Consider the following 278,687-nt stretch of genomic DNA (forward strand, 5'->3'; position numbering starts at 1 on the left):
GAAGGACAGGAGAGCCTGGCATGCTGCAGTTTATGAGTAGCAAAGAGTCAGATATGACTTAGTGACTGAGCAACAACAACAACAAATCATATGGCTAAACTCAAAGTGAAGGAGTGAGAAGATACACTTTATCTTCATAACGGGAGGAAGTATGAAGTTATATGCAAAGGGTGTGTATATAGGGAAGTGAATATAGGGTGGTGAAGAGTCAGAGGATATTTTTATGTCAAGATGGGAAAGACTTGGACACAAATCTCAGCTCTATTGTCTATCATTAAATGCCTCAGAGGGGTTGCTTAATCTTTTCTGAGTTTTTGTTTACTCATCTTTAAAACTAAATAATAAAATGTTCAGATTTTGTTTATAAAACTTCTGGGACTTAAAGTAAATGATCTTTTCTTCTTTTTCCTATTTTGTGTATAATGGCCGTATGTCTGCTATCATCAGATTCTTGTAATGATGCTTATATCCATTCTTTTATGCTGCTCAAGACTGCCTCTAGCAGCTTTCAAAGATATGTTACTGACCAAAAACACAAGAAAAAAAGGAGAAGGTGGAATAGTTCTCCAGGAACGTAATATCTAATGATCCTCACCTGGGTAGGTGAGGACATTCTCTTTTGGGCTTCAGATGACTGTCAACATCATATAACAGCTCATGCTCCTCCTACCTGGAAACCTGAAGGATTTACTTTCTTGAATAATTAGTATGTTTCCAATATGTATTCCAATGATTAATATCAGAACACTATTCAATATCAGCAATGACAGTAATGTAAGCCCTACTTCCTTGCCCACTTCAATGTGAGGTCTATGGAATGTATAACTTCTAGATGATTTTGTGAGGGTCTCCTAGGAAGACAGTAAAATTCAATGATTAGAAACTCTCATTAAGTTAAGTAGCTAACTGTGTCCTATCTTTTGTCTTGTTCTCTTGTTGCTCAGTTGGTAAAAAATCTCCTGCAATGCAGGATACCCAGGTTCAAATCCTAGGTCAGGAAGATCCCCTGGAGAAGGAAGTGGCAACACACTCCAGTATTCTTGCCTGGAAAATCCCATGGACAGAGTAGCCCTGTGGGCTTTAGTCCATGGGGTTGCAAGAGTCAGGCATGACATAGCAACTAAACCACCACCACCACCACCACCACCAATCCTCAAAACAGCTCTGGAAGGTACATACTTATTTTACAAATGCAGACTTGAGGCTTAGAGAGGCTGGGTAACTAGCTCAAGGTCATATAATTAGTTATTTGTAGTAGCTAGTCTCACAGTTCAGTTCAGTTCAGTCTCTCATGCCCCACTCTTTGTGACTCCATGGACTGCAGCACACCAGGCTTCCTTGTCCATTACCAACTCCCGGAGCTTACTCAAACTCATGTCCATTGAGTCAGTGATGCCATCCAACCATCTCATCCTCTGTCATCCCCTTTTCCTCCTGCCTTCAATCTTTCCCAGCATCAGAGTCTTTTCCAATGAGTCAGTTCTTTACATCAGGTGGCCAAAGTATTGGAGTTTCAGCTTCAGTAACAGTCCTTCCAATGAATATTCAGGGCTGATTTCCTTTAGGATTGGCTTGTTGGATCTCCTTGCAGTCCAAGGGACTCTCAAAAGTCTTCTCCAACACCACAGTTCAAAAGCATCAATTCTTCGGTGCTCAGCTTTCTTCACAGTCCAACTCTTACATCCATACATGACCACTGGAAAAATCATAGCTTTGACTACACGGACCTTTGTTGGCAAAGTAATGTCTCTGCTTTTTAATATGCTGGCTAGGTTGGTCATAGCTTTTCTTCCAAGGAGCAAGCATCTTTTAATTTCATGGCTGCAGTCACCATCTGCAGTGATTTTGGAGCCCCTCAGAATAAAGTCTGTCACTGTTTCCATTGTTTCCCCATCTATTTGCCATGAAGTGATAGGACCAGATGCCTTGATCTTAGTTTTCTGAATGTTGAGTTTTAAGCCAATTTTTTCACTCTCCTCTTTGACTTTCATCAAGAGGCTCTTCAGTTCTTCTTCTCTTTCTGCCATAAGAGTGGTGTCATCTGGATATCTGAGGTTATTGATATTTCTCCCAGCAATCTTGATTCTAGCTTGTGCTTCATCCAGTCCAGCATTTCGCATGATGTACTCTGCATATGTTAAACAAGCAGGGTGACAATATACAACCTTGATGTACTTCTTTCTGAATTTGGAACCAGTCTGTTGTGCCATGTCCAGTTCTAACTGTTGTTTCTTGACCTGCATACAGATTTCTCAAGAGGCAGGTCAGGTGGTCTGGTATTCCCATCTCTTTCAGAATTTCCCACAGTTTGTTGTGATCCACACAGTCAAAGGCTTTGGTATAGTCAATAAAGCAGAAGTAGATGTTCCAGATGTGAGCTAGCCTCACATACAGATCCAATTCTAAAGTCTGTTATTAAGTGCTTAAGAACAAAAATCTGGAGTTGAATTCTCTGGCAGCTCAGACAGTAAAGAATCTGCCTACAATGCAGTAGACTCAAGTTTGATCCAGGGTGGGGAAGACCTCCTGGAGGGGGAAATGGCAACCCACTCCAGTATTCTTGCCTGGGGAATCCCATGGACAGAGGAGCCTGGTGGGCCACAGTTGATGGGGTCGCAGAGTTGGACACGACTGAGTGACTAACACTTTCACTTTTCAAAACACAGATATTATCTTTGATATCAAAAAGAAAAAATACAACCTATCATCAAACACTAAATACAACGAGTGTCACAAACATTCAAGCCACAGTAATTTTGCTTGTCTGTAAAACAATTTTAAGGCCCATTTGGAAATGATTTGAATGATCCAGTTCACTTTTTAAATCAGAGGGAATCCTGAACTTATACTTTCCTCTTTTCTTTGTGAATTTCCCTGAGGCAAGTAGAAGCCTTCTAAATAATTTGGTATCTTAGGCTATATGCCAAATAGAGATAATTCTTTTCCAAAATGGCCATTTAGCAAGGAAAGATTTGAAAGCATGGCTAAAGATTTTTAAGATGATAATCTGGTGGAAGAGACATCTCTCTAAAGTATTTCTCTGTTTTTCTCTCAACATCTCTCTTTTAGTTTCTTTCTTGCACCAACTCCTCACTTAAGGAAGTTACAAAGTTAAAATTAGGAGTCTGTGTATGGAAGTGATTTGAAGTAATGAACTTTGTCTTGGGCCAACTGGTAGACCTCCTGGTGTCTTATCTTCTTTGCTTTCTTGAGCAAATGCCCAACATAACTTGTGTGGTTTGAACCCAATGGGGGAAGGAGCAAGAAAAATTAGTGAAATGTGAAGATTTATAGGAGAGCAGAGAGTGGAGAAGTGTTTGGACCCAGATGTGGGATGAGTGATGTGTGTTTGTACCCAGATATGGGATTGAGTGTATGCCAAATGTGGGGTGAGTGAGCTCCAACTGCTGAGAACCAGATCTAATTCTTAAAAGTAAATAGGGAACAAATTGTTTTCTTCTTGGATTTCATGGCATTACAGTCCTGGTTCTACTCTTTGTCTCCCTTTCAGTCCTGTACCTTCTTTTCAGTTCACTTTACACTTATTTTGTTGAGAAATCTTATCTCCTAACAAAGTTTTGCATATAATTTATGATCCAACAATGTAACCTTTTTTTCTGTTTCTAGCTTGGATCTTTCTTCTAAACATCAGTTCCCCACATAAAACTGCCAAACTGATCACCTCACCCAGGTACCTCACAGGCATCTTAAATGCTACATGTTTGGAACTTGTTCATCCTCTTTCATCTGCCCATTTGGGCCTGTGATGTCTTAATATATGCTAACTCCATCTACCTGGTTGCTCATGTCAGAAATTCAGGAGTCATTCTTCCCTTTATTTTCTCTTTTAAAGCAGCAATTTAAAGTTTATTCCAGCTATAATACAGGTTTCTCTGGCATGCTTCAGAGCCCATTACCAAGACATTCTGTTGTACTTTTCTGTCTGATTTATGCATCTGTGCAATTTCTGGCACCAGGGCATCATCTGAGTTTGGACCAGACAGTGGTGATAAAATGAGTGGCATAACTTTAAAAATAGTTAAAGCAAGAGACCACTGTGTTTCTAAGACAAATGCTCTCATTATTACTTCAGATTTGGGTGATAAATTAGAATCATTACCACTTAAAATTTTAAATATTATTTAAAGTTTAATATTATGTTAACATTCAGATGATAGATTCTTGCTGTAAGTGCAATTGTCAGAAAGAACATACATTGATAAGGGCTGTCATTAGGGCCTGTCACTATGACTTGCAAATCAGTCATAGGTCAAATGGCTATGTTCCTTATTAATGGTTTTAGTGCCATGGTCTGTGTTTTTCTCTAGTTTTTCACTCCCTTCATGTGGATGTTTCAACTCCAGAGTGGTGGATAGATGTGCTTATGCCTCATGCCATCTTTGCTGAACTCAAGTGCTAAATGGATGGTAGGTTGGTGGGGGAATGGGTTGAGAGTTGGCTCAGGGCTGATGGCAAAGAAGGGAACGTGGAGACCTTCATATAGTGGGAGTCATCTCCAACATTTCCCACCCCACCCGCATCCACTCTTCGTATCCAACCCATCACTTGACCTGGCAAAACCAAGGTCAAATCCACCAGTCTTCCCTAGCCCACCAGCCACCATGATCTCCCTGGACCACTGTAATAGTTCAGTAGCTATCTGATGGGGCAAGGGGAGTTCTTCCCTCTTTCATTCTTGTCCACCTTGATCCAGTCCTTAAACTGTAGCCAAAGTGAGCATTTATAAAACATAAATCAAACTATTTGCTTCCTTCTTCAAATCATTTCATGGTTCCCCACTGAACTTTTGATAGAATCAAAAATTCTTACTGTGCCCTCCAAGGCCCTTTATCATCTCACTGATTCCCAGAATCCCTTACCAAGGGCTCTCCCTTTTCCTCTTTACACTCCAGCTACGTTTTCTTCTATATACCCAAGGCGTCTTACCTCCAGTGAGGGGCGTGCTGCTCTTTGCCAGGATGCACTTCTCCTGTTCTCTGCAGAACTAATTAACTGGGGCTAAGCTTAAATGTCACTTCCTCAGAGGGACAGTTCCTAAATTTATTGATCTAAATTGTCACCCTCTGTTGTAGTCTCACACAATACTTTTCTTGATAATGCTGAGCAAAACTTTTAACTTCATACTTACTTATGCAGTAATTGTCTCTCCTACCAGCCAGTGACTCTAGAGGGCAGAGGCAGTATCCACTTGGCTATCATTAGCACATGTTTAGCACGTGGTACATTGGTGATACACGTCAGTTGAAATAAAGGTAGTATAATTTTCATTATAAGTTGAAATATACATTTTTTTTGTGTGTACTGAAAAATCTAACTTTTAGGGGGAATCTTTAAAGAATTTATCCTGTAAGTTCTCATATAAAAGACATTTTTAGGCAGTACAACCAATAATATATGCAGTTAGATTTAGAAAAAATGTGGAAATATTCATTAAATTGAGGTTAAAATTGAATATTGGCTCTTTTAAAAAAAATATTTATTTATTTGGCTGCATCAGGCCTTAATTGTGTCATTCAGAATCTTTTGTTGTGGCACACAGGCTCCAGAGCACATGGGCTCAGTAGTTGTAGTTTGAGGACTTGGCTGCTCCTGCAGCAGGGAGGATCTTATTAATAGTTCCCTGACCAAGGATGGAACCTGTGTCCCCTGCATTGCAAAGCAGATTCGTAATGACTGGACCACCAGGGAAGTCCCTTTTGGCTGTGTTTTAATCACAGAAAGAAATACCCGTGTAATTGGTACCTTGAAGAACAGGGCTCTTGGGATATATTCAAAAAGTGTATTTTTTGTCTGTTTCAAATATATTCAGTGGAGCAAGTGTTTCCCTGCCCTGGTTTTCTTTTACATACCAACAATAAACCATAATTGTACAATCACAATTTGTTTCAATTCAGAAATTAAGATATTCAGTTCCAAGTTAGGATACAATCCTGAACTTGATTTAAAGACACAATGTTTTCACTTCCCTGGCTGGTAATTTTCTTCGGAGGGGAAGGGAGGGAAGGAGAGGTTTCACTCTTGTCTCTTCTTTCCCAGCCCTCCTTTCTCCAACCCTCTCTCTTCCCTTTTTGAGAATTCTTGGATGCGTGCCCTGTGAGGTGGGCAATGGAAGCATATATATGGAGAGGGAGAGAGAGAGAGGGAGGGAGAAGGGGAGGGAGAGAAGAGGAAAACAGAGAGAGAGAGAAAGTTATTTTAAGGAATTGGCTCATGCTATCATGGGAGCTGGCAAGTGCTTGCTACTTGTTATCTCCTGTCATTTTGATGATAGTCATTCTAACAGTGTGAGGTAATAACTTATTGTGGTTTTTATTTACATTTCTCTGATAATTACTGATGCTGAGCCCCTTGTCATGTACATGTATGTCTTCTTTGGAAAAGTGTCTACTCAGTGCCGTTATCCATTTTTTAATCAGATTGTCTTGGTTTTTCTATTGAATTGTAAGAATTCTTTATATATTTTGGATTTTAACCACTTATCAGATGTATGATTTGCAATATTTTCTCCTATTCCATAGGTTGCTTTTTATTCTGTTTTTTTTTTTTTTTTCTTTTCCTATGCAGAAATGTTTTAGCTTGATGTGGTACCTCTTGTTTATTTTTGCTTTTGCTTTTTGGTGTCCAAAAAAACATTGAAAAGACCAATATCAAGGAGCTGACCCCCTATGTTTTCTTTCAGGAGTTTTATGCTTTTGGATCTTAAATTTAAGTCCATTTTGAGTTGATTTTTTGTGTATGGTGTAAGATAGTAATCCAGTTTCATTCTTTTCATGTGACTATCTAGTTTCTTCAATATCATTTATTGCAAAGACTATCATTTTCTCACTGTACAGAATGGATTCTTTGTCATGAATTAATTGACTATATATTCATGGGTTTATTTCTGGGCTCTTTATTCTGTTCCACTGATCTATGTGTCTGGTTTTATTCCAATACCATACTGTAATAGTTACTATAATTTTGTTATATTTTGAAATTAGGAAATGTGATATCTCTAGCTTTGTTCTTCTTTTGAAAGATTGTTTTGGCTATTGTGGGTCTTTTGTGGGTCCATATAAATTTTAGGATTGTTTGTTCTAGTTCTATGAAAAAGACAATTGGAATTTTGATAGAGAGGGTATTAAATCTGTAGATTACTTTGGGTACTATGGACATTTTAACAATATATGTTCTTTCAACCCATCAGCACAGACTTTCTTTATTTATGTGGTTTTCAATTTCTTTCATTAGTGACTTGTAGTTTTCAGTGTACAGATCTTTCACCTCCTTGGTTAATTTAATGCTAAGTATTTTATTCTTTTTGATGCAACTGTAAATGGAATTGTTTTCTTAATTTCTCTTTCTGATAATTTGTTATAATTTATGTATGTCAAAATCCAAAGATTGAAGTTATCTGAATGGGGGTTATAGATTCTAAGGTAACTTGAATATTAATAATAATATGAGCAAATTTATGAGATGTAGGTTATGTGGCCTTCTTCTTTAAATTTTGGCACTGTCAAAACTTTGATTATAAGTGAGACCCTTCCTATCAGTATAACAAGACAAAGATTTAGCCTTATCCAAGGCTGATGTTCTCTGATCATTAAGAAACTTCAGCAAACGAAGGAGACAATAAATGGCCCTTCCCTCCAGTTGTGTGGAAGGAGACATTTGCTTCCTTACTGGAAATGCTGGAATATTCTCTTATTCTCTGTTTACTCCTAAGGTTCATTCTTCTCTTAGCAACTGTTCTTTGTGTGCTAGGAGGTTGACACGTATCAGCTGGACCAACCAGGCTCCTTTCCTTCCTGAAGTACAGACAGTGCCAGAGGAGAAACAGGCAAAGTGTTTTTTTTTTTCCATATCTTCCCCCCCTGCCAGGCTTCAGGTTGGTAGTGGCTGGGTTCCCCTTCCCAGACCACAGGTCCTATCAGGTGGTAGGTCTCAGGTCTCACTGCATTTTGTTAACAGCTTCATTTCTGAAGACCTAGGTCTGATATTCAGCTTGTCTTGCTAACTCTGTTGTTCTTTACCATTCTTGTAGGTTACCACCACACTATTGTCAATAGTGTCTTATCTAAACTGTTCTTCATTATCCTGTTTGAATGTGCCATCTGTATCCTGCCAGCACCCTAATGGATTACATAATTGGTATCAGGAGGGGCACCTGTAATGAGCTTTTAAAATGAGTTTCTTGGATTGAGAGTCTGACTTATTCAATGAATATAGGAATAAATGTTTTCCTTGCTGGGGGGAATGGGACGTTGGTGATGTAGCAGCATATGATGGAGTACAAATGGAGGGCAAGGTCCTGGGAGGACAAGTTATCCAATTCTTTCAACACAATTTATTGAATATCTTTCTTTACTGATTGAAATCATCTTCTTTACCATAAACTAAATTCTTCTGTATACTGAGGTATGTTCCTGGGCTGTCTATTTTGTTCCATTTATTTAAGTAAGTCTCATACAACCCCTTATTTTATTGATCCTCTATGTGAGCCAAGGACAGAGCACTGATTCATAATCATAATAGCCTCCACTTCGAGGCTGGTACAGACACTGTTCTATGTGCTTGAGGTATGTTAACTCATTTCATCGTCACAAAACCCCTATAAATAGAAGCCTGTTATTATCTATGTTCCAAGCCAGATCCTGCAGCCTGAAAGCAGAGGAGCTGAGATTTGAGCCTGGGAGGTCTGATTCTGAGTTTGCACTCCTAACCACTACGTGATACTACCTCTAACCATGAATGAGAGCATCTCTTTGGGGGACTAAAAAGATAAAGTCCAGATGCACTGCTCCTGATGATTGAAATTAATCAGATAGAACTTAAGTAACCTAGAAAAGCTGAGACTTATGATACTCCTAAGACTGTCTCTTTCAATTATCTGTTTCTCAAGTAACCTTCTAGTTACTGTCACACTTCATCTGCATCAGACCAGCAAATCACGTCCCAAACATTTTCTACCTGCCCATCTTCCCTGCTGCTCATATCACTGAGTTAGCCAAGTAAATTCATTTTTTTTCTGCTACAGTTTTCTCACAAATTGTGACCGGCATCTGTATATTTATGAAGGTTCTATTATGTTACTAGATTTTCATTGTATGATTATAGTAGATTACAGATTGCATTGATAAATGCCGTGATGAGAGATATAATAAACATCATCCATTTGACGGGGTAAAGTTCTCTTTCATTTTCCTGGTCCATAATACAAGGATTCGAACACTGACTCACAGTGTTGGGGTGAATATTAGATCATGCTTGTGAATGGAATTAATAGTGCCTGGCATATGGTAGGTATTCAAGCTGTGTTCATAGAGTCTGAATCATTATAGGCTATGGTTATTATACAGCTCAGACTAAAAAGAGGGAGGAGATGTGGAGCTATATATATTTATTGCAGAGAAGGCAATGGCACCCCACTCCAGTACTTTTGCCTGGAAAATCCCATGGACGGAGGGGCCTGGTAGGCTGCCGTCCATGGGGTCGCTAAGAGTTGGACACGACTAGGCGACTTCACTTTCACTTTTCACTTTCATGCATGGAGAAGGAAATGGCAACCCACTCCAGTGTTCTTGCCTGGAGAATCCCAGGGACGGGAGAGCCTGGTAGGCTACCGTCTATGGGGTCACACAGAGTCAGACACGACTGAAGTGACTTAGCATAGCATAGCATAGCATAGCATAGCATATATTTATTGAGCATTTTCCATAGTTCAGGCACTATGCTTGGTGATTTATATGCATCTAGTTTGATATGGCTGGAGAAGGAAATGGCAACCCACTCCAGTGTTCTTGCCCGGAGAATCCCAGGGATGGGGGAGCCTGGTGGGCTGCTGTCTATGGGGTCACACAGAGTCAGACACAACTGAAGCGACTTAGCAGCAGCAGCAGCAGCAGTTTGATATGGTGGGATTTGTTGTTCAGTCACTCAGTCGTGTCTGACTCTTGCAACCCCTTGAACTGCAGCAGGCCAGTCTTTTCTGTCCTTCACCATCTCCCAGAGCTTGCTTAAACTCATGTCCATTGAATCAGTTATGCCATCCAACACCTTGTCCTCTGTTGTCCCTTGTCCTCCTGCCTTCAATCTTTCCCAGCATCAGGGTCTTTTCTAATGAGTCAGCTCTTTGCATCAGGTGGCCAAAGTTTTGGAGCTTCAGTTTCAGTACTAGTCCTTCTAATGAATATTCAGGATTGATTTCCTTTAGGATTGACTGGTTTGATCTCCTTGCAGTCCAAGGTACTCTCAAGAGTCCACGGTGACTTTATAAGGTGATTTCCCCATGCAGTACAAAATCACAGTCCAAATATGTGCTGCTTTGACATCTGGTGAAATGAAGAAGGCAAAGAGGGCACCTTGAATATCCTAACAACAAGTTCCCCTCCCACTCTACTCCTCAGGTAAGCTTCCTAAGCCAAGTAACCTTTCTTATTAGCTACGGGACCAACTACAGTTCCCATTTATCCCCAAGTAGCAGGCTGCATTTCCTGGCCAGCTCACACAGTTATTCAAACCAGCCAATCTTCCAATGGGAAACGGAGGGTGTGTCACCCTCTGGACACTACAAAGGTTAATTCCAGCAGTACCCGTTTGTTCAGTCTGTCACTGAATATAGTCCCCATGTGGCCTGTGAGGCATGTGATGTTCTCCCTCCATCTGAGCTCTGAGTATCTGTGATTAACAAACTGCTATGATTCATTTGTCCTGTGTTGAGAGTTAGCCATCCCCATAGCCTGAAGACTGGAATTCCTCTTTTACCAACATAGTGAATACGAGGTAGTCCAAAACCCTAGAAGAAACTGAACCGAATGAGTCCCACTGATTACCCTAGATCATTGCTTCTCAGTCTTTAATATGGAAACAATGACCTGGAGATCTTCTTAATATATCTGTTCTGCTTTAGTAGGTCTGGAGAAGGTCTTGAGTGGAGCCTAAGATTTTGCCTTTGTAAAAAGCTCCCATGTGATGCTGCTGCTCCTCAGACCATCCAGTGAATAATGAAGCCCCAAGGAAAATAGAATCCAGACCAGGGAGACCTGGAATGTTCACTGCATCACTCATCAATGACCTTCCGAGTATCTGGGATTCTGGTATATCAAGGAACGACTGATAGTGCCTGCTATTAATTGGGACATTCAGTCCAATGGATTGGAAACTGACTAGGATCAGCGTAAGATGAAACAATCCACTGGAACTAGAAGAAAGAAACTGCTTAGAAGTCACATAGCAAGGAGACCCGCATGTAGCTGTGAGGAAAGGGACTCACCAGTCTCTGCCTTGCTGTAGCCACTCTGTGATCCAATGCTATTTTAAAGAAGGAAATATTGGTCTCCATAAAGCTTATCACTGGACTTCTAGGATTAAAGAACTTCACTTATTTCTATTAGTTTTTTAGTAAGGTTCATTGGGAAAATGTCTCATTCAGGGAGAGGGGGAAAGGAATCAAAGGATTTGTTGCAAAGGGCCCTAATAACAAGCAAGCCAGATACTTCTCACTGAGAAAGACAGGAGGAGAAGGAGAGAAGCAGAGGAGAAGGGCTGGATGAAATCAAATCATGTTTTCTCTCGGAAGCTTGACCTCAGTGAAAATCCAAAAGCAGAGACTCCCAAGGAGTCCTTCTGCTCCCAGGAGACAGTGCAGATTAGTTTGGCCTTATGCTTAGCATACAGGCCTTGATGCTAATTTCTCTTGGCCTTCTCATGTGATTCTTGTCAGCCTGGCCCTCATTTGTTAAGCGTGGTTTAATTATGTGCATAATGGCTCATTATTTTTTATAAAGGAAACAGCAAAGGAAATAATTATGCAAATGAATGAGGTTTGCTGTTCACTGTGGAGTTGTGGGCTAATTGGACACTGGTACAAAAACACCACTGCCAAACACAGTGCCAGAAAGAATCCCACTAATCTCTACCTCTGAGATCTCTTTCAGCACAGCAGTACCTACAAGATAAACTTGATGTCCAAGAACAAAGATAAAATGCCAGAAAAACTCACCTAGTATAGACAGATAGGTTAGCAGGTCCCCAGGAAAAGAGAACTGGGCATGGTTTTCTGGACACAAGAGAAGTTGTTTTGGCCTAGACCATTTTGGATCTAAGCCTGATCTTTCAAATATCTGGGAATTTGGCACATCAAGGAATGACTGATAGCACCTTCTAGGAATTGGGACATTCAACCTGAGGGATTGGAAACTGACTATTATGTGTGTAAGAGGGAATAGTCTACTGCAACCAGAAGAAAGAAACTGCTTAGATATCACATGGCAAGGAGATGCAAATGTAGCTGGGAGTAAAAGGACTTACCAGTCTCTGCCATGCCCTAGCCACTTTGCGATCCAATACTACTGCTATTTTAAAGAAGGAAATATTGCTAAAAAGCTAACAGAAATTAAGCAAATTCTTTAATCCTAATGCCTGTCCTCGAACAGGTCTCAGTAATTAATGGTCTCAGGGAACAAAGGAGTATAGGAACAGAGAAAAAGGCAGTCAAACAGCAGTGCAGTGATAAAGCAGAGTCCTAGTTCTTCCTCAAGAGATAATGATGTTGATCCTCCTGACTTCAGTCAACTAAAGTTTGGACACTGTGAACCTTTGTCTCAATTCTGTGCTGAATTCTCCTCTGCTCAATATGCATGTTCCCTTAGCTTAAACTTCCCCAAGTAGTGTTTGGAGAAACACTTCTTTGGGAAAGCTCTCTGGTGTCTTACTTGCTGCAAGTAGTAAATCCTTTCTTCTGATCTTTGGCTTCGTTGTCTATTGGCTTGACATCCATCAAGAGGCAAACCCGGTTTTGGAGTAACACTAGGGCAGAGCTTTGATCAGAATAGCTACTCCTCCTTGCTAAAGTTGAAGGCTGACCACACTGCCCAAGATCACACTTCTTCAAGTAGCACTTCCTTTTGGCTTAGTCTTTGATTTCTGTCAAACAGGAAAGATTTGTGTGTTTGGACCTAGTGTTCTTTCTTTGATCTCTGCTTTGGAAAGTCTCATTCACTCACTCACTCATTCCTTCAATCATTTGCCTCTTTTAATTCCATCTATTGATAGTTAAATCTTTAGCTACAAGACTCATGGAATTTGGCTCCTTCATGTCTTAACGAGTGTCCTCTCTTCTTGACATAGCTCAGGTGGCCTTCTTTCAGCCTTAAATATTCCAACCTTCCTTGATTTTTGGCCTTTTACCTACAGTTGATTAATTCCCCCCGCCTCCCATGTAACCCTTAATTCTGATTTATTAGATTAAATCAGGAATAGATATTATATGCTTCCGTGTTACCCGTATTTCTCCCTTAGGGCATTTATAACATTTGAAATTAATTACTGTTGTAAAATGACCTAGGCTCGTTTGGCCATTTATAATTATTATATCTTCTCCAGAACTCACAAAAAGCAGGGATATTACACTGAAGGCAAATCTAATGGTTTCTGCACAACAAATACCATCAGGAAGGCACAAAACTCATCACACAGCCTGTTCAGTAAGCTCAATGAAATCCTAGCACTCTGTATTTTCATGCACCCAGACCAGCTCTTAATTAAAGAGTTCATTTGAGGCAAATGTGAAAATATTCTAGCAGCAGGATTCAGCTAAATTTGAATCAGTATCAAACACTGCCTAAATGGTAGACCATGCAACCAGAAGAGATACCAAGGCCTAAGGCATCATTTCAAATGATAGAAGGCTACTAGATTTGCTAGATTCCTACAGTTTTTAATGTGATGGTGGTAGAGTTTGTACAACATTCTTAGTCATTTCCTAAAACTGGAAAATCTTTTATTTGACAAAAGAAAAATTATCTCCAATATCCATTATACCAAGTAACACATTTTCTGCTGTTGATCAACTATTAATGTAACTGTTACTTTATGATAACTGTCCCTGGAGGGTGGATTTTGATTAGAGTTTTTCAAGTACCATGCCTGAAGTGTGTATTTCTGATTAGAGTTGTTTGGATATTAACCAGCCACTCCCAGGATATAAATTAAAATGTCCATCTATATACCACACAGTATAAGCAATTTAAAGTAAATTGCAGATAATATAGCAATTTTTAAGTTTGCAGGTTCACATCTGGTTTGCTTATTGGAATATAAGCTCCACAGAGCAGTTCAGTTCAGTCCAGTTCCTTGGTCGTGTCCAACTCTTTGTGACTCCACGGACTGTAACTTGCCAGGCTTCCCTGTCCATCACCAACTCCTAGAATTTGCTCAAACATGTCCATTGAGTTGGTGATGCCATCCAACATTCTCATCCTCTGTTGTCCTCTTCTTCTGCTTTCCATCTTACCCAGCATCAGAGTCATTTCTAATAAGTCAGTTTTTTGCATCAGGTGGCCAAAGTATTGGAGCTTCAGCTTCAGCATCAGTCCTTCAATGAATATTCAGGGTTGATTTCCTTTAGGATGGACTGGTTTGATCTCCTTGCAATCCAAGGGACTCTCAAGAGTCTTCTCCAACATCACAGTTCAAAAGCATCAGTTCTTTGGCACTCAGCTTTCTTTATGGTCCAACTCTCACATCCATACATGGCTACTGGGGTGACTTATTCATACATATACCCAGAGTCTTTGCAGTTTCAGACCCACAGCAGGTGACCAAGAAATGGTGGTTGGACTGAATGGGGTCATCTGCCAACCTCTCCCCCTTCCCTCCCAATTATGCTTTCTTACTTCCCATTTACTTCTATCATTTTCTTTCTTCCCTCCCCTCCTTCCTCTCTCCCTCCCTTATTTTTTTTAATCTCTCTCCTTTTCTTTCTTCTTTTTCTCTCCTCTCTCTTTCTTTTTTATTCATTTGTGTTTCTCTCCTGTCATTTTCCTCTCATTTTCTCATTTTGTATGGGAAAGTTATGTGACTTCTTCAGAATTCTGATTAAATATTATGCCATTGAAGAACTAGAGTATTTGAAGACTTGCTTCTGCTTGTCCCCTTGCTTCTGAGTTGCTCTGAGGCTTTGTATTTTCTTTGTTTCCTGATTGTAAAAGGAGAACAGTAGTGATGCCTTGGTCAGGGGGCGGTTGTGAGAACTGGAGTATTGCCAGCGTGCTTAATTCTCCACCCCCCACCCCCCTCTAACTTAGCCCTGGTCCCCATCCCATTAATTATTAGCCTACCTTAATTTCCTCAGCCATGATGTCATTCATTTCTTTCTCCAAATGGTCTTGAGAACGTGAAACTGTAGAATCTTCTTTGCTGGTTGTTTGTGTGTGTGTGTGAGATGTGTGGGCAGGGGCTGGCAGTCAAGGAGAATTGCTTTGCTACACTCTTCTTTCCTTCCAAGCTGAGTTCTCTTAGACAAGTCAGTTAACCCCTTTCAGCTTTTGTTTTCCTACCTGTGAGAGAGAGTTCTCACGTAGGTGTCGTGAGAATGGAATGAGATTAATATTTGTGAAGACAGCTGGTCCAGATAGATGCTCAACAAAGGTGAATGGAATTGGAAACGATCTTTTCTAACCAATTGTAACATCAGGGTTCAGCCAGGAAGCTGACCTTTCTGAGCTATGGATAAGGAATAATTACAAGAGGTGGACCCTATAGAATTATAGGAGGCTGGGAAAGTGCAGGTATGAAGGCTGAGTTGGAAGATCTCAGAAGACATCAACCAGTCAATCTGGAAGCCAGGCATAGCCAGCTGCCAAAGTGAGACTGAAAGGGGAGCTGATGGGAAGAATGTGGGGAAATATTTGCCTGTCTGGATCCACAACCACACGTCTGCTGAGGCACCTGGGATCTCTGTTAAACAGTAGAGTGAGCAGTCATGTACAAGAGCTTAACTTTGACAAGAAGAGTGTGATGATTACGTGGAGCTTGCTGGCACCTCCATCTGTCTGTCACTCATATCTAAACTTGGGGACCTTAGAACTAATGACTGATATTCCATTTCCCTCTTCCAAATCTCATGCAAATTCCAATTCTCATGCCAACTCTAACTCTGTATAATACCCAGAATTCTGGGAAATGTAGTTTCAGCTTTACCATGTTCACCTGGAAAAACCACTACACCAATCTTTTTCATTTTACAGCTAACTACTTTTGGCTTTGATTTAATTATTTTTTTTCTAGTAAATGCTAAAAATGCTCCTTAAGCATTAAGTTTATTGAGCTACATAAAATATTTTTCTAACTGGGTCAGGCTCTCTACTTTGCACTTGAAATGCAACATCACATAGGAGAAGGATTTTTAATGTAACCTATGTTAGCTTCCTTACAAATGGGAAAGGGAAGTTTTTATTGAGTATAATTGGGGTTTAGATTTCAAACATACACTAGCAATGAACATATCTAGGTTCTGAATAGTTTATTCATTTGCTTGTTATTTATCTCCATTGCTAGTTTTTTTCTTTTTTTTTTGCCCTGATGCATGCCTTATGAAATCTTAGTTCCCTGACCAGGGATAGAACCCAGGGCTCCTACAGTGAAAGCATGGAGTCCAAACCACTGGACCACCAGAGAATTCCCTACTAGATTTTAAGTTTCATTGTCTATCTTGCCATCTCTTCTCTGAGCCTCTTGGGACTGTAATATGATAAACCTGGACTCTTTCAAACCTGTTCTTTTATATTGCCAGTGGGCCCAGAACACTTATATGTAAAATCTAAAATAGTAAATACCATCTCCAATTTGCAGAGGAGAAATAATTGCTAAGGGTCTTAAGTGCTTAAGGTTAGGTCCTTAAATTTTTCTTAATGTAATTTTCCTCCCTTACTTGAGGTTACTAGCACACCTGTGAGGTTGCTTGCTTCAGGAGTTCCATGTAGTTTAAAGCATTAATCATCTTCCTTGTTAAGCCATGGAGAATGGAAAGATGAATAAGATGCTGTCTCAGGGGAGTTAAAACCTAGTGTGTTTGGGTGGAGGGGGAGCAGAAATGATAAGATAGCTTTAGGAGAGAGGTGCTCTGTGGGAAAACACGGCCAGTACTTAAAGAGGAGAGGGCAAGATCAGGATCAGCAAACCAGTTGTCACCCCTCTAAGATTTCACCAAGCACGAAGCACATTACAGAAAGCAGGCAGAGTGTTTATTCCCAGCAGAGGAAACTCAAGGAGAGCTGAACATTTAATTAATCTTTTAACAGCCCTGGTTGAGTGAACTGAGAAGTTTCGTTCTTATTTTCACAAATTAAAGTCTGACAAGAATGGATATACTAGGGGAGAGAGAGCAAGCAAAACAGAATGAATTTGTGACTGCAAAGGTAAATAGTTAAGGGATGAAGTTTATTTTTAGCATCACTGTTTATTCTCTGGGGCCCCCTAATCCCCTTGACCTGGGGTCTCGGTGACCTTCTGCCATCTCTGGTCACTCCCCTGGCTTTGATGACATTTGTGACTCATCAGAACTCTTTCCCCCATTAATCCTTACCTGTTTTTGTCATATTCTTTTGAACTGCTGTTTATTAAAATACCTCTTTACCAGGTACTCACTATCATCATTCACATACCTTACATATGTAGAGTTCCTCAAAGTTTGCTAAGTGTTTTTAAGTACCTCACATACTTAATCAACTTATTTAAATGGATTAATATATTAATAAATTAGTCTCTCTAGGTAACGTATTAGTCTGTCTAGGTAACATATTAGTCTCTCTAGGTAATGAGCCTACTAGAAAGAGTACCAGCCTCCCTTACGTTCCCTAGATTTGCATGGCTTTTTATGCTTTGTAAAGTGTTTCTCCATCTATTTTGAAAAGACTCTGGAGTAGTGGGAAGTGGGTATTGGGGATATTGAAAGGGAGGAGATATTGAAAGGGAAGGTATCTTAAGGCAGAAGGTTCTTTGGGGCCAGAGCCACCACTTTGCACAACTCCAGGGGATGCGATCGACACTGCTGACCTTGGGAACGACACCCTCGTCATTGTGCAGGACACTGCCTGTGAGTAGCCAGACACAGTGGCTCTGGTTGCGGCCTTTGATTCCCCTGGTGGGCATGCCCAAGAAAATGGCCTACACCTACAAACTGGGAATGACTGGGAGGGGCTGGATGGAGGGACTCTTAACCTTATACTTCCCAGGATGGAATAACCAAAGCCCCCACAGTAACCCTTCTTCCTCAAGCCCAGGGGCAGTCATAAAATGACACTTGGCAGAGACATTTTTGTCTCAGTGTTCATAGTAGACATTCTTGAAGTTACGATTAGAGCAGAGGTCAGAGATATAAATCCATATAAAGCACAGTAGGATTTTTTTCTTTTCCTTTTAATGTACAATTCTTTCTAGGCAGCTGTCATTTACAGCTCAGTTACTATGCTCATGCTGCCAAGGACCTGCACACAAGCTGCTGTGATTTTCAGTTTTCTTGATGAATTCAGAAGGTATCCTAGTTTTAGAACTAGCTTGAGTGCTATGCCCTGGCTGTCAGAGATCCTTCTCATAAATCTTTTACCCCAAAGTAGTATTTTCAGGGCTTTGTGGTGCTTCTGCTATCAAGTCACTCACCGTGACATTCCTGCTTCAGAAGGCTGGGAGGTCTGAATGGGCTCCCCAGACCCTTGGCTATCCCAGCAGTTTATTAAGAAGTCCACAGAAAGTGTGACAACTTTCAGGAAAAAACATTTTGTCCACATCTATCTCACATATTTGCAATGTAAGATTAATTACAGGCTTCAGAGAAATCCTGTAATATTCCTAGCAAACCAAAATATTCTGAAAGCCTTGGTTGTGTCAGAAGGCCATGTGAGTCAGCTGTCTCTGCTTACATTTCGTTCATCTTCATTACTGTGCTTGTGTGTGAATTTCAAAAAGTTTGCAATCACTTCACCTGCAGACAGATTTTGTCCTGGACTTCATAGGGGCCAAAAATATGACAGAAGCAAGAGTTCTTTAGAATCCTCTCTCTTTGCCCAGGTCGGGGATGCAGAGGCATGAGACCTTTTCATATTCTTGGCTGGAAGCACAGAAACCCACAGAGAGAACATGATACAGCCAGGAGGGGCTGTATCATATTATAGCATTCATTTGTTATAAGCTAAATGAATCCAGCAGATGCTCCTCACAAATACTTGAGAGGAAGGTCCACAGAGCTGCTTGATATGAGGCTGTTTTTGAAAGTTTGAAAGGAGGAGGGCTTGGGGGGCTGTAGAAGCCTGATCTGTAGTCTCAGCTGCCATAGCCTTGGTTAGAACAGAGATTCCTTCTTTTTGTATCTGTTTACAACTGTTTTCTTTAAACATTGCTCTAACATTCATAAGCTCTCTACCTACCTCACACCTAAACTGGGCCCAGGTGGCTCAGTTGTAAAGAACCCGCCTGCCAAGCAGGAGACACATGTCTGGTCCTTGGGTTGGGAAATCCCCTGGAGAAGGACCTGGCAACCCACTCCAGTATCCTTGCCTAGGAAATCCCACGGACAGAGGAGTCTGGTGGACTACAGTCCATGGGGTCACAGAAGGTGTCAGACATGACTTGGTGACTAAACAATAACAAACTGGATGGGAGTCCATTATAATGTACTGGGCATAGAAAATTTGGCAAATGGAATGTTTTTCCCCAACTGTTCTTTACAATTGCATTTTATTTGGTGTTTTTGTTCATGTTTGTTATTTTTGATTTTGGCTGTTGCATGATATCTTGATTTTATCAAAATTATTCAAAGGCTTAAGAGGATTTATCAAAGTATAATGGTAACAATCCTGGAGGAGGGAATGGCTACCCACTCCAGTATTCTTGCCTGGAAAATCCTATGGACAAAGGAGCCTCGCAGGCTACAGTCCATGGGGTTGCACAAAGGCAGACATGACTTAGCAACTGAACAACGACAATGATGACAATAGTCACATCTATACTGTAACTCAGGATGTATGAACAGACTTATTAATAGAGAATGTGCATATAATGAACATACACTGTGAATTTTCATCAACCAGGTCAAGAAAATCCATGGAAAAGATGATTTTTCACACACAGAGAAAGGTATTGTTAGAAAGCATAACACTAGTTATCTGAAATTTGAGTGTTACTGGACTGACAACTTAGTTTACCCTAGTATTTAGTGTATTATACATTGAAAAACATCAAACAGAGGCATGAAGACATAGTAGCTTTTGCATCTTTTAAAAACAAGTACAACAATATATCCCCTAGGAATCATTTCAATTGCATTTAAGAAATTAACCCCTAAGTAACAGTGACTTGAATGGAGAGAGATTAATTTCTCTTCTTTCCCAGAAGAAGTCTGGGAGCAGGCAGTCTAGGGTTGATAGAGTAAATACAGGGTGTCATCAGAGCCTCAGGCTCTTTTCTCTTTATTCTACCATCTTAATACCTAGCTTCTGTTCTTAGAGTTACCTCATGGTCAAAGATGGCTGCTGGAGCTCCAGACATTACACTCCTACTCCAGTCAGTAAAAAGAAGTACAGAAAGGCACATCCATTCCTTTTCAAGGAGACTTCCCAAAGTCCTACACAAACACCTCTATTTATATTTCATTGACTGGAACTTAGTCACACGACCATCCTAACTGTAAGGAAAGTAGTCAGATATTCCTCCATCTGAGCAACTTAGCATCCATCTGAAATGTAAGGCTCTGATACTAAGAAGGAAGGGGGGAATGGGCATAATATAGCAGTTTTTTTCCACAAATGACTTCTAAAGCAAACTGATGCATTTTCCAAGGATAAGCCACAATGATGCTTTCTAGTAGAATACCAATAAATTTTGTTGCTAAAGGCAAAGAAAAGACCAAAAAGAAAGAAGAATCTTTAAAGTAGTACTACTCATGACAAAAATGAGCATTTATTGTACAAATCACACGAATTTGTAAAACTAGTCACAAAGTTAATAAATATCATGTTTGAGGATTATTGGTAAAACTCCCTTATGACACGGTTCTGTTGTGTATTGCTCAGTATCAGTGAAATGTAATGTGAATGGGGTAATTACTATCACAAGTGTATAATCATAGTAAATATTTTGCATTGCAGTTCTATAAAATCACTGATTTCTGAGTTTTAAAAAGCCCCTGATAAGTGTCATATTAAGGGACAAGTGAGGAAAAATTGTTTGACAATTTTTTGTTCTTTTTATTCCTAAAAACCCATGATGTAGAAGGATTTGGTTCCATTAGTTAATAATAACTTTGTAAGTCATGGTGTAGATAGGAAAACATACATTGAGATAAGTGCTGAAGGAGGACCAGACATGTTTACAGTGAGTAAAAAAGATTTCGTTGAAATGTGAAATTGCTTACTGTTTTATTCATGTGGAATAGGTGGCCGTGAAGGAGGCCACAGGTTTTCATTTAGAGTGAAATTTATAAATACAAATAGTGGCTACTTAGTGCATCAAGTTGGAGAAGGCAATGGCGCCCCACTCCAGTACTCTTGCCTGGAAAATCCCATGGACGGAGGGGCCTGGTAGGCTGCGGTCCATGGGGTCGCTAGGAGTCGGACACGACTGAGCGACTTTACTTTCACTTTTTACTTTCATACATTGGAGAAGGAAATGGCAACCCACTCCAGTGTTCTTGCCTGGAGAATCCCAGGGACGGAGGAGCCTGGTGGGCTGCCATCTCTGGGGTCGAACAGTCGGACATGACTGAAGTGACTTAGCAGCAGCAGCAGCAGCAGTGCATTAAGTTAAATGTATTCAACTTATGCAAGAAAAATTGGGTATCTAGTAAAACCTGCTGAGAGTATGCAGAACACACAGAGCCTGTGCCTGTGGTGGCGGCGGTATAGCTGTTCAACTTGTTAACAGTGGTGAAGTGGGGTGCCGTGTAGCTGACACCATGCCTTGGCCTTGTGAGACCTCAAGCAGAGAATTGAGTTCTATCTGCCTGGTCTTCTGACCTTTGGAACTGAGTGTTGCTTTAAGCTGTTAAGTTTGTGGTGATTTTTTGCAACAATGGAAAGCAAATGCAAATGAATACAATTTGTTCTAGAGGATAAGTAATAAACCCTAACAAGATTCAGGGGTCCACAGCACCAATGTAACATTTTTAGTCTAATGTTCTGGAGCACTCTGGAATATTCTTTCCAGTTGTGGGCAGATGATTGCATCTTGAACTTCCCACCACCAGAAAAGAAGACAGTGCCTGATAAATGCCTCTGATTTCAGGGTGCAGCACCCTAGGAATATTAAATCAACCCATTTACAGGGTAACATGGAAGATCGCCAGTTCTGTGTGGGTCTCAGAGCAGAAAAGGGATCTGTGGTAGGTCCAGCTGATGGATGCTTCCACACTGGGTTTGGAACCTATTTCAAGTATGAGTTTGCCTTTTCTGCTTGCATAGCCTCGGCCAGCATTGCTAATCTAGGGGTTAGACAGTGCTTGATCCATAAACATTGGATCCCACATAAAGTTACATTGGATCAAGAGACCTACATCACGCAACAAAGGAGGTGAGCAGTGTGTTCGTGACCATGGAGTCTATAGTCCTGTCACATACCCAAGCCCCACAGGCTGCTGGATTGACAGAAAGTGGGTGCCATGCCCTTTTGGAGAGAACACTCTGTGCAGATGAAATTGTATCCTCAAAGATGGAGCAGACACCTCAAATCATCACATATTATATGGTGCTGCGTTTGCAAGATGTGGAAGGCGTGGATCCTGGAAGCAAAAGGTGAAAGTAATAGTGACCCCACTTATCATCAGCCCTCGTGTCTCCTCTAGGGGGTTTGTGTTTTCCTTCTCTGCAACTTTGAATTCTAACATTTCACAGTGTTGGTTTTTAAAGGGGTAATGGGCCAAGGAACACAGCAAAATCCTATTTAGGTTATTAGTAGGATTAAGCTCATGCTTGATTATGTCAAATAGCTTGTCCCAAGAGTCCAGCAGGTAAAGCGAGTAGTCACCATACTGGCAGGAGTAATTGACCCAACCACCAGGCAGAAGAGGGGCAGCTCTTAACACATGATAAGCAGGAAGAATATATCTGACACTCAGGTGATCCCAGTGTAGATAATAAATGTAGCCAAAAACACAGTCTGTGAACATCATGGTGACCAGAGACCCATGGCCACTCTTATTCAAAGATAAGTGTCTGGGTCATCTCCACAATCCAGCCACCTAGACCAGCAGAGGTGTTCATTGATGGCAAAGAGACTCTAGAATAGATGGTGGTCGTCAGTCAGGATAAGTGTCTGTTACTGTCTGTTCAATGGCAGGGATGGTAGTTTTTCTCACTAACCTTCCTTTTGTAAGATTCTTCCAGGAAAAGTAATCAAACAGAATACTGGAGGAGCTTCTCCCAAAATTAGTTATATGAAGAAAGTGGGTCTCAAAGAAGTGATGAGCTGCCAAAAGAGGGTGCCACACCGTGGCAGATCCCCCTCCAACTTGTTGCATCATTCCCCTAGCTGGGGAGAGTGTTGGTGGCAGATAACTCTCGACTGAATTCCCTTTCTGGAACTTTCTTGAGGATGGAGAGAGCTTCCTTCCAGAGAGGAGCCTGCAATTAATACCCAATTTGAGGCAACTTTGAAGAATGGCTTCAGCTCCAGAGTTTCCTGTGGGATTGACTAAGAGCTTTGTGGAGATGGCATTACATTTCCAATTCACCCTCTCCCCATTCCCAAATCATTCCCCAATAAACCTCCTGCAATCTCTATGTTGGAGTATGATTCTTGGATTTCTGACCTGTGACAGAAGGTTTGTGCCAAATTATATCCCAGTAGAAATACCTGAAATGATAGTTTCATCACAGAATTTCTGGCATTGAATACCTTGCTTTTTTATAGTTAGGGATTTCCCCCCCTTGTTGCTATCATATAAATATGGTGCAAAGTGGTGCACTAGTTTTACTTGGAATTTTAAAAATTACTAGCAAGGTTGAAAAGACTGTACAAGTTCATTTATAGAATGTCTGTAGGCATGACTGTGGCTGGATCTGGTCTTCATATATCATCCGGGTTGATGGCTATTTCTTTGTCATTTTCCATACTTCACACAGTCCACAGTAGAAGATTTGAGGTATGCTGGTCTTGTTTACCATCATATAAGACACTACTCTGTCCTCCAATTTCCCAAATTCCTAGAAGGGCCAATTCACGAAATTGGGTTGGGAATATGCTCCATAGAAATACAAATTTTGTTCGAGGATTGTAAACATACCTCAGAGCTTCTCTTTGTTTGTTTAAGCTTTTCAAGCTTGTGACTTCAGCTTTTCCAAGGCCAGGTTATTTTCTCTGGATGCAGGGCCACATATTTTAGGACTAAATGTGCAGACATATCACTCAGCAGCTATGGTTCTGTACTAGAACCCCCTTCAGATGGATAAAAACGTCAACTTTTATCTAACTTCATTAGGAAAGATTAAACAATCTTAGGCTATTTAGAAGCCTTTACAAAAGTCAGAAATACTTTTATAACTCTCAAAACTGCTACTGACATTTTAAAAACTTGATTATGCAAAGAACTGTGTCTCTGGGACGTGGAATTACCCACTGCCAAAAATAACTCAGTTGAGACCTGGGATCTTTTCCCTAGCTCCCAGAGAAGCCCTGCTAGTATGATTAGTTAGCAGACCTGAATCCCCATTTTGAGCAAAGACATCACATGTGATTAATGAAATATTTGGAAACAGACACCACCTGACTTAGGATGGCTTAACTTGAGAAGTTCAAATCTTTATAGGCTTATCATAAATAGCACTTTGCTGCTGCTGCTGCTAAGTCGCTTCAGTCATGTCCGACTCTGTGCGACCCCATAGACGGCAGCCCACCAGGCTCCCCCGTCCCTGGGATTCTCCAGGCAAGATCACTGGAGTGGGTTGCTATTTCCTTCTCCAATGCATGAAAGTGAAAAGTGAAAGTGAAGTTGCTCAGTCGTGTCCGACTCCTAGCGACCCCATGGACTGCAGCCCACCAGGCCCCTCCGTCCATGGGATTTCCAGGCAAGAGTACTGGAGTGGGGTGCCATCACCTTCTCTGAAATACCACTTTAACTGTAATGAAAAAACTTTGTATTTATGAATTCCTAACAGCTGAAGCTGATGTGCTTTTCTCACAGACTTAAGGCAATGCAAATAATTAGTGACAAGACAATGTGGTGTGTTGATTTGAAAGGTGAAAAAAACTTGATTATATGAATTCATGATTGGTTAAAGAGCAGTCACACTCTGAATTAAGCTATAAATCCTTAGCTTATCAGTAAGGCATTGATTGTCACTTTTTAAAAAGACTTTATTATTTATTTATGGCTGGGTCTTCATTGTGCATAGGCTTCTCATTAAGGTGGCTTCTCTTATTTCACAGCACAGGCTCTAGGTGCGCCGGCTCGGTAATTGTGACCCATAGCTTAGTTGAGGCTTCCCTGGTGGCTCAGATGGTAAAGAATCCATCTGCAATGTGGAAGACTGGGGTTCAGTCCCTGGGTTAGGAAGAGATGTCCTGGAGAAGGAAACGCTATCCACACCAGTATTCTGGCCTGGAGAATTCCATGGACAGAGGAGCCTGGCAGGCTACAGTCCATGGAGTCACAAAGAGATGGACATGACTGAGTGACTTTTACTTCACTTTAGCTCACCAGGCTCTGTCCATGAAATTCTCCAGCCAAGAATACTGAAGTGGTTCACCATTCCCTTCTCCAGGGTATCTTCTCAATCCAGGGATCAAACTTAGAGTCTCCTGCATTGCACGTGGATTCTTTAGGTGAAGACCAAAGGGACTCAATCCTATAAAATATCTGCATCTCTATTTGTCATCCTACTGAGGCACAGAGAAAGGAAAAGAGATGTGGATTAACAGTCATAGAGCAGCGCTTAATATGCAGACAGACTATAGATAAAGGATCTCATTTAGTCTTTATAAGCACCTTGCCAAGTAAGTATTATCGTCTACATTTTTTAGGTGAGGAATCTGAGGCTGAGGGAGATTAAGTAGTATGTCCAAGGTCATCAGAGTTAGTAACTGGCAGGATTGAGACCTAACTGTGGGTTTATTTTTTGTGCTGGTTTTTACCAATAATCTGTTGTTATTGTTTAGTCGATAAGTTGTGTCCAGCTCTTTTTTGACCTTATGGACTGTAGCCCACCAGGCTCCTCTGTCCATGGGATTTTCCAGGCAAGAATACTGGAGTGGGTTGCCATTTCCTACTCCGGGGGACCTTCTCAACCCAGGGATCAAACCTGTATCTCCTTCATTGGCAGGTGGGTTCTTTACCACTGAGCCACCAAGGAAGCCCAACCAAATATGTATCTAAGGGTAAGTCAGTTTATTTGTATGGCAAAATGGGGCTAATAATACATCTTTTAGAGTGAGTGTAAGGATGGATTCTGCTGATGCCACCAAATTACTTAAAATAGTGTCTGGTATATAGTAAGTTCTCAGTGAATATTAGTTTTCATTATGGTTGATCAGATAGGTTCTTCCAGATTGTAGGTGCCCGAACTTGAGTAAACCTTAGTTTTCTCATCTTTAAAATATGGAAAAATAACTCATCTTGCATGGCTATTTTATTTAACAAGCAGAGACTTTGTCTGGGTTCTGCATGTATTACTTGATTTTACTTTCATAGCAGCCTAATGAGGCAGGTACCCTTCTGCTACCCATTTTATGAATGAAGAAATTGAGGAACTCAGAGTGTAAATTTTTTTCAGGGTAACACAGCTGGTAATTAGCTGAACTGAGATGTAAATCCAGACACTCCAGCTCAGAGTTTGAGTTTGTAATGACTACTCCATGCTACAGATGCAATGAAATAATATTTGTAAAGCATCTGTCCAGTTTCTGACACATGGCAGCAGCTTAGTAGATATCAGCTCCTTTACCATCTTCTGAATAAAATATCTTCTGAAATTCTGGGGAAATGCAGAATGATGTGAATTCATCAGCTGGCCTGCTTGCTTTCCTAAAATATCCAAGTTTGTGTGACAGCCACATCCCTGTGCTCTTCGAGGGTGCCCAGAAGCAGGTGAACGTATCCCTCTCTCTGATTAGGCCCACCTTGGATCATCTTTCCTGCTGATGTGTTGGAGTTCTAGAAGCAGCATCAACACTCATGCACTCACCCGTGTGCCCTGATATCCCAGAGAGCAGCTGTCACTAATGACAGTTCTGAGCAGAACAGCTGGAGGGCACAGCTGATGTTTCTAATGACCGAGAACTAGTAAATGGAGATAAGACAGGCAAGGAGATGGTGCCTGACAGTGCGCACCGCCCGATGCTGCTGTTGGGAGTTCTCTGGTGAGGAAGCTATGAGAATTTCAGGCGGGACGATTCTGTGCCGGGCAGGACTGCCCTTAGAAAATCAGCCTGGATTGTTTCACCTCTGGTCGGATTTGTATTAATAGCATCCTTGACTGTTGGGTACGAAATGCTGGTAATTCCATTGTCATAGCAATGACTAAAAATCCAAGTAACCTATGCTGCCACACATTGCTGCCCTGGGGTCAAGAGGTGGTATATCACCTCTGTGGGGAACTGCTTCTGGTAAGGCCCAGGGGTTTACCAGGGATGATGAGAAGGCTTCATTTTCCGGGGCCTTGCTGTTTACAGCGAGGGGGCAGCCTGGAGCTCTTAGCATCAGCCCTGCCTGGGAGCTTATTTCAGATACAGAATTTAGGCCCCGCCGCCAAACTCCAAATCTGCATTTTAACAAGATCCCCTGTGATCTGGATGCACATTAAAGTGTGAGAAGCCTTATCATACCAAAGAGACAATGGACTTTGAAATAAGAAGTTTTGGATGGAAATCAAGACTGTCTCTTACTAGCTCTGTTACCATGGGAGGGTCACTTAATCTTTCTGAGCCCCAGTTTCCTGGTCTCTAAACAGATCTTAATACCTCCTTCATGGTGCAGGCAATGGCACCCCACTCCAGTACTCTTGCTTGGAAAATCCCATGGACGGAGGAGCCTGGTAGGCTGCAGTCCATGGGGTCGATAAGAGTCAGACACGACTGAGCGACTTCACTTTCACCTTTCATTTTCATGCATTTGAGAAGGAAATGGCAACCCACTCCGGTGTTCTTGCCTGGAGAATCCCAGGGATGGCTGAGCCTGGCGGGCTGCCGTCTATGGGGTCGAACAGAGTCGGACACGACTGAAGCAACTTAGCAGCAGCAGCAGCAGCATGGTGCAGGCACATAACAGGTATTGGACGCTTGTTATTCCCCTTCTCCTGTCTCCTTTCCTTCTGAGCACGTAGTCAGGAGAAGCAGTTTGGTTCTTTGGCGATCTTCAGAAAATTGTGGCAAGATGAAGAAATGAGGATTTTTTCCCCTTCCCCCCACCCACTTGTCTCATCTTTCATTTCTCTTCTCTCTCCTGCATTCTTCCACAGTTATAGACACACTTCTAGCCAGGTTCCAGCTGGGGCATTGCTGGGAGGTGACAAACCCTGGAACAGAGGGCCTGTCTGGCTGTGACCTGGATTGGGAGAGGCCAGGACTTCTGGTACAAATGGGTCAGGGGTCAGGTAAGAGGACAAAGTAATTTTCAAAATAAAATTTGGGAATGACAGCAAAGAATGGATCTGTAGAGAAAGAGCCCCCGGGGGCAAGTTCAGGTTCTGGGAATTGGTTAGGCAGACATGGGTGTGGGAGTGAGGCTGGAGGGAAAGGGGAATGGGGAACAGGGAAATATTTGGGAATAAAGAAGACGAAAATAAACTTGTCAGGACACTGTCAGTCCTCTCACTTCACCCTCTTCTGTGCTCCCACTGTCCCCTGCACATTATACTACCAAGGTACCCACTGCTTTGAACGGAATCACAGGATTGACTCTTTGATTAGACTAAAAGCATTCTGGGGATGAATACTATCCTAGGGATCATGCCTTATTTCACTGGTTTCTATATCTAGAATGTATAAACGAATATTCTGTTGAATGGTAAATGAATGAATGAAATTTTTGCTTCCAATGCTACAACTCCATCACAGTCTAATCCTTAGGGGAATCATGGTGCCTTTAACAAGGCAAACAAGAGGCTCTCTGTTGGTCTCCAATCCCGTATGCCTCCATCAGGTAGCACCCTGGATTCCCAAGGCGCCTTTCTTTTTACAGCTGATGTCTGAAGTGTGGAGAAGGACCAATGGGGAAAGGATGGTGAGTGGGTAGAATCTCTAGTCTTCTGGTTTTCCTTTCCTTGTGGTTTTGACTATGGTTAGATTGACAGTCTGTTACTTTCCAGGGAGCCAGCTACCAAGCTCAGAGAGACTTAGAAAGAATGATGATGCCTTTCTGGAGATCCATCTGTCAGCTCCCTGTGATGACTCAAAAGGCCAGTCTCTGAGACACCAGTTCAGGGATGTATCTGAACTGTGATGGGGACATTGAAACTGGCCTGTGAGAGATGGACAGAAAATCCAACCTCTCCATTCTGGAGGAGAAGAGGGCCAATAGCCAGGTGATGCTGAGAACCCTTGGAAGGTGACAAAAGTCTCAAGGCTGTGGCCCATGAAGAAGGCTGTTTGGTGAGCTTGGCTGATTTCCTGACGTGGATGTCAGGAGCAGAGAGCTCAATCATTCCAACAGCCCCTGGGCCTCAGAAACTGAGACTAATTGCCACTGGGGGCTACTCAACCTGTATTTCATTCCATAGCATATCACTCCAGAGCTTGTTTTTGTGGCTCAGCAAACTTGGACTATAAAGAAAGCTGAGCGCCGAAGAATTGATGCTTTTGAACTGGGGTGTTGAGAAGACTCTTGAGTATCCCTTGGACTGCAAGGAGATCCATCCAGTCCATCCTAAAGGAGATCAGTCCTGGGTGTTCATTGGAAGGACTGATGTTGAAGCTGAAACTCCAATTCTTTGGCCACCTGATGCGAAGAGATGACTCATTTGAAAAAACCCTGGTGCTGGTAAAGATTGAGGGCAGGAGGAGAAGGGGACGACAGAGGATGAGATGGTTGGATGGGATCACTGACTTGATGGACATGGGTTTGAGTAGACTCCGGGAGTTGGTGATGGACGGGGAGGCCTGGCGTGCTGTGGTTCATGGGGTCGCAAAGAGTCGGACACAACTGAGTGACTGAACTGAATTGAATTGAACTGAAACCCATCTACTGGGCTTTCCAGCTGAAACCCATCTACTGGGCTTTCCAGGTTACAAAGTGGTAAAGAATTTGCCTGCCAATGCAGGAGATGCAGGTTCAATCCCTGGGTCTGGAAGATCCCTTGGAGAAGGAAATGGCAACCCACTCCAGTATTCTTGGCTGGAGAATTCCATGGACAGAGGAGTCTGGTGGGCTACAGTACATGGGGTATCAAAGAGTTGTACATGATTAAGTGACTGAGCACACAAACCCATCTACAGCCTGGAGTTTCTTCCCCAGAGGGAGGGCGACTGGTGGGAAACGGAGGGTGGTATGGCTGTTGGAACATCCATGCTGAAAGTGAATCAATGAAAGGAAACCCTGCTTTTCCTCTCCCCTGCTGATCCCAGCAGGTCTTGTATTATGCTCCAGCTTTCTGAAGCCTTCCTCCTTCTCCTCAGAAGACTCCAGACAGAGGTGGGGAGCTGGGAGTCACTGGTGGGTAGGTGGATGGGGGTAGGGATGACCATGGCTCTGCCTGCAGCAGGCAAAGTGCTGAAAGGCATTTTGAACCCTTTCTCTATTTTCTCCCCCCACCTTTTTTTTTGTTTTTGTTTTTTCCTATTTGTTGGGATGGATGAGGTGGGTTGGAGGGCTGGGCAGAGGAGAGAGGGAAGGGCAATAAAAGTAGGGAGAGGAGAGTATTTGGCACATTATATGTCCATGGGGTCGCTGAGGGTCGGACATGACTGAGTGACTTCACTTTCACTTTTCACTTTCATGCATTGGAGAAGGAAATGGCAACCCACTCCAGTGTTCTTGCCTGGAGAATCCCAGGGACTGGGGAGCCTGGTGGGCTGCCATCTATGGTGTCGCACAGAGTCAGACATGACTGAAGTGACTTACCAACTAACCAACCAACCATACAGTGTGAACTGTCTCCCGTCCCCCCATTCATTTAAAAGTTAGATCAAATTTGGGACTTCCCTGGTGGTCCAGTTCTTCCAAAGCAGGAGGCATCGGTTTGATCCCCAGTTGGGGAACTAAGATGTCACATAATATGCAGGTCAAAAAATTAGGTCAAACTAAAAATATATGTATTTTGTGGTTTCATAAAACCTCATTTATTGTCTTTTTTTTTATTGTTCCAATGCTTGTAATCTTTTTTTTTAATTTTATTTTATTTTTAAACTTTACATAATTGTATTAGTTTTGCCAAATATCAAAACTTTATAAAGAAAATAGAAGTAACAGCTATATATATATATGTGTGTGTGTGTGTGTGTGTGTGTGTATATATATATATATATATATATATATATAAATTTAATGACTGTGAGCAAGACAAAGTGGTAGCATTATAAAAACAGTGTCCAGTCCAGGAGCTCCTTTATTTTTTCCAGTCCCAAGTTGTACTCACGTTTTGACAGAACATTTGCATCATCCTGCCACGGAAAGAACCACAACCAGAGGAGGTGTTGATTGAGGACAAAAAGAGCCTATGATGGTAAGTGGGAGAAGAAAGCTACAGATAGCAATGTGCCACGTGACTAGATGTGGAGAGGAAGTGTTTCATAACTATGCCTATTCTCCTCCTAGGCTTGATAGGTGTATAGGTATATATATTAATCAGCCCCTTTTCTCTCCTTTCTCATCCCCCTCTATCTAATATAAAGCAGTCAACCCTGTAATTTGGCATTTAACTCACAGAGGAGCAATCATTGTACCTGAACTAGGAGGAAATATTTTGGGAGGTTAAGTGACATACGGGAGGTGGTGTCTTTCTTTTTCAGGGGCTAGTGAGTGTCCTTAGTTGTGTAAGGGACAGTTGCATCACGTTAGGAATAACATGATGTTATGTCTTTTGGGGGAAGTTCTAACCTGGGGTAAAGGGATGGGCTCTGCTCTCCATATTCAGCTCAGAATCGTTACCATGCTATCCTCTGAAATACAGAGAAGGCAGGAACCATGTGTCTTGCAATCTCCTTTCCTGTGGGGTTCTGGCTAGAGCTTGTCCACAAGTAGTTCTCAGGTACGATACACACAAGGCAAAGCCATTCTCCAGAAGCTGTTGTTGTCAAGATGTGTAGGCAGCTTCGCTTCTCCAAGAGCTCCCAAGAACCATCTGCCTCATAGCCGTCGCCTGAGATGTCACAGCCTCTCAGAGACCCAAGAATGTCAGCGGTTACCCGGCACGGCTTGCTTAACCTTTTTTCTTCCTGCTCTTGCAACGCTTGTGTAAGACTCTCATTTCTTTCCTTTCTGTGGCTAACATTTCATTGTATATATATACTACATCTTCCTTATCTGTTCCTCTGTTGATGGACATTTAGGTTGCTTCTATGTCCTGGCTATTGTAAATATGCTGCAGTGAACTCTGGGGTGTGTGTATCTTTTTGAATTATGGTTTTCTCTGGCTATATGCCCAGGAGTGGGATTGCTGGGTCATACCAGAGTTATGTTTTGGGTTTTTGTAAAGCAACTATACTTCAATAAAAATTTTAAAAAGACTCCATTTCTATCTGAAATCCTTGACTTCAGATTAAGATTTTAATAAACATCCCAGAAATTCAAGGAAAAGTGTCTTTTGGTTTTTGTTTTTTGTTTTTTTTCCCCCTGATGAACCCCCGTGACAATGCTGAATGTCCTGGCACAGGGGCTGAGTGTGGTCATGTGACTCTCATACCACCTGGCAACACCTGGCCTCTGACTGACTGGAACTTTTCAACACTCTGCCCAGCAGTGTTTGTTGCAGCGACTTCTGTCTGAGTGCCAAGCGAGATGTGGTCAGTGGGAGAACAAGATGGCGGTCTGGACTGTCTCACCGTAGCGGCTGTGTGGTCTGGTGACAGGGAAGTCCTTGTTGTTGATTACAATGGTTGGGTGACTTTGGTAGGTGACCTTGGTTGACAGTGCCAGAATCTACATAGAGGCAGCTCAGAATCTGGTTGGCCGGATGCCCTAAGAGTGGGTCCCTCTGGCTATTCTAGAAACCTTCTGAGAGGTAGGACTCTTGCCCAGCTTTGGCCTCAGGTAGTCCCATTGGGTTCACTGGGTTGGCTGGCCCAGCATCTGGGGCAGGAATCTCTAGCACCGAGTCAGGGTTCTGTGGAGGTGGCCAAGCGCATGGACTCTGGACGTCCACTGGCGATAGTCGAATCCTGCTGCACCACTTACCAACTGCACGACCTAGGGAAATCTGTTAATAGCAGTACTGTTAATAGCCCCATTATACAGATGAAGAAACTAAGGTCTGTAGTATAAGTATCTGTATAATGGGGCTATTAACAGTATCTACCCCATGGGATATTAATCCATGTAAAATGCTTAGAACGGTATCTTTCTCATACTAAGTGCTATGTGAGAATAAGCATTGTTACAGTGACACTGAGGAAAGACAGGTTAGCGCAGTGATGGAGGCTTCAGACAAGTGGAGTCAGTGATGCGGAGGGCAGCACCCCCAAGCCCAGGCTGCTAGACTCCTGTGGAGAGTGATGAGGCTGCAAGTGGACAATAAGAGCGAGGTTTTCACTAAAACCTTGGGCAATGGCAGTGCCCTGGCAGATTGGGGATGAGGTGAGGCAATCTCCTTCTTGGCAGAGAACATAGCCTGGCAGGGCAGCAGGAGTCGGCAGAAAGTTGACAGTGCCTGGCAGGGGGACATGTGCTTGGGAGCTGACTGGGCTTGCTCTGGGCTGCGTGCCAGGCACTCTTGAGATTGCCCAAAATAGCTGATGGGGGACTTTGCAAGGGATGTGAGAGTCTTAAGACCTGGATTATATTTACATCAGATACCAGTCCCTTGGGTGGAAAGAGGTCTGGTGACAGATAGACTTGGTTTGAATCCCACCTCTGCTACTTACTAAACTGTAAATACATGGAGAGCAGAGGCCATCTTTTTCATTATGGAGCAGACAGAAGGATTCAGTCCATGCATGAATGAATTTGATATCCTGGAACCTCAGCTTCCCCATCTGTAAGATGACGAGAATGTGAAAACCACTAGAGGTGACGCAAGGAGTACATTAAACAGTTGTCCACAGGCCCCCAAAGTTCCTCATGAATATGCATTACTTCTTTTTTTTAATAGTAAATATTCAGTGTCTAGCTTAAATAGAAACACCACATATTTGTTGACTAGAACTGATTAATACTGTTTTGGTCCAGAAAACAAAGTACATTCTACACACACCAGAGACTACATCCTTTAAGAGATCTTATAAGTGTTTTTCCCAGTTTGATCAGTGCTGTCTTTTTTGATTATTTATTTATTTGGCTGTGTCCACTCTTACTTGTGGCATGTAGGCTGTTTAGTTGCAGCATATGAGGTCTACTTCCCTGACCAGAGATTTAACCTGGGCCTTCTGTCTTGGGAGTGCAGAGTCCTAGCGACTGGACCACGAGGGAAGTTCCTTGATCAGTGTTTTTAATTGTCACTTACGACTCAATCCTTTCTGACAAAAATCAAAATATAGCTACTAGCTATTGGGGCACACTGTTGAATTTTAGGAGAGTAAAAGATTGGAGATAGGTTACTCAGCCATTGAAACAGATTATGACTTGACTTGGAAAAGCTATGCTGCAGGGGAAAAAATTGATCTGACCCAGTAATTCAAAAGATGTGAACACTATAAATTATTATTAGGCTTTTCCTTTCTATGCACACACTTAATGTGCTTTCTGACCAAACCTGTGCAGGCAAGTTTGGAATAATGGAGTTATTACTTGTTTTTAGGGCCACGGCAGGTCCTCTGAATGATCAGTGGGGAAGGGCTTGTTTCATGTCTTGTCCTCCTGGTCCATCTTGACTCCTCCCCATCAATCCTCCATGTTGTGGCACTGGAAGGCAGGTATCTAAACATATTAAGTCTGACCTTAAGTTTAAATCCATCATCAAATCAACGTGCTCTAGTTTGCAAGAGTATCCCTTTATTTCTTATGTTGTAAGATGCCTGGGCTTTGCTATTGCCGTTTTTCTTCAGAATTAGAATAGTCTTTGGTTGGCGTCTGGGGGTGGAAATAATATTCTGGATGATTAAAACTGCCTACTATTTCACTGTCAGATAGGATGGGTATGCTGAGTGTTTTTGAAGGAGAACAAAGCAAGTATCAAATGTATTGCTACCACCTTAATATAACTTATTATATATAACTATTTGTCAAATCAAAGTGTTTCTTTTTACAATGATTTTATAAGGCATGGTGTATAGTTAGGAGTAAAATCACTGCTTGGAAAGTTTCTTCATTTATGATATCCTTCAATTCTGTTTCAAGATCAGAGAGAACTTCCCACTCTGCAAAAAGTATTATTTATTGATGTGGGATAAATTTTCTCTAAGAAGGAGCCATGGCTGCTTAATGCGAGCAGTACCAAGCACAGCAACCAAATGGCTTGAATAACAAAACATATCAAAATGTGAATCACCACTGTCAGATGCAAGCTTTTAAGAACTTTAATTGATATAATTATCATTAGTATGCAATATGTCTTACAACAAATGTAGATACAATGACATCAAATAGCAAAGAAGTTGCACGTCTTTCCATCTTTAAACGATGTGAGCTTACCCCAAGAAAGCAATCTGGCATTGGTCTCTTGGATAGCACTATTACCAATATCAACTAGCACTTTAAAATCAAAGTTGAAATGGTACATTCATTTGCCAAAAGAGGTAAAAGGCAAAGAAGGTGAATCAACGTGCAAATTAGCATCTGGCCCAGTTGCAAAATTCATTTCCCAGATGCGAAGGATTGAACCATGCACCCCTGCAAGCAAGACAAAGGGCAAACAGATGATGGTAAACCCAAATCAACTCCACAAAGAACTCAGAAGACTTTGCGCTGGTAAAGGCCAGGTCCATGGCTGTTAGCGCTCAGACATCCACACGTGTTACCCTAACTCAACAGTCTGTGAGACCTGCATCCTGGGCCATCCTTTCATTCAGGGATGGAAACCACCCTCTGCGGTCCCAGGCAGTCAGGCAGTGGCATTGGGGCACAGCTCAGAGCTCTAACAGCTGTCTGTATGTAGCTACTAGACAGGTGTCATTTAATACATTTAAGTAAAACAACACACCAAACAAGAAACCAAGATCACTTATACATCTACGTAATACTTAAAATGTCTATAAATATTTTTCTCCAGAAACTAAAACCACTGTAGACATAACTTCATTAATCCTCACAACAGATTTGTGAGGTAGCATGGGGTGAGGTCCATAGGACAACATCACGCCTGCCTAAGAAATGAAGACACAGACGTCCAGGGAGGGCCGGAGCCTTCATCGGGGCCACAGGAAATCAAGGTTGAAGCCCATTCTGTCAGCGTTTGTAACCTACATTCTAGAAGGGGCTTCTAGTGTGAGTGACATTCTCTCTAACACTTTCTGACTAGTCCAGTGCCTGGATGGTGTGTGGTTGTTGTAGACCCATTGGAGTCAATTCCCTTGTGTAGACCTTGAACAGACTCGCTCCCTGAGATAAAGGACGTCGCTTATTGGCATATGTTTTGTGTGTGTGTGTGTTGAATGCAGTTATTAACATTGTTGGCCAACTTAAAAACAGAAAAATGCACTTGACAAAATATTCAAGCCATAGGTATTTTCTACTAACATAACAAGGAGTTCTCGAATGTTTAGGGGAAGCTGTCACCTTGCCGAATGCATGTGCTGCAGGCCCAGAGCCCTCTCTTTATCATAAAGATCCAGAAGTTCATTAGAGCAAGCAACGTATCAAAGGCTCTTGTACAACAGCAGCCTTGGTGAGGAAAGCTGCTTGCCGACCCAGTGATTTGTAACTGGTCAGGATTCCCTGGGAAGAGGCCGGTCCCTCTCACCCAGTGTTTTTGACTCAAGCAACATCCAGAAGACCACCTCTCTAAAGGGGCTTCATAGACATTTTGTCAACATATCTGTGTCTGAGTGAAAAGAAAATATATGGAATGTCCTTTGTTTTTGTTGAAGTGTCCTTTGCCAAACCGAAAGCCTACGGGAGGAAGGCTGTGGGTAGGAAAGAGGGACAGTTATTCAGGCCAAGCACTGCTAAAAGGGGGTATGCTTGGTCACTCCTGGCCACCTTCCTGAGAAAGTCCACTTTTTAAAAATTTTCATAATCAGAGATATGAGAATTCCTGGAAGCCTACTTCTCATTCCCTCCTCCTGTTGTAAAATACTTCTGGGGGTTGCTCACTCTCCTTTGGTACCTAGGAATTTAGGATTGATTTCTTTCAGAGCCGGGGGTTGGCAGGCTGCAGAAAGTAGCACAGCTCTAATGTTTCTGATACCAGAGAGGTTTAGAACTGCCCGGCAGTGGCCGTTTTCATGCCAGGACTTCGTTGGGTCACAGCAAGTGACAGGATGAGTCCAAGGTCAAGTTTCTGGAAACTAAACAGAGTCATGGCAGCAGGTCCGAGTTTAGAAATAAAAAATTCAGTTTTATGTTCTGTACGATAGCGTCGGACAAGAGAACACATTTTGAAATAGAACTTAAATGTGTATTTTGTACTCCATGAAATCAGACATAAGATGCCAGTTGCTATTACCGGGTGTTTCAGGAGGACAGGGTTAGAGCTGTGAAATAAGGCTATCTAGAAAACACAGAGAAATAAAAAGGCAATCATGCGCAAAAACAACTCATCAAACTAAATACTTTAAATACAATGCCAACAAACTAAATACTTTTTCAGATAAAAATTTAACGAATCATTTCATTTAGTTAAAAGTAAAAACTATCACTAACCTGAATGTCTTGTTTTGTCACAATGGGCATTGCAATAAATTAGGGTTTCTCACACTTGGCACTATTGACATTTGCGGCCGGATAACTCTCAGTTGGGGTGGGCTATCTTCTACATTGTGGGATGGTGAGCACATCCATGGCCTCTACCCACTGGGAGCACCCCTTAGGGGGTGACACGCAGAAGTTATACCAGGTATTTTCAAATGTTCCCAGTGGGGCAGTGGGATGAAATTACCTGCTGTTGAGAATACGGCTGGAAATGGATGACCGCAAAGACAATCAGTTCTTTCTCAAAATTTGTGACACAGGATTTTAAAACTGTATACCCAGGGGTGTCCATTTATTAAATGGCAGAATTAGTAAGGTAAGCATTTGGGAAAAATAAATGGATTAATCACGGTGTCTATTTCCTATGGAAAAGGCTTACTGACTAATTGAAGAAAAACTAGAGCCTTTAAAAAATTAAAAAAAAAAAAGTTCATAGCCATTATCCAACAGACAGTAAGGCAGTGAACCAGTTGCTTTGTGGGTAGAAAGCAAGGATTCTACAGGTTCCTCCATGCAGCGGATGCCTCTGACGGTCACTGGGGGCTGATCCTACCTTCCTTAATGAGGTATTCAATGCATGTTGCCCCAACTTTCCTCCCACCCTCCTCCATGCCCCCCTCACCCCACCCGACTCTACACTCACTCCACACGCCTCTCCCTTTCTCTCCTACAACTAAACTCATTGCACAGCCTTCTCCTGTAGAACCGCAACTCCACTGAAAGCTTGTGGGCTGGGGTCCCAGCTGCGGATGGCTAGATAACCGGGCATCCTTAGCAGATACAGATGGCCTGGAGGGGTGGCCGGGGGCGCTGGCACACTGAGATCTTACAGCAGTTTGCTACTCTGTAGTAGTACTCGGCTGGCTGGTCCCCTCCAGGGCACCTTCTTGTTTCCTCTCTCCCTAATTCGGCAGCTAAGAAGCTGGCCTCCAGCTTGCAGAGCCAAGCAGGTATCCGATCAGACACAACCAGATAAACCAAGATTAAAAAGGAATCTGAGAAACCCCTGCTTCCTTACCTGTAGGGTGAACTCCTCCCAGCACTCATGGCCTTTCCCCTCATCAAGATTTAATGTAATTTCATAAAGAAAAGTTTAAGAAATACCACACACAGAAAGTTCCCCTAAAAGTAACCCCTGACGACACACTTGATTCATCCCTCTTCCTGGTTCTTCTCTTGGTGGGACCCCCGCTAGGTACAGACGTCACCACCGTGGCGTCCAGCCTGGATGGCTCAGGGTTGGCCCATGTCCGCTGCATGTCAGACTCCACTCACTTTTAAATAATTGTTTTTTGTTTTTTTGGTACCAGAAAGGAGAAGTTGTAGCAGCCAGAGGAGAGGGAGGAAGAAAACAAAACAACCAAACCAACAAAACAGGATTGTCGCTCAAGGCGCCTCAGGTACTTGTTATTAATTCTACTGGATAAGCACTGATAAATAAAGACAGTTATTCCTCATCCCGGCCACATTCTTTTGTTAGGAGTCATCATACAGAGGGTTGTTGTAGTTTCCCCAGGACCCGTAGTCGTGGTCGTCCAAGAGCCTTCCGTAGGAGGAATGCCTGGTGGGAAGGAGAAGAGGCTGTGGTTATTTGAAGTTGCCCATGTTGCGGACAGCCCCGTGCCCTGGGGCCTGAAGGGGAAGGGAAGATGCGATTCTTCACAGGACAAACTCTTGGCAGCAGATCCATCAAGCAGGGAGGCCCCAGTCTGCAAACTCCCTGTAAGTTATGACTGATCCACTGGGAGCCCTACTGGCACCTTCTATTGAGATCTGCTGGGCCCTTGTCTCTCTCATTGACCTCTGCTGCTGGAGAAGGAAGAGGCTCCATTTCCAAGGCTACTTAATAAGAAGTAAGGGGAAAGCAAAGGTTGCATTCCTGGCATTTTGGCTTAGGTTCTGGACTTCATTTTCCCTGAAATGATAATGACAGAACCAGACCCACTGATACTCTCACCACCCCGCTGAACTTCATATCATGTTTTATCACCATCTACAGAGTTTTTCTATGTTCCATGGTCATGTGAGCCTCAAAACAAAGCCATGGTCCAGTATTGCTTATCCTTACTTCTTCAATGAGGAAAATAGGGCCCAGAGACGTTAACGGACACACCCAAAGTCACCCAACTGAGCTATGAGTTGAGCCCCTACCTCTGGGATCTGAACCCAGTGCTCTGAGCTCTGTTTCTTAGAGTTTGATTAGCACCTGAGTTCAATGGCAATATGCACTTATCAGGCTTTGGTGGGTCATTCCGGGAACCTGTTCCACAATTATTGTTTCTAAAAGACACTGAAATCAGATTGTTATCATTCTTCCATTTAAAACCATCGAGCAGCCCCTCATTTCACACAGAGTAAAAGCGAAAGTCACCACGATAGTTTGCAAAGCCCTACAGGGTCTGGCTCCTGTTATTACCTCTCCAAGCACATCAGCTGTTATGCCAGCACCTCTTGCTCTTTCTGCTCATGCCTGACACAGCTGCTTCAGGGCCTTTGCACTTACTGTCCCTTCATCTTGGAACATTTTTCCTCCAGATTTCCACACAGTTCTTTTCATTTCCTTCAAGTCTGCACAAATGTTACCTTCTCAAGGCAGCCTTCCTTAGAAAATCTATTTAAACTTGCAACTCCCATCCCACAGGACTCCCTGCTTAATTTTACTCATAGTATCATAATTTTACTTAATTTTACTCATACCTTCTAACATACCATATAATTTACTTATTTACACCATTATTGCCTCTCTCTTCTAATTAGACTTCATGTATGGATTGTTTGCCTGATTTATTTGTTCTTAACTCTAATTCCAGCACCTAGAAGAGTAAATCCTCAATAAATAGTAAGTTCTCCATAAATGTTTATGGAAGAAACAGTGATTGGAAAAAAAAAAAATCCTGAAAATTCAATCTGTTCACAAGATGGGAGCTTCCCGGAAAGGATTATGGCATTTTAAGACTAAAACTAATGGCAGGACTGAGAGAATATTACAAAATGAGACTCTGGTGCCTCTGAGATTCAGGCTAGCTTGTGAATTTTTACACCTTGCCACTGGAAATCAGGAATGCTATATATATAGTACAAACATACCCCCCTAATTTCTTTCTCACCTAAATATGAAAATTAAACAAAATGCAAATACAGCCCCAGAGGCACAAAAAGCACTTGTTTTATACTTCTCTCTGTTGCTAAAATAATTGCTGTCACTCTTCTAAACGTACTTATATCTGTCGGTATTTGAGAAGAGATGATCTTGAAAAGAACCAGATGATGTGTTGGCTTCATCTCTTAGCTTTGAAGATTCTGGTTTCTGTCCTGAAGGCTGGCTCGGTGGACCCAGTCTATAGACCTGAAAACTTCCACAGTGTACTTTGTTTTCCCTAAAGGTGCACGCTTGTCTCTGGGGTGTGAGAAGGAAAGAGGTCACGAATAACACACCGCTAACCTATTGCCTGGCAGGAATAGGGGAGGTTAGTGTTGAACACTCCATCCACACTTAACACCACCAATTCCAATCAGAGCCTTTAACTGGATGGTTGAGAAATGGAAGCTATGAAATGAATAAGTAAAAACATAGGGATTACAAGACTGGTGCATCCTGACTCTTTGTGCTTTCAAGGACAGCAGCCTGCCCACCTGACTCCTCTGTCAATGAGATTTCCCAGGCAAGAATACTGGAGTGGGTTGCCATTTCCTCCTCCAGGGGATCTTCCTGACCCTGGGATTCAGCCTGCATCTCCTACATTGGCAGGTGGATTCTTTATCACTGAGTCACCGGGGAAGCCCTTATAAGATTGGCGCTGGGCCTAAATTTCAGCATGATTTACTGTGGCAAGCCTGGCCAACAAGTACCCTTTAAACACATTCTCTTATTGATAGAATTCTCCTGCCTCACCTTTGCATGGTAATTTAACTTCTCACAGCATTTTTATATCTATCATATAATTTTATTCTCATAAAATATCAGTTGGACCTATAGATGTACATCCTAGACTATATTTTTAACCCCATATTTCTTCATCTATAAAATGGAGAAACAAAAAAAAATTGCATTAGAATTTTTGGGTGGATTAAATGAGGTAATGCATATAAAAGACGTGGCACATAGTAAAAGCACAATAAATGTTGGCCAACATTGCTTTTCAACTTTTATTATAATGAAACATATAGGAACTCATGGTAGATCTGCAAAGAATAAAAAAGTTTACTGAGTGAAAATTGAACCTTCTTCACTTTCACCAGGAACTCCTGAAACTATGCCCCAGGCATGGTTATAAAACCAGCTTCTTATACTATAATTAAACAAAATTATTACCACACTGGAGTTGGGTTAGAATATTAAAAAATCTTCTGGGCATCAGGTCTTATTGTTTGTGGTTATTGCAGGCAAGACTATTGATCAGAGCTATACTTGAACCTCTTGTGTTGTAAGAGATGTCTACTACTACACACACACACACACATACACTAGTAAAATAATGGAAAAAGATGGAGCTTTCATTTTTCTTTGTCTTCTCATTTGAATGAACTGTGAGTTGAACAAAAATGAGGAAAGCAATGTAAGAGACAGAGATAAAATGGACTTGGGAATGAACTGAACCTGTAGTAGTGTAGTTGCTCAGTCGTGTCTGACTCTTTTGACCCCATGGATTGTAGCCTGTCAGGTTCCTCTGTCCATAGGACTCTCCAGGCAAGAATACTGGAGTGGGTATCTATGTCCTTCTCTAGGGCATCTTCTTGACCCATGGATCAAACCCAGGTCTCCTGCATTGCAGACACTTTACCATCTGAGCCGCCAGAGAAGCCCCACCGAACCCAAAGGGCATGCTTTATTATGAGCCTAAACAAGAAGAATTGCGTGAGCTGGAATTCAAGCCAGGTTTGGGTAAATTCTGTAATGCTGCAGAAAGAGGAAGACAAACACATCGTTTTGTGTGTGTGTTTGTGTGTGTGTACATGTCTGTGAGATAAGTAGAGAATCATTAATGATCACTTTCAACTAGCTCTCCAGGTCTTAAATCATGACATGTTTTAGATGGAAATGGGGGACTTTTCCAGATTAACATTTGTGGAGTCTGAAGTGGTGAAAAAGCTGCCACTCTCAAGATTAGGAAGATGGGGCTTAGCTCCAGGGATCTGAAAGGCTGTTTCTATGATGTCATGGGAGGGCTGCTACTAAAATTAAGGTCAGTTGGCTCTGTACTGCAAGGCGGCTGATCTAATTTCAATCTGAAGAGCCCTCTGTATGAATGACATCATCGTCAGGTCAAGGCAGTTTTGTTTACTCCATTGCTTCATAAAGACCGGCAGGCAGCCAGCACAGCTAAGGTTTCCATTTGCTGTGCATTGGCTCCCTTAGATGGTAAACCTCCCCAGGGGGCAGATTATGACTTACTTCGCTTCTAATTTTCTGAATGTCTGATCTGTTGCTCTTAACACAATGATACTTTTATAAATACTTAATGATCACTGCTTAGATCCAGTGTAGCATATAAACAGGACACAGAGAAAACACACAGTTTCCTTGGTCAATACCAGCAGGGATTAGTATATGCCCAGTCACTTAGTCGCATCCAACTCTGCGACCCCGTGGACTGTAGCCTGCCAGGCTCTTCTGTCCATGGAATTTTCCTGGCAAGAATACTAGAGTGGGTTGCCATTTCCTCCTCCAGAGAATCTTCCTGACCCAGAGATCGAACCCACATATCCTGTGTCTCCTGCCTTGAGGGGGATTGTTTACTACTGGGATTAGTATGGCCTGTGGCAATTCGCACATATATGGAATCTAGAAAAATGGTACTGATGAACATATTTTAGCAGGGCAGGAATAGAGACTTTAGCAGATGCAGACATAGAGACTTGTGGTGGGGGAGGGCGTGGGGAGGAGAGGGGGTATCAAACTGAGACAGTAGAATTGACATATACACTATTGTGTGTAAAGCAGAAAGTTAGTGGGAAGCTGCTGTATAGCATAGGGAGCTCAGCTCAGTGCTCTGTGATGACTTAGAGGGATAGGATGGGGGGGAGGTGAGAGGGAGGCTCAAGAGGAAGGGGATGTATGTATACATATAGCTGATTCACTTTGTTGTGCAACAGAAATCAACACAACATTGTAAAGCAATTATACTCCAAAAAAAAAAAAAGGAACACAGAGGGCCAAAGCCACAGTTTTGCCCTTAAAGATTGGAAGAGGAAAGAAAATTAGAATTTCTCCTATGCAATGACATGGTTTAAAAGCATTCAGCATGAGCTCACAGCCCCTGTAAATCAATGACACTATGCTTCTTGTCGCTGTTGTTCTACTGTATCAGATGGTTTAGTTAGCTAAAAACAGAACCCAAGGGGACAAAATGGGATACGATTTATGTGAAGCTCTGGCTTCATTGCTTTCTTCTCAAGTGGCTTTGCTCTAACAAAGCAGCAGTCCCCACTCCCTCTCCCCTCGCCCCAATTGGTCAGTGATGCCTTCTTGATGACAACTGCTAAATGTAGTGGTGATGCTTGTGGTTTGAAGCCTTTCCCACAACTGTGAAAACATACCTATTTTAAGGTAGCTATAGCATCAATACTTAATGGAACTCAATGGTCTTTGAAAATGAATGAGGTGTTTACCTTTATTCTTTGTCGAGACAAACATATTTTAGAAAACACCTTCTCCTTTATAAGGGTCAGCTCCAGGTCTCCAAAAAGTCTACAACTTTGCTTATTACTATTCCTCCTAAGGTCCTCTTGTCCCTAGTTAAGTGTATCTTGCCATTCAATCATTGGGGCTTATTACATGCGAAAAAGCAGAGTTATAAATATGAATAAGATATGGCTTAGTGCTGGGAAAACATAACTGAACTTGCAGCTCATTAGTCATTAGCCATTAAGCTTTAGACTCGCATCATCCATTATCAAAGCCAGTTTTGTGTAGCTGTCACTGTCTCCTTTGTTTATGTCTGTGGCTTTTTTTTTTTTTCCTTTCGATTCTCATTTCCCTGCCTGGCTTCTTTCACTTATTCATTGAAAAGTTACCATTGATCAGGCCTTATTCTGGGGCCTTATTCCAGGCTATTCTAGTGAACTAAGAGACAGAAATTCCTGTCCTAAGGGAGCTTATATTCCAATGGGAGCCTCCCTTAGAAGAAATGAAGTAACTCTCATGGTTAACAAAAGAGTCCAAAATGCAGTACTTGGGTGCAATCTCAAAAATGATAGAATGATCTTGGTTCCTTTCCAAGGCAAACCATTCAACATCACAATAATCCAAGTCTTTGTCCCAACCATGGATGCTGAAGAAGCTGAAGTTGACCAGTTCTATGAAGACCTACAAAACCTTCTGGAACTAACACCAAAAATGAAGTCCTTTTCATCATAAGGGATTGGAATGCAAAAGTAGGAAGTCAAGAGATACCTGGAGAAACAGGAAAGTTTGGCCTTATAGTACAAAATGAAGCAGGGCAAAGGCTAACAGATATTCATCAAGATAACATGCTGGGCATAGAAAACACTCTCTTCCAAAAACATAAGCGAAGGCTCTACACATAGACATCACCAAATGGTCAATACAGAAATCAGATTAATTATATTTGTAGCTGAAGGTAGAGAAGCTCTATACAGTCAGCAGAAACAAGGCTGGGAGCTGACTGCCACACTGTTTTGCTACACAAAACTGGTTCAGACCATGAGCTCCTTCTTGTAAAATTCAGACTTAAATTGAAGAAAGGAGGAAAAACCGCTAGGCCATTCAAGTATGACCTAAATCAAATCCTTATGATTATACAATGGAGGTGATGAACAGATTTAAGGGATTACATCTGATACACTGAGTGCCTGAAGAACCATGGACAGATGGTCATAACATTGTACAGGAGGCAGTCACCAAAGCGATCCCAAAGAAAAAGAAATGCAAGAAAGCAAAGTCGTTGTCTGAGGAGGCTTGCAAATAGCTGAGGAAAGAAGAGAAGTAAAGAGCAAGGAAGAAAGGGAAAAATATACAAAACTGAATTGCAGAGTTCAGTTCCAGAATATAGCAAGGAGAGGCAAGAAAGTCTTCTGAAATGAACAATGCAAAGAAATAGAGGAAAACAACAGAATGGGAAAGAGATCTCTTCAAGAAAATTGGAGAGATCAAGGGAGCATTTCATGCAAAGATCCTTTATTGGATAGAAATAGTATGGACCTAACAGAAGCAGAAGAAATTAAGTACAGGTGGCAAGTATACACAGAATAACTGCACAAAAAAGATCTTAATGACCTGCAAAATCATGATAATGTGATCATTCACCTAAAGCCAGACATTCTGGACCTTAGGAAGTGGGCCTTAGGAAGCATAACTAGGAACAAAGCTAGTGGAGCTGATGTAACTTCAGCTGAGCTATTTAAAATCCTAAAGATGATGCAGTTAAACTGCTGCACTCAATATGTCAGCAAATTTGGAAAACTCAGTAGTTGACACAGGACTGGAAAAGGTCAGTTTTCATTCTAATCCCATAGAAGGGCAATGCCAAAGAATGTTCAAACTACTGTGCAATTGTGCTCATTTCACATGCTAGCAAGGTTTTGCTTAAAATCCTTCTAGGTAGGCTTCAGCAGTATGTGAACTGAGAACTTCCAGATATACAAGCTGGATTTAGAAAAGGCAGAGGAACCAGAGATCAAATTGCCAACATTCACCGGGTCATTGAGAAAGCAAGGGAATTCCAGAAAAACATCTACTTCTTTACTGACTATGCTAAAGCTTTTGACTATGTGGATTGCAGCAAACTGTAGAAAATTCTTAAAGAGATGGGAATACCAGACCACCTTACTGTCTCCTGGAAACCTGTATGTGGGTCAAGAAGCAACAGTTAGAACTGGACATAGAACAACTGACTGATTCAAAATTGAGGAAGGAGTACGACAAGGCTGTAGATTGTCACCCCTTTTATTTAACTTCTATGCAGAGTACATAATGCAAAATGCCAGGCTGGATGACTTACAAGCTGGAATAAAGACTGCTGGGATAAATATCAACAACCTCAGATGAGCAGATGATATCACTCTAATGGTAGAAAGTGAAGGGGAACTAAACAGCCTCTTGATGAAAGTGAAAGAGGAGAGTAAAAAAGTTGGCTTGAAACTCAACATTAAAAAAACAGATCATAGCATCCTGTCCCCATCACTTCATGGCAAATAGATGGGGAAAAAGTGGAAACAGTGGCAGATTTTACTTTATTGGGCTCCAAAATCACTGTGGAGCCTGCAGCCATGAAATTAAATGATATTTGCTCCTTGGAAGGAAAGCTATGACAAACCTAGACAGCATTTTAAAACACAGAGACATTACTTTGCCAACAAAGGTCCAAATACTCAGTTCAGCTGCTCAGTCATGTCCAACTCGTTGTGACCCCATGGACTGCAGCATGCCAGGCCTCTCTGTCCACCATCAACTCCCAGAGTTTACTCAAACTCATGTCCATTGAGTCGGTGATGCCATCCAACCATCTCATCCTCTGTCATCCCCTTCTCCTCCTGCCTTCAATCTTTCCAAGAATCAGGGCCTTTTCAAATGAGTCAGCTCTTCACATTAGGTGGCCAAAGTATTGGAGTTTCAGCTTCAACATCAGTCTTTTCAATGAACATTCAGGACTGATTTCTTTTAGGATGTACTGGTTGGATCTCCTTGCAGTCCAAGGGACTCTCAAGAGTCTTCTCCAACAACACAGTTCAAAAGCATCAATTCTTCGGCACTCAGCTTTCTTTATAGTCCAACTCTCACATCCATACATGACTACTGGAAAGACCATAGCCTTGACCAGATGGACCTTTGTTGGCAAAGTAACGTCTCTGCTTTTTAATATGCTATCTAGGTTGGTCATAGCTTTCCTTCCAAGGGGCAAGCACCTTCTAATTTCATGGCTGCAACCACCATCTGCAGTGATTTTGGAGCCCCCCCCCCAAATAGTCTGTCACTGTTTGCATTGTTTCCCATCTATTTGCCATGAAGTGATGGGACCAGATGCCATGATCTTAGTTTTCTGAATGTTGAATTTCAAGCCAACTTTTTCACTCTCCTCTTTCACTTTCATCAAGAGGCTTTTTAGTTCCTCTTCACTTTCTGCCATAAGGGTGGTGTCATCTGCATATCTGAGGTTATTGATATTTCTCCTGGCAATGTTGATTCCAGCTCGTGCTTCATTCAGCCCAACCTTTCTCATAATGTACTCTGCATATAAGTTAAAGAAGCAGGGTGACAATATACAGCCTTGATGTTCTCGTTTCCCAATTTGGAACCAGTCCGCTGTTCCATGTCCAGTTCTAACTGTTTCTTCCTGACCTGCACACAGATTTCTCAGGAGGCAGGTCAGGTGGTCTGGTATTCCCATCTCTTTCAGAATTTTCCACAGTTTATTGTGATCCACACAGTCAAACACTTTGGCATAGTCAATAAAGCAAAAGTAGATGTTTTTCTGGAACTTTCTTGCTTTTTTGATGATCCAACAGATGTTGGCAATTTGATCTCTGGTTCCTCTACCTTTTCTTAACCCAGCTTGAACATCTGGAAGTTCATGGTTCACATACTGCTGAAGACTAGCTTGGAGAATTTTGAGCATTACTTTGCTAGTGTGTGAGATGAGTGCAATTATGCAATAGTTTGAGCATTCTTTGGCATTGTCTTTCTTCGGGATTGAAATGAAAACTGGCCTTTTCCAGTCCTGTGGCCACTGCTGAGTTTTCCAAATTTGCTGGTATATTGAGTGCAGCACTTTCACAGCATCATCATTTGAAATAGCTCAACTGGAATTCTATCACATCCACTAGCTTTGTTCATAGTGATGTTTCCTAGGGCCCACTTGACTTTGCATTCCAGGATGTTTGGCTCTAGGTGAGTGATCACACCATCATGATTATCTGGGTCATGAAGATGTTTTTTGTATAGTTCTTCTGTGTATTCTTGCCACGTCTTCTGAATATCTTCTGCTTCTGTTAAGTCCATACAATTTCTGTCCTTTATTGTGCCCATCTTTGCATGAAATGTTTCCTTGATATCTCTAATTTTCTTGAAGAGATCTCTAGTCTTCCCCATTCTATTGTTTTCCTCTATTTCTTTGCACTGATCACTGAGGAAGGCTTTCTTATCTCTCCTTGCTATTCTTTGGAACTCTGCATTCAGATGGGTATATCTTTCCTTTTCTCCTTTGCCTTTCGCTTCTCTTCTTTTCACAACTATTTGTAAGGCCTCCTCAGACAAACATATATACACTACCATGTGCCAAATAGATAGCCAGTGGGAAGCTGCTTTAAAGCGCAGGGATCTCTGCTCCATGCTCTGTGATGACCAGAGAGGTGGGAGTGGGTGTCCAAGAGAGAGGGGATATATGTATACATATAGCTGATATTTGTACAGCAGAAACTAACACAACATTGTAAAGCAATTACGCTTGAATTAAAAAAAAAAGTGAACCAAACACCTCTAGTCAGAGATCAGCATGTTCATAAAAACAGAGGCATGAAACAATAGAAGATTATACCCGGGAAACTTTAGAGCCCAGTGTCTTCAGAGTGTCGGGAGGTGAAAGTAGAGTAGGGTTACTTAAAGTCTGGTCCTTGGACCAGCAGCTTTGGCATCACTCGTGAACTGTTGAGAGCTGCCAGTGTACGGGCCCCACCCTGACACACAGGCGGAACCTAAGGGGCTGAGACCCAGGAAACTGTGTTTTCAATAAGCTTGCCCATTGGCTCTCATGCACGTTGAAATTTGAGAACCACTGAGTTAGAGAATCAAGTCAACTAGACCTACAGAATGCCAAAAGCTGGTCTGAAAAGACCAGTGTGTAGCAAACAAACCCCAGAAGATCTTAGACATCATGATTGGCTCCTTGTGGGCCTGCTTTTTAAACCTAATAACAGCCAGGAGGAATCCAGTTTGTAGAAAATGTCATCACCAGAAGACTTAAAGTAAAACAGGTTACTTCTAACCAGATGTCTTAGAAGCCAGGTCCTGTTGTGTCTACAAGTCACAGTTATTTTTGTGACGGGAACAGCCCGTGTTGTCTGTCTGGGTTACCAGCACACCTAATTACAGCAGCATCCGCAGTACTGTGACAGATACGGTCTCCTGCCCGGGAGATTATCCCGTGGCTGAACAGTTTTAAGCCAATTTAAACAAAAACAAAACCGACTTACCTCATTCTTCAATCATCATTAATTAAAGACACCCTTCTGCTAGAGGCAGGCAGGGCTTTTGCTTTCTTTTAAAGTTGCAAACAAGCCCTGGAATAAAGACTTCGCAGGGAGAGTTTCTATTAATGCAGCACGAGGATGCCACTCCACAGGCGTGTAGACAAAGCCCCACTGAAATTGCCAGGATGGGACATGAAAGTCGTCACATCAACATGTGATTAGAAAACTGAGCTGCTGTGCCATCTTCCTCCTCCTCTCCTCTCTGCTCTCCTTTGGATCCCTGATGCCTAGAGAATGGGGCAGTTGGTGGCTACCATTTTACTTAGCGACTAAGCAGGAAGCACGTGATGACGATTACAATGATGACAGTATTGAGCCTACCATGGCCCTCACTTCAACCCTGGGACCTGGATGTTTGTCTGTATCACAATTTAATCCTCATAACAAGCCTGAGTTAGGTATTCGTGTTCTAGTCCGCTTTCATAAGGGAAGAAACTGAGCACAGAGTGATTAGTAAACTTGCCTTGGAGTCTGTGTTCTTAACCACCATGTAATACAGTCTTTCCAGGTTGCCTACATTCATTCCTCCATTTCCTGTACAAGACAACCTTGAAAGATAGGTGTTACCAGCTCTATGTTTTCAGGTGAAGAAATGAAGGATCAGGGAGATTATAATTTGCCCAAGGCCACCTAAATAGTAAGTAGAAGGGTCAGGATCGAACCTGATTGCAAAGCCCATGTTCCTCCTTCCACTCCATACTCCTGCCGGCTACAATGCATGGGCGGATAGTAGTAAAGAGAGTTGGAAGGTTCTGGACTGTTCATTTTTATTAGCTGAATCTAAACATGGCTTAGGTTACGGAGAGATGAGGTCCTTCAGACAGGAGATAATGAGACAAAACTAGGGGTCATGGATCCCTAAAGAGCGGAGTGTGAAAACGGATGGCTGATCAGTTTACTCAACATCTTCAGAGGGAGTTAGAATTTGGCTAAGAGGTGAAACTCTCAAGCCACTGGTTCGCAGAGCTCTCCAGGAGGAAGAGGCCCTTTTTCTGGTGATGAGGCTGCCCTTTCAAATAGACTCTTCTTCTGCATTGGCCCGGAAATTAGCTGGGCCAGGCTATAGCCCAGGCCAGACGCTAATGGCTCCCCCAAGGGCTGTGATTTCAGTCACCTGCTGCTCTGGCTAAGTGAGCTGAAAAACCACAGACAACATACTTCTTGTCATTTTACTGTTCTCAGAAATCTGGGACAATAGGAATGGAAGAAACTTCCAGCCAAGGCCAAACTTAATCTTAGGTACGCGTAAACACACACACGCATGTATGCACATTTGACAACGGAGCCAAATGTATTTTTGATGAATGATTAGTGCGTGTGCTAAGTCGCTTCAGTTGTGTCCAACCCTTTGTGACCCTATGGACAGTGGCCCACCAGGCTCCTCTATCTGTGGGATTCTCCAGACAAGAATACTGGAGTGGGTTGCCATTTCCTCCTCCAGGGGTTCTTCCTGTCCCAGTGATCGACCCTCTGTCTCCCGCATTGACAGGCAGGTTCTTTACCACTAATGCCACCTGGGAAGCCTCGTAATGATTAGTGGGGCTTTCCAAGAATCTGGCAGAGTGACACTTGAAGGGGTTTTAGCACAACCTGAAGATTTATGAGTGCTATTAACTTCCTTATGTTATCAATTTTCCAAAATAATTAACATAGCAGCAGAAAGGGGTTTTCCTTAGGGGGTTTCCAAACAGGGGTCTGATCACTTTATCCATCCTTAAGTTTGTAGTGCCAAAAATAATGAGTAATCTTATACTCACACCACTGGGGGCCTTTCTACATTAAGAGGAGGATCTACACTATGGGGAAGAGAAACAACGACTAGTTCATTTCAGTCATTCACTGAATTTATTATGTGGAGAAAGCGTGGAGAAAAAAATATATCTTAAATTTTTAAAATAAAATGTTATACAATGTTAATCAGCACTCATTAGAACCAATTTTAATGGCCCGCTAACTTTTCCAAACGCATTAAGTTCTGAGATGGCAGAACTGTGTCTTATCACTGATATGACACCCCAGGGTTTAAAAGAGTGCCTGGCACATGGCTAACGCTCAGTAACTGTCTATGCAGCAACCATCCTACTGGGGTTCCTTCCAGTAACTTTGATGATGACGACAGAGATGGTGGTGGTGGTGGCAGAACTATGTACTTGGGAAGCAGCGTCCATCTGCCTCCAAATGATGCTATCAAATAGTTAAAGCTACTGTCCTCATCTTAAAGGGGCTTCCCTGGTGGCTCAGTTGGTAAAGAATCCGCCTGCAATGCAGGAGACCCACGTTTGGTCCCTGGGTTGGGAAGATCCCCTGGGGAAGGGAACAGCTACCCACTCCAGTATTCTTGCCTAGAGAATCCCATGAACAGAAGAGCCTGGCAGGCTACAGTCCATGGGGTCCCAAGAGTCAGATACGACTTAGTGACTAAACCACCACATCATCTTAAAGAGGAGGGAGGTCAAGGTTAGTGAATCTCTGTTACATGATACAGTGATGGTATTAATAGAACCTGCTAGAAAATGCGAGGGCTGGGACAGAAACTGACATCCCCCTGATCCCCAGTGGAATCTCAATTCTTAGTCACTGTTTTAGTCTGCCTGCCTGTGGTCAGTGGGACGCTTCAGGTGGTGAACTTGAATTCTTGCCTGGGGTCAAGAACAACAGCCCTGAGGTTATTTCAACATTATTTTTTGTGTGGAGAGAGGGAAGTGTTTCTATTTTGTACCACAGTCTGTGTGGGTGTTTCTTTTGGTGACAGAGCCCTTTGCAACTCACCATTGGTGATTCCAAAATGACTCCAAAGTTTCTCTGTAAGTTCCTTTTTTTGAATCCCACCCTGAATCTCCCAAACACAAAGAGAAGCTCTGTTACAAAGTGGGAATGAGGTACCCAGAAAGGTTCATAAAAGCCAATATAACTCGTAATTAAAATGCAGTGTTTCTACGGTAATAAACTAGTAATTAAGCCAGACGGAAAAGGGTAACACTGAGTAAGATATAATTCATAAAACTGTTTGATGCTCAAGGAAATACAGACTTAATGAAGAGAAAGATAATTTTAAAAAAATTCTGAAGACCCCGAAACCTTTCATAAAGGCTTTAGACACAGATAATGCTGACACTTTAATTCCAGTTTCTCTTTGAAATGTTTCTTTCCTGTTCATTGTACCTGAGATAAGGTGATATTACAAGGCACTCTGATACTTGACACCATCATTAGATTGATTTGGTTCATGTGTAGAACAAAAGATAGAGGGAGATAAAAGGGGAGTGGAGGGGAGGGCTCCCCAGTGGGCGCTGGGCTAGGGTGACTGGAAGAGCTGGGAGGCAGCAGAGGGGAGGTGTGGTTAGAGATGAGACACTAAACATATGAGCTCCGTGTGGGGAACCAGACGTGCCCCTTGAGAAAGAAGCACAGCAGTGATGAAAAAACAAAAACAAAAAACAGGAGCACACCTGTGTGCACCACCGTGCCTGCGTGCTTGCATATTCTTACATTTGGTTGTTCATTTACTCAGTGTATGAAGCATCTTCTTTGTGCCAGCAAAATGCTCACAGATGAAGTCAGGATCCTCACGCAGCTTACAGTTTTGTGGGGAAAAGAGACAATAGACACACCAATAAATACATAAAAAAACAAATGAAATCACAGATGGTGATTATCGCCAGGATGAAATTAATTGAGACACTAGGAGAAGAAATAACAAGGGCACCAAACCAAGAGGAGGAACTTCTCCTAGACGATGCCACTTGAAAGCCATGTGTGAGGAAGAACTAGAAGAAAATCATTTCAGGGAGAGGGTCCAACCAGACAAATGCTACTGATGAAGCTATTTGCCGAGCAGGACTAGATGGAGATGAGAAGAATGGACACGCGGGCACAGGCAGGGAAGGAGAGGATGGGACGAACTGAGAAAGTAGCACTGACATATATATACACTGTCGTGTGTAAAAAGAGATAACCGCTGGAAAGCTGCTATGTAACACAAGGAGCTCAGCCCAGTGCTCTGTGATGACCTAGATGGGTGGGATGGCAGTGGGGTGAGAGAGAGGCTCCAGAGGGAGACCTGTGTATACATAGGCTGAGCACTGAGGAATTGATGCTTTCGGACTGGAGCTGGAGAAGACTCTTGAGAGTCCCTTGGACTGAAAGGAGATCAAATCAGTCAATCTTAAAGGAAGTTAACCCTGAATATCACTGGAAGGACTGATGCTGAAGCCTAAGCTCCAATACTTTGGCCACCTTATGCGAAGAGCTGACTCACTGGAAAAGACCCTGATGCTGGGAAAGACTGAAGGCTGGAGGAGAAGGGGATGACAGAGGATGAGATGGTTGGATGGCATCACTGACTCAATGGACATGAGTTTGAGTAAGCTCCAGGAGCTGGTGATGGGCAGGGCTGCCTGGCATGCTGCAGACCATGGGGTCGCAAAGAGTTGGATATGACTTAGAGACTGAAGAACAATAGCTAATTCATGTTGCCTCAGAGAAAAAACTAACACAAAATTGTAAAGCGATTATACTCCAATAAAAAAGCCAGTCTCTCTCTCTCTCTCTCTCTCACACACATACACACATACACAAGAACCAAGGACCTGGAGAGACAAGGAACCTAGCGTGTCCTAAAAACTGGATAGAAAGCCAGAGTGACTGCAGCTCACTGGTTAGCAGGGAGAGAAATGTGTGATGAGCAAGAAGGATGGGCAGGGTGGGTCCATGAAGAAACCCAGGACAAGCTGAAGAGTCAATTGAATTCTAGGTGTGAGGGGGAGGCCACTGGGGGTGTCTGAGGGAGGGAATGACAGGTCAGAGGAGATTCTGACCTGATTCTGACCTGATTCTAACCGGGCCCCGGCTGCTGGGAGGATAATGTGCTGGGGGTCAGGGACCAGCTGTGCTCATTGCAGTGGCACGTGTCCTCCTGTTCCTGTTATAGGCACTGTACAGACCGGTGAAGCAGAGTGCTGCATGCCTTTCGGCATTTAACAGCTGGCAGGACACTCAATGTGAAGAATGTGGTCTTTGAGACTTTGAAATTTTACAGAGTGCTAGACAACAAAAGGGGCTTCCTAGGTGGTGCTAGTGGTAAAGAACATGCCTGCCAATGTAGAAGGCATAAGAGATGTGGGTTTGATCCCTGGATCTGGAAGATCCCCTCGAAGAGAAAATGCAATTCTCTCCAGTATTCTTGCCTGGAGAGTCCCATGGACAGAGGAGCCTGGCAGGCTACAGTCCATGGGGTCGCAAAGAGTCGGACATGACTTAACACTCCTACAGACAACAAAAGTGGGAGACTCACAGAGTACTACAACTTTCTCCTTGGTTTTTGTTGTTATTTAGTTGCTATGTCTGTCCTACTCTTTGTGACCCTATGGACTGTAGCCTACCAGGCTCCTCAGAGTCCATGGGATTTCCTAGGCAAGAATACTGGAGTGGGTTTCCATTTCCTTCTCCAGGGGATCTTCTCGGACTGGGGATCAAAGCCATGTCTCCTGCTTTGGCAGGCAGATTCTTTACCACTGAGTGACTCTTTTCATAAGAGACAGGCTACTTTAAAACCCAAAATATAAGAATAAAATCTCAGGGGGGAAAAAAAAACCAGTTTTATAGGAAACACTATACCATCCTTGTATTTTCAACATTTTGATTTAGAAGCAGTGAGAACCTCCTTCCAGGCTGGGTACACACCTCCACAGCAGTGTTCAGAGCATCAATTTTTAGGAACCATCAAGCCCCCCCACCCTACTTCTCTCCCATTTCACAGGTAAGACAAGGTGGGTTTAGGAGGCAGGTGACTTTCTCAGGGTGATGATGTGATTTAAGGGCAGAGGACCAAGACCCCAGTCTCCTGACTCTGGGTTCATTCTCCTTCCATTACATCATCATGCTGTATATTTGCTGATTTCTTCTGCTTTGCCAGCTTTCAGATACCGTCCCATCTATTCCTGTCCAGGGTGCAAGCCGCTGGCCATTTTCACTTCCCTGCCAAGATTTCTGAGAGCTAAGACACTTATCAAGAAACAAGTACTCAGCAAAACAGCACTCAGCCTGAAGCCTGACAAATTGGAATTCCATTCTTTATGAAGAAGAAGGTGTGTCTTACCTGATCTTCAGATACGCTGCAACTCCAAACACCAGTAACACCACAGCAATGACCGTCACCGTGATGGCGGCGATGCTGCCTGGGAAAGAGCAAAGCACAGCAAGAAGGTGAAGGAAGGGTGCTCATTTCAGATGGTTCTGCAACAAACCCCAGGGGATGCATTCTGTTATCAAAACACTTCTCAGGTTAGGCTAAGTTGAGTAAATGGCCACTATTTATTAAGACCTTCTGGGTGACCTGGAGTTCAGAAAACAGGCCACAGTAATATTTGATTATCTTTTTAAGAATACCACCAATCTGTTGCCACTGCTGCTGCTGTTTGCAGGCAAAGTGGATTTAAAATCTCCTGAAGTCCCATTTTCTTCTTTAGTACATTTTAGCTTGTCTTTCTAGCACTCGCAAGATATTGGAAGAGCTAGGATGCTTAAATAAAGATCATGACAAGATGATGCAATTGATGTTTTAATAAACCAGAACCACACAGCTATCTCAGTGTCCAGTTCAAAAGGGTCATCTTGGTAGGAAATGTGCTACTTTTAATGACGCCATCAAATCAAAGCATTAAAAAAAACCCCACAGCTTTCATTCTTGGTAAATCTGATTTTATAGAGGATAAAGTCAAGTTTGATATGTAAAATAAGGTCAAGTCTGTTAGGTAACACTATTTTTTGTTTGTAGAAATAACCAGGTACAGTTATAAAGTAACATGAATGTTTTATTGTGTAGTTTAGAATCTGGCTCCAAAGGCAACTATTAGGGCAACTTAAAAAAACCAAACAAAACAAAACCCTTTGAGCATGTAACCTTATGAGAATAACCACATTGCTTCCACAGATGACTACTTTGGAGCACAGCATGCTTTTTGTGTGAGCTGGTGACTAATAACGTATATATTTCAGATTTATTTCACTTCAGAAATGCAAGAATCAATTGGGCTCTTGTCTCTTAGTTAAAGTGACTTTTTGTTAAAAGTGACTAAAATTGTTATTAGGGGCCCCATTTACTATTTCAGGCCACTGAGAAATTATTTTCTACTTGAACAAATGAATGGGACTCTTAAAACACATTGGGAAGAGCTTCAGATCTAGAAGATGTAGATTCAAATGTGGTTCGGTCATTATTAGCTGTCTGAATGTGGGCTATTAACCTTGTCAACTCATACACTGCTCACCTGCTATATATACCTTTATATACAGAAAGAAGAGCTGTTCTACTCGTCTGCATAATTTTAAGAAAATTAAATGAGATGCCCTATGCACCAAGCTGGTGCTAGTGGTAAAGAGCCCGCCTGCCAATGCAGGAGATGTGAGAGACGTGGGTTCGATCCCTGGGTCAGGAAGATCCCCTGGAGGAGGGCATGGCAACCCACTCCAGTATTCTTGCCTGGAGAATTCCACGGACAGAGAAGCCTGGTGGGCTACAGTCCATAGGGTCGCAAAGAGCTGGACACAACTGCATGTACCCACGTGTACCAAGCTAAAGCCCTATCCAGACATGACTTCCTGGACCAGTGCCCATCTTTTATGGATCCATCAAGGTGATGGATCTGCCCCACATTTTTGGAGATATACTATTTGTAGATTATTTTGCCACTTCTTATATTTTTCCCTCTCTCTTATGAATGGCTTTTGTGTATTGTGCTTCTCATTAGTCATTCCACCGAAGGAATTAGACAGAGCTAAGAAGCACAAATCAGTCTACCCGTGAACTCTTTAGTAACTCCCCCAAGGTTTGGGTGAAGGAAGGCTGCAGTGGACATCCATGCCCCAACTGGTTATAATTTCTAAAAGGCCAAGGAGGAATTGCTAACATCGAGATCAAGACCAGACCTTGACTGTCTACACAGACTGACATCATGCACCATTTCAGAGCTCCCACACCCTGAACACTCACACATCCATCTCTTTGCTACTAGAGTCGTTTAGAGCCAGACTGGCATAATTATCCATATATTTCTCACTCCCCATTTACTACTATCAAAATATGATTATGGCACCAAACACTCAAATATGCAGACTGGATCAAGCAGAGAAAATTCAAGATCAGATCCCTTTATGGAACACCTCTACTCCTACTTTGAAAGGTGGCACTTAGTTTCCTGGTCTTCAAACTGTGCTGAAATTAGAACAATTCAAAGTTCACTGAAACCTCTTAACAGCTGTTTTAAGAGCTTGAGAAATGAGGATTATTACTGCACAATAAAATAATGGGGGTATTTCAGGATTTAAAAAGATACACTGATCGCAATTAGGAGCAGTTTTGAAAACTGATCTTTGAATTTAATCTCCTCCTTTCAAAAAATGGGAGAAGAGAAAGAATATAGTTGATTTCTCTGTCAGACCCTTCTTTCTTGCCCCAGGATATGATTAATATAGGAGACCATAGGTTTGACCTTTCCCAAAGTTTTTTCCCTCACTCTAGGCTGTTGGATCTTCTCCAACTTTGCGATTTACTGGATTTTTTTATATACCACCTCTTATTGAAGATAAAACAGGCAGTTCCCACTGTACCGCAAAATGGACCAGCCATACATAAATGTAGATACCCTCCCATTTGGACTTCCTTCCCATTCCGGTCACCACAGTGCACGAAGCAGAGCTCCCTGTGTTGTACAGGGTGTCCTCATTAGTTGTCTATTTCATACATAGTATCAATAGTGCATAGACGTCAGTCCCAGTCTCCCAATTCATCCCCCCCGCCGCCCCCTTTCTTCCTTGGCATCCGTATATCTGTTCTCTACATTGTAAAGCAACCACAGTCCAATAAAAATTAATTAAAAAAAAAAAAACTTAATGGAGATTCCACAAAGCTTTGGTTAATGTGAATTATATTTATTGTATTTGTCATAATAGAAATTGAAACTGAATTTGTCATTTAAAATAAAATACTAAACCTTAAAAAAAAAACCAGCAGTTCCCCAACTCATGTTGCTATTTTTTTTTTTAATACAGCGAGTGGTAGAATGACTCACTTCTCTGACTGGTGGCTATCTGGCTCTTGGTGTAGACAAGTCTTCAAATAAGGCTCTTGAAGGCCACCCTTCTTGGTCATAAAGGACAGCCCACGTGACCAAAGCTGGAATCAGCAGGTGATGTCCCCTCATGAGCCCTTGAGGGCAGCTGAACAAAAGGGCATTTCTGAGGGTTCTTACTGCCCAAAAGGAGAACGAAACATGTGAGGTAAAATGGACTACACTTATATATTTGGGCCACTTTATTAACTATTCTGCCACCCAGCTTGTCTCAGAGGGTGCCACCTAGGGGGGGCAAGGGTCTTCTGGAACTGGAAGGCTTTCATCAGGCCCTGGTCCTAGGACGTCTCATGTCCTGAGCTTGCTCTCACCTCCATGGCAGCTGCCGCCATCAGAAGCTGCTGAGAAGTCCCTCCTGGGAAGTTCCACACCCCAGGACATAGCAGTCTGAGCATCTGATGGGGTTGCTGAGCCAAAATGAGCCCAACTGTATATAGTATCTGAAAAGGCTGGATTTCCTCCTTGCGAAAACAAATGCCATTTCCCCCTGAGTTCTGGTTAAAGTAAGCTGGACTTTCCCTTCACTTGCTACTTTTCTTTTGAGGTGGAGGGGTAGGTGGAGAAAAAAACAGGAGGGTGTGATGGAGCAGAAGAAGCTCTGTGAAGGCTGAGGCTTCTCAGAGGGGTTTCGTATTTCCCCCACTTTTGTAACAACACAGGATAAAAAACCAGAACAGGCTAAATAATAATCTATTCTATACTTGCAGCGGTTACTTAGGTCTGGCACTGGGCCGCGAAACTTACAGCTCACGTCTCATTTAATTCTCTTTATGAGGTGAGGAGAAGGAGTCCCATTTGATAGATGAGCAGTCAAGGCTCAGAGAGATTTAAGAACTTGATTCAGATTTTACAAGCTGGCAAATCATTAAGCTAACATTTGAACCCAGGACAATTTCCTGGGGTTTGCCTGTTTAATCATTAATATACTGGTTACATCTCCACCCTTTTTTCAGCTTGGTCAACTCCTACGCTTTCCTCATGACAACTAAACATCAGCCCTTCTGGGAAGCTTTCCTGACACCCCCGAGCAAGTTGAAGTGCTGTTGTACGTCCTCGGTTCTTTGTATCTGCTTCTCGTAAACACTCTGTGTTGTGTTTGCGATTTTACCCAGACAGACTCTCACATTCATCCTGCGTCTCTTCTGCCACATCCCTGAATTCTCAGCACCAGGCAGCTTCTAGCCCACTGTGGGTGTTTAATTAATTTTTTAAAATGTTGAATAATTAAACGTCATATGGACAAAGAAAAAAGATAACTGGCAGTTTTTGAGCCCAGTCACTGTGCTGAGAAAGTTCTTGAGCAGCAGTCTCCCCACCCATCCATCTTGGAACCTTGTGCTCTGGGTCTCTCCTGAGAGGCTACTCCCACCGCAGCATGTGCTTGTGAGTCCCCAGGGATGACTGAGCAGGAGGAGTTATTTTAGAAATATCTGTCTGAATAGAATCCGATTATATCCTTGAAATAGCCAAAGCAAAATCCCACAAAGCCATGCTCCTGGTCAGACTTTGAGCGGACTACCGAAGGACAGGCTTTCCTGAAGGGCATCACTTGTCTTATTTGACTCTGTCCTGTGCCTGTGAAGTCCTGGAATAAACTATGGCATCATTTTAAGGGCTCTCTCTCCCAACACCTGCCTCTTTTTATTATATTCCATCTAGTCCTTCGCAGACACAGGGAGTCCTGCACACACAGAAGGAGCTCTGTCCAGCCTACTTCCCTGTCACTTGTCCTAAAGGTGCTCTCCTGTCTTCCCGGGCTTAGCAATATTCCCAAACCTCAGATGTCCTTATCCGAGGGGGCTCTTCTCATTTAGGGGGTTCCTTTATTTCTCCTATTTTAAGCATGAAAGAAACAGTTCATCTGACCTCTTGGCAGGATACCTGCTAATCATATCCAGAAATGAGAATATTAGGATGTGATGACATGAACTCAAATGACCTCTGAAAGAAAGAGTTTTCCTAGGTTCCTCCAAAAAGTTGCAATTGCTCTGAGAGCACCAGGGGGCAAAGGAGATGACAGTGGGATGTTTCTAGTGTGACAGAAGAAGGTGTGTCTTGCTGCTATTTGTGGATGACTCCTGAACTACGTTCTCCTTGGAAATTCATCAGTTAGCTTGTTTAGAATGCATGTGTAAGTGCTTTGGTCAGGATCTTGGGTATGAGTGTGTGTGTCTGATCTATTTTGAGAAGTCTTTAACAAACCTCTCGACTGTTTTTCAGTGTTCTTGATCTTTTCTTTCCTTTTCCTGGTCTAGAGAATAGGTAAGAAATGAACAAGAGGAGCGGGTGGCCACTTCAGAGTGTGTGGTGACTCCTTCAGTTAAAGCCACCAAGAGGAAAGGAACATTCTGTCTCAGATGAATTCTTCTTGAAAAGAACGTGTCTGCCCACGAGCTGGAGGACAGAAGTGGGCAGCTGGTAAGGAAAGGAACTGGAGGGCTGACCTCTGGATGTGCCCAAATCTCCCTTTATTGCACTAGGGAAGGGCTCTCCCCACTTTACAGTAACAGTCTCATGTCACAACTCCTTCCTCCAAACAACAAGGGTAAGAGTAATAAACAACAAGAATACAAATTACGACAACCAACACTTACTCTGTGCCAGGATTGCTCTATAAACGTCACATATTTCGATTCAAGCAATCCTCACAAGAACTATGTGTGGTGGGTCCTCTTGTTATCTCCATTTTACAGATGAGGAAACTGAGGCACAGAGAAGTTAAGGGCCCAAAGCCCATGGTTGGTAATTAGAGGGACTGGGATACAGGGACTGGCTCCCGAGTCCACACTATTACCTGCTGGGTTCTCCTGCCATCTGGACCCTAGTATCAGATCCCAAAGTGAAATAGAAAGTGTTAGTTACTCAATCAAGTCTGACTCTTTGTGACCCCATGGACCGTAGCCCACTAGGTTCCTCTGCCTATGAGATTTCCCAAGAAAGAATTCTGGAGTGGATTGCCATTTCCTTGTCCAGAGGATATTCCCAACCCAGGGATCCAACTCAAGTCTCTTGCATTGCAGGAGAAGCACGTTAGATCCGAGTCCACTTGCAAATAAAATCTGCTGCTCTGGCCCATTCTCTGTCTGCCTTCTGTTGGCTGTCTAGGAATCAGGGCCCAACTCTGGGCCATGTGGGAGTTTGGGTCCTCATATGGGTCCTGGTGGAGATGAACTGAAGCTCAATGATTCTGGTTAATGAGGAGAAGGACCAGTCAGGAGCAGACACCAGTCAGAACAGCAGCCCAAGAAGGGCTAGGTCATCAGTTTCTAGTGTGTGCTGTGGTCCAGAACTCTACTGGGAGTGTCACCTAAAGCTTACACTGCAGAATAGGCACCACCACAGGGTAGGCGGGGGCTGCAATTTGCTTTGGTCCTGTGCCTGTGGGTGTGTGCATGCATGCATGTGCGTGTAGGTTGTGATATGGGGGAGAAAACGTGAAAAGGAAAAATCTCCATTTTTGGACACTGTAATCTAGGCGGATCCTAATTTTACATTATTGAAGGTCGCTTTGACTTCTGGCCTTGAATTCTGCTAGAATTTTACCCCTGTGTTTCTTCCTACTCTATCCCATACTAGAGGAAATGAAGCTTATCTCCCTCTGACCTCAAACCAATCCCACAAGCTACAAACCAATCTCCTGATGGAGCTCCCCGGGCTTCTCTTGGGCTATGACGGTGCCAATAGAAAGACACAACAGGCAGGGATCTGAGGTTTCACCACCCAGTTGTGGAGACAAGAGTCTTGGGACCTCACAGGGGAGTGTAGCATGGGATGGACAAACAGGTGGGTACTTAAAGTGGGAGGTGGGTGGCAGCAAACTCTGTATTTCTGCCTCTGACTTGGGGGAGGATGTGTGTCTCTAACAGCAGGCATAGGACAGAGGAGGGAGAGAAACTGTTCTCTAAAGGGTGGGCAGGACTGGGACAGACAGTATTGAAGGCTTGAGGCAAGAACCAGCTAGATGGAGACAGACACCTAACATTTCAGGTCTGAAGGATTAGCACTGAGTTTGGAGACAGAGGGCTTCCCTGGTGGCTCAGATGGTAAAGAATCTGCCTGCAATGAGGGAGGGCTGGGTTCAGTCCCTGGGTTGGGAAGATCCCCTGGAGAAGGGAATGGCAACTCACTCCAGGATTCTTGCCTAGAGAATTCCATGGACAGAGGAACCTGGTGGGCTACAGCCCATGGGGTCACAAAGAGTCAGACACAATTGAGCGACCACGCTTTTGCTTTGAAGATAGAAGCACCTTAACCGGTGTCCTCACCTGAAAACTGGGATAATCCATGTCCTTTCCACTTTGTGGCTCTGTTGGTAGGGTCACGTGGGAGGATGTGCTTTGCACAGGGGCATGAATGAAGGGGACTGTTGTGAGCCTGGTCACTTCACATTATGGGTTAGGAGACTGAGATATTGAGGGAATGGAGGAGAGAGGTATCTTACCCAAGGTCACACAACTTACAGAGGTGACAAAACTAAGGCTGCCGTCAGCGTAAGTGGGTGTGATGGAAATGAAAAGGGACCATGAAGTGGCTAGGTACTCAGGACCGGACTGTGGAGAGTTCTGAAAGCCAGATGTGCTGTTTGGACTCGACAGTGGAGAGGGTGGGAACCATGGGAGTACTCTGGCCAGAGGCAGGATTCGCAAGAATCTTTTCAAGTCCAACGTGGTCTTGCAAATCACTCCCAATGATGTCTGCTCATCTTGAACCCTCCTTTTCTAGATGTTTGATCTTTCCCTTTGTATGGCACAAGTCCACAAACTTATTCTAGTCTGTAATGGTGACAGGTGTAGCTATGGGTAGCTATGCGTATACATCTAAGATAAAGACATGTGAAATACACTGTTAGACTCATAGCTTTCTGTGAACATGTTCTGCAAACTCTCTGCACTGAAAGTCCGTTAAAAGCTAAGGATACCAAGTGTACTTCTTTGTCTAGACCCAAAGTAAGTAACTCATAAAAGAACTGATTCTTCTAAAGTGTAGTTATTTGTTAAACTGAACTTTGTAAGTAGCTATGATACCAAATTAAAACTCCCTTATAAGGCATAGAGCTTGCATGCAAATATGCCACAGAATTGCTTTTAATTAGCACAATCTAAGTTTGTCTCAGTCCTCTCCGCTGCACCCTTCCTCTTATAGCTTTAAATCATTAAATTACTGCTCAGTCAATTCGTCACACAGAGTGACAGAGGTGAACTTTATCAAAATCGGTCAAATATTACCCCAATTGGAATCATTTACTTCATGTTTATGCTGTGCTAAGTCACTTCAGTCGTGGCCGACTCTGTGCGACCCCATAGACAGCAGCCCACCAGGCTCCCCCGTCCCTGGGATTCTCCAGGCAAGAACACTGGAGTGGGTTGCCATTTCCTTCTCCAATGCATGAAAGTGAAAAGTGAAAGTGAAGTCGCTCAGTCGTGTCCGACTCTTAGCAACCCCATGGACTGCAGCCCACCAGGCTCCTCCGTCCATAGGATTTTCCAGGCAAGAGTACTGGAGTGGGGTGCCATTGCCGTCATGTTTATACTTTCTCCTAAAAGCTAGTTAGTTTGCAGAAATGGTCAGTGGACAGACTTGGGATTCAAACTTTGGGGCAGGATCCCTAATACCTGTATTTTTCTACTTCCTGTAATCAGAAGCCCTGGTTTAGGGACTGGCTTTATTTTTGTCTAAAATATACACTACTGTATGTAAAATAACGAGCTAGTGGGACGCTGCTATATAGCACGGGGAGCTCAGCTTGGTGCTGAGTGATGACCCAGAGGGGTGGAATGCAGGGGTGAGAGGGAGGCCCAAGAGGGAGGGTGTATATGTATACATAAGGCTGATTCACTTAGTTGTACAGCAGAAACTAACACAACGTTGGAAAACAACTATACCCCAATTTTAAAAAGTACACAGGTATACCTGTGGCGGATTCATTTCGATGTTTGGCAAAACTAATACAATACTGTAAAGTTTAAAAATAAAATAAAATTAAAATTAAATTGGAAAAAAAAATAAAAAGTATCTTACCCATTTGGATAGAATATAGTTAAAAAAATGTATACAAGAAACACGACTCTCTGTTGAGATAATAAAAGATTTGCATTTGCCCGAGCAAGTGCGCGTTTCTCTTTCCTTCATTTCTCTCTCCTGCAGGCATGTCAGCTGTGCTTGAAGGATGCAGGGAGTGCAGGTTTGTAATTAATGCCAGGTCCTGGTGACCATAGTTTTAAAGTGTCTTCATTTCACTTGCAATTACAATCTTTCCCAACACAAATGAAGCCTCTTTGTTATAACTACCTGATTAGGTCGCCTGACCCCAGCTCGCCTTTGACACCTGTCATGCGAACCAGGCTGGGTTTCTAAGAAGAGCAAACAGTGGTCCTCTTCCTCCTTCCCCACAGCATCAGGGAAAGCGGATCACCACACAGCAGCTTGCCATGAGTACTACGTCAGGGAGCATTCCTCTCACTCGGCACTCCCCAGACCAAAAGAAGCCCACAGGGAGTGAGCCTTCTTCCCGAAACAGGGGTGACCCCTCCATCTGAATGTTATTAACAGTCTCTCCTTAAAGGCTGAATTCAGTCTTGACTTAACAACAGTTCTCAGGGGACATCTCTAGTATTATGCCAAAAGCAGTAAATAAAAGCATTAAGAAAAACAACCATGGTCACAGAAGTCATGGCAGGCACCTGTTCCTTCCCTGCTACCCTGTGCCGGGCACCGAGCTGCACAGAGCCGTGTGGGCATTTCCACTTAGGAGTTTAGCAAAAGCAGTTAATAAAAACCTATTCATCTGGTTACTGTGCAGAAATGGAATTCTACCCTTGAGGCTGGATTTCCCAAACTTATTTCTGCGACCAGAAGACCTGGGTTGGGAGACTGGCTTTATACACACGCTAGCTGAAGAGTCAGGAGCAAGTTGCTTCATGGCTCCCTGCCTCCATATTGTGTCTGTGGCCCTGTCTCTCCCTGTAAAGTGGCAATTCATTCAATCATTCACACAGCTGATGTTTACTGTGTGCCCAGCTTTGATGAATCACTCGCTTTGCTCTCAGAGCACTTTTACAAATTAGTGTATTTAAAATGCTTTGTCCATCATGAAGTACGGTACAAAGGTCTCAGTCTCTGGGCGTCTCTTACCCATTAACAACCCTGGAGCCAGGAACTAAGCCCTGACGTCTATCCCTAAACATGTCAGTCTCTGCTTCTCGTTCTCTCCTGCAGGACAGATTCTCAGTGCCTGGTTTTATAAGCCTGCCTAAGTTCCTCAGTCATGTCTGACTCTGCAATGCTATAGATTGTAGCCTGCCAGGCTCCTCTGTTCATGGGGATTCTCCAGGCAAGAATACTGGAGTGGGTTGTCATGCCCTCCTCCAGGAGATCTTCCTGAGCCAGGGATTGAACCCGCATCTCTTACATCTCCTACATTGGCGGGCAGATTCTTTACCACTAGCACCACATGGGAAGCCTTTTATAAGCCTATCATTACTCTTTTATTTTTTTTTAATTTTATTTTATTTTTAAACTTTAAAATATTGTATTAGTTTTGCCAAATATCAAAATGAATCCGCCACAGGTATACATGTGTTCCCCATCCTGAACCCTCCTCCCTCCTCCCTCCCCATACCATCCCTCTGGGTCGTCCCAGTGCACCAGCCCCAAGCTTGATTTACTAAAGATAATTCAGCTGGAGCTGAATTATAGCTTCTACTGGGCTGAGAGGACCACACCTTGACATGATGGGGATCTCGGCTCTGAGTCATCTTTGAGGGACTGGGATGGGAGAGATTTCTGGAGATTCATTTTAAAAAAAAAGATCAGAGAGTCCCCTTTATTGTTTGTCGTGGATGAGGAGAAGTTTCCTTCTCTTGTGAAAATTCTGATCTGTAGTGTGAGCAGGTGAGCTGTATCATGTTGGGTCATCAAGTTTCTTGACTGAAGGACCAAGATATTTCTACTGAGGGGTCATGTTAGAAAGAGGTAAATAGATCCTGATATCTCTCTGCTATCTGCTATCTGCTATCTTTAATGCAATTAGCCTTGAGAGTATCAAAGAGATACTGGGCGCCCTGAAAACCTGGGAGTTTTCCATCTGGGGACCACTAGCTGCAAGGCAGCAGGCAGGCTGAGAAGTCAGCTGTGGCCTCTGACTTTCAACTTAGGGGCCAAGTTGAGGATCTCCTCTCTGAAGTCACCCTTTTACAGATGCCCCACGTAGAGGGGCAAATCATGTGATGCAGGTGTCATTTATCTCCATGAAAACTGAAAAACGTTTTGGTTGTTCTATCTCTTTAGCATTCCAGCAATGAAAATGAGACATGACCACAGATGAAACAATGGTGGTAGTGGTGTAGTCACTCAGTCGTGTCTGACTCTTGCGACCCATGGACGGTAGCCTGCCCGGCTCCTCTGTCCATGAGATTCTGCACGCAAGAATACTGGAGTGGGTTGCCATTTCCTTCTCCAGATAAAACAATACTGAAGAGAAAAATAAGCCAGAAAATTTGTATATGCCCTTTTTGAGATTCATCTAGTCTGCAGGTGAAGGCTCAGATCCCTTTGAGACTCCCTAGCCTTGGCAAATAAGACTTTCCATACTGACATTTTCTTGGTTCCAAGGATGCATCAAGAAGGAAGGGAGGAGCTTCTCAGGGCCCAAGACAGAGCTCTAACCCTGTTTGCCAAATAGTATGCCAGTCTGTCATGGAAAAATGACTCTTGGCTGGGAAGCAGAGAGTCAGTTTCAGGTCACCTGTCTCAACACCTTGACCAAGGGCAGTGACATCAGTATAGTTACTGCAGCCCAAGAACTTGAGGATCTCTCTGGAACCATTAGTTAATTTAGCTTTGCCTCCATGTAATTAATCACTAAAGCCAGGTAGGAACCTGCTTTTGGAGATTGTATTTTACCAAGTTTTAATTTCTCCCAGATTCAGGCTGCCAAGAAAGTAATTTGCAAACTTTGATGCCAGTTAAGCAAAGAAGGCATGCTCTAGGTCTTAATCCTCCACCATCCGGTGGAAGTGGAGCCTGGGAAAAAATCCTTCAAGCTCAGCTTCTGTGTCCTTTCTTCTCCATGATTTATCTTCTCCCAGCTAGAAATCTCTAGTTGTTTGTACTCTTTACCTCTTTACTTTGGATTTCCCAAGTTTCATGAAAGAACTACTAATTTCCAGTGTGAACATGGTTACTTTTCTCTTTCACACTTTGTGGATTATCCTTTTCTGAACTGTGTTATAAACAGGTGCTTAAATGGATCTTGACTACCTAATATTTATAGTAATAATCCTCTTGGGGAATCTCGAGGTGTTTTTACAAACATTTTATTTTTTCAAGTTAAAAAAAAGTCAAAGTCTAGAAGAGTCAAATTCTTGTTGGTATCCACACTGATAATAAGACCCCCAACTGTAATAATAATAATAGCTAACACTGATTTCGTGTTAACTATGTATGAGACTCTTCGTATACTTGTCTCATTTAATCCTAAAAAGAATCCTATAAGGTGAGTGCTATTATACCTTCATTGTATAGATGAGAAAACGTGATACTCAGTGATGAATAAACTTCAGGTCTTCCATTTAGTCAATGGCATTGGTGAGAGCTGAACCAGGCAGTCTGATGCCAAAGTTTGTACTATGGGTAACATTTTTACCCTTCTAGAGCTTGGCTAGGAAATGACCTCATAGTTTCACCAAACAAAAGTATGGCAAAATGTTTCTGATGGCCCATTTCCATGGATGTACTGAGATTTATGACTTTAACCTAAGTTCACCTTAGGGTTTGGAGCTTGCGTTCTATCCCTGAAGGCTGTGGGTCTGATGACAAAAGCAAGATACTGTAGAATAAAATACTGTCTCTTGCTGGCCAGTATTTTTCTTTCCCAGGACCTGAGAAGCAAGGCATGCTGAGGACAATGTCAACTTAGCATCCATCATGTGTTCTCCGAATGCAATATTCCTGACTCAACACACCAGGGTGGGAGTTGTAGAACGTTTTCTGATGAAGACAGTGGATTAGTGCTGATCTAAATTTTTATTTTTAAACTTTACATAATTGTATTAGTTTTGCCAAATATCAAAATGAATCTGCCACAGGCATACATGTGTTCCCCATCCTGAACCCTCCTCCCTCCTCCCTCCCCACACCACCCCTCTGGGTCGTCCCAGTCTCACGTTCCTGTTAGCATTCTGTAACCAAAAAACATGCTCCTTTGATTCAGAAGATTACAGTAAGAGTTCAGTCTGGATGTGGAATCAGGTATATTCCAACAAGTTTTCCCAATGAGCCAACAAGCCATAGATTCATTTATGATATCAGCTGTGCTTATAAGCTAAATCCCATGTCCTCAGTGAAGCATTTCCAAAATCACTTAGTCATTTAGTCACATGTGACTGATGAACATATTTGAAGCAGAAAGAAAGAAAGTGTTCCATGGAGCAAACTTTCCAAATGTAATGAAAGGTGGTACTGAGACAATTAAAATAATATGATGGGGTTACATTGCTACTAGATAACATCAGTGGTAACTAGCTGATTTTATTATCTTGCCATAGATTTTTCAAAGGATGTTTTGTAAATATTTTAAAGCCAGATTAAGATTTAGGTAGCAAAAGTAAACAAAGGATGCTGGAGGCAGGGAAGGGAAGGGATAGTTAGGGACTTTGGGAAGGTCATGTACACGGTGCTATATTTAAAATGGATAACCAACAAAGACCTATTGTATAGACCATGGAACTCTGCTCAATGTTATGTGGTAGCCTGGATGGGAGGGGGGTTGGGAGGAGAATGGATACATGTATACGTATGACTGAGTCCCTTTGCTGTTCACCTAAAACTCCCACACTGTTAATTGATTGTACCCCAATACAAAATGTTTTGGGGGTTAAAAAAATAAAAATTAAAAGTAAACCAAAGGAGAAATAAAAGTAGTAGAATTCAGAATATTTTTAAATCTAAAATATTATCTGACAGTTGGAGCTCCTTATGGGAGTGTATGAGTGTTAGCAAGCTTAGGGGTTTAGCTTAAGTGTAAAGAATTGGGTACAAAAGAAAAAAATGTGAGTGAGGGCTTATACCAGTTCATACTCTTGTTAGCCTTGCAGTCCACAGGGACCAAAGACAGGAGCCAGCATGATGGGAAAAGAGAAGCATGGTAGGAATGGGGTGGGTAGAATCCCATAAGGCGGTAGACAGCCCTTCAGACGTCTAAAATGATGGTCATAGCTTTCCTTCCAAGGAGCAAGTGTCTTTTAATTTCATGGCTGCAGTCACCTTCCACAGTGATTTTGGAGACCAAGAAAATATATGACAAACCTAGACAATGTATTAAAAAGCAGAGACATCACTTTGCCAACAAAGGTCCATATAGTCAAAGTTGTGGTTTTTCCAGTAGTTATGTACAGATGTGAGAGTTGGAGCAAAAAGAAGGCTGAGCACTGAAGAACTGACGCTTTTGAATTGTGTGTAGAGAAGACTTTTGAGAGTCCCTTGGACTGTAGGAAGATCAAACCAGTCAATCCTAAAGGAAATTGACTCTGACTATTCATTGGAAGGACTGATGTTAAGCTGAAGCTTCAATACTTTGGCCACCTGATGCGAAGAGCCAACTCATTGGAAAAGACCCTGATGCTGGGAAAGATTGAAGGAAAAAAGAGAAGGGGACAGCATAAGATGAAATGGTTAGATACCATCACTGACTCAATGGACATGAATCTGAGAAAACTCTGGGATATAGTGGAGGACAGAGGAGCTTGGTGGGGTACAGTTCATGGGGCCAGAGTCGAACGTGACTTAGTGATGGAACAACAATGATGATGGTGTATTAGAGGGGTGTGCTCAGGTCTTCAGGATCCCAAAATTTATATGTACCCTCCAAATTTATATGTTACAGTCCTAACCTGCAATGTGATGGTATTAAGAGGCGAGGCCTTTGGGAGGTTCTTATGTCATGAGGGTTGAACCCTCATGAAAGGGATTAGTGTCCTTATGAAACAGACCTCAGAGAGTGCCCTTACCCCTTTTACCGTGGGATAACACAGCAGTAAGTCACCAGCTCTGAACTAGGAATGCTGGTGCTTTGATCTTGAACTTCCTAGCCTCTAGAACTGTGAGAAATAAATATTTGTGGTTAAATCACCCAGTTTATGGTATTTTTGTCGTAGTAGACAAAACAGATTAAGATAACGTAAAAATGTTTAATTTCTCTTCATTTTCAATTCAAAGTTTAGAACTTATGAGGTGAGGTGAATATACATCTTTATTGTCTAAAGCTTGGTATTTAGTCATTAAAAGCCATTCATTTACTCATTCATCAAACATTTATTGTGCATCTGCTCTGAGCCAGACACTATTAGGTGCTGGGGATATATTTGTAAGCCCAAATAGACAACACCCATCCCATCATGTACCTGAAAAAGCAGTGTAAGCTGTGAACAAAGAGCCACACAAATAAATGTATAAGCACACTGCAAAGAACTGAATTGTGAGTTTGTAACAACTGAATTTGTGATAGTCCAGAGCTGGACTGGGGGCCCCAGCAGAGACTTCCTGAACAGGTGATGTTTGAGCCTAGACCTGAGGAGTGAATTGGAATTCACTGGGTGAAGTGATGACATGTTGTGGGAAGGTTCCAGGTAGAAGCATCCAGGCTAAGAAAGGCCCTGTGACAAGAGGGAGAGTCACAGGTACATGGAACCAGGAGAGAGGTGGCATGGGAGATGGAGAGATGGAGGGGTAGGCGTTGAGATGATGCAGGCTTCGTGGGCAGAGCCCTACCCCTGCTGGGGCTCTGTGGGCTTGTAGATTTCATCCTAAGAGCAGTGGATGCCCCCAGAGGGGCTGGGATGTTGGTAATAGTGAGTTTATACATGTTTTGATCAGATTTGTGTTTAATTATCATTCTGGCTTCTGTGTGGAGAACCAGCAAGATGGTAGATTGGTGCAGGAGAGGACATGAATGGACCAGTCAGGGGCTATCACAGGGGGATTACGGGAGCTTTGACATGGAAATGAGAGTGAGAGAAGTGGATGAACTTGGGACCTATTAAGAGTTCAAACCAACAGGATTCGGTGATGGAGGATTGAAGTAAAATATGTTGGTGCCATTCACCAGGCCTGGGCATGTACCATGATTTAATATTTGTAAAACTGAGCCTAAGGTAGATACAATACTTTTTTAGGATTATTGTTCCCTGATGCATTCTGAGCAGTCTGAAAGAATCTGATCAATAAATGTTTAACATTATTTTATGTTTGTTTGTTAAATCATCATCCCTCCCTTATATATTTTGAATATATCATCTAAATATACTGGTCATTAACTTACTATAAGATATATTTTTTTATGCCTAGAATTTTTCTATGTATACTTTAAAAATGATTCTTCCCCCTTTTCTAGGAGTTAATTCGTTTTTCAAATCTGTTTTCATCCTAAGAGTTAGCCTGGAATAAGGAGGTGTTTTGACAGCTGAAACTCCTGCATAGGTATAGATGCAGAGAGGATTAGATATCTGTGCCTGCCTGGTGCCCTTTCTTTCACGGTATTTATTAGCACAGTTTGTAATTAATAGATACAGAGTCAGATTAGCAATTTAAAGTTCAAAGGTTTCACATTTAGGAGTCCTTCTCTTTGTAATGGAAAGCGTAGGACGGACTAAGACCAGTGGCCACCTGGATTTTACAGACAAAAGAGAAGATCCAGTCTGCAACAAGCACAGTGAGTATAATTTGAAATTTTGCATTTGCAGGAATTAGGGCTGATTTGAGTATAATTTTGTGTGCGATATCAGTTTGCCTCTCAAGCTTTTGCATGGCACCACTCAATCTAGTTCAGGACATCACAAACTTATCGCAGGCCCAGTCTTCACCCTTGAAGAACTCTGATTTAGTAACACAAGATGACCCATACACAACACACCACGTCTCTCTTTTCCTTCAAAAGCCAAACAAAAACTGAAAGACAAAACTGAAAACTTGTTCTGTCTGCACAGCTGCTTTGGGATGGCTGCAGCTGCCATGGGCTTCTCCTCCCATCTGGCAGCCCTGCCCCTCAGGCCCAGCTGGCGGCACCGGGCATTTGACATCTCATGTGGCTCATTTTCACAGCAGGTCTGGAGGCCATGGATCCTTACAACCTTTTCATTTCTATGAATTCAAGTAGGATGGGTATGGTGGAAGGAAGACTTAGGGTCCCTCAGAAGAATTAATTTGAATCCTGGCTAAGTCACTCAAGTCAAAACTTAAGTCATTTAACCTCTCTGGCCAATTTAATCACGTATAGAACAGATACCAGGCTTCCCTGGTGGTCTAGTGGTTAAGAATCCTCTTTGCAATGCAAGGGACACCGGTTTGATTCCTGGTCTGGGAAGATCCCACATGTGGTGGAGCAACAAGGCCTGTGCGCCACAGCTACTGAACCGGTGCTCTAGAGCCCGTGCTTCCCAACAAGAGAAGCCACTGCAGTGAGAAGCCCTAGCACGGCAACCAGAGAGTAGCCCCCGCTTGTGCCACTAGAAAAGCCTGTGTGCAACAACAAAGACCAACCATGCCAACAAATAAACAAACAAATCTTGAAAAAAAAGGAACAGATACCATCCAGCTCACTTCACTGGAATGTTCTGAAGATAAGATGAAGATTCTGAATGTTCTGAAGATAATCTGTGTGAATCACTAGCCCATTTTTGAAATATGCAAATTCTCAGTAAACTTCATATGAATGTGAATCTCATTTCCTCTGCTTAGGATGATTCTAATAAACAATTTTCATGGTATGGTAAGCCAAAAAAAACCCCCCAAAACCCACACACATACACATACACAACCCCTGAAAGACTGTCTCTCTTGTATTCACTTTATAGTGAAGAGCCCTTAAAGCCAGAGTAGTGAGTAATATAGTATGTCAGTGTCAATGGCAAACCAGAACCCAGGTATAAACTGGTCTACAAGTTTCCAGTCCTGAACTCCCTGCAATTTACATATATGTACTCCTACCAGTTGGATACTTTTTTTTTTAATTTATTTATTTTAATTGGAGGCTAATTACTTTACAATATTGTATTGGTTTTGCCATACATTGACATGAATCTGCCACGGGTGCACACGTGTTCCCCATCCTGGAGCCTCCTCCCACCTCCCTCCCCATACCATCCCTCTGGGTCATCCCAGTGCACCAGCCCCGAGCATCCTGTATCATGGGTGCAGGAACCTGGACTGGCGATCCGTTTCACATATGATACTATACATGTTTCAATGCCATTCTCCCAAATCATCTCACCCTCGCCCTCTCCCACAGAGTCCAAAAGACTGTTCTATACATCTGTGTCTCTTTTGCTGTCTTGCATACAGGGTTATCATTACCATCTTTCTAAAATCCATATATATGCGTTAGTATACTGTATTGGTGTTTTTCTTTCTGGCTTACTTCACTCTGTATAATAGGCTCCAGTTTCATCCACCTCATTAGAACTGATTCAAATGTATTCTTTTTAATGGCTGAGTAATACTCCATTGTATATATGTACCACAGCTTTCTTATCCATTCGTCTGCTGATGGACATCTAGGTTGCTTCCATGTCCTGGCTATTATAAACAGTGCTTCAGTGAACACTGGGGTACATGTGTCTGTTTCGATTCTGGTTTCCTTGGTGTGTATGCCCAACAGTGGGATTGCTGGGTTGTATGGCAGTTCTATTTCCAGTTTTTTAAGGAATCTCCACACTGTTCTCCATAGTGGCTGTACTAGTTTGCATTCCCACCAATAGTGGGAGAGGACTCTTAAAGTATAATGCTCAACAGTTTCTTCCCCTGATCCAAAGCCTTTGGTGACCATCAGTGGCTCATCAAGTAAAGTCAGTTGTCTCATCCTGCTACAGTGGTCCTAAAATCTTCCTTCCTCTTCTTTGGCAGTGTCTTCCTCCACACATCCTAGGATCAACCAGACTTAGGCTACCTGCCATGCTATGTACATACAACACTGTAAACTCCACAAGGTGGGTGACTGTTTCATTCACCACCAAATTCCCACTGCCTAGCCAGAGGCCTGATTCCCAGTGAAAGTTCAATAAGACTTTGTTGAAGATAATATCATCCTTCATTATGATGAAGACAGTAACAATGATAATAGTAATCACAACAGCAGAATAATAACAATAATCATGCTGTTGATAGTGGTAAATAATAGTAAAATAACAAGCACAGGCATCAGCTGAGCCATGGCTCAACAGCCACTATGCTGTATATTTCTTGTCTCAACTAAACTTTTAAATAACCTCATCACTTGGAGACTATGTTTATTCCATTTATTGATGAGAAGACCAAGGCTCAGAGAGATTAAATTGCTTCTCTGGTACTGGCTGATTGACTCGTTTATAGTGGTTGGGGATGTTCCTCTTTGTGAACAACATCCTTGTTTTCATAAGCTGATAGTCTGGTGGCAGAAAACAGACACCTACTCACTAAATAAATGAGATAATGTCAGAAAGTGGTAAGTGATCAAAAGGCAAGTAGGGTAAAGGGATCCATGTTGATGGGATGACTATTCCAGACAGGGTATGAGGTATCAAGAGGTATCTGCCTCTTGAGCAGAGGACAGCTAAACAAAGTCCTTCCTGATGAAAAGGAGGGAGCCTTTAAAGACTTGACGGGAACATGTAAGTGCAAAGGCCCCGGGGCAATAGTGTCTGCAATTTGTTCAAGAAGCGGTAAGATTGCTGGTGTACTTGCTGATGAAAGCGGAAGCAGGTGAAGGCAGAGAGACAGGGCAGGTTCAGGGCGTTTTGATCACTGCAGACGTGATACAGACCTCGGGTTTTACTCTGATTTAAAAGTGCATCCCCAGCAACATGGAATGTAGGCACAGCCACTATGGAGAACAGTATGAAGGTTCCTTAGAAAGCTAAATATAGTGCTACCATAAGACCCTGCAGTCCCACTCTTGATCATATATCTGTGGAAAACATGGTCTGAAAGGATACATGCACCGCCATGTTCATTGCAGTACTGTTTACGATAGCCAAAGCATGAAACAACCTAAATGTCCATTGACAGAGGAATGGATAAAGAAGATATGTTACATCTGTACTATGGAATTTTGTATGTGTGTTTGTTAGTTGTGTCCGACTCTTTGTGACCCCACGGACTGTAGCCTGCCAGGCTCCTCTGTCCATGGAATTCTTCAGGCAAGAATACTGAAGTGGGTTGCCATTCCCTTCTCCAGGGGATCTTCCTGACCCAAGGATCGAACCCAGGTCTCCTGCACTCCAGGTAGTTCTTTACCATCTAAGCCACCACGGAAGCCCAAAGAATGAAATAATGCCATTCGCATCAATATGGACGGACCTAGACATTGTCACACTGAGTGAAGTCAGAGAAGGAAAAATATTGTATGACTTCCCTTATATGCAGAATCTAAAAATATATGATACAAATGAGTTTATTTACAAAACAGACACAGACTCACAGACTTAGAGAATGGATTTATGGTTACCAACCGGGAAGGGTAGGGGGAAGGGATAGTTAGGGAGCTTGGGATGGGCATGTACACACTGCTATAAGCAGTAAGTACCTATTGTATAGCACAGGGAACTCTGCTTGATGTCATGTGACAGCCTGGATGGGAGGGCGTTTGGGGGAGAATGGATACATGTATATGTGTGGCTGAGTCACTCTGCTGTGCACCTGAATCGACCACAGCACTGTTAATCAACCATACTCCAATATAAAAGTAAAAGCATGAAAGTAAAGCACAAGGAAACAGAGTGTTAAAGCTAAGGAGGACAGGATCTGTCCTGGGTCTTGAAAAGCATCTCTCTGGTGAAGATGTGGGGAGCAGAGATCAGTTACAGGGTGTTCAAGTCCACCTGTGAGAGAGGACAGCAGTGTGAGGGGAAATTCTGAAAGACCGGATGCAGCGTCTGTGAGAAAAGAGTCTAGGATTAGTCCGTGGTTTCTGAGAGAGGAGCACACGGAGGGGTGAGAAAATCAGCAGCTCACCTGATCCACATGACATCTGAGCCACCCAAGAGCCACCCAAGTGGAGACTATGAGTTCATCGACAGCTGGGTGTTGACATGTCTTTAGTTCATCGAAAGAAAACAGGGATAGAATTTCACATCTCTGGGTTATCAGCATGTGGATGGCATTTCAGTCAGGAGGCAGGATGAGGTCATAGTGTGGGGAGTGTGGGGAGAAAAGGAGTGTGGAGAGGCTGGGGGGGATAGGAAGGCAGTGTTGGCCTGGGGGTGATCCAGTGTGGAAAGGTGAGGGGGCGAAGTAAGGCCACAGGCACCGGGAAGCAGCAGCCGGCCAGGTAGGTGACGAACAAAGAGAGCGGCGTCTCGGAGGGCAAGTGGAAACAGTGCTTCAGAAAGGGCAGTGGCCATCCATGTCCGGTGCTAGGCTGGGTTATACCAGGACTGAGAATTAACCCCCAGAGGTGGCAATGTGGAGGGGACTGGAGACCTCGACGAGAGCAAATTCTGTGCTTGCAGCTGCGGAACCCAGGTGTGTGCACCTCAGTCTACCCTGCCCTGTCTTCTCCTTGGGTCCCAATTCCCTTCCTCTCCTACAACTCATGAACAGTATACAACAGTATGAAAAAGCAAAAAGATACGACACTGGAAGATGAGAACCCCAGGTCAGTAGGTGTCCAATAAGGAGAAGAATGGAGAAACAGCTCCAGAAGGAAAGAAGAGGCTAAACCAAAGAGGAAATGATGCCCAGCTGTGCATGTGTCTGGTGGTGAAAGTAAAGTCTGATGCTGTAAAAGAACAGTATTGCATAGGAACCTGGAATGTTAGGTCCATGAATCAAGGTAAACTGGAAGTGGTCAAACAGGAGACAGCAAGAGCGAATATCGACATTTTAGGAATCAGTGAACTAAAATGAATGGAGATGGGAGAATTTAAGTTAGATGACCATTTATATCTATTACTGTGGGCAAGGATCCCTTAGAAGAAATGGAGTAGCCCTCAAAGTCAACAAACGAGTCTGAAATGCAGTCACTTAGCCTCATTGTGCTTCCTGCACTGGAGTAAATAAAATAAGGATAATTAACCACACTTCAGATGAAAGGTGCTCTAAATAAATGGCATTATATTAAAAAAAAAAAAAAGAAACAAAGGAGTGGTGTTAAGTGTTACTTGTGCTCGTTCTTTTAACTTAAACTATAAAACCAGTCAATCCTAAAGGAAATCAACCTTGAATATTCATTGGAAGGACTGATGCTGAAGCTGAAGCGCCAATACTTTGGCCACCTGATGCAAAGAGCTGATGTAATGGAAAAGACTCTGGTGCTGGGAAAGAATGAGGGCAGGAAGAGAAGGGGGCAACAGAAGATGAGATGGTTGGATGGCATTATCGACTCAGTGGACATGAGTCTGAACAAACTCTGGGAAATAGTGAAGACAGGGAAGCCTGGTGTGCTGCAGTCCATGGAGTCACAAAGAGTCAGACACGACTTGGTGACTGAACAACTACAAAGCTATAAAATCTCAGAGGACAGGTCTTCTACTTATTCGTGCTTCTTTGCATCAAGCATAGGGTCCTGGTGGATGCAAGATAAATATTCTTTGATTTAATAGGTCATAAGGGATAAACCCCCTTGGGTCTAGGAAATGTATACTCACCGTCCTCAGGGATTTTCCTCTCACCTGCCACACCTCTCCTCCAGTCATTCAATCATTCCTTCATTCATTCACTCTGCAGTTCCTACTGGGGACCATATTCCCTAAAACTATAACTTTCTGGGGCATGACCCAGCTCTGTTACTGATTTTTTTGTCTCTTAGGCTTGTTGGATGCAATCTCAAAAACGACAGAATGATCTCTGTTCGTTTCCAAGGCAAACCATTCAATATCACAGTAATCCAAGTCTATGCACCAACCAGTAACGCTGAAGAAGCTGAAGTTGAAAGGTTCTATGAAGACCTACAAGACCTTTTAGAACTAACACCCAAAAAACATGTCCTTTTCATTATAGGGGACTGGAATGCAAAAGTAGGAAGTCAAGAAACCCCTGGAGTAACAGGCAAATTTGGCTTTGGAATACAGAATGAAGCAGGGCAAAGACTAATAGAGTTTTGCCAAGAAAATGCACTGGTCATAACAAACACCCTCTTCCAACAACACAAGAGAAGACTCTACACATGGACATCACCAGATGGTCAACATCGAAATCAGATTGATTATATTCTTTGCAGCCAAAGATGGAGAAGCTCTATACAGTCAGCAAAAACAAGACCAGGAGCTGACTGTGGCTCAGACCATGAGCTCCTTATTGCCAAATTCAGACTTAAATTGAAGAAAGTAGGGAAAACCACTAGACCATTCAGATATGATCTAAATCAAATCCCTTATGATTATACAGTGGAAGTGAGAAATAGATTTAAGAGATTAGATCTGATAGATAGAGTGCCTGATGAACTATGGACGGAGGTTCATGACATTGTACAGGAGACGGGGATCAAGACCATCCCCATGGAAAAGAAATGCAAGAATGCAAAATGGCTGTCTGGGGAGGCTTTACAAATAGCTGTGAAAAGAAGAGAAGTGAAAAGCAAAGGAGAAAAGGAAAGATATAAACATCTGGATGCAGAGTTCCAAAGAAGAGCAAGAAGAGATAAGAAAGCCTTCTTCAGTGATCAATGCAAAGAAATAGAGGAAAACAACAGAATGGGAAAGACTAGAGATCTCTTCAAGAAAATCAGAGATACCAAAGGAACATTTCATGCAAAGATGGGCTCGATAAAGGACAGAAATGGTATGGACCTAACAGAAGCAGAAGATATTAGGAAGAGATGGCAAGAATACACAGAAGAACTGTAAAAAAAGATCTTCACGACCCAGATAATCACGATGGTGTGATCACTGGCCTAGAGCCAGACATCCTGGAATGTGTAGTCAAGTGGGCCTTGGAAAGCATCACTACGAACAAAGCTAGTGGAGGTGATAGAATTCCAGTTGAGCTATTCCAAATCCTGAAAGATGATGCTGTGAAAGTGCTGCACAATATGCCAGCAAATTTGGAAAACTCAGCAGTGGCCACAGGACTGGAAAAGGTCAGTTTTCATTCCAATCCCAAAGAAAGGCAATGCCAAAGAATGGTCAAACTACCGCACAATTGCACTCATCTCACACGCTAGTAAAGTAATGCTCAAAATTCTCCAAGCCAGGCTTCAACAATATGTGAACCGTGAACTTCCTGATGTTCAAGCTGGTTTTAGAAAAGGCAGAGGAACCAGAGATCAAATTGCCAACATCCACTGGATCATAGAAAACTGGATCATAGAAAAAGCAAGAGAGTTCCAGAAAACCATCTATTTCTGCTTTATTGACTATGGCAAAGCCTTTGACTGTGTGGATCACAATAAACTGTGGAAAATTCTGAAAGAGATGGGAATACCAGACCACCTGACCTGCCTCTTGAGAAACCTGTATGCAGGTCAGGAAGCAACAGTTAGAACTGGACATGGAACAACAGACTGGTTCCAAATAGGAAAAGGAGTACATCAAGGCTGTATATTGTCACCCTGCTTATTTAACTTATATGCAGAGTACATCATGAGAAACGCTGGGCTGGAAGAAACACAAGCTGGAATCAAGATTGCTGGGAGAAACATCAATAACCTCAGATATGCAGATGACACCACCCTTATGGCAGAAAGTGAAGAGGAACTAAAAAGCCTCTTGATGAAGGTGAAAGAGGAGAGTGAAAAAGTTGGCTTAAAGCTCAACATTCAGAAAACGAAGATTATGGCATCTGGTCCCATCACTTCATGGGAAATAGATGGGGAAACAGTGGAAACAGTGTCAGACTTTATTTTTTGGGGCTCCAAAATCACTGCAGATGGTGACTGCAGCCATGAAATTAAAAGATGCTTACTCCTTGGAAGGAAAGTTATGACCAACCTAGATAGCATATTCAAAAGCAGAGACATTACTTTGCCAACAAAGGTTTGTCTAGTCAAGGCTATGGTTTTTCCTGTGGTCATGTATGGATGTGAGAGTTGGACTGTGAAGAAGGCTGAGCGCTGAAGAATTGATGCTTTTGAACTGTGGTGTTGGAGAAGACTCTTGAGAGTCCCTTGGACTGCAAGGAGATCCAACCAGTCCATTCTGAAGGAGATCAGCCCTGGGATTTCTTTGGAAGGAATGATGCTAAAGCTGAGACTCCAGTACTTTGGCCACCTCATGCGAAGAGTTGACTCATTGGAAAAGACTCTGATGCTGGGAGGGATTGGGGGCAAGAGGAGAAGGGGACAACAGAGGATGAGATGGCTGGATGGCATCACTGACTCGATGGACATGAGTCTGAGTGAACTCCGGGAGTTGGTGATGGACAGGGAGGTCTGTCGTGCTGTGATTCATGGGGTCGCAAAGAGTTGGACACGACTGAGTGACTGATCTGATCTGATCTGATCTGAGCCTTGTTGTCTGTGAGTTGAGGAAATCAAGACACATGACCTAAAATACAAGCCAGAACAGTGGAACAGGTCTGTCTTAGATAATCTTCCCTATAAAAAAGACGGACTTGAATAAAGTAGTAGGTTGTGTCAGATTAGGGAAATTCTTGCATGCCAGGCTCAGAGTAGGTGCTCAGAATATTGGTCCGTTACATCCATGGTACCCTGAAGAGGGCAGAACAGGAGAGAGTGGAGAGTGGAGAATGGGAGACTAGTTAGAAAACTGAAGATGCAATGCCATGCTGGAGGTGATGAGGTCTGAATTAAGAAAGAGAAGAGACAGGACCACAGGTTGCAAGCCTGTCCTTGGATGGCACCTTTGTTAGGGACTGAGTCAACACCCATTCTGATCCAGATACCAAGTCCAGGCTTGAAATGTTCATGGCAGTGAAGAGCATGGAAAGCATGAGACAGAAAGTGGGGATGTGGCAGAGAGCAAGACAGAAATGTGCATGCATGCTAAGTCACTTCAGTTCGGCTCTTGGAGACCCCATGGACTATAGCCTTCCAGGCTCCTCTGTCCATGGGATTCTCCAGGCAAGAATACTGGAGTGGTTGCCATTTCCTTCTCCAGGGGATCTTCCTGACCCAGGGATTGAACCCACATCTCTTATGTCTCCTGCATTGGCAGATGAATTCTTGAAAGGACACATCTAAATGCAATGTGCCAAGTGCTAGCTGCAGTACAAATAGGATGATAATGGGGACAGAGGAAGCAATTTTTGAACTGTGAGTTCCTCCTTTCGCCTTTCCAGATCCACTCTCCACCTTTCTCCACTTTGCTCTCTGACCCGCCCTCCAGGAGGCTGAACTATATGGACCACAGTAGGCTTCTCATCCTTGGCATCTGGCTGTATATCAGAGGGCAAGGGGAGAGAGAGGGCAGAGCATTGATCCCCTTCACTTCCAGAAGTTAACCTTGAGTTAGCCTTGTCCCTCGCCCGAGTCAGTGCCCCTCCTGAGGTGGTCTATTCTACAGGATTCGCCTTCTGGGTTCTGGTTTACCCTTCTCTCCTCCAAGGCCTGACTTATGACAGCTCTGCAATTACGATCCCCTTTCTTATGCCCCAGCTGTAACTCTGTAATTCATTCCTTTATTCCAGTTTGATTATATTAATATCTCTAACTCTTGGTGGGACTCTCACTGGTATATGCTGGACCTTTGAAATAAGAATTTGCAAGTCTTCTGGACTTTTTCCCTTAGTAAACTATGAGCTCTTCTATGAGAAGTTATGTCTTGTCAATCTTAGTTCTGTTTCTCCCCAGCTTCACTGTTTACCAAGATTTCCATTCACAGTGGTTGTTCATTGTTTGTTAGAAGATGTTAATTTCTCCTCAGTCACAACCGTTTCTTTGACCCTAGCTGGTCCTGTTTGGCTCAGTCAATCACAAATATTCCCCTCTGAGTCTATGTCCCTGGCAGGATGACCAAGGCAAGGAGCTAAAGCTTCATTTTCTCTTTCACCTTCTGGCTGTTCTTAATTCACTGTTTCTTAATCAAGAAGCTAAGTGTTCCCACTAAGGCCTTTTCCTGCCCAATACCCCAAAGGGTACAGATTTCACTTCAATGTCAGATGCATGTGACCTCAGAAAAGACCCTAAATCTCTGTCATAATTTCCAAGATTGCAAAATCAAGATAAAACTAATACCAACTTTATGAGTGGCTGGAAGAATAAAAACAAATGTGATGTTTCATAGAATTTACTGTCTTTCTCATGAAATATATCAGTGACTTGAAATAACAAGCATTCTCTCCACCCCCGCTCTACTTTCTTTGACTGTTTTCATGAGGTAAATACGGCATTAAAACATCGAGCACAATCATAATAACAACTGACATTTCCTGAGTACTTTTCTCCCTGCCAGGAACTATTCTAAGCACTTATATATGTCATTTCATTTAATCTCCATAAGAACCATATATGATAGAGTCTTCTTTATCCCAATTTTACAGATGAGGAAAAACAAGGCACAAAGAGATGAAGTGACTTGCTCAAGGTCAGGAGCTGGAATTGAAACCTAGGAAACTCCATCCAAAGTCAGTAAGCTGTTAACCCTTAGCTTACCCAGTCTCATTCCTTTACATTGCCTGTGACATATGTGAAGACAAATCATATAGACTGGCCAGAGTTAATGAACTATCATGGGGAAATTATTAAGGGACTGAGAGTAAAGTTTGCACGTGTGGAAATTCTTGCAAATTAAACTTCAGCTCAGGTGTTGCACTCCAAAATTCAAATTCAATCCATTGTGTCTGGTTAACTGAACAGCATTCTTAGTATCTCAGTGTTGTCAAAGACACGTATTCTAGCCAGAGACTCACCTGAACTTAGCGCATGCTCCACTTCTTGCATGATCACCCCAGGGGAGGTGGTGGTGGTCTCCATGTCTATCAGTATACAGGTCACTTTGGGGGGCACAGTTGCTTGAGGCGTGGCCTCTGTGGGCACTGACTCAGACGAGGCATGTGAAGTAGGTGTGAGAGTAGAGCTGTGCTCCTCCGTGTGGGACTCCGGTGTGGTTGGGGCTCCTGTGGGCTCGGTGCTGGTCTCAGCAGAGCTGTGGCTGGTGCTGATGGAGGCAGATGGAACCTCAGGTGGTGAGGTTGACGGGGGTAAGGGCGATGAGGCTGGCGCTTGAGGGGAGGTGAGTGTGGGAGACTCAGCAGGGGGCTGTGATCCTGTAGTGGGCACGCCAGCCTCTGGAGTGTCTGAGCTGTGTTCCTCAGGCGTGGGTGTTAAGTGGACCCCACCACTTGTTGGTGAAGGGTCTGTGCCCTCCCAGTTGGAGGCAGGGCTGGTGGACTGCTCTTCTCTGGGCTCTGTGGAGATGTTCTTTGTGGATAGAGATGTCGGGACAGGTGTTGGATCTAGGAGGACTGAGCTGTTGGATGGGCCACTGGTAGGGGAGGCAGGAGGACTTTGCGGAGAGCTGGTCCAGATGGCTGTCGGTGTGGTGGTCTCTGCCAGAAGAGAATCAGTAGAGGGGATGGATGCAGACACGCTCTGTAGCCTCAGCCCTGTAGAAGAGCCAGGACAAAAGTGGTTAATGTGTGAAACAGTGCACGGCAAGGCTGTGTTACAGTATTTTCACAGGTCTTTCTCATTTTACACTGTGCCTCTGTAATTGTGAAGGTGACTTTAAAAATATTTTCATCCCACTAATTGCTCTCTCCTCCCTTGGTGACTATCAGTAGGAACCAGCCTGAAAGCTCAGCAGGAGCAATTAGTGGGTCAGTATGCACAAGTTCAGCCAATACATGGCCTGAACTAGCCTTGTCTGTGCTTGCTTGAAGCCATGCCCTTAAATACTGAGACGCTCTGCCGAAGTGACTTTATGAGAATCTGTCTGGACTGTTAAAGGGGTTGTTCCACAAGGCCTGCAGGGATGCCCAGCCTATGTGATGGGTTTGGGGAAGGGCAAAGCTGGTGGAGCTCACTGATTGGCTCTTCCTTGCCACGGGTGCTCACTGATTGGTTGCTCCCTGCTTCAGGGTTCTGAGCTCTGCAACCTGGCACAGGGATGCAAGGATTATGGGCTTGCCCTCTTAGGCGAATAAAGGTGTGAGCACATTTCCTGTGAAAGAGGAAAGGGGGAGGGCCCCGATTAAAAGCTGAGAAGAGGAAGGAATCTGAAGTTTGGAAATATTTTCTGAGACTAGGACCTGGTTCTCCCAAATTTGAGCCTGGGGTCTTTATTTTCATGTTGTTTTGCCATTTTTTTTCATATTTTGTAAAATTTTGGAATTAGTTTCCTTTCTTCTGTCTTCCCTACCTCCATTTATCCCATTCAGTTTCATTCATTTATTCAAGTATTTAATAAATGGCTTCTATGTACTTGTACTATGCTAGACACTGAGTTTATGATTTCACTTTTTATGTAGCACATCTCTCAATTGCCCCTCCACACCCCTTACCATTTCCCAACAAGCTTTTCCCGTGGTCATTTCCATCTCAGTGGATGGCAAGGCCTTTCGATCAGTTACTCAGTTAAAAATCCAAATATCATCCTTAATGCCTCTCTTTCCCTCACTGCCCCTCCTCCATCCAACCACCAGCAAATCATGATGACTGTACCTAGAAAATAGATCTGAATCCAGTCACTCCCTGCCACCTCCCTTATCATCTCAACATCACCTGAGCCACCAGTCACTTGTCTACATAACTGCCACCATCTCTTAATTGGTCTGCTAGCTTCCAGATTTCCTCCTTTCAGTCTACTTTTCACATAGCAGCCAGTGTAATATTTTAAAGTGATAAATCAAACTGATTTAAGCTGATCAAAACCCTTCCAAGGTTATGCTTAGAAGAAAATCCAAAACTATTCCCTTTCATCATTCCATGTTCTCATCATTCTGGTTAATCTCTATTCAAATGTTAACCTCCTCCTTAGACGAATCTTCCCAGACAGTCCTAGCCAAAGTCATTCCTATTTCAGCCCCTTGCTTATGTTTTTCAAGGTTTAAAAAAATTTTTTGTGTTAAAATATACATTTAATGTTTTAACCATTTTTGAAGTGTATAGTTCATTGGCCCCAAGTACATTTTCATTATTGTTCAACAATCACCATCATCCATCTCCAGAACTTTTTTATCTTCCCAAACTGTACCCATGAAAAAATAACTCTCTATTTTCCCCTTTCCCCAGTCCCTGGAAACCACTATTTTACTTTATATCTCTTGAATTTGACTGCTTTAGGTACCTCATATAAATAGAATCATACAATACTTGTCCTTTTGTTTCTGGCTTATTTCACTTACTAGCAAAATATCATTAAAGTTCATCCATGTTATAGCGCATGCCAGAATTTCCTTCCTTCTGAAGGCTAAATAATATCCCATTGCAGACACCACCTTTTGTTTATTCATTCATCCAGCAATGGCCACTTGGGCTGCTTCCACCTTTTGGTTATTGTGAGTAGTGTACACTCATAGGTGTACAAATATCTGTTTGGGACTATGCTTTCAATTGTTTGGGGTCTATGCCACCTCATGTGAAGAGTTGACTCATTGGAAAAGACTCTGATGCTGGGAGGGATTGGGGGCAAGAGGAGAAGGGGAAGACAGAGGATGAGATGGTTGGATGACATCACTGACTTGATGGACGTGAGTCTGAGTGAACTCCCGGAGTTGGTGATGGACAGGGAGGCCTGGCGTGCTGCAATTCATGGGGTCGCAAAGAGTCAGACACGACTGAGCGACTGATCTGATCTGATCTGAAAGAATTCACCTGTCAAGCAGGAGACACAGGTTCGATCCCTGGGTTGGGAAGATCCTCTGGAGAAGGAAAGGGCAACTCACTCCAATATTCTTGCCTGGCAAATCCTATGGACAGAGGAGTCTGGTGTGTTACAGTCCTTGGGGTTGCAAGAGTTAGACATGACTTAGTGGCTAAATCCCCACACATAGTAATTCTATGTTTAATGTTTTGAGGAACCACCACATCTTTTGCTCTTTTTTGTTTTTCATAAAGTTAATAAAATAAAATCGTTTCTTCCTGAAACTACATATTATTTATCTGCCTATTATATCTCTCTTCCACTAGAAGGTAAGCTCCATGATGGTGCGGGGACCTGGTCTTACTCACTGTTGTTTCCTCTAGGCCTAGAAGAGTGCCTAGGTCATTGTAACCGCTCAATAAGTACTTGTGGGAAGGAGAAAGGAAAGAAATAAGGGAGGGAGGGAGGGAAAAAAGGAGGGAGGTAAAGAAGGAGAGTGTAAAAATGAACTAACTTAAGAACTTCATTTAAAAAAATACACAAAATTTCTGTACTCCTTTCTATGCATCACTGGGTATGGCCACATCCACCATGGCTGCCTGGGTCTAGTTGCCTACCTGCTGTTATTTGAAGGTAGGGACCTTGCTGAAAATGTCAGCCTCTGTCCTCTGCCACGCATACATGGATGCCTGGTGTCTTGTTAGTGCGTGCATGCTCAGTCACTCAGTTGTGTCTGACGCTTCGTGACTCCATGGGCTATAGCCTGCCAGGCTCTTCCAGGCAAGAATACTGGAGTGGGTTACCATGACCCCTCCAGGGGATCTTCCTCACCCGGGGATTGAACCCTCATCTCTTACATCTCCTGCATTGGCAGGCGGGTTCTTCACCACTACACCACCTGGGAAGCCTAATGTCTTGTTAGGTCTGCAATTATTTAATTCTCTAAACTCTGAGGTGATGTCCTTGGGGGTAGCATTAGGTAACAGTCAAACATGATCAAGATGCATAAGGAAAAAAACATGGGCTAGATTTTAGCACAGAGGGAGGGAGAAAAGAGGGATGCAGAGGGATGTAGGCCTTCAGCTGTGTGACGGGCTCAGTAGCTGATGGAAAGTTGTGCTGCAGAATCTAACCCGAAAACACAGTTTTCTCAATATTTAAGTTGAATTGAACACTTTGATTGTTGTCAAAATAATTGGTTTTATTTTATTTAAAAGGAGTTGGTGAAGACCATAAACTATAGGAGAGTTACTCTTTTAGTAAACAGGTATACAGACCTCCCAAATTAGTCCACGTTACAGTGGCGGACTTTGGCAGCTGTGAAGTCTCAACAATTTCAGGATGAATGCAGGTCATGAGGTCTTTGAAACAGGGACCAAACAATACTTGGAACAAATATTATGAAAACATTGAATCTTCCTATGTGACCTTAGAACCTACTGGCTCTGCATCCTCGTAGCTCTGGTGACTCATTAAAGATTCTGAGGCCAAAAAAAATGGACAACATTTAACTACTATTTAGTATCATATAATAGATATGTAGATGGAGGTAGACAGAGACTTTGTCTGGCAGCTAAGTCAGTCTTAGAAATCTGCAATGAATGAGCAATGTCATCTATTATATACAAAGGAGCACAACTTCGTTCAATCATTCAAGCTTTTATTGAGTAGTTTCTAATTCCCTGACCTTGTCTTCAGAGAATTCACTATTTAGCAGGACAGAAAGGACACCCGACTCTGTGTAATATGATATGATCAGCACATTATGGAAGTAAAAGCAAGTTGCAATGGGAGACCAAAGGAAAGATGAATAGATGAAAGATGAATACCATTCCACGGTATGGGGACCGTGGAATGCGAAAATGTACAAAGTCATTTTCAAATGACATTTAGAAAAGTCACAGAAGAGATGACCTTTGAGTTGGTTTGGAAAGGATGAGAACACACAAGATGCCAGTAAAGTATATGATGTTCAGGCTGACAGCTGCACTGTCATTTTCAGGGGAGCTAAGAGCTGTACTATGGCAATCATCATAGTGCTGAAAAGGACATGTTCCAAGTGTGGTGGCTGGAGACACCCATTTTCTTGTTTAACCCTGACTAATATACTTTCATAACTCCTGCCCTTCCTGCTTCCAAAGAGGAATGTGGTGGATGTTAATTTCCCATGACTACCTACTTAGCACTTCAAGTATTTTATGGTCTAGTTCAGATGATTCTTACCCCTAACAAACAACAATGTGTAGAAGTTGCGGGCCAACACTGGTCATCTTCACGTAAACAAGGCATTAAAGCCTCTGATTTGCCTAATTTGATGGTACATTCCATATGACTCTGAGTACATGAGGCTGGGTCTTCTTTCAGGTTGAAGATATCCAAAGCTTAGGTGCCATGACTACCCTAGAGAATGCTTGCTGTCCTAGTTGGCTCAGGCTGCCAGAACAAAAATATCATGGACTAAGCGGCTTTAACAATAGCAATTTACTTCTCACAGTTGGGAGGCTGAGAAGTCCGATTAGGTTGTAGACCAGTTCAGGTTCTAGCAAGAGCGCTGCATCTGAGCTTGTAAGCGGCAACCTTCTAGCTGCGTCTTCACATGGCCCTTCCTCAGTATCTGCTGGGAGGTGTGGAGAAAGCTCTCTGGTGTCTTTTCTTATAAGGACACTAATCCCATGATGAGAGCTCTATCTTCGTCTAATCCTAATTACTTCCCCAAAGCTCCATCTTCAAATGCTATCACATTGGCTTCAACACTGAGAATCACAGAGACAGTCTAAGAAAACAACATTTCTGCTTTCTCATATGTAGGACTTTTGTTTTCACAGGAAGATCAAATTGATTAAGTCAGACAGCCAAGGATGTATCCCAGGATTTCAAAACTATTTTTAGTGCTGAAGAAAAGGTCTAGGTGACACATGATTATGACCCCTCATTGGATAAATGAGGGAACAGACAGGGGAGAGGAAGTGATGTAATTGACCTTACCCATCTAAGAAGAGATGTTGAGCAGTGCTGCCTGAAGAAAATCATGTAGAGACAGGCTCAGAATTAGAATTCCCCACCACCACTCTGTGCCTAGTCTCGGAAAGACCTCAAAAAGGCCTATAGAATACACTCTAGCAACTATCATTACAGAGTAAGCAAGGAGGAGCCCATGTTAAAATAAGCCAAGAAGTTAAAATAATGTGCCAACAAGGGCGTATTAGCACAGGGATCTATACCCAATATTTTGTAATAATCTATATCAGAAAAGAATCTGAAAAGGAATAGATACATGGATAATTGAATCACTTAACTGTGTATTTGAAACTACTATGATGTTATAAATCAACCATACTTCAGAAGAAGTCATTAAAATGGAAAAAAAGCAAAAAAAAAAAAAAGACAAAGAAGGAAAGAAAGTGAAGTCACTCAGTCGTGTCCGACTCTTTGCGATCCCGTGGACTGTAGCCTACCAGGTTCCTCCGTCCGTGGGATTCTCCAGGCAAGAGTACTGGAGTGGGTTGCCATTTCCTTCTCCAGAAAAAAACAAACATCCCCCCAAAATAATGCAGTGCCCCATAAATTTTCCCACCCAAAGTAGCGCCACTTTCCTCTGAAGAAAAGAATTAGTTCCAATATTTTCTTGAGAAAATGGCAGAGTAAACAGAATGAAGACACTGGCTCTATTATTCTCTAAATTAGAGGTGACTTTGCCACACACCATGTCCCTGCCCAGGCAGGGACAGGCTCACGTGTCTGAAATGAAGTGACTCAAGGAAGGAAATCTCTTATACTTGGCTCAAGTGAGAGATCCAGGGGTCCGATGGCTACAAGTACGACTTAATCTGAAATTCTTCCTTGTAAATGTACAAACGGAAGTCCTTCCTGAAGTTTGGTTGGGTTGAAAGTTTTTTGTGGCAAGAACAGCCAATAGTGCTATTCTCTCAATTTGTCCCACTCTCTTCTTCCCCTTCTGTGTCCACAGATCGGTTCTCTGTGTCTGAGTCTCTATTCTTGTCCTGCAAAGAGGTTCATCAATATCATTTTTCTAGACTCCATACATACGTGTGAATATACGATATTTGTTGTTCTCTTTCTGACTTACTTCACTCTGTAAGACAGACCACTATAGAGCACCGGGAGCTCCGTTCGGTGCTCTGTAATGACCTGGAGGGGTGCGATAGGGGATGGGGTGGGAGGGAGGCTCAAAAGGAGGGGATTTATGAATACATATAGCTGATTCAGTTTGTTGTACAACAGAAACTAATACATTGTAAAGCAATTATACTCCAATTAAAAAAATAAATTTTAAAATTTTAAAAAGCAAAAAAAAAAAAAAAAAAAAGATTAGCTGGCAGATTGTTGCTCAGAAGAAAAGCAGACTCTTGTTGGATAGATTATGTTTCCATTGTATATTGTCCTTTAATGTGTGAAAACAAAAAAACCATGTCTGACTTGAGCTGGGATTTCCGGCGTTGCTAGGAGGAGAGATTGGCGGCTGATGGCTGGGAGATGTAGGCAAGTCTCCCGGTGCTGAAGGGAATTACAAGATGCTCTAGGGTAGAGTCTGCATTCCGCTTATGTGTTCTTGCCTCCTGTCCGCCTGGGTGTCAAGAACATAGGGCGGCAACATTGGCAGCCGGTGGGCAAGGAGTGCCCTGAACGGTCACCTCTTCCTGGGTCTTATGAGCAGCAAACTGGGCCAGTGCCAAAGTCTCAGGTGGCCTGATTGCCTGTGCTGCTCACCTGTTCTCTACCCCCCCACCCCCCATAACATGTCCTCTCCTGCCCTTGGCTTGTTAAGTACCTGAGAAAACATGTGACAAAGCTTTGGCAAATTCAGTGAAATTTGATCAAAACACAGTCAAGCCCTCTCCTGTGCTGCCAAGTCAGCCTGAGGGGTGCCTTTGCCCGCGGTCTCCGGGGATCGTGCCAGGCCTGCCTGGCAGAGGTCCCAGCCCTGCTGAAGTTCTGCTTGCTAAGGAACTGCTAACAGTTAAGGCCAACTGGACCATATCACTCCCCTTGCAGGGCTGAGGGGTGGAAAGGAAGCCTGCATAGAAGATAAAACTCCAAGACCCCACTGAGATCTAGAAGGCTCTTTGGGATCCAAGCACAGTCTGCCTCTTCAGCCTTGCTCCCCACCAGGCCCGAAAACACATCAGACTTTTCACTGTACTCTATTCCTTCTGCCTAAACAGTTCTTCCTCTCATGCCTGCCTGAGAATCTCCTGTTCATCCTGCCAGTGCTAGCTTAAGAGCCCTTGCTGATTCTCCTGCTAAATCCAACCCCCATGTCCCCATCTCCAGCCTCAAGCCCTCACGTGCTCAGAGCATCTTGTATTTTAACGTCACAACACTGAAATTGTCACGTAACTACATACTTGCTTACGAGAAGCTTTGTTTAATGCGTGACTCCCCTTTAGAATCTAAGATTCACATGGAACAGGGGCTGTAGTGGATTTGCTCCTCACATATCCTTATTATCTGTTCCATAATAGGAGTTCAACTATAAACACATAAATGAATGCTAGAATGAGCTGAGGACACTAGAAGGGTACTGTGCTGACCATTTCACATGCATCATCCCATTCAATCGTAATATCCATTGTTATCTTTTTTCACAGATGACAAAACAGAAGATCAGAAAAGTTATGTATCCGCCCTAAGGTCATGTAGCTAGAACATGCACGGCTGGAGCTTGAACCTGAAACTGTCTGGCTCCAGGCTGATCTTATAACCATCTCACTGTACTGTACTGGGAAATGCAAGGATGTCTTTGAAGGCTGGGCCCCCTGTTTGTAAAGGCAAACAAACACCAGTTTTCCTTTATCTCCCCTAATACATTCTCTAGGGTGGGTCACTAGAGAGGGCTTTAAAAAAATTACATGACTACGTGACCCTTTTTCTTCCCCTTTTATCCTGCTGTAGGCTCTCTAATGGCCTCAGGATAAACTGTGAAGTCCTTGGCACAGTACATAACACCTCTGATGATCTCCCAACCCCACTCTTGGTGAGCCTTGTGATTCTAGTAATCTGAATCAGTGTACATTTCTGAAACACTGGCTGTCTTCTTCCTCCCAGCCTTTGAGTCTGTACTTCTTCCCACCCTGGCTTCCCTCACCCTACCCCAGTCCTGAGAACTCTGGAGCTTTACCTCCTCTATGAAGATTCCCCAACCTGAATGAGCCCTTCTCCTCTGTGTGGCTAATTGTAGCACACATTATACTGAGTCGTTTCTCCCGATGCTTGTCTCCCATCAGACTGGGAACCCTAATAACAGGGACCACAGCATGCTGTTCATGTTCCTGGCAGAGAAAGCGCTTTATAAATATTTAGTAAAACCCTGGATTTTCTACCTTTTGAAAAATGAAAATGTTCTCTGGCTTATCTGTTGGGCCTTGATAGCAGAAATGCATCTTCCTTTCGATTTGTCTTTAAGCTCCATAAAAACTACCAGCTCTGAGGAAATTTTGGATGGCTCTCTAAACAGACTTTTTGCTTGCTTGTTTTCACTTTGGAAATAACAGGAATGTCTTCTTTTTGTGCATGATATAGACCAGAGTTACCAGCTTTTGAAATGCTGGCCTGTCAATCAACTGGCCCAAACACAGGTGGGCCTCACCATCCTGGCACTGAATGGACTACACTTTAGCAAGTGTTGGAGTGGAAGGAATGATACTAAAGCTGAAACTCCAGTACTTTGGCCACCTCATGCGAAGAGTTGACTCATTGGAAAAGACTCTGGTGCTAGGAGGGACTGGGGGCAGGAGGAAAAGGGGAAGACAGAGGATGAGATGGCTGGATGGTATCACCGACTCGATGATTGTAAGTTTGAGTGAACTCCGGGAGTTGGTGATGGATAGGGAGGCCTGGCATGCTGTGATTCATGGGGTCGCAAAGAGTTGGACACGACTGAGTGACTGAACTGAACTGAAGAGTGAGAAAGAGTACAAAAGAATCTTAAAACAATATGTATACTTTAACATATAAGCTAGGCCTTAATGTTGCTTAGGTTGAGCAAAGCTATTGTTTGGATTCCTCACAGCAACAAAAATTCCCCATGGTGTGTTTGGTTGGGCTGCTAAGGGTACCCAACACTCCAGAAGGTTCATCTAACATCTGCAAAACCATTACTAATCACTCTGGTCCAACCATATGGTATCTGAGAGCTCTCATATGTCTAGACAAAATGTATATGCCCCAAAGCCATCAAACTGTGTTTAAGAAGATGCTTGTTTGAAGGAGAAGAGCCACATCCTCCTGAGAGTTTCGTTGGTGGAAATGAGATCCTGTTCTGGTCCCAAAAGAGGAAGAGACCTTCTGTTTTCCAGCCACTGAATCGGAACCTGCAGACATGGAGTATGACTCAGCTTCTCTATCTGGACTCATGTTATCACCAAGCTCCCCGTGGGGGCTGTGCATGCTAATTGACAGAATAACATTTGGGAAGAAAGTTGTGATTTCTGGGGAAGAAAAAAATACAGTACATCATTTAAAAAAATTTTTCTTCTCACCAGAAGCAGCAGCTGTCTTTGTCAGTCAAATGCTCCCCCAAAGTAATTACTTTTAAGTTGCGGGTAGACTGTGGTGGCCTGCCTCAGGAGGAGGCAGTGCTGAGCACAGATGCCAAGAGACACCCGAAATTCTGGAGGAGCCATATTGGGGTGTCTCAGGGTGGCGAGCTAGAGAGAGAGAGACGATGTAGGGAGGGTGAGTGCCTTCTCTTCGGCTGCTTTGTGGTTAAGGTGGGTTCGGGGTGGGTAGCAGGATGGGAGAGGAAAATGACTTGATGCCTCCTTCAGGTTGAGGGGGATCTTCTGAACAACAGCGTTGCCTTCTGCAGCGGGCCTAGTCCCAACACGTGTGGAGCCCAGGGCAAGAGTGCACACGGAGGCCCACACAGAGAACGCGTCCCTGTTACAGACTGGGACGCTGTGTCTGTGCCCAGCCTGTGCTCCACCCGGAACCTGCAGCCTTCTGCGGGGATCCCTCTAGTGACCGGACACTAGGGGGACCAAGGATGTGCTGGGGCAGCACCGACCAAAGCTGGACCTGGGCTCAACTGAACCGAGGATGAAGACTGACCCGGACTCATTTCTCAGCAGCCTTGGTGGGAAGGCTTCGATCCTCCAGGCCTTAGTTTTCTGAAGGGATTTTTCAGGCATTCCTAAGGCAGAGGGGAGGGATGGAGTGTGCAGGGAGCATCTTGAGTGATCCGTGGTGACTGGCTTTAAACAAAGACAGCCCCTCTGGTGACCCATAGCTGAGGCTGTGAGTCTCTCCTCCCCATGCCCACTGCGAGCCACACCCTGTGGTCCAGGGGCCCAATCCAGCTCCCCATCACTCTCCTGTTTGCTAAGTAGGTTACTGAAATTTCCAAAAAAATTTCTCCTGTGAAACTGAAAAGGGAAAAAAAAAAGTCTTTGTGTTCAGGTGTCACAAAATGCAGTGGTTTCTTGTCTGGTCAAAGGTCACACCCTTTCCTTTGCCTTCCCCCACCCACCTCCGCCCTCTAGGTCCAAATCATAATCAAGTCATTTCTCATACTCTGCAGCCACTAGGAAGTATCAGAACTTAAGAAAGTCTGTAGTATGGGTCTGCTTTGATTCTGAACCGTTTCCTTCCGAGGACCTTTGGGAGGCTAGGAATTACTCAAAGGGCTGGGGCCACCCTGGTGCTTTCTCAGCCTAAATGTCCTTGACCACTTCTCCCCACCACTTTGTCTCCAGCTCAGTGGGTGCCCCATCCATGCCTTCTTGGAAATCTGCCCTTGACAGGACAGTGCTGTTGGTGGGGGGATTCCAAGTTGACGCATACAGGCATTCTGACTGGCGAATCTGTAGGCAACCTGACTACTCACAGGGAAATACCCATGAAATGCATTCCCATTTGTCTCACCACCAAAGCTGACCACTGATCACCTAGGAGTCAGGCAAGAGGGCAGGGATGGCTCCAGGGCAGACGCATCTCCCAGACTGGGAATATGACTCAGAGCAAGTTTCCTGGGCTGTGGGAGGGGTGGTGGGAGCTTTCTCAGAGAAGACGAATGACCCATGATATTGATGGGCCTCCTTTCTCCTCCTGCCAACATTTTTCTTCTAAGGGTTTTCAGCAAAGATGCCAGTCAGCACAAATGGTTATGATTCCTAGTTTCTTTAAAAAAAATTTCATGTCCTCTTAAAATATTAAATAGAAATATAACGTATGTATAATAAAATGCATACATCTTAAGTGCATAATCAGTGAATTTTTACACACACACACACATATATATACCTGCATAAGTACCACTAAGATCAAGATACAGAAACTTTCCAGCACCCTGGAAAGTTCCCTCATACTTTCTCACAGACATAATCTTCTGAAGAAAACTTGTTCTGACTTCCATCACTAGAGATTAGCTTTCCCTGTTTTTGAACTTCACATCAATGGAGGCATGCGGTGTGTCCTCTTCCCTGTCTGGATTCTTTCACTCACCATGAGACTCTCTTATGTTGCTGTGTTTTAACAACTCATCACTTCTCATTGCTGATAGCACTCAATTGCATGAATATACCACAATTTGTTACCAAATTATGGTGACTCAGTGGTAGTGAACCTGCCTGCCAATGCAGGAGATTCAGGTTTGATCCCTGGATCAGCAAGATCCCCTGGAGAAGGGAATGGCTACACACTCCAGTATTCTTGCCTGGAAAATTCCATGGACAGAGGAGCCTGGCAGTCTACAGTCCATGGGGTCACAAAGAGTTGGACACGACTGAGCGACTCGGCACAGTCCAACAGAGCACAGCAGCACCACGATTTATTAATCCATTTTACCAGTGGTGCACAGGTGGGCTGTTTCCAGTTTAGGGTTATTATAAATGAAGATGCTTGCTTCACAGCTTCTTAGTTAACATTTCTCCAATGCTTATTAAAAGGCATTAATACTGTAATACTTTTAATACCTATAATACTCTTCAAGTATTAAGTAACTTAATCCTTGCAATAAACCTAGGATAATTTTTATTACCCCCATTTCACAAGTGAGAAAACTGAGGCAGAAGGAGGTTAAAAAACTTCCCAGTATATAGAACTGGAAAGTAGAACTGGGATTCAAACCCTAGAAGGTAGTCTAACTCAATAACCTGTCTTCTTAACCATCTAGCTAATATTAGCTAGACCATTTATTTGCTGCATGACCTTGTGCAAGCCTGTTAATTACTATCTCCTCATTTGCCAACTTGGGATAATAACAGTACCTCCATTCACAGAGCTATTGTAATATAAGGGCTTCCCTGGTGGCTCAGAAGGAAAAGAAATTGCCTGCAATGCAGGAGACCAGGGTTTAATCCCTGGGTCAGGAAGATATCCTGGAGAAGGGGATCACCTTGTTTGCCAACTTGGGATAATACCAGTACTTCCATTCACAGAGTTATTGTGAGGGTTAAATAAATAATCTATATACGGCAGACACTGTTGATTGACTAACCCAATAGTCATTCCCAATCCCCTTCTGCTAGCCTCCTTACTGAAACTATAAAAGCAAAATGCTCCCTTCCTAGCCTCCTTTGTACCCAGAGATGTCTGTGTGCCCCAGTTCCACAAAATGAGGTTGATAAGATATAGGCTAAGGGGCTTCTGGAGAAATTTCACATCCTCATAAAAAGAATATGTAAGAAAGAGAAATTCTCTTGGTGCCTACGTGTCCCTCCCACTTCTTCCCTTTAATGTAGATGTGATGTCTGGCACAGTGGCAACCATCCTGTGAAGCCAAGGATGAAAGTCAACCCACTGGGGAAGATGGAAGTGAAAGACAGAAAGAACCTTTTTCCTTGATGATACAATTGATCTTGCCATGACAGGACTAGAATGTCAAACTTCAGACTTCCTATTAAATAAACAACACATGCCTTTGGGGATTAAGGTATTGTTCAGACTTTGCATTATTAGCAGTATAGATGACAGACCCTGTAAAATGTTTATCACAATGCCAGGCATGAAGTAAGAGCTCAATAAATACTAGGCTACTATGTGGATCTGTTTAATTGGAACCTGGGTCCCAATGCCTTCACCTTCTTTAATCTGCTAATGATTTTCCATAAGCATCCTTAGAGAGACACTATTCCTCCTCCTGGCATCAGCTATGAGCCTTAGGAATGGAGCACCCCTGACATTCTTCAACAGAGCAATGAGCAACTGGACCTGTCAGTGTTCCCGGATGTATTCTCTAGGCTGAGCTGCCTCAAAAACCCACAGAACGTATCAGAAAAAAAAAAAAAAAAAAGCTAAATGTGATTTGTATTTTTCCACCTTATTAAAAAATACAGTTCAGAAAGTTTGTGGGACAATTTTCAGCATGTCTATTTTTTTCAAATTGGAGGATAATTAGTTTATAATGTTGTGTTAGTTTCTGTTGTACAACATGTATCAGCTATATTCTTGAGCCTCCCTCCCAATCTCCTCATCCTTCCCCTCTAGGTCATCACAGAGCACTGGCTGAGCTCCCTGTGCTATATAGCAGCTTCCCACTAGCTATCTGTCTTACACATGGTCACTTTCTCAAATGGTCCCACCCTCTCCTTCCCCCGCGTGTCCATACATCTGTTCTCTATGTCTGGGTCTCTGTTCCTGCCCTGCAGATAGGTTCATGAGTACATTTTTCTAGATTCCATATATATGGTTAACATATGATTTTTGTTTTTCTTTTTCCGACTTACTTCACTCTGTATGACCGACTCTAGGTTCATCCACCTCACTGCAGGTGACCCGATTTCATTCCTTTTTATGGCCAAGTAATATTCCATGGTATGTATGTACCACAACTTCTTTACCCATTAATTGGTTGATGGACATCTTGGCTGCTTCCATGACCTGGCTATTGTAAACAGTGCCTCAGTGAACATTGGGTACATGTGTCTTTTTGAACTATGGTTTTCTCAAGTATATGCCCAGTAGTGGGATTGCTGGATCATATGCTAGTTTTATTCCTAGTTTCTTAAGGAATCTCCATACTATTCTCCATAGTGGCTGTATCAATTTACATTCCCACCAACAGTGCAAGAACACAGTCTTGATAAGAATACACTTGTGACTAGGTGACTGCAGCAGGCTGAGGAAGTAGAACAAAGACCCCTCAACAACAATCAGGGACCCCGGACTTGTTATTGTTACACGAGCTGGCCCACCTTGGTCAGAGCCATGAGATGTAAGTTAGACACACTCAGTAGAATGGCAACCTACTCTTGATTTAAAATTTTCAGCATCACTTAGCAATTTATTTTTAAAAAATTCAGTTTTTGTTTGTCTAGGTCCAATTCAACAAATAAGTATTGAGTGCTCTGACCAAGGCACCCAGGTATCTAGGCTATATGGATGAAGCAAACAGGAAGAGAGAGAAATTTGTTTTGTATTTTATATAGGCTTTCTTTTGACAGCTGCAATTTTCCCCTCATGCATGTTAATGCTTGTGGGCCTTTATGTTTGTGTGTGTGTGGTGTGTGTGTGTGTGTGTGTGTGTGGTGTGTGTGTGTGGTGTGTGGTGTGTGTGTGTGTGTGATGTGTGTGTGGTGTGTGTGATGTGTGTGTGGTGTGTGTGGTGTGTGTGTGTGTGGTGTGTGTGGTGTGTGTGTGTGATGTGTGTGTGTGGTGTGTGTGTGTGTGTGTGGTGTGTGTGATGTGTGTGTGGTGTGTGTGTGTGTGTGGTGTGTGTGGTGTGTGTGTGTGGTGTGTGTGTGTGGTGTGTGTGTGGTGTGTGTGTGTGTGTGTGTGGTGTGTGGTGTATGTGTGTGTGTGTGTGTGTGGTGTGTGGTGTGTGTGTGGTGTTTGTGGTGTGTGTGTGTGTGGTGTGTGTGGTGTGTGTGTGATGTGTGTGTGTGGTGTGTGTGTGTGTGTGGTGTGTGTGATGTGTGTGTGTGGTGTGTGTGTGTGTGTGGTGTGTGTGGTGTGTGTGTGTGGTGTGTGTGTGTGGTGTGTGTGTGGTGTGTGTGTGTGTGTGTGTGTGTGGTGTGTGGTGTATGTGTGTGTGTGTGTGTGTGGTGTGTGGTGTGTGTGTGGTGTTTGTGGTGTGTGTGTGTGTGTGTGTGGTATGTGTGTGTGTGTGGTGTGTGTGTGTGTGGTGTGTGTGTGTGGTGTGTGTGTGTGGTGTGTGTGTGTGGTGTGTTTGCGTGTGCTCAGTCCTGTCTGACTCTTTGCAACGCCATGGACTGTACCCACCAGCCTCTTCTGTCCATGGGATTTTCCAGGCAAGAATACTGGAGTTGGTTGCTATTTTCTTCTCCAAGAGATCTTCCTGACCCAGGAATCAAACTCCAGTCTCCTGCATTGCAGGCAGATTCTTTCCTGTCTGAGCCACTCGTATTCATTAATTATCATTTCTACCCTTTAATCCTGTTTCTGCCTTTCAAGCTATCTCCTAAACAGCAAAAACTACACTAAAACTGCAAGTTTAAAAACGTATGGCATCAGAGCAGATTTCCTAGAGTCTAAGGATCTCTGTGGTTTTAGAAAAGGCAGAGGAGCCAGAGACCAAATTGCCAACATCCGCTGGATCATAGAAAAAGCAAGAGAGTTCCAGAAAAACATCTATTTCTGCTTTATTGACTAGGCCAAAGCCTTTGACTGTGTGGATCACAGTAAACTGTGGAAAATTCTGAAAGAGATGGGAATACCAGACCACCTGACCTGACTCTTGAGAAACTTGTATGCAGGTCAGGAAGCAACAGTTAGAACTGGACATGGAACAACAGACTGGTTCCAAATAGGAAAAGGAGTACGTCAAGGCTGTATATTGTCACCCTGCTTATTTAACTTATATGCAGAGTACATCATGACAAACTCTGGACTGGAGGAAACACAAGCTGGAATCAAGATTGCCGGGAGAAATATCAATAACCTCAGATATGCAGATGACACCACCCTTATGGCAGAAAGTGAAGAGGAACTAAAAAGCCTCTTGATGAAAGTGAAAGAGGAGAGTGAAAAAGTTGGCTTAAAGCTCAACATTCAGAAAACGAAGATCATGGCATCTGGTCCCATCACTTCATGGGAAATAGATGGGGAAACAGTGGAAACAGTGTCAGACTGTATTTTTTGGGGATCAAAAATCACTGCAGATGGTGACTGCAGCCATGAAATTACAAGACGCTTACTCCTTGGAAGGAAAGTTATGACCAACCTAGATAGCATATTCAAAAGCAGAGACGTTACTTTGCCAACAAAGGTCCGTCTAGTCAAGGCTATGGTTTTTCCTGTGGTCATGTATGGATGTGAGAGTTGGACTGTGAAGAAGGCTGAGCGCTGAAGAATTGATGCTTTTGAACTGTGGTGTTGGAGAAGACTCTTGAGAGTCCCTTGGACTGCAAGGAGATCCAACCAGTCCATTCTGAAGGAGATCAGCCCTGGGATTTCTTTGGAAGGAATGATGCTAAAGCTGAAACTCCAGTACTTTGGCTACCTCATACGAAGAGTTGACTCATTGGAAAAGATTCTGATGCTGGGAGGGATTGGGGGCAGGAGGAGAAGGGGACAACAGAGGATGAGATGGCTGGATGGCATCACTGACTCGATGGACGTGAGTCTGAGTGAACTCCGGGAGTTGGTGATGGACAGGGAGGCCTGGCGTGCTGCGATTCATGGGGTTGCAAAGAGTCGGACATGACTGAGCGACTGAACTGAACTGAACTGAAGGATCTCTGTCCTCTACAGACATGGAAATGAGAATGAAGCTGCTCCTCACTCAAGTCAAGTTCTAGGCTGGACGTGCAGAGGTAGAATCTGCAGCTCTGAAGTCTACCTGGTTTCATGGGCGTTGAGGCCACCATTCCTTGGATGCACAGCTCTCTTTGAGAACCACTTTCCCTATTGTGGGATTATTAACCCATTTCCCCATAAGGGACCTCAATGCTGTGCTTAGCCTCTCTGCTGAGAGAGCACATTTCCAGAACTAGGCCTGGATGGAAGATGACAGCTGTGGATGGAACCATGTGCAGCAAGACCCTACTCATCACCAGAGGCTCCAGGAGAGGATCTGGTGTTTTACTATCTCCTGGAGTGTGGCCCAAACCCTGATATGCACTCAGAGATGGATGGACCATCTCCAGGGATTGGGAACTGGGTGCCACTTTGTTCCCAAATAAAGAGAAAGGGCCGGAAGAACAGGAATCTGTCATTAGGAAGTTCCAGGTACGTGTGCAAGCTAAGAGCTCACATAAAGATATGAAAAGCACAAGCTAAGGGTGGACACAACCTTGTTTCGGGTTATGTGTGACAAGGGTAATCTATTTACTCTGCAGGGGTGAATCTTCTCTGCAGAAATATGCCTCCTAACGAACAAAATCCACTGAAATTGATATGAGGAACCATGCTTTATGTAAGAGATGTTGTGGGTAATGAATTTTAATCAAATACATTAAGCAATGAGGGGAACAGGCTGTTTGAAGGAATTCCGTGGTGAATCCTTATTTAATGCAATTAATTACCACCTAATTTGTCACCTGTGTAAAGCATGCTGACTTTAATTTGCCTAAAAATCCAGATCTTCTCATGCTCTTGTTCCCTAAGATATTCATGACTCCAGAGGCAGCAGGTTACTCTCCTTACTCACAGAATTCATACCTCGGCTGAAAAGAACATAAATCACTACTCAAGTATACACAGCCACATAAACATCATTTTCAGAGTTGGTTTCATTTGTTAACCAACGTCCAATTGCTGTTACCCTCAGTATCTCTTAAATGCCTGCAGGATCACATCCTCTGCTAGGAAAAGCATCAGCAATGCCAACTGGGGAGGCACCACTGGCACCATTACTGAAGTACAGCATCTTCTGATGAAAATCTCTGGGATCCATTAAAATGCTACTCCACAGCCACTGCTGATAGATGCAATTAAACATGTCAGTCTGGAAGGACAGACTCTGGCTACATGAGCTGACTTGGGTGAACTGAGCAAGATGGATAAAACTTGGCTCTGCTGGTAGCTCAACGTGAAGAATGATTTTGCTTTGGGTTTACTTATTTAGAATACATTTATAAGTGCTGCTGCTTAGAAAAGAATTATTCAAAAACTAACACTGCCTATCCTGTACCTCATGAACCACTTCTTTCATCTATTCGTGGGTTCCCTCTGGCGATGCTGGGATTAGAAAGGGTCCCTCTATATGTACTCAGGCTGAACTGGAGGCAGAAGCAGTTCTACTTCATGGCTTTATTTCAACAGTAATTCCCAGGTATAAATAACCAGCCTGGCGTTCTTCCCTGTGTTCCAGTCCTATAATTCCAGCCTTTTGAGTTTTGCCCTCAAAGTCAGTAAGTCTATCAACTGTGTTTCCTTCCCCATCCAACCAGCTCCTCTGGGTTTATTTTTGTCATCATCCTTCCCTTTATCTGGCCTTCCCTTGTGGCTCAGCTGGTAAGAATCTGTCTGCAATGTGGGAGACCTGGGTTCGATCCCTGGGTTGGGAAGATTCCCTGGAGAAGGGAAAGGCTACCCACTCCAGTATTCTGGCCTGGAGAATTCCATGGAATGTATAGTCATGGGCTTGCAAAGAGTCGGACACGACTGAGCGACTTTCAGTTTCACTTTCCCCTTATCCAAGTTATTTTTATTTATTTCTTTACAACACTATTTACAATAGCCAGGACATGAAAACAACCTAAATATCCTTCAACAGATGAATAGATAAAGAAGATGTGATACATATATACAATGGACTATTACCCAGCCATAAAAAAGGAATGAAACTGGGTCATTTGTAGTGATGTGAATGAACCTAGAGTCTGTCATACAGAGTGAAGTAAGTCAGAAAGAGAAAAACAAATATCATATATTAACTATATGTATGGAATCTAGTAAAGTTGTACTGATGAACCTATTTGTAGGGCAGGAATAGAGACACAAACACAGAGAACAGGCAAGTGGACTTTTGAGGAGGGTAAGGAGAGATGGGACAAAATGAGAGAGTAGCCCTGACAGATATACATTAGCATGTGTAAAACGGATAATTAGTGGAAAGCTGCTGTATAGCACAGGGAGCTCAGCTCGATGTTCTGTGATGACCTAGAGGGGTGGGAGGGAGGTCTAAGAGGGAAGGGATATAGGTATACATATAGCTGATTCACATTGTTGTACAGCAAAAATCAACACAAAATTGTAAAGCAATTATATTCCAATAAAATAAATTAGAATTGCATATATTTAAGGTATACAACATGATGATTAGATAGACATATACACAATGACATGCTTACTATGGTCAGGCAAACTAACATATCATCTTCTCACATAGTTTCCATATGTGGTGTGTGATGAGAACACCTGAAGTCTACTCTCTTAGCAAATTTCCAGAACTCAATACAGTATTATTAACTATATTTGTCATGCTGTACATGAGCTGTTTAGACTTACTCATCCTATAGAAGTGGATCCTCTAGAACTTTGTACCTGTTGATCAATGTCTTTCCGTTGCCCCTCGTTCCCCACCTCTGGTAACCACCACTCTATTCTCTACTATTACTTTTTTAGATTCTACATATAATTGAGCTTATGTCATTTTTTTTTCTTTTTATGTCTGGCTTATTTCACTTAGCATATGTCCTTGAGGTTCATCCACTTTGGGGCAAATGGCATCTTTTTAACCTATTCATCCAAAGTCACAGCTCACATGAAGCAAACCTAGTGTTTGGGTACAGAGATGTCTTTCTAGCAATCCTTTGGGTCTTTTTGTAAGAAGGATCTTATTCCTGTAGATATGGAGGCTACTAAAGGAAGCACTTTGTTTGCATTGTGGTGAAACATTAAGCCACACAATAACACACATAGAGAGAGAGACACACACACCCTTCTAAATGATCCATCGGAAAGGAAGAATTTTTTCTGCCTAGCCAAACATACAAATTCCTCCTGGCTCTAGCCAGAAGAAAATGAGTGGGTCATTTTTTAGTCTGTAGGACAGATGTCTTCATGTCCTTTGGCAGAGGCTATCTGCCAGCCAGACTATGAGGACTGTCTCTCTATCTCAGAGGCTGCTTTTAGCAGACAGATTCACATCTCATCCTAAGAGCATTTATCAACTGTTAGATCTCTGAGGGCTGGAACACAAGCACTTCTCCTTGGTTAGGCTATGGGGCTATAATTGCATTCACAAGTCTTCATCCAGAAAAAAATCAACTTTTTACTAAGTTCTTATCAAATAATAATATATTGAAAAGCCAAAATTATCCTTCACAGGCTCAGGAATAGCATTTTCATTTGCTGTGTAATTGAATCCAGAGCATTTCAGCTTTGGCTTCTCTTCTCTGAAATCCTCCCTTTCATTCACAACCTAAGCAAACAACAGCAGAATAGAAAAAAGATACAAGCAAGCTTTCTGAATCATATAGAGAATTTTAATTTTCCTTCCTATGGACGATTGTATACACAACCTAAAGAGGAATATACCAGATATTAATTTTGATTTATGTTTCACTGTAAGAAAGCCACAGTCAGTCTAGGTAAATACTACTGAGCAAAGAAAGGAATGTGAACTTATCTTTAAAAAAGAGTAGAATTAGCAAGTCTGAATCTTCAGCCTCACAGATGAGCCCTGATTCTATCCTTCCAGCTGCACACAGGTCGTTTCTTTTTGGATAACATCTTATCATCAGATTCAACAAGTCCCTATCTAAACTGAGCAATTCCAAAATAATTCTCTTAAATGCTTCCTTGATGCTGCCAATGGCGCCAGTTAGGTATGATGGTTTAGAAGACAGTTTGATGTAGTAGGTACAGGGAACAGAATAGTGGTTACCAGAGGTAAAGGAGTGGGGATGGGTGGCTGGATGAAATGGGTAAAGGGATCAACTGTGTAATGAGAGATGGAAACTAAATTTCTGGCAGTGAGCATGTTGTAGGGTATATGGAAGTAGAAGTGTGATGTTGTACACATGAAACTTATGTAATGCTATAAATCAACGTTCCCTCAAAAAATAAATTTAAAAAAGTTTGCTTTCTCATTTTCATTTTTTTATATCCTATCAAACTCAGTCCTTATTTATCCTTTATTTAAAAAAAATTATCTAGAGTCTGCTATGTATTTGATAGGACTTTCCTGTAGCTCAAGTGGTAAAGAATTTGCCTGCGATGCAGGAGACCAGGGTTCAATCCCTTGGTTGGGAAGATCCTCTGGAGAAGGGAATGGCAATCCACTCCAGTATTCTTGCCTGGAGAGTGCCATGGACAGAGAAGCCTGGCTCCAGTGTTCGTGCCTGGAGAATTCCATGGGCAGAGAAGCCTGGCAGGCTACAGTTCGTGGGGTCGCAAAGAGTCGGACACAACCTAGTGGCTAACACACATGTATTTGATACCATGCTAAGTGTTGGGGAGAAAAGGATGAACAGGTCACTGACCTCACAGAGCTTAACATTGAATAGAGTGAGCCAGTAACTAAGCATGACATTAAAGTGCTGTCTAATGAGTGATGGCGCAGGGCACTGTCCCAAACACATTAGAGAGGGTCAGAGGCACACTTGGGTCAGGGTGTTGGAGCACTTCTGGGGCAAGTGACCTCTCAGATTGGATGTGAGGGGTGAGTAGGGATCAGTCCATGAAGAACAGGGAAGGTGGAAAGGATAGAGAACATTGTGAAGGGGAAGAACATCACCCACAATATCCCAGAATGAGAGAGCACAATCTTATGTCTGAAACCCAGAAGGCAAAATGACCTGGGGCCGAATCCTGCAGGCCTTATAAGACACATAATAGTTCCAGACTTCATCCCGATGATTCTGAACAGAAGAGTAACACAATCAACTTTAGGCTTTTGGTAGATGGCCCTGGTGAAGGTAGAGAATTGACTGGAGGCTGGCAAGAGTGGAGCCAGGGAAAGCAGCAGAAGCTGTTTTGGAGAAGAGAAGTCACTTTCTCAGACTCGGTAGCCATGGAGATAGAGAGAAGGCAGGGACTCTGGTTCTGTGCCGGACTGGGTTTGACTGTCACTCTCAGTACCATCACGGGACCTGTGCAGTCAGTGCTTGAGAAACAGCAAGAGCATACACAGAAATCTGGAGACCACTCTGTTCAGGCCCTAACTCTGCTCCTCATTACCTTCGTGACCATGGGTAAGTGATTTAACCTCTTGGGGCCTGAAATGTAAAATAGGGATAATATTATTCCATAGTATATATTCCATATATATATTCCATAGTAAATAGACATTAAATGCATACACATTAATACACTTAAGGATTTAGAATGGTGCTGGGAACATATGAAGCACTCAACAAATGTTAATTATTATTATTATGATTGTTAATGTGTTTGGTACTATATTGTCATTTCCTTTGTTTGCAATGTCATCAGACTTTACCAAGTCTACTCCAGAATGGCATCTAAAATAGCCTTCCCATCTTGTTCTTCCTTTGCCTAATTCTACTCTGTACATGACTTTTAGGTTAATCTTTAAGACGTTTTTCACCCTGTCACTCCCCATTTCCAGATTTTATAGCTTCCCTGCTGCTGCTGCTGCTAAGTCGCTTCAGTCGTGTCCGACTCTGTGCAACCCCACAGACAGCAGCCCACCAGGCTCCTCCGTCCCTGAGATTCTCTAGGCAAGAACACTGGAGTGGGTTGCCATTTCCTTCTCCAATGCATGAAAGTGAAAAGTGAAAGTGAAGTCACTCAGTCGTGCCTGACTCTTAGCAACCCCATGGACTGCAGTCCACCAGGCTCCTCCGTCCATGGGATTTTTCCAGGCAAGAGTACTGCCAAATCCTTAATCTCATGATTAAACCTGTTTCCTAACTTGATCTTACTTATTCTTTTCTAACCTTATTTCCCATTATAGTGATACTCCTGTGTGTGCCCTTTTGGTTTACAGGGATCTGAATTTGCAAGAGATTTCATGTAAACCCTGCTTTGGCTTGTGATGATTTATTTATTCACATGTAAGAGAACTACTTTGGATAGTGTGCCCAAGTAGCTGAACACCAGGAAACAAGAGACCCTATGAAGTCATCTTCACAGTGGTGAAGTATTCTCAGTATTTTTGGTTTGCAATCTACAGCAGTGACAATCTTATACACCATTTGCATTGCTTTTGCTGATGTGTTTTGTCTTTTGTGGGCCAAAAAAGGATAGTAAAGGTTTAAGTGTATGGTATGGAATAGCCATACATGAACTGAATAAAGGCATTCTGTCTTTATTCAGACTTAATGAAGGGAACTTGCCTTGGAAGGCCATGCCATGACAAGTAATGTCATCTACTGAAGTGAGAATGTTAATTTTAAGGGGATTTGGTGTTGTTTTAATATAAGTGGCTTCATGTCAGGGCTCAGGAAGCATCAACAGCTCTTGAAATTAGCAGTAATTATTTTTTAGATTTTATAGGAATTTGCCTTATGGAGATTTTCCAGAAGAAATTACCCTGGAAAGATAGAAGAAGACTGTTTTCCTCAAAAGGCATACTGTGCTTAATGTCGGGCATTGACTTCTCCCCCTCCACACAAGTTGCCAATTGCTGCTTCCTGGCCCTGCTGGTTCTCTACCCTCTGCCTCAGCTCCTCCCTGTCTTTGTTTTACCATTTTACCAAAGCCCGACTCTATTGCTAGGTCCTCTGTCCTCTGTGAAGTCTCTTGTGATAAAGACAACTCTCACTGAGGTTTCTCTTCCCTAAGCTTCTATTGTCTGTTTTTATACTTTCATTTATATATTTCTCAGTATATACATAATATATAATGAATGTACCATAAATAGCTTATATTTAGAGTATACAAAGCTGATGAGATCTGACATATGTATGTCTATGAAACCATCACTACAAATCAAGATAAGGAACACACCCATCACCTCACAAAGTTACCTCACACCCTCCTGTAAACACACCCTTCTCCATACCCAGCCCTGACCCCAGTCCACCAAAAATATAAAATTGCCATGCATTTAATTTTTAAAATTTTATAATAAAATCACATTCCATTATTGCTATTCTTGCCTTAAACACTCAATTATCTTGTAAAGATATGTAAAAAACAATAAGGGGAAAAGTACTTTATATTTATCCCCATATATATTCCATTTCCTCTCTCCTGATGTATCAGCTACAGATCACTGCATAACAAACCACTCCCAAACTGAGCAGCTTAAAACAACATGCATTATTTTACAGTTTCTGTGGGTCAGAAATTAGGGTTCAGCTTAGCTAGGTGCTCTGGGCCGGAGTTTCTCATAAAGCTACAAGCAGGATGTCCAGATCATCAGTCAAAAAAAGGCTCAATGGGGGAGGGTCTCCTACATTTAGGCATGTGGTGGTTGGTATGATTCTGGTGAACTTTTGGACTGAAGATCTCAATTTCTTCATGGCTGTTGGCCAGAGGCTGTCTTCAGTTGTTTACCACATGGGCTTCTCTATAGTGTAGCACACACCATAATAGACTGTATCATCCAGGTGAGCCAGGAGAAATAGAGGAAGAGTGTGAGGAAGATGGGAATCACGGTCTTTTATATTCCGTACCTTGGAAGTGGTGTCTCAGCACTCTTGTTGCATTGCATTCATTAGAAGCAAGTCTCTAGGTCCATCTCATACACAGGGAAGAGAGATTACACCAGAAAGTGGGGATCACTAGGAACTGACCAGTGATCATGTGAATTTCCCTTTCAAGTTTCAACAGCTCTTCACTGTCTACAAATCCAGGCCCAAATGAATCCTCCAACACTAAAGGCCCTTTCCTCAGTGATTTTGGCTTATATTACCTTTGTAAGCTTGGCCATTGTACCCCTTCCCACTGCTGTCAACTCCAGTCCAACTGGATTTGTAACTTCTCTTGAAATCCTCTCAGGCCCACTGATGTCTGTTTAAATCCATGAATGTAAACTTCAAGGTTCAGCACACATGCCAGCTCCTTCATGTCATTTTCTCAAAGTTTTCCAGCCAGAAGGAATAGCAATGTGTTGATGCTCAGAACAGTGTCTGGTGCACAGTAGGCACACAAGTATTTATTTGAAGAGTGAACCGCCCTTCTCTTTTACACTTTCATGACATTTGATACTTGCCTGGCAGCACTTTCATCACCCTGCCTTGATGCACTGACTAATTCTTTGGTTCAAAAAGAAATGACTGAGTGTCCCTGTGTGCAAGGTTCCACACGACAGAACTCACTGTATAATGCTCGCCTCTCTCACAGCAGTGTGAGCCGTAAGCACGGGCATCTCAAGGCGGTGTGAGTGTATCCACTGTATGTGTGGCCACCTCTCCCACAGTGAGGTCCCCAAGGGAAGACCACATCCTAGTCCTCATAGCTTCACACATAGACCCTAGCACTGGACCTTGTATAACACAAAATAAATGCTTAATGGAACAGAAACAAATTATCTTCTGACTTAACAAAATAAACACAGCTCAAACGAGGGTCAGGATACTGACAATCTGTTTATGTCCCAAACAACTGAAAGGAGGACAAAGATCATTTAATTTCCTGGGGGAAAGTAGGTGCTGACTTGCTTCTTTGTGTTGGACTTTAATTCCTTTCAAAACAGAACAGTCTGTCTTTAGTGATCAAGTCTTAAAGAGAAAACCACGAACAACACAAATTCTGTCAAGTTCAGTTTCTTCAAAAGGTGATCAAGCTAAATGAGTAGCAACTTTAAAACTTCACCATTTCATCTCCTGACCTTGACAGCCTGGTTAGATAACACCTCAAGTATTTTAATTTTTAATATACAAAACGAATATTCAGTGTAGTTATTATTTCAAATTTTTAGAAAGTCTTTACAAATAATTTTAGTGCATGAACTTTGTTCATACTATTTAAGATAAGGTTTGACTTACATACTTGTCTTTACTATAATTCCTGGTTTTAGATGGGACTAAGTATAACATTCACTGTCTCTCACTGATAACTATCCATATTTATAGTGGATGTGCAAATGTTATGAAAATGCTATGTTTCTTCTGAGAACAAATTCCACTCCCCACAACCAAAGGAATGGCCCTTGTGGTCATACACAAACACCATGGTCCTATTCTCCAATCACGGCTGACCTGACCGAGGGCAGAAACTTGACTCAAGCCGGACCGATGCGATTCCACCCTTCAAGAAATTGTACTGGGGTGGCCAAAGAGTTCGGGTTTTTCCATGATGAACTTTTAGGCCAACTTTTAGTCCCAATATTTGGGACTGAGCCATCAGGTAGTCTGCCAGGATTACTGTTTAAATTGGGAGGGCATCTTCCCATGGGCACGAAGAAGAAGGAGAAGCTAATCTGCAAATGAAAAGTAATGAGGCAAACATGAAAGAGAAACACAAATGACACTGAGCATTTAGTCTGTGTCTGGTACTCTGGGAGCGAGTGAAGGACAGGGAAGCCTGGCGTGCTTCAGCCCACGGGGCCACAGAGAGTTGGACATGACCTAGGGACTGAACAATGACAAGGTACTATCTTATCTACTTCTCACAGAACTGAACGAAACTCAAGCATTTACAGTCAAGGAAACTGAGGCAAAGAGAGAGAATAGGAAGTGACATAGCTGGGAGGTGAACCCAGGAATCTGACTTCAAGGCCCAGCTGGTGAGCATGACATTCTCCTCTCCTGGAGCAGCTGAGAGAATGAGGGACCCTGGGACTCCAGAGAGGACGAGGGACCCCGGGACTCCAGAGAGCAGAGCCAGCTGGCTTCCTTATCTAGATTTACTGGTCTTGCCTGAGACTTGTCTAAATTGCCTACCTTTGGGTACTGGGAGGACCAATTGCTTTCATTAAGCTCTCCCCCTTTGCTTGAATGATTTGAGAGGTTTCAGTTACCTCTAATCCCAAAGGCACTTACGACAGCCCTGCCCCCTTGCTTTACACTGTGTGCCATGCTAAGTCGCTTCATTGTGTCCGACTCCGTGCGACCCCGTGGACTGTAACCCACCAGGCTCCTCTGTCCATGGGATTCTCCAGGCAAGAATACTGGAGTGGGTTGCCATGCTGTCCTCCAGAGGATCTCCCTGACCCAGGGATCGAACCCACGTCTCTTAAGTTTTCTGCTTTGGCAGGCATGTTCTTTACACTAGCTCCACATGAGAGCCAGGACTGTCACTGAAGTTCACCTGCATATGCTCACATTCCCCTTTCCAGCAACCTTTTCTGCTGTTTGAGTTCCTTTTCCACACACAGGCGCGCACACACAGCACATCTTTGCACCTGCTTCTCTGCTCTATGTAAAATGATTATTTGCCTGTGGAGTTGCAGGGAGAATGATGCAAAGGATTAGGAAGATGTCTGAGACTTCGTTTAATTGATGGGCCTCGAGAAATTATGAGGGAATATTTTATAGTGAGCTGCTGTTTGTAATATTCACAATTAATGCTTCTAGTCTAATTAGGCAGTTTGAACATTAGCAAGAGAAGGGTAATTAAATCTGTGTTTGTCTTTCCCATCTCAAATGAAACCTTTCAAAACAACCGGGAAAGGTAAAACCTAGCCAAATCCATTTTTTACCAGGCAAGTTTCTGGCAAACTTTTGCTGGCATCTAAACATATGTAAATCTTCAAATGGGTTGTACATTGCTGGCCCCCCACACTGTAAAAATGCCAAATTTCAGCAGTATTGGATTAAAGGAAGAAGGCAAAACAATGAATTACTTTATCAGGTCTGTGATTTCAGTCTAGGCCTTGTGGTTCTTGGCTTCCTGCCCAATGAAATGAGGCAGCTGTATGTTGTTGGGGCTCTGCATCTGGACAGATCAGAGTTAAGTCATATCAGAGTTGCTGCTGCTGCTGCTAAGTCGCTTCAGTCGTGTCCGACTCTGTGCGACCCCACAGACGGCAGCCCACGAGGCTCCCCCGTCCCTGGGATTCTCCAGGCAAGAACACTGGAGTGGGTTGCCATTTCCTTCTCCAATATCAGAATTAAGTCAGTGTTAAATCACTTCTCACCACCTATGAGCTGTGCAACCTTGCGCAAGTCACTTTTGACCTTGGGCAAGCTCATTTGTTACTTTCTTTTCTCCGAGCCTCAATTACTTCATCTGTAAAATGGGATGAGTTCTGTCTCCTTCACAGGATTGCAGTAAGGATGAAAGGGACAGTCCATTGTCAGAAAAGCAGCTTGCCAAAGGTGTAGACACCTGTATACTTTTTTTCCGTGTGTGCCAAACTACAAGCTCTCATGGCCCTTTGACCCTGAGCCATTTCTGCAGCTACTCTTGTAGCCAATTAAGTCAGTCAAAGTGACACAGGGTGACTACCATCTGAGTGGGGCTTCCCTGGTGGCTCCGTGGTAGAGAATCTGCCTGCCAGTGTAGGAGTGGAGAAGCAAATGGCAACCCACTCTTGTATTCTTGCCTGGAAAATCCCACTGACAGAGGAGTCTGGCAGGCTACAGGCCATGGCGTTGCCAAGAGTCAGACCCAACTGGAGTGACTTAGCATGCACGCCAGTGTAGGAGATGTAGGTTCTATCCCTGGGTCAGGAAGATCTCCTGGGGAAGGAAATGGTAACCCACTCCAGTGTTCTTGCCTGGGAAATCCCATGGACAGAGGAGCCTGGCAGGCTACAGTTCAGTTGCAAAAGGGTCAGACATGACTTAGTGACTAAACAACAACTACCATCTAACTACTGGCTCCTTGGCTTGTTCACTCTCACTATAAGAGGTGAGCCATGGACTCTGGACTCCTCAGCTGCAGCATAACTGCCTGCCCTGGCACCATTTGGGCCCATCATGTCCTGTGGACTTTAGTGGCAGAGGAACACACCATGTGATATTCCTGCTGTTTGTTGAGTTGTAAATAAAAACTGTCTTGTTCTTATCTGCTGAGTCTCATTGTTGACTTTCAGCCACTGTGGAGTGGTGAGCCAGTCTTTCTGCTCACTTATGTCCTTGGCATCTCTTTTGGAGGCTTGTTACCCTTTGCCAACCTCTCTGAGAGAAGCTGGTAAACTTTCTATAGGGACTAGACAAAAAATTTTTAGGCTTTGGAGCTACAGTCATGTCTATTGTGTATTTTTCTTTGTGTACTTCTTTAATAACCTTTTAAAAACCATTGTAATTCATAGGTTGAACAAAAATAGGCTGAGAACAGGTTATAACCCCACTCTCATGAAGCCTAGCTTCTTCCCTGATAGCCATACAAAGCATTTAAAACAGCATGTTCTAGACTAGTGAAAAGTCAATAAATGTTGGCTATCTTTGAATTAATACTTACTGTTTGTTCATTTCTAAACCTGGAGAAGGAAATGGCTACTCACTCCATGAGTCTTGCCTGGGAAATCCCAGGGACAGCGGAGCCTGGAGGGCTATAGTCCATGGGGTTGCAAAAGAGTTGGACACGTCTGAGTCACTAAACAACAACTTTATGGGCTTTACAGGTGGCACAGTGGTAAAGAATCCACCTGCCAATGCAGGAGACACAGGGCATGAAGCTTCGATCCCAGGTCGGGAAGATCTCCTGGAGTAGGAAACAGCAACCCACTCCAGTATTCTTGCCTGAAAGCTGCCAAGGACAGAGGAGCCTGGGGGCTACAGTCCATGGAGTCACTAAGAGTCAGACACGACTAAGCACATACATACACACATAAGGCACAATTGCTACTTTACTCCATTCCTACAAGTGAGTTCTGCTTATTTGGTAACAGGATGGCTCTTTATATCAGGCTTCCCAAAGGGGTACTAAGAGTAGGTTACAGGTGTTTATGCAGACACGGAATCCCTCAACCTTCAGGGCAGCAGGGCGACTGGCCCTGGACACTCCACTCCTCCTCTGGTTTATCCTAATGTGTTGTATTAAGTCCTGCTACTAGTCACAAGCTGGAATCAAGATTGCTGGGAAAAATCTCAATAACCTCAGATATGCAGATGATACCACCCTTATGGCAGAAAGTGAAGAGGAACTAAAAAGCCTCTTGATGAAAGTGAAAGAGGAGAGTGAAAAAGTTGGCTTAAAGCTCAACATTCAGAAAATGAAGATCATGGCATCTGGTCCCATCACTTCATGGGAAATAAATGGAGAAACAGTGGAAACAGTGACAGACTTTATTCTGAGGGGCTCCAAAATCACTCCAGATGGTGACTGCAGCCATGAAATTAAAAGACGCTTACGCCTTGGAAGGAAAGTTATGACCAACCTAGACAGCATATTCAAAAGCAGAGACATTACTTTGCCAACAAAGGTTTGCCTAGTCAAGGCTATGGTTTTTCCAGTGGTCATGTATGGATGTGAGAGTTGGACTGTAAAGAAAGCTGAGAGCCAAAGAATTGATGCTTTTGAACTGTGGTGTTGGAGAAGACTCTTGAGAGTCCCTTGGACTGCAAGGAGGTCCAACCAGTCCATTCTGAAGGAGATCAGTCCTGGGTGTTCTTTGGAAGGACTGATGCTAAAGCTGAAACTCCAGTACTTTGGCCACCTCATGCGAAGAGTTGACTCATTGGAAAAGACTCTGATGCTGGGAGGGATTGGGGGCAGGAGGAGAAGGGGATGACAGAGGATGAGATGACTGGATGGCATCACCGACTCGATGGACATGAGTTTTGGTGAACTCCGGGAGTTGGTGATGGATAGGGAGGCCTGGCGTGCTGCAATTCATGAGGTTGCAAAGAGTTGGACACAACTGAGCTGAACTGAACTGAACTAGTCACTAAGTTACTGTTTCACAAAGTACAGCTTTAGTGTATAACAGGAGCTTTCACATTTCCTGAGCGCTACTTTCAACCAGAGTGTGAGAGGCATGGCGTTCGGAGGGGCTCATGGATTACTTTATGGATCCCAGGTGATTGCAGAACAGTCTTTCAACTGGACAAGTGGTAAAAATAAGTCACACTAACCGACTAACTCTTAGTCCAGAGAGCCGCCTAGGAGAAAGATGAACAAAAAACAGCCAGGAAGACATCAGTAACATCGAGAATAAAGGTAACAAGATAGGTCTTGAAGGCTTGTGGGACTGGAAGGTAAAGGCTCCAGGGGAAACCATAGCCAAAGGAAAGCAACAGTTGAGCTAACTTGCAGGCACTGGTTCTGATTACAAAGCCAAACTCTGCAGATGCCAAACCTAAAACAAAGGAAGAGAGGCAAAGTAGTGGAAGAGAGAAGTAACAGGAAGGGAGGAGGGCAGGAAGCTGAAGGTAAGGGGCCACGGGCTGCACACGGGGTAGAGACACTGACAGGGTGGCACAGGTCAGGGCAAGTCATGGCTCCCAGCAAAGCCAAGCTTCAGGACGCGAGGGTGAATAATGGCTGAACCACGCCAGCATCCCATGGCATCAGTGCATCACTGAGGTTCCGTAACAATGACCTCTAGTCATCCAGAGCTGCAAAGCTCATGCACAACCTGCTTTCTTTTCTGAGTCAGGAAAGTATAACATTTCAGGAAGATATGTCTCAAAAAAGAGTCATGAGGTAAGATTTCAAAAACTCCCTCCTTAAAGGAAAGAGATGTTAGCTTTCTGAAACAAAACAAAATAAAAAAACACTCATTCCCAGACTGTATTCAGTAAGGAAAGCCATACTCTACTATGAACCTCATGATGTATAAGGGGTAGTGCAGGTCAATGCTTTTACTGAGCCTTTTCATAGTCCTGAACTGTAATTGGTTCCTCTAGATCTCCCTCTGACTGAGTACGAGATTCTGAATTATCCTTGCACATACATGACAGTATCTGATCCCTGGAACAATTATTTTTATGATGTTGGAGGGTGAGGTAGGGCAGTGAAAATCTGATTTTTTTTTTTTTTTGTCTGTTCAAGTGTTAATGGAAAAGTAGGGAAAGATGCATGAGGCTAACAAGCATGTTTTATGAGGTCAGAGACCAGAATCCTCTGAATACTGAGCTGATTGACTCAAGGGGTGATAATGACTTCCCATATAAAAGAATTAGAATGAAAAAACTATACGTGTCTTAGAATAAAGGCAATTTAATTCAGACATATCTCTGGGGAACTTGCTTCACAAATTTTCTCTTTGAAAGCTTGACTGCACTTCTCAGGAAATGTTCCTGAAGGAAGTGTGTCTGAAAGTTGTCCCAGAAATGGAGGGCCATTGCCTCTGGAGTAGGTTCACGTTTACCAGCGGTGGCAGTGCTTCAAGCCTATAACTTTCTTTGAAAAAATACACTCACGTGCTAAGGTTGAACAGTGGTGATTTCTGGGCAGTTAGAAAAGAAAGCAGTTATATATTTAAGTTTGCTTCTGGAATTTTCAAGTTTTCTACAGTACATATATATCAAAACTGTAATAATGCAAAGTTCATTATAATAAGAACTATATCCAAGCCATTGGGATACAGTTCATTACACAGAGGTTGGTGTACGATTTGCTTGTTGTTGTTGTTCAGTCACTAAGTCGTGTCCAACTCTTTGTAACCCAATGGACAGCAGCATGCCAGGATTCTCTGTTCATCATCAACTCCTGGAGCTTGCTTAACTCACATCCATCCAGTCAGTGATGCCATCCAACCATCTCATTCTCTGTTGCCTACTTCTCCTCTTGCCCTCAGTTTTTCCCAGCATCAGGGTCTTTCCCAATGAGTCAGCTCTTCACATCAGGTGGCCAAAGTATTGGAGCTTCAACTTCAGCATCAGATCTTCCAAACAATATTCAGGGTTGATTTCCTTTAGGATTGACTGGTTTGATCTCCATGATGTCCAGGGGCCTGTCAAGAGTCTTCTCCAGAACCACAGGTTGAAAGCATCAATTCTTCAATGCTCAGCCTTCTTTATGGTCCAACTCTCACATCCATACATGACTACTGGAAAAACCATAGTCTTGACTATACGGACCTTTGTCAGCAAAGTGATGTCTCTGCTTTTAAAAACACTGTCTAGGTTTGACATAGCTATTCTTCCAAGGAGCAAGCATCTTTTAATTTCATGGCTGCAGTCACTGTCTACATTGATTTTAGAGCCAAAGAAAATGAAATCTGATACTGTTTCCACATTTTCCCCATCTATTTTCCATGAAGTGATGGCACTGGATGTCATGATCTTAGATTTTTGAATGTTGAGTTTTAAGCCAGCTTTTTTACTTTCATCTTCATCAAGAAGCTTAGTTGCTCTTCACTTTCTGCCATTACAGTGGTGTCATCTGCATACCTGTGGTTATTGATATTTCTCCCAGAGATCTTGATTCCAGTTTGTGCTTCATCCAGCCTGGCATTTCACCTGATGTCCTCTGCATATAAGTTAAATAAGCAAAGTGATGATATACAGCCTTGACGTAGTCCTTTCTCAGTTTTGAACCAGTCTGTTGTTCAGTGTCCGGTTCTAACTGTTGCTTCTTGTCCTACATATCGGTTTCTCAGGAGGCAGGTAAGGTGGTCTAGTATTCCCATCTCTTTAAGAATACTCCACAGTTTGCTGTGATCCACACGTCAAAGGCTTTAGCGTAGTCAATGAGGTCAAAGTAGATGCGGTTTTGGAAGGTGCTTGCTTGCTTACAATTTGTGTGCTTCTCCTAATTAATACAATGAGTGGAGTCAAAGGTGATGTAATACCAGTTTTTCACAAGCTTCTCTGGTATGTTGATGCCTCTAAAATGTCTGGGAAATGTCCAAATCTAGTAAGGGATATCCCTTCTCTTGTATTCACAGACACACTTCTGTCTTTCATCTGTTTCAAAGTTTCTAAAGTGGATCGAGGAAATAGAGATCAGTAAACCATTGCTGGTTGGAGCTTTATGTCCTGTGGTAGTGTTTTATTTTGCTTTGCTTTCCAGAAACAAAACCAAAATCACAAACTAGCATGACTGAGAAATCCCAAACTCTCATTAACTATATTGTTTGGTTATGTCTAATTAGGCTTTCTTGGTGGCTCAGCTGGTAAAGACTCCGCCTGCAATGTGGGAGACCTGGGTTTGATCCCTGGGTTGGAAGATCCCTATGTCTAATTAGAGCTCATTTAATGTTAAAGCTAGGCTAAAGATCAGGCTTCGCAGGTGGCTTAGTGATAAAGAATCCACCTGCAATGCAGGTGACACAAGAGATGCAGGTTCCACTCCTGAGTTGGGAAGCTTCCCTGGAGAAGAAAAATGGCAACCCACTCCAGTTTTCTTGCCTGAAAAATTCCATGGACAGAGGAGCCTGGTGGGCTACAGTCCATGGAGTTGCAAAAAGTTGGACATAACGACTAAACAACAACAGCAGAAGCTAAAGATCTTTTTCATTTTTAAAAAATGTAAAGGATATTCATTTATTTAGTTAATTTATTTTCTTTTGGTTGCACTGCATGGCATGTGGGATCTTAATTCCCCAACCTGGGATCAAATCTGCACCCCCTGCTTTGGAAGCCTGAGTCTTAACCAGGGGAAGTCCCTTAAGGATGTGTTTTAAAACAGTTATACATCAGACTGGTTCCAAATTAGGCAAGGAGCACGTCAAGGCTGAATACTGTCAGCCTGCTTATTTAACTTACATGCAGAGTACATCATGCGAAATGTTGGGCTGGATGAAGCACAAGCTGGAATCAAGAGACATCACCCTTACAGCAGACAGAAAAGAAGAACTAAGGAGCCTCTTGATGAAAGTAAAAGAGGAGAGTGAAAAAGTTGGCTTAAAACTCAACATTCAGAAAAATAATATGGTATCCAGTCCCATCACTTCATGGTAAATAGATGGGGAAACAATGGAAACAGTGAGATACTTTATTTTGGGCGGGCCTCCAAAATCACTGCAGATGGTGACTGCAGCCATGAAATCAAAAGGTGCTTGCTATTTGAAAGAAGAACTCTGACCAACTAGACAGCATATTAAAAAGCAGAGACATCACTTTGCTAACAAAGGTCCGTCTAGTCAAACTATGGTTTTTCCAGTAGTCATGTATGAATGTGAGAGTTGGACAATAAAGAAAGCTGAGCGCTGAAAATTGATGCTTTGTGGTGTTGGAGAAGATTCTTAAGAGTCCCTTGGACTGCAAGGAGATCCAACCAGTCCGTCCTAAAGGAAATCAGTTCTGAATATTCATTGGAAGGACTGATGCTGAAGCTGAAACTCCAATACTTTGGCCACCTGATAAGAAGAGCTGAACATTGGAAAAGACCCCCATGCTGGGAAAGATTGATGGTGGAAGGAGAAGGGGATGACAGAGGATGAGATGGCTGGATGGCAGCGCTGACTGGATGGTATGAGTTTGAGTAAGCTCTGGGAGTTGGTGATAGACAGGGAAGCCTGGCGCGCTGCAGTCCATGGGGTCACAAAGAGTTGGACATGACTGAGTGACTGCACTGGCTGACTGAATAGAGGCTGAAATCTTTCAAAAGTTGGATGCCATGATCTACCTGTCTTAGTTTTTAGAGACTGCAGTGACATTTAAAGGCTGGGGCCGGGGTGGGGAGGAGAAATGTGCAAATTATCTCTTGAGGGATATGTGATGGCATCTCAGCCTTCAGAGCGGGGTGGGGCCGGGCACAGTCTGCTTGTCACAGTAGAATGGACAGGAGGGCGGCTGCATTGTCCAGTGCTGCCCTTGAAAGTCACTTCCTCAAATTGTAAGTGGACACAAATATGCTTGTCTCTGCATTCACCTTCCTCTACTGCGGTTGCAACCACTTCCACATTCTTTGTTAATAAACCAGAATGCGGAATGGAAATATTCTGGCAGGGTAGCATGGCCAATGAAAGACTTCCATGTCTCCATGTGTCCTGACCTTGAACGAGGAGATCTAGATTGGAAGAGAGCACCTCTGGAAACCAGCTCATCACGTGTGACTATGTTCTATTGTCCCCTGTCTCAGGGGCAGCTACTGCAGACAGCTTATTTACAGTCAACTCAGGAAAAGTTAAAGCAGGAGCCAGATGCTTTTCCTGTGATCTTTTAAATTCTTCAATGTAACTACATTTCTCTGTATGATGTTATTACTTCTATAGGTTCTTACAGCACCAAAGATCATTCATAAATATGTATAAGTGAGAGCTGCTCATTAAAGGATCTTTATTAAAATTATCCTTTTGTAAGAATACTGTCATTGCTAAAATAAGTGAGATTCAAAAATGCAAAAAAGAAAAAAAGGACCAGGGAAGTTGGTAACATACTGATATTAGGTCACCTTTGACTCCATCCATTGTCTTAATCAGATTAATCTGGTTAGGAGAGGCAAGCCAATTGGATACTAACCTCCATGTAATGAACTCTCCCAGAATGGCTTGGGTATAGTTTTCTTTTTTTAAAAAATGAACTTTGTATTATTATGGTTTTGACCCCATGGACTGTGTAGCCCACCAGTCTCCTTCATCCATGGAATTTTCCAGGCAAGAATACTCGAGTGGGTTGCCATTTCCTTCTCCAAGGGATCTTTCCAACCCAGGGACTGAATCCCAGTCCTCCACATTGCAGGCAGACGCTTTACCATCTGAGCCACCAGGGAAGACTCCCTATTATGGTTGCAATATATATGTATTATAGAAAATTAGAAAATTCAGACAAGTAAACTTTAAAAAAAACACAACTTCCTCTTAAATAAATGTGGAAGTCTAAAAAATCTGAACAAATCCTCTTGGTAGGATTCAACCCTTCACAGCAGCCGACCTCCCAGCGTATCTTTTTAAGGTCAGGACATAGCTGGGGGTCGCACTGTCCTGAAATCTGAGGGAGGCGGCCTGGGTTCTCTTGGTCAACATCTTAGGAACTTGTGTTGGGAAGGGAGAGACAGCCAGAATCTTTAGCGTATAGACAGTACAGGCTTTTTACATTGAAAAAATGCACATATAAAATGCATATCTCACACACCTCGACTAAAACCCAGTGCAGCAACCTAGGTTTTAGTCAAGGCATGTGGGATCTAGTTCCCTGGCCAGGGATCGAACCTGCTCCCCCTGCATTGGGAGCATAGAGTCTAGCCACTGGACCAGGAAAGACCCTGAAAAATGTATATTTAAATTAATGGCCAGCTAGAGGCTTGTGCCAGTGAAAGAGGGTCTGGGTGAAGAATCTGAGGTGACCCAGATCTTCAGGGCAGGATTTGGCTTTCACCTTCCACTCTCTTCCAGAACTCCGATGCAGCTGAGGAGACTTGACTCTCCAGGGGTCTGGAAGAGACCGTGTCTCCAGCTCTACCCTGGGAGGATGATTTAGTCCTGGGAGATGCCATGGTTGTCTTCAAGATATGGAGATATTTGGAGGAAATAGAAGTATTTTGTGGACTTCCCAGGCGGCTCAGTGGTAACGAATCCACCTGCCAATTCAGGAGACCTAGGTTCGATCCCTGGGTCAAGAAGCTCCCCTGGGGAAGGAAATGGCAACCCACTCCAGTATTCTTGCCCGGAGAATTCCATGGACAGAGGAGCCTGGCGGACTACAGTCCATGGGGTCACAAAGAGTTGGATACCACTGAAGCAACTGAGCATGCACACACGAGAAGTATTTTATATGCTGAAGTCATTTATTCTTTTAGACTCTTTAAAGTCTGTTCGTAGTTATTGGGGAAAAATGTTACTCTCTTCCACATAACATTTTTTCCAGCCTTGTCTAAGTCACAGATTTTGCTCATTTTCTCTCTCAAGTTTACATTGCATACAATGTGTACCATGAAAACTGCCATAAAACACCCAGGTTTTACACTCTGCTGACTGAAAAACAAAAATAAAATCAAAATTCAAACCAACAAAGTCGTAAACAAGGCTTCTAAAAGCAATGGGGAAGTGAGAGGAAGGGGTAAGTTCAAATACCACTGCTCGATGGGGACTGTAGTAGGCACATTCGTATATTAGCTTGTTTAATCTTCAGAATAACACTGTGAGGTACTACTGTCTCCTCATTTACAAGTGAGGAGAATGAAGCTCAGAGAAAGAAAGGTCACAGAAAATAAGGTCTGCTAGACAAGGGACAGAGCCAATGTTTTCAACTGCCACCTGCTTGAAATCCAAGCTCATGCCTTCTCCTCGGTGTTACACCAGTTTCCAGATGCCCTCAACCCTCCTGTACCAAAATTGTACATTTTCATTTCTTCTCACTGCCTGGAAACAAGGGGCATCATCACGATGACATCATCAGGGACTTCCCACTGGAAATAAAATTCAGAGACCAGAAAGAATCAGCTGTTAATAGGCTCAGACCAATCTATTGTTTTCTTAGGGTCTCTGCCAATCAGAATAAGAAACCATGGAGTACTACTTTGTGTATTTACCAGAAGAGGTTTCACAAAAGTGTGAAAGTAAAAGACAAGTCCCCCAAATAGAGCTCTTGAATCGAGAAGCTATTTACAGCAGAATGTCAGAGCTCATGTGATTTGACTGGAAAACTGCGTTAAAAACATGTTGAGAACTTTCAAGTTCAGCTAGGGATGTTTACAAAGGCAGAGACTTCAGAAAGGTTTTATCTTAGATTTGTGCTTCTTTCTGAAGTTATCTTGTTGTTATGAAACACACACATGCAACTTGATAGTAAACTGACTAACTGGAGCGTTCTGAAAGAAACAGGTTTCAAAATCAAGTAAGCAAATGTGGTTGAAAGGTAAGTGCTGTCATAGGCCTTAAAAGTAATTTTTTTTTTTATACTGTGAAAGAAGAAGCAAAACAAATCCAATGTCTAGGGCAGGAAAGTAGGGATCCTAATGGTGGAATGAGGTAGGTCTTACAGATGATGGGGAGGTTCTAGGGCCATGTGGTCCTGCCTCCAGCTCCTTCTCTCTCCATCTCTGAAGATGCTCAGGGAGCTCCTTCGGTGTGATTCAGGATCTTCAGAGTTTCCACCCTGTGTCCTGCTCAGAGCCAGGGAGACACAGGTAATCAGTGCCCTGGCTCACCTGTGCACAGTCCCAGCCATGTCCCTACTGCCAGTCACGTCAAGGAGCTGTATGTGAATAAAGAAGCATTTTGGACATCAAATTCTTATGCTCATGACCAGTCTCTGACCCTGGTGGGGACTGGCCCCATCCCATTAATAGGTGCTGCGGAAAGAATGTGTCCCTACTTCTTGGACATCTCAGGAACCTTCACAACTTTCTCCAAGAGAGAATAAACTAGACCAGGCAGGGAAAAGATGGGATAAGGTCACTAAAAGGTTAAGTCAGGTCCTCATTAACCCCACCAATGGCCCCCCTAGAGTGGACCATTCAGAGCTCCAACTGCTTCATTTTCAGATGAGCAAACCCAGCTCAGAAGCACAAACTCAAAGGTAGTAATTCTGAGATGAACCGTTATTTCATGCACCATTAAAATTCAGTCATTGATTGTGAGATGCGTCCAAGTTTCAGAGGTGGTGAACATAAAGGAAAAAAAGTGGGTGCCTTAGAATGGGTGAGACATACCAAGTCACTTACCCTCAAATGCTCAGAGCTCAGTTCTTAGGGATATTTTCCCCCCTCCACTACACTCTGTAGCTCCATTGGACAGAAAACCCAAAGCTGAGTGCCTAGGTGACTTACTCAAAATCACTGAGCTAATAAGGAGAGAGGCAGGATTCCAACTAGACCCAGGACCCCTTCAAGATGATCCCCTTGACTCGTGCTCCCAGCTATTGATCTCTGGCTCTGGAAAACTAAACTGAATTCCTCTGCAGAAGATTTGTCTCTTGACTAGGTTTTACTTATGATAATATCAAAATTAATGAACTGCTTCCTTGAATACTTGCAGAAAGGTGGACAGTAACTGGGGTCAGTGTTTGCCAGTGGGGAGGACATTGCCTCTGGATTTACAGTGTGCTCAGGAAAATCTACCAAGTAGGTAATCCACAGGCCTGGGGATTAAAGAGCTACTTCTGGCAGTTAGATTTGATGTTTTATTAGGTCATACTGGAATATGGGAGAAGGCTGAGAACAATTCTGTTTTTCATGAGCCTGATCTTTTCCTCCACCTCAAAGCTAGCATGCTAAGATTCCTCCAAAACTCCTGTGCCAATGAATAAATGGTGAAAGCTTAGCCTGCTTGTCACTACAAGCTCCAGGGACTGACATGGGAACTCTTCAGCCCCAGGTGGCCCTCAGGCCCCTCAGACTTGAGAAGAGGGACAAGGCCATACAAGAGGACAGCACTCCTTACAGTGCCTTTTCTGCCCAGGCTGGCATTGAGGCATAACTTAGACTTGGAAGAGAAAGATCTGGAATGTCTCATCTGGCTGGTGCTCCAGGAATCCCAGACACTGTGTACTTCCCGTTCTCACACTGTCACTTTGAAGTTTAACTTAGGGAGGCAGAGCCTCTAATTCCTCACATGGGGACAAGCTTCCTTTAACTCTAAGTGTCCCAACATCTGGGTCACAGGTGAACCTAGCCCAGCGGCTGATGTATCCAGCCTCACTTGGTTGGCCCCTGTAAGGTGCCCTGGGAACTCAGCCCACAGATCATCTCATGAGGAGGTTAAGGTGCACTGTGATCTCAAAAACAGTGGGAAACCAAATCCGTGGCTCCCTGGCCACTCTTGCTGCCAGCGGCCTGTTGGCAAGGCATTGGGGAGTGCCCGAAGAGATGGAGCCGAGGGGAGGAATAAAGGCCTGGCCTTCTCAGTGGGTATTCGGTTCCATCACTCTACTGCCTGGTCTTCTGGCCTTTATTGTCTTTGCCTTCTCTGACCTTGCGAAGAAAGGCAACACTTTCAGAGCTGTGCCTTCAAACAGGTTGCTGGAGAGAACGTATCACTGCCCTTGAGATGCTGTTCTGACCACCAATATGGGCACTTTAGCTCTTGTGATGACATGGGAGGCTGCCTGCCCTCTCACCCTTGTCTGGCTCTGGAAGAGCCCTGTGTGGGTCTGGAAGGCAAGACCCGGGTGCTGGCGCTGGATAAGATGGAGTGGCCACTGCCTGCAGATGTGGTGTCTGCTTTATCCAACTTTATCTGCCTATTATCCAGCATCCTGAATAATACAGCCTTCTCTGTGCTGGACTGTACTCCCTGCCTCGGGGGTCCCTGCTGGTCTGTATGTTGAGCAAGAGTTATGGTTTGTGCTTTCCCCTGAATGCTGGCAAACCCTCTTTAAGCGACCTGACACAGCCGGGAAGGTGCCCCGGACCCCCAATGTGACCACCAGGGTCCGTGGGCTTGGCTTCTCTGGGCACTGCTGCAAGTGAGATGGAGTGGCAGAAGGACGTCAGATGCCCCCCATTGCCCCACCCTCTTCCTTGTCAGAAGCCCTGTGTTCATATACAGTGTTGACCTTGACAACAGCCACCCGCAAGGAGAGACCTGCAGTCAAAACACAGCTTAATGCACGTCTATACGCAGTTGAGTCTGGGTCTCTGTCTAGAATGTTATTTCTATTTTTGAACACGAACGGCTTTGCAAACCAGCTCATCCTAGTCTATAATTGGCTTACACAGCATTTCTTTTTATTTTTTCTTTCTTTCTTTCCTCCCTCCCTCCTTTACTTTTTTTTTCTTTTGTTCTCTCTTTCTTTTCCTTTACAAAGAAATATCTTTACAAGTGTGGCTTTCACTCCTGAGCTGTACCTTAAAATCACGCAGTGACGTTAGAATATTACCAACATTCAAGCTCATCCCCAGTTTCGGGTTAAATGCTCTGAGATGGGGTGGTAACACTGAAACGACAGTGTTAAGCCTCAACACACTGATTGTGCAGTTGGAGACGTTCTCAGTTCCTCACAGCCTTTCTTAAACATCGGAAAGCACCACGACTCTCGGTAGGGGTGGAAAGCAACAGCCCTACAGATTTGCCTGTATTTCTAGGATACAATTTTGACACCTTCCCAAACTCAAGCTAGGTTTAACTCTGCCCAATGAAATTACACCATGTACTTTGCTACCTTTGAGTACTGAGGAGACAGAAGTACATGATCAAAAGGAAAAGTTCCTTCTTTTGCACTAGAGAAAAAAGAAAGAAAACTGGCAAAAGGAAACATAACAGACAATTGATCCTAAAGTGCCTTTTCTCTCTGTAGTCAGAGGGACCATGGCAGGGGGTGGAGGCTGGCTCCACAATCAAATCTTGTTTCAGTTAATTTAAGTGCCAGTATTATTTTCCCCTCCTTTTCTTGTTCCATGTACACTGACAAATAATCAGGGTATGACATGTGAAACTTTCAAAACTCATTTGACGTTGAGGTGGTATAGAATTCAGGAAGCACAGACGTCTTATTACAGAAAACAGTACCCACACAGAAGATGAGGCATAAAACCAGAATAAATCGACTTTCTTATTTCCTGACCTGTACAAACTTAATTATCCAGACCTGATATTTTAGTAATCTGATTTCCAAATGATGCAATGTTCTTTCCCTTAATTTTTCTTGAGACAAATGCTCTAATTTTATTTGTAGTATTTGGGGGAAAGTAAAGTTCAATGTCTAATTTTTTTCAGATCTATTTAGGGCTATTTTCCTCTGCTTTCTAGGAGACAAAATAGAGAAACAGAAATGGGATCAAATTTTATAAATAAATTATGACTGGCTTGTCTTTAAATATTATAAACTGCTGAAAAGAAATGAAGTCATAGACATATATTAATTTTATTTTGAAAGCTGGCTAATAGATGGCATTAAAATTAAAGAACTTTGCAAGAAGGAAAATGAAAGGAGGGTGAAAAAAACCCTGTGAAGACTTTAGAAATAATGAAACGTTTATATTTTTTTGCCTGCCTCTTCCAAGACATAAGGCTCCTGTGTTTGCTGCTTTATTCACTGGTGGGATACTTAAAAAACCACCAATGTTGGGGTAAAAGCTGACAGCTTGTCAGTGTGTTGCTTAATAATGGTTACATTTTGCCCAATATGCTAGCCACTGTTTCACCTTCTCCATATATTAAAATATCCCCTAAGGGAAAAAACACAATTTCAGTAACAGCAGAACAAGAGGACCTTACAGATAGACATAGATTTTCTTGGATTTTATGACCTTCTTTTATGTCCTTTCAGAATTTATTTAAGAGTTGGGAGAGTCAGAATGTGTTAGCTTATGAAGTTTTTTTTGGAACTGAAACCAAAAAAAAAAAAAACAAAACAAAACAAAACAACTTTGAACTTAAGTTTTCACCGGCTCAGTCCATGTGCCAATGTCAACCTCCATCAACCCTTCCCCTAAGCTCTCCCCATGACACAGTCTATCTCTCTGCAGATGGAGCTCTAAGCTGCCCCACAGCCAAAGCCAGGTGGAGAAATGGGGCTATTGTGAAGATAATTTTAGGCCAGAATACAGGCCAAAACCAAAAACTGGTTCTGCTTGATATTGCCTGGCTGTCCTCATTTCATTACTTGGCTTTATATGGAAACACACTGATCCAAAACTTACCCAAATGACAAGTAGCCATGACATTTTACACCAAAAGTAATGCAAATGGGGACTGAGCTTATTAATTTTTGCAAAGTCCTGCAGACCTGGAGATGTTAGTGTGAATGAATGTGCTGGGCCAGCCCAGAGGGAAATAAAGCCCTCCTGGCCCTTGACCTTAACCAGCTGATGATGGGATTCGTGTTTGCTCTGTAAGTAAAGTCCTTACATCTGCATAAGGATCTTTTGACTGGAACAATGACTTCTGCTCTGGGAGAGAACTGCCTAATGGATTCTAGGTACCAAACCACCTGTAAAATTACAGGCCAAATTCTCAAAGCCTGTTGTCTCCAGACCCACAACCCAATCAATTTGGGAGGAAACTGGCTCAGATAACATCAACCCCAAAAAGCCAATGCCCAAGATCCAGATGTTGAATGTGAAATCACAGGTGGAATCTGCTCCCAGGCTGCACTATGCCAAGACTATGAAAGAAAGTGAAAGTGAAAGTCACTCAGTTGTGTCTGACTCTTTGCGACCCCATGGACTTTAGAGTCCCTGGAATTCTCCAGGCCGGAATACTGGAGTGGGTAGCCTTTCCCTTCTCCAGGGGATCTTTCCAGCACAGGGATCAAATCCAGGTCTCCCACATTGCAGGTGGATTCTTTACCAGCTGAGCTATCAGGGAAGCCCCCCAAGACTATGGATGCGACTGTGGATACAACCAAATCACCTGGATAGGAATCAAGCAGGGTAAACGCTCATAACATAGCATCACTCAAATGGGAATCACATGGTACTGGCATGACTGATGATGATAAAGCCCCTCTCAACCTAAGTCAGGTTCCTCTGAACCCTCTTCTTGTCTTGACCTCAATCTTGGGGCCCCTTTGTGCCTTTCCTCATCCTGTCTGTGGCCTGCTTAGCCCAGTCTGGTAAAAGAAGAAGTGGGTAGCAGAGGAAGAGATGGTTAGATAGCACCACTGACTCAGTGGACATGAATCAGAGCAAACTCTGGGAGGTAGTTGAGGAGAGGAGCCTGGCGTGCAGCAGTCCATGGAGTCACAGAGTCGGACGTGACTTGGTGACTGAACAACAACAGCTAGCCTAGTCTGAGCCAGAATCCTGCTAAGTCATTTTGATGAACTACCCCTGACCCTTGATTTCTCATCACCTTGGGTATCTGACCAAGTTCCTCACCCCTCACCTTTGGTGTACTTGGCCTGCTTTCGGCAAGATTCCTGCCGAGTTGGTTTAGTGAGAAGGCCCCTCTCCTTGATATCGCTTCTTAGTGATTTTCCGTCCATTGACCCTCTCACCCTGCTCCTTGGCTATAAATCCCCATTTGAAATTGTTATATTCAGAGATAAGCCCCATCTCTCTCCCCTGTTTCTATAGTCTTGACTCCTATTTCAATGGCCTTGAATAAAGTCTTCCTCGTTATTTCAACAAGCGTCAGAATAATTTTTTTTTTCCTTTAGCAGTGATGACCGTGCTGCATGAGGGGGCCAAAACCTTGACCTTTGGCAACAGGGACAGTGACAACAAATGTCACTGTCTGCTTAGCATGGAGTTTTCCATTTCGTGATTACTTTGTTTAAATAAACTTAAAAAAATAAAAATAAAAAAAACCAAAAAACTTTAGTAATTTACTTCCTTCCCCTACTAGTTTAACAAAGAACCAACATTGACTATTTTAGTTTTGAGGTTTTATCTTTAAATAAACTGCTTATTTTGGAATAATTTTAGATTTACAGAAAGCAGTCACTATTTTAGTCATGAGGCTTTACCTTTAAATAAACTGTTTGTTCTGGAGGAATTTCAGATTTACAGAAAAGTTGCAGAAGTGTTGCAGACAACTGCCCCTTACCCTTCATCCAATTTTGTCACTGTTAACATCCTACTTTTGTCAAAACAAAGAAATTATCATTGATATATGACTATTAAACTTTTAATTAAAACCAATATTAATTGGACTTTATTTGGATTTCATCCTTTTTCCATTCATGTCCTCTTTCTGTTCCAGGTACCACATTACATTCAGTTTTCCTGTCTCTCTAGTCTCGTCTTGTCTGGGATGGTTTTTCAGTCTTTCCTTTTTCATCACCTTGACAGTCCTGAGGAACACTGGTCAGGTGTCCAGGAGAACAGGACTTCCCGGTGGCCCTAGTGGTAAAGAACCTGCCTGCCAACACAGGAGGTATAAGAGATGTCGGTTTAATCCCTGGGCTGGGAAGCTCTCTGATAGGAGGGCATGGCTACCCACTCCAGTATTTTTGCCTGGAGAATCCTATGGACAGAGGAGCCTGGCAGGCTGCAGTCCATGGGGTCGCAAAGAGTTGGACATGACTGAAGGGACTTAGCACACATGCACATCCAGGAGACTATCTCCCAATTCTGTTGGTCTGATGTTTTTCTCATTAGACAGGGGCTATGGGTTTTTGGAAAGAATATCACAGAAGTGTCCTTTTCATTACATGCTCATGTTTCTGTGATTGTTCTGAGTATTGCAACTGTGGCAGCTTTTGCTAGTTAACCTTTAAGTAAGATTCTTTGAATTCCACAGCTATCCAAAGGGAAACCTACCACCCAAGGCATCAGTGAGGAATTTCGCTGAAGATTTTTCATGATGGAAGGTAGAGGATGGTAAGAAGAAAGTGACATGGCATATAACAGAGCACAAGTTAATGAAAATCACCACTAATAGCAGTGTTTCCCCTTTTTGCCCAGGAAGTTCAACCCACGTGGCCTCTACTTGCCTGGAATCCCCCAACTCCAACCCATCTACAGCCCAGACCTCGTCAACTCCCATCTAAACATGTTTACACCCATCATCTTGTTCAGCAAAGGCCCTTCTGAAGACCCATCTGCACAGAAGGAACCTGGAGACAGTAGATAAAACAGAATATTTTTCAATCACAAATAGCTGTTCTTCTTTTCCACAAAAGAAAGTGAAAACAAGTTTTTTTGTACCTACAATCTGTCGGACAAGAAATGACTTCCACACAATATCCACTCATTCATGATGAAATGGAGAGTTGAGCAACTTGCCTTGGCCTTGGTTTCGGGAAGAGGGGCGTGCGGGCAGCGCGGTGCAGAGGTGGGAGGGGGTGGGATGAGTGAGTAGGAGCTTTAGTTTTCCTAAATAATGGCTTTTTTTCACAGTCACGTTTACAAGGCAACCACAAATTCATTCATTACTTTGCTTTTGTTGTTTGTCAGTCACTCTGAGCTGTGTCCCAACTAGTCTTCAGGCAATACCACCCCTAAACCATCCACTGAAGGAGAAGCTAACATAGAAATCTCAGTAGGACAGGCCATTCATTCATTCACTCACTCAGCAAAAAATTATTCCTTGTTTTTAGTTGCTAAACCAATTGGTAGCTAACTGGTATGCTGCTTTTATTTCATTTATGTTTTAATTCAATAGATATTTTCTAAGCTCCAACACAGTGTCTGGGACTGGACTAAAGCCTCAGAATAAAACAGAAACAATCCCTACCCTCATAGAATCTACAGTCTGAGGAGATCGATACTAAACAAATAATCATGAAATGATGTGTCATTTCAAACTATGAAAAGATGACAAGAATCATAAAGAAAACATCAAATAAAGATGCAATGAGATCTACTTTGCGTGTGTGTGTGTGAGAAGAGAGAGAGAGGGGGGGTGTGTGTGAGAGAGAGAGAGAGAGTGTGTGAGAAAGAGTGTGTGTGAGAGAAAGAGAGTGTGTGTATGAGAGAGTGTGTGTGTGTGAGAAAGAGTATGTGTGTGTGTGAGAGAGAGAGTGTGAGAAGGAGTGTGTGTGTGTGAGAGTGAGAGAGAGAGAGTATGTGTGTGAGAGAGATTTTCAGGGAGTGGGGGGTGCTAATTTGCTTTTTGAGGGTGGAGGTTCAGGGAATGTTTATCCGAGATGTAGCTTTTGCAGGAGATCCTAGTGGCTCAGATGGTAAAGAATCTGCCTGCGATGTGGGAGACCCAGGTTCGATCCCTGGGTCGGGAAGACCCCCTGGAGAAGGGAATGGCAACCCATGCTAGTATTCTTGCCTGAAGAATTCCAAGGACAGAGGAGCCTGGTGGGCCACGGTCCATGGGGTCACAAAGAGTCAGACACGACTGAACGACTAACATTTTCACTTTCAAGGAGTGAGTAAGAATAAGCTAAGCTGATTGAAAATCACAGTTCAGGTTGAAAGGGGAGCTTGAAGGAATCTTCTAGAACCACAGACAATAGTGTGTCTGGAGCACAGAGATGCACAGAGTTCAGCAATCCTGAAGGCCAAGAGAAGACTGAGTTAAAGATTGTGAATGCCCTTCTCCATGCAGGGCGTGATGGCAAGTGCTCAGGAGGGCAAGAGTTAAGGACCTCTTTCACTTCACAGTAGAGCACTGTGAGAACTAAGAATAAGTCAGTGCTAGTTGACCTGCCCATGCCTCCCTCAACTATGCACCCTGCCCCTCCTTGACCCACCCAAGGCTCAGGAAGGAAGAGAACCAAGCTGCAAACCTTCAGGTCAGCTCCCGGACACCACATGCCACTCCTCACCAGAGTCTGCAACAGAGAAGGGCTGAAGCTTCTGTCCGCAGAGGAAAGAAAGAGCTATATTTGTAGACCAGGTACCACAAGAGGCCCCGAGCAGATCTGCCTCTGAGTTTAAGGATGACTACACTGGTTGTTTCAAGGACTTGTGTCTGTACCTGATCGTCTCTCTCCAACGACCTGCTAAGTGAGTTGTTCAATCACCTTAGTGTTCCAAGGATAAAGAATTTAGGCTCATATTTTGTAAAAACTAAAAGAAGGTCTTTGTTGACACTTTGTTTTAACCACCAGGCAAAGTAACAACAGCAACATCAATAATAAATACTCCAGTATAACTACAACAAAAAAGTATTAGTTATGAAAACAGTGGTCTGGGCATTTTGTTCTAAATGAGCTGTTGCCAATACATAGTGTTTCCCATTAGCATGTGTCAAAATCAGGGACTAAGATATCTGTCAGTGAGTTATGGAAAAGTTATGACCAACCTAGATAGCATATTGAAAAGCAGAGACATTACTTTGCCTACAAAGGTCCATCTAGTCAAGGCTATGGTTTTTCCAGTGGTCATGTATGGATGTGAAAGTTGGACTGTGAAGAAAGCTGAGTGCCAAAGAATTGATGCTTTTTAACTGTGGTGTTGGAGAAGACTCTTGAGAGTCCCTTGGACTGCAAGCAGATCCAACTAGTCCATTCTAAAGGAGATCAGCCCTGGGTGTTCTTTGGAAGGAATGATGCTAAAGCTGAAACTCCAGTACTTTGGCCACCTCGTGCGAAGAGTTGACTCATTGGAAAAGACTCTGATGCTGGGAGGGATTGGGGGCAGGAGGAGAAGGGGACGACAGAGGATGAAATGGCTGGGTGGCATCACCGACTCGATGGATGATGGACATGAGTCTGAGTGAACTTCGGGAGTTGGTGAGGGACAGGGAGGCTTGGAATGCTGCAATTCATGGGGTTGCAAAGAGTTGGACATGACTGAGTGACTGAACTGAACTGAATGGGTACAGCATGTGTATGAGGAAAAAAGGAGAAGAAATATACATGGTGGGGAAAAGAGGGGTGGCTGATGGTGACACCAGAAACCATGAAGCTTAGGCGACAGATATTATACTTTCTTAAGTGGAGAGGACAATCTGACCAAACTTCAGGATGGTAAGAGCCTGGCCCAGGAGGCCAGAAGACCTGCTGGGTTCTATTGCTAAGTCTGTTATAGCTGTGTGACCCTGGGAAAGTCAGTTTTCCTCTCCGAGCCTCCATTTCCATATTTGAAAAATGGCAGTGGTGGTGGGGGTGGGGGAGAGAATGAGGAAAGTTTATACCAACCTCTAGAGTTCCTTGTACATTAAACATTCTATGATTTCATGACTCTGCACCTTCGCTGTCTTACACAGTAGTATTTGAAGTTAATAAAATCAAACAAAACGTGCAGTTGTCTCAGCTACACGGGTCACATTCGAATGCTCACGAGCCAGATGCAGCTAATGGCTAATGAACTGGCTGGTGCAGAAGGAGAACTTTTCCATTTTCACAGAGAGTTTTACTGGACAGCCCAATAAAACTCTCTTTATGAAAGACACTTGAAAAGTCTAATACGAATACTATTCACATTTTCAGTTATTGATTTTACTGTAAAATTAATGATTGCTATGACAGCTACAGCTACTAAGAGTAGACATTTACTGAGCACTACTACTGCTGGAATTGTAGCAATTAGGCTATTTTTATTGCATCCCCACAACTCTCTGAGATAGGTACTGTTAGTTTCTTCATTTTATAAATGAGGAAAACAAGATTCAGAGCGACAATGTGCATTGTTCGGAGCCACATCCAAGAAGTGGCAGACCTAGGCCTTGAGTCTTTTGACTGTTGTCATCCAGACCCCTGACGTTTCACCCTGGCCCCAATTTTGATCTCTGGTCTTCTTGTTTTACGGCCAAGCCTCATGGATTCCTCACAACTCCCCTGTTGTGGATACAGGGCCTTTGCACATGCTTTGTCTAGGATACTCTCCATCTCCTCCTTTCTTTTGTTTGTAAATTTCCTATTTATCTTTTAAAAATATCTAGATATTATTGCTACTTTTCTATCTGGCGAAATAGTTACCCTGTCTGCTTTGTTTCCATTACAGTCCATTCATACCGCAAACATGGAACCCACCACACTGTATTACAGTATTTGTTTGGAAGTCTGGTCTTCCACCAGACGGTTAGTGCATTCAAGATGAAGTGTGTGCCCAGTACTTCCAGTTTAAAAAAAGGTGCTGAGTCAATGCTTGCTAAATGAAAATGTCAAAATCTCTAAGACTGAATCACCACTTTTCTCCACCGCTTCAGCTTACCCTGACTCATTCCGCTTTCCCTGGTACTTGCGGTTTAGGTGCATTCCCTATCTGCATGCAGAGGGCTCCAGGCCCTTCAGCCAGGGAGCAAAGTTAAATACGTATATGCACACATACGTAATCATCTTGCAGACAAGTAATTCTTCCCAAGTCTCTCTGTAAGCAGGTTGTCACCGACAAGCAAGGAAATACTAACACTTCCCACCAGTTCTGGTGAAATTTTGTCCACATTTTCTACCACGTACCAGGCCTGGGCAGTGCACTGGGCAACCTGCTTATGGCAACAGAGGCCATTCAGAAATACTGCAGGCCAACACGGCGCAGCTTGACTGTTGTCTTGTTTCAACCCTTCCCCAAAGCAACAGGACTTCAGCAGCGTTATAAAATGAAGTTAGAAGTATTCACAAGGGTCTTGTTCAGTTGCTAAGTCTTGTCCGACTCTTTTTGACTCCCATGGACTACAGCACGCCAGGCTTCCCTGTCCTTCTCTATCTCCTGGAATTTCTCAAACTCATGTCCATTGAGTCGGTGATGCCATCCAACCATTTTGTCCTCAGTCATCCCCTTTCTCCCATCTCCTCAATCTTTCCCAGCACCAGGGTCTTGATGCACAGTTAAAAAGACACCTGGCCACCCCACACCTTCTCCCTGGGACCAGAACAGCATCACCCTACTCCCTGCCCTGAAGCTACTCACACCAGACAGAAAATGGAAGAAAGTTACTCCTATCTTCCTTGTCCTCTAACATCATACTGGCACCTCTGTTGAGAGTTGTCTTTTTGCTTCTATATTTTAAAAAGACCTGAGTTAGGTCAAAATCTAAAGTTAAAAAATCTAAATCTAAAAAAAAAAAGAAGAAATAAAAAACCCTAATTAATTTACTAAACTAAGAATTGTTATCAGAACAAAGTGTAGGAAGAGAAAAATTATTTATTGAAGACCTCCTGTATATCTGTATTGTTCTGGGTAAATTAATGTTATAAGTTGACAATTCTAAAAGATAGGTTTTGTTAAGTGAAAGTCACTCAGTCGTGTCTGACTTTGTGAACCCATGAATAGTCCATGGAATTCTCCAGGCCAGAATACTGGAGTGGGTTGCAGTTTCCTTCCCCAGGGGATCTTCCCAATCCAGGGATCAAACCCAGGTCTCCCGCAGATTCTTTACCAACTGAGCCACCAGGGAAGCCCTAAAAGATATGTTTAGTAATCATGTTTTACAGCTGGAAACATGGAAGCCCAGGAAAGAAGTGCTGAATAATCTGAAAGAATATGGGTTTAATAGCTGAGAGATCTGGGTTCAAATTTGGGAATCCATTATCTCTGTGGCTCTGGAGGAATGATTGGACCTCCTCAAGCCTCTGTTTTCTCATTCAGAAGTAGAAACCAATAGAACCAACCTTCCCAGGGCTGTTGTAGAGTTGGATAAGAAAATGTGTATAACATGCCTAAACATGATGGCAAGCATCTTACTGGGTTTCATGTTAGTTTCCCGTCCTCTTGGCTTGTCGCCAAAACGGCAGGGCTGGTGTTCAAAAGCGGGATCACAAGACCCAAACCAAGTTCTTTGCATGTCTGTAATGAGAACGTTTGGAGTTGCTCATATACCACTGCAGTGACAGAATCAAACTAGTTGAAGTTGAGCTGTTCTTACCTTTGCACTGGCAAAACACTATTGTTTTGTATATCTATGTCCAGATGTAAATCTTTCAAAAGTCAAAATCAAAACAAATAAATCATGCATTTCTCCAGTGTATTATAATGTGCCTTCAGTACAGCCTGATCACAAAAATACCTCTTCCAGCCACTTAACATCATACAACTATTTAGGAAAAAGGTTTAATATTGGCAGAAGATAATAGAACAATTATTGGGTTTCAATGCCTATTGAATTTGCAAAAAGTTAAGTAACACATAAGGAGAAATAATAGCCTTTCTTGTCCTAAATCTCTCTCATAGTCTTTCTGCTTTGAAGTAGGCTCTGTTTGCTTCTAGAAAAAAAAATGTAAGTCCACAAAAAAAGTTCTTGCAAAAAGGTGTTGGCTGCGTTTACAACTGGGGAGGAGTTTAGTCTTGCTATTTTCTTGCTGGTTAGAGATATATTTGTCCTTTGCTTGGTATGCAGAAAGATTCTGAACTTTCTAGAAAAATTCTTCAAATCTACACTCCAGGGAACACACTGCTTATTTTACCATAGAATTTATTTTGCAGACAGCTTCTCCAATGCCTAAGTCTATGAAAATGGTCTGACCTGACTACATATGCCCCAGCCAGTGTACCCATCACTTACATCCAATGCCCTGAGAATATTGTAGAAACAGCTGTGCTGCCATGAACAGATGCAGAGTTGGAGATCTGAGATCAGCACTGCTTTCTGGCTCTGCCCCTTTCTCCGTGGCTTTGGACATGTCGTCTCACTTCTATGAGTCTTAATTTTGCTCGTCTATATAATGGGGGTACTGGCTGATGCCAAGAGCTTGTGAAGACTGGGCAGCATTTTGTACCTGAAAGCTCTGTGGAATCCACAAGATGGATGTTTTTGTTAGAATTAAGGAGCAGGAGCCTAAAGAGCTGTATGCTCAGGGCAGGATTTTCCATTTTTAGAATGAAATTCATATTAGCCACTAGTCTAATTCATTCTGGATCTGTTTTTGAGGGAGAGGTGGGCAGCTAGAGTTTGGAAACCTTAAGTAACCTAAATGGCTTCTGAAATACTGAGCTGCACGCGTTAAAATGTAGCTTTTATGACATTCTACATAACGCACTGTAATGGAAAGAACACCAGCCTAGGAAGTCAAAACACCCAAGGCTCACTCCTCAGGCTCTCACTGACCATCTCAATGACACATCTCTAAGCCATACTGTTTTCCCCACCTGACATCTTTAGCCTTAATTTGAGAGGACAGTCTCCACCTTTGTGGGTAACCCAAGGTGAGGTGAATCCATGCAATAATAATCTGTACTGAGGAAGTCACAGTCCAAATAAACACGAGCCAGTGCTACCAACTGTCATGTAAGGATACCCTTAAACCCCAGACCACCCCTAGGAACCTTACGAATTGTCAAAGAAAGAATAAAGCTTTAAGGGTGAATTGAATCACAGACTGAGTATTAGACCCTCTTAAATCTACTGGAGAGCCAGAGTTCAAGTACGGGATACAATTTCTGGATTGTCTCCCAACAACAAAAAAAAGGCATGTAAGTTCATCCATGCAGTGTTGGCTATGATGTTTTGTGAATTTCCTGGAGCTCATTTATGGATCATCTAAGTTTGATAGATCTCAGGTTTAAAATCTGTTTTAGATCATAAAGAATAGATACTAAAACTCATCTCATTTAATCCTCTTATTTAACAGGTGACAGATGGAAGCATGGAACTTATCAGTGGCCTTATCATAAATGTTAGACATGGTTTAAAATATGTTGTTTTTTTCTGATTTTAAAAATCAACAACCCACATTACGGTACAGAGAAAGCTCAGTTATTTGGACCGTTTCATTTGCCAGAATATTTAACTTGTCATCCCCATTAAATCAAGGCCAGCTTATGCATATCTTATCCATTTTCCATATCATAAATTGAATTTATACCTTGAAATGATGTTGTGTAGTAAGGAAGCACAGATTGAATTAATCCAATGTCCCATTGAAAGCCAAACTGCTAATGCTTTCAGAAGGATATTTTATCCATTTGGACTTACACCTAAATTCTGAGATGAATTTTGATCTAACTGCTAATCAGGTCTCCCAAATTGACACAGCTCCTAGCTAATTGCCTATGTTCTGCCAGATTCCTCATCAAAAATAAAAATCAAGTGTTGCTGAGGTTTGATGCTAAGAAAAGTGCATTTTTATAAAAATAAAATCAAGAAAACGTGTGAACAATATAATCTGCACATTTCGGAGTCCGGGTAATGAGACCAACATTCCCATTGCAGATGGGGAGTTGGTGCCTATTTTTTATTCCGCACAGCCAGCAGAAATGGTTCTTTTGCAGGTGCAGTAGATTGGTTATGTTTTCGGAACACGATGCTAGACCAGGCTATCAGCGTCACAAATGAAAAGAAAATGGGCAGGTAGAACTGTTGCATTTATAGCAAGTCCTGATCGACACATTGCTTGCTGTGTGATATCTACATAGTTTTTTTGTTGTTGTTGTTCGACGTTATGAGTCAAACAAGGTCAAATTTGGGTTGTTAGAAACCTGGCAGTAAGTGCTCAGCAGAGAACATAGGTGCCCTTCCATATCCAAGCTGTTACTGTCAATAAAGTTTGATCAGTATGGTTTGGCACAGCTCTATAGAAGATAAATGATGTCATTTTGGCTAGCGCAGACTTGACGAAGTACAACTGGCACATACCAAAGAACCTGTGTCTCTAATTCAAGTTTTATGTGCCTTCCTAGAAACCCAGCTCCATCTAAGTCCAAGAGAACTGGGTGTTTTCCCTAGAATTTCTGTCCCTTCATACATCATCTCAGAAGGCTTTGGGGTTTTCCTGGGTAGTTCTTGTTCTTTTTTTTTTTTTTTTAGTTGAAGCATAGTTGATTTACAATGTTAGTTACTGCTGTACAGAAAAGTGATTCAGTTACACATATACATACATATATATACTATATTTTAAAAATATTCTTTTTCATTAAGGTTTATCATAGAGTATTGAATATAGTTCTCTGTGCTATAGTAGGACCTTGTGGCTTATCCATTCCATATAGAAAAGCTTACATCTGCTAACCCCAACCTCCCACTCCATCCCTCCCTCAACCCCTCCCCCTTGGCAACTACCAGTCTATTCTCTATGTGGGTAATTCCGTTTCATAGATATATTCACTTGTGTCATATTTTAGATTCCACATATATGTGATATCATGGGCTTCCCAGGTGGCTCAGTGGTAAAGAATCTGCCTGCCAATGCACAAAGATGCAGGAGATGTGGCTTTGATCCCCACGTGGGGAAAATCCCCTGGAGGAGGAAATGGCAACCCACTCCAGTATCCTTGCCTGGGAAATCCCATGGACAGAGGAGCCTGGTGGGTTGAAGTTCATGAGGTCACAGAGTTGGACATAAATGAGCACGCACACACACACACGCACGCGCACACACACACACACACATACACACACACACATAGGTGATGCCATATGGTATTTGTCTTTCTGACTTGTTTCACTTAGTATGATAATCTCTAGCTGCATCCATGTGGCTTCAAATGGCATTATTTTGTTCTTTTTTATGGCTGAGTAGTATTCCTGGGTAGTTCTTGCTTACACAGTGAATGATCTCTTTCCACTAATTCGAGAAGAATTTATGGTGGATGTTGAGTCTTAGCACTTCAGAAGATATATTCCAGAGCCCCTCCTGGTTTCTGTCATGTATTCTCATGCAGCAGCCATGCCACCTTCAGGGAGGAGGTTTCGAGGTGGCCAGTTACTATACAGTTGCTTGTGTGCATGCTAAGTCGCTTCAGTCAAATATGACTCTTTGAAACCCTATGGACTGTAGCCCGCCAGGCTCCTCTGTCCATGGATTCTCCAGGTAAGAATACTGTAGTGTGTTGCCATTTCCTTCTCCAGGGGATCTTCCCTATCTGCTGTTGGTGGCCTCCAAATCAGCCAGCCTGACTTGCTAAGGGAGGCAAGCTGCTTCATTAGACATGACCCACTTTCCTTTCTTCTCCTATCAGGGCCCGAGGTTTGAGTCCTATCGGGGTTTGAGTCCCAGCTGGCTCATCTGCTTTTTTCAGTCAGATGTCTCTGGAGGGACCAGGATGCTCTCAGATGTCAGCACAGTGGGGATCACTTTTCAAACTTCCATGTTTCTTGTCACTTCTTTCATTCTGGAAGAATTATCCTGAAGTCCAATCTTCCATGGAAAAGTTTGGTCACTCCAAACGTGCACCCCAAACCAGATATATGAGCTGGTTGACCGGCTCACCCCGTATATAACCTCAGATTTCCTGATTAACTGCTTTAATCTTAATTGTTTTAGTAAAAATTCAAAACTTGTAAAACTCTTTACTCCTAGTCTCTTGGGCACTGACACTGGGTCCCAGGCTGTCTGACCACACTGCTTTGGCACAACAATGGCTCTCCCTGGGATTTTAAAGATATAATGAGACTGTTCTTTTGCTTTGTAACTGTTTAGCTCAGCATGAACTCAGCTCTCATCAAGGAGCTCTGTTTATAGTGTCAGAACTTAAAAAAGTTATTTTTTATCCCTTTAAGAATAAACCAAATCAATAAAGGCTTTAAACAGTAGACTCTTACTTTTCTTAAATTATTTCTCTTGCCTATATAAGTAAAACTATCTAAGTAATTAAATCTCCTATAAGTAATATGTTTTTTTCCCAGAGGAAAAAGTTCCCAATGTGGATTTTCACTTTGATTTACAAGGAAAGCTATGATTTAAAAAAAACATTGAATAGGCAGCCACAGAACCAAATAAATGTCCATGGAATTCTCCAGGCAAGAATACTGGAGTGGGTAGCCATTTTCTTCTCCAGGAGATCGTCCCAATGAAGGGATCAAACCCCGGTCACCACATTCCAGGCAGATTCCTTACAGTCTATGCCACCAGGGAAGCCCAATAAATGTCCATGTTCTACCAACTAATATCCTAGTTACTAATCAGAAGACATGGATGTACATAATTAGGGTGTTGGGGTGGTGGTTGTTTAGTTGCTAAGTTGCATCTGACTCTTGTGACCCCATGAACTACATAGTTGGCCAGGCTCCTCTGCTCATGGGAATTTCCGCAAGAATACAGGAGTGGGTTGCCATTCCTTCTCCAAGGAATCTTCCTGATCCAGGAATTGAACCCGTGTCTCTTGAATTACAGGCAGATTCTTTACTGCTGAGCCATCAGGCATGCCTGTGGCTGTTGAATGTATAGGATAATTTGCTATTTTATGGAGACAAAGTGTTGAATTTTAGATACTACAGAAAAAATATGAACCCGCTGAGCATTAATTTTCCCTGAAAAAGACATTCTTTCTATGCTACTTGGTCTCTTCTTTTTAAAATCCTTCTAAATATTTTAGACAGGAAGGAAGCAGGTAAGAAAGGAGGGAAACACACATCCTACCCACAAATATACACACATTACACACACGTACACAGACGCATACACACTCTTCATGCTGAGAGACAGAGATCCACTGTTCTACAGTGTCACCATTTCCACATTTCCCATGAAAGAGTCCAGTGACCTCCTATGTCCCACATCCAAAAATATAGTGGTCACCAACCTTTTTGGCACCAAAGACTGGTTTTATGGAAGACATTTTTTCCATGGACCATGTTGGGAGTGTTGGTTTTCAGATGATTCAAGAGCATTACATTTATTGTGCACTTTATTTCTGTTATTATTCCATCAACTCCACCTCAGATGATCAGGCATTAGATCCTGGGGGCTGGGGAATCCCTGAAATTACATTACTTAGAACTGAGGAAAAGAGCCTTTTTAGGGACAGAGGACAGGGACAGAGGAGCCTGGCTGACTACAGTTCATGGGGTCGCAAGAGTCAGACACAACTTAGTGACTAAACCACCACCACCACAACAGCCCTAATTATGTACATCCATGTCTTCTGATTAGTAACTGGGATATTAATTGGAAGAACTTTGACATTTATTGGGCTTCCCTGGTGGCTCAGATTGTAAGGAATCTGCCTGGAGTATGGTGACCGGGATTCGATCCCTCCTTCGGGAAGATCCCCTGGAGAAGAGAATGGCTACCCACTTCAGTATTCTTGGGGATCTTTAGGGAGTGGATCTTACCCTCTCAGCACAGAGGAAAGGTGTCATATCTCTGAGCTTCACCACAAAAAAGCAGAATCTATTTTCATCTTCTCCAACCTTTTGCTCTTTCTCTTCTCTTTCTGACTCTACCCCAGTCACAGTCCTGCAAATAATACCGTATTAAACATGGCAGAGAAGGGAAACAGTGCCCTCAAAATCTGCCGCATACCTCTCAAATAGTACACAGGCATGCATGCATGTGTAGTCATTAAGTCATGTCTGACTCTTTGCAACACCATGGACTGTAGCCTGCTAGACTCCTCTATCCATGGGATTTCCCAGGCAAGAATACTGAAGTGGGTTGCCATTTACTTCCCCAGGGGATCTTCCTGACACAAGGATTGAACCTGTCTGTGTCCCCTGAATCTCCTGCATTGGCAGGTAGAGTCTTTACCACCTGGCCTACAAGGGAAGCAAATATTACACATGCCCTATGAGCCAAATCAGAATGTTCCTGAAGCGTCTAGTGTCCTCTCACAGCCAGCAGACTGGCTGAGTAAGTTCTGAGTAAGCAGAACTCTGATTGCTAAGAACAACCCATTTTGTGTAGGCTGTAAGGAGATTTGTTAAAAATCTCATTAAAGTAGACCTTTGGTTTTCAACGAGCCTGGTAAGTTTAGAAATCTGTGAAGGCATTTCCTCCCTCCTTCCTTTCTTCCCTTCATTTAAAAAAAAATATTTTCTTTTATTCTGCTTGTCACACTGCCTGTGGGGTACTATTGTTATTTAGTAGTCAGGGCTGAGGGAGGCTGTCCCCATAGTATATCCCCCTTCAAATGCACAGAGCAATCTGGTTGAGAAACGGCTGATTCAAACAGTCTCAACCTACCTTCTACCATCTAGGGTAATAAATAAATAAGTAGGTAAACAATTAACTAAAAAATACAAGGTGATAGCAGTTGCTATCTTGAATAAAAGTGTGTGTGCTTAGTCGCTCAGTTGTGTCCGACTGTTTGCAACTCTTTGAACTGTAGCCCACCAGGCTTCTCTATCCCTTGGACTCTCCACGCAAGAAGAATACTGGAGTGGGTTGCCATGCCTTCCTCCAGGGGATCTTCCTGACCCAGGTATTGAAACTGTATCTCCTGTGTCTCCTGAATTGCAGGTGGATTCCTCTACCCGCTAAGCCGTTGGGGAAATCAGACTTGTATTAATAATTGATAAAGTTTTAGCTGCTTCTTTTATCAGTGGAGGAGGGTCTTTTATGAACATGGCTTAGATGTGAAAATACTTTAGTTGGAATGGATTAAATTGTGTCCCTGCAAAAAGATATGTTGAATCCCTAACTAGGGGTTATCTAGTACCTATGAATGTGACATTAGTTGGAAATCTGGCCTTGGCAGATGTAATTGAGTTAAGATGGGGCATACTGAATTAGGGTGGGCCCTAATCCGATCAAGACTGGATGACTAATGTCTTTAAGAGAAGGGACTCTGAACCCAGATTCACTTAGAGGGAAGAAGGTCACAGATCAGAGTTAATACTTTCAGAAGCCAATGAAAACCTGAAATGGGCAGAAAGCTGTTTCAAGGGGTTACAAGAAACTGGCAAAAGCAAGTAAGGATCCTCCTCTCGAGGCTTGAAGGAAGCATGACCTGCTGAAACCTTGATGGCAAACTTCTAGTTTCCAAAACAGTGAGAAAAGCAATTTCTGTTGTTTTAAGCCATCCAAGTTTGCGGTAATTTGTTATGGCAACCCTAAGACAGTAGCTAATCTATATTTGTCCCAAGCGTGGTAGGCTGGCAGGCTTCCCAAGTAGCTCAATGGTAAAAGAATCTGCCTGCCAATGCAGGAGACACTGGTTGATCCCTGGGTTGGGAAGATCCCTGGGTTGGGAAAAGGAAATGGCAACCCACTCCAGTATTCCTGCCTGGAAAATTCCATGGACAAAAGAGCCTGGTGGAATACAGTCTAGGAGGTCACGAACAGTTGGACGTGACTGAGTGACGAAGCATGCATGTGCATGTGGTAAGCTGGCAAAGTTCAAGGAAGCAAGGCATTTGCAGTAGATTAGGGAGAATGACAATATACAGCCTTGACGTACTCTTTTCCTATTTGGAACCAGTCTGTTGTTCCATGTCCAATTCTAACTGTTGCTTCCTGACCTGCAAACAGATTTCTCAAGAGTCAGGTCAAGTGGTCTGGTATTCCCATCTCTTTCAGAATTTTCCACAGTTTATTTTGATCCACACAGTCAAAGGCTTTGCCATAGTCAATAAAGCAGAAATAGATGTTTTCCTGGAACTCTCTTGCTTTTTTGATGATCCAGTGGACGTTGGCAATTTGGTCTCTGGTTCCTCTGTCTTTTCTAAAACCAGCTTGAACATCTGGAAGTTCATGGTTCATGTATTACTGAAGCCTGACTTGGAGAATTTTGAGCATTACTTTGCTAGCATGTGAGATGAGGGAAACTGTGTGGTAGTTTGAACATTCTTTGGCACTGCCTTTCTTTGGGATTGGAATGAAAACTGACCTTTTCCAGTCCTGTGGTCACTGCTGAGTTTTCCAAATTTGCTGGCATATTGAGTGCAGCACTTTCACAGCATCATCTTTCAGGATTTGGAATAGCTCAACTGGAATTCCATCACCTCCACTAGCTTTGTTCATAATGATGCTTTCTAAGGCCCCCTTGACTTCACATTCCAGGATGTCTGGCTCTAGGTGAGTGATCACACCACTGTGGTTATCTGGGTCATGAAGATCTTTTTTGTACAGTTCTTCTGTGTATTCTTGCCACCTCTTCTTAATATCTTCTGCTTCTGTTAGGTCCATATCATTTCTGTCCTTTACTGTGCCCATCTTTGCATGAATTGTTCCCTTGGTATTTCTAATTTTCTTGAAAAGATCTCTAGTCTTTCCCATTCTGTTGTTTTCCTCTATTTCTTTGCACTGATCACTAAGGAAGGCTTTCTTATCTCTCCTTGCTATTCTTTGGAACTCTGCATTCAAATGGGTGTATCTTTCCTTTTCTCCTTTGCTTTTCACTTCTCCTCTTTTCACAGCTATTTGTAAGGCCTCCCCAGACAGCCATTTTGCTGTTTGGTATTTCTTTTTCTTGGGCATGATCTTGATACCTGTCTCTTGTACAATGTCACGAACCTCCATCCATAGTTCATCAGGCACTCTGTCTATCAGATCTAGTCCATTAAATCTATTTCTCACTTCCAATGTATAATTATAAGGGATTTGATTTAGGTCATGCCTGAATGGTCTACAGGTTTTCCCTACTTTCTTCAACTTAAGTCTGGATTTGGCAATAAGGAGTTCATGATCTGAGCCACAGTCAGCTCCCTGTCTTGTTTTTGCTGACTGTATAGAGTATCTCCATCTTTGGCTGCAAAGAATATAATCAGTCTGATTTTGGTGTTGGACATCTGGTGATGTCCATGTGTAGAGACTTCTCTTGTGTTGTTGGAAGAGGGTGTTTGTTATGACCAGTGCATTTTCTTGGCAAAACTCTATTAGCCTTTGCCCCGCTTCATTCTGTACTCCCAGGCCACATTTGCCTGTTTCTTGACTTCCTACTTTTGCATTCCAGTCCCCTGTAATGAAAAGGACATCTTTTTTGGGTGTTAGTTCTAAAAGGTCTTGTAGGTCTTCATAGAACCATTCAACTTCAGCTTCTTCAGCGTTACTGGTTGGGGCATGGACTTGGATTACCGTGATATTGAATGGTTTGCCTTGGAAACGAACAGAGATCGTTCTGTCGTTTTTGAGATTGCATCCAAGTACTGCATTTCAGACTCTTCTGTTGACCATGATGGCTACTCCATTTCTTCTAAGGGATTCTTGCCCACAGTAGTAGATATAGTGGTCATATGAATTAAATTCACCCATTCCAGTCCATTTTAGTTCATTGATTCCTAAAATGTTGACATTCACTCTTGCCATCTCCAGTTTGACCACTTCCAATGCCTTGATTCACGGAGCTAACATTCCAGGTGCCTATGCAATATTGCTCTTTACAGCATCGGATCTTGCTTCTATCACCAGTCACATCCACAACTGGGTGCTGTTTTTGCTTTGGCTCTGTCTCTTCATTCTTTCTGGAGTTATTTCTCCACTGACCTCCAGTAGCATATTGGGAATCTACTGACCTGGGAAGTTCCTCTTTCAGTGTCCTATGTTTTTGCCTTTTCATACTGTTCATGGGGTTCTCAAGGCAAGAATACTGAAGTGCTTTGCCATTGCCTTCTCCAGTGGACCACATTCTGTCAGACCTCCCCACCATGACCCGTCCATCTTGGGTGGCACTACATGGGGCCACCTGGGCTGGATGAAGCACAGGCTGGAATCAAGATTGCTGGGAGAAAGATTGATAACCTCAGATATGCAGATGATACCACCCTTATGGCAGAAAGCGGAGAAGAACTAAAGAGCCTCTTGTTGAAAGTGAAAGGGGGGAGTGAAAATATTGGCTTAAAGCTCAACATTCAGAAAACTAAGATCATGGCATCCGGTCCCATCACTTCATGGCAAATAGATGGGGAAACAGTGTCAGACTTTATTTTTTTGGGCTCCAAAATCACTGCAGATGGTGATTGCAGCCATGAAATTAAAATACGCTTGCTCCTTGGAAGAAAAGCTATGACCAACCTCAACAGCAAAGTAAAAAGCAGAGACTTTGTTAACTAAGGTCTGTCTAGTCAAAGCTATGGTTTTTCCAGTAGTCATGTATGGATGTGAGAGTTGGACCATAAAGAAAGCCGGGCACCAAAGAATTGATGCTTTTGAACTGTGGTGTTGGAGAAGACTCTTGAGAGTCCCTTGGACTGCAAGGAGATCCAAGCAGTCCATCCTAAGGGAAACCAGTCCTGAATATTCATTGGAAGGACTGATGCTGAAGCTGAAACTCCAATACTTTGGCCACCTGATGTGAAGAACTGACTCATTTGAAAAGACCCTGTGCTGGGAAAGATTGAAGATGGGAGGAGAAGGGACAACAGAGGATGAGATGGTTGGATGCCATGACTGACTCAATGGACATGAGTTTGAGTAAGCTCTGGGGGTTGATGATGGACAAGGAAGCCTGGCATGCTGCAGTCCATTGGGTCACAGAGTCAGACACGACTGAGCATCTGAACTGAACTGAACTGAGGGGGAATGAGGTTTGGGGACAGACATTCACTTAACTAGCAACCTCCGAAGGGTAACGGAGAGGCAGGAAAAGGTTTTCCTTTCTATCCAGGACAGCACACTTCTGTTTAAATTCCTCTACCTTGTGGATTATTTAAAGACAAACTTCACTGCATTCACTCAGCCAGAATGAAATCTTCCTTCATAAAGATGTGCAGGGTGCTTGCACAAAGATAGCAAGCCTGCCTGGAAGTCAGTTCTAATTCCTTTCCAGAGTTCCTGTGCTGATACGTAATGAAATGAAGCAGGCTAACTGGATCCCCTCTCCTTTCTGTGCTTCCCCGGGGGCCTTTTGGTGTTCAATGCATTCACAATGACTTGAACTGTACAACTCCTTATCTGGGTGGTGGCCCAGATTCCACTATCACAGGGTAGCTCTCCTCAGGGCACTTACTCAAGCTCTGTTCTCATCTATACACTAGGGTGTGGCAATATGGTGATCTTCTATTTCTATCATGCAAGAAGACAGCTATTGTATCATCTAATGTTTGGTCACCCAGTGTACACCTAATTTAAATGAGTAAGATCGAGTGATCAATCAAGAAAATTATTTAATCTATTATTTTTCAAAACAATGTGTTTGTTTATTAGCATCTTCCAATGGAGACCAGTGAAGTCTTCTGCAGTCATTGTTTTGTTTTAGGTACCATTATGAACTCATAGAACTTCTCTGGTGGGTAAAGAATCTGCCTGCTAATGCACGAGATCCCCTGGAGAAGGAAATGGCAACCCACTCCAGTATTCTTGCTTGAAGAATTCCATGAACAGAGGAGCCCAGATGGCTACAGTCTATGGGATCACAAAGAGTTGGACGCAATTTAGCAACTAAACCATAACAACAATGAACTCACAAGCTTAAAGAAGGTAATCGATTATCCTTACTGATGCTCAGACTGTTCTATCTCTGGCCAGTAGAGCCTCATTAAGTGGTTTTGAGTCCTTTTGACAGGAGGCTGGTAGTCTTTGATAGCATCTTTGCTATTTGGTATAACAAGATCATCCAGGCTCATTTTATATATTTCCTAACCCCTATCTAGTCAAGATCTGTCTAGTCAAAGCTATGGTTTTTCCAGTAGTCATGTATGGATGTGAGAATAGGACCATAAAGAAAGCTGAGTGCCAAAGAATTGATGCTTTTGAACTGTGGTGTTGGAGAAGACTCTTGAGAGTCCCTTGGACTGCAAGGAGATCCAACCAGTCCATCCTAAAGGAAATCAATCCTGAATATTCACTGGAAGGACTGATGCTGAAGCTGAAACTCTAATACTTTGGCCACCTGATGAGAACTGACTCATTAGAAAAGACCCTGATGCTGGGAAAGATTGAAGTCAGGAGGAGAAGGGAAATGACATAGGATGACATGGTTGGATGGCATCACTGACTCGATGGACATGAGTTTGAGCAAGCTCCAGGAGTTGGTGATGGACAGGGAGACTTGCTGTGCTGCAGTCCATGGTGTTGTAAAGAGTCGGACATGACTGAGCGACTGAACTGAACCCAGACCTGGAATTAGCCATTTCTCCAGGAGTCTTCGTTCCTTGTATTGGAAATGGGATGTAGGAATGATAGTCTGGCACCTGGATGAGTGAGGCATATCTGGGCCTGCTTCTCCTTTTTCAGAGGGGAATAGCCAGTTGGGCCTGGGCTGAAAGAGTTCCATGAGAGAGGCAAGAGATTGTGAGAAGAGAAAGGGTGACCAGTGATTACTGAGGAGTTATTGTAATAGTCTAGGGTGAGATGATAAGATTTTCAGCCAAGGCTGTTGCTGTGGGGATGGTGAAGAGGATCAGAGTTGGGAGAGATGCTAGAGACTAAATTTACACAAGAGGATTTATCAAGTTCAAGGCAGGAGGGGCCAAGGAGGGTAAAAGACAGCAGTGGTGGGTTCAAAGTCTAATTCTGTCACTTACAGACTGAGGGATCTGCATCTCATTACTCAACTTCTAAGACTCAGGAAACTGAATTGCAAAATGAGAACAGACTTCCTGTCTCTTGGGGTGATTGAAAGGATTAGATGAAGTTGTGGATGAAATGAACATAGTTAAACATGTGAAAAATCTAGACCTGTTGGGAAGAGGGGGAATTCACATGGGGTTGGCCCAGATCACACCAAAGCCCAGTCTCCTCCCAGTCCCCTCTCCCAACTAACACTTGCGTTGGTCTGGGGTAACCCCATGGAGTATTAATAATGGATCCCCCAGCATTTACCTAAACCACATTTTATTATTTCATTGAAAAGATGATATAATAAGTTTAATGTTGCCAAAAGAAAAATAGATCACATATTCTTCTGAGGGCTGTTTTTTCTTATTTGACATCAAAGTTGACAAATTTCATTTTAGAAAAACTTAGAGTGATGTTTTAATTTAAAATTGCTTCCATAAGTGACCAATGCTGAAGATATTAAAAACTAAGAAAGTACCTTAAACATAAACAGTTAGCTCAGAGCCTTTTAAAATACTTTCCAAGATGGTTGTCCTGATCAATGATTTATGCAGCACTCTGGCTTTAGAAAATATAGCCATTACTTTAAGTCAATTCCTTCCCAGAACCTCCCCTGCCCATTAAGTCAGTGATATCTTGTAAACCTTTTTTGAAGTTATTGCTTTTCTAAGATGTTATTTTTGAGGACTCCATTGGAGTGATATTTGAATCAAAATTTTGAGGATAGAAGTAGCCATCTAGTAGGTATTATAGTCACATTAAATACTGATAAGGAGAGAATAAAATATTGATAATATCTTTACTTTTCAAATTGTGAAGACAAAACAACCCATTAAAATAAATTTCAGGCAAAACAAGAGTGTATAAAAAATAAAAAGTGCAACTGACTCAAAATTCATTTGTCAGAAATAACCACTGTATCCTTCTAAACTCTTTCCTCCACAGGCATACACATGACATTTTAAATATTTTATCACAAAATTCATTTTATCCCTTAGCCTTCTCTTTCAATATATTGTAAAATATAAAGTTGCTAATAGTAATTCAATATATTGTCACCATTTCTACCTGTCAGGACATAAATGAGTCACTTCACTGTTTTAAACAATTGCTGAATATTGCCCAGTTGAATAAACATGGAATTCTTTATTGTGATCTGACTAATACTTCATAGTGACACATCTTCATTGCTCCAAATTTATTAATATTTTTTAAAGCTCTTAACCAAAACAAACAAATAAGGCTGAATCAGGTCTGGACAGAGGTTAAATACATTCTTGTCAATTTCCGTGTATGTTTACAGTTTCCATAATAAAAAATAAAAAACAAATTAGTGCTTGAGTGCAGTTTTGAAAAACTGTTATAGAACAAGAGACAACTGTAACTTACTGATATTGTGTTTTTTAAAACAAAAACTTGATTGTAAATTCCTGAATCTCGAAAACCGCATCTCCCTTCGTTCTGATAATATTCCAACCTGAAACCCTATTCTCAGTGACGCAGTAATTTTCAGTGTTTCAGCAGCCACTTTTGGCTTTGAGATTTCTGGGTGTCATATGCCTGTTCCTTTTCCTTCCAGTGAAAACTTAGGCCTTATTTTTTATTTCAGTCAGGGAATATGGTACCTCCCATGGAGGAAAGGTGGGGCATCATGGTCCCCTGTCCTCCTGGGTCATACCCACAACCCCAGACACAATACCCAGTGGGTTCTGCAGCACAAAGCCTGGGCTCCCCTCCTTGTCCTTCCTCTGTTCACAGTCCATGCTGCACTCAAGATGGTGGAGCATCTTCCCACCTAAGGAATGGACCAGAGACCTCACTGAACAAGCAAGGAGCATGTTTTTCATATAAAGGATCACCTTTTCCCTTCTTTGGTTTGTTTATAAGGCACCCTTCAACTTGATACAATCTTTTTTTTTAAACATATATTTTTATGTTTATTATTATATTTTACCCTGAAGTTTTTTATTTTATATTATTTTTTATCAGAGTATGGTCTTCCCTCATAGCTCAGTCAGTAAAGAATCCTCCTGTAATGCAGGACACCTGGGGTTTGATTCCTGGGTCAGGAAGATCCCCTGGAGAAGGAAGTGTCAACCCACTCTAGTAGTCTTGCCTGGAGAATCCCATGGACAGAGGAGCCCAGCAGGCTACAGTCCATGGCATTGCAAGAGTCGGACACGACTTAATGACTAACCAACCACTGTTTTTATTGGAGTATAGTTGTTTTACAACATTGTGTTAATTTCTGCTGTACAATGAAGTGAATCAGTTATATAACTAATTATATAACTGTATATATTAAATATATATATCTCCCCTCCCTCTTGGATCTCCTTTTCAGCCCCTTCCCCCACCATCTCACCTCTCTAGGTCACGACAGAACACTGAGCAGAGCTCCCTGTGCTATACACCAAGATCCCACTAGTTATCCAGGATATAATCTTAAATTTTTCTATTATCCCTTAGGCTTCAAGATCCGTATCTTGTTCTTTTTCAAGATCATGCTCTTTTTGGCAGCTGCTAAATGAGTAGATGTTTTTATTTCAGCCAGAAAGTACTATGAGTCTTTGTCGGTGGATGAAGCTGGGGGACGTGCCAGCCTGGGTGACGCTAGCCACGTCAAGGGGTGTCAGTCTTGCAGGGTGAAGAACAAGTGCTCATGAAATACCAGTCTGATTTTAGTCAGGATTTCACATCACTTCTACCTATTGCTTATGCTTCAAACACAATTCATAGTTCAGAATCACGGATGAAGTGAGAATGCAGTCGGTAAGGCCAGGAAAACTCCCATTCTGTTACACTTCAGCTTATTTGTGACTAATTACACCCTCAGCATTCAACATTTGAATTGACTTAAGTTTCTTGGACACCACTGGGAAATTGCCAGTCATGCTTCCCTTAGGCTCAAATCACTTTCATCATCAGGCTCTTTTTAGCTATTCAGAAAATTTTCAAAGATGTTCAAATAATGGAAGTATCTTTATCTTCTCTAGCTTAGCTCAAAGGTGACATTTCCTTAATTGGCCAGAGACTAAGAAGTTTCAACTATCTTCAAGTGATATCCATGGCAAAAAAAAAAAAAAGTTTTGCCTTTACAAAAAAAGTGTTTTGTATATGCATAGCTTTAAAAAAGCTGATTTTCAAGTTCAGCTTCTCTAACCCTCAATGAAAATGAATAGACTGACTCATTTTTTTTTTAAGCGATTTGGAAACAATAGACACAAGCACTTGATAGTAAGTCAGTCTGCCCATGTCTCCTTTTGAGGGGATAGAAGGTAAAATTTAAGTCTTCATTTTGTCTGCCCTCAAAAATATATTTGAATCATTCAGTTCTACAAATATATTCTGAGTATCTCCTTAGTGCCACACAGCACTGGGGATACCACAGCACTGGGGATACTACTGGGGATACCACAGTAAAAGACAAAAATCCTAGGGTGGTAAGGGACTAGAGATGAAAGGAGAGAGACGTAAAGGAAAAAGCAGAGGCATAGGGAATATGATGTCGGCAGGTGGAACAGACTACTCAGCTCGTTGTTCTGTGATGACCTAGAGGGTTTGGGATGGAGAGATGTCCAAGAGGGAGGGAATATATGTATACATATAGCTGATTCATTTCATTGTACAGCATAAACTATCACAACATTGTAAATCAATTATACTCCAATTAAAAAATTGTTGAACAAGGTCACATCTCATGGAGAAGGTGACATTTGAGCAAAGGTTTTAGGGAGGTAAAGAAATTAACCATGTGGATATCTGAAGAATATCCACATGGATATTCCAGAGACAGGAACCAGCCATGGTATGTGATAAGGAAACCAGTGTGACTGGTGCCAGGGGACCAGAGGAGAGGTAGAAATCTGAGTCCAAGGATGAACAGGGAGCAGCTCAGGAAGATGTGGATGGCAGCTCTAAGGACCTGGGCTGGAATTTTACCCTGTTGCAACAGGAAGCTGTGGCAGAGCTGTGAACAGAGCAATGGTATCATTTGATACATTTCCTCTGGATTGACCAGAAACCAGACCTTAGGGGGTAAAGGGTTAAAGTTGCAAGGCCTGAGAGGAGGCCCCTGCAGAATTCTGAGAGAAGGAGTATGTGGGAATCACACCACAGACACTAATGAAGGTGACAGAAAGAGTCTGACTTCTGTATGAACATTAAAGGTAGGGCGAACAGAAGCCCTTGAAGCATTGGATGAGGGGTGTTGAGAGAAAAAGAGCCTCAAAGATGACTCATTATAAGAAGATGTAGTACATATATACAGTGGAGTATTACTCAGCCATTAAAAATGATGAAATAATGCTATTTGCAGCAACAGGGATGGACATAGAGATTGTCATACTGAATGAAGTAAATCAGAAAGAGAAGGAGAAATACTTGTGACATCCCTTATAGGTGGAATCTAAAAAGAAATGATACAAATGAACTTACTTACAAAATAGAAAGAAACTCACAGACTTAGAAGATGAACTTATGATTGCTGAGGGAGATGGATAAGGGAAGGGATCGTTTGGGATGGACATGTACACATTGCCAGATTTAAAATGGATAATTAACAAGGACCTCTATATAGGACATGGGCCTCTGCTCAATTTTATGTGGCAGCCTGGATGGGAGGGGAGTATGGGGGAGAATGGATATATGTATATGTATGGCTGAGTCCCTTAGCTGTTCACCCGAAACCATCACAACATTGTTAATCGGCTATACTCCAATACAAAATAAAAAGTTTAAAAGGAGAAAAAAAAAGATGACTCAAGATTTTCAACATGAGCAATTCAAAAGGTGGGGTTGCCACTAACTGAGGTGAGGAAGGCCTCCCCTGGGGCCTGCGTAAGGAGAAAAGTCCAAGAGTTCATGTAACGGAGTCCAAGCCTGCTCAGCTCACCACAGGATAGGCCAGTAAATCTGAGATGAGGTGTTGAGGCAAGGAAGACAACTTTATTTGGAAAGCTGGTTCACGGAGAAGATGGCAGATCAGGGCCTCAAAGTAACCATCTTGTTGGGGCCTGGATGCCAGGTTCTTTTATGGATGAGAGATGAGGGGAGGCGAGGAAACAAAGTAAAAAGACCATTTAATTCATGAAAATATCTTTTAGAATGACAAGCCTCAGCAGGGGCATATGTTAGTTTCACTTCCTTATAGCCCTTAACAGGTGGACAGGATCAGGCTACCTCCCTATGAGCCAAACAAAGGCACCCTAGCCCAAGGGTCAAGCAGAGGCGGGTGGGTAGCACTCCCGAGGCAGGCCATTATGTATGCCTATAATAACAAAAATGGCAAAGTAAGAATTAAAGTCACAGAGCCAGATCCAGTATGGATTCAAAATTAACCCTTATGGCTACATTTAGATTTCAAGATTTTGACGTGATGGATTTGAGATGACTGTGAGACACTCAACTATTGACCAAGTCAAAATTCATCATCCTCAAAGAATGTAAGTTCTCTGAGGGTAGTCTTCCATCTACTCTGTTCATTGCCCTATCTCCAGAGCCTTAGACAGACGTGTAGGTTCTCTATTAAAAATTAATTTAACAAATATTTGCTAGGTACTCATTCCATGTCTTGCTCTGTTCTCCAAGCTTGGGAGGACAGCAGAGACAAAACAGCTAAAATTCTCATGCACCTTACATTCTAGGAGTGAGAGGCAGATAAACAAATGAAATAAAAGAAATCTTCTATCTGTTGGTGTACCTGTTTAATAAACCTTCGCTGGATGTTTACCTACATGGCACTCAATGTTTATGATAATAAACATATTATCATGACTCTACCAGGAGGAAATCAAGACCCTGGAGCTGGCATCCCACCAGCCTGTCTTCCTCCAAAGCCCCTTTCACCATATCATGCTGCCTCTCAGAGGAAGTAACACAAATCCTATCCTTACCAGGTAAATACCAGGGCTGTGTTTCTTTTCATATAAGCACTGAAAGAAAAATCTGCTCAAAATAGGACTCTTTGGGAAGTGCAGTCCAGGAGGACTGCCTGGAAGTGGGCAGGCCCCGGTCACTCAGCTCCACTCAGTCCTCCTTCATGGAACCAAACCATGCAGCTGAATTTCTCTCGAAATCTCAGAGCATTTAAGGGCCATCACAATGATTCCTCTGAAAGGCTCAATTTGCAACTTTTCACAAAACTAGAAAGGTGGACTAAAAGACACTTGATATGCATATAAATTTTGAGGGAAAATTGTTTATCCCCCTTGCCTAAAAGTGAAACTGGATTAATTTTCCATTCCCAGCAGCATCATCAAGGAGATGGTTTGGACTTTAGTAGCCCCAATAATTTCAGTGCTCACTTCTCAGCCTCACTCAGCCATCTGACATTCTCAGCCATCTGACATTCTCACCATGTCATGCAGCGGACCACCCCCAGGCTTTTCCACGTATTCTCCATAGAAATTCTGAAACAGCCATGGCCCCTGCCCTCTGTCCATTTCTTATCCACTTTCCACATATACAATAATCTGGTATCACACTTCCTTTCCCACCTACATCTCCTGAAAGATAAACCATATTGCTTCCCTGGTGGCTCAGTGATAAAAAATCTATTTGCCAATGCAGGAGATGTGGGTACGATCCCTGGGTTGGGCAGATCCCCTGGAGAAGGAAATGGTAACCCATTCCATATTTTTGCCTGGGAAATCCCAAGGACAGAGGATCCCAGTGGGCTACAGTTTATGGGTTCACAAAAGAGTCAGACATGACTTAATGTCTAAACAACAACAAAATTTAAACGATTATTTATCCTCAAAAATTTGTAATTCTTTCTCCTATTTAGAACTGTCTGAGCAGTTCTTCAGGAAGTTCAGTTCTAGAGATTTCTCCTCTGGATTGCCATCTCTGACAACACTGCAATTTTTAAGATAAAACATGTTGAGTTCCCATCAGTTGGGTGATGGCCATATTCATCTTGATGTTACCTCTCATGCAGCTGATCCAACAAAAGAGAGAATTTCCATGACCAGCAGTATGTGATCCACCAATAACCTACTTTTCCCAAACCAAGAAAGAGGTGTTCAGACCACCAGATTCCTTAGCACCTTCTGATGGACTTCGAGAGACCTTCATGTTGTAATTCCGAGATGGACTGAGTCCTCTCCTAATGTGACACATTACTTTAATTCAAGAGAATGACTGGGATCTTAAACATTTCCCTAAAAAATCGAGGGCAGGATGAGATGATTGATAGTATCACTGACACAGTGGACAGAAGTTTGAGCAAACTCAGGGAGATAGTGAAGGACAGGGAAGCCTGGCATGCCACAGCCCATGGGGTTGCAAACAGTCGGATATGACTGAGCCACTGAGCAACAAACAACAGAACACATGCAGCTTTTTGCATGGTGAATAAAGAGGGCATCTTTTCATCCTCACAATAATTTTTATTGTTCTTTCTAAAGACTCCAAATTATAGTCCAAATTACAAAGCAAGAATCATGCAATATAGAGGGTTTAATGGTGAAATAACTGTTCAGTGCCAGTATAATGGTATCTGTCTGCTGTCTATCTGTAGGATCACAAAAGCTTTTCCAATGGAAAATGAAAAGGTTTTATAAGGGGCAGACAGTGCCAGTAACAACTCATCCTGGATACCAAAGTGGTGAATAAACCCTCTCAGTAATGAGATTATGCTTCTGTACGACACAAACCTGGCAAGAATATCCTAATTTTAAAGGTGATGTATATTTTAATGTGTTCTAATCAGCAGGAAGCCTGAATGGTAGCTTTAAGTTCATAACCATAACCAAAAAAAAAAAAGAAAAATCAAATAAACAAAATCCCCTCTCTCTTAATTCTTTTTATGTGCAACACCTGCCCTAAAATCTCTGTCCTTATTTCCTCCTTGATAGAAAAGAAAATCAAGTGTCAGAATTTGGACTGCAAGTGTAAGATATTATCAAAGTTGTATTCTATCATCCATCTTATTTTGTATTGAATAGACATATTTTCTAAATATCACACCTGGTAACTTTCCACAATTTTTTTCCACTTAACAATCACCTATTCAGATATTTGGCCTTAGGTATAAAGGTACAAATTTCTGGCACAGCCTAGTTGCTTCAAGGATTTTTTTTTCCCCAATCTGCCTTGAAATTCTGTCTAATGTGCTGCTTTAGGCTTCATAGAGCCACAGCTTTCAAGTGATACGTATAGACCTTTCCTGTAGGAATTATGCAAACCTTATGTAATATTTGTGAGATGTGTTAAAATCCTGGCACAGAAGAGAACTTTGAAATCCAAAGCTGTTCTATAACTTTCTTTTTTAATCAGCTGCCAGCTGGATTCTGCAAAGCTACTAGTTCCAGTTCCTATGCAAGAACACTGCTACCATTTTAAACAATATACTTTTTTTTCCCGTTGTTGAAGGAAAGGTCACAAGGAGGGTAAAGTAATGTAGCCTCAGGGAGGCTAACGAAATCCCACCACTTGTTCAGAAACCCACCACAGTGCACAGTGAGTGGATATGCAATCCAATTCAAAACATTCCATTGGAGAGCTCCTTCTGAATCCTAACCTTGTAAGTTGTTTCCAGAGACAGAGCTGCTTTGAAATCTTGGTGTCTTCTTCCCATGAACAGATTGTGACGAATGAATGAAATGGTGTAGGGCAGCTAAAGCTGGGTGAGGCACAGTTCAAAATAAAGCCAATCCTATGTCAAACACATTGCTCTGATGAACCACATATGGAAGGCCAAAGGTAGCACCGCTAGGCAAAATACAGGGTGCCTCATTACATCGGAATTCAAGATAAACAAGGAAGAATTAGTTAGCTTAAGTGTGTCCCAAGCACTAAGTGGGATAGACTCAGAATTCATGTTTACTTAAATTCAAATTGGACTGGACAACCTGCATTTTTCAATGCTAAACCTGGCAATACTTACCCAAGGAAAATTAAAATAGTTTATTTTCAATCAATATTATACTATCTTGCACCAATGAAAAACACAGATGGAAACAATTATATAATCATTTATTTTGCTTTAATGGTTTCTACTACCTTATAAATGGTAAAAGTCTCAACAATATTAGAACAGGTAAAAGAAATGAGCTAAGCTGCTGTGAAAGATCGTGAAGACTACTTAAAGATCCACACATCAGAAAATCTGATGTCACATCAATCCCCATCACTGAAATAATTTAAGCTGTGACTACGAAGTGTAATGCCATGAACTATGTACACAAATGAATCTTATTTTATAGTAACCCTTTGTGTGTGCTAAGTCCCTTCGGTCATGTCCGACTCTGTGCAACCCTAAGCACTGTAGCCTGTCAGGCTCCTCTGTCTATGGGATTCACCCTACTTGTACATTAACTGGATGATAACCTATTAACCTTGCCTTTCCAAGTAAAAGTGGTTAATAGGTTAGAGCTTCCCTGGTGGCTCAGATGGTAAAGAATCTGCCTGCAATACAGGAGACCCAGGTTCAATCCGTGGGCTGGGAAGATCCCCTGGAAAAGGAAATGGCAACCCACTCCAATATTCCTGCCTGAGAGAATCCCATGGACAGAGAAGCTTGGTGGGCTACAGTTCATGGGGTCTCAAAGAGTCAGACACGACTGAGCAACTAACACTCCAAGTAAAAAGCAATGGCCTACCTCTTTTCATGACTACTGCTATATCCTAAATGAAGCATCAGTTTTTTCTAGGCAACTGTTTTATTTAATATCTTGGTAGCAAAGCAAATACAGTCAGATTTCCATATCCATTTATGGAGTCAACTAACCTCAGACTGAAAATATTGTGAAAAAAATTCCAGAAAGTTCCAAAATCAAAACTTGAACTTGCTGCATGTCTGAAACAATTGATATAGCATTTCCATTCCATTGGGTATTTTAAACAACCTTGCTATTGTTGTTGTTCAGTTGCTAAGTTGTGTCTGACTGTTTGTGACTCCATGGACTGCAGCATGCCAGACTTCCCTGTTCTTCACCATCTCCCGGAGTTTGCTCAAACTCCTGTCCATTGAGTCGATGATGCCATCCAACCATCTCATCCTCTGTCAACCCCTTGTCTTCCTGCCCTCAATCTTTCCCAGCATCAGGGTCTTTTCCAATGAGTCAGCTCTTCACATCAGGTGGCCAAAGTACTGGCGCTTCAGCTTGTCTTTCCAATGAATATTCAGGTTGATTTCATTTAGAATTGACTGATTTGATCTCCTTACAGTCCAAGGGATTCTCAAGAGTCTTCTCCAACACCACATATGATTTAAAGTATACAGAAGGATGTATGTAGATTATATGCAAATACTATGACATTTTATATAAGAAACTTGAGCATCTGAGGATTTTTTATGGTGAGGGCAGGCTGTGGATACTGAAGGATGACTCTATTTGTTTCCTAAACTAACATATACAATTTCAGTAACAGATATTTCAAAAAGGGAGAAAGCTATTGTAAATGCTATAGCAAGATTCCTTTCATTTGGGTGTTAAAAAACAGCCAATCCCTTTTGAAAATATGTTTAACATCCCTCTTCATTGTTTCCAGTGAATGCTGTGCCCCCTACCTCTGCCCCCTGCAAAATTATTGTTTAAGAAACTCTGCTCAAACAATGTAAACATTTGGCCACTATTTTTCTTATGAAAACATGCTGCTGCTGTTGCTGCTAAGTCACTTCAGTCGTGTCTGACTCTGTGCGACCCCAGAGACGGCAGCCCACCAAGCTCCCCCGTCCCTGGGATTCTCCAGGCAAGAACACTGGAGTGGGTTGCCATTTCCTTCTCCAGTGCATGAAAACATAAGCACCACTAAATTAGGCCCAAATGATCAGGTTAAATTAGAGATCTGGCCATTACTGATGATTTAGGATTCTGGAGAAAGCCATGCTGGGTCATTCATACACCACAAAATGCCTTTTCCTAAGTTGTTTGATCTCAATTATCCAAAATTTGTGGATCTTTTTAAAGATTTTTTTTTAAATTTTAAACATTTAAAAAAAATTTTATTTGTTCATTGATTTATTTTTGGCTATGCTGAGTCTTTGTTGTTGCACAGGCTTTTCTCTAGGTGCGGTGAGCGGGGTCCACTCTTCATTGCAGTGTAGTGATTCTCATTGGAGCTTCTCATTGTAGTGGCTTCTCTTGTGTGGCATGGACTCTATGGTGTGGGCTTCAGTAGTTGTGCATGACCTTAGAGCGGTTCCCAGGTTCTTAGAACACAGACTCAATAGTCGTGGTGTGACATGTGGGATGTTTAAGGCTCAGAAATCAAACCCATGTCTCCTGCATTGGCAGGCGAATTCTTTACCACTGAGCCACCAGGGAAGCCGTATTTGACCTTAAGGTTTAGCCGAGTTGGGCTCTTGAAACACATCAGTTTGCAAAAGACTCTGTGGAAGAAATAAAGTCTTCGGTAACACTTGTGTTTGTTACTGAGTGTTTTTTGGACTGTTGTGCTAAATTTGAGCTGGCACATTATTAACCTTTTCAAATTAGGCATTTAGTAGGCTCAGCTGAATCTTTTCTTAATTTGCACATGAGGATTTGCCAGAACAGCTGGCACTGTGCTGGAATATTGGTTGAGATCTTCAATTTACACAGGCCAAGCAGAAACACATACACTTCAGAGAGGATGACCTAATTGGTGCTGAACACAGTCACCTTTATGAATCAGAATAATAGCAATAACAACTGCTAATACTTATTGAGTGCTTACTATGTCCCAGGCATTATAGGTATGAACAGTCATTTACCACTTTCAACAACCTAATGAGGTTTTAGTCCCTCAATTTTGTAGATAAGAAAAGTCAAGAATGGTTAGATTAGGTCCCTAGATTATACAATTTAGTGGTAATAATTTTGCTTTGTACAAGGCAATCTAACTGCAGAATTTGAGTGCTCACCACTTTGCAATACTGTGTCAACAAATGTATCCCATAGTAATAGAAAACTTCTACCTTCTCAGGTAGGTTTCCCAGTGAAGGATGTGTTCCTTTGTGACGCAGACTTCAAGGGAATAGGAGGTAACCAGGCTAAGCGATGCATGCCACCCTTCACCTCCACCCTCAACCAACCACAGGCAACCGTGCTGTTGCCTTAAACATGTGTGCATTTTTTGGGTTTATTTTTAACACGTTTATGGTAAGATTTATGATACTCCTTTAATATGCTTATGATAAAGCCCTTCCATATATTGGGATCTATAGTGAGAACAGAGCCATAAATGTGGAGGGTGGGGTCTTCCAGGAAGGACATTTGAGATGTTAGTCGCCTGAAGAATGATGTTACAGGCGCAAGACACAAATAGGCTCTCGAGCTGGGTGGCAGACTGGAATCTAGCCCTGCTGGTCTTGATCACCAAGCTTGGGTAATGGGGCAGAATGCTGCATTCTCCCTGGGGTGGGGTGGGGAGATCAGGGGCATATAGGGCAGAACCCACATCAGAAAACATGGAGTCAAGGGTTTTTGTGTCTTTCTTATCTATGTTTGTTTCTCCTTTGAACTACTTGAATGTTTGGAAAAGGCCTTTAGAAAGTTCCAGTAAATCTCAGATGTCTCAGTGAGAGAATTTTTAAACATATTGTGCCATAGAGCACTGGAGGGTGGCAACAACGGTGGTGGGAATGACAGAATTGAATCCAGTGGGGAAACAGAGGGATGAAGATGGAAACTTCCTGTGGCCCGTCATTCTCCCTTCCCTCTTGGTTCTGATGCCAAACCTCGGAGGTTCTGGCTTGTAATTTAGAGGTAGTGTTTCTGTATGCCTAGAGTACTGGCCTTAGAGGTGTTTGGGAATGGTTTGTAAAATAGCCAAGCTAGTTTTCTACCACAGTCAGCTCTGGAAGAACTGAAGACAGCCCAAGATTTCTCTCTCTTCCTTCTTTTTAAAATACAACTAAGTGTAGAGGTCTACTTTTGCTGCATTGTTGACAATGCACAGATATTTACAAGTGTCCATTATACAGGTTGGAAGAAATGCTAAGTATTTATAATGAGTAGATTTATTAAGCTAAAAAAACAAAGTTCCCTGCTATGCCCCATTCCTGACTCAAGAAAGTATCATTGAGAGTTTTACAGAAAACTTCCTGAAGCCACTAAAGTTGGGTGGATTAAAAAAGAAACAAAAGAAAAGAAAAAGCAACTGCCTGGTGAAACTAGCTAGAGCTTTGCCAAGGGAGCCAGAATGATCCACTGAAACATGCATGCCACTTTCATCTTAAGAACCCTAGTCCCTCTCTCCTTTACCAACTTTTTCTAGAAAAGTTGTATTTTAGTTTCTGAAAGCACCCTACTTGGGGATGTAGAGAAGCTCATAAGGTATTTATACATTTTTTGATATGATTTTCCTGATAACTTACTGTAGGTAGATCTAACACACTGATTCCCAAAGAGACTTCTTCCCAGGCACAAACTCAGAGGAAAGGATGAAGCTTCCGCAGGCTCTGTTTGGGAGACGGACTCAGAAACATAACTATGTCCTCCGGGGGTCAGGGGAGCCCTGGAAGTCGGAGGCTGTGATCTTCTGGACGCTGACCTCAACAAAGGTCCTTTAGGATGAGAATGAGGCTACTCAGTCAGTCCCTGAGCTACCAGCCTCCTCACTCTGTCCAGGAACAAGGGCAAGATTTCAGCTGCAAAAAACAGCAGAGCTAAACTCTAAAACTGGCCAAGGAGGGAGACAAAATCGTGAGTTCCTTGCGCGGGGGGGCCACGGCGGGGGGGCGGGGGTGGTGGTGGTGGGGGGTGGTGTCCACAATACACTGCCTAATCCCAGCGTTGCCAACTGCTAGAGTTGTTTAAAAAACAAACAAACAAAAACCGGAAGAAATTAAAAAGACAAGCCACTACATAAAATTAGCCAACAAATCTACCTACCAGCTCTACTGGCTAACTGACAGTTTTCTGAGCCCCTAGCCTCATGAAAAGATTTCTAGCGAGGAAAATGGAAGGCACCTTCCCTGTCATTTCATAAACGTTTCTTGGCAATGCCGGGACCCCCGGCTGTCACGCTTGCAGGGATCCGTGCGCTCCCAGCTTGGCCAAGGCTGCGGACGCTCAGAACCGTGCAGACACCAGAACCGTGCAGACACCAGCTTTCTGAGGCGCTCGGCAAGTAGAGGAAGACTCTCTCTAGCTTCAAGTTGGGAAACTTTTCCTCAAAACTGCATTAACCTTTGTTGAGCTGCCAGGAAATCCCTAGTTTCTTTTTATGGGATTGTGATGACCTGTGTCCATGATTACAGGAACCCAAGCAATTCAGGACGAAAAATACATATACACGTTCTACAAGCATGAGTCAAATGATTTGTGTATGGACGTGGCTTTGGGACATTCTTATCTTTAAACACGCCGGCGTCCGCGCACTCGGCGGCTTTTTCCTCCTATGCCTGTCCCTTGTCGGCCTGCATTTTCTAGGAAAACTGGGTACCCCAATCTCTGACTCAAAGCGCCTTTCTGCATCTCCCCACCAAGCCAAGCTCAATCCTAGGGCTCCTCTCTCCCCAGTCCCCTGCTTAGAGGCCGCTGCCGTCCGTGGTCCAGAGAAATACGCGCGTGGGGAAGCCGAGCCGGCCGGAGGGGCACGGGTGGAATCAGGAGAATGCTAGTTTTTGCCAAGTTAACAGTTTCAGCCAGAGGGCACGGATTCTGGGGAGCCTAGGGGCCACAAGGTAGAAGTGGTAACTCCCCAGCGGTGATCGGAAGCTCGAGCCGGGTGGGAGCGGGGCTGTCAGTGCCGCACCAGCCTCAAGCTTAAACAGGAAAGGACGCGGAGACAGAGCCCACCAAAACTCGGGGAACACAAACCAGCCCGGCCAGGTGCACAGCCAAAGACTTCACGCTTTCCCAGATGCTATCCCCCGCCTGCTTCTCTTTCTCATCCCTCTCTGGGTGGAACCGCGTCGGGAAGTCTGATGCCCAATTCTGGCATGGTGTGCTCAGAGACCCGAGAAACCCCAGTGTCGTCAAGCCTGGCTTCAAACGCGTTGGGCAGCCACCTGTTTCACAAAGCCCGGAGTTTGCTGCGGGGGCGAGCTGCGGCGGGAAGAACCCTGTCAACCCCTCGGTCCGCCTCGGCACAGAATCTCCAAATACGCGCATCACCCCAAAACCAAGTGCGCACATACCTTTGCGCAACCCGAGAGGCTCGCACCACTCCTGCCAACCGCGCGCGGCGACTTACTTCCCGATCCCCCGGCTTCAGCTCCCAACCCAGCCCTGACCTCGGGTCCCATACCGCGCCCGACCCCTCCGCCAGGGACAGAGCCCAAAAATACCTGCCGTGAAGATGCAGAGAGCGAAGAGGGTCTTGCAGACCATGGTACCTTGGTACTCGGTGCCGAGCCCGGAGCGGACGGCGGGAGAGTTTGCCGGGACTGACCGAGCGCCCCCGAGCGCGGGCAGCTTCTCCTCGGCCCGCTGGCTGCGGCGGGAGCCGGGCGGCCCGGGCGACGGCAGGGGAAGCGAGGCGAGTGCCGCGCGGCTCCGTCAGCTGCTCGTCCTCCGGCGCCCGGCGCGCTTCTGCTCCATCCCAGCCGCCGGAGCCCGGGGCCGCCTCCGCCGCCGCGACAGCCGCCGCCAAACCCCTCCCACCCGGGCCCCGCGGCGATGACAAGGCCACCCCTGGCCTTTCCTCTCCCGGCGCTCGAGTCCCGAGAGTCCCGGCCCAGGGCGGCCTCTGCTGGACAGTCAGGGCGCGAGACCCGAGTTCTGACCCGGTTCAGCAAATGTTTGGGGCCGTTAGCACTGTGCTGGGAACTAAGGGAATGCAAAGAAGTGAGAGCAGATCTCTGTTCTCAGGAATTTATCTCAGGTTTCTTACATGAGTTACAACCTTGGTGATCGTATGCCATCTTAGGTGTCACCTCGAAGGGCCAAGACCCCACCGTTCTAAGCACATACACTTTTTTCCAAATATGAGAGCCTTTTTTTCATTTCCCCAAATATTCTGTGTGTACATTTAAACCCTCATTCCCATTCAGCCCCACTGCATTTCCTGGTGCCTGAGCCAAAATGTCTGCTATCCTATTCAGCTTCTTACTGTTACCAGAAGAAATAGTACTAATGTCAGGCAATGTCAGTGATCGTGGGATAACTATGAGCGAGGAACCCTGCTAGGTGTATCATGATGCCTTCTAACGGCCGTATGACACAAGAATTATTACTCCATTTTACAGATGAGAAAGCTAAGGCACAGAGAAGGTAAGTAATGTGCCCAGGGACACAGAACTGGTAAGGACTGCATTCCACAAGTCACGAGTTTGTGTCCCACGGCATAATAGCAAAGGTTGTCATTTCTTGAGAAATGCTGTGTGTTGGACAACTGTGCTGTACAGGTATTAACCAAATCACGTTTTCATAACAATCCTTTCAGGTGACACTGTTACATCTTCATTTTCAGGGGAGAAAATGAAAGTGCTGAGAGGTTTAAGTACTTGCTTGTGTTCATACAACTAGATAATGGTAGAGATAAGATGCCTGCCTAGGGACCCCAGGTCATCCCTGTACTCTCTCTTCAAAGCCCAGAGTTTCTGTTGTGTTCACACAGGTCAACGCTGACCTTTCACTTATCCTCCCACCACCTTAGACCTGCTTATTTCTACATTTCTATCAGACCGGATGCCAGATCACCTCCCAATATCTATGTTATTATGAGGCTGGTGGTCCCCTAGGCTGGCTTCTTGGAAGGCTCAGTGGTAAAGAATTTGCCTGCAATGCAGGAGACACAGGTTTGATCCCTGGGTTGGGAAGATCCCTGAGGAGGGCATGGTTACCCATTCCAGTATTCTTGCCAGGAAAATCCCATGGACAGAGGAGCCTGGTGGGCTAGAGTCCATGAAGTCTCAAAGAGTTGGAACAACCGAAGTGACTGAGCGTGGTCCCCTGGACACTAGAGCTGGCATGCTGCAGGAATTAAGGAGTGTTCTAAAGAACTGATTTGCTCAGAACCATGAGTAGTGCTGGAGGGCAACTTTTTTCTTTTTTTTCTGTGACTTCTTTCTCATTTCCCAGACAGAGCCTCAGGTTTCGTTTTCTCATTCTCTTGGATCTGATGACTTTTTCTGTGATGACATCAGTTCCTCTGCCTGACCCTACCGTTACCACGATTACAGCTTGCCATGCTTCCCCAATCAGATTAAACTGAGCTCATGTTTTTTCTTTTGTCTTGGTAAATGTATTGATTCTTGCTGAAATAAGTAACCAAATGCCCATCCCCCTTTCCTCCTCCCTGACCAGAGAAACTGCAAATTCAATTTATTAAACAAGTTGTCTTAATGTTTTTGACCTTCAGGTCCTTCTGGTTTCTAGTGTAATCTATGTGATTATTAAGAATTTCTGCATCTGTGTGGTGACTGGTGGGGAGGCAGGGACCACACACAGAGTTCTGCAAGCACGTTCTGTAAGGCTCTGGTGCCTTTAGATAGGGTCATTTAAGTAAGAGACTCTGTGACAGAAATATTTTTCAAAAACACTTCACAGAAAAAAAGTATTCAATTGAAATTCAATAAAACTTTAATGGAGACCCTTAGTAGTGCAAAGCATGTGTGACTGGCTTTGATATCTAAGATGCTGGTTTGGTACCCAGCATGGCAATCCACTCCAGTATTCTTGGCTGGAGAATCCCATGAACAGAGGAGCCTGGTGGGTTACAGTCCATAGTGCTGCAAAGAGTCAGACATGCCTGAAGTCACTTAGCAACAGCAGATTATGATCCCCACATGTGAATTGGTTAAAATTTCCAAAGCTTTTCATTGTATACAGAATAGAGTTGAAATTAATTTAACTAAAATGAGTCTTTATCAACCATTAAAGCTTTTGATTTATTAATTTAGTAAAAATGTATTTGATTATTTACTAGGTGGTAGACCTTATACTAGGTTTTGGGAATGAAATGTGTTGGAATAGTCAATGTAAGTAGGTTATGCTGCTGTAATAAACCACCCCTTTATTGCTTATTGCTCAGACGCTTAAACAATAGAGGTTTACTTCTCTCTGATCATCATCGGCTGTGGATCCAGCTACTCCCCAGAGCAGATGTCTTCTACATCAGGATTCAGTGTTGTACTCCCTGTCTTATACACTCAGGAAGACTGAGGAGGAAAACTGAGTGCAGCATTTATGTTTTCCACCCGGAAGTGATTGTTCTGCTCATATTTTATTGATGGTGTGCTCAGTCGCTCAGTCATGTCTGACTCTTTGTGACCCCATGGACTGTAGCCCGCCAGGCTCCTCTGTCCGTGGAATTTTCCTGGCAAGAATAATGGAGTGGGTTTCCATTTTATTCTCCAGGAGTTGAATCCACATCTCCTGCATCTCCTGCATTGCAGGTGATTCTTCACCACCAGGAAGCACATTCTTCATGGTTGTGATGTGTGCCACAGTGGTTAACTGTCCCTGCCACCTGCTGCTAAGTCTGCTGCTAAGTCACTTCAGTCGTGTCCCACTCTGTGTGACCCCATAGACGGCAGCCCACCAGGCTCCCCTGTCCCTGGGATTCTCAAGGCAAGATCACTGGAGTGGGTTGCCATTTCCTTCTCCAATGCATGAAAGTGAAAAGTGAAAGTGAAGTTGCTCAGTCGTGTCTGACTCTTAGCTACCCCATGGACTGTAGCCCACCAGGCTCCTCCATCCATGGGATTTTCCAGGCAAGAGTACTGGAGTGGGGTGCCATTGCCTTCTCCGGTCCCTGCCACCAGGAAGCTTATATTCTAGAAGTGAGGAGTCAAGCACTGAATGATCCCCAAAATATATGTGGTAATTTGTTAGGTTAAAGTGAAAGGGGATGGGAGAAATGAGTGAACTGTTTTATAGTTGTTGTTTATTGAACTGAATAAAAAAGAACTCAAAATATATGCAACACCTTATTATGTGAAATACTATAAATAATAAATACCCACTAACATTTATTGAGTCTCTCCTCTATGTTATGTTAGGAATTGTTTCAAGCATTTTGAGTAATCTGTCTAAACTTCACACTGTGTAAGGTTATCCAGATTTTGCAAATAAAGAGACTGAGATATACTTTATGAAAGTTTAAGTTTGAAGGAAAGCAAAAGATGCTAAGATATTAAAGCAGGGAGACTTGCACTCCTCACAGTGGGATCAAGGATGGAATTTGCATGTAACCTCTTAGTCACATCTTATAGCAAAAGCCAGTTTCTTCATAGATTTCCTGGTTCTTTCATAATGCTCCTCTGGGATAAAATCTAAGATGAGCCTGCTTCTGACTGACTTCCATCCTTTTTGATCACTGTTAAAATGCATTTCTAGGATTGTAGACTTTCGATATTAAAAAAAAAAAAATCACCCTTGGCTGACTTAGTCTTCAACATCCTGAATTTATCATAATTTATAGATAAAGTCAGATAATGCATATTAGGTAATATGGAAGTGTCAGCTCTTGACTCTTGATTCATCATGGCCAAGGAGAGACAGAATAACTCGGTTGAGAGAGGTGGTGAGGTAGTTAGAGGCTGAATTCTGATGTCTAGCCCGTGATTCCTGACGGTTGAGTTCTAATCCCTGCCATTCCATGTATTAACTGGCGTTACTTGGTACGTCTGTTGCCTTGGTTTCTTTCTGACAATGCGAAGATTAAATGGATTACATATGTGAAATGCTTGGGATGTTCTAGGCACCAATAAATGTAGGTTATTATTAAAGAAGAAACTTTGTTGTTGTTTAGTCGCTAAGTCATATCCAACTTTTTGTGACCCCAGGAACTGCAGCATATCAGACTTCCCTGTCCTTCACTATCTCCAGGAGTTTGCTCAAACTCATATCCATTGAGTCAGTGATGCTATCTAACTATCTCATCCTTTGACGCCCCCTTCTCTTGCTCTCAGTCTTTCCCAGTCTTTCAGGATCCTTTCCAATGAGTCAGTTCTTCACCGTCAGTTGGCCAAAGTATTGAGTTACGTTTAAAAATCATTTTGGGATCTAAAGTACAGGGAGAAAATATTAATGCTGCTGTGACAATTTCTTCATATGCACAGTTATGAAACTTGAACTGTGCCTTGGGCAATTCTACTCCTGCTACATCTGAGCTCCAGGAGGAAGTTCTAAATGGTCTCTGACAGCTCCTCCTCCAACCCCCTCTCTCCCAAAGGCAGGAATGCAGCAGCCTCAAGACCCTGATATTTGGGATTGGCCAAAAAGTTCGTTCGGTTTCAACATAGGCTGTAATGTTTCCGAACAAAGCTTTTGGCCAACTCACTTTCTTTTTTCTTTTTTTGTCTTGATTTCATTTCTCTTCCCAAGTTGCATTGCAAAAATACCTCTGTGGGTTCTGCTATGTATTTCATTACATAACTTTGCTTCTCTCTTTTTAATTCCAATTTCCTTTTTAAAATATTAATGATAAAAAGATTAAAGGCAATGATGCAATATGGGAAACAGACCTTGGAACTTTGCCAAAAAAAATACTTGTTTGAACAAAGGCAGTTTTAAAAGGGCCTGATGGAGGTTCAAGGGGGAGGGGACATATGTATACCTATGGCTGATTCATGTTGATGTTTGGCTGAAACCAACAAAATTCTGTAAAGCAATTATCTTTCAATTAAAAAATAAATTAAAAAAATGAAAAAACAAAACAGAAAAAGGGCTTGATGAAACATGATTATTTCCCTGATTTAAATAAACTTGTTTGAAGCTGTGTGAGCTCTTTAAGGATACCAAACCACTTGTCACTAATTTTTTATTTTAATTAAGGAAGAAACCCTTAATATATCCCAGGAAGGAAGAAACTGGCCTCTTGGAGGTGATACACACAATGAAACCTCTTATTTAAACAAGTCTAAAACCTGAGTTTATACTGCATTGTCCAATACAAATCACAAATGTAATTTTTAAATTTCTAGAAGTCATATTTTGAAAAAGGAGAAAGAAGCAAATGAACTTAATTTTAACGCTATTCTTTATTTAACTTGATGTATCCAAATAAAATATTATTCAACATGTAATGAAAGCAAAATATTAATAGGATATTTTGTATTCTTTTTCTCATTCTAAAGCTTCTCAGTACAATGTTTATTCTATACTTCTATAATATCTCAGTTCAGACTAGACACATTTTGTATAAACTTTTAAAACTGTTAATTTTATTTATTTATTTGGCTGCACTGGATCTTAGTTGTTATATGCAGGATATTTTTTTTTAGTTGTGGCATGAAAAGTGTTGGGGTATGTGGGATCTAGTTCCCTGACCAGGGATCAAACCTAGGCCCCCTGCATCGGGAGTGTGGAATCCTAACCACTGGACCAGCAGGGAAGTCCCCAGACTAGGCATATGCTGAATATGAAATAACCAAACATGACTGTTGTTGTTGTTGCTGTTTTTAGTAGCTAAGTCGTGTCTGACACTTTGCAACCCTCATCACTGCAGCATGCCAGGTTCCTCTGTCCTCCACTATCTCTCAGAGTTTGCTCAAATTCATGTCTACTGAGTTGGCGCCTCTGTCTAGCCATCTCATCCTCTGCCACCCCTTCTCCTTTGGCCTTTGATCTTTCCCAGCATCAAGTTCTTTTCCAATGAGTCAGCTTTTGGCATCAGTTAGCCAAAATATTGGAGCTTCAGCTTCAGCAACAGACCTTACAATCACTAGTCAGGGTTGATTTCCTTTAGGATTGACTGGTTTGATCTTCTTGCAGTCTGAGGGACTCTCAAATGTTTTCTCCAGCACCACAATTGGAAAGCATCAATTCTTTGGCTCTCAACCTTCTTTATGGTCCAATTCTCACATCCGTGCATGACTACTGAAAAAACCATAGCTTTGACTGTGCAGACCTTTGTTGGCAAAGTGATGTCTCTGCTTTTTAATATGCTGTCTAGTTTTCTCATAGCTTTCCTTCCAAGGAGCAAACATCTTTTAATTTTATGGCTGTAGTCACCATCTGCAGTGATTTTGGAGCCCAAGAAAATAAAATCTGTCACTGCTTCCGCTTTTTCCCCACCTATTTGCCATGAAGTGAGGGACCAGATGCCATAGTCTTAGTTTTTTGAATGCTGAATCTCAAGCCAGCTTTTTCACTCTCCTCTTACATTCTCATCAAGAGGCTCTTTAGTTCCTCCAGGAGCTTTCATAATGGGCAGTGTGTTTGTAGAACACTGGGCCCAGTCTCTTGCCTTGCCTCATGCATATGTTCTGTAGAAGGGCAGAGCAATATTGGTGGGACTTTCTTAATGATAGTGGAGTAGTTGGAAGCCTCAGACTTGCTGATTGCATGACCTCTAACCCTCATTACCCTCTCTAGATCTCAGTTTTCCCTTCTATGAAGTGAACATGATGATAATAATGACACCTTACTTAAAAGGATCATTGTAAGGACTTATAATCCTTATATTATTAAAGAATGCATGAAAAACATTTAGAACAGACCCTAGTCAGGGCAGAGCCTTAATAATAATACTTGTTATGTTTGGTATGAATGATGATAAAAAAAGAATATAGTAAAATCTTCCCTATTTTCCATGTATTTTAAAATATTCATTTATTTATTATTTGGCTGTGCCAGGTCTTTGTTGCAACATGCAGGATCTTTGGTTGCAGCATTCAAGCTCTTAGTTGCAGCATGTGGGATATAGTTTCTTGACCAGGGATCAAACCTGGGTCTCTTGCATTGGGAGAACAGGGGCTTAGCCACTGGACCACAGTGGAAGTTCCCCAATTGTCAGTGTAATATTAGTGATTCCTTACCACTCAGTACTGGAGTGGGGTGCCATTGCCTTCTCTATTGACAATATAGCTTGTCCCTAAAATTCTACTTGTACACAGAGCAGCATTTATCAAACATTTTGGTCTCAGGATCCCTTTGCACTCCTAAAATTAAGAACTCTGAAAACTGTTTAAAGGTCTTTTCAGAAATTATGGTTTTATTCTTTTGTACTGCACCCAAACTCTATAAATAGTAATTTCCCAGAAGTTAGCAGCAAGGTGGAATCTGAAAGCATCTCAATAAAATGTCCATATTCTGTTACATTAAAATCCATTGGTTTATCTTGTACTTTGAATGTATCTTTTACCCATGGGTGATTTTGTGATATTATGCACTGTTCATATAGAAAATATCAGTTCATTGAACTATGCAGATACCCACTCCAGTATTCTTGGGCTTCCCTTGTGGCTCAGCTGGTAAAGAATCCACTTGCAATGTGGGAGACCTGGGTTCAATCCCTGGTTTGGAAAGATCCCCTAGAGAAGGGAAAGGCTACCCACTCCAGTATTCTGGCCTGGAGAATTCCATGGACTACAGTCCATGGGATTGCAGAGTCCGACATGACTGAGCAACTTTCACTTTCGCTTTCAAATTAACACACTTCTTTATACAACATCAAAAATTGTATTTGTTAATATCTCCACTTACATCATCAAAAAAAGTCTTTAAATATTGGGAAGCTGTCATTAGTGGTCAAAGACACAAGTTTGGCAGAATTCTAATTTTCACTGGAAAGCTTGAATCTTACCATTTGCACCAAATACTATAGTTTTCCTTGAAGTGACAGTCAAACATCATGGAAAAAATGCAGTGCAAATATCCAAGTCTGAATAACCATAATTTGTCAATTGTTCTTTCAAGTAAAAATTGTCTTCCACAGAAAAGTGGTTAGCTCAGCTTGTGACTCAGGTAATCACATAATCGCATTTCCTGGAGACAGTCACTCCCCTTTGCCATGCAGCAAACAGGTTTTATGCATACTTTCCATTTATTTACCTAAAATATGAAAAATATACATATTCAAATCAAGACTGAACAAAATAATTTTTACCCTTCTTGAAGGGAGTTCTTAAGTGAAACGCTTTTTGCCCTTTATTATTTATAAATATTATTTACTTATTTGACTGTTCTGGGTTTTCGCTGTGGCATGAGGGATATTTGATCTTTGTTGAGGCATGAGGGATCTTTACCTGTGGCGTGTGAGCTCTTAGTTGTGGCATGTGGGATTTAATTCCCTGACCAGGGATCAAAGCTGGGCCCCCTGCATTGAGAGAGTGGAGTCTTAGCTAGTGGATCACCAGGGAAGTGCCTGAGAACTTTCTCATGTCCATTTTTCTACTTGAGTATAGAATCATACTTCAGTTGTCTGAGAATGAATACAGATGTAGAGAACTAACCCTTACTTCTATCTTCTACCATCTCTACCTCCACAAAGTCGTCTTAACAGCTCTGTTTATGCTTGAACTGAGGAATATTTTGAAATGGATAAAAGGAATTACTGAATAAACTTTAGTTGGAGGTGCCCCAGAATGTACATTTTCATTTTGACTATTTTGCAGCTTTGTAGAACTGTAAAAATACGTACCAAACTCAAATAATAGAAACAAATTTTAGTTCACAGAAATGCAAATTATGTCCAGTGGTGTGAAATTGACTATCACTTTGTGGATATTGACCAGTTTTACCAATTTTGCGTCTGTTTATAAATTCATCTCGTTGTTTCTTATCTGTTTTAAATGTATGATATTTCAAATTCTTTGAATTAGTTGTAGCACCTTACTGGTTTCCTCATTTAATAAGGAGATAAGTAAAATCTTTGATATATATTCATTTTATGTCATGATGTTTCTAAAATAATTTTAACAGATTAATCATAATGCATGATGTTTCATATCTTTAGTCTAAATTCTTCTTGTTATGATAGTGATTTATATGATTAACGCAATTAATAGTTATAGTGGAATTGGGCAAAACCTTGGAGATGCTGTCTACTCTCTGCATGTCACAGGTGAGGAATCTATAGCACTGAGAAGTTAAGTGCTATGTCCCAAACTGTAGTTAAATTGGGTTCAGAGAGAAACTTAAACTTAGTTCAAACAACTTCTAATTTGGTACTCTCTTCATTCTGCCCTAATTGAATATAATTTCTCCTGCCTTTGTGCATATAGGCAATTCCTGAGAAAGTCGTAGACCAGTTGTTTCAGGAGAATAAATATAAGCTCTAAGTGTTTTATATGATGACAGGAAAAAATCATGTGTTTGGAAAGCCAAGGAGAAATTTGAAGACTTGATCCAATAATCATTTGTATTACGTAGGATGTAAATAATACATTTTCACTGTATGTAACACTGTTAACATGGTTAACACAATTGGCTTAGAAACTAACGTCCTAATATCTCTCCCTTTACCGTCCATCCTTATGGATTCTGTCAATGTAATTTAGGGGGAGTTGTTTTGAGTATGAAAATACTACTGTATTTATTGAAGTTACAAATGCTGAAATTTTTGTACTCAGCTTACAAGTTTTATTCTATCATTAATAAGTCAATTTTACATGTTATTTTTAAAGTTTGAGTAATAGCCTTCTATACAAAGCAAGTTAAACATCTTAATATATTTTAAACTGCAATTATAAATGAGATATTTTTATTTTCCTTTTAGGTGTTTCTGTTGTCAGGCTTAATGAACAAAACCTCTCTGAGTTCTTAAACATTCTTTTAAATCTAATAAATTAAATTTGCAAATACCAGTGATTCTTAAGTTCTTTTAAATATTCTGATAATACAAACACTAAAATATTTTCTATTTAAAATCACCAGTCTAAATTACATATTGATGCATTTTAAAATAGAATTATGAAATGAATTATACTAATAGGCCAAATTCTCTGAAACAGTAGTAGTACACAAAATACAAAATATGTAGAGATTCCTAAGCCACGATTATTATTATAATGGGTTTGTTTTATATATCATTCTCTGAAATATTTAAAACTCAATTTTAAATCTTTCTAGGGTTATGTTTACCTACTACATAAATGTGTGTTTGTGTGAAAGTTGCTCAGTCGTGTTTGACTCTTTGAGACCCCATGGACTATATAATCCATGGAATTCTCCAGGCCAGAATACTGGAGTGGGTAGCCATTCCCTTCTAGAGGGGATCTTCCCAACTCAGGAATCGAACCCAAGTCTCCTGCATTGCAGGTGGATTCTTTACCAACTGAGCCACCAGGAAAGCCCACCTACTACATAACCATTTACCAAATCCTAAGGCACCTTAGGGATATTTTCTCACATATAGTAACAGCCAAAATTATTAGTAGAGGTTATAACTGGAATCTGGTTTGCAATATCAATTATTGGAAGGACTTCATAATGTAAAGAGTTTTGTCTGCTAATCTATGTAGTCATTTCCCTACCCTGCTTATGGAAATCTTCATTTCCATCTGTGTGGCTTGACTGAATTTGGCATTTCTTTGGCTGTTAACATAGTTATAAATCCTTTGAACTTGACAGACCTTCTTTCATCTGTGTCTACTTGGTAGAACCCTTCAACTCTTAAAGATGTAAAAATGATACCCAGTCAAATCCTAGAAATATCTTGTTTTTGGGTGACTATTTGATCACAAATTTTAGTCCTTGTATTGCCAGGTTCTTGGGTTTCAATTTACAGAAATTGATTCTAGATAATTTAGGCAAAAAAACTGAGTTTATTTGAAGGCTATAGGTAGTTCAAAATAAAAGGAAAATTTCAACATCAGGCTTTCAGAATCAGGATCCCCTCGAGAAGCAGGGACAAAAGAACTCTGTTTCTCTAGCCAGCACCCTCCACCCAGGAGGTTCAACAAGAATGATTTCTAACCATTTTTAGTTGTTAAAGACCCTATACAAGACCCTTAGGTGAATGAGTCAAATTCTACCCCTTGGCTTAGGAAGTCCCCCAGGAAAACAGATGCTACTGCCTGAGAAGTGAAAAAACTAAAACTAAGAAGACTAATGAAAAAAAAAAAAAAAGAAGACTAATGAAGATGACTCTACAGTGTTTGGGGATAGAAATTATTTGGATGGTTCTGAGTCCTTTCAAGCCAATGAAAATAGACCCTTTGGGTAATCACAGGAATGTCAATAGTGTTGTAAACCTACTCTCATTATTTAACCAATTTTGATATTATTGCCATCCTAAACAGAGCTCATGCTAGAAAACTTACAGCGCTATACTTCTCTACTAAAACTGACTCTCATATTACTTGATCCTTACATTAGTAACAAATCACTTGTCTGGAAGGAAAATAAGACCACACAAATTATAAGGTCAACCCAATTTCCTTTAGTTGAAAAACATTGATAAACCTACTCTGTGAGGCATTCACCGTGTGATCAACAGGGGTGACATGAACAACTACCTCTATATTGCAATATGAGAGCGTATAGATTACTCAGGAGAGCTGAATTAGTCACTATAGTAGCGACCATCACACAGTCAGCATCACCTGCTTTTGATGGTGAGCACTGCACCCTCTTCTTAACTCAATGGGACGTCACAGGAATATTATTCTATAAAAATAGGATTCTATTGACAAGGATCTATTTTCCAATATGATATCCAAATAAAACTATGATCCTCAATAAATTTGTTTTGAATATAACTTGCAATATTTTTTCTGTTTATTCCACTTGACATTGGGCATATATTTGCTAATATTTTAATGTTTTGTGCTTATAAAACATCCAAAGTGATTAGCTAGTAATTTTCATGTTTAGATATGATAAGAGTTCACTGAAAAAAGAGATCCTTGCGTTGTTTCCTCTCCTTGATGCTAATTTTACATACACACACACACACACACACAGGTGTAGTTTAGACCACTCCAGGATTCTTGCCTGGAGAATCTCATGGACAGAGGAGCCAGGCAGCCTGCAGTCCACAGGGTTGCAAAGAGTTGGACACAAGCACACAAGCTTGACCATTAGAAGAGAGAGTGAAGGCAACATTGAAACATGCTAGTCATTTCCACTATATGTCAACATATTAAGGCGACAACAATCACACAATAAAGCTACAATAGCTTTGCAAAAACAAAGCGAAATTTGTGGACTTCACTCAATAATTTAAAATATCAGTATAAGGAAAGTCTTAATAGAACCATGATTTCACACTGGAAATGAAGTAGGTTGTATAGTTAGAGAAGTTCAGACCAAAGAATTTGGGCTTCTAGGTTTTGGCAGGGAGGGTTGTTTTAGCTTGAATTATTCATACTGGCTAATTATGTTTGTGGTGGCTTATATGTTATTAATGAGTGCATACATGCTCAGTTGTGTCTGACTCTTTTTGATGCCACGGACTGTAGTCCACCAGGCTCCTCTGTCCATGGAATTTTCCAGGCAAGAACACTGGAGTGGGTTGTCATTTCCTCCTCCAGGGGATCTTCCTGACCCAAGGATTGGTTGCTCACTAAAAAATTGAGCTCTTTTTCATGTGTGGTATTGGCTTTCAGAGGTGCAAATCATCAGTCCTCTTGAATGGAATGTGGCCAGGAGTGTCTGTACCCCTTCCAGTCTGGGACTTTATTTTGTTTTGCTTTATTTTCTTTTCCTTCCAGTTTTATTGAGCTATAATCGACATATAGTGCTATATAAGTTTAAAGTGTACAGGCTAATAATTTGATTTACATACATTATGAAATGATTATCACTGTAAGTGCAGTGAACATCCATCATCTTATACAGATACAAAATTAAAGAAATAAGAAAAAAACAAAGACAACATCATATGTGAAATCCCCTTGACTTATAAAAACAAAGGACATTTGGTAACCAAAAGAAGATGATGGCTAATATATCATTTTATTTATGTCATTCTTTGGTAGAGGGGCTTCCCAGGTGGCTCAGTGGTAGAGACTCTGCCTGGCAATGCAGGAGCTGCAGGAGACTCAGGTTTGATCCCTAGGGTTGGGAAGACCCCTTGGAGTAGAAAATGGCTAGCCACTCCAGTATTCTTGCCTGGAAAATTCCATGGACAGAGAAGCCTGGCAGGCTACAGTCCATGGGGTCACAAAGGGTCAGACACGACTCAGCAACTGAGCATGCAGGCATTCTTTAGTAGGCAAACAAATTAAAGTACTAATATTTTCAGAGTTGTTTGAAATGATGGTTCTTTCAAGTCAAACATTGGTTTCAGCACTACCTGGAATATGAAGCTAATGAGGATAGTTCGCATGACCTGATTAGCTCTGTCTTTCTTTTGCAAGCTGTCCTGTTGTTGTGTCAGACTAGGAACAAGCCTGCTAATTATGAACAGACTTTCAGCAGCTGCCCTTTACTGGTATGGGCAATGATGCATCTCTGATTCTATGGCAGATTCTGGTTTAAATATTTTGTCCTATTATTTTTTCACATAGATGCACCTCTGATTAGAACCAAAACTAGTAGGGTCATGTTGATCCCACTCTATTCTTTTTCCCCGTTTCCTTTCCCTTCTCTTCATTCCCCTTCTGAAAGACAGTTCTTAGATTTATTTGGGTAAAAATTACTATAGGCAAAGAATATTTTTGATTACTATATTGTAAGAAGAGGTGGCAAGAATACACAGAACTGTACAAAAAAGATCTTCACAACCCAGATAATCACGATGGTGTGATCACTCACCTAGAGCCAGACATCCTGGAATGTGAAGTCAAGTGGGCCTTAGGAAGCATCACTATGAACAAAGCTAGTGGAGGTGATGGAATTCCAGTTGAGCTATTTCAAATCCTGAAAGATGATGCTGTGAAAGTGATGCACTCAATATGCCAGCAAATTTGGAAAACTCAGCAGTGACCACAGGACTGGAAAAGGTCAGTTTTCATTCCAGTCCCAAAGAAAGGCAATGCCAAAGAATGCTCAAACTACCGCACAATTGCACTCATCTCACACGCTAGTAAAGTAATGCTCAAAATTCTCCAAGCCAGGTTTCAGCAATACGTAAACTGTGAACTTTCAGATGTTCAAACTGGTTTTAGAAAAGGCAGAGGAACCAGAGATCAAATTGCCAACATCTGCTGGATCATGGAAAAAGCAAGAGAGTTCCAGAAAAACATCTATTTCTGCTTTATTGACTATGGCAAAGCCTTTGACTGTGTGGATCACAATAAACTGTGGACAGTTCTGAAAGAGATGGGAATACCAGACCACCTGACCTGCCTCTTGAGAAATCTGTATGCAGGTCAGGGAGCAACAGTTAGAACTGGACATGGAACAACAGACTGGTTCCAAATAGAAAAAGGAGTACATCAAGGCTGTATATTGTCACCCTGCTTATTTAACTTATATGCAGAGTACATCATGAGAAACGCTGGGCTGGAGGAAGCACAAGCTGGAACCAAGATTGCTGGGAGAAATATCATTAACCTCAGATATGCAGATGACACAACCCTTATGGCAGAAAGTGAAGAAGAGGTATAGAGCCTCTTGATGAAAGTGAAAGAGGAGAGTGAAAAAGTTGGCTTAAAGCTCAACATTCAGAAAACTGAGATCATGACCAACCTATACAGCATATTAAAAAGCAGAGACATTACTTTGCCAACAAAAGTCCGTCTAGTCAAGGCTATGGTTTTTCCGGTGGTCATGTATGGATGTGAGAGTTGGACTATAATGAAAGCTGAGCACCAAAGAATTGATGCTTTTGAACTGTGGTGTTGGAGAAGACTCTTGAGAGTCCCTTGGACTGCAAGGAGATCCAACCAGTCCATCCTAAAGGATATCAGTCCTGGAAGGACTGGAAGTCCTGGAAAATCACTGGAAGGACTGATGTTGAAGCTGAACTCCAATACTTTGTCCACCTGATTCGAAGAGCTGACTCATTTGAAAAGACCCCGATGCTGGGAAAGATTGAGGGCAGGAGGAGAAGGGGATGACAGAGGATGAGATGGTTGGATGGCATCACCGACTCAATGGACATGAGTTTGGGTGGACCCCGGGAGTTGGTGATGGACAGGGAGGCCTGGTGTGCTGTGATTCATGGGGTCACAAAGAGTCAGACTTGACTGAGTGACTGAACTGAACTGAACTGAACTGAACAGGCTCTCCAAGGAGATCCCACATGTCAATCCTAAAGGAGATCAGTCCTGAATATTCACTGGAAGGACTGATGCTGAAGCTGAAACTCTAATGCTTTGGTTACCTGATGCAAAGAAGTGACTCATTGGAAAAGACCCTGATGCTGGGAAAGATTGAAGGTAGGAGGAGAAGGGAAGTGACAAAGGATGAGATGGTTGGATGGCATCACTGACTGGATGAACATGAGTTTGACTATGCTCCAGGAGTTGGTGATGGACAGGGAAGCCTGGCGTGCTGCAGTGCATGGGGAGTTGGAGCACAACTCCAACTTTGCAGCGCAAAGAGTTGGACACAACTGAGTGACTGAACTGATTGACTGATGGACTTCCCAGGTGGCACAGTGGTAAAGAATCTGCCTGCCAGTGCAGGAGATCCAAGAGACGTGGGTTGGATCCCTGCATCAGGAAGATCCCTAGGAGTAGGAAATGACAACCCACTCCAGTATTCTTGCCTGAAAATTCTTGCCTGTCTATCCTACGGACAGGGGATCCTGGTGGGCTGAAGTCCGTGGGGTCACAAAGAGTTGGACATGACTGAGAGACTGAACGTGGGTGCACCGTGTTGTACATCTATAGGACTCGTGAAAAATGAAAACCAGTTAACAATGAATCACGGAAGCCCCTATGTCACCTGGTATCTAGAAGCCTTGGATACTTGGGTACTTTGAAATACTTATCATATCAAAAATACTCCTTGAGGTCTCCCTTCCCCCACTCTCTTCTGGCCATTGAGTTTCTCATGTATAATATAGACACGGAACTCAAGGAAAAGCAAAACAATTTTGTGCTGAATCAGACTATACTTTTGCAGCCTGTAAAAGCACAAAGCAGCTGTAATACTTCTCTTAAAAAAGAGTTGAGAAAAGTTTCATTAGAACTGGATTGCTGCTACTGGTGCTAAGTCATGTCAGTTGTGTCCGATTCTGTGCGACCCCATAGAAGGCAGTCCACAATGCTCCTCTGTCCCTGGGATTCTCCAGGCAAGAATACCGGAGTGGGTTGCCAGTTCCTTCTCCAATGCATGAAAGTGAAAAGTGAAAGTGAAGTCGCTTAGTTGTGTCCGACTCTTAGCGATCCCATGGACTGCAGCCTACCAGGCTCCTCCATCCATGGGCTTTCCCAGGCAGTAGTACTGGAGTGGGGTGCCATTGCCTTCTCCGCATTAGAACTGGATTCAGTTCAGTTCAGTTCAGTTGCTCAGTCATGTCTGACTCTTTGAGACCCCATGAATTGCAGCACGCCAGGCCTCCTTGTCCATCACCAACTCCCGGAGTTCACTCAAACTCATGTCCGTCTAGTCGGTGATGCCATCCAGCCATCTCATCCTCTGTCGTCCCCTTCTCCTCCTGCCCCCAATCCCTCCCAGCATTAGAGTCTTTTCCAATGAGTCAACTCTTCGCATGAGGTGGCCAAAGTACTGGAGTTTCAGCTTTAGTATCATTCCTTCCAAAGAACACCCAGGACTGATCTCCTTTAGAATGGATGGGTTGGACCTCCTTGCAGTCCAAGGGACTCTCAAGAGTCTTCTCCAACACCACAGTTCAAAAGCATCAATTCTTCGGTGCTCAGCTTTCTTCACAGTCCAACTCTCACATCCAGACATGACTACTGGAAAAACCATAGCCTTGACTAGATGGACCTTTGTTGGCAAAGTAATGTCTCTGCTTCTCAATATGCTATCTAGTTTGGTCATAACTTTCCTTCCAAGGAGTAAGCGTCTTTTAATTTCATGGCTGCAATCACCATCTGCAGACTGGATTAGGTGTAGTTAATTAGGAGAAACCAGCTGAATACCTATCAGCCCAAGAGAGAATTACTCACTAGAGAGGTCTCTTTTATTTCCCCTGGTCCATTGTGTATAACAAAAGCAATGGTTATAATTGCTACTAGTGATTACATTCCTATTATGTTCCAGGTTCTGTAAATTTGTTTTCTTGGACAAAGCAGATTGTTTTGGTTGCACCATTTTGCTCCAGTCCTGGTCAGGGATAGGTTGAAGATCATCAACTGGATGAGATTTGTTGACCTAACTTCTACTTTCTAACAAGGTGATTATTTTATATCAGATGAAAAATAGCCTACTTGGTTTTAGTATTTTCATTTTGTAAGATGAAGAAACTAAAGCTCAGACAAGTTAAAAGGCTTTCCCCAATGTCACACATCAACTAAGTGACAGAGGCCAGACTGTTCCTAAGCCCTACTCTTTTCTTCAGCAGCACTGTTTCCTAAGTATTAGTCGCTCAGTCATGTCTGACTCTTTGTGACCCCATGGACTGTAGCCCGCCAGGCTCCTCTGTCCATGGAATTCTCCAGGTAAGAATACTAAAGTGGGTAGCCATTCCCTTCTCCAGGGTATCTTCCTGACCCAGTGATCAGACCTGAGTCTCCTGCACAGTAGGTGAATTCTTTACCATCTGAACCACCAGGGAAGCCCTAAAGCTGCCTTTTATTTTTCCAGACTCTTACTTGTTACTTTTAAAGAGTAATAGAGCCCCTCTACCAGATTATTTTAAGGATTGAGAAGGTCGTAATTGTAACTGGATCCAGCACACAGTAGACCCTCAGCAAGCATTACTAATAGAATCACATTACAGAAATTTCCTTTATAAAATGCTTAGAACTGTACCTGGCACATAGTAAACTTCACATGAAGGTGAGCTATGTCATCAAACTATGGGGGTAAAAGAGATCTTTGAAGCCACCAGGGTCAACCCTGTTTTACTATACTGAGAAATATTCTTTAATTTAAATCTAACTACACCCAGATACCAAGTCTACTGGTGCTTTAATTTGAACTTCCCAGCCTCTGGAACTCTGAGAAAGAAATTCCTGCTGTGTATAAGCCCCCTGTCTATGGCATTCTGTTGTAACAGACTGAACAGATGAAGATACTGTATAACGATACATTTTTTAATGAAAGAAAAATAGATACTTTGGCTCCAAGAGACCAGATGAACAATGGTGAGAACATATATGACAAGAGAACTCTGACCCACAGCCTCTGCAGCAATCAGTCCAGAATGGTCAAGACTTAGTCAATTACTACCAGTTTCCCTATTTTTATCCTTGTTTCCAACTCAGGACCAACCAAAGAAAGCCAGCAAGCTCCCCAAATCAATCATACTAGATGCCTTGCTTTTAGGTAGCCTCTTTCCAGTTTTCCCATCCAGTAACGTCCAAGCATATCATACCTGAAGCTCTCCCTTCCTGCCACCAATCCCCCACCCCCATAAAAGTTTTGTATTCCTTTGCGCATCTTTCAGTCTCTCCCAAACACTAGTGGTGGTGTTGACTCCCTTGCTACAGTAAATTTGAATAGTCTATGATTGTTCTTATTTGGCTGGTCTTTGTTTACTTGTATTTTCTTTGAGGTCCCACCAAGATACATCATGCACTGCTCAGGGCTGTGGACTCCAGCCTTCAGCTTGGTGTGGTATCCATAGAGGCCTGTGCTTATTGCTCATGGCCTGTCAGATTCATGCCAACATGGTAAGTCAGCACCTGGTTTGAATCCTTTGCTTGCACTCTTTGTATTCCTCAGCTATTTATTCACAGTTTAATACTCAGGTTTGTTCTTGGCATCCACTTGTCATCCTTGGTAGAAAACAGCCATTCCTTTTCATCCTATCCTGCTCTCTTTGAGCTTCTGTTTGTGACCCCGTGGACTGTAGCCCACCAGACTCCTCCATCCATGGGATTCTCCAGGCAAGAATACTGGAGTGGGTTGCCATTTCCTTCTCCAGGGGATCTTCCTGACCCAGGGATTGAACCCAGGTCTCCCGCATTGCAGGCAGACGCTTTAACCTCTGAGCTACCAGGGAAGCCCTTAATGGGGTAACTTGTCATAAGAAGGAGAAGTAAAGGGTGGACAAATGAACTTAAACAAATCAGCCTGTAGTAATTGATTTTTTTTTTATCTTGAAGAAAGGGACACAGCAAAGTCACAATCTACTGATGATAACCAAAGTTATTCTAAATTTGAACTCAATAACCTATAATGAATGGCATCACTAATTCAATGGACATAAATTTGAGCAAACTCCAGGAGACAATGAAGGACAGGAAAGCCTGGAGTGTTGCAGTCCATGGAATCATAGAGTTGGACATGACTTAGCGACTGAACGACAACCTATGAAGGGTGGTGGACCAAACACTTGCTACCTGTATGAGGTGAACAGGTTACAGATATCGACATGACTAATGTAAGGTCTTGGTTCTGACCTTCTTCCATGAACTACTTTTTTCCTGGCTGTCCATATGCCCCTACCAGATACCACTTCCTTGGCATCCAGAATGCCTGGTCCTTTTTGCCTCAGACCAAAACCTCATAAACATTAGGAATAGTACTCTGAGACTATAGTACTCTGAGACTTGTCTGTACATAGAGACCCTAATTCTATAAATCCTCAAGGCTGAAAATTCTGATTCAGACACAAACTCCAAAACAATGCAACCCTTGATTATTCAGGTATTCTACCTCAGGGAATTACTGACTCATTGTTTATGCAAACAATCAGAGCAGTGTTCCTAACAGTGGGAATCATACAAATTGAAAAGACTGTTAGAAACTTATCACTAGCTTTGACAGAGGTATTAATGATACCATCTCTGCTTTAGGTGGAATACAGGTGAGTCTCAACACAGTCACATGAATAGTGGTGCACAGTCACATTGCTCTGATTTCTTGTTGGCTGGTCATGGTGTTGGGTTTTTTTTTTTGCCATTGCTAATTCTTGCTCTACTTGTATCAGTGACAGAACATGGGTGAACAGGTTATACATCACCATAATGAAAAAGATACTTTTTTCTCTAAGGTCAGTTCTCATAGTTTATGAAATTTGTTCTCGGCCTGGGTCGAGTCATTGAAATTCTTGGTTCAAGAATTTTATGGGAACTATTAATTTTTCTTGTTTCTCTCATGGCGGTCATTAAGTTGGTCCATTGCTTTCTGCCTTGAATAGCCACTTTCTCATCATACGATCACCATGATTATATAATAAAAAGGTTAAGACAGTCTTGCTATGCAGTTAATTATGAAAGTGACTAAATAATTCCTGAGAAATGGAAGTTGGATCTTTAACCTTCCATAAATTGGTTTCCCTTTCACAAGATGTTTTCCAAAAAGGGAGAAGAGAGACTGCATATACAACAGTGGCCAAACCATATTCATATATGACAGTAGAATCTCTGCAGCAACCATTGCAGAAAGTCAAACTACAACCTCTCCAGCAACTGTACAACAGTGGGAAGGGCATGGTCAATCGCTGTCAACTTCTGTATTTTCTGCCTCTGCCTCTACCTCAAGACCAACCAGAAAAAGTCAAATATGCTCCCCAAACCAATGACATTTGACACCCTGCTTTTGTTTGATTTTATTTTATTTTAATGGTGGGCATACATTTGTTGTTATCACTGGAAAATCTGAGCAATGACAACAACCATAGATTTTCCCCTGTGGTAAAAAATACAGATAAGACTTTTATAATATTATCCTTTGATGACTGAAATACATGATGGCTGAAATTCTCTATGGGGCTCCATGAGGTTGGGACTGTGCTTCTTGTCCTCTTGTGACACTCTGCTTTTGGTTTTCCCCTCTCCAGCTTCCCAATGCCAGCAATCTCCAACAAGATCATACTTGAAGCTCTGATCCCTTTCCACTGCACCCCACCTGGAGCCTCCACTATCAAGCTTTCTCACTTCCCTGTCCAACTGTCCATCTTTGAGTTTGTGCTAATTGAAAGTGATAGTGGCTGACTTCCTTGCCATTATACACTGTGAATAAACAGCCTTGTCTGTCCTGATTTCAGCAGTTTTCATTTATTTCTGCACTTTCTGGCCAATGACTCAGCTTTGTTTCAGGATCTCTGTAACAATGGGCCTAAGGACTGGAAAGTTACAGTCAGTCACAAACAGGAAAGGTAACCATGAGGGGATAGTGAGGGAAGGTTCTTTCCTTAAAACGAAGGAAAAGAGGTTTCTGAAAAATTGCCTAGAAATCTTCTGGGAAATATGAAGGGGAAGAAAATAAGTGATTTGGTTGGCTTTATAAAATGATTTGATGGGCTGAATGAAGTCCTTATTTTTTACAACAAGAAAAGAAAGGAGAAAAATGTTCAGTGATTTGTGACTCAGAATAGTCTTATCCAAATTCTAAAAGCACTTGACAAAAATCATCTGGTGTCAAGTGTTAGAAATCCTCTTTCAAAAATAAGAAATGAGAGTGCTGTGGACTTTTCCAGGAGAGGAGAATAAAGATTTTGTACTTTCCCATTAAAGAGTCTAATAATTATTTCAGGGCCATATTATTCCATAAACTAGCCTGTATGGCAGGCTTTTATATTTTTATATATTATGTATGCTAGGTCAACTCCTAACAATACAACAAGACAACAGCTTTTGGCTTGTAAATCTAGTCTGTTTCTCTCTACCATGTAAAGAAAGCCTGCACTAGTGTTACGTATTTATGTGGAGTCATTCGATGGCTTGAAGTAATCCTCACACCTCAATTCTGCTCCATTCACAATACTTTCTATCATCTTGAATTTACTCTCCTTGCCTTGATTCTATAAAGAAAGAAAGAAAAAACTCTTGCCTTAATCTTCACTTTTCTGATTTAGCCTGTAAAGTGCTTTAATAATATAAATATGGCTGTAAATCTACTTCTTCGAAGCAAGGCTTATTGCTTTAGACTCCATCACAATGTTACGAAAAAAATGATTTAGGTGTCTGAAATTCTAAGCTTCTATACATTATTTTTAAATCACAATTTACTTCTAACATAGTGATTCTTAACTTCCTAGAATGCCTCCAGTGTTATCTGAAATTTTCCAAAAAAGTAACTGTTAAAAACAACAGTAAATGTGTGCCAGGTGTGGGTCTTTCTGCAGTGAGATGGGTAGTGAAATGGAATACCATCAAGGCTCTACAGTTCTAGGAAGGTTGGTGGAGGGTCTTCTGATTTTTCAAAGTGGTCTTTCCTTTGTACTCTTGGTTTGTTTTTTTTTTTTTTCCACAGTCAGTGTCAGAGTAGGAAACTGGGCTTGGACCCTGTCACTGATTGTGGAATGTTCTAGACCAGCACAGTTTTGTGTGTATACCTCTGGTCTGTTGTTGTAAAACTGTTGCTGCTGTCTGCCTTACTGAGATGATAGGAAAATACATAACGCACTGTACTGTCAAGGCCAAGACTCTCAACCTGGTTATTATTTCTTTCTGTTAGTTTTTGCTCATCCTTATATTCTTTCATAAGGATTTCATTTCTCCTTATGTTTCACCTTCTCTCAATAACTGCTTGTTATTCTCCAGCTTTATCATTCCTATTTTTAAGGGTAGTGTATGACATGTAAATATATGAGTCACTTTCCTGTTATCGGTTTTTAAACATGTAATTTAAGATGTGTTCTCCTGCCTTTTGATGTATTCTCACACCAACAAGAAATGATCTGATCTTCTTGCCCTAATAAAATAGAGTTGTTTTTTCCTCCACATATTATATTTTCATCCATAATCAAGATTGCAGGGAGAAATATAAATAACCTCAGATATGCAGATGACACCACCCTTATGGCAGAAAGTGAAGAGGAACTCAAAAGCCTCTTGATGAAAGTTAAAGTGGAGAGTGAAAAAGTTGGCTTAAAGCTCAACATTCAGAAAATGAAGATCATGGCATCTGGTCCCATCACTTCATGGGAAATAGATGGGGAAACAGTGGAAACAGTGTCAGACTTTATTTTTTTGGGCTCAAAATCACTGCAGATGGTGACTGCAGCCATGAAGTTAAAAGACACTTACTCCTTGGAAGGAAAGTTATGACCAACCTAGACAGCATATTAAAAAGCAGAGACACTACTTTGTCCACAAAAGTCCATCCAGTCAAGGCTATGTTTTTTCCAGTGGTCATGTATGGATGTGAGAGTTGGACTATAAGGAAAGCTGAGTATTGAAGAATTGATGCTTTTGAACTGTGGTGTTGGAGAAGACTCTTGAGAGTCCCTTGGACTGCAAGGAGATCCAACCAGTCCATCCTAAAGGAGATCAGTCCTGGGTGTTCATTGGAAGGACTGATGTTGAAGCTGAAACTCCAGTACTTGGGCCACCTCATGTGAAGAGCTGACTCGTTGGAAAAGACCCTGATATTGGGAAAGATTGAGGGCAGGAGGAGAAGGGGATGACAGAGGATGAGATGATTAGATGGCATCACCGACTCAATGGAGAGGAGTTTGGTAAACTCTGGGAATTGGTGATGGACAGGGAGGCCTGATGTGCTGCAGTTCATAGGGTTGCAAAGAGATGGACACGACTGAGCAACTGAACTGATCTGATGTATATATAACAAATACTTCTTGACCAGTTACTCTATGTCAAAAGTAGAATGTACATATAATCATGAAAGTATCCCAGATGGCAACTGGGATCCTCTTTCCTCGCATATTTAGGAAAAAATGTTCACTCACTGAACATCCCAGAGGAAGCCCATCACCCTTGTAAAGTTTTGTTGTTGTTTTAGATTCCATGGGCTTATATTCTCATGCTCACCTCACTCTAATTTTCTGATGACTCCAATAATTTGATTTTTTTGGTATCCTTTCTTCCACAGCTATTCTATTTTTACTTCATATCTGAACTCCAGATATGGAGTTCAGCACTTTTTTCCTTAATTTCCTGAAAAACAAGGCATTCTTGCATGCAGTAGACTTAATTAAAGGTTTGGAGTGATGTAGTGACTGAGGACCAAATAGTAAGTAATTGAATGTGAATATTACCTTGCTCTCTTTTTAGAATCTCTTAGGACACCTTCATTGCTGCTGTTGTTGTTCAGTTACTCAGTCGTATCTGACTCTTTGCGACCCCATAGACTATAGCATGCAGAAAAGCCATAACAAACCTAGACAGTATCTTAAAAAGCAGAGACATTATTTTGCCGACAAAGGTCTGTCTAGTCAAAGCTATGGTTTTTCCGGTAGTCATGTATGGATGTGAGAGTTAGACCCCCAAAAAAGCTGAGTGCCAAAGAATTGATGCTTTTGAACTGCAGTGTTGGAGAAGACTCTTGAGAGTCCCTTGGACTGCAAGGAGATCCAACCAGTCCATCCTAAAGGAAATCAGTCCTGAACATTCATTGGAAGGACTGATGCTGAAGCTGAAGCTCTAATACTTTGGCCACCTGATTAGAAGAACTGCCTTACTGGAAAAGACCGTGATGCAGGGAAAGATTGAAGGCAGGAGGAAGAGGGGATGACAGAGGATGAGACGGCTGGGTGGTGTCACTGACTAGATGGACATGAGTTTGAAAAAGCTCTGGGAGTTGATGATGGACAGGGAAGCCTGGTGTGCTGCAGTCCATGGGGTTGCAAAGAGTTGTACATGACTGAGTGACTGAACTGAACTGAACTGAGATTGCAGCATGCCAGGCTCCCCTGTCCTTTGCTACTGAGAATAGGACAATTTCATTCCACCATCCCCTATTTATGGAGGCAGCTTGTTCCTTTGCTCTCTCTGTAATCCCCTTACATTTTCCTCTTGTTTACCTCCAATGTCCTCAAATTTCTGCTCATTTAAAATGCAAAGCCGTTTCATTCTCTCTTAGTTTCATTGGATCCTTCCAAATCATACTTTGGAGATCACAGCCATAATGAATTGTGAGCTTATTTTGCTTAAATAGAGGACCCTCTACAGAGAAAATCTGCCACTCCCTTAGGGGCACAAGTGGCTATGGGCAGTTTTGGTTTTAAAAAGCAACAGAATTTAGAAAGATGGTAATGATGACCCTATATGCGAGACAGCAAAAGAGTCACAGATGTAAAGAAGAGACTTTGGGACTCTGTGGGAGAAGGCAAGGGTAGGATGATTTGAGAGAATAGCATTGAAACATGTATATTATCATATGTGAAATAGATCACATATGCCAGTCCAGGTTCGATGCACGAGATAGAGTGCTCAGGGCTGGTGCACTGGGATGACCCTGAGGGATGGGATGGGGAGGGAGATGGCGGGGAGGGTCAGGATGGGGAACACATGTACACCCATGGCTGATTCATGTCAATGTATGACAAAAACCACCACAATATTGTAAAATAATTGGCCTCTAATTAAAATAAATAACAAAAAAACAAAACACAAAAGCAATGTAGTTTTCCCTTCCTTATCTTGCTTAAAAACATCCTGTGAGCAGAATCAACGTGGAGATAGAGGCAGAATGTGGTATTATGGTCCAGAGGAGGGGCTTGGGAAAGGCAGGGAAGCTTCCTAGAGATTTGAACTGGTTTTGAAAGTAAGCCTTTGACTGTGTGGATCACAATAAACTGTGGAAAATTCTGAAAGAGATGGGAATAACAGACCACCTGACCTGCCTCTTGAGAAACCTATATGCAGGTCAAGAAGCAACAGTTAGAATTGGACATGGAACAACAGACTGGTTCCAAGTAGGAAAAGGAGTACGTCAAGGCTGTATATTGTCACCCTGCTTATTTAACTTATATGCAGAGTACATCATGAGAAACGGTGGACTGGAAGAAGCAGAAGCTGGAATCAAGATTTCTGGGAGAAATATCAATAACCTCAGATATGCAGATGACACTACCCTTATGGCAGAAAGGGAAGAGGAACTCAAAAGCCTCTTGATGAAAGTGAAAGTGGAGAGTGAAAAAGTTGGCTTAAAGCTCAACATTCAGAAAACTAAGATCACGGCATCTGGTCCCATCACTTCATGGCAAATAGATGGGTAAACAGTGGAAACAGTGTCAGACTTTATTTTGGGGGGCTCCAAAATCACTACAGATGGTGACTGCAGCCATGAAATTAAAAGATGCTTACTCCTTGGAAGGAAAGTTATGACCAACCTAGATAGCATATTCAAAAGCAGAGACATTACTTTGCCAACAAAAGTCCATCTAGTCAAGGCTATGGTTTTTCCAGTGGTCATGTATGGATATGAAAGCTGGACTGTGAACAAAGCTGAGCGCCGAAGAATTGATGCTTTTGAACTGTGGTGTTGGAGAAGACTCTTGAGAGTCCCTTGGACTGCAAGGAGATCCAACCAGTCCATTCTGAAGGAGATCAGCCCTGGGTGTTCTTTGGAAGGACTGATGTTGAAGCTGAAACTGCAGTACTTTGGCCACCTCATGGGAAGAGCTGACTCATTGGAAAAGACTCTGATGCTGGGAGGGACTGGGGGAAGGAGGAGAAGGGGATGACAGAGGATGAGATGGCTGGATGGCATCACAGACTTGATGGACGTGAGTTTAGGTGAACTCCAGGAGTTGATGATGGACAGGGAGGCCTGGTGTGCTGCAATTCAAGAGGTTGCAAAGAGTCAGACATGACTGAGTGACTGAACTGAACTGAATTGAAAGTAAGAATGAATGTGCCAGTCAGAAAACGGGGAAAAGGACAAGAGAACCATTTATTCCAGGTTACTGTATAAATGCTAGTACAACTAGGGGAGCATATTACTTGTAATTCGTAACAGCGTGCTATCACTTTTTCACCCCACTTATTTAAATTATGTTGGTATTCTTTGTCAATTCACCCTCTTATTATTTAACCTTTTTGAAATCTTCACTCTCACTGAGTCCACTATTTATTTCAACCTCTGCTCCTTCCTTTTTACTGGTCTTTGGATTGTTTCCTATCCTGACCTACATTTCCCCCCATGATTCATTATTTCAGCTATGTTCTCTTTAACAGGCTTGACTACATCACCTCCCTCATTAGGATCTTACACAGTTTGTCAGTTCTCAGCTCTGGATAATCCCTTACTTCACTTTTACTCTTGTTCTCTTCTTGATATTTCCAGAGAAAATTAGGAAATGAGAGCTGAAACCAAAACAATTTCTTGTCTCTGAGCTAAATAATATCTGGGTAGACTTTCCTGTCCCTATGTTAAATAATACTGAGAACAAGCACAAAATAACTTAGTCTCTTGCTCCAGAAACTATTTGCTCCTGAGAAATAAGACCAACAGGTTGATCACCAAGATTCCCTTCAAGACCCTTGTCTCCCCGTGCACGTCATTCTAAAGTTACGGTGTCATAACTCCACATAATCTCAACCAGCTTCCTGCTTTCCAAGACCTACCTGAAAATCTTCCAGGCAAGTTCTAAATCCTATACTCCTCTGACTTGACTTCCCTCTTCCAACATGCTACTAAGACTTTATCAAGGTGCTTTCCTCTCTTACTGAAATCTAATAAACATAGCTTTGCTTGATAAAGACATTTTCCTGGTGACCTTTAGGAGGACCAGTAAGAAGCATTCTCATTTGATGTCCTATAGTGGGCTTTCCCAGAGAAGGCGATGGCACCCCACTCCAGTACTCTTGCCTGGAAAATCCCACGGATGGAGGAGCCTGGTGGGCTGCAGTCTATGGGGTCGCAAAGAGTCGGACATGACTGAGCGACTTCACTTTCACCTTTCACTTTCATGCATTGGAGAAGGAAATGGCAACCCACTCCAGTGTTCTTGCCAGGAGAATCCCAGGGATGGCGGAGCCTGGCAGGCTGCAGTCTATGGGGTCTCACAGAGTCGGACACGACTGAAGTGACTTAGCAGCAGCAGCAGCAGCAGTGGGCTTCCCAGGTGGCTCAGTAGTAAAGCATCTGCCTGCAACGCAGGAGAAGTGGGTTTGATCCCTGGGTCAGGAAGATCCCCTGGAGAAGGAAATGGAAACCCACTCAAGTATTCTAGCCTGGAGAATTCCATGGACAGAGGAGCCTGGTGGGCTACAGTCTATGGGGCCGCAAACAGTCAGACACAACTTAGTAACTTAACAACAACAAGAGCACCTTGCTATAACTGCTGCTCCATCCTACCCACTGTCCAGCAATTCTTTCATTCATATATTACCTTTTTAAAAACTTTTCCACCCCAGATGTTCATAGCAACCCTGTCTCTCAGTTTCAGCACATGACCTGATTTCATCTTCTTTGTCCCTAAGAAGACAGGAAATGCACTCTAAGGACAGTTGCAATGTGGTTTTCTCTCTCCAAACTGTCTCCTCCACTGGTTTCTCTAGCTGCTCTTTCTTCTCTTTCTAACTCATCCTTTGCCATTTACCTCTTAAATCAAAGCGTCCCACAAAGTCTTCTTTGAGACCAATCTCATTTAGTTTCATAGCTTCACAATGATATTAATGCAGATAGTGTTACTAATCAGCTTTCTTATCTCTAACCTCTTCTCTGAACCTTAAGCGTAAAGCTGTGTGAAGAGCAAACCTCAGTTTCAACACAACGCTTCCTCTTGTTCCACATCTGCTCTTTCTTCTTGCATTTCCTATTTCAGTTCATGACTGTCTTCATGATCGTTCTGATGGCCATTCTCTGACTAGGAGAGTGTCAGAGCACTAGGTGGGCCCTGGAGCTGAGTGAGAACATTTGTGCATTTCAACAGGTGGAGTAGGAAGGGGCAGAGATTGTTGACTGCTGCTGCTTCTGCTAAGTCACTTCAGTCGTGTCCGACCCTGTGCAACCCCATAGACGGCAGGCCACCAGGCTCCCTCGTCCCTGGGATTCTCCAGGCAAGAATACTGGAGTGGGTTGCCATTTCCTTCTCCAATGCATGAAAGGGAAAAGTGAAAGTGAAGTCGCTCAGTCATGTCCGACTCTTCGAGACCCCATGGACTGCAGCCTACCAGGCTCCTCTGCCCATGGGATTTTCCAGGCAAGAGTACTGGAGTGGGGTACCATTGCCTTCTCTGGAGATTGTTGACTAGAAGCATCTTTATCCCAGCTTCTCAGCTCTTTCTCCACTGGCCTCTTTCTCCTGGTTTTCAGAGAACTAACTGCACATGTTCAGCCCAGGGTTCATTCTTTTGAACTATGGCTGGAGAAGATTCTTGAGAGTCCCTTGGATTACAGGGAGATCAAAGCAGTCAATCCTGAAGGAAATCAACCCTGAATATTCATTGGAATGACTGATGCTGAAGCTGAAGCTCCAATATTTGGCCACCTGATGTGAAGGGCTGACTCTTTGGAAAAGACCGTAATGTTGGGAGAAGGGGGCGACAGAGGATGAGATGGTTAGTTGGCATCATCGACTTAATGGACATGAGTTTGAGTAAACTCTGGGAGATGGTGAAAGACAGGGAACTCTAGAGTGCTGCAGTCTGTGGGCTTGGGTCTCAAAGAGTCAGACATGATTTAGTGACTAAACAACACCAGTTTCTCGTAGTCACTGTAGACACAGTTCAGTTCAGTTCAGTTGCTTAGTCATGTTTGACTCTTTGTGACCCCATGAATTGCAGCACGCCAGGCCTCCCTGTCCATCACCAACTCCCGGAGTTCACTCAAACTCATGTCCATCGAGTTGGTGATGCCATCAGGCCATCTCATCCTCTGTGGTCCCCTTCTCCTCCTGCCCCCACTTCCCCCCAGCATCAGAGTCTTTTCCAATGAGTCAACTCTTTGCATGAGGTAGCCAAAGTACTGGAGATTCAGCTTTAGCATCATTCCTTCCAAAGAACACCCAGGGCTGATCTCCTTCAGAATGGACTGGTTGGATCTCCTTGCAGTCCAAGGGACTCTCAAGAGTCTTCTCCAACACCACAGTTCAAAAGCATCAATTCTTTGGCACTCAGCTTTCTTCACAGTCCAACTCTCACATCCATACATGACCACTGGAAAAACCATAGCCTTGACTAGACGGACCTTTGTTGGCAAAGTAATGTCTCTGCTTTTGAATATGCTATCTAGGTTGGTCATAACTTTCCTTCCAAGGAGTAAGCGTCTTGTAATTTCATGGCTGCAGTCACCATCTGTAGTGATTTTGGAGCCCCCCAAAATAAAGTCTGACACTGTTTCCACTGTTTCCCCATCTATTTGCCATGAAGTGATGGGACCAGATGCCATGATCTTAGTTTTCTGAATGTTGAGCTTTAAGCCAACTTTTTCACTCTTGTCTTTCACTTTCATCAAGAAGCTTTTTAGTTCCTCTTCACTTTCTGCCATAAGGGTGGTGTCATCTGCATATGTGAGGTTAGTGATATTGACCCAGGGTATAAAGAAAGGTACAAAGCAGCTTGTGCTCTGCTGTCACGGTTTACCTCCCTGGAATATTGCATTTCTTCAGGAGTCTAAGTAGCTAAATAAAATTTAATGGTTTGTTGCCCTCTGCATCTAATAAACCCACTTTGTTCTGTTCAGGTAGTTTTCTGGCCATCTCTAACAGACCCTCCAATTTTTGGCTGGAAGGCAATCTCAGCTCTCCTGTCCTGTCCTGTTCCCTGAGACTGGAGATAAGAGCTGGCACTGACATTTGGGTTCCTTGAAAGTGATGCTGCCAAAATCATCAGTGGAATTTAGTGAATCTGCCAGGCTCTAAAGCCTTTTCTGCTGGCCAGTTTGGCCAGTTACAAGTTTGTCACGTCATCTATCATTGGGTACCTGGCAACACAGTTTTGGGATTTTAGAAATGTGGTTTTCGCCCAAATAGGAGTCAAAAGGCCCTGCTGGCAGGCTGCCAGATTTCATTATAAAAACATGGTCTATGTACCTTCTGATGTGGTGATGGGAATGGAGTGCTAATGGAATGCACTGTTTTCGGTTATTACCAGATGTATCTTAGGTCTAAATCTCGCTATCAACTAAATAACATATTTTTAGAAAGGAAAAAAAAAGGTTACACTGTTTCCATAATGTTGTTCAGTAATTCAGTCATGTCTGACTCTTTGCGACCCCATCTTTGGGACCCCATGGACTGCAGCACACCAGGCTTCCCCGTCCTTCACCATCTCCTGGAGTTGGTTCAAATGCATGTTCATTGAGTCAGTGATGCCTTCCAACACATTAATTTCAAAGTGTATCCTGATTTCAGAAGCATTAAACTGACAGGGAAAACCTTTATTTAATAATCAAGGCAATATAGAGATTTCATAGATATGTAATGATTACATTAGCCAAGCTGAACTCATGGAGTGTGATTGAGAAAACAAATTTATTTTCCATACAGCTCATCCAAGCCCATTTTGAAGATTTTAGGGGTAGCTCTTTCCCATCCATTTAAATGAATCTTAAACCAAAGTCCATGAATGTTTTGTCACCCTTTTGTCCCCAAATGCAATCTCAGTTCAGAACTGAATAGGTCCAAACCAAGCGAGGAGAGAGAAGAATTGTGAATTTCCATTAACTAAGATCTGTCACCTGACCTCTGTTTGGCACAAGAGAAAGTGACTGTTCCATCCGATTGCTATGACTCCCTCCCTCACCCCTACAGACTTAGTTGCTGCTAAGTTGCTTCAGTTGTGTCCGACTCTTTGCGATCCCATAGACGGCAGTTCACCAGGCTCCCCTGTCCCTGGGATTCTCCAGACAAGCACACTGGAGTGGGTTGCCATTTCCTTCTCCAATGCATGAAAGTGAAAAGTGAAAGTGAAGCCGCTCAGTCGTTTCAGACTCTTAGTGACCACATGGACTGCAGCCCACCAGGCTCCTCCGTCCATGGGATTTTCCAGGTAAGAGTACTGGAGTGGGGTGCCATTGCCAGTAGGACCCTTCTAAATTCTTTCCCCTTAAGTTACCTTGGACCTTCAGACAGTCCTCTTCTTTTTTCTTTTTTAAACATACAGTTTATTTTTTTTTAATGTTTATTTATTTGGCTGTCTGGGTCTTAGTTGCAGCATGTAGAATCTTCTTTTTTTCTGTTTAATATTTGTTTATTTATTTGTCTGTGTCAATTCTTAGCTGAGGCTCTAAGGATCTTTGCTGTGGTATGTGGGACTCATAAGGGATCCAACTCATGTCTCACCTTGCAAAGTTGATTCTTAACCACTGGACCACCAGGGAAGTCCTTATAATGTTTTTAGATTTTTTAAAATGTAAAATCTCATATTCTTTACCTCTCATAGTTTATTAGATGATTAGAATATTAGACGGTTTTCTGTGTCATTTGTTCAAAGGTTTTAACTTCTGAATGAAATTATTGATTGGTCCTTATCAATAGAAAATTTCCATTATTCATTTTTATTTTCCTATGGATTTTTTTAAAAAAACATTTTAAATTGGAGGATAATTGCTTTACAGAATTTTGTGGTTTTCTGTCATACATCAACAAGAATCAGCCATGGGTACACCCGTGTCCCTTCCCTACTGGACCTCCCTCCTGCCTCCCTCCCCATCCAACCCTTCCGCCTTTCGCAGAGCCCCTGTTTGAGTTCCCTGAGTCATACAGCAAATTCCCATTGGCTATCTGTTTTACTATGTTACTCTCTCCATTCATCTCCCCTTCCCCCTCCTCTTCTCCCACCATGTCCATAGGTCTGTTCTCTATGTCTGTTTCTCCATTGTTGCAGCATGTAAGATCTTTAGTTGGGACCTTCGAATTCTCAGTTGCAGCATGTGGGATCTAGATCCCTGACCAGGGACCGAACCCAGGCCCCCTCTGTTGCAAGCATAGAATCTTAGCCACTGGACCAACAGGAAGTCCCTCAAACCTCTTTTTTATAGATTAGAGCTAATGGTCAGCTAAGGGTCAAAGAATGGTTTTTCAGAATAGCCTTTTTTTTTTTTTTTAAGCTGTGAAGATGTTACACTGTGGCTGTGGTACATAGCATTCATAGTTTTGGGGACCTTGGCTGAAATTAAGACTAAACAGTTCTATTTTAACATGTAATTCTTCATTTCCCAGGTCTCATCAAACTGCATATTCAAACTGGTATCAAGCTGTATTTTCCTGGCTATAGCACTTGTCATTATTTTTCACCACTGTTATGGATACAAAAGATAGAAACCCACCTCACACTGGCTTGCCAAATCATGCAATATATTAGCTCAAAGGGTGGTACAGTCCATAAACAGGAGTAGCAGGATCCAGGTCCTGTTTGAAGTAGTCAGGACTTGTTGTCTGTATCCTTTTTTCCTCTTCATCATTAGTGTTAAGTTTCAATTTTTGAAAAAGTAAAATTACGACTCTTTGGAAAATATAAAATTAACCCATGCCAAAGATTTTATCGAATTCATTAACAAAAGAAACAAAGATATAAAATGGGTCCAAAAACATTAGAGAAATTAAGCATTTGTGTTGTTGCTGTTGTTGGTCTGTTGCCAAGTTGTGTCTGACTCTTTGAGACCCCATGGACGGCATCATGCCAGGTTTCCCTGCCCCTCACCATCTCCTGGAGTTTGCCCAAGTTCATGTCCATTGAATCAGGCATGCCATCCAACCATCTAATCCTCTGTCACCCTCTTCTCCTTCTGCCTTCAGTCTTTCCCAGCATCAGGGTCTTTTCCAATGAGTCAGCTGTTTGCATCAGGTGGCCTAAGTATTGGAGCTTCAGCATCAGTCCTTCCAAAGAGTATTCAGGGTCGATTTCTTTTAAGACTGACTGGATTGATCTCTTTGCTCTCCAGCTTAAAAAGGCATGCTAACATAAGATTGCTAGATGGAGATATAAATGGGTTAGTAGCCAAAAGGGCAACAGACTGTAAACTTTAGGATGATGTGTTCCACTGGACAGACATTATTTGCATCTCTATGAGACAAATATTTACCAGTTAATGTAGGATTTCACTATCTCTGGATCTTTAATCAATAGTGAAAAGTGACTCAAACAAGTTCATTTCCCTTAATTAATCCCTGGGAAGCCTTTATCTCTGACAGGATGTGTTGCCTTATTTTTTTGCCTTATCCCAAAATTTTGCGTAGTTTTTCATAACACTTGGCTCTACTTCCTCCTGTATTTGTTTCTTTCTCAGGTAAGCTTTAGCCATGTGTCAATCTTCAGCAGTACTAGACATCCATTTTCCTTATTGTGTACAGTATCAGTGGAAAAAATATTTCTTTTCCAAAAATTCCATAAAAGCCCTGAACTTTCATTTCATGGCCTGACTTTGGTTGTGTGCCAGCTGATGATACAATCACAATGGCCAAAAAGAGGGAATATATCAATTAACCTTTCCTGTGGCTCATGCTCACCCATGGAACTGGGAAATAGGTCAATTGCATTTAAACTACAAAAACTAAGAATGAGATAAGGGTGGTTTCCTGAAGCAAAATAGACACTAAATCAGGCTTCTTTACCCTGACCTGAATTAACTCTTGAAGATAGAGTTTGGGGTGAAGTAGAAAAGAATAGCTTTATTGCTTTGACAGACAAAGGGGGCCACAGTGGGTCAATGCCCTCAAAACTGTGTGTTTCAACCTGCAGGGGGCAGTGAGGAGACTTATCATAGGGTCCCAAAAGGAGGGCATGACATTCAGTTCGTGGACATTTTTCTGATTGGTTGGTGGTGAGGTAAGTGGGAGTAGGCCTCATCAACCTTCTGGTTCTTACCAGTTTTTGAGGTCTAGTGATAGTTTGGCAGCTACCATTAATTTCTTTCACCTGATGGGGGTTTTAGATGGGGGTTTCAAAACAGCTAAAAGGCATTGTTATATACATCATTGTTACATATATTGTTATATATATTGAGGGTAGCCAGGGCCCTGCCCCAAGCCCGAACTATTGTTTCTTGACTGCTCCTCCCTTGTCTCCATAGCCCCTCCATTCTTTAATTAGCAACTGTTCCAACCTGTCCTTTGGAACTCAGTAATCAAAAAATAGGGAACATAGAAAGGCTTTTGTGCCTAGGAAACCACACAGAGTCCTGTTGTTCCAAAATTAGGGTTCTGTTACTTGTTCAGTTCAGTTCATTCAGTCGCTCAGTCATGTCCGACTCTTTGCGACCCCATGAATCGCAGCACGCCAGGCCTCCCTGTCCGTCACCAACTCCCGGAATTCACTCAGACTCACGTCCATTGAGTCAGTGATGCCATCCAGCCATCTCATCCTCTGTTGTCCCCTTCTCCTCCTGCCCCCAATCCCTCCCAGCATCACAGTCTTTTCCAATGAATCAACTCTTCGCATGAGGTGGCCAAAGTACTGGAGTTTCAGCTTTAGCATCATTCCCTCCAAAGAAATCCCAGGGCTGATCTTCAGAATAGACTGGTTGGATCTCCTTGCAGTCCAAGGGACTCTCAAGAGTCTTCTCCAACACCACACTTCAAAAGCATCAATTCTTTGGCTCTCAGCTTTCTTCACAGTCCAACTCTCACATCCATACATGACCACAGGAAAAACCATAGCCTTGACTAGACGGACCTTTGTTGGCAAAGTAATGTCTCTGCTTTTCAATGTGCTGTCTAGGTTGGTCATAACTTTCCTTCCAAGGAGTAAGCATCTTTTAATTTCATGGCTGCAGTCACCATCTGCAGTGATTCTGGAGCCCCCAAAAATAAAGTCTGACACTGTTTCCACCGTTTCCCCATCTATTTCCCATGAAGTGATGGGACCGGATGCCATGATCTTAGTTTTCTGAATGTTGAGCTTTAAGCCAACTTTTTCACTCTCCACTTTCACTTTCATGAAGAGGCTTTTGAGTTCCTCTTCACTTTCTGCCATAAGGGTGGTGTCATCTGCATATCTGAGGTTATTGGTATTTCTCCCAGCAATCTTGATTGCAGCTTGTGTTTCTTCCAGTCCAGCGTTTCTCATGATGTACACTGCATATAAGTTAAATAAGCAGGGTGACAAAATACAGCCTTGACATACTCCTTTTCCTATTTGGAACCAGTCTGTTGTTCCATGTCCAGTTCTAACTGTTGCTTCCTGACCTGCATACAGATTGCTCAAGAGGCAGGTCAGGTGATCTGGTATTCCCATCTCTTTCAGAACTGTCCACAGTTTATTGTGATCCACACAGTCAAAGGCTTTGCCATAGTCAATAAGGCAGAAATAGATGTTTTTCTGGAACTCTCTTGCTTTTTCCACGATCCAGCAAATGTTGGCAATTTGATCTCTGGTTCCTCTGCCTTTTCTAAAACCAGCTTGAACATCAGGAAGTTCACGGTTCACATATTGCTGAAACCTGGCTTGGAGAATTTTGAGCATTACTTCATTAGTATGTGAGATGAGTGCAATTGTGCAGTAGTTTGAGCATTCTTTGGCATTGCCTTTCTTTGGCACTGGAATGAAAACTGACCTTTTCCAGTCCTGTGGCCACTGCTGAGTTTTCCAAATTTGCTGGCATATTGAGTGCAACACTTTCACAGCATCATCTTTCAGGATTTGGAATAGCTCAACTGGAATTCCATCACCTCCACTAGCTTTGTTCATAATGATGCTTTCTAAGGCCCACTTGACTTCACATTCCAGGATGTCTGGCTCTAGGTGAGTGATCACACCATCGTGATTATCTGGGTCGTGAAGATCTTTTTTGTACAGTTCTTCTGTGTATTCTTGCCACCTCTTCTTAATATTTTTGCTTCTGTTAGGTCCATACCATTTCTGTCCTTTATCAAGCCCATCTTTGTATGGAATGTTCCCTTGGTATCTCTAATTTTCTTGAAGAGATCTCTAGTCTTTCCCATTCTGTTGTTTTCCTCTATTTCTTTGCATTGATCGCTAAAGAAGGCTTTCTTATCTCTCCTTGTTATTCTTTGGAACTCTGCATTCAGATGCTTATATCTTTCCTTTTCTCCTTTGCTTTTTGCTTCTCTTCTTTTCACAGCTATTTATAAGGCCTCCCCTGACAGCCATTTTGCTTTTTTGCATTTCTTTTCCATGGCGATGGTCTTGATGCCTGTCTCCTGTACAATGTCACGAAGCTCGTTCCATAGTTCATCAGGCACTCTATCAGATCTAGTTCCTTAAAGCTATTTCTCACTTCCACTGTATAATCATAAGGGATTTGATTTAGGTCGTACCTGAATGGTCTAGTGGTTTTCCCTACTTTCTTCAATTTAAGTCTGAATTTGGCAATAAGGAGTTCATGATCTGAGCCATAGTCAGCTCCTGGTCTTGTTTTTGCTGACTGTATAGAGCTTCTACATCTTTGGCTGCAAAGAACATAATCAATCTGATTTTGGTGTTGACCATCTGGTGATGTCCATGTGTAGAGTCTTCTCTTGTGTTGTTGGAAGACGGTGTTTGCTATGACCAGTGCATTTTCTTGGCAAAACTCTGTTGGTCTTTGCCCTGCTTCATTCTGTATTCCAAGGCCAAATTTGCCTGTTACTCCAGGTGTTTCTTGACTTCCTACTTTTGCATTCCAGTCCCCTGTAATGAAAAGGACATTTTTTTTGGGTGTTAGTTCTAAAAGGTCTTGTAGGTCTTCATAGAACCATTCAACTTCAGCTTCTTCAGCGTTACTGGTTGGGGCATGGACTTGGATTATCGTGATATTGAATGGTTTGCCTTGGAAACGAACAGAGATCATTCTGTTGTTTTTGAGATTGCATCCAAGTACTGCATTTCGGACTCTTTTGTTGACCATGATGGCTACTCCATTTCTTCTGAGGGACTCCTGCCTGCAGTAGTGGATATAATGGTCATCTGAGTTAAATTCACTCATTCCAGTCCATTTCAGTTCGCTGATACCTAGAATGTCAACATTCACTCTTGCCATCTCTTGTTTGACCACTTCCAATTTGCCTTGATTCAGGGACCTCACATTCCAGGTTCCTATGCAGTTTTGCTCTTTACAGCATCGGACCTGCTTCTATCACCGGTCACATCCACAGCTGGGTATTGTTTTTGCTTTGGCTCCATCCCTTCACTCTTTCTGGAGTTATTTCTCCACTGACCTCCGGTAGCATATTGGGCACCTACTGACCTGGGGAGTTCCTCTTTCAGTATCCTATCACTTTGCCCTTTCATACTGTTCATGGAGAAGGAAATGGCAACCCACTCCAGTACTCTTGCCTGGAGAATCCCAGGGACGGGGGAGCCTGGTGGGCTGCCATCTATGGGGTTGCACAAAGTCGGACACGACTGAAGCGACTTAGCAGCAGCGCTCTTCATGGGGTTCTCAAGGCAAGAATACTGAAGTGGTTTGCCATCCCCTTCTCCAGTGGACCACATTCTGTTAGATCTCTCAACCATGACCCGCCCGTCTTGGGTTGCCCCACGGACATGGCTTAGTTTCATTGAGTTAGACAAGGCTGTGGTCCTAGTGTGATTAGATTGACTAGTTTTATGTGAGTATGGTTTCAATGTGTTTGCCCTCTGATGCCCTCTTGCAACACCTACCATCTTACTTGGGTTTTTATTACCTTGGGCATGGGGTATCTCATCACGGCTGCTCTAGCAAAGCGCAGCTGCTGCTCCTTACCTTGGACGAGGGGTATCTCCTCACCGCTGCCCTTCCTGACCTTTAACGTGGGATAGCTCCTCTAGGCCCTGCTGCGCCTGCGCAGCCACTGCTCCGCCGGTGTGGAGTAGCTCCTCCCAGCCGCGGCCCCTGACCTCGGACTTCCGTAGCTGTTCTCAGCAGTTCCTGAGCCGTCGCAGCCTGGCAGCCTTGGCCACTGCCCCTGACCTTGGACGTGGGGTAAATCCTCTTGGCCGCTGGCCTTCGGGCATGGGGTCCTCCCGGCTTCTGCCTCTGACCTCGGGCGTAGGGTAGCTCCTTTTGGCCGCACTTCGCAGCCCGCCACCCCTTCGCAGCCGCGGCTTCGCTTCTGTTACTTGAAGAAGGGCAAATGTGTGTTGTATAGTCTATCAATGGACTTGAAACTGAAAGTCGCTCAGTCATGTCCAACTCTTTGCCATCCCATGGACTACACAGTCCATGGAATTCACCAGGCCAGAATACTGGGATGGGTAGCCTTTCCCTTCTCTAGAGGATCTTCCCAACCCAGAGATCGAACCAGGTCTTCCACATTGCAGGCAGATTCTTTACCAGTTGAGCCACGAGGGAAGCCCAAGAGTACCTAAGTGGGTAGCCTATCCCTTCTCCAGCGGATCTTCCCAACCCAGGAATCCAACCGGGGTCTCCTGCATTGCAGGTGGATTCTTTACCAACTAAGCTATTGGGGAAGCCCATCAATGGACATGAACTTGGGCAAATTCTGGGAGATGGTGAGGGATAGGGAGGCCTACCATGCTGTAGTCCTTAGGGTCTCGAAGAGTTGGACACGACTGGGGAACTGAACAACAGCCACACAGTCTATCAAAAGCAGTATTTGTGTGTTATATTTGTGCTCACTCAGGTCCCCCAGCTTTTGTCCAAGTCTTTCAGAAGTTAATGGAAATCCTTGGAGATAACTCATAACAATTATGAACCACTTGCTATTCATGCCAGGAACTGCCAAGTTCTGGGTAATGCTGGGAGGTTCTACCATTGCCTGGTGGTCATTCCAGCCTCTCTGTTTGCAGCTGGGTCTCCACAATGCAACATCACTGAGGCTTCTAGGTGCCAGAATTCTACCTTGGCTTTGACCAGGTGAAGAAATGCCCATTTTCTTTGTGACAGTTTGTCAGAAGGGTCACAAAACACTGTGTCTCAACGCCATACTTTTGAGAGTTTTTTTAGTGAACCCAGTCTTTCAGTTTTTATCAATTTATTATTAATTATTTAGCTCTCCTCTTGGGCTTCCCTGGTGGCTCAGATGGTAAAGTATCAGCCTGCTATGCAGGAGACCCATGTTCGATCCCTGGGTCTGGAAGATCCCCTGGAGAAGGAAATGGCAACCCACTCCAGTATTCTTGCCTGGAGAATCCCATGGACAGAGGACCCTGGAGGGCCACAGTCCATGGGATCACAAAGGGTCAGACATGACTGAGTAATTCTTTCACTTTTTACTTTACTTTCCACTGAATTTAGACATGAAGCTAGGAGACAAATAATAGTAAACATGGCTACACGTTGAAAATAACCAGTTTTCTGCCAATTAAAGCTTTGTTTCCTGTCAGGCTCCTGGAGACTGGCATTTTCTTCTGTAGGGATGAGTTCTCGAAGTCAGATCTGAGTCCTCCTGCAATGGCTAGCAAGCTGGTGTCTATAGAAGTCTGCTGAACATGCCCAGACATGTCCACACATTCTTTGGCCTCAAGCTGGGATGCCCAGCTTCCAGTAAAGCAGCCTTCAAGTATCATAACAAAAAACAGAAGTTTACATATTCAGATCTCATTTGGCATATGTAGCAGCCAAGGTTGAGAGAGGAAAAGCAATTGGGCTGAGATCATCTAGTTTGTTAGTGACAAAATGAAGACTATTCCAGACCTCCTGACATCTTGACAAGTACTCTTTCCACTTCAGGTTTCTGCCTGTCCTTAGCAGGTGGTGATATACTGAAATTACATGGAAAAGATGATATGTTCAGAAAACTGCGAGTAACATTATATACCTCATACCTACGTCCACAGAATTGAATTCAGAATCCTATATATGTGGAATGTCTGCTAGTCCTAGATGGCAATATAGCCAGTTGGAAAAAATTGCATAAGCGAAGAAAATATTTGCTCTGTCTTCCTCCTTTTCTTTGTTTGCTCATTTTCATGTTCATATGGGCTTTCTCCATGGTTCTCTCCAGATCTGAACTTAAAGGTTGGCAGATTTGGAATGGTTATTTCCTTCATTATTAGTCCCCATGAGCGGAAACCCTTGGTGAATTATGGGGTTTTTCTGAATAAAGGGGACAGCTCCGACTTTCAAAAAATAGCCAAAGAGAATGCTAGTCTTGATTAGCCTCTGAACACTCACATGTTAGAATAACAATGACTATGTCAGATGTCTGGGTGGAGGATACTGAAAGCATTCCCACAGGGCTCTTCTTGGACACTCTAATATGATGTGGGAATGCAGAGTGGAGTCCCTGAACCACTAAGAAGGTGCAGAGCCGGCTGATCAGGAAAGACTTTAGCAGTGAAATTAGAAAGATAATGGATAAGTGGACAGAGAATGAGGGCCTCCGTAGCAAATGCTAAGAGGACAGGGATGGAGGTCCAGAACTAGAGTGATCTGGGCTTCCCTGGACTTTGACAAGGACTACAAAGACTCCCTCCATGACCCAAACATTACTCTGGCTTCTTTGAGCCCGCTTTTCTGTTGTTTTTTTTTTTTTTGAAGGATCACATGTTTGACTGGTACTTTATTTTTTTTTTCAATTAATTAATTAATTTATTTTACTTTACAATATTGTATTGGTTTTGCCTTACATGACTTGAATCCGTCATGAATGTACTTGTGTTCCCCATCCTGAACCCCTCTCCACTTTTCAAGTTGGCCTCAATCTTGATCCTGTCCTGTACCTGCCCAACCCAGTCTTAGCAAAGAGTTCTACTAAATCATCTCCCACCTATGACATCTGATCAAGTTCCTCATCCTGCACTTTTATGGGTAAGTCCTTGGCCCATCCTTAGCAAGACTCTGATTAGGTCAGTTTAAGAAGCATTTGCCTCCCCTTGATATCTTCTCTGAGTAGTTTTCCATCCACTGACCCCCCTCATTCTGCTCCTTGACTATAAATCTCCACTTGTCTTGGCTGCATTTGCAGTACACTCCTCTTTCTCTTTTTCTTTTGCAAACCTCTACTTCAACAGTCTTGAATAAAATCTTCCTTGACATTTTAACAAGTGTCAGAATCAGTGTTATTTTTTGTGTCTGTTTAATAGAAAAGAGGTAAGTACGCAGACTCAGTGCACCTCATCAACCCACCAACTAGTGAAGGGTAGATAGATGCTCCATCAATTTCCCTAACTCCAGATGAAACTGGGAGTAAGGGAGGGAGTAAACCCTTCCTTTGAACTGAAGAGAAATGAACCCAAAGAGCCTAACTTGTGAGCCCTAAGAATTAAGTTGAAAGAGTTGACTCATTGGAAAAGACCCTGATGCTGGGAGGGATTGGGGGCAGGAGGAGAAGGGGACGACAGAGGATGAGATGGCTGGATGGCATTACCGACTCGATGGACATGAGTTTGAGTGAACTCCGGGAGTTGATGGACAGGGAGGCCTGGGGTGCTGTGATTCCTGGGGTCGCAAAGAGTTGGACATGACTGAGTGACTGAACTGAACTGAGTACCATCAAGTATTTCTATTTGCAATGAAAATTGGGGCTGTTAAGCCAAGTGGAAGTATGGAAAAGCAAAGAAAGATGTATAGCCTTGTATCAACATCTTAGGAGCTTCATTTCATTTAAGAAACACAGGTTTTCCTAATTTTTCTTATTAGGTTTTAATAATTATTAAAATTAATTAATTAATTAAAATTTAATTAATTTTAAAATTATTAGGTTTTCCTAATGTTTTCTTAATCATTCCTCTAGGAATAATTTAATTTTTTGACTCCAAACTATATAAAATGTATTTTTTGTAGCGACTAATTCCTGTCTGTGAACAGAGCTGTTTGCCTTCTCACCTTAACTTTCTGTACTTCAAGGGGACTCAGGGGGGCTTCTAAACTTAGTTATTTCTGGGTATCCTTTAGTGAGCATTTCTCACTTATTAAAAATTGAAACATTTACAGCCTCAGGTATGCTATGCTTCTCCATCATATAATTTGCATGCGCTTAATCAGTACTTATTCTTCATTCTTCGCAAATCCAATCCAAACGCATACCTGTGTTTATGAGCTCTCCAACTAATAGCCAGAGAGGTCTGTCTCACAGTCTAGCTCTCTGCAAAGTTTCCCGAGTTGATATTTATCAGGCGGTAAATGTCAGCCTGACAAATTGCTAAATCTAGAGAGGCCTCTCCTCCCAGCAGTAAGCACTTTTCAGATCGTTTTGCTTTTTTTCCCCCTTTGTTTTCAATAGAAGAGGGAAAGTGGAGAAAAGATAGTAATGTACTTTACTCAGACTGATTTAGTTATAAGTCAATAGCTTTCTCTCATGCTAAGAGAACATTATTCCCTTCACAGCTCTGGGTCTGGTAAATTTCTGAAAGGTCAGGGAAGAAGCACATCAAGGAATTTCACCTCACTTTGGAGGTGTAACTTTAGTATTTCAAAAATTTAGAATGAAGTGACATGTATTAAACATATCTATGTAACTATGTAGTAAACATATTTAGCATATTGGGCTTCGCTGGCGACTCAGATGGTAAAAAATCCACCTGCAATTCAGGAGACCTGGGTTTGATCCCTGGGTCGGGAAGATCCTCTGGAGAGAGAAATGGCGACCCACTCCAGTATTCTTGCCTGGAGAATTCCATGCACAGAGGAGCCTGGGGGCCTACAGTCCGTGGGGTCGCAAAGAGTCAGAAGCCACTGACTAATGCTTTCACTTTTAAACATATTTATTAGCATCTTTTGCAAACTGTGGGATGCTAGTGCTCTGATGTTCTAACCTATTTTCTGAGGCTTTCAGGATGCAATTTGTCAGTGTATATTTATAGTTACAAGTGCTCTTTCTTTGGGAAAAAGCCCCTTTGTTCTGGAATCTAAAGGAGAAAAAGAGTTTAAATTGGTTGTATTTAAAAATAATCTCCTGAATCAACATATTTAGAACAATGTGTCACCAAATATTCTTTCTCTCTATTCTCTCACATTCAGGCACATGCGCTTTGTGCTTAGTCGCTCAGTCGTGTCCGACTCTTTTCGACCCCAAGGACTGTAGCCTGCCAGGCTCCTCTGTCCATGGGAATTCTCCAGGCAAGAATATTGGAGTGGATTTCCATGCCCTCCTCCAGGGGATCTTGCCAACCTTGGGATTGAACCCAGGTCTCCTGCATCACAGGTGGATTCTTTACCATCAGGCACATGCTCAAGGCCGACTGTGAGGCCAGGGATACACCTCCAACTTGAGGTGAGGATGAGAACCCTTACACTGTTATGAGATTGAACTAAACACCTATAAAAACCACTTCCAAGTTTGAAACTCGCTTACTCAGATAGTTTAAGCTCTTATATTTTATTTGGCAGTAATTATTTGAGTAATTCAGGTGATAACATTTTAAGGTGTATGTATCGTCCAAGTTCAATCTCATGTTTCATTTGTAGCTTTCCTGTGCTGGATGAATACTATTTCACATATTTCAGTGGCAGTGGAGTCTGAAGATGATGCTGGAATTCTACCAGTTATCATAACTCTAAACCATTAATTTTCATCCTCCCAGCAAAATCTTCTTCCCCTCTTGACCTTCCTATCATCAGATTTTATCACTTTCCTTGGTTTCATTCAAGTCTGCTTAACTCTTGGTCTTTCTTCATGGTCTCTGTCTTTCTATGTTATCTCTTCAAGTCACATAATGAATGACTTCAGCATCCCTGGCGTCATTAATAACCAACCAACCTGGCTTCACAGTTCCCTGGTATACTTACCTTGAATAATTACCATCTAGACTAATAAATCTATCAACATCTATATTGATAAATCTATCAATATATCCATGGGCACACTTATGATCTTATTTCATACAACTGTTCCACTTCTCAGAGAAGGCAATGGCACCCCACTCCAGTACTCTTGCCTGGAAAATCCCATGGACAGAGGGGCCTGAAAGGCTGCAGTCCATGGAGTCGCTAGGAGTTGGACACGACTGAGCGACTTCACTTTCACTTTTCACTTTTCACTTTCATGCATTGGAGAAGGAAATGGCAACCCACTCCAGTGTTCTTGCCTGGAGAATCCCAGGGACGGGGAAGCCTGGTGGGCTGCCATCTATGGAGTCTCACAGAGTCGAACACGACTGAAGCGACTTAGCAGCAGCAGCAGCAGCAGCAGTTCCACTTCTGGAATTCTAAAGTCCATTTTTACTCTAACCTCCAAATACACACTCTCTCTTTGACCTCATTGAAATTTATTTATTTATTTTTACAGTAGGTCCTTGTTGTCTATCTAAGTATAGCAGTGTGTACCTGTCAATCCCAAACTCTCAATCTATTCCTCCATCCCCTCTTTTTCCCCGTGGTATCCATAAGTTCATTCTCTAAGTCTGTGAGGCTGTTTCTCTTTTGTAAATAAGTTCATTGTGTCATTTCTTTTAGAGTCCCCATATAAGTCATATAATATATTTGTCTTTCTCTGTCTGACTTTCTTCACTTAGTATGATAATCTTCAGGTCCATCCATGTCGCTGCAAATGGCACTGTTTCATCCTTTTATATGACTGAGTAATAACCCATTGTATATAAGTATCTCATCTGCTTTATCCATTCGTCTTCAGTGTATATTAAGTTACTTCCATGTCTTGGCTATGGTAAACAGTACCACTGGTCCACAGTGCCTCTCTGAGCAGTCTTGTCTGCTCCCACATTTTCAAAATGACTCAAATCTCTACCCATCCCTCCTTTAAGTTCTGGATTTTATGTCAAACCACCTACTGGAAGTTGATTACTATTATAGCATGTCACAGACATGTTAAATATTAGCATGTTCAAAATTAAATTTATCACCTGCTTTTCCTCCTTACTTTTCTTTCTACCTTGATGAAAATTGGTCCTGTGTCATTCTAGCTTCTATTCTTTTTCTTCTCACCAGTGAAGGATTGCCACATTTTAAGGAGTTCCTATACCTGAATTTCCTTCCTTTTATCCACTGTTCAGGTCATTATCTTTTGCCTCCTCTAGAGAAATAGGCCTAACTAATGTACTTTCCTCCTGGACTTCCCTGGTGGCTCAGACGGTAAAGTGTTTGCCTATAATGTGGAAGACCTGGGTTCAATCCCTGGGTCGGGAAGATCCTCTGGAGAAGGAAATGGCAACCCACTGCAGTACTCTTGCTTGGAAAATCCCATGGATGGAGGAGCCTGGTAGGCTCCTACAGTCCATGGGGTCGCAAAGAGTCGGACACGACTGAGCGACTTCACTCACTCAATGTACTTTCCTCCTGTCTCGCAGCCCCGTGACCGCTTTTACATGCATGCTAAGTCACTTCAGTCATGGCCGACTCTGGCAACCCTATGGACTATAGGCCACCAGGCTCCTCTGTCCATGGGATTCTATAGGCAAGAATACTGGAGTGGGTTGCCATACCTTCCTCCAGAGGACCTTTCCAACCCAGGGATTGAACCTGTATCTCTTATGTCTGCTACACTGGCAGGCAGTTCTTTACCACTAGCTCTAACTGGGAAGCCTACCAACTGTTATAGTACCTATCAATTCAAACTACGCTGATGCTTGGAATAATGCCTATCAACAGGACACAGTCTGCAATTTTTGCTTTGCTGTGAAGGCTCTACATAGTCAAGTCCTAGGCTGCTTCTTAGGTCATACCTCTTGCTGTCCCGCCCATCTCTGCATACTCTATGCTCTCAGTTCAGTTCAGTTCAGTCACTCAGTCGTGTCCTACTCTTTGTGACCCCACAAGCCGCAGCATGCCAGGCCTCCCTGTCCATCACCAACTCCTGGAGCCTACCCAAACTCATGTCCATTGAGTTGGTGATGCCATCCAACTGTCTCATCCTCTGTCATCCCCTTCTCCTCCTGCCCTCAGTCTTTCCCAGCATCAGGGTCTGTTCAAATGAGTCATCTCTTTGCTACAGGTGGCCAAAGTATTGGAGTTTCAGCTTCAATGTCAGTCCTTCCAAAGGGCACCCAGGACTGATCTCCTTTAGGATGGACTGGTTGGATCTCCTTGCGGTCCAAGGGACTCTCAAGAGTCTTCTCCAACACCACAGTGCAAAAGCATCAATTCTTCAGCTCTCAGCTTTCTTTATAGTCCAACTCTCACATCCATACATGACTACTGGAAAAACCATAGCCTTGACTAGACGGATCTTTGTTGGCAAAGTAATGTCTCTGCATTTTAATATTCTGTCTAGGTTGGTCATAACTTTGCTTTCAAGGAGTAAGCATCTTTTAATTTCATGGCTGCAATCACCATCTGCAGTGATTTTGGAGCCCCCAAAATAAAGTCAGCCACTGTTTCCACTGTTTCCCCATCTATTTCCCATGAAGTGAGGGGACCGGATGCCATGATCTTAATTTTCTGAATGTTGAGCTTTAAGCCAACTTTTTCACTCTCCTCTTTCACTTTTATGAAGAGGCTCTTTAATTCTTCTTCACTTTCTGCCATAAGGGTGGTGTCATCTGCATATCTGAGGTTATCAATATTTCTCCCGGCAATCTTGACTCCAGCTTGTGCTTCTTCAAGCCCAGCGTTTCTCATGATGTACTCTGCATATAAGTTAAATAAGCAGGGTGACAATATACAGCCTCTATGCTCCAGGTGTTTCAAATTATTTACAGTCTTCAGTAAAAGAATATTCAATCTGTTTCACACATGTATACCTTTGGTAATATAGCCCCTTGGCCAGAAATAACCCATGTAATCATTTGATGATTATCTATTTATCTGAAGCTCTTTCTTTTTATGAAAACCTTCCTCACCCTTTCACAATTCTTCAGGTTCTTCAGGGAGAAATGCCTACTGTCTTTGGTGCTCCCTCTGTGTCCTTTATGTCAAAACTTCTTGACACTTGGTTACACTTTCTTATTACATATCTTCTTTTCCCTTCTAGATGCTAATGAAATTGAGGGCAGGGATTGACCCTTGTGCATCTGTGTGTCCACAGCACCTATGAAGCCTGCATGCAGTTGTAGGAATGTATGAATGAACAACTGTTTAGTGGAGTAGAAAACCACAACGAGTTTAAAATTTAAAGCCTGAGACTCATGTATTGACTACACTGATTATCATCTGTGTGACTTTAGGCAAGTTATTTAAATTTTCTGACTCCCAGTTTTTTGTTCCATTTTTAAAATAAGATTTCATTATCTAAAAAATTTTATTGGAGGATAGTTGAATTTCAGTGCTGTATTAGTTTCAGGTGTACAGCAAAGTGAATAACACAGTGTGCTGGGTCTTCATTTCCCAACTGGGTATTGAACCCAGACCTCCTGTATTAGCAGCGCAGAGTCTTAACCACTGGACCATCAGGGAAGTTCCTCTGACCCTCAGTTTTCTATTTGTGAGCCCTTACCTTGTGCTAATCTGTACATATAAACTGCAGAGTTTTTCCCACTTATTTTGAGCTTTTACAGGTAAAATGTATGTGAGAGCATCTTGTAGGCTATTAAGATTTATTCTAACATCAGGTAGTATAATTGTTGTGATCAATGCTTAGATACTAGCAAACGTTTATGAAAATAAGAGCACTGAAGAGTAACTTTTGGACAGAAATAGGCATTTGCTACTAGTGAGAATAATGGCATGCATTTATTTTCATTGGTTGAGGAGTGTTTGTAATTCAAGTTTAATAAATATAAGAACTTGTTTTTGTTTATGCCTGAGCAGGCAGGCATATTTGAATTAGTTTTCTTTTCAGAATATCAATTGATTCAAAGAGGTGAGAAATATCCCTGAAACATGAAATTACATTTATTTGTCTGCCTATTTATTAATAGTTAATATCCACTTACATTTTGATTTTCTTTTTGGAAGTGTGCAGAATTCTCCTTTCTGTCTTCTTAACTCATTTCTGCAGATGTACTTCATCAAAGCCAGTTTGACTTTGACACTGACCATGAACATATGTATTTATATATTTCGTATGGTATTTTGTGTTTCATTTCTCAGGCTAATGGCCTAACATTCTGTCTGACCCCTGTGCTGTAATCCCCTCCTGGTAGAAGAAGTTGCTTCCTTGCATGTTTTATGCTCCCTGTATGCTTTCTGTTCTATGATTTCATTTGCCCATGAGATTGTGATATGATTTCTTCAAACCCTTTTCTGTAACTGACAGTAGAAACTATCCATGCTTGAATAAACTCTTTTCAGCAAATTAGTGAGGTAGGCAGTATCTACCTGAAGCCTGCTTATCTCCATTTCCCCTTCTGTCTGTGTTTTCTCCTCTTCTGATTTGCCTCCACTCATCCCCTGCTTTCAATGTGTGCTCTTTATCCAGATTCAAACTCCCCCCCCCAATACAAAACCATTTCCAATAGAGGAGACAGAGCAAAAGTCATTGTTATGAGTTCAACTGTGTTCCCCCTAAATCCATATGTTGAAGCCGCAACGTCCAGTGCCTCAGAATGTGACTATATTTGGAGGTAAGGTATTTAGAGGGACTGAGTTAAAGTGAGACCCTTAGAGTGAGTCCTAATCTAGTCCCTGGAGTCTTTATAAGAGGATAAAATTGGGACAAACAGAAACACCAGTGACATGGCTGCACAGAGAACGCTGTGTGAGCACACAGAGAGGAGATGGCTGTCTGTCAGCCAAGGAGAGAGGCCTCAGGACAAGCCAACCTTGCCGATGCCTTGGTCTTGGACTTCTAGCCTCCACAACTGTAAGTTCTGTTATTTGAATCATCTTATCTCTGGTTCTAGCCTCCACAACTGTAAGTTCTGTTATTTGAATCATCCTATCTGTGGTTCTAGCCTCCACAACTGTAAGTTCTGTTATTTGAATCATCCTATCTGTGGTTCTAGCCTCCACAACTCTAAGTTCTGTTATTTGAATCATCCTATCTGTGGTACTTTGTTATAGCAGCCCCAGTAAGCTAATATAGCAAGGAAGTAGGACACACCTGGCATCACATGTGCTTGGAGAGTGAGAGCTGAGGAAGCTGGAGAAGAAGGTAAGAGTCAGGTCATACGGGCCCTTGTTCTGCACTTTGAACCGTATGTTACAAGGAATGGAGAGCCACTCTCAGAGTCAACAGGGAACTAGTTTGACTGGATTTATGCCTTAAAATGATCATTTAGGCATTAATGGATTGGATAGAGGTGGGTAAATATATGAGGAGACCAGCTCGGGGCTGGGCTTACTGCTGTCTTGGTGGAGATTGTGGTTTGACCTAGAAAAAAAGGGTAAATTTGAGATGTGCGAGGGAGATAGACCATGTATTAGTCATTTTTGCTTTATAGCCAATTGCCGCCCAAACTTAGTAACTTAAAGCGGTAAACATTTCTTATCTCATAGTTTTTGTGGGGCAGAAATTCCTGAGCTGCTTAGTCAAATGGGTCTAATTCAGAGTCACTCATGAGGTTGCAGTCAAATGTTGACTGGGGCCACAGTCAGCTAAAAGAGGTGCCCTACCCCAGGGTCTAATACCTAATGCTCTGAGGTGGAACTTATGGAGTAATAATAGAAATAAAAAAGCACAATAATAGAAATAAAGTACACATAGAAAGGGACAGAGAGGCCTGGAGCGCTGCAGTCCATGGGGTCTCAAAGAGTCAGACATGACTTGGTGACTGAACAACAACAACAAAATACACAATCCTGAAACCACCCCCCAACCCCAGTCCATGGAAAAATTGTCTTCCACGAAACTGGTCCCTGGTGCCAAAAAGGCTGAGGATCTCTGTCCTGAAAACTTTACTGGGGCTGGAGGATCCATTTTCAAGAAGACTCATAAGTCATAAGGATGACTTAATGACCTGGTCACACACTCGCTTCCACTGTTTTCTATTCGACAGAAATGAGACTGTCACTGAGTCCAGTCTACATTGGAAGGCAGTAGAACTGGGTTCCATTTTTTGAAGGAAGAAATGTGAAGAATTTATGGACACATTGTATCCCCATCACAGACAGGATGCTGTTGCTATAGTCCAGGCTAGAAGCAATGAAGCTGGGGAGAGTACAGTGGCTGGAGGTACCCACCCGAGGCACTGTTACCAGGAAGTCCCTTCTCAGATGTTCATATGGTGGGGGCGGGGCTGGCATCTTTGTGTGAAGATAAGAGTGAATTGAGTGAGACTGTGGCCCCCACCTCGTCCTCTCAATCAACATCCGTACAGAGTACATAGAATACAGAGCTGTGAGCCCTAGTTTTGTCTCCAAATCAATCTCCCTGTGACTTCCACACATCGATTCTAGTTCTGTGAACTTGAGAGGATGAGCTAAATTCCATTGTCTTTTTTTTGACAGTCATTCAGTATTTGAAGAGAGCCATCACATTGTCACCTCGGACTTCTCTTCAAGGAAACTTTCATTCTTCGTTGAAAGGACATGGGTTTGAGACTCTGACTGTGATCTCTCCCCTGAAGATGGAATCTGGTTTGTTATCTCCCCTCTGATCTGAGCAAACACTCCATGTGTATTCTGGTTAGTGAGGCAGACATTTTCTTTAACAACACAGCCACTGCATCTCTATGAATGTAGGGTAAGAGATCGTGCATTTATTTTTTTCCTGTGGGTTGCACTACCCAATTGTCATCTAAAATACTCAGGCTTAATACACAGCTCGTTTTGTACAATTTACTTATTTGAATATAGATTCAGAACTTTTCCTTTATCCCTGCTTTTTTTTTAATACCACTTTTGCTTGTATGAAGTGTTTGTTATTCAACAGATATTAGCATTCTTATTTTCAAATAGTGGGCCAACTATTCTTTGTGCATATTTTTAATGATTTTATGATTAAAACACCATATTGATAATAAATCCTTTTAATTTTTTTCACATAATTTAGAGTAAAGCCTCTGTATATTTTTTAAAAATGTTTATATATTTTTGGCTATGCTGGGTCTCACTGCTGTGCAAACTTTTCTCCAGTTGCGGTGAGCAGGGCTGTTCTCTAGTTGCAGTGCAGGAGCTGTGTGTTGCGGTGGCTTCTTTTGTTGTGAGCATAGGCTCTAGCGCACGGGCTTCAGTAGCTGCAGCACATGAGCTCAGTAAGCTTTAGAGCACAGGCTCAGAAGTTGATGGGCTTAGTTGCCCCATGGTATGTGGGATCCTCCCAGACCATGGATCAAACCGTACCGGTGTCTCCTGCATTAGCAGGTGGATTCTTCACCACTGAGCCACCACGAAGCCCCTTGGTTCGTTATTATAGTGTGAGCACACTCTGAGGCTCCCTTGTGTTTTTGTTTTTTTAATGTACCTTTTGCTCAGCTGCACTCACCCAGCCACTAGAACTTCCCAGTGCGTTTGGTTGGTGATGGTGGTGGCATCAGTGTGTCGGCTGCAGCACAGCTTTCTGCACTAACCGAACGTCTTGAGAATAGCTTTCCCATATCTTTGGAAACAGCTAATGCATTACTGTGTGGTGCATCCTTTTCTCAAAGACAGGGAAAGGAAGCATCCATTGAAACGGATGTCCAGAGTCCACGTGGAGGGGCATCTTATAGTGGCCACTCTACCTTGCTTGATGACACTCCCTGTTTAGCGACGAAACAGAAAAACTCAAAAACACTTCATTAAAGCACTTCATTTTACCCCAGGAGACATGTCCTATTGAGAACTAGTGAACAAGTTGATGGGTTGGCATGAAATGTTTGACAGCTTCCAGGGAAACTAATACCAAACTAATATTGAGACTAACACTAAACTATGCTGCTGTTATTTAGTTACCGAGTTGTGCCCCACTCCTTTGTGACCCCATGAACTGCCAGCTGCCAGGCTCCTCTGTCCCTGGGATTTCCCAGCCAAGAATACTGGAGTAGGCTGCCATTTCCTTCTCCAGAGGATCTTCCCGACCAAGGGATCGAACCCACGTCTCCTGTGTCTCCTGCATTGGCAGGCTGATTCTTTGCCATTGAGCCACCTGATACTAAACTAATACTGAAAAGATTCAGCTTGAGACCAGTGTGTGAAGAGTTTTAGGGAACTACTAAACAAGCCAGATAAGAGCCTCTAAACCTGAATTCCACTGAAAGATATCTGGTCCTTCAGGGTCTTTTTGCTTGATCTAATGGATGATGTTCATTGGTTTTGCTTGTTTGTTTGACAAAGCCCAGTTTCCCTAGCAAGGTAGTCAAATACTTCAGGCCAAGAGTGGATTCCCCTTTCCCCACAGTCTAGGTTCAGCTTGCCCTGTTTTAGACTGACATCTGGTGGTCGTGAAGGATCAGCCAATCACCCTTGCAGTGAAGAATTCTGTCCAAGCAAAGGCATGGCCATTTTGTGGTCTACTCTTGCCAGGAAATACTCCACAGGATTATTTATTTTCATTTTCTCTTGTACATAAATCAGAGGGACTGTCTGAATTTGACCACACTTATCAAACTCTTTAAAAAGACTTAAAGTATTTTGACCACCACTTTAAAAAATATATCTCAAAGAAAGGCATGCAGATTTATGTATAAGCATGTTCCCCAAAGTCAAAGTGTAATTTATAATAGCAAATTTGGAACCAACCCAAATGTTCAAAAATAAGGATTGTTAAAATTAGAGTGTTCCATTACATGGTGTGCTCATACTTTAGAGGAACATCTAATGACATGGGAAAGCGTTTATGATGCATTACAAAGTGAGCAAAACCAATTAAAATAACAAGTAAAGCTCCATGATCCTGCTTTTGGTTTTCTGTATATTTCTTCCTTTCAAAGACTTGAATATGTTAATATTTTTGGAAGTAGAAGGCAAAAAAAATCCCAACATCATAAATATGCAAATATGGGTATATGTATAGTAGCGTATTCGACTTTTTTCAAAGTAACAAGTCCTTTAAGATATCTCTTCTGAAACTTTGTTCAGTAAACACATTCCTATAGAATATCGGTGCAAAAGGTCATGAACAATTGCTTCACTGTTCTCAGGATCAGTAATAATCAGGAAGCTTGAGCATGTGGCTGCCACTCTAAGTCTGCTAATGGGTCTTGTGGCTGAGACAAAAAGCAAGTTATTTCTTGCACGACCATAAAGACTCATTAATTTGTTCTAAGGCTTATATTTTGCTTCTAAGAGTTGGTAGTGGGGCTGTGGAAGAAGATGCAATTTAAATCACTGTGAAGTATGTGCCACAATCAGGGCTCTATTTTATAATTGGACACAGTCCATTTGTTAAAGCATTTTTAAAGACATAGTTTTGAGATTTTTCTTGAACACCAAACAGGTATAAATAGACTGCTTTGCTTGTTTCACTGGGTGATTTTCCCAGGAAGAGAAGGTTAAAGCGATCTCATGTGTGCATGCACGCTAAATTGCTTCAGTCCTATCTGACTCTATGCGGCCCTATGAACTGTAGCCTTCCAGGCTCCTCTGTCAATGGGATTCTCCAGGCAAGACTACTGAAGCGGGTTGCCATTTCCTCCTCCAGCTGGATCTTCTGAACCCAGGAATAGAACCCGTATCTCCTGTGTCTTTTGCATTGGCAGGTGGATTCTTTACCACTGTGCCACCTGGGAAGGCTTTACATATCATAGTTGTTTCCTTTATAAATTTGGACACAATTTCCAAATACATGGCTAACATGCCACTTTTGTCTACTCTAAGGGCACCAGGTGGTAGCTTCAAGAAGAGGAAAATCATTTCCAGAGCTCCTGCTGGCTCAATCAACACTTTTCAGTTCTAAAGAGACAGCTAACCTCTTTTTTTCATTTAACCATTTGATCAACAAAACTTTGATGGCTGTTACAGGAGTTGTTTATGATTTTCACTAATACAAATATTAACACCATGGCTGTTAGATTGACAAACAAGAATTCAACTAATCCTCCAATTCTAGTTGGAAATATATTCCCTTATGGATCTTTTGGGCTTCCGTGGTAGCTCAAATGGTAAAGAATCTTCCTGCAATGTGAGAGACCCAGGTTCAATCCCTGGGTCAGGAAGATCCCCTAGAGAAGGAAATGGTTATCCACTCCAGTGTTCTTGCCTGGAGAATTCCATGGACAGAGGAGCCTGCAGGCTACAGTTTATGGGGTGGCAAAGAGTTGACACGACTGAACGATTAACACACACATGTATCTTTTACTGCATTGACCATGTGACCATGTGCAGTTGCTCAGCCATGTCGACTCTTTGTGATCCCATGGACTGTAACCTACCCGTCTCCGCTGTCTATGGGATTTTACAAGCAAGAGTACCGGACTGGGTTGCCATTTCCTTCTCCAGGGGATCTTCCTGACCCAGGATCAAACCTGGGTTTCCCACATTGCAAAGCAGACGCTTTACCATCTGAGCCATCAGGGAAGCCCTTTTACTGCATTAATTCTGCTAAATTCCTCGTTGAGGCATAACCAGTGTTGCTACTTAGTCATTTTCAAAGAAACAGAAATAAAATATGACTGGCATATATTAACCTGTGTGTGCTTCTTAAACACATGTGCAAAGACAAATTGACTTATTCATATATTACCTTACCTGACTTTACATATGAAAGTGCACAGCTGATGAAAGTTAAGTGAATATTAATTTTTAAATTAATTAATTAAGGAGAGCTTTCTTCCTCTCCTGTTGGTTATTTTTTAGGATGGAATATAACAAATACTCATTGGCTGTATTTATGTATTTGCGCTATTTTAATCTCAGTAAAACATTCTCAAAACAACATTCACTAGGAGATAGGATTCAATGCACAAATAATTAACTTTACACATAGCCTTTTGTATATAAAACAAGGTCATGTTCTATTGCTCTAAAGATCTTTAAGATGTGGTGGATGGAGTATTTAGTGTTAGATTACAGAAAACCAAGGACAGAGAATTCACTTTTCAAAGTTAGACCTTTCTAAAGTCTCATGTGTTCTAACTTCAAATAAAATTTTAACCTTTAAGAAATTGTCCCCATTATTCTTTCTGCTTAAAGCACTTGACTACTTTCTCTTTTTAATCAAGAAAGCTATGCAGAAAAGAAAAAAAATTGATCCTTTACTTCAGTGTGCTGAGCCTGAACAGTTAACTTAGAATTTCAGGTTATTACAAGTCCATGATTTAGAAGTAAAGAGAAAACTACATTTATTCTTACGATTTTAAAATTTTTATTTATTTATTTGGCTGCCCTGGGTCTTTGTTGTTGCATATAGGCTTTCCCTCATTGCCAGGAATGGGGGCTACTTCCTAGTTGTGCTGCACAGGCTTCTCAAATGTGATGGCTTCTCTTGTTGCAGAGCACAGGCTGTAAGGCGCACAGGCTTCAGTTGCTGAGTTCAGTGTGCCTGGCTCAGCTGCCCTCAGGATGTGGAATCTTCCTGGAGCAGGGATTGAACCCCTGTCCCTTGCTTCAGCAAGCAGATTCCCAACCACTGGACCCCCAGGGAAGTCCCCAAACTACATTTGAATAAGTTGATTCCTAGACTTTATAAGTTGAGGAATAAATAGATACAAATCAATGAAATACGGTAATATGGTTGGATGGCACCACTGACTCAATGGACATGAGTTTGAGTAGACTTCAGGAGACAGTGAAGGACAGAGAAGCCTGGGTTGCTGCAGTCCATGGGGTCGCAAAGAGTCAGACATGACTGAGTGACTGAACAACAGCAACAGATTAGTTCTAATTTATGGAGTCCCTGCTACAATTTGTTTTTCTCATCTCAAGGTCATTTATATATACTTACGGCATTCAGTAGTTATGTATAGATGTGAGAGTTGGAACCACAAAGAAGGCTAAGCACCAAAGAATTGATACTTTCAAACTGTGGTGTTGGAAAAGACTCTTGAGAGTCCCTTGGACTGCAAGAAGATCCAACCAGTCAATCCTAGAGGAAATCAATCCTGAATATTCATTGGAAGGACTGATGCTGAAGCTCCAATACTTTGGCCACCTGATGCAAAGAACTGACTCCTTGGAAAAGACCCTGATGCTGGGAAAGATTGAAGGTAGGGGGAGAAGGGGATGACAGAGGATGAGATGGTTGGATGGCATCACCGACTCAATGGACATGATTTTGAGCAAGCTCCAACTGATGGTTGTGAGGGACAGGGGAGCCTGGTGTGCTGCAGTTCATGGGTCACAAAGAGTCGGACACAACTGAGTGACTGAACAATAACCATGGCATCTAAAGGGCTCCCTTGCTCCAACTCCTCCTTATCACTCTAGTTCACAATGCTTTTAAATAGAGCTTTCTGTGATGATGTTGGAATTCTATATCTGAGCTGTTCAGTATGGTAGCCACTAACTTCATATGACTTTGGAGGACTTGAAATGTGGTTGCTGTGATCAAGAAATAGAATTTTTTGTTTTATTTCATTTTAACCCATTTCAATTTGAATAACCACATGTGATTACTATATCTGATAGCACAGCTCTAGTCCATAACTAGTTTTATCATCCTCATAGTACATCTTAAAAAATTATAAATAAATAAAAATTAATTTTTTATAAAGAAATAAATATTTATAAATAATTTTTTATAAATAAAAATTAAAAAAATAAAGGATAATTGCTTTACAATGTTGTTGGTTTCTGCCATACATCAGCATGAATCAGCCGTAGGTATATATGTATGTCCCCTGCTTCTTGAACCTCCTTCCCGACTCCCCCGCCCATCCCGCCCCTCTAGGTTATCACAGAGCAGTGGAAATTTGCTGTATGATGCAGGGAGAAATTATCTTTTTATATTTTATTTATTTCCTTGCTAGTCATCTCATGCGAAGAGTTGACTCATTGGAAAAGAGTCTAAGGCTGGGAGGGATTGGGGGCAGGAGGAGAAGGGGACGACAGAGGATGAGATGGCTGGATGGCATCACTGACTCAATGGACGTGAGTCTGAGTAAACTCTGGGAGTTGGTGAGGGACAGGGAGGCCTGGCGTGCTGAGATCATGGGGTCGCAAAGAGTCGGACACGACTGAGCGACTGAACTGAACTGAACTGAGTCATCTATCTTCTCTTCACTAGGTTGTAAGCTCCCTAAGAGATGTGGTCTGTCTCTTTCTCAGCTGTAACTTTATTGCCAAGAATAGACTGTGGTATGTAGTAAGTACTCAAATTGTTTACTAAAAATGTTCAAGGATGTTATTTCCTGTGCACAGTCTACAGATGGTCAGGAGCAAAGCGGGAACACACTTTGTGAAAGGCGGCAGGGATTTGAGCTCTGGACTCTCTGACTCAACTTCAGAATCCGTCCCTTTCACTAACTGATGAATCATGATAGACAAGCCCCAAGCAAGGAAACTGTTTTGGTTGAATTAACACAAAAAGCTGGGTGAGTGGTCCATCATCTGCTTTGGTTGTTCGTATTCTGGCTAAGAAATCTATCAGGCATTCAGGTCAAGGCACTGTGCCAGAAGTAGAATTTTAGCACTCTTTGAGTTGTTATGAATTACTCTATTGTGTGTGTGTATGGGGGCAGAGGTTCTGGAAATGCTTTTTTCATAAATTGTATTTGCAATATATATGTAAGAGATGATAAATAAAATTCATTTTTCACAGCTGCACTTATTGTTTTGAGATAATCTGCTTAAGAATAAAGTGAGTCAAAAGTCCTTAAGAAGCCACATGTAGGAACCCAAGAGGCTGGTCTACACACTGATACACACTAAGGACTTATTACAAATATCTTCAGAGTAACCCATAAGGCTGTCAAGGTACTGCTTACTCTCTGTGTTGTCTGATATGGTAAACTCACAGCAACACATTTTTGATATGATTTTGTTTACTTTTTGTTAAACACTCATACTACACAAAATTTTTATGTATTCTTATATATCTGTGTCTGGAAGAGAGAAGCTTTAAATAAAGAGCATTCAAACTGATTTAAATAAACAAATCAACTCTTGCAAAGAAAGTGAACCATCATAGCCTCCTCATTCTTAACAATCAAGAAGCATATTTTTTAAGATGAAATAGACTTTTTCAATGGCCAAATGTGAGCCCACTTGAATACTGAGAAAGTCTCAGTTTTATGTTCTTATCTTTTCTACCATATGTCTATGCAAAACAAGATTTTCATAGGATCTTATAATGGAAACAAAGTAAAGGAATAAACTTAAGACTACCTCTGATACACACTCTGACAAGGCAACAACATACCTAATATTAAGCAATAACGGACACTAAATACTATTTTCACTTAGAAATATGACAAAATGTAAAGTTCATGATATTTTAACCTCACATATACTGTGTTTTTTTGTTAAGAGAATCAATACCACTTACTATATGTATTGGGCTTCCCTTGTGGCTCAGCTGGTAAAAAATCTGCTTGCAACTCGGGAGACCAGCGTTTGATCCCTGGGTTGGGAAGATCACCTGGAGAAGGGAAAGGCTACTCACTCCAGTATTCTGGCCTGGAGAATTCCATGGACTGTATAGTCTATGGAATCGCAAAGAGTCAGACATGACTGAGCGACCTTCACATACTGTCTTTTTTTGTTAAGAGAATCATTACCACTTATATATATTTCAGTGGTGTAGTTTGTTCTGTTACAAAATGTAAAGAAATGCACATGAACTAATTTTACTCATTTCCCAAGGGAAATAATGAGAGCTTTTGACCACTTTTTGCCAATCTTTTAAAATTTAGTTTACATTATGTCTTACAAACTCCTTTGGGTGTTTATATATTAAAAGTTTTAAAGTGCCTTATAGTTAAATACGTTTAAGAAACTACTTTTGCCCTTTTGCTGTTGTTCAGTCACTCAGTCGTGTCCCACTCTGCAATCCCATGGACTGCAGCACACCAGGCTTCCCTGTCCATCACCAACTCCCGGAGCTTGCTCAAACTCACATCCATTAAGTCGGTGATGCCATCCAACCATCTCATCCTCTGTCATTTCCTTCTCCTGCCTTCATTCTTTCCAAGCATCAGGGGCTTTTCTAATGTCAGCTCTTTGCATCAGGTGGCCAAAGTATTGGAGTTTCAGCTTCAGCATCAATCCTTCCAATGAATATTCAAGACTGATTTCCTTTAGGATGGACTGGTTGGATCTCCTTGCAGTCCAAGGGACTCTCAAGAGTCTTCTCCAACACCACAGTTCAAAAGCATCAATTCTTTGGTGCTTAGCTTTCTTTATGGTCCAGCTCTCACATCCATACACGACTACTGGAAAATCTATAGCTTTGACTATAAAGACCTTTGTTAGCAAAGTAATGTCTCTGCTTTTTCATATGCTGTTTAGGTTGGTCATAGCTTTTCTTTCAAGGATCAAGGGTCTTGGCTGCAGTCACCATCTGCAGTGATTTTGGAGTCCAGGAAAATAAAGTCTGTCGCTATTTCCATTCTTTTCCCATCTATTTGCCATGAAGTAATGGGACCAAATGCCATGATCTTAGTTTTCTGAATGTTGAGTTTTAAGTCAGCCTTTTCACTCTCTTCTTCCACTTTCATCAAGAAGCTCTTTAGTTCCTCTTCACTTTCTGCCATAAGGGTGGTGTCATCTGCATTTCTGAAGTTATTGATATTTTTCCCTGCAATCTGGATTCCAGCTTGTGCTTCATCCAGCCTAGAATTTCACATGATGTACTCTGCATATAAGTTAAATAAGCAGGGTGACAATATACAGCCTTGACATACTCCTTTCCCAATTTTGAATCAGTCTATTGTTCCATGTCTGGTTCTAACTTTAGTCCTTTAACTCCTGGAAATTCAGCAACCCAGATTTGTATTTTGGTTAGCTTTAACTTTTCAGACAGCATGACTCTACACACCAGGACGAATCTATTTGTAGTAAGAGTCAGAGAAAATTGACTTGTAAGTTCTGATAAGAGGGATTTGGCCTTGGGGACGTTTCCCAGTGGGGTCCTGGGATCCTAGGGGGCAGCATGAGGGTGCTTGGAGAAGAGTTAGAGAGAGAAGTTTGCCCTGGCCTATGTCTTAAACCCCCTTATGAAGCTGCAGGGACCAGATCCAGGCTTGGGGTCCTTGGGTTCTAAAGTGGAGTATATTGTCCATAGTTATCAGGAATGTCTTTAAAGCTGGAGACTGGCTGCCAGTCAAAGTTCTTAGAGTGTGTAATGGGTCAAATAAGAAAAACCAAGAAAATTTGATAAGAACAAAGGTGAGAGCAGACCACCAAATTAGAGAAAACCAAAAGTGTGAGGTAATTCAATGTAATGAGAGCAAGGAATAATGCAGCTTGGGACTTCCTTGGCAGTCCAGTGGTTAACATCTGATTTGCAATGCAGGGGGTGGGTTTTTATCTCTGATCAAGAAATAATATCCCACACGATGCAGGGCATCTAAGCCTGCTCGCTGTAACTAGAGAGCCCACAAGCCCCAACAAAGATCCAGTGTTACCACAATCAAGGCCCGGCACAACAAAATAAATAAGTAAATGTTTAAAGAAATAAAGCCTCTTGAAGCTCAGTGGGTAAGTGGGTGGGCTTGGAGTCTTATTTTACCTTGAACTCAAGAGGTAGAAGGTGGCAGTATTGGAATTTGAACCAACCTCAGAATCTGAATTCTTCCTTCTTGTCACAGAACAGGGCTCGAATCCTTTCTCTTTTTTCTCACTAAAGGAACTTCATTTGGTTTCAGTCTCTTTTTGTATATAATGCTGTTAAATCTATATCTCATGGTATAGCCGCATATAATGCTGCTAGTCTATATCTCATGTGATGACTGCAAAGATTAAATGATTATAATGTCCTAAATCATTTAGATGCACGTCTGTTACAGGTCAGTGCTTTGTAAATATGGGCTGTTATTATTGGGTCAAAGAAGGTCCTAGGTTGTGATCATGAATGGAGCTAGATGAGGATTGGATGCTATAGGATGTAGTTATATTTGTGCTTGGGAATCAGACAGGTCTTTGGCAAGTTATTCAAGCCCTCTCTTCGTTAGTGGAACAGAGATAATAACTATCAGTACCTCACTGGTTGGTGTGAGGTAAAGTTAAATAGTGTATATAAGTGCTTAGCACTTTGCTGCCTGTCAAGAGGTTGGTTGCATGCTTGTGTGCTAAATCACTTCAGTTGTGTCCGACTCTTAGCAACCCTATGGACTGTAGCCTACCAGTCTCCTCCATCCATCCATATTCTCCAGGCAAGAATACTGGAGTGGGTTGCCATGCCCTCCTCCAGGGGATCTTCCTGACCCAGGGATCAAACCTGTGTCTCCTATGACATCTGCATTGCAGGTGGATTCTTTATGGTTGAGCCACTGGGGAAGCTTCTGTTACAAGGTTAATGATATGTAAATGAAGGACCTGGAGCCTGATTTCATTGGCTATTGGCCATAGAATGGACTGGAGTAAATGTAAAGGATTAGATCAACATTTACAACTTTGGTTAAAGGCCAACACTGTTGACCCATGGCTTGGAAACTCTGATTTTCAAAGTTCTTTATACCAATATGTCAGTGCCATACAAATGTATCAGATACTTATGACCACTGAGGATGCAATTACCTCTCGTCATTAGGCTTGTATTTCTTACTGCCCCACCTTGAGTCAGTCTTCAGACTTACTTGGGCTGCACAAAAACAACAGTGACAGCAACACGTACTATCAAGGGCAGAACGTAGGGAGGCTTTACAGAAGTGTCATTATTTTAAGTTCTACAAAAGGCTGATTTTTTATTTAAAAAAAACAGTTGGTAGAGACATAGGGTCTCTTTGTTTTGGATATAGGATCTTTTCATTTATTTCAGGCAGTTCATGACTTAAAAAGGCAGAATTAGTGGGAAAGGAATCATGTAAAACTGTGATGAGCAGTTTACTGGAGATAAAAGTCTTGGTGGTGAAAAAGGTAAAAGACATATCAGACATGAAACTTTAGAAATTCTGCATCGGTGGAAGATCACAGAACCCCACCTCTGAGTATGCAAGATGTGGAAAGTTATAAAGGGTGTGTCAACCCGTTAGCTGATCCTTCAGAGGTTTTCAAATATCCAGCCTTCATATCATTGCTGGGTGTTTTTTTTTTTTTTTTTTGCCTATTTACCTAAATCATTGCCTTGAATGTTACCAGTATCATGACAGCCTTAAACTGTAGTCAAAAGGTATAGACTTCCACTTACAGTACAAATAATTACTAGGTATGCCATGTACAACATGATATATATGACATGATTAACACAGCTATATGCTGTATATGGAAGCTGTGAAGAGTGTAAATCCTGAGTTCTCACCACAAGGAAAAAAAAATTTCCTTTATGTTGCATATCTATGAAATTGTGGATATTCACTGAACTTGAGGTAATCACTTCATGATGAGTTGATGTCAAATCATTAGGTTGAACACCTTAAACCTGGACAGTGCTGTATATAAACTACCTTATTTTATCAGGAAGCCAAGAATGACTCATTTCTTGTTCATGTGACTTAGTTTACTGATTTAGATTTATTTCTAAAAATAAAAAAATAATCTTTAATTAAGTAACTTAACCATCCCTCTCTCCCCTCCCCCCGGCAAAATATTTTTTAAAAACAATCTAAATTAAAGACCTTTGGTGACTTTCTAACCCGTCGACTTGACTAGGCTGAATTGCATTTCCCACAATCTGCTTTTCTTCATGCTGTTGCTGAGGGCGGCCCCAGGAGAGACGCTGTGTGAGGTATGGAAGGAAGAAGAAAGTCTGGCATTTTTGCAGCTCATACAAGGTGCTGGGTGTTGCTGATCTGAGGATGTCCATCCTTGGTAGGGACAGTGCCTGGGCCTCTAACTGCTCCCCCATTCCCCATATCTGCCAATGGCTCTTTAGACTTTTGAGCTAGGTACATAAACACATATATGTGTATGAGCTTAAATGTGGGACACAGGGCTCTGAATTCTATAGGACACCCTTGCACAAATATCAGAGGTAAAGAGTTTCAGTCTGTCCAGCAAAATTGTGCCTGTAGATTCCAGCTTGTTCTTACTCCTCAAAACCTTACTTCCAGAATCTTCAATTCTGACTGCCAAGTTAAATATTGGTGACCAATCTGTGTGTGTGTATAATTACATATATGGAGAATATATGCACATAATTATAAATATGGAGAATATACATATATAATTATATGTATGGAGAATCAGTCAGTTCAGTTCAGTTGCTTAGTCATGTCCAACTTGCTGAGACCCCATGGACTGTTGCATGCCAGGTTTCCCTATCCATCACCAACTCCTGGAGCTTGATCAAAGTCATGTCCATCAAGTTGGTGATGCCATCCAACCATCTCATCCTCTGTCGTCTCCTCTTCCTGCCTTCAATCTTTCCCAGCATCAGGGTCTTTTCCAATGAGTCAGCTCTTAGCATTAGTATTGGCCAAAGTATTGTAGCTTCAGCTTCAGCATCAATCCTTCCAATGAATATTCAAGACTGATTTCCTTTAGGATGGACTGGTTGGATCTCCTTGCAGTCCAAAGGACTCTCAAGAGTCTTCTCCAACACCGCAGTTCAAAAGCATCAATTCTTTGGTGCTTGGCTTTCTTTATAGTCCAACTCTCACATCCATACATGACTACTGGAAAAACCATAGCTTTGACTAGATGGACCTTGTGGGCAAAGTAGTACTTTTGCTTTTTCATATGCTGTCTAGGTTGGTAATAGTTTTTCTTCCAAGGAGTGAGGGTCTTTTAATTTCCTGGCTGCAGTCACCATCTGCAGTGATTTTGGAGTCCAGGAAAATAAAGTCTGACACTATTTCCTTTGTTTCCCCATCTATTTGCTATGAGTGATGGGACCACATTCCATGATCTTAGTTTTTTGAATGTTGAGTTTTAAGCCAGATTTTCTACTCTCCTCTTTCACTTTCACCAAAAAGCTCTTCAGTTCCTCTTCACTTATGCCATAAGGGTGGTGTCTTCTGCATATCTGAGGTTATTGATATTTCTCTCCGCAATCTTGATTCCAGCTTATGCTTCATCCAGCCCAGCATTTTGCATGATGTACTCTGCATATAAGTTAAATAAGCAGGTGACAATATACAGCCTCGACATACTCCTTTCCCAATTTTGAATCAGTCCATTTTTCCATGTCTGGTTCTAACCGTTGCTTCTTGACCTGCATACAGATTTCTCAGGAGGCAGGGAAGGTGGTCTGGTATTTCCATGTCTTGAGGAATTTTCTACAGTTTGTTGTGATCCACACAGTCAAAGCTGACAATTGGCCTAGTCAATAAAGCAGAAGTAGATGTTTTCCTGGAACTCTCTTGCTTTTTCGATCATCCAAAAGATATTGGCAATTTGATATATGATTCCTCTGCCTTTTCTAAATCCAACTTGAACATCTGGAAGTTCTCAGTTCATGTACTATTGAAACCTAGCTTGTAGAATTTTGAGCATTACTTTGCTAGCATGCGAGATGAATACAATTGTGCGGTAGTTTGAACACTCTTTGTCATTGCCTTTCTTTGGGATTGGAATGAAAACTGGCCTTTTCCAGTCCTGTGGCCACTGCTGAGTTTTCCAAATTTGCTGGCATACTGAGTACAGCACTTTAATAGCATCATCTTTTAGGACTTGAAATACCTCAGTTGGAATTCCATCACCTCCACTAGCTTTGTTTGTAGTGATGCTTCCTAAGGTCCATTTGACTCTGGACTGCAGGATGTCTGGCTCTAGGTGAGTGATCATACCATCATAGTTATCTGGCTCATGAAAATCTTTTTTGCATAGTTCTTTTGTGTATTCTTGTCACCTTTTCTTAATATCTTCTGCTTCTGTTAGGTCCATATCGTTTCTGTCCTTTATTGAGCCCATCTTTGCATGAAGTGTTCCCTTGGTATCTCTAATTTTCCTGAAGAGCTCTCTAGTCTTTCCCATTCTATTGTTTTCCTCTATTTCTTTGCATTGATCACTGAGGAAAGTGAAGTCGCTCAGTCGTGTCCAACTCTTTGTGACCCCATGGACTGTAGCCCACCAGGCTCCTCCGTCCGTGGGATTCTCCAGGCAAGAGTATTGGAGTGGGTTGCCATTTCCTTCTCCAGGAGATCTTCCCAACCCAGGGATCAAACCCGGGTCTCCCGCATTGCAGGCAGATGCTTTAACCTCTGAGCCACCAGGGAAGATCACTGAGGAAGGTGTTCTTATCTCTGCTTGCTATTCTTTGGAGCTCTGGATCCAGATGGGTATATCTTTCCTTTTCTCCTTTGCCTTTAGTTTCTCGTCTTTTCTCAGCTATTGTAATGCCTCCTCAGACAACCATTTTGCCTTTTTGCATTTGTTTTTCTTGGGGATGATCTTGATCACTTCCTTCTGTACAATGTCACGAACCTCTGTCCATAGTTCTTCAGACACTCTGTCTATCAGATATAATCCCTTGTATCTATTTGTCACTTCCACTGTGTAATCATAAGGGATTTGATTTAGGTCAAACTTGAATGGTCTAGTGGTTTTCCCTACTTTCTTCAATTAAAGTCTGAATTTTGCAATTTTTGAGTTCATGATATGAGCCACAATCAGATCCCAGTCTATTTTTGATGAGCTTCTCCATCTTTGGCTGCAAAGGATGTAATCAATCTGATTTTGATATTGGCCATCTGGTGATGTCAATGTGATGAGTCATCTCTTGTGTTGTTGGAAGAGGGTGTTTGCTATGACCAGTGCATTCTCTTGGCAAAACTCTGTTAGCTTTTGCTTCCTTTTATACTCCAAGGCCAAATTTACCTGTTACTCCAGATATCTCTTCACTTACTTCTTTTGCATTCTAGTCCCCTATAATGAAGAGGACATCTTTTTTGGGTGTTAGTTCTAGAAAGTCTTGTAGGTCATCAGAGAACAATTCAACATCAGCTTCTTAGTTAGTTTTTGGGTCATAGACTTGGATTACTGTGATATTGAATGGTTTGCCTTGGAAATGAACAGAGATCATTCTGTCCCTTTTGAGATTGCATCCAAGCACTGCATTTTGGATTCTTTTATTGATTATGAGGGATACTCCATTTCTTCTAAGGAATTCTTGCCCAGAGTAGTAGATATAATGGTCATCTGAATTAAATTCACCCATTCCAGTCCATTTTAGTTCACTGATTCCTAAAATGTCCATATTCATTCTTGCCATCTCCTGTTTGACCACTTCCAATTTACCTCGATTCATGGACCTAACATTACAGGTTCCCATGCAATGTTGTTCTTTACAGCATTTATCTTTACTTCCATCACCAGTCATATCCACAACTGCACATTGTTTTTGCCTTGGCTCCATCTTTTCATTCTTTCTGGAGTTATTTCTTCACTGATCTCCAGTAGCATATTGGGGACCTACTGACATGGGGAGTTCATCTTTCAGTGTCATATCTTTTTGCTTTTTCATACTATTCATAGGGTTCTCAAGGCAAGAATACTGAAGTGGTTTGTCATATAATTATATATGTATGGAGAATACACATATGTACTTATATATATGTACATATACATACATAGTTATGTATCCACATATACATACATATATAAATATACACACATATATCTATTTGTTGTTGTTTAGTCACTAAGTCATGTCTGATTCTTTTACAGCCCCACGGACCATAGCCCGCTAGTCTCCTCCTCCTCCATGGGATTTCCCAGGCAAGAATGCTAGAGTGGGTTGCACTTTCTCCTCCTGGTGATCTTCCTCACCCAGGGATCAAATCTTTGTCTCCTGCATTTATAGGTAGATTCTTTACCACCAAGTCACTAAGGAAGCCATTCTCTATATACCTATATCTACATCTGTGTCTCTATCTTTATCTCTGTGATCAGTCTTGTCTGACTCTGTTACCCCATGGACTGTAGTCCACAAAGGTCCTCTGTCCTTGGGATTTTCCAGGCAAGAATACTGGAGTGGGTTGCCAATCCCTTCTGAAGGATATCTTCCCTACCCAGGGGTAAAACCTGGATCTCCTGCATTGCAGACAGATTCTTTACTGTCTGAGCCACCAGAGAAATCAATCTCTATCTCTAGCCATATCCATATCTATCTGCTTTTTCCTTTTTTCCCTAGTGCTCTGATTCTCCTATTGAGCCCTGACTGATTTCTTCATGCCCATCCTAGGCTTCCCTGCAGAGACACCCACTGTTGCTAATGCTATGCCATAACTTAGAGTTTTTCTATATATGTACCTAGACATCATGGATCACACCCTGCATGTTTTTCACTGTGCCAGGGGTTTCCATGTGATTTAGAAAGAAGAATGGAGGCTCAGACTACTTAAGCCATGGCTCTTGAAGTGTCATTTTATTGCTATCAAGCTAGACTTCTATCTCCCAGTTTCACTTGCTGAGCTTACAGTGATCATTCTCTTTCTTGTTATCAATTAATCTAATTAAGGTTTTCTGTTCATAACTTAAAGTTTCCCTTCCATTGCTTGAGTGATGGAGTTATTTCTGGAACCACTGAATAACATAGGTCATGTAGACTCAGAATAAGGGTGAAAAAACTCATCCGTCTACCTGTTAGTCTCTTTTTGCTTAGTGATTTATAGAACTTTTTAAGGTCAAGGGTGAGCATTTGCAATTTTAGACCAGCAAAAAAAATTCATATATTTCTCAGTTTGATTTATATTGTTTCCAGTTCTGTCAGCCGCCATGGAGTTCCATGGTTTGGATGCAAAATAAATTAAAATAAAATGATTGAAAATCTGAATTATGTATGGCACAGTAATTGGTATTGTGGGGGAAAATGTAAGAAACTGTAAGAAATAACCTCTATTTTCTAGTTTATCAAAAGTTTAGGAACATAGGCATAAATATGTAAAAACCTAATTCATAACAAAAGACTTAAATTACAGCTCAAAAAATTGATGAGATGTCACAGAATACTATATAGTGAATTGCCACATGAAAGCAGAAGATTCAGAGAACCATCTTTACCTGGTGTCGGGATGGGGGCTGCAGACAGAGGGTGAGAATAAGCTGAGAAGCATCTTCCAAACTCTTCATCCACCCACCCTCTTCCCCAGACTAACCAAGAAGCTCTGCTTGAAAGAAGAGCACATCAAGTACCCGCCCCACTCCCCAGTTTTTTTTTAACTGAAATCAAATTACTCTTCCTGAATGAAGTCTTATCACTCCTCTCCATCCCTCCACAACCTCCCCCTGCACCCTGGTTCTTTTCCCAACTGTCCAAACCCCAAGACCATGTTTCAAAATCATGTTTACTTACATTCAGCAACAGAATACCAAACAACTTTCTTCTAACGTATTTTCTTCTTTGTGATGATTTTTAAACTTACTTTTCTCACTTAAAATTAGTATCTGCCCCAATTTTGATTTAATTATTTCTAAAGTATGGCCATGACGTTAATCACAAGTTCCTGGGTGACATTTATGTGTAGGCAGGATTGAGAGCCATGGTACTAAGTGTGCTTTGAGAAAAGCTAGCCTGACTCTTAGCCTGTTCCCCAGTTAGATGGCAAGCTTGCAAGCTTGTCTAAAGAGGGATTCGAGTCTGGCTCATCTTTGTGATTCATGCATGTCCTTTGGGAAACAGAGCTCCTTGATGAACGCAGGTCTACAACGTATTACCCATGATTCCAAAATCGCAAAGCTCCACAAATGGAAAAATGTTTCTTAACTCATTTGGGAACAAAATATGACCTCAACTAACATAAAGATATTTATAGTCTATTTATCGATGTTTATTTGTTTCACTGCAGAATGTTAATGTATTTAATTATTGGGTGCTGCCCTAGACTACTGAGGGCATTTCATATTTTATTACATTGCTGTGCGTGTGTGCACATACAAACACACACATTAACACACATACACACACACACACACACCCACACACCCACTGGGTATCCAAAAATACCTCTGAATTGGGAAACACTTCTGACCCCAGGGTTTCAGGGAAGATATTACAGAGCAGTATTTATTGATGTTTCACTTGAGATTTAAGAAAACTGAGATTTGGGGGGATTAGATAGCATTTAGAATTTAAGCCAGTGGTCCTCAAGACTGAGAATCACCTGTAGAGTTTTTAAAACCTAGCAGTGCCCTGGTGCTTCCTCCAGAGATTCTGATTCAGTTGATCTGGGTTCTGGCCTGGGTATCAGATTTTTTTTTAAGACTTTCTAGGTTTTACTACTGTGTAGCCACAGGGAACCAATGACATAGGGTAACGATTCTCAGTTGGGAGGTGGCATACCCCATCCTTTAATCTGAACAGTGTTTTCAGATGGCCACTGGTTCTTTGGAGACATGTCTCCATTGCTTCACATAGTTAATGGGAGCTGTCATCATCCACCAGGAGTGGGTGGAGGCCCTAGTTGTATCTGTATAGGAGAAACTGAGAACCACTGATTGTAAGGACAGGTAGGGAAAGGGAGTGCTAGGTGTTCAGCTTGGAGAAAGAAACAAAGTCTGGGGCTCAAATGGGCCTAAGGAAAATAGAAAATAGCCTGGATTGACCGAAGAGTAAGCTTGGAGAGGAAGTTTTAGAACTTCAGATGCCTTTTTTTTTTTTTGGTCACTAGAATACTTTTCTTTGTTTCTTTACATACTTTAAACTGGTCTTTTCTACATTTCTGTTCTTCTGCCTTCTGGCAGTAAACAGATTCCAATTTTCAAAATTGGAACTTTGCAGCTCTTTCTATTTCCATGGTGGTCTCACTGTCAGCCTCTCTGGTTCCAGGTGTGGGTTCTTGATGAAATGCTGTGAAAATTCATGACAACAGTGAATAACCCACTGGTAGGGGAGGTGTCTGTCTTGGGAAATAAGTGCATGGCATGCCAAGGAACACACGAAGTTATCATACATAAGGTTGTAACATGTCACTCACCCTGGCTGCTTTCCACCTTGGAGAATATGTGCTTCATGGGTGGAACGTTATTCCTGTGAGCTATATTGGACACCCACCCTGTTTTAATTTATAGTGGCATGACAGAGCCATAAATTATAAGCTTAAAACACCAGTCTCAATAATGACAAATGAATCGGGTCATGTAATGTGCCTTATTACCATGTTCAGGCTGTGTCTGTCTCCTGATGGTGTGCAAAGAAACCTACAAAGGTGATTTTATCTCCCTTTTATAGAATCTTAAAACAATGAGTGAATGCTTATAAAATGTTACAAGAGTGCTTGGTTTAGAATAAGTGTTCAAAAATGTTAATAACTCTCATCGTTCATGGTATTGTTGTTGCCATTCATGCACATGTTGAGAGGTTGGTGGCCTAGACTATAGTTGCACTTGGTGCCTTGGGGATTCAGCAAAGCTCACCTCAAATGGGACAACAATTACCCCAACCTGTCATACTTCTTTGTTCAAGTTTGCCCTGCCATTCCATCAATCTCTGAATTGCCACCAAATATGAGATCAGGCCTAGCTTAGGCAGTAAGGCTTGCGAATTTAAACTTGAGTCTTTTGCTGTTGGTTATTGAAGAAGAATGAATCTGTACGAGCACCTTGGTTTAGAGGGAAGGTCCTAGATTAGGAATTTCAAGACCCGAATTCTTGCTTCGGTGCTGCTACAGACTAGAGCTGAAGGTGTGAGTAGGTTGTTTCATAGTTCTGGGCCATTTCCTTGTGCACAAATGGAAAAATCACACTAGCTAATTGCTACCATCCTAAGTATCTCTAAGGGTATTTGATTATGAATTTACAGAAAACTAATATTAAATCGAACCGGTAGAATTTGAAGTTTTGCTGCCTGAAAGCTTATATCTGGGATTAGCATGGCTGAAGAACAAATTCAGATTGCCACCTGCTTTTGTGTGATATGTGAGCTGAGAAGGGTTTTTTTTTTTTTTTAAGAACTTCAGATTATATTTTAAATAGTTATATAAGTACCTACATAATCTCCTCAATTTCACCTCTTGGTTGCAAAGCCTAGAATATCTGCTATCTGGCCCATTACAGTTAAAGTTTGCCAACTCCTGTATTATTCACATCCTACATAGAAAGTTAAAATGGAAATCCTTGTGGTGATCTTTAATTACCAAAGAAAGGTTTACTCCACCCTTGTTTTCAAGGTGGATTATGGTCTTATATTTTCCCATGAGTAAAGTTAATCGTTCCTTGGCTTTTTAATTGGCACTGCAAAAAGCTCTCAACTGTTACTTTATCAGAAGAACAGTAGTCATTTTTGTGCATGGTTATAAAATTCGAAGTCATACAATTTCTGTTTGATTCCTTAGATTGGTGATGGTCTCAGCCTTTTCTATTCCTTTTTGGCCACCTGAGAACATATTTTTTTCTTTTATTCATGAATCAGACAGCATAGCTCTCTTTTTCTGGGAAAAGCCAGCATAACTGGTTGTGTCCTGGGATTTTCAGTTCTGGAGCTGGGTAACTTGCTTTTCTTTTCTGACCATGAAGATAGAAAGATATGCGTGCTGGTACTATCACTGCTCCATAGGTCTCCAGGTTTACAAAAAGTGTAGAGAAGGAAGCTGGCATAGGGGTACCAGAATAATGTGTAACAAAGAGGGAGAAACAAGTTGGCAGTATCGAGACTCTGCTTTTGGCCCTTTCTGCTTGCATGAGCCCCGATTTTCCCCTTTTCCCAGATTGGCTGAAATGGGTTGCAGCCAGAGGTTTTTGGCTAGGAAGATGATTCATTTTTCTCTGAGTATGAACCTTAGAACTTTGGGATGTGACCTTATTTGGCAATAGGGCCTTTACAAATGTAATTCATTAAGAATCTGAAGGGGCTTCCCTAGTGGCTCAGTGGTAAAGAATCTGCCTGCCAGTGCAGGAGACGCAGGTTTGATCCCTGGTCCAGGAAGATCCCACACGCCATGGAGCAGCTAAGTCCATTCACCACAATTATTGAGTCTGTGCCCTAGAGCCTGGGAACTGCAACTACTGAGCCCACATACCCTAGAGCCAGCGCTCTGCAACAAGAGAAGCCACTCAATGAGAAGTCCGTACACCGCAACTGGAGTAGCCCCATCCCTTGCTGCAACGAGAGAGAAGCCTGTGTAGCAACCCAGACCCAGAACAGGCAATAAATAAATAAAATTACATTTTAAAAAAGAATCTGGAGAAAAAATCATCCAGGATTTTGAGTGGGCTCTAAACCCAATGACTGCTGTATTTATAAGATGTCTTCTCCTTGGAGGACACAGAGAGACACACATAGAGGGCCGTGTGAAGATGGAGGCAGAGACTGCAGTTCTGCTGCCACAAGCCAGGGAATTCAGAAGCTGGAAGAAGCAAGGAAGGATGTGTGGGGCCTTTGGTGGCCTTGCTTACACCTTGATTTCAGACTTCTGGCCTCCTGAACTAGAGGAAAGAATTCCTGCTTTTTTAAGCCACCCAATTTGTGGTAATTTATGATCAGAGTCCTCAGAAGTTAATGACTCTTCTAGTGTCTGATCAAAGACAACAAAAGCATCTCTTGCTTTTTGAGTACCTAAGGGAGGCCATAGTGGTTCAGACAGTAAAGAAGCTGCTTGCAATGCAGGAGACCTGAGTTTAATCCCTGGGCCGGGAAGATCCCCTGGAGAAGGAAATAGCTACCCACTCCAATATTCTTACCTAGGAAATCCCATGGATGGCGGAGCATGGTGGAATACAGTCCATGGGGTTGCAAAGATTTGGTCACGATTAAGAAATTAACACAAGGGAGGCTGTAGCACTTCACCTGGATTATAGCTATCATCACACTGCTCTGTAGTGATAAGCTCACGTCTCCCTCTTTTGTTTTTTTTTTTAACAGCAAAAATCTTTCTTTATATCTCCCCCCATCCCCAGACTTCTTCACTCCTAAGCCCTGGGGCTCCTGGGAGGGTGGCAGTGGCAGAGGGGCTGCCTCAGGCAGGGCAGTGTGCTGTGTCTCCATTGTTCCTGCCTGTGGAGCCTGCCAGTGTGTCCTTAAAGGCCAAGTTCACTCTCTGAGGTGGATGACACAGCTGGTCACCTAGTAGATGCCATAGGTGGGTTTGTGATTGTCTCTATACTGGTCCAGGTAGGAAGCACAGGGGCAGCCGTGGGGAAAGTCCTTCTGCTTAGATGACAAGGGGACAGCCGAGCAACATGCAGGATCTTTATAACATGTGGGATCTTCGCAGCACGCAGGATCTTAGTTTCGTGACCAGGGATGAACCCACGCCCTCTGCAGTGGAAGCATGGCATCTTAACCAGTGGACCACCAGGGAAATCCACATCTCCCTCATTTCTACGCAAGGGTGTCTCCTCAAGGGTAGAGATCCTGGTGGTCCTCATAATCTGGCCCCTATCCCAGCACAGTGCCTGGTCCATCCCTGATGTCCAATAAAAATTTGCAGTATCAAGGAATGAATGAAGGAATGAAGATGTCCAACACTGTGCTAGTCAGTGAAGGGCAAAAATAAAGCCATGGGGCTTCTCCAGGAGCTTAAAAGGCTGGATGGGGAGGGAAGACAAACTGGAGCAGATATCTTGCAGCAATGCTAATGAGAACCAGTCTAAGTGTGACTCAAGGAGATGCTGAGGATATATTTAATTCATTAAGCTCCCTACACCCGTCCCCTCTTTCTGGCATCCAGAGCACAGAATCTGCTGTGGAACCAGATTGGCTGGCTCCATTAGCCTGGTTCTGCTCCCCACAAATCTGAGTGACTCTCTCAGCCAGTGTCCTCACTGGAATCTGGTTTTTAAGGGTTGGGTCAAATAAGATAACACATATAAAGTGCTTAGACAGTGCCCAGCAACCAGTAAATGCTCAGTGTTAATGGGTGATTATTATTATTCCAGTCTTTTCTCTCCAAGCGCTGCTACTCATTTCCACTCTGCTATCACCTTGAACATGACACTTCTAAAACCCAACATGTCCTCCCTCCACAAACTGGCCTCTCTCTCTCTTTTCCTCAGAGCGCAGTTTTCCCAGCAACCTTACTTATAAACTTTAAAGCCATGCTTAACTTCCTGCTCATCTGAATATATCAGCAAATTCCCTGTAAGTCTTTCCCACTGGTCCTTTCCTTTTAGTTTCTGCTACTACACAACCTAATTCAAATTAGAATGTCACTGGCAATTCACACAGGACTCAGAGTGTCTGTACTCCTTAAGGTCATTATAAATCATGGTTAAAATCATGCACCTGTGTGTGAATGTGGATGTGTGAATACAGGCATACAATCTGTGTGTGTACTGTATATATAAACAGTGCTATTTCTGATGCAACTTGTTCCTGGAAATCTTCAATATGTATTATAAGATTCTAATTTTCTTTTTGGAAATATTCAATATGTATTATAACATTTCAATTTTCTTTTGTCTTAAAGCAAAGGCTATTTATATTTAAAAATTATATAATATTTTATAAGGTTTCAATAGATGGGAAGTATGTCTTATGTTTCTTGTCTCCCATGGAGCACATCGCAGTGCTGGGAATATTTTGGGGTGTTACTCATGCCCAAACTCTAGGGAATCAATTACCCTCCAGGTCTCTGGACCAGCAACCGCACCTCCAAAACACAACAAGTTCTGCCAGCTCACCCTTCAGAGATGTGTCAGTGTCTCTACTCTGTACTGTTGTTCTGGTGTTCAGTTGCTAAGTTGTGTCCAACTCTTTGAGACCCCAAGAACTGCAGCACAACAGCTTCTCTGTCCTTCACTGTATCCCAGAGTTTACTTAGACTCATGTCCATTGAGTTGGTGGTGCCATTCAACCGTCTCATCCTCTGTTGCCCCCTCCTCCTCCTGCCTTCAATCTTTCCCAGCATCCCCAGGGCTTTTCCAATGAGTCAGCTCTTTGCACCAGATGGCCAAAGTCTTAGAGCTTCAGCTTCAGCATCAGTCCTTTCAATGAATATTCAGGGTTGATTCCCTTTAGAATTGACTGGTTTGAACTCCCTGCTGTCCAAGGGACTTTGAAGAGTCTTCTCCAACACGACAATTCGAAAGCCTCAATTCTTGGGCACTCAGCCTTCTTTATGGTCCAACTCTTACATGCATACATGGCTACTGGAAAAACCATAGCTTTGACTAGACGGACTTTTGTCAGCAAAGTGATGTCTCTGCTTTTGAATATGTCTAGAATTGATGCTTTTGAACTGTGGTGTTGGAGAAGACTCTTGAGAGTCCCTTGGACTGCAAGGAGATCCAACCGGTCCATTCTAAAGGAAATCAGCCCTGGGATTTCTTTGGAAGGAATGATGCTAAAGCTGAAACTCCAGTACTTTGGCCACCTCATGCGAAGAGTTGACTCATTGGAAAAGACTCTGATGCTGGGAGGGATTGGGGGCAGGAGGAGAAGGGGATGACAGAGGATGAGATGGCTCGATGGCATCACCGACTCGATGGACGTGAGTTTGAGTGAACTCCGGGAGTTGGTGATGGACAGGGAGGCCTGGCGTGCTGCAATTCATGGGGTCGCAAAGAGTCAGACACGACTGAGTGACTGAACTGAACTGAACTGAGGTTTGTCATAGCTTTTCTTCCTAGGACCAAGCATCTTGATATCCTGGCTGCAGTGATAGTGCACAGTGATTTTGAAGCCCAAGAAAATAAAATCTCACTGTTTCCCCATCTATTTGCCATGAAGTGGTGAGACCAGATGCCATCATCTTAGTTTTTTTAATGCTGTACTCAGGGCTTCCCTGGTGGCTCAGCTGGTAAATAATCTGCCTGCAATGCAGGAGACCTGGGTTCAATCCCTGGGTTGGGAAGATTCCCTGGAGAAGGAAAAGGCTACCCATTCCAGTATTCTGGCCTGGAGAATTCCATGGACTGTCCATGGGGTGGCAAAGAGTCGGACATGACTGAGCGACTTTCACTTTCACTCAGGGTCTAACCACCGCTGTCTCTTGCCTAGATGACTTGAAACATCTCTTCTCAGCAGCACTTCCCACTTTTGTCACCTTTCAGTCTATTCTTCACAGCTTTCCAGAAAGATTTGTTAAAAACATAAGCCTTAAAGTCCTAACTGATGGACAGGCAGGCCTGGCGTGCTGTGATTCATGGGGTCGCAAAGGGTTGGACACGACTGAGCGACTGATCTGATGTGATCTGATCATACTTAGAGGACATTTCAAACTTGAACCCTTTTGAGTGGCCTGTTTTCTAAGTTAAAATTTTTTCTTTTTTGAAAACAGGGAATGTTAGTATAAATAAGTGGTCCTGGGGGTTAGGAAGGGCCCCACGGCCTTCTATGTTCTGTATTCTACTCCAGCTATTCTTGCTTTTCTTTATTCCACCAATATTCAAGGTCCTTTCTCTTGATTCAGTCATATTTCTGCTGCAATTCTACTGTTCAGTATCCACCCCCAATCTTGGTGGCTTAAAATGAAAACTTTTCTCTTGCTCATGGCTGTGTGGGCACTATGGGGACACCTCTGCTTCAGCTTGGGGTTAGGCGGAGGTGTGTCCCACTGGTCTCTCATCCTGCAGGCCATGGTCATTGAAGCATGTGCTTAAGAAGACAGATGCCAGGAAGTCTGGTGACCGAGCCAAACCACATGAAAACACTCAAAACTTTAGGGCAGGTGTAACTTTATGACATACCCTCCCATACCGCTGGACCCAAAGCACCACGCACACCCAAGCCTGAGGTTGGTAAGGGGAGGAACGGCACAGGGACCATGGTGGGTCTGGGTGGGAAGGAGACGGGGAACAAGCAATACTCTCTACCTGCTGGCCTCAGGGACTTTGTGCTGCTGCTGTTACTTCTATCCAGGCTGCTTTTCCATCAGATTTCATTTCTTCACTTTGTCCAGGTCCTTGTTCAATGGTTACCCCATCAGAGGGAGTTTTCTTGTTTTCCCCTGAGATAGAGACCCAAGAGTCCAGTCACGCTCGAACACTTGCTTCATTTTCATTCTCAGCACTCATCTCTCCTTGACATGATAAACTGTATTATGCATCTCCTGTACTTGCCCTTCTCCATGAAGGCAGGAGCCTTGTCCAGCTCCATCTCTGTTTGCCCAGTGGGTGGACCAATGCAGAACCTGTCAGTGCTTGTTAGTGGTTAGATTAAGCAAATTACATAATAATAGTAGTGACTGCTTTTATTTTCTTGGAAGGAAGACTAATCAAATGGATAAAATTACAATCAGAACTTGTCACACCAGGAAGATTATATAATTTTTTTGTTATGTTTAAGGCTGTGTGTGTGTGTCCATGTGCGTGTGAGCATGTTTGTTTTCTACTTTTATTGGAAGGTTACTTTAGTGCATTTTATATAGACTTAAATATTTTAGCTCTATGTGCATGCGTGTGTGCTCAGTCACATCTGACTCTTTGCAACCCCATGAACTTATAGCTCTCCAGGCTCCGCAGTCCATGGGATTCTCCAGGCAAGAATACTGGAGTGGGTTGCCATTTCCTCTTCCAGGGGATCTTCTGATACACTGGGATTGATATCCAGGGTATCCAATCCCTGATATCCAGGGATTGAACCCATGTCTCCTGAGGCTCCTGCATTGGCAGGTGGATTCTTTACCACTGAGCCACCTGGGAAGTCCCTCCTCAGCTCTAGATATGCCTGATTAATAGAACATTTACAATTATGCAAGTCCTAAAGATATTTTACAATCTTTGTCCTCAAAAGCAGCCTATGCTGTTGATTTCCCTATTTTCCTTGAGTGAGACCTATTCTATTACACTTAGACCTCAAGAATTACATTTGACATTTGATTTTCTCTTTTCCTCTCATTTAATTAATACCTCACTGCCCCAGTATCTCCCACACAGTTTTCTTCTTTTCTATTTGTATTTCCGCCTCTAAGTTTCAGACCTCACTCCCTCCCTGAACAACAAGATCTTGACTGATTTTACTGATCTCCATCTGTTGTATATATTACATGCTAGAACTCTCATCCTAAAGTGAAGTTCTGATTATCTGACGCCTTAAAAAACATTCAGTTTCTTCTAGTCGCAGGCTATATTAAGAAAAAATTCTAAGATGAAAATGTGAGTTTCTTACTGCTTTAAAATATGTCATTCCTTTCCCCCCTAAATGACTTTAAAAAATTATTTGCTTTGGATTAAAACAAAAATAAGTGGTAACATTTCAAAAAAGCTACAGATTACTTATTATTTGTCTGCAATTCAAATTTAACTGGGTTTGTTCTGCAATTTTTTGTTTGTAATATCTGGCAACTCTACCTTGAAGGCCAGAGTGGGAAACCCTTTAAGAATTTGCAAAAAAATAAAAAATAAAAAAATAAAATAAAAAAGCAAATACACTAGAATAACAAAAGAATCCATTCAAATCTATCATAAAAATCCTACCTCCGAGGGCCCAAGATTGTTTGATTTCTGAATTATCTATCATGGCCTTCACATTCACCCAATGGAATTACATACATAGCAAATTTTGGTTGCTATACATCTGAGTAACATACTATGGAAATATTGGTGGCTGCATTGTCAGCACTGTCAACTTTGTAGAATGGCATCAGATTTAGTAATGTGTGCTCAGTCACTCAGTCGTGTCTGGCTCTTCGTGACTCCATGGACTGTAGCCCACCAGGCTCCTCTGTCCATGAAATTTTCCAGGCAAGAATACTGGGGTTGATTGCCATTTCTTTCTCCAGGGGATCTTCCTGACCCAGGGATCAAACCTGCATCTCTTGCATCTCCTGCATTGGCAGAGGGTTCTTTACCACTGTGCCACCTGGGAAACCCTTAATTCCAAGAAGAAGTAAAATAAGTAAAGTGTCCTAATGCCATCACATGGAACACTCACATAAATCATTCCTATTCTGCATGTGGCAGAGGGCCCAGGGTGTCAGAGGGGAGCGTAGACATTTGGCCTGAGCTATGCCCTCAGGAGCTTCCAAGCACATTGCTTCAGGGCCTGTGTAAAGGGTACCTTTCAAAGCATAAAGTGTGTGCTCAGAAGGGCATGGGTGACAACGACAATGATGACAAAGCCTTACGCGTCTACGCTGCTGACAAACATGATCTCATTTGATCCTCATAAAATGCTTTTGAGGTAGGCATTACTTCCTTTTTACAGGGGAGGGAATTGAAATCAAAATGGGAGAAATGCAGTTAAAAAGTCACTGGAATAAAAGCCTACATTATTTTGCAAGGCAAGGCAATTAAGTGACGAATATTAATTTCCTTGAAGTTGATGTAACCTTTCCCCTGTAGAATGCTAGTGACACAGCTTTAGCGCCTAGAGGGAAGATGTCCAACTTTTAAATTTGCCAATGAGGAGTAACTGAGAAAATTGTACTGACCTAATTTTTAGCAGTATGGACATTCAAATGGAAGTAAATTTTTGGGGTGCTCTCCTACTTGTCCAGTAACGGCATTGGTACCCATTTTTTGAGCACTTTCTTGTGCTAGATGCTGCTGGGTGCTTTATAAGGAATAATCAGATTAAGTCTAAAGGACAGGTAATACTTATCACTGTCCCATTAAATGCTAGGTACTTTAGCCAGTATGGTCATTTCACCAGCTTCATGGAAACAATAAGTAAATCATCTCTTATTTCCCAAATTAATCACTGTAGCACCCAGGCTTTGAGAAGCTCACTTTTGCTCCTTTTATACTCTGTCCCCATGGCCCTGTTCTCTATTCCCACTCTTCCTTACAATTGTTCCAGAATCCCGAGGGCTTATTTAAGTGAAAAAGGCCGGTCCAGTCATCATAATGAAACCAAGCAGGACTCTATGGGGCCTTTCTGGAAGAGACCACCCCCCTCCAACATGCCCTCTCCTGTCTCTTGTCTGTAGAGAAAACTAACCTCCTAAGACTTTCCTGAGTTCCAAAGAGTAAATTTAATCAAAGAAGTGAGAAAACGCATAAAGAAAGGAAAACAGTCAAGCAAGAGAAAATAGTAATAGTTTAACCATTAAACAAAGCCAAGGACCTTTAGTTCCTCCTCGAGGGCTATAGATGATATTCTGAGCCACATACTTTGAGCTATTTTGCAGATACTGAAACCCCCACCAGGTGAAAAAAGTTAACTGTATGAGGCCCACAAGCACGAAGACATCGGATCCTTGGGACCAGAAGACTGATGATGTTGACTCCCGATTACCTCATCATCAACCAGTCAGAAGACTGTCCACAAGCTGATCATACACCTCACAACTCCCCTCCCTCACCCTGTCTTTAAAAACCTTTCCCTGAAAGCCATTGGGAGTTCAGGGTCTTTTAAGCACTAGCTTCCCTGGACTCCTTGCTTGGTGCCCTGCAATAAATGCTGCACTTTCCTTCACCACAACCTCATGTCAGTAGATTGGCTTTACTGCGTGTGGGCAAGTGGACCCAAGTTTGGTTCGGTAACAATAGGTCAAGCAGAAAGAGGAAATTGCCAAGCCTTGTTTTCATTCAAACCCTGTGCTGCCTACCTTGTTGACCATAGGCTTTGAGTGGGCGCACGCGTAGGCATCCATCCTGTGGCCAAGCTCTTGTTGACTCAGAGTATGGTCAGCCTGTGGTCTTGCCCACGCTTGGTCTAGAGGGCTCTGCCCACACTCACATAGTTGGCCCGTGTTCTTTAGGTTAACAGTACCATGCCAGGAAGGCTAGATTTGGAGAGGCATCCTGAACCAGCCACGTGCCGTGCTAGAGGCAGCCCCTGCCACAAAGCCTTAGGGCGTTTTGTTGATGCTGGATCACCAGGTCGGTCTCACCCCTCCATCCTGACAAGTTCTCCGCACATCTCACTGGATCTCCAGCTACCAGGAGGCCTTGGTCAGGGTCACCATTTGCTACATGACAGATTTTTCCTAACTTGAATTCTCAGGGAGTGGGGTTGTTCTTTCATCCAGGCAACAGGTATTTATCGTGCCCCTACTTTGTGCTTACTGCTGTTCTTATCAGTGAACAAAATAAAGTCTCTGTCTTCATTGACTTACGTTTTGAAACAAAGGTGGAAACTAAACAGAATAATGAATGCATAGAATGTCAGATTATCATAATTCTATGGAGAATAATAAGGCGGTGATGGAGCAAGAGATGGGGGTTTTGAGGTAATTGTTATTTTAGAGTTGTCAGTGAGGACTTGTTGAGGACACAGTTTGTGAAAAGCCGGAGGGGTGAAGGAAGTTAGTATTGCAACTTCTGGGGAAAGGGCATTCCAGGCAGAGGGGAACAGAGAAAATATTTGCCTTGTGATGTGAATGTGCTTTGTGTGATCTGGGAAGAGCAAGGAGGCTGGGTGGCTGGAACAAAGTGAGAAGAGGGGTGGGAAGTGGGACAGGAGAGTTAAGAGGTTGTGGGGAGGTCCTAGGGAGCCAGGCTGTAGCACAGAAGGATTTTAGATGTTGCTTACAGTGGATGGGGAAGTCACTGGAGGGATCTGAGCACAGAAAAAATATAATTAGTCTTAAATTTCAACAGGACCACAATAGACTGTAATAGGATAATATACATACATATATATATATATAATACATATATATATATATATAATACATATATATATACAACAGGACACAATAGACTGTAATAGGATAATATATATACATTCTCTTTACCACTAATGCCACCTGCACCCCAGGTGGCCCTAGTGGTGAAGAACCCACCTACCTATGCAGGAGACATAAGAGAAAGGGGTTCAATCCCTGGGTTGGGAAGATTCCCTGGAGGAGGGCATGGCATCCCACTCCAGTATTCTTGCCTGGGGAATCCCATGGACATAGGAGCCTGGAGAGTTACAGCCTAAAAAGTCACAAAGGGCTGGACACGACTGAAGCGACTTAGCATGCATGCACACATGTGTGTGTGTGTGTGTGTGTGTGTATACATATATATAAAGATATATATATAGGACTTCTCTTTAAACCCAGAGGGTTAAATATGTGCATTTATCTCATATTTCTCCTAAAATTCAACTAAAATTGCAGTATATAAATAAAACAATTTTTTTTAAGTGAAACAATTATGAATTCATAAAGAAAGAGAGAGAAAAGGAGAGAGACCATTTCAGCTGTCTAGATGTGTGTGTGTGTGTGTGTGTGTGTGTAGCAGACCTACAGTGCTGCCAGGCTTTGTTCTTTAAAGTGAACACAACAGAGTTCGTGCTTTCATCAACTTATACTTTGATGAAAGCTGGAAAATAAAATTTTAAAGTGATCTTCTATAAAAAAAGATATTGCAATTTAATACAGATCTTGAAATGTATCATCTTTTGAGGAGGATAAATACTAGGAAGCCTGCTCACTCTATATAGAACCCCAGAGGGGCTCACAAGTTGGAGGGACCAGGTACTTCAGAAGGTTATGGAAAGGAAGGTTGAAAAGAGTGGATGCTGCCTGAAAGACTATATGGGGCAGATGGATGCCTGCATCCTTTCTTCACTCTCAGAAGAAAGCATGGGTTTACTCCTTAGAGAAACTATACATGAAAGAGACTAAGGACACTGGACACAACAGAAAGCAGAAGTGAAAACTAGAAATTAAATGAATATCTACATGGTAAAGGGTGAATCTCATAATATTCTTTATCCAAACTTGCTCTCGAAAAGCTACAGTCAGAGGTATATCCCCAACATGAAGTGTGAAGGATTAGTGTCAGGAAGAACCTCCACTGTCCAAGAAAAAGACCTATAAATAGTGTTGCTGGTGGGTCCTGACAAACAAGCTGGCCCACTGTCTAAATGTCCGAGAGTGAAGTGAGTGGTCACGAAGCCCTGCCTGCATCGTGAGTTTCTACCTGGTGTGTACTTAGTGGCTTTGCTGCATCGGCAGGACAAAGAGGACCAGGGCCATGAGGAATGACTTCATGCAAATGTTTATCCTTGAACTGGATTACCAAGGAGAGCCAATATCTCCATAACCAATAATAGACGGTGTTTCAGGGAGAGGGGACCATATATTTGAAAAGGTGTGCATTTGGGACAACAAGGAGACTAGTTAGTCTTGCTATGAAGACTGCATCCCCTAGGAAGGTGTGGGGAGAGGATAAGTTTGCATAGATTCGATGGCCACATAATGGAAGGCTCTATAGCCCATCGAAGAATTTATACTTGATGCAATTTAGAGTTCAGCAGACATATCTGGAGCAGGCAATATATAGATATTGGGGAGAAAAAAACGGGTCAGCCATGTTCCCTCTTATAAGAAGCTCAAACTCTAGGGAGACAGGCTCACAAACAGCTGAGGAAGTTTCCACACAGCGTAAGTGTGGTGAGAGGACAAGGCACCCGGCCACTCTGAGCAGGGCTTGCTGGGAGGTCTGAGAAGGATCCTGAGGTGGGAGGTGGAGCCTGTGCTCCGTTCTGAAGGACAGTGTCCTAGGTGCTGGGCAGAGGGAACAGTGTGAACAAAGAGCAGAAAACATGATAGAACTTGAAGACTCTTGACATGTTTGGTACTTGTGCTTCCCTTCTGTCATGGAGACGGGTCATGAGATGTGGCTCCAGAAGCTGTGGGGGTCAAATCAAGGAGACCCAGTCAATTCAGTCAGTTCAGTTGCTCAGTCGTGTCCCCATGGATGCCATTTCCAGAGTGAAAAGAAGCCCCTGGAAGAAGAAGGACATGGTCAGATTTTAAGAGGATGGCTTTAATCTAGGTGAATCCTAGGGAGTGCATTTCAGTTGGGCAAAATGAGGAGCAGAGATGGGCTGGGAGAAATTTTGATCTCTGAGCAAAAGCAGAGATCAAACCATGAGGAGAACTTGATGACTCCCTGCATGTGAAGAGCAGTATTGCAACAGTGTGTGGTGGACTTGGTTTCAAATCCTGGCTCTGCCGCTTACTACCTGGGTCTATGCAACCTTAGGCAATTAACTTACCTTTATACTTCTCTGCTGCTGCTGCTGCTAAGTCACTTCAGTCGTGTCCGACTCTGTGTGACCCCATAGATGGCAGCCCACCAGGCTCCCCCGTCCCTGGGATTCTCCAGGCAAGAACACTGGGGTGGGTTGCCATTTTCTTCTCCAATGCATGAAAGTGGAAAGTGAAAGTGAAGTCGCTCAGTCGTGTCCAACTCTTCGCGACCCCATGGATTGCAGCCTACCAGGCTCCTCCGTCCATGGGATTCTCCAGGCAAGAGTACTGGAGTGGGGTGCCATTGCCTTCTCCGTTTTTCTTCTCTATGGAGTGTCATTTCCTTGTTTCCTTTCCTGGTCTTTACCAGCCTTGATCTGCATTCCTGATGCTGTTGGTACAAGCTCTTGCTGTTGTTCCATATTCTCCCCCATCCTGAGCACACATCACAGCTCTCCTTTATTTAAATCAAGACTCACTGACATGCTGTCTGTCATGTGGGTTTATTACGAAGCTTTCCCTTTCTTTCTTCATAAGGATTCTTTGTAATTATTTATTGTAATAAATCCTCAGAACTGCATTGTTAAGTTTCCTTTCTGATGATGCACTCTAGAATATCTGGTCTCTGTTCTTTCATTTTTTTGACCTTGTTGATATGTGCCCTCTAAAATCCCAGAAGCCTGCAGTCCTGGCTGCATGCACATGTTCCCACTCTCTGGAATGCTCATGTGTCCGTGGACACTGGTAGGCGCTAGCAGCTTGCTTGCTTCTTCTTCACCACAGGCGAGATGGCTAGGGCAGGTTGGGATGGTGTATGGCAGGGGACAAAGTCTCTGAGAGCAGTGGGCAAGAGGGACAAGAAATGAGACTTCAGGGAATATCCAAATGTGACTTTAGGGAATACCCTCGTGGTAGGGCACAGCTGTGCACATATATGTGTGATGATGAGTGTGTACATGCAAATGTAATAGAGGAGAACAAATATAATTCCATATTTGATCTGTTTTATTTTAACCTTTGTATTCTGTTGCTTTTGCTACAGGTTAATCACTAAAGGCATGTTGTCTATAGCTTAAAGTATACACAATGGCTCATTTCTGGGAGCCCTGTCTTCCATGTCTGAGTGTTAAGCTAAAATACCTCTGTTTAGCTCACACGAAACATCTGACCAGGTTGACTTGTGAACAGCTGCAGGAAAGAAGAAATTAACACATCCCCTCTGGGGTCTGGTTAGCACCAGGAAACATTTGCAACACCTTACATTCTTTTCTACTTTACCTCCCTCCCTTGTTCTATAAAAGAAACTAGCATACAAATCTGGACAAGATGGTTCTTTGGGACACTAGTCCACCGTTTTCTTGGTCTGCTGGCTTTCTGAATGAAGTCAATTTTCCTTGTCCCAACAACACATCTCTCAGTTTTGTGCAGTGAGTAGTGCAATCATGGACTGGGTAACCCACGCTTTCCCAAGTGTATGCATGACCATGGGTTCCAGTGTAGGTTTATATGAATGGGGGTCTTGATAGGCTGGATCTCTACATTGACCCATGTGCTCTCAAATATGTGTATATAATGTAAACTGTGGCCTCTTAGATGAGTCATAATTGTGTAGCACACAGACTAAACACAAGGACCGGAAGGAGTGGCTGGTTTTTCAACACATTCAGCCAGGGGTCTTAACAAGTAAGCCTTTGCATACACTAGGCCTGATGCTTAGAGGGCCATACCTAAGAAATAAAAACTTACATACTATCTATCTCTTTAGTGACAGCAGATCATTGGTGGATTAGATCTGGCAGCCTGTGAAAAGCATATCTGAGGTTCTTTCCCCCCACTTGGATATCTTTATACTGAAGATCTCCTAGTTGTGTTTAGACATTTTCAGAACTTGACAATCCCAGAGATATTTACCCAGGCACCTGAGGAATAGTCCATTCTTAACTGAAGTCACAACAATCAGAAAAGACCTATAGCCCTTAAGAGACATTGTGGTTAGGGATCCAGCACCACAGAGCTTTGTGCAGCCTTGTTGACTGAGATAACTGAGTCTGGGACACCACTGCTGAGTGCATTTTTCTTTGAGCCACTCAGAGGGGCCACACCTCTCAGGTGCAGTCAGCTGTCTTCTGAAAGGACTGTCACCCTGGAACTGTAAAATAGCTTATGACATACTGTTATCCCACATGCTACTCAAGTCCATGTGACTTTAATTATTTCTCCTGGGATGAGCTCAAGGGCTCAGAGAGGCTCAGAAATCTTGGAATGAGACTGTGACTTAATATGCAGCCAGACAGGGTGTGATGGATCCCCAGTAGGCCTTAGCAGCTGTGACCCATTCACATGGAAGCAGTGATGTACACAGATATTGCTATGGTGACCTCCATAACTCAGAGGGTGTGGGAATTTAGGGATTCTCAGGGGAACTCTGCAGTTCCTTTCACCAGACCCTTGTAACCTGGCATTCACAGGCTTTTGAATATAAGTTGTACTAATTAAGATCTCTAAAAGTCTTGTCCCCTAGTATATACATGCAACAACTATGTGAAGGTTAATGGGAGAGCTTTTGCAGGTATGAGTACAAAGGTATATATCTGTGTGTTATAAAAATGTGATAGAACTTTTATAATATTTGCATTAATGTTTCACAAGGCAGAACATAACCCATGCATTCTATCTCATCTACATTTCCTAGAGTCATAACAGTTTCCTTGGTATCTAGTTAATTATCGGAAGTCCAAAGTATTTTATTTTTTTTGCTCTGTTGTTACGTCCTTGCAACAATCTTACCTTTAGTGTCCAGATTTTAATTATAATTTAATTGGCTTGCTTAATAAGAATTATCAAATACTTTGTGTACAGAGTTTTGCTTTTTGGTTGAATCTTATATATGAAAAAATGAAATGGAAGAAGAAGAAAAATTTCCTTATATGGTTTCATCATTTAAAATCCCTGCCTTGAAAAATCAGAGTCTGATTTAGTAATATGGATATGTAGAAACAATATAAGTCAATTTATAAAGTCTTCAAATTAAGAAAATTCTTTCTCTGGTTGACAATAAATTGGTTCTTAGTTACAGATAGTCAGCTAATCAGAAACCTCATTCATTCATTCAATCTAGATTTATTGAATATATGCTTTGGGCAGGGTGCAGGTCCTGGGTTTGCTGCGATAGAATGAAACAATTTGTTGTTGCTGTTCAGTCATCCAGTCATGTCCGACTCTTTGTCAACCCATGGACTACAGCACACCAGCCTTTGCCATCCTTCACCATCTCCCAGAGTTTGCTCAAACTCACATCCATTGAGTCGGTGATGCCATCCAACCATTTTATCCTTTATCATCCCCTCTCCTCCTGCCTTCAATCTTTCCCAGAAACAGGGTCTTTTCCAAAGAGTAGGCTCTTAGCATCAGGTGGCCAAAGTATTGGAGCTTCAGCTTCAGCATCAGTCCTTCCAATAAGTAGTCAAGGTTGATTTCCTTTAGAATTGACTGGTTTGATCTCCTTGCTGTCCAAGGGACTCTGAAGAACCTTCTCCAGCACCATAGTTTAAAGGCATCAATTCTTCGGCCCTCAGACTTTTTTTATGGTCCAGCTCTCATATCTGTACGTGACTACTGGAGAAACCATAACTTTGATTATATGGACCTTTATAGGCAAAGTAATGTCCCTACTTTTTAATATACTGTCTAGGTTTGTCATAACTTTTCTTCCAAGAAGCTGGTGTCTTTTAATTTCATGGCTTCAGTCACCATCTGCAGTGATTTTGGAGCCCAAGAAAATAAAATCTGTCACTGTTTCCACTTTTTACCCTTCAATTTGCCATGAAGTGATGGGACCGGATGCCATGATCTTAGTTTCTTGAGTTTTAAGCCAGCTTTTTCACTCTCCTCTTTCACCTTCATCAAGAGGCTCTTTAGTTTCTCTTCACTTTCTGCTATGTTTTGTCAGAACTCTCCACTATGACCTGTCCATCTTGGGTGGCCCTGCATGGCATGGCTCATAGCTTTATTGAATTATGCAAGCCCCTTCTTAATGACAAGACTGTGATCCATGAAGGGGGAAAGGATCATAAGAGACTACTACAAATAACTATATGCCAATAAAATGGACAGTCTAGAAGAAAAGGACAAATTGTTAGAAAGGTATAACCTTCCAAAACTGAGCCAGGAAGAAATAGAAAATACCATTTTATTTAAGTGAAGATTATCTCTCCTTTGTCTCATGGTTAAGCCTGATAAACACAGTGAACTGTTTAAAAATTGCTAAGGGGACACTTCATCAAAAATAATCAGGAGTTTCCAATAAATTTAACAACTATTTGATAATATTAAATATGGATTACTATTCATATAAAAGCAAGTTTGAGAACTTAGAAGTTTCTATAAAATATTACACATGAGGACTGATTTAAAAGTTAAATATTTTCCTATCTCTTCTTGATACTATATACACTATATCCTTGTATATATTTTGCTTGTATTTATTTTGCTGTAAAATACACATGATCTTTCGCTATGATCTCAAAATAGAGTCAGGTACTAAGACATGTAAGACACTAATATTTCACTTAGGAGTACAGAATTGTCTACTAAGTTTCAAAAATAAAAAGCCCGTGAAAGTTAGGAAACTTCATCAAGAAGACCCTGAAAGAATTTTATCTTGGTACATGTGATTGTTTCAGCTGCCAGCAGCATTAATGGACTGAAAATCCAAAGATATTAAAAATGCCTGCTACAACACAATATGTGATGTGTGAGAATAATATTTACCAGACTGTTTCTGAAGAAATCCCGCGGGTTGTTAAGCGTTGATACGATTAACAGTATCCAAACCAGGTACTTAGCTTTTCATGTTTAGACACAGAAGTTCTACCTGGTATGCAGAAGTGATGGGTCTAATGTGTAATGATGCTTCTTAACAAAAGTGAGTGTGTGGAGAGGACCTGAGTTCTCCTTCGTTCCATCCTTCTAGGATTATAGGCAGATGAGTTAACCTTGCTGTGGGCTGGTTTCCTCATCTGTAAAATCAAGAAGTGGGCCAGTAGCCATGCTGTTTTGATGGTCTGTGCATTCATTTTAATGGGTAACTTCTCTTCCTAGTAGTTTTCATACTTTGAGTTGGCTTTCTCAATTACTTCTTTCCTGGGATTGGAATACCTACTAATTCAAGTGGCTGAATGCTGCTTGATGAGCATGAACCCAAGACTAAAGAAAAGAACATACTTGGAGATATTTCACCTTGGCTTCAGCAGATCTTGAGGACGACCCCCTACTTCTTAATAGAATGTACATCCTGTGATAGCCATGGAGATGGACTACTCTGACCTCTCTTCAGGACAGAATTTGCCTTCTAGCTGCAGGGAGGGTAATTAATTAGCTGACAACCTCTAGCTGAAACCCCCTCAGCACCTACCAAAGCTTGCAAGCTAAAGCCAGGCTCTTTCTGGGCAACTCCCAGTCAGCAAGTGGGCAGGCTGGGATTCCTAGGGCCTTGTCATTTGTACCCAATGGGTTTGGAATGACTCACTGAGTTGGCAGAGGCCTGTTAGAGCCACATTGCAGCTGGAGGCTTTCCCTGTCCAATCTGCTTCCGTCTCCTTTTCCTTGTACAGGTGACAAGTCAACCTTGTGGTTGAAAAGCTCTTCCTGCCCAACCAGAGTCTTCTTTCCCCTTTGTCTTTTGTAGTGGGTAATCAGAAAGGTAGGGGAGGGGGAGAATGCCATTGACTCCTCCTCAGCCTCCGCAACTGTGAGAAAAACATTTCTGTTTTTAATAAGCCAGTTTATAGTGGTTTTGCTATTGCAGCCCCAGTGGGCTAAGACATCTTTCCAATAAACCTCTTGCATATCTAAATCTATCTCAGAGTCGGCTGACATTCCTTTCTAGTTACTAACTGGCACATCTACTGGATTTCATGTCTCTCTCCACGGTTCTATGCTGCCTTAGCACCATCACCTAAAACAAGCAAACAAACAAAAAACAGCTGAAACAACCAAAAACAAACTCAAATGCTTTTCCCATTCGGTTCCATCTTGTTCCATACTTTATTTTTGCAATTGTCTTGACAACATTATCTTCATTTTAATATAGTTTTATAATAAGTGACAATTCTCAAAATTATGTGTTTTTTACTTATAATTTTACATTGCTTTTTTCCCATTCATCTTGCTCTCTTGTTAATATTATCAATGACTTGTGAATAGTCACTCCAGGAAGGAGGAGAGGGAAGTAGTGTTGTGGTCCTGGCAGTGGTGCAGTCGTGAGTTCTGATCCCAGCTTTATCACCTAGTATTGGAGAGTTACTTACATCTTTGAGCCTCCGTTTCCATCATCTGTAAAATGAGGGTAATATAATTATAATGTTGAGAGATTTAAAAAGTAATATATATGTCTATTACTAATCTGCCTGTAATGCAGGAGCCGCAGGAATTATCAAGTGTAGTTTTTTGGTGAAAATTAAACCAACACTCACCAGATTAAATATAGATTTGGTTTATAACCAATGAAAAGTAGAGAAATGTCCTATAGAGAAATAGATCCTCATCCTAAGAGATATATTTTCAAGAATTATATCCTGTTACCAAGAAGCTGCTTCAGAGTGAGAAAAAGAAACACTGCCCCAGTATCAAGGAAAGGTCTGGAACTCACAACTAGGCTTTGGTGTTCTCCTGCTGGATAATTTCATAGCACACCAGCATCAGACAAGGTCACTCAGTGATGTGATGGACCAAGATGACCAGTTGTTTTTCAGTTGCTAAGTCATGTCTGACTCTTTGCAACTCCATGAACTGCAGCACACCAGGCCTCCCTGCCCCTCACTATCTCCCGGAGTTTAAGTTCGTGTGTCTTGAGTTGGTGGTGCTATCCAACCATGTCATTGATTGAAAGCAAAAGGAGAAGAGGGAGGCAGAGGGTGAGAAGACAACCAGACCACTCCATTATCATGTCTGAACACTCTCAACATCATGAACATTGTCCAAACCACAGCAACATGTAACTTCATGCTGTCCTGCCTAAAATGAGTGGCTGCTGACTCTTTACCAAGTACAGCATTAAGCTCACTCTTGTTTGTCCTCTCTCTAGATAAGATTTATGAAAAGACCCAATCATAGATTTAAATCCACTTCCTGACTGCACTCAATCAAGATCAAGCCTTGTTTCCCTTAAACCCTCCTCCCAAAGTCTTTTAACATGAAGCCTGAATCCAGTAAGTCTTTTTTTAACAGTCTCACTGAGATGCCCCATAGTTACCATGGTGTAATTTCTTCCTGGCTGTGAAGATAATAAATTTAATTTGTTCAGCTACAAGTGTGTCTTTAGCTAGAGGACACTGATCCTGGTAATTCAGCAAATAACTTACCAGTAACTTGCAATTACTGTGTATCCTGTGTTTGTTCATTGGCTGTGATTTATTCATTCTACAAACATTTTTTGAAGACCTGCTTTGTGCTGGGGCCCCTGCTGGGCACCACAGGGTTTGAGATGGATTGTGTGCTTCTGGCTGTGAAAATGCTCCTGGTGAAATGAGAACTAGCATTGTCACATGCTGTCTCTGTGTCAGGCACTGTACTAACTGCTTTACACAGATTGCCTCTTGACCTTAATCACAGTCTCCCGAGGTAAGGATTATTATTGCAGTTCTGTAGATGAGAAAACTCAGGCTCAGAGATGTTAAATAAACATAGCTGGAGAGCATCAGAAGGATGACTCCATAGCTACAAAGCCCTCATACTCTTTCTTTTTGATGAGCTATAAAAAGAGAGAGTATACTTCGTACAGGGGGCTTCCCTGGTGGCTCAGTGGTAAAGAATCTGCCTGCAATGCAGGAGACCTGTGTTTGATCCCTGGGTTGGGAAAATCCCCTGGAGGAGGGCATGGCAACCCACTCCAATATTCTTGCCTGGAGAGTTCCATGGACAGAGGGGCCTGGCGGGCTACAAGCCATAGGGTCAAACAGAGTTGGACACGACTGAAGCAACTAAGCAGCGGCAGCAGCACAGCATACGTGGTACAACAAAAATAAAAGCATTAGTTAAATCTATTAGTGTAAGATAGGATAAGATAGGATAAGAAAAATGTTTTGGATAGTACTTTACTGTATTTTAAATTTATAAAATTGTTATAATGGCCTTGTAGAAAGATCACCTATACATCCTAACTCAAAACCTACCGTTGCCTTTGTAAATTAACTATTGGTCTTTTTTTTTTTTTAATATGCATATCTATTATGTAGAGCTCTGATCACAGAAACAGGTGTTATTAGAGCAAAAAGAAGGCGTTTGACCCGGGCCAGCCTGGAGATCAGGGCCAGGGATGAACATGTGGTAATTCTGCATCATTCAGGTAGAGAAACACTTTCCCTGAGTGAGCTGTCTGCTGTAGTGGACAGGGGGAGGGTTCATGGCATCAGGTCTCATGGTTTGAACCAAATACCATGGACTCTTCAGCCCCCTTGCTCTGATCCCAGCTTAGTAAGTAACTTCCTAATTTATTCCCTGATTCCAAGAACACTGAGGGGTGGTGATGTATTTCTACTATTTTGGATCTGCCACATTTTCTACACAACATAAGGGCAAGCCCCTTATCCATTCTCCATGACACTTGTTTCTCCAACAAAAGTAATAGTATTTCACATTTCTGCTGTGACAATTAGATGTGAAAATGGAAACATCTGGTCATGCCTCTCAATACGTTACAAGTTTTTTTTTTTTTTAATTAATATTCCTTGAAAATGGCCCAGTTAAAAATCCTTATTTTCCTGATGTTCCTTAAGAGTGAGCCTAAAGGGGAGAGAACTTTAGGCGCTATGTCAAAGCTGGAGGAGAGGCTGAGATTTCAGAAATAATGCCATGCGTTTAACTGCCTCATTTTACTCCAAATGAGGTTGGCTTGCCAACAAAGGTCCGTCTAGTCAAGGCTATGGTTTTCCCAGTGGTCATGTATGGATGTGAGAGTTGGACTGTGAAGAAAGCTGAGCGCCAAAGAATTGATGCTTTTGAACTGTGGTGTTGGAGAAGACTCTTGAGAGCCCCTTGGACTGCAAGGAGATCCAGCCAGTCCATCCTAAAGGAGACCAGTCCTGGGTGTTCATTGGAAGGACTGATGCTGAAGCTGAAACTCCAATACTTTGGCCACCTGATGTGAAGAGCTGACTCATTGGAGAAGACCCTGATGCTGGGAGGGATTGGGGGCAGGAGGAGAAGGGGACGACAGAGGATGAGATGGCTGGATGGCATCACTGACTTGATGGACATGAGTCTGGGTGAACTCTGGGAGTTGGTGATGGACAGGGAGGCCTGGCGTGCTGCGATTCATGGGGTCGCAAAGAGTTGGACACGACTGAGCAACTGAACTGACTGACTGACTGACATATGAAATATAACAAAAATGCTATCACAAATTTATTGCTAAAAGCTATCTTTTTTATTGAGGGAGGATTTACATATATGTCCAGGACTATGAATCTTGTGATATAACTTACTGCTACACATTCCCTTTCTGTTTAGTAAATAATGATTTTATAACGTACCAGTCAGCTTGAGCTGCCTTAACAAAATATCACAGACTACAAGGCTTACACAGCAGAAATTCATTTTTTTGCAGTCCTAGAGAAAGTTCAAGGTGAAGATCTGGCTGATTTGGTACATTCGCTAGAGAAAGAAATGGGAACCCACTCCAGTTTTCTTGCCTGAGAAATCCCATGGACCAAGGAGCCTGGCAGGCTACAGTCTATGAGGTCACAAAAGTGTTGGATATGACTTAGTGGCTAAACAACAACAACAGCAAGAGCTCTTCCTGGTTATGCCCTCACATGGGAGTGAGAGAGGAAAAGAGAGAAAGAGGTAGAGAGAAGGAGATGGAGAGGTTTTGTGTCTCTTCTTAAAAGGGCACTAATTCCATCACGAGTGGTTATTCTTATGATCTCATCTAACCTTAAATACCTCTAAAGCCCCATTTCCAAATACTATCACAGTGCAGGTTAGAAGCATCAGAGATTGTGGACTGGTTTATGTATAGCACGCATTCACAGGGGTATCGGCAGGAAGAGCTCTGTGAGTTCTCTCTTCCTATGTCCATGGCACACAAACTGCCATGGGCAGTGATAAGACTGCTGGGCAGCAGGTTATGGCATTACTGTCTGACTCAATTTCAGCTTTATTCGTGGAATCAGGGCAGGTTCTAGCAGCTACAAAGAAGGCAAAAGGCAAAGAAAATGCTTTCTGAATCCCTCCTACAAAAGTGAAACAGAAAGAAAGTTGCTCAGTTGTGTCCGACTCTTTGTGACCCCATGGACTGTGGCCTGCTAGACTCCTCTGTTCATGGGATTCTTCAGGCAAGAACACGGGAGTGAGTAGCCATTCCATTTTTCAGGGGCTCTTCCCAATCCAAGGATCAAACCCAGGTCTCCCACCTTGCAGGCAGATTCTTTACCAGCTGAGCCACAAGGGAAGCTCAAGAATGCTGAAGTGGGTAGCCGATCCCTTCTCCAGGGCATCTTTCTGATCCAGGAATCGAACCGGGGTCTCCTGCATTGCAGGAAGATTCTTTACCAGTTGAGCTATGATGGAAGCCCAATGATATAATTATTCTGGTCAAACTATAAATCTTATAACTCTTACTTACAAAAGTCACAAATTAAACTTATGTTATATATTCTTTTTTTAAAAATTAAAATTAACTGTTAAATACACATGAGCACTGCTGCCTGCTGCAGAAGTGCAAGGCTTCATTTCAGAGGGCTGAGACCCAAGAGGATTGTGTTGGGGTCACTGTGTATGTGTGTGTGTGTGTATGTGTGTGTTTGTGTTGGGATGGATGAGTGTGCAAAAAATGGTAGGAATAAAGAAAGGAAAATGAAGAGAGATGTCTTGAAGGAATAAGTGGAAATAAGATAAACAGTTGTTCTTGTAATTGCTGTTCAGTTGCTCAGTCATGTCTGACTCTTTGTGACCCTATGGAATGGAGCACGCTGGGCTTCCCTGTCCTTCACCATCTCCTGGAGTTTGCTCAGACTCATGGCCATTGAGTTGATGATGCCATCCAACTATCTCATTCTCTGTCACCCTCTTCTCCTCCTGCCCTCAGTCTTTCCCAGCATCAGGGTCTTTTCCAACAAGTTGGCTCTTCACATCAGATGGCCGAAGTATTAGAGCTTTAGCTTCGGCATCAGTTCTTCCAATGAAGTCAGGGTTGGTTGCCTTTAGGATTGACTGGTTTAATCTCCTTGCTGCCGAAGGGATTCTTGTTCTTGTCAGTCGCTAAGTCATGTCTAAATCTTTGTTACCCCATAAATGACAATTGATGGGTGTTGATCTTAAAATTTCAACGAGAGACAAATAATGGTGGGCATAGGGTTCCGAGGATAATAAAAGAGAACCATCTGTTCCTCAATAGTTGTGGGAAGTTCACTTTGAAAACTGCAGATGTTCAGAGTCAGAATTTCTTTAACTTGGGGTAAATGTGAGCCAATTAACTTCAATGGACAAATCAGCATTTTACTTATTTTTTTAGCCAAAGCTTAGTCAGATTCATTATGAGGATTTTTCACTGCTTTATGAAACTCTGACCGCATTTGGCTCTCTCTTCTGTCTACTTCAGGCTAAACTTCCTGATGAGGTGAAACCCTCTAGATCAATTGGTCAAGCTAGCTTTGGCCTCATGAGGTCTGAATGTCCTTTGGTAACTGCTAACAGGCAGTTCTGGGAAATGGCTCAAGTGTTCAGAAATGTATCAATAGGAATGAAAGACAGTTAAAGATAAAAGGAAATCTCTATGCCCCCTCCTTAATAGATGCAGTCCTGATTACTTCATAAGAAGAAATAGGCAGGAGGGAGATAAAGTAAGGTAAGAAAAAGAGTTCAGGAGAATAACAGAATTGAGAAATGAACTACAAAGCAGAGGGTTGGGAGAGCCTCATTACATTGTCCCCCTAGAGGTGGTGATTCTGGTGAAGGGCCATTTGGAACACAGGGGAGACCATTCCTGAGTCTGGAGAAAATGTGATAGGATGATTGTGCTATAAGGCATAATCAAATCATAATTTGCAGTTCCTGCCTAGGAAAGGAGAAGATGAGAGTGAATTAAAATCTTTTGCCTAAGATGATCTGAAAATCAAACACTCGTATTAGAATCATGTGCTTGCTTGTCATATCCTTGATTCCTGGATCTCACCTGAAATTTACTGAAGCAGAAGCTCTGAGGTTAGAGCCTGAGGATACACATTTAAAAAGAAAAAGAAAAAAAAAGAAAAACTTCACAAGAGGTTCATATACACAATGAAGTTTGAGAATCACTGGCTTAGAGGCTGAGAAGATACTTTCTCTTTATCCATTGTCCTAACTTGTGTTTTGACTGATGGGAAGTGAAGTGACCCTGCACAATTCCAGGGCCAACTCAGAAAATCTCTGTCAAACAGAAGCTTGCTTTCTTTGTGTGTCACTGAATGAGCCAGCTGCCAGTGTGGAGGGTTGGTTCGACATGTGGACTGACTTAATCTTACCTAATTGGGAATTTGAACAATTGTGTAATCAGCTGAGGCCACTGCTGATAGTAAATACTATTGGTTCTGTGTCTCTGGAGAAGCCAGACACTGACAATTTTATTCTGATCACCTTTTTCTCCTGTATTTCCTTGGTGTAGGTATGTCTTTGTTTTAGCACATGAAGTATGCAGATGGTAGGATGCGGGAGTATCTCTGTGGGAAGTTATCACTGTTGTGAAAGTGATAGTGTTTCTAACAGACAAGTCAGGTACAGAGATTACAGACAGGTATGCATAGCTAGGGTAGAGTTAAGGCATGGGGTCTTGGGTCAGTTGGTTTGATTTGAATGCTTCAGGGTATTAGTGGAGAAAAGATATTTTAATTAGATGTGTTATTACTTATATATTTACTTTATTTCTTGCTTCACCATATTCTAAGTGGTGTTAAAATTACACTGCCTAATGTTGCAAATTTAAATATATATGTAGTTTTAAACCATTTAAATTGTACCAAAACGGTATTTATATTTCTGGGTATCTACCTGGTCATTTGGGTTTCCCTGATAGCTCAGTTGGTAAAGAATCCACCTGCAATGCAGGAGACCCTGGTTCAATTTCTGAGTCAGGAAGATCTGGGTCGGGAAGATCCACTGGAGAAGGGACAGGCTAACCTCTCCAGTATTCTTGGGCTTCCTTTGTGACTCAGCTGGTAAAGAATCCTCCCACAATGCGGAAGACCTGGGTTCAATCACTGGGTTGGGAAGATGCCCTGGATAAAGGAAAGAATACCCACTCCAGTATTCTGGCCTAGAGAATTCTATGGACTATATAGTCCATGGAATCACAAAGAGTCAGACATGACTGAGCCACTTTCACTTACTTACTTACCTACCTGGTCATTTACGTGTAAATCACTGTCTTAGAATACAATATAATGAAACATTTTCAATGCACTTTTTTTAAAGGTAGCCTTTTAAAAAAATTTTGTTTGTTTATTTTTGGCTGCACTGGGTCTTGGTTGCTGTATGTGGACTTTAGTCACAGAACTGAACTAAACTGAAGTCGCTCAGTCGTGTCCGGCTTTTTGCGACCCCGTGGACTGTAGCCTACCAGGTTCCTCCGTCCGTGGGATTTCCCAGGCAAGAGTACTGGAGTGGGTTGTCATTTCCTTCTCCAGAGGATCTTCCCCACCCAGAGATTGAACCTGGGTCCCCTGCATTGCAGGCAGACACTTTACTGTCTGAGCCCCCAGGGAAGCCAAGTCTTAACCACTGAACCACGAAGGAAGTCCCAGAGAGTGGGGGCTATTCTCTAGTTGTGGTGCATGGGCTTCTCATTGCCGTGACTTCCCTTGTTGCTGAGCACAGGCTTTAGGTGCGCTGGCTTCAGTAGCTGCGCCACAGGGGCTCATTAACTGGGGCTCTCAGGCCCTGGAGCGTGCAGACTTCAGTTGGGGGCATGGGCTTAGTTGCTCCGCAGCTTGGGGAACCTTCCCGAACGAGGAGTTGAAACTCTCTCCCCTGCACTGGAGGGTAGATTCTTATTCACTGAGCCACCTGGCAAGTCCTTCAATACACTTTTAAAAGCCTTTTTTGTGTGGGGAAGGATGCTTAAAATTATAAATGCTTCAGGGCATATGTCTGGGGTAAAACCAGGGCTTGGCCCTTTATCAACCAGTTGGACAAATTACTTAACCTCTCCATCTTGCATTTTTCTCACCTACAAACTAGAGACTAATAACAGCATCTGCCTTTATGGGATTGTTTAACTTAATAAGTGAATGAATTAACTACATGAATTAGTACATGAAAAGTAATGTGCAGCCAGCACACAGTAAAAATTCAGTAAATTTCAGCAACTATTATTACTCTTGTTATTGTCACTGTTACTTGATTTATCATACTTTACAACAACTTTTGATTTGGTTTTCTGTTCTTTAATTGCACTGCACATACTGAAAGCATAGACTAGTCTTACGGGATCTGATATGCCTTAAGGCTTTCAATGTACCTAACACAGAGTGGGGCTTCCCCCCTGATTATTACATGAATGAATTGAATGGATGTAAGCATGAAGGAGGTATTTTGGGAAGAGATGACAGAGACTCTCTGGCCTCTTTATGCCATAGATGTGTGAAGTGAAGTGAAAGTCACTCAGTCGTGTGCCATTCTTTGCCACTCTATGGACTATACAGTCAGTAGAATTCTCCAAGGCAGAATACTGGAGTGGGTAGCCTGTTCCCTTCTCCAGGGGATCTTCCCAACCCAGGGATCAAACAGGGGTTTCCCACATTGTAGGAGGATTTTTTGCCAGCTGATTCTTTAGCAGCCACCAGGGAAGCCATAGATGTGTATCCTGCTGGAAAGTTTGTGGAGGAAACGGAGCTGAGCCCAGGCTGTGTCGTGATATCTCCAGAGGACTGAGGGCACAGCTGTACATTTGGGGACAACTTTCAGCACTAGTATGGCAGCCTAATTCCTCATGTCTTGGCCTACAATTTGAGGTTCAACTGACCTTCATGCACAAAATCCTAGTAATGAATTCAACTCATTTTTGAACAGAAGGTGATAAAAATAATACTGCACATCAGGAAAGTGGATGAATTAATGAAGTAATTAACTTTAGTCAGCATGCTATGTGACCCTGCCCCAAAGAACTGATAACGAAACAAGGAAAAATGCCTGGACTGAGAAGCAGGTTTGTGATCAGTGGGAAAAGGAGAAGATACTTGAAAGCCATGCTTCAAGGACAGTGATAAATAAAAGCTTTATGAGACTGGTCCTCAGGGACTATCCCCATAGAAGTGAAGTGGGTTGAAATTTGGGCTAATGACAAACAGGGCATTGCAAGGGCAATTTTGTTGGAGGAAAAAAGGTAGCAATTTCTTTTTCTCTTTCTCCCCTCCTTCCTTCCTTCCTTCTCTCTCTCTCCTTTATCTTCTTCTCTTCAGTTTCTCTGCTTGTTCCTGCCTCAACATTTTAATTACCTTCTATTACTGGAATCTCCTTGAAGTCATCATCCTGTATGTGGTTGCCCTTCCCCTGGTCTCCACACCTCAGTAGAGTCTCCCTTTGAGTTAATGTCATTTAGGAAAGATCCAGAGATCCAGGTAGTCCAGGTAGGATCCTCCCTTAACAGACGTGCCTCCACCAACACGTGTGAAGACAGAACCCCAGATCTCTGTGTGCTTGTGGTCAGACCTCGGCCCTTTCTCCATGTTCAGTGGTCCCTGTTTCACCTCTGTTATCTTCCTCGATGGCATTAGCATGTGTCTCGAGTTCCTTTGAATGACAGGGGCAGAATCTTTGACTTGGAGGAGATTTACTGCCTAACGTAACCACTGGTATTAGAATTGGAACTAGCTGAATCTGCTTGACACCTTTCACTCATTCCTGTGAACATGCAACAATATATATTGAGTTTCTGTGACCCACATGAACTAGTTGGTACTGTGTAAGATGCTGGGTATCTGAATAGGGCCTCTGCCCTCAGGAGGCCTATGATGTGGTCAAAGAAGACAGGTATGGAAAAAAAGAAAGCCATTATGGTGACTTTCCTGCTGAGCTAGAACTCTCTTCAGGATATACTAGGGGCACAAAAGAGAGGCAGATATATTCTACCAGGGACAGGAAGGTAAAAAAAGAGCCTCATAGTCAAGGTTGACATCCTGAAAAGCAAGAAGTATTTGCCAGGTTCAACTTGTCAACCACAAATTGGCACTTGCCATGGATGCTTGCCATCTACCTCTACAAGGATTAATGTGCTGCTGAAGCTGGTGACCTCCAACACCCTCTGAAGGAGTTCAATGTGGAGAGCAGCACAGAGGCGCTCTGTGCTCTGGGAAACTGGCAGGACAGGTCTTTAGATAGATATTCTCAGGAGCTGATTTTAGAGCCCAATTCCTGTATCTCCTCACATCTTGAAAAACACTAACATCCTTCATGATGATGATTGTTCCTGTGACTAGCAGAAGCTTCATGGGAACAGCAGAAATTTTCTACAAAAAAAATATGTGCTTGATTGCATGTGCTCCCTCTTTATCAAAATCACATATATAACTTCCCTTCCCTACTACCTCTTTGGAGCAGTCTCTCGGAGCTATCTGAAGTGCTGTCTCCTGGGCTGCAGTCCTCATATTGCGCCCAATAAAACTTAACTTGCAACTCTCACATTGTGCTTTTTTTTTTTTTCAGGTTGACAAGCTTTTGGCCAGGAAGCTGCATTTATTCAAATACTTCATTGGAACTGTAGCATGGGGAGGCACCCATCAGAGAGCAGGGTTGAAAGAATAGGAAGAGGCCAGACAGTCAGATGGCCAGCTATTTATATGCTGGCCGAGGAGTCTGGACTGACCCCCAGCCATGGGGAAGTATTGAAGGGTATCCAGCAGGGTGGCAACACATTTATCCATGTATTCAGTCTGTGCTTCCCTAGTGGCTCAGCTGGTGAAGAATCTACCTGAAGTGCAGGAGACCTGGGTTTGATCCCTGGGTTGGGGAGATCCCCTGGAGAAGGGAATGGCTAACCACTCCAGTTTTCTGGCCTGGAGAATTCCATGGACTAAACAGTCCATGAAGTCGCAAAGAGTTGGACACGACTGAGCAACTTTCACTTTTACCGAATAAGGTATTTCACGCCAGGCATACTTCCAGGAATTAGGGTCATATCAGGCTATGGTTTTAACAGTAGTCATGTATGGATGTGAGAGTTGGACGATGAAGAAAGGTGAGCGCCTAAGAATTGATTCGTTTGAACTGTGGTGTTGGAGAAAACTCTTGAGAGTCCCTTGGACTGCAAGAAGATCCAGTCCATCCTCAAGGAGATCAGCCCTGGGTGTTCATTGGAAGGACTGATGTTGAAGCTGAAACTCCAATACTTTGGCCACCTCATGCAACTAGTTGACTCCTTGGAAAAGACCCTAATGCTGGGAAGGATTGGGGGCAGGAGGAGAAGAGGGCAACAGAGGATGAGATGGCTGGATGGCATCACTGACTCGATGGACGTGAGTCTGAGTGAACTCTGGGAGTTGGTGATGGACAGGGAGGCTTGGCATGCTGCAATTCATGGGGCTCTCAAAAAGTCGGACACAACTGAGCGACTGAACTGAACTGAACTGGGAGGAGGAGGAAGAGATACAGTTTGAAAGAAGGTGATCAGAGATCTGAAGGAACCAGGGAGTGAATAATGCATTGTGTGGGGAAAAGGAAAATGCCTCAGGCAGAAGGAAGCTCTGGTCTGAAGACCAGAAGGTGGGAGCAGACAAGGTCAGTATGCAGAATCTGGAAGAGGCCGGAGGGCTGGAGTTAAATCAAGTAGGAGGGCTGGATGAGGTCAAGAAAGTAATGGAAATGGGACTTGGGGCTGAGCAGGGCTCTACAGACCTTTTAAGGACTTTGGTTTATATTGTAAAGAGATGAACAGCCGTTAGGGAGAGAGAGATAAAGAGAGAGAAACAGAGGACTAATCGATCTGACACATCACTTTAAAAATAGAGTCATTCAGCTACTGAGCTCAGCACAGCCTGTCCAGAGAAAAAGCAGAAAAGCCAGTGACGAGGTTCTTATAATAATCTAAGCAAGAAATGATGGTGGTTTGAACCAGAGTTGTAGCAATAGAAGAAATAAGAAACATAGATTCTGGATATATTCAGAGTTTCATTGTGGAATTGCCAGTCTTGCTGTATAGAGGGTAAATTTTTACTTAACATTTACTGAGTGGTTAACTGTGTGCCAGATAGTAGTCCAAACACTTTCTATGTATCTACTCATTTATTTCCCACAACAATCCAATTTAAAGAGGAATCATTATTATTCTCTACTTTACACATGAGGGAACTGAAGCAGAGAAATAATATTGGAGTTGGGAAAATCAGAAGCTTATTCCAGGCATGAGATGATAAGGGTCCGAGTTAATGCAATAGTATTGGAAATGAAGCAGAAAATCAGGCGGTGAAGTGGCGGGGCAGAGAAGATAATATTTTCCATCTTTAGTTATTTTATTTCTTTCTTTCTGAGCCGGGCACTGCATAAGTGGCCATTAAGATGGTGCAGGGAGCTTGAGTCTCTTCTCCAGGCAGAAGTGTTTTTGATAACGTTTTCTTTATAAAGCTCCAAGAGACAGTTTTTTTTTTTTTTTCAGAGCTATCATTTTGATTCATGGAGGAAAGTCTTTTAGACGATAATAAAGGATATAGTTGACAATAACTGCCATGAAAATATATCCTTAAACCAAGAGAGATGGTGAAAATATAAAAATTGAGAGGGTTGAGGGCGGGTTTGTATAACAAATGTTTTAGCTTCTTTGCCTCACCATCTTCTGCTAGGTAAATTTCTAAAGTAGGGGCATAATTTCGATCTTACCTGTGGGGTGACAGGCAATGATATTTGCAAATTTGGAATTACTTGAAATAGGTTTTATTAATGAAGCTGTCAGCATTAGGGTGGCAGAAGGAGCCAGTGTACTAGATTATCTATTGGATTCAGTTGTAAAAGACCTTGATTCTAGTTCTAATGCTGAAGCTTGCTTTATAAAACTTCTTTATATCTTATTTACAAAACAAAGGCCATGAGAGACAGCTTAGAATGGATGCTTCCAAGGCTTTTTGAGGATGAAGGAGGTACATGATGAAAGACACTTCATAAAAATCTAAAATCTCAAATTAGGAACATTTGAAGGGAGAAAGTTAAGGTTATTTACTCACTCTAGGGAATTTTTCTTTTGAATTTGCCATTCTGACACTTTGCCCAAAGAAAGGGATATAGCAGTTAGAAGTTATTATGATTTACAAATGTCGCTTGTCATCACAGCGGGAAGTCTCCATAACAGCATTTCAGTCTAGACTACATTGCAGGTCTTAGTCTTCATCTTCTTGGGCATCAACTGTAGTTAAAAGGAATCTTTCCTTTAGAGTTCTTTGTTCATGGGAATATTTACTCTATTTAAATGCAATTTTATGTTATACCCCTAAATTAAATCTCCATTTTGTGCCTCTGGCAGTACATTAAAAAAATATAATCTAGATAGCTTAAAGATGGTGGTCTGAACTATGTCAAAATGTAACCCTCTGAAACTTACATTTAAATTATTTGATAACGGACATCATCTTGTACTTGTTGATAGGCTAAGAAAGCAGAAATTGATAAGCTATATCATCTGTGAGACCAATCGACCGTGATTTGTAATAAGTACATTTTACTACTTATTTCTTATTTCTTCGGCAGCTGGTGATCACACAAATATTATGGGCCATAAACTAAAAGTACTAGTTTTAAATTAAATTTTAAATTAAGTTGCAATTTAAATTTAGAAGATAGTCTAGCATATGTAGAATTCATAGCCATTTGTATGTTAATTAGGATTCAAAATTATTTTTTAAGTGTCTAGTTTCATGGCAGATTTGAGCAGAAATGGTTTCTTAGTGTCCATCTGGTCACTTCAAAAGAGTATTGAAGGAAGAAAACTTGCAATGTTGTATTAGCATTTTATGGTTGAAAAAGCCCATTTAAAGTCATCTGGCCTTAGCATCTGAGCATCTCCAGGTTAGGATGAGATGAAATTATTTAAATTGCCTCTACAGTTCACAGTACGTGTATTTCCAGTGCCAAGGAACTTATTACTTCCTGAGGGAATCTATTCTCTCTTTAGAATTTTAGACAGATATTCTTTATATTGAATCCAAATTCATCTCCCTCTAACCCTTAGGTCCTTGTTGCAACCCCTGGGACTAAGCCGTATGAATAGAATTCATTTTCCATGTGACAACTCTTCAAATATTTGAAAAAATCTATCATGCAAGCCACCTTCCCACCCTCCCTTCTTGCCTCTGTCCTCTCTGCTTGAAGCTAAACAACACAGAAAGAACTGTTTTTTGTGAAATAGAGGCAAGAATCCTCACCAGTCTGATTAAGTTTAGCAACTTATCATTGAGGAGATACACATTCTTCCCTTTGGGGAACACTAAAAATATATTTCCTTATCTTCATTCTTTTGGAATTGATTTCACCTAGAATTCTAATAGCTCCTCTTCCTCCCCAGTGTCTTGGAATATAACTCATATGAATCAAAACACTTGAATTCATCAAAGGATTTGCAAACTCTCTCAGAATGTCTACATTCATCTGGGGCTTCTCAGTTTTATATATTATTTTATTGTAGCAAGAACACAACTTGAAATCCAGCCTCATCTTAACACAATTGTTAGTGTCCATGATGTTATTGTTGACTATGGGTTCAATGGACAGCAGGTCTGTAGCATTTATTCATCTTGTTCAACTGACACTTCATGCCAGTTGATTAGTAACTCCTCTTTTCTCTGTCTGCTTAGCTCCTGGAAAACACTGCTCCACACTTTGACTCTATGAATCTGGCTACTTTAGGTACCTTATGTAAATGAAATCATGCAATATTTTTCCTCCTGGGACTGGCTTATTTCACTTAGTATAATGTCTTCCAGATTCATCCCTGGTGAGGCATGTTGCAGGATTCACCTGCTAAATGGCCGGATGAGGAGAGATTAGAACTTCTTGCTCATTGCTGATGGGAATGTAAAATAGGGCAGTTACTAGGGAAGACAATACAAAGTTTCTTCGAAAAGTTAAAAATAGAACTACTATATGAATTAGCAATCCTGCTTTAGGTATTTATCTCCAAAATCTGAAATCAGGATCTTGAAGAGACATTGGCACTCCTATCATGTTCATTGCTTAACTATTCACAGTAGCTGAGATGTGGAAGCAACCTAAATGTCCATACACAAATGGATGGATAAAGAAAATGTGGTATGTACATACAACAAAATACTAGTCAGCCTTAAAAAAGAAAAAGGAAATTGTGAATGTTGATATCTCTTCAGATGCTCTTTAAAAAAAAATCTGCTTGGCAGAAGAAAATTAACTCCCAATAAAAGTGACAAAAAAAACCATGTGTGTGTGTGTGTGCACACACATGTGTGAGAGATTCGTGTATGGTGCACCATATTGAACAACTGGCCATGCCCCTCTTTGAAATTTTCATTATGAATATAATGAGAGCTCTGTGGTCCCAAGTCACTTTCACACATCTCAGCCTCTTCAGAGGCTATTTTCATAGCTCTATGACAGTCACTCTTGTCTGCACATGAATAAGTGCCTTCCCCTCCAGATTTTAGATTAATTTTAACTGAAATTGTTAATAACTGCATAATAGGAATCGCTTTTTTGAGAGCTTTTAACTGTTGAAACATTCATCCTTTTTAGCTTCTCAAGCCCTCTTCCCATGACTGTTTTCCTCTGGGTTGCATTTGGAAGCCTGCCTTCTTTCAATTGATGTCATGTAGCTGACGCTCGTCTTCCCTTAAGTGGCCATAACTAATTCTAGGGTTGCATAGTCATTTTTCTCCTATGTTTTATTTTGCTCTTAACTTTACAGCCAATCTTACCTTGTGAGTTAGAATTACATCCAATTCAGCAAATTCCCCATCTTTTTCTCTATATTTTGAAAAGATGCAATTTTTCAGGAAGTCAAGTGAAGAACTCATCAGACATACTGTTTTTCCCAAATGAGACTTCCAGCAGGTAGCTAGAGGATTGACCTCACTCTCCACAAGTATTTGAGCTACTCAAAGTCAGAGGCAATGATTTACTACTACTAGGTCACTGGGTGTGAAGAGTATATTCAGGATTCAGAACCTGAGCTTATACAGCATAGCTCTGCCTTGTATCAGCTACATGACTTTGGGCAACTTATTTAACTTTGGTGTTTTAATGTTCTCACTGTGAAATGAGAATAACAAAAGTACATAATTCACAGTATACTTGATGAGCATTTGAAAAGTTGTTGTTGTTCAGTCATGTCCAGCTCTTTGCAAGCCCCTGGACTGCAACAATCCAGGCTTCCTTGTCCTTCACTCTCTCTTGGAGTTTGATCAAACTCATGTCCATTGAGTCGATGATGCCATCTAACCCCCTCATCCTCTGTAGCCCCCTTTTCCTCCTGCCCTCAATCTTTCCCAGCATCAGGGTCTTTTTCAATGAGTTGGCTCTTCCCATCAGGTGGCCAAAGTATTGAAGCTTCAGCATCAGTCCTTCCAAGGTATATTCAGGGTTGATTTCCTTTAGAATTGATTGGTTTGATCTCCTTGCTGTCCAAGGGACTCTCAGGAATCTTTTCCAGTATCACAATTTAAAAGTGTCAACTCTTTGGCACACTTCCTTCTTTATCGTTCAACTCTCACATCTGTACATGACTACTGGAAAAACCATAGCTTTGACTATATGGACCTTTGTCAACAAAGTGATGTTTCTGCTTTTTAATACCCTGTCTAATATTGTCATAACTTTTCTTCCAAGGAGCAAGTGTCTTTGGATTTCATGGCTGCAGTCACCATCCGCAGTCACCTTGGAGCCCAAGAAAAGAAAATTTGTTACTGCTTCTACTTTTCCTCCTTTGCCATGAAGTGATGGGACAGGATGTTTTAGTTTTTTGAATGTTGAATTTTAAGCCAGCTTTTTCACTTTCCTCTTTCAACATCATCAAAGAAGTTCTTTAGTTCCTCTCTGCTTTCTTCTCTTAGAGTTGTGTGTTAGTCTCTCAGTCATGTCTGACTCTTTGTGACCCATGGACTGTACCCTGACAGGCTCCTCTGTCCATGGAATTCTCCAGGCAAGAGTATTGGGGTGGGTTGCCATTCCCTTCTCCAAATTAGAGTGGTATCATCTGCATACCGATACTCCAGTACTCTTGCCTGGAAAATCCCGTGGATGGAGGATCCTGGAAGGCTGCAGTCCATGGGGTTGCTGAGGGTCAGACATGACTGAGCGACTTGACTTTCACTTTTCACTTTCATGCATTGGAGAAGGAAATGGCAATCCACTCCAGTGTTCTTGCCTATAGAATCCCAGGGACGGGGGAGCCTGGTGGGCTGCCGTCTATGGGGTCACACAGAGTCGGACACAACTGAAGTGACTTAGCAGCAGCAGCAGCATCTGCATACCTGAGGGTTTTGATATTTCTCCTGGCAATCTTGATTCCAGCTTGTGATTCACCTAGTCCAGCATTTTGCATGATGTACTCTGAATATAAGTTAAATAAACAGGGTGACAATATACGGTCCTGACACACTCCTTCCCCTATTTTAGTACCCTATGGATTGTAGCCCACTAGGCTCCTCTGTCCATGGGATTATCTAGGCAAGAATACTGGAATGGATTGCCTTGCCCTCCTCTAGGGCATATTCCTGACCCAGGGATCAAACCCATGATTACTATTTCTCTTGCATTGGCAGGTGGTTTCTTTACCACTAGACAACCTCACCTGTCATTTAAAAAGTTGGTGCATGTAAAGTGCTGAAAATGGTACCTGCCACACATTAAGCATCAATAAGTGTTTTTTGTTATTATTATTCTGGCAGTGGGTTGATAAACTCATGTATACTTAGCTGAAAAAATTCCTCCCCTCCCTGTGAGGGGGACTTATAGCAGGCAGGATTCAGGAATATCCACTTTGTCCACAATAAGTGTGTCCACAATAGGGTGAAATGTGCTACAAGAAAAATGTCCTCACATTAGTTGTGTTCATTTGGATAATACCACCACCTCCTAATTGGAGAAGGCAATGGCACCCCACTCCAGTACTCTTGCCTGGAAAATCCCATGGACGGAGGAGCCTGGAAGGCTGCAGTCCATGGGGTCGCTGAGGGTCAGAAATGACTGAGCCACTTCACTTTCACTTTTCATTTTCATGCATTGGAGAAGGAAATGGCAACCCACTCCAGTGTTCTTGCCTGGAGAATCCCAGGGATGGGGCATCCTGGTGGGCTGCCGTCTATGGGGTCTCACAGAGTCGGACATGACTGAAGTGACTCAGCAGCAGCAGCACCTCCTAATACAATGCATGGTGCAAGGTAAGGTATTCAATGTTTGATGAACTAGAAGATAGGAACAAGAGTGGAAAAAAATTGTATGTGTCTAGGGGGACAGTTCTGCCACTGTATGGGTCAGGAGAATGTTCTCTATCTGGCTAGTTATTTGTAAGCTTTCCCACAATAATGTTACTTCTATTTCTTTATCCCACTTCCTTCTTTTTTACCCCTAATAGTTTCCACTATGCTTCATAATGTCTGCCTTTAGGGCTTGAGATTCCCACAGATGTGCTTCCACATTCTCTTCTAATAACTCTGCTTCTAATATTCTGTTCCAATGATTGCTACAATGGCACCAAATCCTGGGGTAAGTTTGAAGCTACCAAATGAAAGAAGGTCAGAGGGGACTAAGGGAGCTTCAGAAGCACAAATAGTCCCCCAATTCACGGAATTTTAGGCTCACTGTTACTTTCCCAGTGAGTAATTTTAGGCTCGGTGCTCTTTGCTTCCCTCCCCTAGGACTATGTTAGAGAGGGTTAGTGAAGGAAGCCAGTTCTTACTCTTCTCCCCTATGTAACCAATACATAGATTGCAAAATAATATAACTCTAACACACTGAATAATATCTAATATGCCAGATTTTTGCCTTAGCGATATATATCATTGTGACCTCATAAAAACTATGTCAATCATTACCATCACATTTTATATAGAGTACAAAACTTAAGCTCAGAGAAATGAGTAATCTGTGATCCAGGCATTCAGTGACAGACTCCCATATGAACAGACTAAACAAACTCCAAAACCAATTGTACAGAGTATTCCACTCTTTTGTCCCACACAGAGGAGTGTCGACACTAACGGGAAAATATAACTATGTAGGAAGGGATGAAGCCACTGTGCCAGGTGTGTTAGGGAGTGTAGTTTAAGACCTGGCCATATTACAGCATTAAAATTATGCCGCTTAGGTGCTTGCCTACTTAGTCTACAACTAGGGCCTGTACAAAAGCATAGATTTTTTTTTTAAGCAGAAGTATATTTTTCAAGTGTTTATGAATATGGTCAGAGGAAAAGGTTGTAATGGAGAGCTGAAACTGATATCACAGACGATTATCTTTGAGATTTATGTGGTGTTGGAGAAGACTCTTGAGAGTCCCTTGGACTCCAAGGAGGTCCAACCAGTCCATTCTGAAGGAGATCAGGCCTGGGTGTTCATTGGAAGGACTGATGTTGAAGCTGAAACTCCAATACTTTGGCTACCTGATGAGGAGAATTGACTCATTTGAAAAGACCCTGATGTTGGGAAAGATTAAAGGCAGGAGGAGAAGGGGAAGACAGAGGATGAGATGGTTGGATGGCATACTGCAGTCCATGGGGTTGCAAAGAGTCGGACACAACTGAGCGACTGAACTGAACTTTTTAAAACTGCCATTTTAAAAAGAGAGCAAGTCAGATTGAGGCATACGTATAAACACTGAATGCCTGAGGACTGAAGAAGGTTGAGAAAATAGAAAAAATAAGAATAATCGAAAATAGAAAATAATAGAAAAAAGTAATAATCTCCTTTCCCCAGAAAAAAACTAGGTTGTAAAACAAGATCACCTGAAGACAGCTTTTAGGCATGATTATTCACTGGTTTTCCTTAGAGACTTATTCAATAGTTTCAAGAATATTTGAAAACCTTGGCTTCCTAGGTGGAGTTAGTGGTAAAGAACCTGCCTACCATTGCAGGAGTCTAAGAGACACAGATTTGATCCCTGGGTCAGGAAGATCCCCTGGAGAAATGGCAACCCACTCCAGTATTCTTTCCTGGAGAATTCCATGGACAGAGGAGCCTGGCAGGCTATGGCCCATAGGATCACAGTCAGACACGATTGAAGCGACTTAGCACTAGCACACTTGTAGTCGTAGTAGTAAAGAATCCACCTGCTAATGCAGGAGATGTAGCTTCTATTTCTGGGTCAGGAAGATCCCCTGAAAGAGGAAATGGTAACCCACTCCAGTATTTCTTGCCAGGGAAGCCATGGACAGAGGAGCCTGGTGGAATACAGTCCATAGGTTTACAAAGAGTTGGACACGACTGAGCACATAGATTATACTACTAATTTTTAATAATCTACAATGCATAATGTTTATGATTACTATAAAAACATTATATTCACCATTAATATTTCTTTTTATTTACCTACTCTTATTGAGTTAAACAATGTTAATGACCACTGGGAAATCTTCCTATACCTTGAATACCTTAAAGTTATAATTTGGAGGATACATGCTGATCTTGAATGGATATGTTCCAGAATTTTCCTGTCTACCACCACTGCTGTGTCTATTTAGGTGCTGTGTCCCATAATAACCACAATAACCACAAATGCCCAAAATAGCTACAAGCTTATTTTGTACTGTCCAGAGGAGAGAGAGGAGTGTTCCCACTGGAGGCCACTCTGTGTGGGAAGAGAAAAATTGATGCTTAAAGGAATTCAAAGGCACCCAGCTAAGATTCTGGAGGGCTGGTTAGACCAGCTTAAAGCTGGCAGAGGAAAGACACTTTTCAATAAATCCCTGGCTTGAGGATTCTGAGGACACAAGTTCTACCTTATAACTCTGTTGTAGATTTGACCCATTCTTCTGAAAGGTTGTTGCTGAACTACGAAAAGACACTGAGATTCTTGGCCTCCGAAGGAGAAGAATTCAATCCGGGGCCGGAGAAGAGGCTTGATCGCTCAGAGCTTTTGTGTAATAAAGTTTTGTTAAAGTATAAAGGAGCTAGAGAAAGCTTCTGACATAGGCATCAGAAGGGGGCAGAAAGAATACCCCCCTGCTAATTTTTAGCTGGATGTTATATAGTCACTCGGAGAAGGCAATGGCACCCCACTCCAGTACTCTTGCCTGAAAAATCCCATGGACGGAGGGGCCTGGTGGGCTGCAGTCCATGGGGTCGCTAGGAGTCGGACACGACTGAGCGACTTCACTTTCACTTTTCACTTTCATGCATTGGAGAAGGAAATGGCAACCTGCTCCAGTGTTCTTGCCTGGAGGATCCCAGGGACCGGGGAGCCTGGTGGGCTGCCGTCTATGGGGTTGCATAGAGTTGGACACGACTGAAGTGACTTAGCAGCAGCAGCAGCATATAGTCACTATATGGGCTTCCCTTGTAGCTCAGTTGGTAAAGAATCTGCCCGCAGTGCAGGAAACCCAGGTTCGATCCCTGGGTTGGGAAGATCCCCTGGAGAGGGAAATGGCAACCCACTCCAGTATCCTTGCCTGGAAAATCTCATGGACAGAGAAGCCTGCTGGGCTGCAGTCCATGGGGTCGAAAAGAGTCAGGCACGACTGAGCAACTAACACACTTACTTACACTATATAGTCACTGCTGCTGCTGCTGCTAAGTCACTTCAGTCCTGTCCGACTCTGTGCAACCCCATAGATGGTAGCCCACCAGGCTCCCCGGTCCCTGGGATTCTCCAGGCAAGAACACTGGAGTGGGGTGCCATTGCCTTCTCCAATGCATGAAAGTGAAAAGTGAAAGTGAAGTCGCTCAGTTGTGTCCGACTCTTAGTGACCCCATGGACTGCAGCCTTCCAGGCCCCTCCGTCCATGGGATTTTCCAGGCAAGAGTACTGGAGTGGGGTGCCATTGCCTTCTGTTAATGAAAGAAAGGAATGTCTTAAAATTCAGAATGGCACCAGGCCCCCTGATCCAAAAGATGTATTTTGGGGTAATCTTGGCACCAGATGAGTCATCCTGGGCCATAAAATGATTGACTTGAATCTTGTAGAAAGGCAGATTACCATACAAAGAGTTTCGTTTACATAGATTAGGGGAACAATGTCTGAGTATAACATACTGGTTTGTCAAGTCGGTTCTGAGCCATACCAACTTGAAGACAGAGTTTGGGGTAAATGCATAGTACATTAACATAACTAAGAAAAATATTTCCATAAGAAGAATGCATTGGTTAACTCAAGGTTTGAGAATAGTTAACTTCAGGTGGAATCAGGTGTCATTATGGCAATACAGTATTTTAAGAGAAACCTCCTTTTAAATTGGTATAGAGAAGGGAAAGAAAAAAAAAATGTATCACTAGTTTGTTTCCTCCTGCTGCTTATGAGAGAGATAAAAAAATGTTTGATTCTTTCAGCCTATTTCCTCCGTTTGGAGACCCCTGGCCTTCCTGCCTGTTAGCCTCTCACTTCTCTTAGTAACAGCTCAGTTTATAATCTAAAGCATTGAGACACACCTCAGTTACACAAATGAGGCCTCATGAAGGTCAATTCCTATCTCCTACTCTTCCAAAGTTAGTGGTTGGAGCCTAGATTTACCTTCCCCCATGGTGGGTGAATTGAGAGAGAGAAAAAGAAGGAGAAAGAGGAAGGGAAGGAGAAGAAGGGAGAGAAAGGAGGAAGGAAGTCCAAAAGGAAGGCAGGCAAGAGGAATGAAAAGAAAGAGAAAGTTCCTTGGTCCTGAAGAGATTGAATCTTTGGTGCCAGGAAATTTGAAAGGCCTACTTTCTGGAGTAATTATTTTACTTCTGGCAGTAAATAAAGCCCTTCAGATCAGATCAGTCTCTCAGTCGTATCCGACTCTTTGCAACCCCATGAATCGCAGCACGCCAGGCCTCCCTGTCCATCACCAACTCCTGGAGTTCACTCAGACTCACGTCCATCGAGTCAGTGATGCCATCCAGCCATCTCATTCTCTGTCGTCCCCTTCTCCTCCTGCCCCCAATCCCTCCCAGCATCAGAGTCTTTTCCAATGAGTCAACTCTTTGCATGAGGTGGCCAAAGTCCTGGAGTTTCAGCTTTAGCATCATTCCTTCCAAAGAAATCCCAGGGCTGATCTCCTTCAGAATGGACTGGTTGGATCTCCTTGCAGTCCAAGAGACTCTCAAGAGTCTTCTCCAACACCACAGTGCAAAAGCATCAATTCTTCGGCACTCAGCCTTCTTCACAGTCCAACTCTCACATCCATACATGACCACAGGAAAAACCATAGCCTTGACTAGATGAACCTTTGTTGGCAAAGTAATGTCTCTGCTTTTGAATATGCTATCTAGGTTGGTCATAACTTTCCTTCCAAGGAGTAAGCGTCTTTTAATTTCATGGCCGCTGTCACCATCTGTAGTGATTTTGGAGCCCAAAAAATAAAGTCTGACACTGTTTCCACTGTTTCCCCATCTATTTCCTATGAAGTGGTGGGACCGGATGCCATGATCTTCATTTTCTGAATGTTGAGCTTTAAGCCAACTTTTTCACTCTCCACTTTCACTTTCATGAAGAGGCTTTTGAGTTCCTCTTCACTTTCTGCCATAAGGGTGGTGTCATCTGCATATCTGAGGTTATTAGGAAAGGTTATTAACTTATCTGGTCTAGTTAATATACTAAAGTACACTATTTCATACTCCACTGGCCTGAAAACGTTAATT

The 278,687-nt window shown here is 42.4% G+C and overlaps 1 protein-coding gene across 1 annotated transcript; it reads right to left on the minus strand.

The window, feature by feature from the left end:
- Window positions 1–35,354: 35,354 nt before the first annotated feature.
- On the minus strand, window positions 35,355–164,985 carry PARM1 (prostate androgen-regulated mucin-like protein 1). The gene is made up of 4 exons (XM_086405389.1): window positions 164,736–164,985; window positions 83,806–84,501; window positions 56,004–56,082; window positions 35,355–39,263 (listed from the first exon to the last, which is right to left on the minus strand). Exons 1-4 carry the CDS (start codon window positions 164,776–164,778, stop codon window positions 39,179–39,181), a joined length of 903 nt encoding a protein of 300 aa, XP_086261515.1. The 5' UTR covers window positions 164,779–164,985; the 3' UTR covers window positions 35,355–39,178.
- Between the last annotated feature and the right edge of the window lie 113,702 nt (window positions 164,986–278,687).

This window comes from Bos grunniens, chromosome 6, assembly GCF_055505025.1.
Source record: "Bos grunniens cultivar Pamir isolate PY7600 chromosome 6, Bosgru_T2T1.0, whole genome shotgun sequence".
NCBI classification, from domain to species: domain Eukaryota; kingdom Metazoa; phylum Chordata; class Mammalia; order Artiodactyla; family Bovidae; genus Bos; species Bos grunniens.

Excerpts from the sequence above, each read along its gene's own strand:
- PARM1 (XM_086405389.1), bottom strand. The coding sequence starts at position 164,778 with ATGGTCTGCAAGACCCTCTTCGCTCTCTGCATCTTCACGGCAG. Across the intron at positions 84,502-164,735 it reads TCTCTGCATCTTCACGGCAG|GGCTGAGGCTACAGAGCGTG; the intron begins GTATTTTTGGGC and ends GCTCTTCTACAG. Across the intron at positions 39,264-56,003 it reads GCAGCGTATCTGAAGATCAG|GCATTCCTCCTACGGAAGGC; the intron begins GTAAGACACACC and ends CCTTCCCACCAG.